The sequence below is a fragment of the Melospiza georgiana genome, chromosome 1 (genome assembly GCF_028018845.1).
Source record: "Melospiza georgiana isolate bMelGeo1 chromosome 1, bMelGeo1.pri, whole genome shotgun sequence".
Taxonomy (NCBI): Eukaryota; Metazoa; Chordata; class Aves; order Passeriformes; family Passerellidae; genus Melospiza; species Melospiza georgiana.
In genome coordinates this window covers 104,536,936-104,825,293 of record NC_080430.1, presented here as the reverse complement: position 1 = coordinate 104,825,293, position 288,358 = coordinate 104,536,936, and the positions used below count along the sequence as shown (strand labels likewise).

Sequence of the window (288,358 nt, the reverse complement as noted above, 5' to 3'; positions counted from 1 at the left end):
TTCAATACTATAAAAATAGTGATATTTTTGAAGCACAAAACTCAAGATTTAAATTTGGGAGATCTTCAAACTGTGCTGCTAGCTCTCCATGATTTGTTGTACTTTTTCTGTCTTAGCCTTCATGGCTTCACTTCTTCTCTAGATAACCATCTGTCCTTGAAAATGTCTTGCTTTCCATTTCATGCTCACCAACCATTTGAGCTGTTCTGTCATAAATAAACTTATCCTTATATTTCTTCTTCTCTCTGTTGTCTCTTTGTCCAGTATATATACTGAACTAAGCTTTTATGGTTATTTAAATGGAAATCAGCAGGATTATTTCTGACTTTTTCTTGTGGCTACATAAATCTTGTTGAATCAAACACAATAGGTAAGATGCTGTAAATACATGAAAGATAACTATCAACTGTGGAATTAATTTCCCAGCTCTATAAGCAACTAGAATTCATGTATCTAAATTAGGATAAGAGGAAACCTTCTGTAGAAGTGCTTATTACTTTTTTATACCTTAATAGGTGTTTAGCTGACTTTCTCGTATGTAGATGCCTACATTAAACACTTGATGTAAGGTATTGTGACACCCACTATTTCTTCTGTTTCTTTTCATCTCCGTTGTTGCTTCACTGAGTCTTTTTTAAAAGAATGACAGAGATCATGGACCTCACAATTCATCATGGTTTATTTTCCCTTTTCTAGCTCAGACTTATATCCCTGCATTTCACTTGGTAGGAAAATCCAATACATTTTCTAGAAACATAACTAATGCCTCCAATAGGTAATGTATGATAATGCATAATAATGAATAATACTGGTTGCATAATATCAAATCAGGTATTAGACCACACTCTCTTTTATTAGATATTGCTGCAGTTTTTTGTGGTTTATGTTTTAATTTTACAAATATTGTTATCTGGTACTTAGTTGCCAATTATTTTAGCTAAATAAATACTTGAAGGGAGTACTAATCACAGCACACTCATCTGTTCTAATTCTTTCATTCTTTTACCAGTCCCCCAATACATTAATTTCCTGGATTTATAATAATTCTCATTCTCAAATACCCATTGCCTTTTTTTCTGCTTCCTGACTCATAGCCTTGTTTTATTTGGGTTCCTTTGGGGCAGTTGTTTTGCTTTGAAATTTGGAACTACTGTGGAACTAAAGATTCAGTAACAATGTTGCTGGGCTTAATGGGATGCTTTGGGAACAGGTATAATTAGGTTATAAAAGCACTGCGGCACCCTGCTCACTCCTTTACCCTCTTTTGAAAAGTCTTGCAGGTGGTGCTGCATGGTTTGACAGGGTCTGCTCCTGTAGCACTGTTCCTCTCAGAGCAGCTCTCAAAGGATCCCTCTGCCTTCCAGAAGTCCTAATTTTTGCTGGTTTTTCCCCCTCCACTCCCAAGGTATCAATTACGCTTTGCTGTGTTGCTGAGAGATTTGAAGGGATCAAATGAAAAGTCAGATATTAAATACAAGAGAAGCACATTAGCACCCAATGGAAACGGATGAGCAGGACATTGTGCAAACCCAAGAGCAGATGAAATGTATTTCATGATGCCATCTGCTAATTTCTCACATAAAGCCCTTATTGCAGTGATTGCTGATACAGAAGTGCTGAAATAGTCATTAAGCCTTGAATCCCTTTTCAAACAATTATCATAGAATCATAGAATCTTTTAGGCAAGTTAATTGCCTACCATTGTTATTATACATAGTAATGAGAGTACAACAGTTATTTTGCATAGTTAATTGTGGGTGTGAAGAAGAAACACATATATATGTTTATATAATCACTATTGTTATTCAAATATCTGATAAGTAAGAATGACATCTCAATGGTGGTAATTTCTGTAGGGGCTGTCTCTCCCATTTATCTACTCTTTTTTTTTTCATACATTTTCATTATACATTTCAGGGAATATTATACACACTGTTTTGATAGTAGAAAGTGGCTAAAAAGATTATTTTTGACTTCTTTCACCCAGAAGCCAGAAAGCAATCAAGTAATTTATAAGATGATGGAAAGTTTTAAGGAAAAAAATTGGCACATTACACGTCTCCAACCAGGAAAATAAAGATTAATCACTTAACATGTTGCTTAGACAAGGATCAACCTAAAAACTCACTTGAGTGAATATAAACAAATGTCTGTCAGCATAGAGGAGCTGCACTGTAATTTTGGACAAGCAGGTACATTATTTTCTTAGTGCACTGTAAAGAATGTATTATCCTGTTGCAGCCCTCCAAAGACTGAATTGCAAGCTGAGGCATTAATTACAGTCATTGTAGACAAATGGCAGTATACTTCTCCTGTGGTAAGATGACAAAGTGGAAACAAATGATGGGTCTGGCATACCAATTGAAATGCTAGAGTTTATTGAAGTTTTTAACCCCGGGGCTTTCTGGACATACCTAAATTACCCAGATCTGACACACTGATTTCACTTTTGAGAATTCAGCGACAAAACAGAACTCAGGTGGAAAGTGTCACTGAAGGTCTGTGCAGAGACAGAGAATTGAAAGTAGACAAAATGTTTTGGCAGGCTATCAAACTGGGATCTAAAGGGCAAATAAGCACACTGACTAAACCTGTTTTTTGCAAAGGTAAGACAATGCTGCAATTAACTGGGAGGACTCTTTCTATGATTCTCCTGACAAGACTCTAAGTGAACTGTAAGAGTTATTCTCATACATGCAAAATCAACCTGGTTACTTGATCTGGGCAAGAAAGGAGGAGAAGTAATCATTTTATCTGGCAATTCACAATATGAGCAACACTTCAGCAGATGCACTACATACTACAGTTAAAGAAAGTAATGCTGTATGCACAAGCATGGATTTGGGCTGAAAGATAGCAGAGTTACTTGGTGGAGGAAAAAAAATAAACTAACACATTTGCTAAAAGATTCCATAGCAAAAGTGAGTCTCTGAACATCTTGAATAAAATATCTCATTCCTGTTGAAGTGCAATGCATAATTCTGGAGGGCAACAGAAATAAAACTAACCAAAGCCTTCAATTATTCATGAGAAACCTTCTGACCTTGATTCAGGTCTCTTTCCAATTTCCAGAATTCTTCTTTCTTTCAGCTTTATGCCAGCTCCCCTCTTCTGAACTGCAGTCTTCTTCTTCTGGACTTGCTGTAGCCATGTGGCAATTCTTGACTCTTCTCCAAGCTCCATACATCACTGTTCAGTCAATTTCTGTCAACGAAAATTTCAGATGCTGGAATATCCTCATTTATTGGTAAGGACAGACTTCAAAAACTTGCTATCCCAAAGTATGCATTTAGTATTTATATGCAGTAGTGGGCTAGTATTCACTACCTGAGTTCTGAATTGTGGGTGGACGAACCATCCACAATTTTGGACATGGAATGTTTCACACCCCACAATGGTTCACCACAACCACTTTGGTAGCTTATAGGCATATTTTTAGGTGGATCTAGCTGACCTTTTATTGGCTACCTTCCACTGAAGCAATGTCCAGCACAATTCTTTGGGATTCACTGAGTGCTGAAATAGTGTCCATTGTTGCATTATGTAAGCGTTTGGTGTTGAACTCTTCTCAAGTGTTTGCATCTATATTAAGGCATGTTTAGAACATACAGTTTTGGTGAAACATTGCATAACTGTGCAATGTGCATGCTTAAAAGGGTTATTCTGTAAATATGGGAAAGGTTTTTCCATGTTTCACAATCTGAAAAAATCCCACTCTTTTTTGTGTGCCTACCTGAAGACATATGGGAATTCTATATATAGGTTGGACATGGAGACAATTCAGCTAGGACCTGCCGAAGTGAACAGGATTATTTCCCTTGTTCTTTTCCTTAAAACAGATTTTTAATCAAACCTTTATTTCATCCACAGCAGTAGCCTCAGTCTAGTTCCCTTGGTATTCACCGGACATCATCATTAATTCAGCTAGGGATATAAACTAGTTCTGCTTTACAAATGATACTTAAACATATTCATGTCTTTTATCTTGTGTCCTGCTTTATGTAATTATTTATTCAACTAAATAGCTCATTTTCTTCTCAGTCTCCCTTGTGATTTTCCTTACATTCCCCAGACCCTGTATTGCCTACTGGAGGAACAGCCCTACCTGAGGGTATGGGGAAAAATAAAATGTATTTTAGGATTGTTCCTCACACTAATATAGGAATTCTGAGACACGTGCTACAGAAAGAATGAAAAACAGTTACATGAGCATTGAAAACGGCATATGCTATGTTTTTTGAGGCTTACAAAAGAGAGTAGCTGACTCATGGAATTTTTATTTTCATTGAATTTATAAAATTTACATTTACTGTTCCCTGGGAAAAAAGTCTCTAAGAAAACTATATTAATAAACCTTTCACAAAGAAAAATGTCTAATTTGGAGCTTTTTCTTTAAAAATGAGAATTTTTTTTCTTTTTTTGATTATTGTTGGGTATTCTGAGAAGTAGTATAATCTCTCCTACACAACTACATGAGTTTTTCAGCTGGGTTAGCTGAGTTTTGATCAATCCACCAGGCACAGACTAATTTAACATTCTTCTTTCCCACTGACTAATGGATATCACTGCACATTTCTGCAACTACCATTTACTCAGCAAGAGAAATGTCTTTCCTTTGAACAGCCTTACAGGATAAAAAAATAGCATCTTCTGTTCTGTAATTTGGGTCAAAGTATCCGTGAGACTCACAACTGCCTCCATACCACTTTGTGGTGGGCCAAGAAGGATTGTCTCTCACCATTCACTGGAGAAGCCCATGTTCTGTAAACCCTGAAAAGTGCTGCTTGCAGGCTCTGTTGTGGGCCTCCCTTCTTGATTCATGGCCACAGGAAGGCTGGCAGCATGAATGCAGCAAGAAGGGAAATGTTTTTTAAATAGGAAAATACATATACAGGTGCTAATCACATAACTAGAGGAAGTATGGATTGAAAGCCAACTGCAGGTGTTTGAATTCAGCCAAGTAAGACTTACTTATCTTCTTTCTCTTTTTTTTTTTTTTTTTTTTTTTTTTTTTGGAGGGGGGGGTTGTTGTTGTTGTTGTTTTAAAGGAAGCTGTGCCATAGTTTGGTAACAGAAAGAAAATACTAAGTAATTTAGTAACATGACAACAGCAACAACAATGCATTTTTTTAATTTATGCATTTATTTTAGTTTGGGCATAGCACAGTAAGGAAAGAAAAATAAATTAAGTGTAGAATTACATTTTTCAGTAAAGAGAGGAACTGTTTTGTTATTAGAGTAAAATGTGACAAATGCATTTTTGAAAGGTCATAGTTAAATTAGCTAAACATTTTTCAGAAGAATAATGAATTTTAAGTTATATATTAATGGAATTTAAATGCATTTGGCCTTGGTTTCTCAGCAATATCACTGTCAGGTTTTGGAACAAGAAATATAGAGAAAGCTTTAACTTCTTACCTGTAAGAGAAAGTGTGCATTTTCCCCTCATTTAGGTAGGTAGGGGTGAGTTTTCACACAGCTCCTGCGCTGTGTATCCATGCCAGGGACAGGAGAGGCTCAGAACCAGTGTCACATGAATCAGCTTTCTGTAGTTCAGCCAGGCTCCTTTGGCAGACATGTTAACTTCTCCTCCACTCATCCTGAAATATTTAAAGCTGTAAAAATAAACTTCTAAAGTAATTCCTCCATCTTTTAGCACAAGGTGCTGTACTTGACTTAAGCAGACTTTTGGGGCACAAGAAGTTATATAAATATAGCTGGTACTAAAGCAAGAAATTTGCCATATTCTGTGAAGTAAAGGATAAAATTCTGTATTCATTAAAAGCAATAGAAAGATGCATGTTGATTTCAAAAGTGTTTGGATTGCACATATAGGTAAAAAGCAAAGATCCTGTAGGGTCTGTTACTACATCTTAAAAACATACACTACCTACTATTCATTCTGTCATGCAAAGTGAAATGCAAAGTGTGCTCAGGTCTTTTTATCAGTATATCAGTCACCAAATGTGTAGGAGTAACGTTAAAAATCAGTTCCTAACAGACATGAAATCACTGTAATAGGATAACAAGATAACTGATGCTTTTTCATGACTGTTCCTCCTCATCACTTAATGGCTGCAAGAATATATGAATGTAACAAAGTCAAGAGGTTTTGGCAAGAAAAACTGAAGAATAATAAAAATATTGCTGACTTATCACAAACTGCTATGCAAGGCTTCTTTTCATTTTCTACAGATTTGCATAATAGGGAAAATAAATATGATGAAATGTTTGAAACCAGAATATTTCCCAAGCCTCATGACTTATTGTTCTGTCTAACAATAACACAGCAACATTTGGTAGACAATGTTACATAGAGACATTTAACAAAGAAAATATGCTTTTAGACAAGTTTCTATCCCTCAGGATTTGTAGAGATGCAAAAACACATTAAATGTATGTCTTGAGCTTAAATGCCATCCACAAAAGACCACACAATTTTTCAAGTTAATTCTTTATTCTGTAATTCCCTTTTTCTTCAATTCATGCTGCAAAACACAACACCACTGATTCTAATATTTTGTTTCTGAACAGCTGTGTAAAATTCAAGTGCAGAACTGAGAATGCATCCAGGGGCTAGAAATGGAGTTGTACTTCTTTTATAGATATTGCAGACTTTGAAAAGCTCAACTCCATTTTTTAGCCAGTCAAATTTATTATAAGATACCATCCCTTCTTTTCCTTCAGAGCTGTAATATGCTAACATTGCATAGACATTACACCCATAAGGTTTTGTGATCTTGAGAAAGCTCTTAAAAATAATACCTGCAAAGGGGATGCTAGAAGAAATTTTACCTCAGCATTCTTGGCAAATTCACTAAGCTACAAATGGCAGAACATAACTGCTCTCAGTTTATAATATGTCCTGAAATTCTTCCAATCTTTGGGTATTCAGGTAGAAGAAAACAAAATAGCAAAAAAAAAAAAAAAAACCCTGGAGAAATACTGTTTTTAATCACTGCCTCCTGCATATATAATCAACAGTGCATGCTGAGATGCTGGTGTGCTCCTTCACACGCAGCCCTAGAGGTAAAGCAGACGAAAGTGCTATTCCAGTGCAGAAGTCTTTCAGGCCCCTCACACATTGGGAAAGTGCTATTCCAGTGCAGAAGTTTTTCTGGCCCCTTACATTTGTCAACAGCTAGAGATAAGCACATTCCTTGTGTGAAGGAGAGTGGACATTCATGTTCCTCTGTGTCTCCTAGAGAGAGACTCAGAACAGAAGGGCTTCTCCTCTGGTTCCAGCTATCAGCAAGATGCTTTTCTTCCAGACCATGCCTTGCTTCCCAGGCCCCCCAGCTTAGGGGGCACAGCATATTCCTAGGTGCCAGCTTCAGTGCCCCTAGGCAGGCAGGACACTGCCAGGAGAGCTAGTGCCTTTGCAAAGAGATAGCTGAGGAGAAATTGTTTCATTCACACTATTGCATATATGCAAAAATAGCCCAGGACAGAAAATTTGGGTGTGATGCACATGCCAAGAAAGGATTATGTGGAACCTACTTGCTCTAGAGCCAACTCATGGCATGGGACAATTCAACACAGCACACAACTGAGAGCAGTCTGCCCTTGTATCAAGGAAAATAAATTTAAAGAAAGTCTCACCAATTCATCCAGATCCTCATCCAAACACAAACCAGAATCAGCCATACCTGTGAATATAAGTGTCTGCAGAGGGGTGCCAAGAGGATGGAGCCAGGCTCTTCTCAGTGCTGTGCGACAGGATGCGAGGCAATGGGCATGAACTGAAACACAGGAACTTCCACTTCAACATCAGGAAGAGCTTCCTTACTTCAAAGCTGACTGAGCACTGGTACAGGTTCGCCAGAGAGGTTGTGGAATTTCCTCCTCTAGGGATACTGAGGAACAGTCTGGACACACCCCTGAGTAACGTGCTCTAGGGCATCCTGCCTGAACAGATCAGTTGGACTGGATGACCTCCAGTGGTGCCTTCCAACCCTGACCTTTCTGCATTTCTGCGATTCTACGTGCTCAGTTTTGCTCTAGACACGCTCTAGACATGTGCAGTAGGGATTCTCCAATATTTTTTCCTTGCTTTACTTATGGTTGACTCAAGCACTTCTTCTCTTCACAGTGTCTGTCTTGTCTACAGACAGAAGGCTGCCCAGCAGCAACCCTTGCAATCTGCTTCAGTGTGCACTCCTCACCAGCCTCATGCTTTATTCAAACATCCAGTGAATAAGATGAAAGAAAACACAGGCCACAATGATTCACACAGATTATAAAATGTCTGCTCTACAATCAGTGGAAAATAATTTGTCTGCCTCATCAACAACATCACTCCCATTAATGTAGGGAAAAAAACACATGAAAAATTAATTTCAACCTGGGCAACATCTACTTATGATGAAGCAGCCACTGGAAATCAAAGAGGTATAGCTGCCTGCAATGTAAAGGCTTATCTGAAGACATGGATGTGTGTTGCATTCCTGAGCATTACCTGAATTTCCCCTGCGCAGTGAGATCTGCTGGAGAAGCCTGTGGGGAAGAAAAAGGGCGACATAAATGATATGATATGTCATTTTTGTGACATAAAGCACAGGCCACTCTAAATTAAAGAGAAAGAAACTTTTCTGTAATGGAAAATGAATGGTGTTATATTTTATGTTTAAAATAGCATGGAACTTTATGAACTCATAATCAATATTACACAAAGAGGTATGTGCTTTATGAGGTGCTCTTTTACACTGTGTTTCCTCACACTGAGTGCCAAGAGGCAAGCAGAAACGTGGCAGGTAGGGCCATGCATTTGTTTTATGTTTTACCTGGGGCTGAGAGAAATGAAAACTCTTTAAATTCTTGAAATATTTACATCTTAAGAAAATCACCCTGAAGGAGGTCTTCTTTTATGTACAATAGAAAAATAACCCCTTTACATAGAACTCTGCCTTGATCTATAAAAAACACTGAACAACATTTTGCCATCAGAATTGTATGTCTTTAAAAAAAAGTTCTTGCCCAGTTAGAGGTGGATTTTTTTGTTAAAAATCTTGGGAAGCTCAAAACCTACCTTAGATCCAGGTATAAGAAATTAAATATATTGGAAGGAAACACAATGGAGGAGGGAACCTATGCAATAAACATCAGTGATGGGTGTTAATACATTCTTTTAAAGCCACACACAGTTTATTATATTGGGGAAGATTGATGTATTCCAGACAGGAAAATCAAGAAGGCATTCACAGACAGCTGACAGCACCAAGTTTTTGTTGTTTTCTTTGGAATAAGAGAACAATTATCTAATCACTTATTTATTGTTTTCCTTCTCTATGAAAATAATGGGCTTACAAACAGATTTAATGTCTCTGAATTTCTATAGTACCTCTTTCCTCTGCTGATTTTTTAGCAGAGATACAAAATGGACCTTATTCCATTATTGTACCTTAGTCTCAGATTAAATAATAATGCAAATGTTTCTGCTATTCGTTTATCAGTATTCAAATCAGCTAAGCTAATGGATAAGTAATGGGGTTTTTATCATTCAGTCTACACTTGCAGATATGTGACTTGCTCAGAGGACAAAAAAAGCTGTTTGTAAATCTTTCTACTGAATTTTCATAGGGAGTAATATTTCTGTAGTTACACTGAAAGCTGAAGGGTATTTTTATTTTTGCTCAGCCTCCTTGTGGGGCTGTCCAGCTGGCATTGTTACAGCAGAGATCATTTGGTAGAAGTATCTGGAGTTTGTCATGTTTGCTGCAGGCTGACTATTGTATTATCTTTCGATTAAATTGCTGATACATTTTAGGTGTATGGCAGTTTAGCACTTGATTTATTGCTTCAAAAAGGCCATTTTTCTTAACCATCAAATGTAAATAATTTAATAAAATCTCCTCAAATGTCACTTTTAGGATGTAAATAATTTAAATAAACATTTAATTGTAACATTTTAAACAATGAAACCAATTATTTTGCTACTTTTCTGAAGTAGCAAGAGATTTTTTCCATTGGTTCCAATAGGTTTTGAATCAAAATCTCCACATAACTTCTGAATTCAGCAGTCTGTAATTTTACAGTTACTGTTGACTTGGCAAAAAAGCTACATCTTTCCCAACATGATATAATTTTAAATTCAAAACAATTAACCAAAATTTCTCACTTTCTCATATACAAAAGTGATTTTATAAATACATTAACGGCAAAAAGGAGTAGCAAGGGAAACCTCCGCTTTTTATTGGACGGGGGTAGAGAATATAGAGACCAAAGTCAAGGAGAAGGCTGAGGTGGTTAATGCCTTTTTTGCATCATTCTTTAACAGTAATACTGGTTATTCTCAGGGCAGCTGGCCTCCTGAGCAGGTAGACAGGGATGGGGAGCAGAATGGACCTACTGGATTTCAGGGGGTCCAAGATTTTGTAAGGTGCTGTTCCTCTTCCCCCGTAAGATATTAAGCATAGCTCCTAGAAAATGCTGGGTATTCCCTCTACTCTGTTAGAAATGGGTCAATAGTTTCTGGCAGATATTTAACTTGTATTTTAATTTGTATATATTTCTCAAAAGCTTTTTGAAAATAAACATAGTCCCTTCCCAATGTGAGGCAGTAATTTTATAGCTCACATAAGCTGTCTTCTCTCAGACTGCTCTGTGTCATCTGCAGTGAAAAAAAGTGGTTCAGCTTGAGAATGAGTGTTTTAGATAATAGCAGTATTTTACTTTAAGGAATACTTGCTATCACCAGGCCTTTTTATCTTTATGCTCCACTGGTTTCCTCAACCTTTGTGACCCAAGAGCATTCCAGGGGCTGTCTGTAATGGGCTGGCAGATATTTTCACCTTATGGTGGATACCACTGAAGTGTGAGTGCACCATTCCTGTTAATATGAATATCAGGCTGCAATTCTCCATAAAGAAGGAAGTGAATTATCAGGGATTTTTCTAAATATGTAAGTGTGCTTGTCATTAGATGTGTCTTGCTGGCAAGGTTGACTTTTCCCTTGGTGGCAAAGGGGCCTTGCAAATTTGATATGGTGTGCCATAGAGAGCAGCAGGGGAGCCCCTCATGGGGATTTCCTATGGTTAGTAAGGGGACTGAAGGGTCCCTACATCTCTAGTTCTAGAGTGGACTTAAAAAATTCAGCTTGACAGACCATGGGATCCCCCTCCTGATGAAGATTTTCAAGGACTAGGAGACATGATGCCTTTTTCTGGTGAATCAGCTCTCTCATTTTCTAGAAATACTGTTTTTTCTTGTGATAAATTTTTTTTTTTTTAATTAATGATCCAAAAACTTGATTAACAACTTGAGTAAACCTCCATGATTGGTAACCTTGTGCTTGGTTTAATCTTGCAAAACCCTGGGTGAATTTCTGGGTGAACTACAAGCAGTTAGCAAACTCTAATTTTCTTTGGTGCTAATTATCAATTTTTTGCTAAAGCTTTCAGTACATATTTCTAGCCTTTGTAGCTTTTGTTCTGCTTCACATTCCAAGGAGGGAACATGTGATTTTATTGTTGACAGTAATTTTAATCAAGTGCTATTTCTGCTGGGATAAATAATGCTGGAGAAATCTGCACTTAAGAAAACCCAAACAAACAACAAAAACCTAGAAACACAATGCAAACTGCTCTATAGCCTTGCACATTTATCTTAACTTCAAACAATGAAAGCAAAAGAGCAGGGTTATGTCATTTTACTGCACATTCCTCTGTATTATCTATTATGTCTCACATCTTTCATTTTTTGTCAATTATCCCATTGAACCTTCAGGGCTTTTCAATTTACAAATATATCCTGTAGCAACACTTAATGTGAAAGGTAAAATAATAATTTTTATGTAAGCCTTTTTTCTCCCCTGAAAGGAAAGAAACAAGTGCACAAAGACTGCATCAGGTCTACTGGCATAAATGAGGACAGGTTTCAGTGTAGCAAAACTGATTTAATTCCTTAGCCTAGAGTTTTGTGCTGATGTAGAGGGTGCAGAAAACATGAATTTGAGTTATCTAAATACTAATATTTAAGAAGTTTTGTTAGCTTAATGAAGAAAAATTAGCACTTAAATGAAAAATTAGTCTTAGTAATGTAGAAGTGTTACTAACTGCATGGGTAAGTATGGCACAAGGATGATTGTCCTTGACAAGAAAGCTGACTGATTTTACTGTTAAGATGCAAAGTTTGCTTATGTTAAGCCTAAACAATGAGCTTGCTTTAGCATGTACAACTTACATTTTATTGTCTAATACAAATATATGTATTAAAATGTATTTATTTTAACTAATCTAGTACTCATCTGGTCTTAAGGTACCTGTAAATGGTACTTTATATGCAGATTTAGCTATAATGGACTAATAAAACACAGAACCCTGGTTTATTGTGTAGATCATAACTGTAATATATAGTTTGCTAATGGGTGTAATAATTAGATGTCTTGAAACTATAAGGGGCATTATAGAGAAATATTTAGAAGGCATTCTTTCACTCAAGTATCTACCTTTCAAGTTGCTTTTATCATGTCAAGATTTTGAACGCAAAAGGACTGATAAATAAGTTCTGTTATCTCCAGCTCTGATTTCTAGCAATGAAAACAATGCAATTCCCACTAGGAAAAAGGCTAACAAAATCCACTGTGGTAAGTTTTATGAAAGTGTTTAAAAGAAATAAACTATGAACCCTGTAAAAGGAATTCAAAACTAGCTTCCATGCTATCCATGCTTAAGAGCACAAGAGAATATTTATAGACAGAACTAATATCTTCTGTTAGATAGATTAGTATAGCTGGAAATTTTAATAAACTTACGGGCACATGTATGTTTCTAACTGATGATGATTTTGTGTATCCAAAGGCTTGCCCAACATTTCCAACCCTACCTACTTATAAACCTTGTCTTATTTAACAACTGACCTCATTTGCCTAAGCAGTTACAGCCACCTTAAAACTTTGTGGTGTTAAGAACTGCAAGCTTTAATTTACCAGAGTTTGTCCATTCACATACATGGTAGAGATACTGCACCAGATAGGAAATCTGGATTTGTTCTGGCATGTCTGTTCATGAAAACCAATAAATATGTATTAGAAATTATAGATGAACCAGACCAAGACATGAAGCAATTTTGTATGGATGTTAGTCACCAGGTTATATTGTCATCAAAGAGATAAATTAGAAGAAAATTAAGCAGAACATAATATTATAAAAGATAATTTTTCTCCAAAAATTTTGACTTTCACTGGAGATGCATAGGACTTACTTTCCTAATAGCCATCTTCTCTTTTCAACATATCTGCTAAACACAGTTCTTTGCTTTTTAGGCAGCACTTTCCAAATGACACATGACTACTATATATACAGGTAAAATAGTCAACAAACTCACATTTTCTCATAAAATAATATGAGCAAGAAATTTTGAAACACACAGCATTACATATTTTCTTCATTAATTAAATGTCATCAAAATATTTTTATCATCATTATCAGATTCTCTTCCAGAAGGTGGTGTGATGTTCTTTTCATCTCACTCTGCATGCCCTAAAATGTTAGGTGAGTTGGAGTACTGTATGACTGACTTAAAAACATGAAACTTTAGTACAGAAATTAGGACAAAGTTCCAAAAAATAACTTTGGGAAATGTCTTTTGCTCTCAGTTGAGTTTAGATATACACAGGGATAAGTCAAGGTGTCCCATATTTAAAGTACAAAATTAGATAAAAGGAGTCCTAGGGTGAGAGGTAAAGGATTAAATTTTGTCTTTTGATAGCTTAGACTAATCTCATTTTGATGACTTTCATTAAAATATAAAGATTTTCTCAGGATATCCCATGGAAAAATTGTTTCCATCTATTAGAGAGAGGAGAAATTCAAACTGGGCAACAGTGCTGGGGGCACCCTCCAAACACTATTTCATTATTCTTCTTTAATGTATTAAAGATGAACTAAGACTTAATCAAGACAAATGTTAAAGGACAATTTACAGCAGGAGAAAGACTTCATGATTATAGCACTTGTCTGCAGATAGACAACATAATTGTATCCTTTGGAAACCTAATACAGTTTAACTATTGTGATATTTAAAATTTGTTCCTAATAGAAATAAAGTAAGTTTATGCATGTGTAGTAATGAAGCACATAGTAGGAAAACTGAATTAACTTGAATAACATTGCACATTATCAGTGTAAATTTAATGTTAGTTTTGTGAATTTTGAAAGAATGCACAACATACATTTATATAATTTGTTTCATTGCTTGATTTAACAGATGATTAGAGGCATGGAACACCTCTTACAAGGAAAGACTGAGAGAAATGGTTTTGTTCAGCTGGATAAAAGAAGGCTTTGGGGTTACCTAACTGTAGCCTTCCAGCAGAGAAGAGAACCTGCGAGGGTGACAGAGACATTTCATAAGAGCATGGAGTGACATGACAGTAAGGGACAGATTCAAACTAAAAGGCAGTGGATTAGATTAGACATTAGGAGGAAGTTCTTTGCTGTGGGAGTGGTGAGGGTCTGGAACATTTCCTAGGGAAGCTGTGGGTGCCCCATCCCTGGAGGAGTTCAAGACAGATTGGATGGGGATCTGAGCAACCTGCTCTGGTAGAAGATGTCCCTACCCATGGCAAGGAGTTGGAACCACATGGTCTTTAAGATCCTTTCCAGCTCAAACCATTCTATAATGATTCACACACAAAGTTATGTTTTCCTGTGGTCCCACTAAGACGTAATTCTTCCAATACACCAAGCTTTGTTTTTAAACTCCAATGTTTGAAAATGCTAAATTAAAATGGACTGCACAGTTAGAATTTATACCTGTTTGCCATAAACACTCTGAGATTCTTTACCTATAGAACACTTTTTACTTGTTTTTAGAGGTCCTTTTCCTCATTGAAGGAAAGGACAGCAATTCCAATTAGCAATCAGTAGACCATTCTTTGGTTATTTGCTCATGTTGTTGGTTTTGTTTTTTTATTGTTCAGTGTGTATATTCCATCTGAGTGATCAGAATTTTGGCTAAAGAAAATTACCAATTAAGTTCAAGTCTTCCACATAAGAGACTCGGTTTCATTCAGAAACTATTTAGTTTACCAATTTTCATTTCCTTGTCATGTTGTACATCACTTTTAAGCATAGTGTTTTAGAACACTGTGCTTTTCTGATTAAGACTGAAGCGACTGGATGACTGTCTTCCAGCTAAATCTCAGGTCTCTTCATAAACCATTTCTGTTGCTTTTACCTCTTGTTACTGAACAGAAATCTCTTAGCAAATTCCTTGTGAACAATGTAGCTCTAGAAGAAAATCCTACCGTTCTGTTTTAAAGTTCAGGAGAGAAAAAAGAAAACACATTAATAACTCTACTTGGTATTCGTAGTGCAGAGGCACACAGCTTCAGACAATGAAAAAGAACATTTAATTATAAAAAAAAAGTAAACCCAAAAGCAAAAAAATCAAAATAACTCACAGTAAGGACTTAAAGTGTATAGTAATCACTCATTCTTTCTCTTAATATTTTGAGTTACTGGTCAGAATCACAAAAAAATTAGTTATATTGAAACATGTGCCCTTTTTGTGTCCATATACAGAATTCCCTGGGAATGGTGATTACAGATCCAATAAGCCATTGCTGATAGTTCAAAGAGACAATAGGAAACAATCCTGGTCCAAAGACGCTACTTTTGATTTTTGTGTTCATGTGTGTTTATTTATCTTTAAAAACTATTTATACTTAATAGTTCCCTACCTGTCGAGACTGGGGGACAAAGGTTGGATAAATTCCGTATAATAACAAAAGATTTATTTCATGCTGTCAAACTAAAATTTTTAAAATCTGCCCTTCTCTGTAAATGAACAATTTAATATCTATGCCTGTGGCCTGCAATTGCCCACACTTTGCCATGTTTCACAAATGCATCTCTTGATGCCTGCCTGGCTTGCAGTAATTAATGGTGACTCACAACTTGCCACACTAAAATGAGAGTCTGTGTATAGTTTATCTCCCTCTTCCTTCTTCCATCTTACTCAGAACATGCTAGAAATATTTAGGACTCCCAAAGGGTTTTGTCAGGAAACAAATTTACAAGACAGTCAGTACTGCAAAAAATACAGCAGTTTCACTGATAATGTTACAAAACAATATATAATTACTACTGCATGGTCATACCTTTGGGCTTTTAAATATAAAACCAGAAATTGGAAGATAACTAGCTTAACTCACCTTTAGGATAATGTCCCTCCTCTAGCATAAAAAAATATTAGCTAATAGGAAAAAAAAAAGAAAGAAAATTATCCTGCAGACCTTTGCAAAACAATCTGGCATGCATATTTTTTGCCCTTAGACATTAATGTGTTGACACAAGTCACAAGTTTGACCTTCTGGATCTTTTGCAACCATTCTGGCTACTCCCCCTCAGGTAAAGCAACACTGGACTGTCATGAAAGTGGAACAGCAAACCCTGCCAAGACCTGGCCATGGTGAGCACTAAAAATGAGCCCATGAAATGAAGGCTTTGCCAAGTGCCAGCCTGATTACCATAACAGAGTTAAGTAATTTTTCTGGAAGCAAAAGAATGAAGGAAAAAGTGATTATGAGCCAGCAGAAAGTGAAGAGACACTAGAGACACAAGATAAAGCATTGTGACAAAACTGAATAGGAAAAGGAGAAACTGTTCCACACACAGCATGCTGAGATATAGCTTTTTCTACACTTTTGGTTGGGTTTTGTGATGCAGAAATGCATGTTCAGCAACTCCCCAATGTGTACTGTTTTTTCCAGAGTTTCCTATGACTCGTATAACTGAGTCTATGTCTACATCAGTCCCATAGAAACACAACAGCAGCATCTCCTGATAAGAACTGGTCTCGAGAGCACAACTACTGTTGCCGTGGCATTGTCATCCAGGTTATACACACCTCAGGGGCTTTGCTGTACATTCAGTCTAGCCTGGCCCCTTGGACTGACTCCCCTGGTCACTGACGTGCATTATGCATGCTCTGAGGCTGTGCCCTTTTTCACACTTGGGGATTCTAGACTTCTAAAACTGCTGCACAACAAAACCTAAAGTGTTCTGAGTGAAGACAGCAGAGAGACTCAGTCAAAACCCATCTTCCTTAACTAAAGTAAATATGCAACCTTTGAGCATGGGTCTTCAAGTTTCCTTCAGATGGTGTGTTTCTGAGGGTGTGAGACAAGCTGTCCCTTGTCTGGTTTTCTGTGTGGATATTATGATTATAACTAAAAATCACATATGATGTGGGGAATAGGGGAAGATAGAAGTCCTTATAGCCTCCCCATTTTACATTCCTTCACAGAAAAAATCACTATCAGCTGTTAAAACAGTTAGTTGCACAAACCTAATATATGGATAGTCTGTAATATCTTTTACTTGTAAAGAGCAGAATATATTATTACTGGAGAGAAGAATGACACATTTTCTTTCTCGTTCCTTTTATTTAAAAATAAAAGACAGAAAAAACAGAAAGAGTGTTTAAATATCATAAACATATTAGTTGGTATCCTGCAAGGCAGACCGTATTTTCCATGACATTCACAGACAGCAATATGCCAAAGTAGCTTGCATCAAGTGGCTGAGTGGGAGGCAGAGCAATAATGCTATAACCATATGCCTGCATTCTCACTGCAGGGTTGTCCTGCTCACATTGCAGGACCAATTTCTCTGAACCCTCACTGTCTTCACACAAATAATCACCATCAGGAAACTCAGCTTTGCAGCTCACAGCCAAGAGATGTAGAAGTATCTGCTGCTCCTTGGTTAAATAAGGTGCTGTGGGCCCTAGGAGAGGCAAGTAAGGAAGCAAGAACAAGAGGGATTTCCAGTCTTTGTGATCATTGCAGGGAAATCTGTTTTCAGTTCCAGGCTCACTTTTTTTCTTTATTCTATGATTGAAATGGAAATGCCTCATCTACATTAGTGGATGAGGAAATCTTTTATTGTAGCTGCACAATGATTGCCATCCTTTTCTAAGTTTTTTTTTTTTTTTTTTTTTTCCCAAGGTGCTAGGAAACCCTTTCAGCCAAACAGAGAGAAAGAGGAAAAAATAATGAGTGTTGAAGACTGAAAACAAGGACAATACTCATTTGATTGAATAGAGTTATTCCATACATTAAATCAAGTTTTTCCATTCAATGCAGACTTCTATGCACATACAAAAAGCAATGCTTGCCCTGCTTCTAAAGCATAGCTCTTTTTGGTTTGGTATCTGAAGGAAAATCCCTACAGACTGCGTGACTGTAACATTTTGATCATTAAATTCAAAATCCTATGAAGATAAAAATACTACAGCAGTCTGTCCAAAATAGTCACCCAAGTACCCAAGTAGAAAGCTTGAGTTTCAAACAAGGAAAATGGAAATAGAGAAACTGTGAAATAGTCTGAACTTTTGTACCCAGTTCATCATAACAGAAAATAAATATGGGAAATGGATGGAAATGCTAGACTTTCTCTTTGAGGAGAAGAAAAGATCTTCAAAGATGGCACACACTACCCTGTGGAGATACAATTTCCTGAATAAAACTCCTGAGTTTTAAAGCTTTATGCCAAGAATTTACAAGGGCTTTTACATACTCAGTTTTACATACTTTTACATATCCTTTACAAAGAAGACTGAAACCAAAAGTTTGTCTGTTATTTGTAGGTAGACACAGAGAAGTTTAAAAGCAAAGATGCCTATGCCATGTCCTGTTTCAGAGGCAAGTGCAATTAGACAGTGTTGCCAGCAACAGAAGACACCCAATATGGAGACAAGTTCCTTTGATATGGTGGCAAGGATTGTTTGAGATTCTTCACAGCTGTAACAAGAACTCTGTTTTCATCTTCATCTCCACTGAGGCCTGTCCTAGAGCAGAGCAGAGCACCCAGGCTAGGAAAACCTCTCTGCAACCTGCCCATCCCTCTCCATCTTTATAAAATACCCTGCAGTTTGCTAATCTTAGGGAGTCAGTTGTAAACACAGAGTCAGAGGTCAACAGACCAAAGGAGCCATTCAAAATGCTTCAGGTAAACTCAGGCAAAATAGAGAGGCCTTAAGATTTTTTTGAGTGAATAAGTGTGATGAAATGATGCAATGAAGTAATTAAATTACAAGCTACCGTAAGGAACTGAGGTTAATGATGGGTAGAGTAATAGGATTTTAGGAGAAAGCAATTTTAATTTATGGTAGAGATTGCATATTTCAAACCCAGACTGATTTCTGAATATCCATGAAGATGTCATGTATTACCTCTCAGATTAAAAATTAGGGAATACATTGACTATGACTTTCTTCTTGCTTGTAAAAAAATTTGTATTTTTTTCATTGACACATTTAGGTAAATATAAAGACTATTGTTACCTTTTTTTGCAGCTTTAGGGCATATTTATTTAAGCTACCCAGGGAATATAATAATTTTTCAGGGCTTAATTTTCTTCCTGATTTCACCCACCACTGGTGTATGCAACATGAAATGTGAGGAATCCTTGCAACCTGGCTATAGCTTTGACATCTAACTACTGAACAGTGATTTTGCCTTTTATTAAAAAAGAAATTACTTTGGAAATAGTCTACGTAGCAAGCAGTGGATTTGGCAATGTTTCTGTTTGTTTCAGAATTCACTTTGGAATCTGAATCTCAATGTAAAATAATAAAAAATAGATACAGATTTGGCAAAAAAAAAAAGAAAAAAAGGCGGGCTCCAGGGAGAAACTGGTATATTTCCTACACTTCGATCTATTTCATTATGTCTGTTGCCTATTTCAGCAACCTAAGTGTCACTGCTGCATTTATTAGTAGGAAAAATATTTCAGTACAGCTGTCAAACAAGCAGCCTCCTGTGGCATCTATGGACAATTCCAGCATAAGTAACTCAGAGGTATTCAGGAGAATCTTAGTGCTCCTTTGTATGCACAGGGATGGGCATTCCAGAAGCAGATGTCCAGAAATTTTTTAACATACTTATCTAAATCTCTTCACCACCCAGATTAAAGACTCATTTCTGTGGTGTGGGAGATGTACATACAAGTTTTTGTGTGATAGCCAGGATCTTTAGAGAGTTATCATTACCTATGTTACATCCTTGGGAATGAACTCATCTGGGCTGCTCAGCACTAAGTTGGAAGAAAATAAAGCTAGTTTGATTAAGAAAGTTGGGATATTTCCTGTCATAATAAGAGAAGGAAATGTAGCTGAAATCAAATTTCACCTAATTCTTCTAAATGGAAATAGGAAAATAGTTCACATTCTCCGCTAATGGATGGATAAAGAATTTTATTTCTTAATAAAGCATAAAAAAAAGCATTTTCTTAAACATAAAGCATAAAGCATTTTCTTAAACATAAAGCAGAATGTATCAGAGTGAAGTGTTCAATCAAAAATATTGGTGGGTTATATTAAGAAACTTCTTAGATCTTACTGTTACATGAGATATCAATATTTTTTATGACACAAATTTTGCATATGAGAAATCAGTGTACAGCTGGTGCTACTACCACATTATACCAGATTCTAGTAACCTTTTAGTCTTTTCCCTGAACTATCCATTATCATCATTCTATCCCAATTTAATGAAGCTCAGGACTCCTTTCAGCGCCCTTCAAATAATCTTCAAAGAATATTTTTATCTGGACAGAAGGAGATGGCATTGCTTTACAAACTGGCTCATTAAGCTGGCATCTTGGGAAGGTGGTGGGGGAGAGGATGACTGAGGTGAGTTTACATTTAAACAGTTTAGGTCTTGCTCTGCACTCCCATGCTTTCCCATCTCCAATTTAATCTGGGTCTGTACGTGCTCTCAGGAGCCATCTCTGGATAATGGGTAGGGTTAGCTCACAGGCTTCCATCTCACCCACGAGACTCCTTTGTTTCTACGGCTGCACTGCTGCTGACCCCACCGAGACAAAATTGAGCTGTCTTGGGGATGTGCAGGTGAAATGCTTCTGCAGTCTGCAGGCAGCTCATCAGGATGCAGGTGACCATGGCTGCTTGCTGTGCCTCCAAATTGCTGCTGATTGTTCAGCCTTCCATGAGGCAGCCTGGACAAAAATCACAAGACACAGCAACTGGGTCTGAGTTAAAACCACTGGCACATTTATTCAAGAGCTTCAGGCAGTACTGGGTAGCACCCTAAAAGCCCAACACTGCCAAGAATGTGGCCATGAACCTGATTGCCTGCTTTAAACAGTGCTGCTGAAATAAAATGGACTATGCATGGGCTTAGAGATACATGTTTCCTAGATAACTTGCTTGAAATCATCACAATAAAATGTGTGGAAGTGCACACACTCATTAAAAAGAAATTTTCCATATGGGCTTCCATATGCATACTTATCCATGTAATATATCTGAATTTATAAACTACAACATCTGCAGAATGGGGAAAAAAATATTATTTACCTCTTGCTAATGCATTTTTTCCTCCCACCCCAGGCCAAATGACTATAAATGTCTGTATTTATTATTTTAGAGAGCATGGAAATGAACCATTCTGTTATTCTGACCCCTATGAGAGTTGCAAACACTGGTGAGAGAAACTAGCAAAAATTCTTCTGCAGTCTATGTTGCCCAAAATATGCACATATTTGTGTTTCACCTTTTCACTGAAACCCACACAAACCCCCAACTAGGTTTGTAACCCAAGTACCTGCTCAAGTACTTGGCTTTGGAAATACTGGACATCATTTCCTCCAGTGTAACATTAATTTTCCTGGTAGTGCAACATCAGCAGAATCCAAAAGTCAGCTCAGATCTGGGACCTGTGAGCTGGCGCTGCACCGTATTGGTTTAAATATTGCCTCTTGGGCTTTCAGTTTCCAGCTCTCCCTGTAGGCTTCAACATTAAATAATGTTGTACAAGACATTTATACCAAATTGAAAGAATACAAATGATAAATGTATTAGATATGGTGTTTACTGTCTCAGATGTTAAGCTAACCTTACAAACACAGTATATATGCCTACTTATGTGCAGTCTTTTTACTGTTCTGTCAGAAATGGGCAGAAAATTCATACTAATCTAAGCAAATGAGAAATGTTTCTGCCAATTCACAGTGCAACTGAACCTTTTCAGCTTCATTTAACTTCTTCTACAAACCAAAAGCAATTTTCAAAGGAGATAAATTGTATTCACTGCAGGAATGCCAAAGCTTCCTAGATGAAACAGGCAACATTTGCTGGAGACAAGTGTACAAAAAAATGTTGTTTTTTCTACCACAAAAAATTATCAATTCAATCACCTTTTCACAGATTAAAATGGAAAATCTTTTATATGCATTTATAGTAAAAGATTGTGAGAGTTATGTTTGTTATCAGGCTGATAACATAATGTGACAGTTTCTAGAAACACTTCCTGAGTGTCAAAGGTATATTACAGATAGAGTAGTCATATGGAAAAATTATTCCTTCACTTACACACCATCAGCAGAGGGAAGGAAGACAGTGGAAAGCATCATGTCCCAAATGGACTCCTTACCTGAAGCTTTTCAGCAAGTAAGGACAGATAATTCACAGGAAGGGAGATGGGTGCACAGTGCATCGAACCAAAAAAAATGTAGTTTGTACCTTATGATGGCTTATCATTTTTAAGGAGGAAGGACAGAAGTCCCTATTCCACTTGAAAATTGCAAGACTATATGCTGCTTTTTATTTTAATATTTTTTTATTTTGAAAGCATAAATTCAACTTTGATATTTTTGTTTGGTAATTTTTAGTTAAAAATTCTATTTTGATTCCAGTGAAAACACCAGTTAATTAACTACTCTAAATGTAAGATATATTTTTTGTGTTTGTATGTATATAAAAATCTGATTTATGCCTTTAATTTTTCTGTGTTTTGCTAATAATTAAAGTAGTAATTTCAACTGCATTATAGTAGTACAGATTGACCTCTGAAAAAAAAAGGAATTTTGCATTCTTAGAAGCAGAAAAATCTCTCTAGTACAAAAGCTTAAATCATCTTTGAGACTTAGATATATGCTCTGGATCAGGAGAAGCATAACTACCAAAAGTAGTGTCATTGACATAACTTCCCACATTAAGGCAAAAGTCAATCATAGCTGATTTTTTTCTATTGGTTGATTACAGGTCCTTGGACTTCACATGATGGTGATTACAAGAGTGAAGAGTGCTTCTGATTGATGATTAACACACATAGTATAGTTTCCTTTCAAACATTATCTATGACACACTCATTCACTAAGTTGCTCAGTAAGGAAAAAAAATTGCCTTTTCCTAATAAAACATGGCAAAGGGAAAAGACTGTGAATTCTGGAAAATGAGGCAAAGAGTACTTTGAACACTGGATCATTTCTTTCATGCAGTACTTTTTAAAAAGACTCTGATTTCTCATTTCCCTTGGCATAATCATAGTTTCTTAACTCATACTCAGATTACATCAAATCCTTTCAAAATTAGCCTAACAATGCCATTATTATTCAATGGAGGACAAATGTGATACTAAAAGAAAGTTACAGGAGTTGTTATTATTGTTGTTATTATTAATAATCATATCCTGCAATACACTCCAGGAGTTCTAGGAATGATTGAATCCTATTTTACACTCTAAAATGAAATCATACTCATCTCATGATTTCTCCTCCTACACATTTTCAGCTAGAGTGGGTCTCATATACAAAAGATACAAAGGGTTTTATTTTACTTAAGTCATTTACCAAGTGCAGAGCCCTGCTCCTGGATGGACACAACCAAAAAGCCGAAAGTATTCCAGCACTTAAAGGATGACTCCAAAAAGGACAAAGGTTTTCTCTCCACAAGGAGCTGCATGGAGAAGACAAGGGGCAACAGGCACAAATTGTACTGAGAGAGGTTTCATCTTGATGTAAGAAAATTTTTCTGCAGTGACACAATCATTTTCTGAAACAACCTCCCCAGGGATGTGGTAGAGCCCCACCACTGGGGGTTTCAAGATGCAGCAGGACTGGGTGATAGATAATCTCATCTAGGCTCTCTTTCCCATGAAATATGTATGGACCAGATGATTTTCTGAGGTCACTTCCAGCCAGGCTGTTTTATGATTCTGTAAGACATTTCTTCCCTGAAGGTCTAAGGGTAACTACAGTGCACAGTAAGGGGCTGAATCAGAACCACAGAAAGACTGGAGTTGGAAGGCACATCTGTGCCAAAATGGTATTGAAGGCAGGGCTAATGACAGGTTTCTCAGAACTTTTCTGTAGGTAAGCTTTGAAAATTTCAAAAAAAGCAACTTCCATTGTCTCTCCACGTTGAACTAGAACACTCCATTGTTTTTCCCCTCATGACTAGTGGGGATTTCTTTTGCTGTAGCTTTTGTTATTTTGTTATTTTTTCCAGTGTGTATCTCTGAGAAGACACTGGCTTCATCATCTTGACAACTTCTGTCTAGATGTTTACAAAGACAGTAAGTAATATTTCCTGATGAAGATCCAGCTCCTGTAGCTTCTGTTTGTAAGACATATAAACCATGCCCCTAAACATTCTGGTGCATGAGTGCTGGAATCTCTTGTTTGCTGATATTGTGCTTGTACTGAGGAGGGGAGATCAATAACAGTATGTACATAAAGCCTCACCACAGTGCCAGACTAATCACTATCCTCAAATCTCTGCTTAGACTGCAGCCAATGCAGGCCAATGCACTTTCAGCTTTCCTTGTAGGAGCCCACTGCTGGCTTCTGTTCAGTGGCGCAAGCAGGTTCAGCCTTTCTGGCTTGAATAAATAGCTGCAGTCATAATCATATTTGGGACCTGTCAGCAGGGCTGAAAACATCTGCTTCAGAGCTAGTTTAGAGTGTTTTCAAAAGTGGAAGTCAGAGAGCATACATTTAGCCCAAGTTTCCAGCAACAACATCTTGAAGACAACATCACTTCCTTGGTAAAAATGTGCGGAGAAAAGCAGCACAAGTGATCTGGATGATGGACAGCCTCTTGAGAAAACACCACACTGTGTGGTAATCAGCATTGAGAGTGCTGAGGGCTGTTGTTGAGGGACACTGGGCTATGTCAGATAGTTCCTGTTCCCTGTCTTGACAAGCTCATTCAATCCACCTCCTTGCCCCAAGGCAGGCTCAGACACTGCTGACTCCATCACACTTGGCCAATGGTTTTTTCACCCACAGCCAAAAGCCTCCCACCTGGCAGGCTCTCCAGGCAGCTACATCCTTGCTGCCCTACCCTTACAGTTAGAATCAAATTCCTGATATCTAACTTGATACTGAGCTGTCATTTTAGGCTTCCAGAAAAAGATAACAGACAGACATCTGCAAGATGTGTTTTAGGAGCAGCTGGTCCTGCCTTAGACCAACTTACACAGGCTGAGCGACATCTTGGGGGCCTTTCCAGCCCCATGTGCCATGCTTTCTCTGGTTATCTTGCTGCTTTCAGGAAAATTATTTGACAGCTCAATCATCTGAAAGTTGTCTTTCAACATGAGGCTGGAGGGAGTGCTAAAAAATGACAGTGAGGCAAATGCCATACTGATGCAACCAAGGTTAAAACATGTTGTAGCAGTGACCTTCTTAGGATATGATTTTATATCCCCCTAGATACTGCACCAGTTCTATTGTGGATGATCTGCTCTTTTAAAAAAATTAATTTGAACATATAGCAATTTATGCATAAAAAAGCAATTTTAGGAGGTCAACTTCTTTTTTATTTTTTTTGTTTGTTTGTTTGGTTTTTTTTTTTAATCTAAAACAACTCTACAGTTAACTCAGAAAGAGTGCATCAGTCATAAAAGCATTTTGGAGGAAAAAATAGTGGGGGCCCTACTCTAACAGAGAAAATCTAACTTCAATATTTTTGGAGCTTTATTGCTGTCTCTAGACAAAGTTAATGAAATTGGATTTATCTCTGCCTAAATTTCTGATAGATCATACAGACGGTAGCTAGAAGTTAAATTTTTGCTGAGTTTTGAAATAAAGTCAGAGAAACTCACAGAGCACTCAGAAAGATTTAAAATCAAATAATATATTCTTCTTACTCTTAGTTCCCTATTAGAAACTTAAAATGCTTCTTTTCCTCCAAAAACAATCAATGTTACATACACACTACTATCCCTGTTTGGTTTCTCAGGCTTGTAGTGGATGGTATAACAGACTGCAGAAACAGAGCCTTCTATTTTTACACTACATACAAACTATGTAGGAGATGAAGGTGGTGAATGACCAGTGAGCTGGAGTGCTACCATCTTTTCTGGTTTTCAGCGGCCAGATGCCACCAGACACACAGAGACACTGAAGAGGTGCATGTGAGGCTGAATGAGATGTGCAAAGAAATCCTTTGAGGATCTGAAATTTAGGGCTTTATACAGACCTCAGTGCCACATTGCAGAATACTAATATTTCCTTTGTTCTGACCTTTCCTTCCTTCAGCTACTTAAATAGGTGCAACCTTGTGAGCACAAACTGTCTGCTCATCTATATTTATATATATTTGAAAGGCAACCATCCTTTTGTAGGAGGAAACACCAGTTGCAGGTGGGAGTTCACCTGCCCTGTGGTATAACAATCCCAGTGACTAAAAATCCCACTGAGCACACCACCAAGACTGTCTGGATGTACAATGGCCAAGTGGAGCCATCACCCTGCTCAGGAACACGAGGCAGGTCAAAAGGCCTTCAAATAAAACAAAGGATCATGTCTCCTATGATTTTCAAATTCTTTTACAAATAATGTTGTAGTGCAACAATGATCATGGAGATGGAGACACCAGCGCACTATTTTCTTGATCACAATTTCCATTTCACAGTCTTAATTGCTACTTATGAGGCCCTGGGTATCTCAGTTGCCTTAGAAAGCTAATGGTTAGTACAATTTAAATTAATTAAGCAACATTAAAGTTTCATAGCCAGGATTTTTAATATTGTAGTCTTAAAACAGGGATTGAACTAACAGATTTATTTTTTAAACTGCTAAGAAGAAGTCAGTGCAGGATGCAAGACCTTGATAATGACTCGGCTACCAGATTGTTCTTACTGCAGTCTGTCAGAGCAGATTGCCAGTCCCAACCATAAAGTTGGGAAAAGTTCTATTTGATTTATAGATTCCTTCTAGGTAGCAAAAAGCCAGTGCTCTTTCTGTGCTTCAGCATGCTCATAGGGCAGAAAGTAAGAGAATCACAACACAAGCCTCGAAATCACTATAATTTTGAAATCTTTCTCTGTCTAAGAATTGCATAACAAGTTGATATTTCAGAACCTATATATGACATTGTAATAAGTTGTCAAGTAAAAAAGTAATTTTCTGTCACAAAATGCATGTAAATGCAATACCTAAAGCAGATATAGGTTTTTCTAAACCAAGTAACTTTCAAGGCTACATGTTTAAGTGAGTAATGAACTACTTAATTCTGAGGGCAGAGGATCTTTTGGAAATTACAATAGTTTGCATTTAAATTATCTTGAAGCAGATAATCTTGATGTTCTTTACAATTAGTAAGCAAACTGTAAATACCTTATCAGGACAGTTAAATGATAATTGGATCCATTTAAAAACTGTCTAAATCAGCGGCCAAGGAAGGTTAGCCTAATTTCCTGTTTATGCTCAAGGGCAAAATTGAAACAGTAGATGAAGGATTGATCAGATAAGAAGTGGAAGGAAAGATATTAAATACTTCAAATTTAAGAGTTTGTGTGAAGACTGGATCCAAAGTCCACCTACTCCTGCAGGAACAGAAATTTTTAACAGCCCCTTGTCACAGAGTTTTGCTTTTCCACTTCTGCTGAAGCATGATTTAACTTGAACACTCTCAATGGTCTTAGCTTTTCTTCATCCAAATTCACAGTGCAACTGAACCTTTTCAGCTTCATTTAACTTCTTAATCCAAATCTCCAGCCCACTCTTGTTTTTCACAGATCAGACAAGTAGAGTACTGGATACATAGCTGCTGATGGCTTAAGGATTTTTGCTGATGCATCCACTCCTATGTAAGTATTCTGGTATTCACAATTTTGAAAAAAAATCCACATACATTCCATTGGAGGAAGGCAGAAGAACATTCAATTAGTTATTAGAAGAAGAAGCAACATAAGTTGTTGGAGGAAGCACAGAAAACCAGGAATTCTGGGAAAGGGAAGTACTTCAATTTGCCATGATGTGAAATGGAGAGAATCAAGTAATACTAGGTGAAAAAAAAGGAGACAAGCAAAGAGAATTGAGAATGATGCAAAACTAGAAAATAAAAAGGCTGAAAAGGACTTTTCTTCCCCCAAATAAACAATGATTTAGAAATTCAGGGGCACAGAGGAATAATAAAGGCATAAAGGAAAACTGAATAAAGAAAAGAACAACTGGGAGAGAGAACAGAGGCAGCACAATAGAAAGAGAATGAGATACAGATTGAATAGAGATAGGAGGCAGCAAGAGCAATGAAAAAAAGCCCACATTCTGTGTTTAGACAGGGATATATATTTTTAGTACAAGTTTAATCCTTTGTGGCAGCCATAATTATGCAAAATAGCAATCTGCATCCTAAATATCTAGGAACAGCAGGAGTAGTGGTTTACAGTCTTTCTGCAAACACATACCATGTGTCAGAAATTATGACATTTTTCACCATGATAGCTGTCATCATCAGTCTGTTCAGAAATTCAGTGATTAAGATTTAGCCAAGGATTGTGTAATTTTTACAGCGTTTACGTGGCAATGTTCTTGTTCTGACATGAGGATTTTTAAATAAGTGTCCGACACTTGATGATATCCTGAAATCAATAAGCTGAGACATAAGCCAGGAGGTATAAAAATAATAGGTTTGGCCTGTAGTGGGTTGCAATCACCGCTACATCCTCTCAAATAATTCTTTATGCATCACACCATCTCTCTTAGCAGGAGAATAAGGTGTAAATGAAAACTGGCACCCTAAAAGGCTTTGAAGTCTAAAATAGAAGGATTAAAACCAGTTGCACTTGTTGTAGGAGAAGCCTGAATAAGAGAAAACCATGGATTCTCTAATGCTGTCACGGAATCTTTTTTTTCCAAAGTTTGGTGGTTAATTTGTTGTTACAGTAAGGACTCATCTCAGACTTCTCATTGGTCATTACTTAAAACATGATACATTGAACTAGTAACTCCAGAAGAAATAAAACAACACTTTACTGTCCTTAACCCCCATGACACATGCTGGGAATTAAATTGGCCGGGCTATTTCCCTCAGTACCAGAATTGAAAACATCTTGAAAGTAGCAGTAGCTATTTACAGCTAGCAGACTCAATTTTAAGTAGGACAAACGCTAAGCCCAACACATCCCTAAAAGCTGGATCAGAAACAAGCTCTATGGAAAATAAAATCTACATTTTAGCTACAGGAGCTGAGCAAAACCAAAGAAATGTCATAGGAAAGTAGCATTTTTTTCTCCAAAAATGGTATCTTGATTCTAGTATTGTGTTGATTATTGTAATCATGTATCGTGTTGGTTTGATCAAATAGTTATTGGTATGTAGATGATTCAACATCCAGATGTAGAACAAATCATTTGTATCAAAAAAACAACCACTAGGCAATAGTGATATCAAAACATGTATGGTTTCTCTAAAGTAGGATTTAGATAAACATCTTCTAAAATTCAGCTAATATTATATTCAATCAAATTATGACGACTTTCTCCCTCAAGAAGAATAAATAACATGGTAATCTATTTAGAAAGCATCCATTCCTTTTTAATTCTCTGTAGATGAATATAAAATATTCTGGTTTGTTGAGATGTGCTAGACATTTCCCAAATATTTAAGTAAAAGGGCTTCACTCATGATTGGTTACGTCGGGCACATGAGTATTGCTAAAATGGTAACACTATAGATTTTTTTGTCTGCAGTGAGCTTCTCAATCCTCTCTTCAAACATTTGAATAGTGCGATTAGCATCTTCATTTGGCAAGGGAAAATGTTAAAATTCAGATGGAACTCATCTAATTTTAAGCATTATGGAAATTAATATGCAGCTTCCTATAGAATTGAGTTAATCAAGCTCTTATTATTGTGATATCTGCATATATTTAATTATAGCTAGTTCCACTGCATATTTCATGGAGAAGTTTGTAAGGGTATGTAGAGCATGGCCATTGTTTTTAACTGATGAATTTTTGTCTGAACATTGTAGCTCCTTTTTTTTGTACAGAACTCTAAAATCAGGAATCACTTTGCCAGCTGAAATAAAGGTTCCCCTCAAAACAAGTAAAAGTATCCAGAACTTTCACATAAAAATATTCTTTACATTGATAATTAATTTTGTGGCTATTTTTCTAGCCTACTATCCAACTGTTTTCTTATTCCTGCCACCCTATTATCACGTTATTAGTCCCAAGTTTGGATACACGTTCTGTTGTGGGTGAGGTTTTTTCCCATATGGCAAGCCTGACAGCTGCTGCTTTGTGGAAAGTTTAGTCATTTGAAATTACCTCTAGTACTGCGCTGTGGCTCTGCTGCAGACTCAATGGAATGGAAACGAAGGCAAAGTGCTTCTCAAAACAAACACAAAGCTGGTATCATTGCTTGTGCAGCAGTTTCCACTGAAAAAATGAAAAAGGTGTTTGCAATCCAGCAGCATGGTTGTGGTCTATGACCTGCAGCAAATTTAGAGCCTCAGGAAAGCTGGCCAGGTCTTGTTCTCAGGGAGGCAAGGAGTTGGGCTTCCCTTTGGTGCAACCAGAGGTTTGGGATTGGTGGCACTTTTTCTCCTAAGGTTAACATGTTAATGAGGAAGATCACCTGTTGGGAAAGCTTAAAGCCCCAGTCAAAAATGCTAAAAACCAGATTTAGACAAGACTTTTCTCCTCACACTTTTTCATAAGATTTTTTTTCCTGCCTGTTTTGTCAGTGGCTTGGGGATTTTATGGGGAGGGGTGAGGAGTAGGGATGGAGGAGAGGAGGCAGAATAACAGAGGTCCAATAGCTGAAGAAAAAACAGCAGACAAATATAACAGTAGATAAAAAAAAGGAAAAACGGATTAGCCTGCAAAAGGGAATGAGTGAGCATGCTTTTTGCATGCTCTCTTCAAAGACAAACATACGGAAGCAGAGAGATTCAGGTCATAAAAACAGTTTTGAACTTCTGCCTTAAGGCAGGGCTGCTGGCAGGGAACAGAAGCAGAAACATGCTTTTCCAGCTCCTTGAGTAAATCCCGTGTCACTTTGATGACCCAACAGAAGATTAAGTTAAACATGGATGGTCTCATGACTCCAGAAGAGCTTACAGTGCTGTTTGAGACAGATCTCCGGAAAAGAAAAATGTCTGCTCCACTGAGGAATATGTGCATTCCTCTTCATCTGTGCCACATAAATCTGGAATTAAAGATGACGAAAAGCACATAATGTAACGCCTGCACCACTGTTGACATTAAAGTAAGCAACAGAACTGTTTAGAAAATAACAAGCCTAAATTTAAAATTCAGCTGTCATATTGATGAATTACATTAATTTATGTGCATACATATCTCAAGAAATAACAGCAAAATCAGAAAAGAACAAAACAGAACAGTGATTATATAGGACCTAAGAGTATGCTGAGATCTATCCACCATAGACACTGGGTTTATTTATTCAAGAAATTGTTGCATTTTTCCTGATATTTCAGCTCCCCTGCGTCAGATACTTCATACGGGAATAGTTTCTTAAGGTAAAATAAGCCAGTGAAACTCTGTGAATAAAGGAAAGGAAGAGGTCTGTATACCTTCTGTACACATTGCACAGAACTCAGCTGTATTGCAGATGTAAAAAATTCATGGACAAATAAAAATGCAGCTGTGATATTATAGTATATAAGCCCTAAAACATGTTATAACTTCCTTTTGCTTTGCTATCCAGCAGCTGTTGTGAAGGACATCTGCCTTGAATAGGCTGACTAATAAATAGTATATCCAATGCAAATGTCAGTTTTGGATGTTACGATACTGGACACTCATTTCAAATGTTGTAGTATCAGGTACCTGACATTTTGCAGTTAAGTATTTATCTGAACACTTCAGTGGAAGTATTTGATTTTATTATATTCATTTAATCATAAATAATTTCTAGGTCCTTTCTGCAGAAAAATGATTCATTGTTTCAGTTATCACTGAGGGATTTCCAAAAAAAATATAATTGTAGCTTCCTTTTTGACCTTTCTAAGGGAGATAAATTCCCCACATTTTCCTGCAGACAGGACAGAAAACCCAACACATTTCACTTACAATGTGAGTCTTCTTTTCCTTTCTTTTTTTGTTATGCAAAGCTAGTCAGTTGCATGGACGAGAGGGGTAAGCTTGATCAGCTGATCTTACAAAAAAAAAATTGAGATACAACAATTCCCTTCCCCAGAGATGCTGTTACCTCCTCAGAGTTCAAAAGATTACTCGGAAACAGATTTTGGAACCACTGCCTGCTAACCTTGAGCAGGTGCTACCTCTGTAAGGAACAAGAAATAGCCAACTTCTACTGCAAATCTCTGCATTCTTCCAGGTTTTCTAGCAGAAGTGTCCACAGACATCCTCAGGACATCATCAAAGGATGTCTTACAAATCTCTGAGCAGGCCAGGATTGTTCAGTTTTGTTTTGTTTTGTTTTGTTTTGTTTTGTTTTTAAAAAACCACAGTAAATTAAATTTCCTTTTTGGCTGATGGACTTTTTACTGAAAGTTTAGCTAGCAACTTCACCACTTATAAAGATTTGATCAAATTGAAAAGTTCTCTAAGTTAAATGTTGTATTGGGTCTGATTTAGCTGGAGTTCATTTTCCCACAGCAGCCCACACAGCGTTGTGCTTTGCGTTGGTAGCCAGAAAAGCATTGATCACTCACTAGTGCTCTGGCTCCTGCCAAGCAGTGTTGGTATCACTGCTGCCTCTCAACATTCCCTCTCTATCAAGGATCTGGGAGAGGCAAGATCCTGGGAGAAGACACAGCCAAGCCAGCTGACCCAAATTAGCCAAAGGGATATTCCATACTGTATGACATCCCTCAGGTACAAAAGCTGAGGAGAAAGTAGGGGAAAGTCCATTATCTACAACGCATGCCCTCTGGAGCAACCATTGGCACTTGAAGCCCTGGTCCCCAGGAAATTGCTGACCATCACTGGCCACTGGGAAGCAAAGAATAAACTTCTTTTTCTCTCTTTTTCCATCTCATTTTCTCTCCCCTGTCCCACAGGGAAGGGGAGCGATGGAGCAGCTCAGTGAGCACCTGGCACCCAGCCAAGGTCAACCCACCACAAATGTCCATAGAGAAGAAAGGAACCATTAAATAAAAAAATAGCAGTAACAGCCTAACATCATTAGGTCTTTTTTATTCCCTGGTGTCTTCTTTCACAGAAGGATTACTAGAATAGTAAAACATTCTTGATGGGTGCTCAGTAACCTGTGGTATATTAAGAGCTGGTAACTTCTCAAGTTCATGAAGTTTCTAGTAACACCACAGACCACTGGCAGTCAAAGAAGAGAAGAAAAGCTGCGAGGAAAAGATTGGCTAGAAAAAAGGTGAGAAGAACACAGATATCACAAAGAATACAAGTTTCATGTTTTATTTTAGGTCACACTTGAAAATAGCACCAAATTATAGAGCAGAACAAACTACATCCAAAAAGGTAGCTTTGCACAAAGACACAAACCATGACTCAACAGGGTAGTTTTAGTGAAACAAGATATTGCAAAACTCTATCAAGTGGGAAACACCACTACTTAAGACTAAGCAAATATTTGGAAAGATGATTTATATCAGGCAACCATACTGGAATCTTTTTGTGAAAAAGCAATTGAGAAATTGCAAAGCAATTTTTTGTTCCACAGGATCAGTGCAGCATATTTCTGTGATTTCTTGGCCACACATGAATTGAAATTCAAGCTTCATTAGAGAAGTCCAGGAACCACTCCTAAGGTACATCACTGTCATAACTGCCTAGAAAATAAAAAGAAGGATACTGCTGACTTTAAGTGTTTTTCTTGACATAAAATATTGCACCAGGTTGTGATGCAGAATATATGGGGCAGAGCTCCAAAAATGCAAACTTTATCACTTGCTTAAACTTGGGTTACAATTGTTGGGATAAGACCACTGTGCTTCAGTGAAGCAATACCTCCAACACATCTCCATCCACTTCACAAAGTGTTTGAACTATATTTTTGTCTTGGCAGAAATTAAGATGGACTGCCTTATTATTTTTTCTTTGTACATTGTCAAAGGCTTATTGATAGTTGGTGGGCCCTGTTTAAAAAAAATGGCAAGATGAGGCATTTTATAAAGTCAGTTGTTATTAAAGTCAGTTATTATTAAAATCATTATTATTATTATTATTATTACTATTATTATTACAGAAGAAGAAGAATGAAGGAATGAAGGAATGAAGGAATGAATATGATAAGAAGTTTGAAATATTGATGAAATAATTTGAGGCAGATTTTTGATACTGTAGCTTTAGCTATGTTCAGTACTATGGGTTCTGCTATTTTCTTTCTTTTTTCTAATTTTTGCACATTTCTTTGTGACCTATCATATCAACAGAGGCTCTCATTCTCAATGAGTCCAATTTAGAATTTGGCAAAGGTTAGAGAGCCTAGTTCCTAATCATACTAAGTCACAAAAAATCACATTTAATCATGTTAAATTCCTTTATTTTCAAGACAGTTTAGTTTGCAAGGCACAGCTGTAGAAGGATGGATCACAAAACCACGACTAAAATGGAGCTACATCTTCCTTTCACCACCATAATTTTCCTGAAAGGAAGGGTCTTCTGAAAATGACATTTTTTTTTTACTGTAGAGGATCCCCAATTTGAATATAGATGAGTTGAATATAAGGCCTTAATGGCATTGTAGGGAAAGTGGAAGCAGGCCACAGCAATAAGTGCAGGGCACCTGCCTGCAGAGGATGACAATTTCACCCTCAAGCATTTCTCCAAGCTGCAGAGTACCCACAGTAATTGTGACACATTCCAAAAGGTGACAGACAAAGACTGTAGGAAACGCATGCCACCTTCAAAGAGAGGGGAAGGGAATAATTACAGACCGTGAGACAGTCTGATGTTTGTCCAGTTCCTTTTCAGAGTGAAGCCCTAATCACAAAAAGCGATATGCTTTGGAGCTTCTGAAGCACAGCGACTGCAAAGGCTTTAAGGCTTCAATAAGAAAAAGGAAACAGTGCCACCTAACTGCGGAACGTGTAGGTTTTTTTAAGTCATTAAAGCTGAATGAACTGATATTTTATATTTTAAAACTTGGAGGAATGTTGTTCCATGTGGAGAAATCCTGCCTGCAAGTTAAATATTACTAGTGCCTGCCTTTTTAAAATCATTACTGGGAAAATCTGGTTTTCAGGAAGAGAAGTCATCTTGACTGCACTGCATATGTCAAAAGTCTGTGTTTTTTCATTTGAAGACAGCTAATAGGAACAGGACCCATACTTAATTCAGGAGACCATATAGGAACCGTGCAGGCTGAAGCTTCACTTTACATACAATAATTACTCCCTTTCAAATGTAATATATGTATGAATATGAATACACAGACATGTGCACATTTGCTTTTTCTGTATTTCTTTCCATCAGAAATTGTTTTCAAAATTATCACTTTTTATTCTGTATTAGAAAAAGCAAAGCCTGTTGTGACTAATTACCACAGCAGTCCCTCAACTGAGAACAGAATGGGAGTTTTATGAAACTTTTTGCCTTAATGGCTGAATGAATTTTGCAGCGCCAGGAGAATTGATCCTTAGGCAAGTATTGGCAGTGCAAATGCCTGTTCAGATCTGAATTATAAATGTGTAGGCTCATAGCTCAGTTTCCAAAATCATCCTCAAAACAGGTACCTGTGCAAAAACTACACACAGAATTTCTGAAGCTGCTACAACTGTCCAAGTGTCTGCATGGAAAAACAATGAAGAGGAAATACTTAAATTTGTCAGGATGTGAGCCATAAAGTTCAGTGAACATCATAGATGCTAAACTGTTATCATATAAACCTGTTTATTTGCAATGAAAAGAATTTTTATGCCTTTTTTTTTTTTTTTTGAGTAACTATTATAAATTCAAATGGACATATTTTGATTAAGTTGCTTTCTAGTTGCCACAAAAAAAGATTTGACATGGTGGGCCCTGGATTTTATACATGTGTTTTTTCTGAAGAAAAAAAACCCATCATGTCTTTCTTGGCATCTTATTCTTGTACCTTCTTTGAATCTATTGCTTATCTTCTTACACCTACATTACTTCACAATACAGATTTCTCACAAAGAAAAGGGTGAAAATGTGAACCAAAATGTCCATCAGCCAAAAAGGAAATTTAATTTTTTTTAAGAGCAAGAAAATAGTGTGCTCTCAGGGATGGGATTTTTAGCTACTTGCTTTGATGTTTCCATTTTTAAAGTCTCAGTCTTGTTTTGCATGATTTTGCCTAACAATGAGCTTTGCTGACTAAGTGTTATAGATGAGAATCTCTTTACTTCAAAGACTAGAATCAATCTGACATTTTCAAACAACACTGAAGTATTCAGAAAACCAGTGTTGCATATTCCAACAGTAAAAAGAATCACACTTGAGTTTGATGCTAAACATGACATATCATTCCCACATTTGACAGTTGATATAGGGTCTCCATCAGTACAGAAATATGAAGTTATTTTCCTTTGAACTTTTTAGCTTTTTTTTTTTAAATGTTTTTAGGAAAACATCAGGAAAATATTTCAATAAGTGATAATATAGATATGTGATCCTTTTTGAAATTTTCTCTTACTTTTTACTTCAGAAATGAGCTGGGAGTAATGCCAACACGTAATTCTGGGGCTTGATTCCCGAAAGATTACATGTATCTGCACATCTAGGAGAACCTTAAATTCATTTCTGCAATATGAATGCCATTAAGAGAAACCTGCCTGTTTCAGGGTTGTGTACTTTGAGTATGAAATAGCCATACCTAAGAAAAGAGCAAATTGTGGCTGTGGAAACAGAATTCATAATATCTGCATCTGCCTGGAAAAGAGATCTTATTATCTCTCACAAAAACTAAGCTGAAAAGAAATCAAATATTGCTCTATCATTAAGTTTCTTTCAGTAAGTATTAGGTGTTGCCTATACTATTAATGTACACACAGAAAAGTCTTCCCTTGGATTAGAATTTAGTTTATTGCTTTCCATCTTCAGTTAATAAGTTGGAAAAATGCAGCCAACCCCAGTTTATACTCAAGTAAGTGTCCCTGGGCATTGCTCAGCAGGTGATTAGTAATTTTATCAGATATCACTTTTTTCTCTTGCATTTTATTCTTTTCCTCTCTCCTCTTTTCATTGCTATTACTATTTTTTTAAATAGCACTATTCTCATTAGTATAATTAAAATCATTAGTATTAAATTTCACTTTATTTCTGTTATTAAACTGTTCGTTCCCGAGTTTTATTTTATATTTTTTTTCCCCCAGCTCTCCTCCCCATGCCACCTGGCTGGGGAGTGGGAGTGAGTGGCAGTATGGTGCTCAGCTGCTGGCTGGGGTTGAAACATGACTGCCCTTTTGAGCACCCAACATGAGGATGCTTCAGCACACAACACCTCCTGCCCTGGTGACATTCCAAAATCTTGCCTTCTGGCCAGTCCATTACCACGTCCAAGATTCCTGAGTGACTAGAATTTCCTATTCAAGCTTGTGTGATCAGTGTGACAGCTTGCTCTGGGTACAATGTGCAGAGGAGGCCCTTTCACCATCCAGCCCAGCACCAGCAGCTGCAGTGCCAGGAGAAGCTGTTCTGCCATGGCCTGACTCTTTGGTGAAGGAGCATCTAACATGACACATCTTCAAAATCAGGATTTCCACCCCAGGCAGCAAGATCTTGCCACTATGGATTTACCTCTGTCCTCCCAGTTATCCTGATTCCATTTCTGTAGCCACCCTCACAGGCCGTTTGTCACCACCTGTGAGTCAACAGTGAGGTAAAGTATTGCTCATTTTTCTAATTCAGCATCTCGTTCAGATTTTTGCTATTTCACAAGTAAGCATTCCATTTGTCTAATTCTAATGATAATTTTCCAATTAAGATAAAACAGAAAGAAAATATTACCATTTTATTCAATTTCTGTATTAGGTGTCAGCTACACTATTAAGGGGCAGACAGAAAAGTCTTCCCTTGGGCTACTATTTATTTTATTGCTCCTCTTATTTGGTGACAAAGCTGGAAAAATGCAGCAACCAAGTTTATGCTGAATTGCAGCAAGTAGCAAAGCATGCAATATTTCAAGAAAATACAGTGCAAGTGCTCAAATGTATCACAGATCACACAAGGGTGTTAGAATATGATTCTGCTCTTCCATCTTGCTCTCACACTTGCAGTCCCCAACTTTCCCTACCTCTGCATGCACAGACACTCCGACACAGAGACCTATTCAACTGCAGCATAACAAAAGCAATTACAAGAAACAGAAGTGATTGCCACTCCTGCAAAAAGATTTTTAAAAAATATTGCATATGTCTTTTATATACATACACATACACACAGGTGGGTTCACTCTTAACACTGTCCTTTTTGGCTCAAGTTATTGATGTCTTTAGATTGGTCTCCTTCATCTTTCAAAAATCAAGTCCTTCTATATCTAGTGTTTGTATTGATATACAAATCAGTCATTCTCTCATTTTTTCTTTAAATAGGCTTTCTAACTAAGAATAACAATCTGCACAGGTATTTCTGCAGCTAAATAATAACAAATGAATTTGAATCCTGTAAAATTAAAATTTGAACAGCACTAGTCAAAGTCAATTGGCTAAGGAAAGCAAACTTTAGGCTCTTCTACTTCCAAAAGCACTCACATATTTCCAGTCAGAAGCAGATCTGAGTTTGAATAAAACAGTAAAGAAAGGAAGAGAAAAAAATTTCCACACAAGAGGCACAGCACCTGTCATCATTGCAATCATTTGAACTGATTTAGCAGGAAGCTGAAATCATGGCTTGTATCTGCAGAGTACTTGGCATATCCTAAAATCTGTCCAAAACAAGGTTGCTACCCTGGACATGTATACTTATGATTTTTACCTTGACTAGCAGAACAGAAGATTTGTCATGCAATGGAGAACAGGTGTGCTCTTTAATGATAGACACTGACAACCTGAAACAAGAAGGGTTTTACTTTAATGGAAAAAGCCCAAAAGTGCAATTACCCTGATAATTTGCTGTTGTTGCTGTTGTTATTTAAAATAATAAAAAATCTATTTGCTTTATATTATAAATAACACACAGACTCAGAATCCCCTGTGTGCAAGATTTAGGCACATAGTAGCTGCTAGGCTAAATCTTGGATGCTGGGATTGCACAGTGAAGTTGTTTACACTATATATTTTCTCCTGATAGCTCTATAAAAGTTCCTGATGCATTACAAATGTTGCTGTTGGAAAGAGGAAGAGTCTACTGATCAGATCCCAAGAGATTCATAGAACTTGCTATATTTTAATGGGAGTCAGTGGGATGCAGGTATCCTGCAAACACTTATTATCACTCAGGCTGTGTACCAAATTGAAGTCAAGATACAACAAGAAATGCTGACTAATGCTGGCAAAAAGGAAGATGAAAAGCAGAACAAGATTTCCCTGGAGGTAGTAAAATACATATGGGAAAATCTGTGTCAGTGTCTAGGATTGGAGCCTGGTATCTGTCCAGTGAAACATGCAGAAAGGCAGCTGAACTTTGTGCTAAAGAATTTCCTGTGTGGAAATGAAACCAATGGGTGATATTTCAGATAGCCAGGCCATGGGGGGGAAGTCAAAGGTCCTTATGCTCTATCTGTTCTTACTTCCAAAATTGTCCTGGGGTGGTAGGCAGCTGTAGGTGACTTACAGCAGTCCAAAACTATTCTCACTCATTATTTAGAGCTGGAGAGCTGTGAAGCTGGGAGTTCAGCTGCATTATCTCTTCTCACCCTCCAACAGCTGCTACGATTTCAGCTTTGTTGATCCCAAGAATGGTGACTGACATTGAATACACCAGTGACAGCCTGGCCTCCAGAGGAGCTCTAGGCTGAAATTGTGTCCCTTGTCAAACCAGCCATCCCTGAGATTAAGAGTCTGAATGTGGGACACAGAACTGGGCAGCAGCTATAAGGGTGGGTAAAGAGTTGCCCAGAGCTATCCAAGCATTACTCCAGGGCCTGTGGAGAGGTCAGGAGAAGACCTCTATGATAACCTTGCTATGGTTATCATAGAAATCATTAGGAATGTTAAGAATTATTCTCTTTCCTAACCTTTCTGTCCACTGCTTCCTTGTATGTATACATTTCATTAACGAAAGCGTGCCTTCCTGCCTTCCCTTCCATTTAATCAAGGTGTTTTTGCAGTTCTGTATTTCCAGGACATCTGAATGACAGCTGTAGTAACATGCATTTTCCCAAATCTCTGTCACATCACCTCACATGGGCACTATTTCAGTATGAGGTGGTATTGATATTTATCTCATCTTTTTATGTAAAGATGAGATCTCTAGAGCTGCAATTTTTCTGTCAGAACTGCTGGGCTGCTTCTGTTTCTTTTGGGTTTGTTTTTGATGCAGTGACCAAATTTCTGTATAGACTACTCATTTCAAAAATATGCCAATGATTTCTGTAATGGCACTGCCTTTACTCCTTTCTGTGCTTCTCTTTATGCAGCTCACTAATAGCTTAATAATACAGCCTAGTATTCTCTCCAGCATATCTCTGAAGATACAAAGACAGGCTGTTAGAGATTTTCAGCAATTTTTGAAAACCCTTTGTCATTTAAACTAATCAAGTTCAAAATCATTCCTCAGCATCCGCTGAATTACACATTTCAAACAGAGTTTCCCTGGCCATTTAGTCAGGGTTCATTTAAAAATTTGACAGAACCAACTGGCAAAGAGCACAGCTCTCCTCGCTGATCAATTATTTGTCTCCTGTCTACAGGAGGAGCCAGGAGTCTGAGGTTACAGCCTGACAAATCAGATACTTAAACACTGAATAATTTGGCATGCTCTCCTATAAAGACATTCACTTTTTCCTTTTGTTAGAAGTTATTGCCTTAACTGCAAAGAACAACATGATTGATAAACTGGTTAAAGACTAAATGCTACACTCTGATATTCAACATGCAAATGTCCTGACAAATACATGCCTTAAAATGCCATCAACTATCAAAGTGTATATTAAAATTCATTTTCTTCTAGACAGAAAATGACAGGCACTTTTAACAATTACTTGCATTAATACCATTTTATTGACTGTTTAGATTCATGAATAAAAGTGAGGTTCTTGGAGAAAGCTTATGAATATGCTGCCTACTCCTTCAGCATTTGTTGTAGAAGAATGTCTACAGTCACATTGCATAATGTTTAGGCCTTTTGGAAACTTCTCCATAAAACCCACAATATAAGCAAGGAAGAAATGCTGATCCTTTTGAAGTTTTATCATGGACTTCAATTAATTCAGGATTCATTTCTTATGTGACTGCTATTAAAAACTCAGACAGTAATTTCCTTAGGGAGATTCACTATGTGAAAACAAGAAAACATTAAATCTCCCAATATGCTTTCCTAATTTTTATTGTTGTAGGTTTGGATAGTTTGTACTATGGATAGAATCCACCAGTTGCTCACAATACTGTATTTCTTCTGTTAGTTTATTAAAAAAGAACACATAGTTACAGATCCCTATCCCCAAAATTATATAGCAGAGATAATTTTCTTAAAGAACAGTTAAACAGGTTAAAGAACTGCTCTTGACTACATGACTTGGTATTTTAGAACCTTGCTCAAATCAAAGCTACCCTTGCTGTAGAGCTCGTGAGCCATCTCCATGCGTGCCCTAAGGTCCCGTTAAAAATCCTGTAACAGAGATGAACAATGTTCAAATGGCCACAGTACTACATATTCCTTCACACTTCAGTTTTGTCATCAGAGGAGACTTTGAACGTGACCAGATTTCTGTGAAGCAGCCATCTTTCACAAAATATTTAAGTTCCCATTTTATTCAATGTCTCTGTGTTAACAGAAACTGAAAGTATCAATGTTACTCTTCAAAGATGGCTAGCTCTTATTAATGACACTTTTCCTATAAGCTTTATAAGAAAATTAACGCAGTTACAGCTTGTTAATACATCTGTCACAAAACATGGATACTTGGAATTACTGGGCTCTTTGGCAGCAAAGTACCAGCAATACCCAATGACTGGTTTGGTAACCTTGTGATTATCACCCCATGATACCTGTTAGCCCTTTTTTCTACTTAGCAGGCCAGCAGCTGGTGAAAATACTACAGACAGTATTTTTCCAGAATGCAGTTGGCCAACAAGATGGGCTCATTGAGCTAAAAGCACCTAACAATTCTCTCTTGGCCTAAAAGAAATTAATGCTGTTTAAGGTTTGTAAAGAAAGAGAAGAGCACGGAACGGTGTGGCCTGTACTTTTTCCAGAGCATTTTCCAGTTATTTAGTGTAGGAAGTTTAAGAGTCAACACTGCCCATATTTTGTAATATCATGGCAGTATTGTGTACTCTTTTTACCACGGTGTAGCATTCACAAACAAAGTTTTGTTTGAAGAGACAGACATTAGTCTGACTCTCCATGATTTAACGCAAGCTTGTTGCATACAGTGTAGGATGGTTTTTTGAGGTTCACACACTGGACCCACAGACACTTTTCCCATTTACTCTCGTATTTTCAAGTATGACAGCAAGACTGACAGTACTTGAGCTAAATGCACATCTTCCCCACATGTGCAGAAACACATGTAGCACACACAGCACCTGCCATGTGCACCTGTGACTGAGAGCTCATGGGAAGAGCCAGACAAACACTCAAGTATATGCTTGAAAATCAATCTGCTTTTCTCCAGGTTTATTGTCCCTTTTTCCTGACTTCCAAAAAAAAAAAACCTTTAGAAATTTCACTGTGACAGTAGAACCCCTTTATCTGTAAAACTGCTCCATTTAATCTTAAAGCTGTGATTGTGAGTGCCAGACTGTGTTCATTTTCTGGAGAAGTAAAAGATTTCTGCTTCCTTTGAAAGTATTTTCTTTCTCTTTTTTTTGGTCTGTAAAATGAAATGCCATGTTACACTGTCAGATGAATGAATTCTGATTACTGTATTTATATCAAAGCTGTCTACAATTGCTTCTTCAGAGATTAAACTGCGGATATTATAACATTCTTAATAACCAATGGGACCCTTTGCAAGCATAATCTGTTCTTCACAGACCTGAGAGAACTGGAACAGGATCTCCCAAAATGCTTGAAATTTATGTAGTTTCAGTGGGTATTTTAGGCAGGTATATCTCATTCTTAATCTCACAATAATATTTGAAGGAAGGGGCCTTGGGAGGTCTCCTATTCAAAGCAGGATGAGCTGTGAGATCCAGTGAGGTTGCCCAGGGCGTTGTCCATTCGGGTCATGAAAACCCCCAAGGACAAAGACTGCACAGCCTCCCTGAGCAGCCTGTACCCCTGCCTGACTCTCCTCAGGCTGAAAACTTCCCTTTAATCCAGTCTGAGCCCCTCTAGTTCCCATTTATGCCTGTTGTCTCTCATCCACCCACCACATGCCTCTTTGATGAGTTTGCTTTTGTCTTCGGGGTCAGCCGGTGTATCCCTGGAGCTGCTGCTGCTTTGGCTGCCCCCAAAATGTTTTCATCTCCTGTCTGAAGCAGCCCCAGGCCCTCAGTCTCTACTACAGGACAGGACAGTAGAGCTACAGGACAAGTGTTCCAGTTCCAATCATCCTGATGGCCCTCCATCCAGACTGTGATAGCTCAGCTCATACTCAAGGATACAGGAGATGGTAAGTGACAGTAAATGACATCTGTTGCCCACCCCTCATTCATCCAGACTATCATTGTATCATCAAGGGCAATCAGGCTGCTCAGCTGGCACCCACCCTCAGTACAGCCATGAATTCTCCTCCTCATCATCTTCTTCTCCTTCTGATATCCAGTCCTCATTCACAATTAGTGTTTCTGACAACTTTCATGACAACTAAAACATTAGGAAGTTGGAAAATATTATTCAACATTTTTGCTAGGGAAATTATTTAAATATAATTTAGTCTGTGTGATCTATTTAAATATTTTTCATTAAATGAAACATCTAAAACCAGAAATTCTCTAAAGTAAGAGAGTATAATTCATATAGATTTACAAGAGGAAGTTTTCATTTAGAATGAAAAATGTGCGAACCGTACCTTACTTTAAGAGTTCTTTCCTGATCTGAAAATCCACTCCCTATTTCAGCATATTAAAGCTTTATTTATTATGCTTATTGGTATTAGGCTTCAGAAATAGTTGTTGGAGATGAAATATAGTCTTAATTCTGTAGATCACTGATATAGATATTACTCAAATGGATTACAGAGTTTAAATAATTCATGAAAAATAATTTCTACAAAAAGATTGAGTTAAATAAATCTATTTTATTATGGTATTTCCTAATAATAGTTATTAAAAAGGCAACGCAATACATGTGAAGATTAGTGACAGTACAAGTTTCCACATATATTACACTGTCTTGCATTTCTGACCCCAGTTGTTTTTGATGCTATGTGCCATGTTGTGAACATCTTGATGCAGTTTAGTAATTGGATACATTTTTTGCCCACATTAATTTCATCAGTAAGCTGTAAGTACAGAAAACCTTTTAATGCTATTTACAAAATTGCATTTTCCCAGAAAAGCAATATTTCCAATAGTACAATATTCAAAGAGATAATCAGTTAGTTTACTGATTCATGCCTTCATAATTCTCCCTGCTTCTCCTGGCTGTGTTCTTCCCTCCTCTTCTGCATTTTCACCACACATGATTGTCAACACTTATGCAGTCCAGTCACAACAAGGCTAATTTTTTTAAGTTTTCAGAATTCTTAAAATTATTTTCCACTGTATGCTCTCTTGCTTCTCAGTTGCTTCTCATGTCCTGATTTCTAATGAACATCACTTGAGGCCAGAAGCATGAAATCCAGCTTATCCACGTTCAAAATGGCAAATAGTCAGTAAACTAAAGTTGATTGCAAAGTATAACCTAATTCATAAAAGAAAAATAAGTTCTTTGATAGGAAAGAAAATTCCATGAAGTTTGGAATAAAAAATACCCCTGAGGATTTACCAAAAAAATAAATAGGTTTCAAAAACAACATGGAAGGTGTTTCCAGCAGTAGGAATGCTCTCATGGTACATAAAAGTATATAAATTAAAAAGGAATTTCAGAAATTACTACAAATCAAGTTTTCCCTTTCCCTAGTTACCGACCTAAACATCAGGTTGATACCTTGCTCTGACTCTGATCAGGTTGTTTTCATGGTCAAGTGAATCAACTGTGATGATTACAGCCCATTGCTAAGCGAAGGCTCACAGTTTCTTAGAGCAGACTCATCCATCATTTCATAACATTCTGAATAATCAAAATTCAGCTCCGCTTATGGTTGTAGCAGCTGCTGATCTGGGTGGCTATTTAGCATTCAAAGTTTAGCTGGAATGATAAAAAGAAAGTAATCTATTAAATCAGAGAGAATAAATAAAATTAGAATTATTAAATATTTGCAGTCTACATAATGTTTATCTTGTGTAAATAACACGAGTCACAAATCTGATTTTATTGCAGGCTCTTCAATAAAATGTATCATATCTACTTAGAAACATTTAACTAGCATAATATCTTCTCATGTGTATCTTTAGCCCAAGCATGTTTGAAAAAATTACCTCAAATCAGCCTTAGATTTGGTGTCTCTTGACAAAGAATGATCATTATTGACTAATAAAGGGCTGTGTGAGTGCAATATAAAATGGAAATGCTTTATATTACCTGTCAAATATGGAAAAGCTGGAGAAGATGACAAATTTCCCATCCCATGCCTTGTGATAAAATGTTATCAGTGTGAAAAGCAGCTCCATATATCTCTTGTACTGAGGAGTTCAGAATTGGAGTCAGTAGTCTGGATAGAGCCTCACTAGGGCTGAGGAGAGGCCAGGATCACCTTCCTCAATCATCATGACTTAGAAGAAAATGTAAATTAATTATATTTGCAAAATTCTCACATTTTACTAACACAGCTTTAGAAATCAGGACAGTTGTTTCACCAAGCTCTTTACAAGTCTAAAAATAGTTCTAATACTCCAAAATAGTGCAGACTTTAGAATAAGATTAGATAATCAAAGAGATTAATTTCTTCTCAAGTTGTAAAATCCTCCTATTGGATAACCAGTATCTCAAGAAAAGTGACTGTGCAATGATGATAGTATAAAATCAAATTAATTAATTGTTTATAGGTATCCTCTTATAACAACACTTATACTTTTTTTGTTGAATGGAAAAAACCTGGAAATATGTTTTTCTTAGTATGAACTCCAAAATAAACTTCCATTATAAATAAGATTTTTAACAGAGTTTCGCTCTTTAAGTAGGATATTTTGAAAAATGAAACTTTGAATGCTTGCAGGATGAGAAATTAATTTATAGAAAAGAGTGATTGTGAGAAGTTCTGGGTAATGACCTCAGAATTTCTCTAGTTACTTGATTCTGTCTCTACAATGAAGGGATGTTTTAGCTGTGCAAATTGGGATGGAGACATGAAAGTAAGGAATTTACTTACAAGCTGCTCAGTTTGCAGCAGTTTGATTGTGTTTCAAGATGGCTATGGAAACTGGAAAAGTTTCAAAATACTTTGAAAGATGCAGGAATTGGAAATCAACATTTCTAATAAGTACATAAACACTTCAGTTCATTCAGCTGCCCAAGAATACCACAAAGAACTTGAACACTGTGTTTAAGTACAGGAACAAATACAAGGTCATTTGAAGGGTCTGATGAGCTGATGAGAGGGTCCAGTTGCTTCTACTAGAAGCCATGGAAACTCATCTGGTGTAAAAAACATCCAGTGTAAGAATGGACAGTAGTGAATAGGCCATCACCAAAAACTCTTAGCATGACACAGCACAGTTTTCAGAAATATTTTCAAGGTGCTCTTTATTTGGGCATAGAAGCCTGAATGAGCTCACATTTTCCAACCTCTGTGTAGGAAATGTGTCAGGCAAGAGCTTAGACAAACAGTAATCCTGCTCTTGAAATGTGAGGCTCTGCGTTCACATGTTCACCCAACTCCTTTGGAGCTCCTAATCCCCTCCTGACACTGGTAGGTTTATGTTAAGACAAGTATTATAACTAAACCTCAAGTTCCAAAGTGTCATTCAGCATCTTGACAAAACTAAAGTGGAATTTTGTCCAACAGCATCACTCCTGTTTTGCTGGGTTTTTTATTAGCTGTTTCTTGCAGCATCAGATAAGCTAGCCACCTCTAAAGACAGGCTAAGGTGGATGGCCACAGGCCTGAGATAGCACAAAGAATTTATACAACAACATTTGTCATTTCCTGCACTATTTGCCATCTGCTTTGATCTTATTACTTTAATTGAACATTTAATGTGTGAATAGCTAAGTAAACACTGTTAGCAGACAATACCCATTTTTGCTGCTGCAGTTCAAAATACCTTGGTCAGTACTTCCTGTGTTTTGGCTGCTATTTCTTCTTCCTGCTGCTTTTGATTCTGCACAATGGAGAAAGGCTTTGAGGCTACTCTTAAACTCTGTTCCTATCAAGTAGCATTTTCCAGTTTTCTTAATTTCTTGCTCTGATTTACTGCAGTGATTGCACCAGTTATTCACTGACTCTGGGCTCTAACTCATTTTCGTTCCCCATGGACATGTGACTGTAGATTCTATTTGTGAGAGTAATTCTAGAGCAGAGTTACCATGTTAGTGGCTAAGGTGTACTAGTGTGCCATTGTAATTTTATCTCCACTGAAAAACATGTTATATATATTTTCACTTTAAAAATATGTATAGGCAATGCAAGCATATATATTTTTGTGACAATTGTGCCTTTTCTAACTGTAGGATTCAGTGAAGTGTTAAATTGCCTGGTGAGCTTGTTACATTAGTGTTTTCTTAGATTTTTTGCTCACCTTTATAATCTAGATCTTATTTTCTCTATTTCCTCATATCGCTTGAAATACAAATCAGTATAACCTTTTAAAGTAGTTGGAATTTCTTTTCTGACTCACTATTCAATAATATTTAAATATTTATAACTCAAAGAAACAAATTCAATGAAATAAAAACTTTTCTGCTTGTGTGATGCCATAGTTACAGAAATAGAAATTAAATATTGCTTGATTGTAGGGAAAAAAAATATATTTATAGTCCTCATGGCAAATTGTTGCAGCTTTCTTCAGGAAGCAAGAAACTAGAGGTAAAGCTGGAATTAAATTTGAAGTCCTTGAGCACAGATGAAATCTGGAAATCTGTCAAAAAAGAGAGGCATTGGGTGAGCTCTGATACACTCCACAATCTTCGATTTAAAGCTCATTTCAAATGCATAATCCCAGAGCTACTGAGCTCTGTGACACAATTGCTGATGATTAGGCCCAGCGATGGACAGCTGTGACTGTTTAAAAGTGTATTTTATCCTCCCCTCTGTCAGTGGTTGTGCAGAGGGAGGAGGCAGCATCTGTTTTGAGGGGAGGGCTGCTGTACCAGTGCAGTTCATGAAATGCAATTTCATTGCAGGAATATACCCGTGCATACCAAACAAGTCCTGTCCACAACACGTGACTGTTCTGATCCCACGGCGCTAAATTTTTGAATGTCATTGAGGGGACAAGGCTGTTATTCCTCATCAAAGGATGCATGATTTCTCCTCCAGAAAACTGAGAGTTAGCTCAAGAGCAGCTTTTGAAAATATCTTCTGAGGATATTTTCCTGATGAGCATGTACTGCAGTGCCTTTGTGTCATCTAATTAGATATGTGCTATCTGCTTCACTTCTGCCAAAAGAAATCTCATTTATCAGGCAGTAAAAGAGATTTGACTTACCTCACCTACTGTCAGAAAATTATTACATCGGTTCAATGCTTCTGTCCTAAAGCCATCTCATAGTCTTTAGTCAGCTTTTGAATCATGGAGTTAGGTCGATGCTCAATGTAAAAATGAGAATGAATTTCAAAGGAAAGGAGATTCTACTGCTGGGGAAGTCATTCCCTGAACAGTGGGACATTTTGGGAACTCATTTTTAGTGCTATCCTTTTTCCATTGAATTTTTATTGCATTGCACTTGATAAGTTGTCTTGCACATGAAAATTGGTACTTGAGAGAAAAGAAGCACCACTAGACATGAATGTGTGGTTTAAAAAGTATTCTGTCTTGGTAATGGCTCATTGGCCACCACTTCCTTAAACTTGGGTGGTTTTATTTTAGGAAAACAGTCCTTTCTTTCAAAAAACCTGGTGAGAAAAGGCAGGTATTGGAGCAGCAACTGAAAAGAGAAGGCCTATACTGTGTTCAAGTGATTGAGGTTTTTACATCAGGAAAAGTGGATTCTTCAGTAGAAAGACGACATCAGAGCATTAGTCACTGCAATTGATACTTACCTATACAACAAGAAAGTGCTTGACTAAAACCATCTTCCATTCAGATTTACAAAGGTCTTGAATCACCTAAATATGCAGAAAGTAGGCATTTTTTAAGACTTTTAAGAAACCACCAAATATTAAGCACAAGGAAATTAGAAGAGGAACAAGAAAATGCCTCTGGGTACTGTCTTTATAAGTAGGGCACAGCTACAGCTCTGTAATATCCTTATGATGTAATTCTTTGAGGAATTGCCATGAGCTCTCTACAGTGCAAAGATATACCAGGACTGTTCCGAAGCTCTGCAAAAGTAAAACTCTAATACCATATTCATTCACAGGAGGGAAGAATAAGTGATATTTCATTATCCTTTTATTTGACATTCATTTTCTTCCATCAGCAAAAAATTCTTCATAATGGTGACTACTAGTTCTTGCTTCTTAATAAAGCATGAAGGATATTTCATTGGATTTTGTAATTAAATGTATCTTCAAACATATTCAAAAGAGGCCAGTGCTATTTAACCAAGTAGATCATAATAACTGTCACCAATGACAGGAGTGCTCCTCACACCATCCCCCACTCCTCTGCTGAAATTGCAAACCATTCCAGCAAGAGGTTTTGGGAACTTTTTTCAAAGCCCAAAAACATTCAGTTTTCTGTTATTACATGTGACCATAAGGACATAATTTTTTTTTTTCACTTTTGAACTACCTAACTCTTATACAGCTGGCATCTACAAAAATGAAGTCATACAGAATAGCCCCACACAGCCCTGGCTGTTCTGTGACCATTTAGGCGAGAGCTGCTTCCCACACTTGACCAAGCTTGGCTTTACAATAGTGTGTGTTACAGCTGATGAGAACAAACAGCATTGTCCAATTTACAGCTGGATAGTCTGATTCTACCATTTCAGTCTCATTTCAGAATTTAATGTGGTCGGAAGTGAGCACAAGCCAGGACACAGTTTCAACTCTTGTAACTTAGTGGCAATGCAAATGTGATAGTGACAAGAGTTGTTATATTTACAAGATAAAAATTTCCACTAGTGACTGCTTTTCATTCTCTTGATTATTAGTGACATGTGATACTTGCTGTAGGTAAAGCAAGGGACCATCTTGTCTGGGCAGTGCTGGGCACTGGAGGTCACTGCAAAGGTAGAGGGGAAAGCAGAGGATGGCCTAGCCTATTCTAGCTGGCTTACCCATAGTTTTTCATCAGAGGAGCTCTTGGCTTTAAACAGGCAAGTTCAACACCGAGGACAATCTAAATTTCAAGCATAATCCCTATGTAGCTTTAAAGAGGTTGGTGAAAAAGTATTTTTAACTTATTGAGCTCTCTAGATTTTAAATGCAGAAGCTGTCCTTGGAAATAATTAAAGTAAATGCTGAAACGACTGTCCAGGAGAAGATAGGCACCAAGTACTGTACATTCACACTCTCACCAGTTGCTGTGGTCATACCACATTCTCACAAACACACCTCAAAGGGCTCACTCCAAAGTTCAAACACTCCTCTGAAATAATTTCCAAGCATCCAGTTCAGCTAGAATATCCGTGACTTTATGCCTAAGAAAAGCAAAGTGCTTGACAATAATATTAGCTTGCTTACAAGCTTTTGAAGCCCTAGCTGATGCAACTGAGAAGATATACAAGGAAGATGTTACAGGTCCAGTGATGCAGATATTTTTTGATAATTTGTGAGGGATTGTAAAAGTCATAGAGTTCAGGTATCAAATCCCATCAAAAATTGACTTTGCTGAAAGGTAACAGCAGTTCCAGCTGTCTCTAATGGAAATATAATTCAAGCAATGCATCACTGATAACGTTTTCCTTAATTTGTTGCTTATTTTATCCTGTTCGCAAGGACAGACCACAGAAGTTCTTAGCTCCTTCAATACTGTCTATATCTGCATCTGTTACAGATGTTAATGTGTATGTACAGATTTTTCATGTACTACGTACATAAAGATTCTTTGCTTAAACAAATTTTTTAGACTTCTGATTCATTGACTTTGTTTGTAGAAATGCATTAGTTACACAGTTGTTAGGACCTGTAGTTCCAGTATTGTTGGATTCCTTTCATAGAGTCCCAGAGGACTTTTTCACAGGGGGAAAAAGTTTAAAGCAGCAATCAAGATCTCAAACCCCAATCTCATTTATCAGTACCATTTACAAGCTAAAGCTGGATTTGCTTCTCTGTAAAAGGGCAAATTTGACTAGCCTCATGGAGCCCAAGAGGGGAAAAAAAAGAGTTAGGAGAAACATAAAAATAGGACAATACAGTGGAAAAAAAAATAACAAGCAAACAAAAAAAATATATAATAAACACAGAGTAAAGAGTCCTCTCACCTCAATTTTCCAAGGGCTGCTATAAGGTCCTGCCCAGAGAGTCCTCACTTTTGCTTCCTTTACCTGTGACTGAGATAATCAGTCTTTGCAGAATTTTGGTACCCACCACAGCACCTTTTCACATTTTATTACAACCCTCATCTCCTTTGTTCCTGCTGCCAGATGAACTGCAGATCAGCACTGACATTAGGAACAAATTGAAGCAATTTATTATCTGAGAGCTGCATACCACTGAAGAGAATACCAAACATTTATGAATGTGTCTACTCTGCTATAAATCCTGACATGAGGAATACAGTCTAGGAAATTATCAGTAGATACACTTTTAGCACACCAGTCTTATGAGTATAAAGTACATGCTCACAACTGTGGGTGTGCTCTAATTTACACTCAGTACCACAGTCAATCTGTAAGGGGTAATGACAAGACACTACATTTGTTTCTAACATTTTACTTCTGCCAGCATTCTGCAAGTAAGCAACAGACCACCAAAGTAGCTCTTTCTACAATATACGACTGCAGGGGGGTTCAGAACTTCTCTGTTTATCTATGAAGCTTTGAAATTATTCCTGCTTGTTAAGTCTTGTTCTTGTCAGTGTTTGTTGACATAAAAGAATTTATTGCTAAGGAGCCAGGTGTGATGACAAACACCTGGTAACTTGATGATCTTCATAATTAAAAGCTAAGAAAATGCTTCTCATTGTAAGGCCTATCTTCAGAGGAAATACCTTCTGTTAGACAAACTGGCATAAGGTTGAGAGTACTGGTCAGTGCGATGTCCCCATCTCCCTGGGTTATAGTGAAGCAAAGATGTTCTTTCAAAGTGGGAGTGTTGGATAAGTTGTAATGCAATGCTTCAGTAGAAAAGAGTCTTAGTCTGTGATGGATACAGTTATTTGAATAAATGGAAATGTAAATATTTTTGAATTTGCTCATATTTTGATCGTTACATTTCTGTGGCTTTCAGTCACTCAGCTCAGAGAAATATTTGGACAATTTTCACAAAGGTGTGAAAGATAATTATTAGGTGGAATTTTTGATGATGTTAAACTGGCTGTGATCTTCATGACCATAAAACAAAACCAAAAATAAATAATGACAAAAAAACCAAATCAAACAAAAAACCCACTAAAACCCCAACCCTACTACCACTAGATGGCATTGATTCAGCATCCAAACTTAGAAACTTACTTCAGCTTTACCACAATTAAAGCTCATCCTAGTGACAAGTTTAATATTAAAAGCTCTCATAGTCATTGTTCTTCACTTTCCTTAATGTGTATATTATCCATCACATCATTCTATTATCTATCTATCTATCTATCTATCTATCTATCTATCTATCTATCTATCTCACATATTAACATTGACATTCATTGTCAAACTGCATCATTGCTGAGATGGATACGTTTCAAAGATGGATGTCAGAGAAAATTTTCCATTGATGCAATTCAACCTCTGCCACCACCTGCAGAGTTAGGGTGAAACCTCTGAGATTGTCAATTTACAACAAAATCCAGCATGCAATGGACTTTGTCAGCAGCTGCAGGTTGTTGGAGTTGTGTTGTTTTGGTGTCAATAACCCCAAGAACTCCTGTTCTGGCTTGTCTTACTCTACCTTGGATTTTTACAATCACCTGCTTCAATCCCTAAAGTAATTCTTCATGATCTTGAGGAGACTCCTCTCTCTCCCATTTGACAAGAAGCCTCCAGACTGGGGATTTAGTCCCAGTCTTTCCCATCTGTCCCACTGTCATTCTGGAGGCATGTATCAGGCCTTACTGCTGTCTCCTGTATGAGCTCTGATGTAAAGCAAGAAGTTTTTTCTGTTCTTTCTCATTCTGTGTTAGTTATTTAAGAAGTGCAAGTGCAGTGTCTGCTGCCTGCACCATTCCTGGCGTCATTTTTGGTAGCTGATCAATCAAATACAACTTGGTGTATGGTAATGGTAAAGGGAATGGTGACTTTTTTCTTCCTAGCCTGAGAGTACATCCATTGTGAAGAAAGGCCTTCCTATATGGGGTGATGGTGTATATATGACTCATTGGACACAAATATTCCCCATATCATCTGAATTTCAGGTCCCTGCTCTACCCTGCAGAGGTTTCCTTCCTCTCTTGGAGCTGAGACAGCATGGACCAGCTGGGCAGCATATCAGAATGGCACTCATGTTCAGAATGATGTTTGGGCCTTCACTTCTGAAGGCATGAGCATGCTAAACGTCCACACACGGGTGCACGTGGAACAACTCAATCTACCACCCGTGGTCCTGTCAAGCCTCCGTGCTTTCTCTTTTCTTTCTCTGTGTGCTGGGATGTGCTTTGTCACCAGACAGGACTGAGTCTGAATGGTCAGCCAGGGAAAATGTTGATGACAAGGTGCAACCGTGCACAGCACAGGAGAAAGAAGGAGAGCTGTGGCCAGGGCAGAGGAATTTACTTGTGTTCTGTTCCACTCAGAGCTGTCAGGAGAGGGGGAAGCTGTGGGGAAAGGAAATGTGATAAGGTCTGTGTTGGCTTGGAAAATAAGACTAAGAGCTAGGAGGCAGAGCCTTCAGGAACTTCCTGATAAGGAAGTCTTCTCTTCCACCTTCCACCATGAATTCAAAAGCTTCTCGCTTCTGAAGCTTTTTCTGAACCCTCTTCCCCAGGACTCTCCCTTTCAGCCATCAGAAGAAATTATCTATCTGTTCTGTGACCAGGGTTTTGAGAGCAAGCGTGATTCTCAGTTATTCTAATAACACAAGCTTGAAGATATTTAGACAATCCAGACTTACTTTTAGTCATGACTTGGTCAGGCAGAAGATGAAGTTCCTCTGACACTGAATGAGACAAAGGACTAGGCTCACAAAAGAGGAAACATGCATACTCAGCCCCTCCGAGTCTGGATCCCACAAAGCCCTGCCGGAGTTCCTCTGGCTGGGGTAGTCAATTTTCTTCACAATAACTAGTATGAGTGTTTCTGTAATTTAGGGATCAAAATGTTTAGCATTGAAGTTGCTGAAGATCCAAATTTCTGTGGGTTTAATAATCTGAGCATTCAAATGTGCATGCTGGACCTGTTGGACCACACAATTTGTGGCAGACAGTTGATCAAGTTGAGCAAAGCTCAACAAATTAGCATCCATGGAAGAAGCACCTAATCAGGCATCTAGTGTGGCTGACACGCTGGAGGGAAGGGATTCCATCCAGAGGAACCTTGACAGGCTTGAGAGGGTGAGTTTTCATTAATCTCATGAAGTTCAACAAAGCCAAGTGCAAGGTCCTGCATCTGGATTGAGGCAATCCCAAGCAATATATAGACTGGGCAGAGAACGGATTGAGACTTTGCCTGGGGAAAAGGACTTGGGGATATATGTGGACAAAAAGTTCAATATAATTTAGCAAGGTGCACTCCCAGTCTGGAAAGCCAGCTGTATCCTGAGCTGCTTCAAAAGGGTTGTGACCAGCAAGTCAAGAGAGGCGATGCTTTTCCTCTACTCTGCCCTCATGAGACCCCACCTGGAGTTCTGCTTCAAGGTCTGGGCTCCCAACATTAGAAAGACAAGAACCTGCTCGAACAAGTTCAGAGGAGGGCCACTAAGTTGATCACAGGGCAAGAATACATCACCTATAAAGACATGCTTAGAGAGGTGGGGCTGTTCAGTCTGCAAAAGAGAAGCCTACAAGGACATCTCCCTTCCAGTACAGGAGAGCTGGAGAGGGGCTTTTCAAAAGGGCATGCAGTGTTAAGACAAGGGGGAATGGCTTTAAACTGAAGGAAGGTGGGTTAATATTGAATATACAGAAGAAACTCTATTATAAGGGCAGTGATGCACTGAAACAGATTGCTTGAGAGAGGTTGTGGACTCCCCATCTCTGGAATTGCTCAAGACAACCTGGATGGGGCTCTGAGTAACCTGACCTAGTTTAAAGTTTCCTGTCCATGCAGGGTCATTGTATCTAGATGAACTTTTAGGTCCTTTCCAACCCCCAGTACTGAAACTTTGATAATGCTAAGGGGCAAGGTAGTTAAAAAAAAAAAAAAAAAGAAAGACCTGCAGGACCCAAACTGGTTTGTCTTTCTCAGACCACACTTACCAGCTTCGTTCTAAAGAAAACTTGGGAGGTAGGAGGCTGAAGGCAGAGCAGATAAACACCTGTATCCTGTAAACTGTAAGGAAATCAGAGCACCTTCCTGTAATAGGAGAGATTCAGGTTCAGGTCACTTTTCTGTTTGCAAGAACTTCATCCCCCATTTCCCTGCTCAAAGCCCCAAGTTTCTGGCACCATCAGGTTTCTTTTGTAGTTTCATGGCAGGTTGACCCTGGCTGGATGCCCAGTGCCCACCAATGCCACTCTATCATTTCCCTCCTCAGTTGGACAAGGGAGAGAAAATACAATGAAAGAATAGTGGGTCAAGATAAGGACAAGGTGTCTTTTACCAATTACCATCACAGGCAAACAGACTCTATTGGGGAAATTAATTTAGTCTATTACTAATCAAATCAGATAGGGTAATGAGAAAAAACCCCTAACTCCTCTCCTCCTGCCCAGGCTCAGCTTTGTTCTCAGGTTTCTCCCCCTTTTCCCCTCCATCACACACTGTCTCTGCTTCTCCTTCATCCTTAGGATGAGGTCTCCTCAGTCTTCCCCTGCTTCAGCATGGGTCCCTCCCATGGCAGACAGTCCTTCATCAGCTTCAACAGTGTGGGCCCTTCCCGTGGGTTGCAGTCCTTCACGCACAGACGGCTCTGGTGTGGGTCCCCCCAGAGTCACAAGCCCTTTCAGTGAATCTGCTCCAGCATGGGCTCTTCCCTTCACAGGCCCACAGGTCCTGCAGGGACCCAGCTCCATTGTGGGCTTCCCATGTAGGGACAGCCTCCTTCAGGTCTCACCTGCTCCAGCGTGGGGTCCTCTGGCTGTGGGTGGATCTCTGCCCGCTGTGGACCCCCATGGGCTGCAGGGGCACAGCTGCCTCACCATGGTCTGCCCCACAGGCTGCAGGGGAATCTCAGCTCTGGTGCCTGGAGCAGCTCCTCCTTCTCCTTCTTCAATCTCAGTGCCTGCAGGGCTGTTTATCTTGTGTATTCTCACTCCTCTTCCCAGCTCTGATTGCCATTTTGGTTTTTTTTTCACTTGTCTCCTCCTTCTTATGTATGTCATCCCAGAGACACTACCACTGTTGGTGGTAGGCTCGGCCCTGGCCAGCTGCGGGTCCGTCTTGGAGCTGGCTGGTGTTGGCTCTGCTGGACATTGTGGAAGCTTCTGGCAGCTTCTAAGGGAAGCCATTCCTATAGTTCCCCCTTTCCTACCAAAACCTTGCCAGGTAAACCCAAGGCTTTCACCTTTACTGACAAATTCAAGCCCAAAACTGGACATAAGATATGCAAAGCTTGGTAATGCATTACTCGAATGTCTTTACAAAATCAGACCCTAAAACTAGTATTAGTTTCAATAGTTTTATGGGATTTTTTTCCAAGGAATCTTGATCTCCTTTTCCAGAATGGCTGGGCTAACTTTTAAGGTTTTATTCCCTTAGAAAACTGTTTGTGGCATATTGCCATAGAAATATCCACTGAGTCTTTATTACAAAGATAGACTTATTCCAGCTCATAAATTCTGCCAATAACAAAAGCTAAATTTACTACAGATTACAAGCGCATGGGATGAGTGGATAAATTGGATAGATATAACACTGAGGGCGGATGACTCCTGGTGGCAAAACTTGCCTAAGTCTGCAAATGAGGTGGGAGAGACATGAGAGGAAGAGAAGTCAGATTTTGTGAGGTCTCAGTGTGACTCCTTACAGGTCTACTGTGAAGCCTGTCAGTAATCAGCAGGTGTTACATGACATGTGCTTTTATTTCTGGATTTCCAGGTCTATGTTTCTTGTTGGATCACATGTGAAGCTTGATCCTTGCCTGACACAAAACCCCACGGAATATGTGGAAAAAAAAGCATTGCTCTAAATGCTCTTTTCTTTAACTGCAGAAGTATTAAGCCCTGCAGGGGGAGGGGAGGAGGAGTGTGCCCAAAAAGAGGCAAATTTCATAGTTTGCCTGTTAGCAGTGGATCACAACTCTTTTTAGAAAGTGATTTTATTTACTGTCATTTTTTTGTTCACAGCCAGAGAGATTAACTCAATTGAAGGCCTTTTAGAAGGCATTGAGCAATATTTCAGCCAAGTCATTCCTCTGGCATCCTGCAGCATCAATCTATTTATAGGTGTAATCAGATCAGCAGTCTATATGTATTTTAAACTCTTTCACACTTCAGAAGTGACTGGTAGCACCCAAACTGTGATTTGGGGTTGGTACCCTGGCCCACACAAATCCCTTAGTTGTGCTGTGAATAGCTGGTGCTGGTCTCCATGCCGAGGACCACTCTGAATGTTCACCAGCAGAGATTACCAGTTGTGTTCTCTAACATCACCAAGCCATAAGCATGGGTATTTTTTTACTCAATTTGTCTCATATTTGTCCTGAACTCAGTCTTCTCCCACTAAACATACAAGCACTAGAATTAAAGCTTTGGTTAAGTCCTCCAATATCTTAGAAAACTGTTTATCTTACCAAAACTAAACAGGACTGTGAACATTTCACCTTTTGTAAGACAGACTGATGAAACACTCATTACACAGGAATAAAAAAGCAACAGTCACTCCCATGTCTCTTGCACATAAATTCTTGTTAGCAGACTTCAGCACACTGGAAACAAACCTCATTGCAAAAAATAAACCTCTTTATCTCAGTATGAAAGTGAAGCTCCCTCCCAGTCTGGTGTACAAAGCACCCATAAACTCATGGACATTTATCACGGCACGAATGTGACTTCAGCTTCTACCCCAAGACGCTTGAGAAATAATCCACAAATGCAGAAAGCAAGATTACATAGAGAAACTTGCAGTGGATCCATGAGGATACTTTCACAATTCAGCCAATTAAGTCTTGGTAATGAATATGTACCAAGGAATATGAAAAGAAATCACAAAGAAATCTGCATGAATAATATTCTTTTCTCATCCCACTGTGGCATTCGAATATGAGAGATTGCATTCAGATGATTTTTATTTGCTTTCAAAAAATCAACAGAATTGCTAAAAAGAGTGACCTAAAAAACTGTGCTATCCATCACTCAAGACATTTTGAAGATAACTGCTGATTTTTTCATATTTACCATATTTGCTTGAGAGATGAGCTATCCTAGGGCAACAAAAGCATCTTGGGTTTTTAAAAGTTCACTTGTGTTGCATGCTGGTGAGTGCCTGACATCTGCCCCTCTCTTCCAGCATTTAATCATTGCCCTCCATGTGCCCTCACATGACAAAAACAGTCCCTTTTTTCCCCCTCACATATTTCTCAGTTTCTGTATTATCTCTATCTTTGAAAAACCTCTACCTCAGGTTGTTTTCTCTTATTTGTAAGAGTAAATGTACTTTGGCATTGAAACTATTATTGTTTTTATGAGTTATCAAGTACATGGCTACAAAATCAAGAGAAATATTTTGAGAAGAAGAGACATTAATAATTTTAAATTCCCACGTTTCTTGCCAAACTTTTGATTTTTACTTCCAGAAGAACAAAGCCAAAACGTTATAAAACACAAGAAATCCTCCACTTTCGATCTATGGGAAATTAAGAACCTTTTTTCTCAACCTTAGATTTAAAAAGAAAAGTGATTATCAGTTTTAACCTTGAAAATGCATCTGTGACTTGAGATAAACTGTGGTTGGTTAATGAAGTTATCTAATGAGGCCCAGTGAATTTGTCAAGGCTAATGATGATCAGTATATAGGCTCAAGGGATTTTTACATCAAAGCACAATTCTCTTCTTATGATCTTTTTATTAAAGATCTGTATGATTGTTGATAACTTCTACAAAAAATTAATTTGCAATTATCTTTTGTGTTACTGCACAGAAATGGCATACTCAAGGTTGTTGCAGGTCTGTGTAGCTGAAATCTGGCTCACTGATGGATCTGAGGACAGTATAATAAAATAGATTGATGTCACTAGAAGCATCTAATGCACTGGGAATTAAAAACACAGACAATATATTTAAGTAGAGTGGTTCAATAATTCATAATTTAGTGGACATGCAAGGAAAGAGAACTTTTTGTCTCCCCACAAAAGTCAATAAAAATGCAGATTGGAGGTCCAAATGTCAATGCTAGGAGGACATGGGAGAAAGAAGGAAAGTCAAAACTCACCTATTGATAAGGCATATATATATAGATGTATACTATATATATATATATATACACTTGGCCATGAAGGGCACAGAGGGTGCAGAAATATGAAAATGAGTTTTAATAAAAGATGCAGATTACAACATAGCAAGTCTGCATACATTTGATCCAAAATACAACATGTTAAAGGACCCTCTCTAAAGCTGTATTAAGTATTCATTTTTTGATATGTATTTTTTTGTAAAAATGCAACTTTCTGGTCTGTGGAATGCTTGCCTTAGCCTCTGTAATGCTTTCCTGTCCACTTTCATTGTTACAAGGACTGGCCCCTCCAGAACTCTGTGGATTCTTGAGAATATTTCAGGCAACATAATAACATATTGCATGAGGTGCAATCATGTTCACCATACTGTTATGTTCTACAGCAAATTATTGCTGCCTATCCTTCAAATAAATCACCTTTGTAAACCAAGTACAAACTGCCATCATACATGGCAATTCAAGAAACTCCTTTTCAGCCAGAAATAATTGCTACTAACAGGGCTCCTTAGTGTAATTATTTACCATAACATCTCTGTTTACTTGCACTGTGCAGCAGATCACATTTATGATGAAGTGACAAATCACAAGAGTTTTATTTTCTTTTAGCCGTGTAGACGCACAACAGAATGGCTATAAAACCTGATATGGCCATCTCCTGAAAAAGTAGGACAGAGACTTTTCCATATTAACATGCATTCATGTCATGGGATTCTGCACTAGCATTATACTTTCTATGACAGGTGACATAGTAACAAGAAATTTCAGTGATTTTTTAAAATTCTTAGACAGATCTCTATACAAAAGACTGGCACATATTACAGAAGAATAAGATTTTTTTTTCTGTAAGCTAATAACTGAGAAACATGTACTGAAAGTGTCATCTAGTATTCACAGAGTGACGGAATTTGCCATTTTTCTGACTATTGCATTTCCTTACTTACTAGTTTTGATTGAAAGGAGAGTTTTCCCAAATTATACTCTCTGCTTTTACAATTTTCAGGTTCATGCTGAAATTTATTTTGCATAAGGAATCTGATTGCACTGAATTAAAAAGTCACAACAATGTAAAAAAATTTTTTTACATCCATAAAAATATCAAACTTTTAGAATTTTTTAGACCCCTTGAGGACTCAGAAAAATTGCTGGCATATTTGAGAAAACTGTGAATTTTTTTCTCTCTCTCTTTTTTTTTTTTTTTTAATAAGATAAAACACACTTATAGAACAATGAAACAAGGGATTTTGAGTATGTGTAATACACACTACAAGTCATTAGTTTGAAACGTGCCTGCCACTGATGGAGGGCTGTAACTTTGCTATCTATAATAATTTTCTCCATTATTCTGACAGACTTAATCTACTCAAATCTGATATGAGAGGAATATCATGAAAGATAGCTATCAAGAAACACAGCAAATTAAAGTATATGCAAACATTCAATTTAGCTGTCTGTCATCTGTCTGATAGGAGTTAATTTACTGTCTATGTGTTACAGAGCAGATAACAACACATCCTGTGCAGTCTGATGCATTTTTGGGGCAGAATCCAAGAGTGCATCATCACTAGAGAATGTGCCCTTTCCAGAACTGCCAGTAAAATAAGACATAGACAGAAACCATCTGAACATGTAAACAAACATGGCAGTGTTTTTGCAGGGAATTGAGGGAGGGCTCTGGCTGATTACAACATTGTTTGTTGGTAGTGCTATGTTCAAGTCATGGGTGGAAGTAGTTATGGACCACAGCTTCTGAGAAATATGCTCTTTTTCTACTTAGGCAAAATTTCCTTGCATCTGTGGAAGTTTGGATGAAAAAACAAAGTATGTAAAGGTAGTTATAATTAGCTCAAACATCATTGGTGACTATAAAGAAAGGCTCTTTTCTCTGGCTTCTTATCTGAGATGAGGAAAGTGACTGTATGCAAATGAAAATAGTATTTCTAGCTTGATCATTTTTACCTGGAAGATTTTACAGACGCTATTTACTGGAAAAAAAATTAATTGTGTTGCAGTTAAACACAAACCTTATAAACTTCTTCTGGGTAAAATTTGAGAACATCTACAAAACTATGCACAATGCTGCCTCTTACTTTAGCTTCAATGATGCAGATACTTGCATGTACAGATGCTTGTGCCCCTACTTTGGTCCAGCTTACCTTACCAGTACTGGATCTGATAAGGTATAGTGATAGTATCTACTCTCAGTGCTCTATTGTCGTTACATGTCTTGCACATCCAGAATTCCAGAATGGCAGAGAATTTTCTACATTGCCTCTATGCCATGGATAACAGCACTTAAGTCTCAGTTTGAGCCCACAGAGAGCTTGCAAACAAGATTAGGTAAAACAACTTTGCTTGAAGGGGATGCCTTTGAAACACAAATATCCTGTCAGTATTCTTTTCATCCCTCAGCTCACTTCTTTCAGCTCCTTATTCTGCCCTCTTCTTTTCAACCTAACATGAAAATCCTAGCCAAAAATGGTTGCCTCACAAAACCTAGCCTGATAATGAGAATTGCTACAAGAGGTGATGATCCAGACAGCTCTTGGTGCTATGACAATCTGTGTGTGCAGCAGGCAAATGTTTAAATCACAACTTCCTTTTAGCATTTCCTCAGTAAGTCACTGGCACCTGCAGTATCTTGTCTCCTCCTTATTTTTGCACACAACATTATACAATCACATTCACAGCGACCTAGTAAAAAAAATTTTCCATAAGACTCTCCTCCACGCACCGGAGTACCAATTTCCTGCTGCTTATCCACATCTGGGCTGCATGGCAGAAGACATATGGCACTCATGCTGCTTTTTGCCTGGGTAGTCTTTTCCAAAATTGCCTACATATCTTTGCTCTGCATGATGTTTCTTATTTCTTATAAGTGAGAAGGGAATTCACTACTTCCAAATTCCCAGTTTGAATCAATGTTGCATTTTGAAAGCATTTTGGCAGATTTTATTATCTTATACCACTAAAAATGAAAGGTGGCCTAAATAATTATCTCCTTTCCCTTCTTTTATTTATCTGCTTTTCTATTATCTGTTTTTATGGATTTTTTTCTAACCCTTCCCTCTTCACATCCTCCAAAAGGAGGAAAAGGCCCTTTTCAAAAAATCCTATAAGTCCCACTGTTTTTGCCACCACTTTCTCCTGGTTAGTTATTTCATACCCCTGCTCTAACATCTTCTTTCTTTTTGTTATTTTGTAGTCTCCTTTTCAGACCAATCATAGCATCTTAGTCAAAAATCTTCTCCTCCTATTTGCCTGCAGTCGTATGTCTTGTTCTTCCAATTCCATTACTTGTTTTGGTCTTGGTTTTTAGCTCTCTTTCAAAGTTCCCCTTCACTCTGACTGCAAATCACTTTTCTCCTCCTCTTCTTCTCATGAGAAACTCTGCTCTTGATAGAGAATTCAATTCCTGTTAAGCAAAGAAGCTGTGGATGATATAGTGGCCTCTATGGGTACTAATGAAGGAAGGTTACATCCTTTCATATATACAGAAAAACTACAGGGTCAAACATAGTGGAAAATTATGACATTTTCTACTACAGAAAAAAACCCAGTGAAGGCAGAGAAAAAGGTGGGGTGGAATTTTCCCAAGGTTTGAGTTTGCAGGTACTGCATTTTTGCATATGGCTGTATCTGTACAGATCTCTAGCTCTTCCCCTACTGACCTACAAGGTATCCTTTTTCTCCATGTGTCTCAGTGTACAGGGTAATTTGGGTTTTTACTTCTACAAACTACAAAGGCAAGAGTGGTAAGATGTAAGATTTTTCAACCCTGAAGCCACTAACTACCAATCTAATTAAAACAAAGCTCCAAGACATGCAATAAACACGTTGTAGTTTTGTTGTAGCAGCATTTGGAATACAATACAGGATAAAGGGTCTGGGGGAAAGGAAAATATTTCTAAGTTTTCTTGCATTTTTAGCAAAAACTGAACTTGGGGTAAAAGACAGAAATCTTTCTGGTTTAAAATTAAAGATATTGAATGTTCCACCTACAATTAAGGAAAGAAATCACAGTAAGGAGGTACATGAGGGCTTAAGAAATTATGGCCCTGAATTGTCATACTATGTTGAATATTAATAAAACTGACAACTAATGCATGTATGTTCATGCATGTAGGTACATAAGTGTGCATGTTCACAGATTAATGCTATTCTGAATTTGTCCTGACTGGTTGACGCCTTATTGAAATGAATACTGCATTTTTTTTAACCAATATTTCAAATATGGGACCCAAAGGAGGTACTGAATCACAGTCTGTGGGAAAAAATAGTTTTTCTGTTTTGCAGGTTTTCCTTCGGTTTTGTTGAACCCGGTTTAGTTCATGTTGCTGTTATGAGGAAATGATTGTTTATATCTCTCATCTTGTGTGTATTGGAAAATTGGCAGCACTACCTTGTAATTCATCACTTATTGTGACTCAGGGGACAATGTATTTTCAACTTCAGGGCAAAGGATTATACAGAGTCATAAAAGTAAAATATCACATCCCTCTGAGCTGAATCAACCTAATAACAGAGGTATTATACAACTTTGCAATAATATGCAGCAGAATTAGCGGGTTCTCATAGCCCTTAAGTTGTATAAAAGATTTTTTTTATCTGTTTAGATTTTATTCAGCCAGCTGATGAGTCATGGTCAGAATCCCCTGTGAAAAGGAGGCTTTCTGAGAGAGCAGTGCTTGGTGAAGGGAAATAGAATTAACTTTGCTATTTTTTACTTTAAGTTGCTGTGTGTTTGCATTGAACTCCACAGAGTGACAAAGCCAAGGTACAGAATGCAGCAATGACACTGCTCTTCAAAGTTCACAAAGCAATTATGCAGGACTTGTATTACAGTACCCATCTGCAAACGGTACAGAGGTAATGCAGACAAGGTTTTATCCTGTCTAAGGGTTTGGCACTTTGCAAAGCCCAGATGCCAGCTTGTCAATGCATGACCCATCACATAATTTTCATAAACTTGAAAATATTTCAGGTTCCTAAGGGAAGTTAATATTAAGACACACCAAGCAGTTCATCTTGAACCTTGTATATTCTATCTTGGCGTGGGTGACCAGCTGGTTTGGGAAGCACAGAACTTACTACTCCCTCATCTGAACAGCAGATTAATGTTGTAAAATACTTGATTATAAGCCTATTATACTCTACTGAAATAGATTTAAGTTGCTTAAAAAATATGAATTTGATTCAATTTAATGTTCAATAATGATTGAATATTAAAATTCCATTTTGATTGTCAATTGTTTAAAGGAAAGAACACTATCTTTCTACAATATTTATGTGCAAATCATTAGTAGGTGCTAGCAAATACCAACAGTTCAAATGAATGAAGGTTCTGAGATTTGAAGAGTTACAATTCAAGCTAATGGCAATTATGACTCAGGAAATGCATATTACAGGCAAACTTTAAGTTTTTCCTTTAATGACACATACAATAATAGAATCAATATTATTACTTAGATACCTCTGACAAATCTAATAAGAATCTCCTGTCTGGAAAAGAAATCACACTACTCCCCTTCATATTGTTTCCTTCAGGTGAAGGAAAAAATATTTAATTCTGTTCTAATCTTTTTTTTTTCTCACTTTCTATGCTAAGTGGAAATAGAAATCACAAGACCTGTTTTCTTCCTGCAAACATGGTATACCATTTCTTACTTCACATCTGGTAGCGTGAGTGGAAGAAATCCAACATCCTCTCCACCAGCATGCAAAACAAGTTTATTTCTTTCTCATTCACTGTCCCTGCCAAGCTAGTTGTAAAGGATAGAAATATATTTTTTAAAAAATCCCTTCACTTTAATTCTATAACATTTCAGCAGATCTAGTCACATACCGGTAACAAAGAAGTTACTTATTTTTACAATTAAAAAATATCTTTTTTATTTACTTTTGAAACCATTGTTCTTCTTAGTAGAGTTTTGGAGATTCTGGTAAAAGATTTTATCTCTCTTTCACCCATACCTGACATTTACAGGAATGTTTAATGAAGTAGGGGACAAAGTAGCCTGGCTCCCTGCTGCTCACTGTGTTGCTGTTTCCAGTGCTTTCTGAGCCTCTATTAAGAAACAGCTGAACTTAGCTAAACCTGCAGCTACCAGCAAGGTTTTAGCAACCTCTTTCTTGGAGTTAGCCATTAAACTGGGGAAGATGTTGGCCACTGGGGAGAAATAAGAACCTCCATGTACACGCACCTATGTGCCCCTGTGCATAATAAAGAACTTGGCATAAAAAAACCCTCCACACATTTCCTCTGTCTCTCAAGTGCAAGCAAAGCTATCTTTGAGACACAAAGTCTCTAGGCTGCATTAACATTTTAAGTCATCCTGTCACTAATGGAAAAGAAACAGCTAAGCAAAGGCCTCTTCTGTTTTGTCACAAAAGCACAAGGCACTGAGTATGCTGGTGGAAATTACCATAACTGCATATTACTGAGCCAAAAATAACAGAAACTCTCCATTTTACATCCCATCTGACTTTAATATAAGCAGCTCAGGTTTCTGTAGGGATTATACTTTGTTTAGTCTCTGATAGAAAGCTAGTATTTAAGTAAATAGTAACCAGAAGGATGTCAATCAGTTTCACCATAAAATAGCACATGGCAAGCTAAATCAGGAAATTCTTTGCTGCTCACTGAAAACTCTGGCCGACTTTTTGTGATTTCTCTTGTTAATAAAGCAGTGATTGAAATCATCTTGTGTTCAATTAACTGTAACATCATGAAAGATCCTTAATAAAAGCAAGACGAAAATGAAGTACCATATTAAAGGTCATAAGTTTTCCAAATATAGGTACTTATATTGAGCATTAAGTGTCTGTTAACATGCTGCTCTAAGACCATAAGCTCGTGCACACATGCTCTTCTGTAAAGAGCAGCAAAAGGAAATTTTGCTGCACAAATTCATATTAGTCTGAGATAAAAAAGCAGGGCTATTTTATAATGTCTGCTTGTGTAGACCAACCCAAATTACACCCTAACTTTTCTTTAACAAGGTTTAGAGAGTTTCTCACCCTTTTATTTCTCCCTAATTGATTCCAGTGAGTGCTGGAGGCCTTGGACACAGAGAACTCACAGTAGCTGCAGTACCAAGGGGCTGAGGGCAAGGTTGGCAGGAAGGCAGGTGAGGAAGGCATTAAGGTTTTGTCTAAGGCATGAAACATGTGGGCCATTAACTGTGCTGGCAGCAAGGAAAGAGTTGATTTGAGGAAGGAGGAGGGTTTAGACCAGGACTGGTTTTAATCTTACAGTATTAATAACAAAATATTTTACCTACAGACACTTCTTTTGGTGTTCTCCTGCTTATTTCTACAAGGTTCACGTTGGTTATGTCTACACATAAAATACTTTTGCAAGTATATTACTTCACCTCACTGGTTTGTTTCCACCAGTTAGACCATCAAAATCTTAAATTCTCACTCAGCTTAGTGCATTCAAGGAAGTCCTTACAAATTCTCCTGGCAAAACCCATGGTGTTGCTAGGACAAGCTGTGTCAATAATAGAAGAGTTAGTTACAAGGTCTGAAGGCAGGCTGGCCCCACTGGTCCTGCAGCCATGGGTAATTTGTTGAGGAAGGAGCACATGTCACATCAGCCAAGGCCAAGGGGAGAAGGAAGGTGAGAGGTCAGGCTTTATTTGGCCAATGTGAACTGATTCACTAATAAGAGAGCTGAGTTAGCCAGCTGCACACAGATGAGAATAAACCTGAGCCTCTGCCTCTCTGGGACCCAAAGTACCCCTGCAACACTGTTATTTCTCACAGCTCATATTTACAGGGCCTGTGTACCCACGATTTACATGTGATGGAAGAATGAGGAGCACAGCCATAAGCAAGCAATGACTTTTGACAGACACAGATTTTGTTTGAGCTCTGATAGTAGATGACATAACCCCTATTAGGACATTCTCCTGGAAAGTAGTGAGGCATTCAGAATTATTTCTGCAGCCTGTGCAGAACATGGGCTTATACTAATTTTATTAAACAGATCCAAGAGCTCCCCTGCAGAATCAAGCGCCTCTATATTCTACTTCCTGAAGTTCAAGGGAGCAAGAAAAACAAAAGAAAATTCTTTCTTAAAAAGTGTCAGGATGCAGGTCTCATTAGGTCTCTTGTAGAAACTGTCCCAGAATTGTGCTGCTTTCCTCACTCCCAGCCTGAAAACCCTCTGCAAAATCTTTGTTGAATCTAAAACAAAACCACTAACTTCTGCTAAAGTTTATACTTGGTAGAATAAATAGGTTGTGATGCAAGTATCTGGATGCCATTTCTTACAATTTCTTTTGCTTGAACCATGTCTGTTGTATAATGGTCTTTGAATAATCTAAGAATAATGATCTTTGTTTTCAATATAACATTCAAACATCTAAAACGTTGCTCAAGTTACAAATTAGGTACAGCGGGTTCAGCAGCACTCAGGAGGCCAAGGTTGCTGCATGTAACTTCTGAAATTAAACCAGGAAGGAAATCTGCAGTTTCACCCTGAGAGAGAGCAGGACTGTCTCATGTTGTGTCTGAGCCTTGGAAACAAGAGTTGAGATGTTACAGAACTGTGTTGAAAAGAAATTAAACCTTAAATTAAACATATAGACCATTCTCCCTAAGAGAGCAACTTTATGTGTCATCAAAGAGCTTGCTGTTAAATGCAGAGCCTGAAATGCTTCTGAGCTAAAGAACTGCTTGCTGTTGAAACTATTGTACATGAAATGAACATGTATCTGCATATAATTAAAATAATGAATTGCAAGATGGATCATATTTTGGTAATGAGTAGCTTGCTAGAAATATCCTGTAAAAGGATATGTAGAATATTGTCCCAGTATTTCCCAGCAAACCAATATACATAACTTTCATGCAATTATGAGGCAACAGTACAAATTCTGTAAGTTTTTTGGACTACAAATGTCAGTTTTAGCTTTCATTTCATAATCTGTTCTTCAGAGGTCTTTGCAGTGTAACAGTGTTTTGCCCTGAGCACAGGATAAAATTTCTGCTATTAGCAAAAGCCAGTAAATTCTTTACAGGACTGTTCTGTAATTAGTTTTCAAGTTTTCAATTACAAAAATCAGTTTCTACAAATAAAGCCTCTTTTTTTTACTTTGATGAATGAAAGACTGAAATAATCAAGTTACATGATTTATCAAGTCTTCCTTAGCATTTCCCCTTCATCATCTTACCATTGCTCAATGCTATTTGCCAACAATTTCCAGTTAGAAGATTGTGCCAAAGACTTCTGGCTCTTACTGTGATTGTGGAGACTATTTTGTGTTACTACATTAACAAGTGGCTTCAGCAGTTGTCACCTCCTTGGAAACCCTAGACTGCAAAAACAGCTGATCTTTTGTGTTGTTCCAGCTCCACCTTATGCAGGATTTCCTTCCAGGACAGACTCAAATTGGTCATTTGCCTCATGGGACTTCTTAGCAAAAAAAAAAAAAAAAAAAATAATAATAATAAATAAAATGCAGGGCCCTACAAGGCTTTCTGATTATAACTTGACCAAGAAACCTCCCCTGGTAGGATCCAATAAGTTTGTCATTCCATTTTCTTAGATGAAGGGAATCTATCCTTAGCTGTTTGGGTAAAAGTGTGCATGTTTCTATGATTCTCACATAGGGTCTGAGCATAGAAAGCCCTGACAAGGCTGCCTGGGGAAAACTTACTTGGCATCAGTTCCTATTGTGTAGCCATGCTATTGGTTTCAGAAATCTTGCCCCTTGTTATGAGTCTTACCTGCCTTCAGATGACTATGCAAATGCACAGAATCTGAAGAAATATGGAGCTGAATGAGAGCAAAGTGCCATCTGGAGTGTACAGTTTGGAAAATGTAAAAATGCAAGGCACACACAGCAAGGCCTGAGCACTTGCAGCTTCCAGCCAGCAGCACTCAAGATTTCAAAGGCAGAGTCTGCATTAAGAAGGTGCATTTAACCTCTTTTGAAACACTTAGGATCCAGCAGAAGTCCTGATTCAAGCAGCTCCTTTCCTTGTTCATTGACTGCATAATAAACTCGTGAGATCATGATATTGTGTCACTGAACAGGAGACGAGCAGTTAAGTAATGTTGCTTAAAAACAATTTTTTGACCAAACAAAGCAGTGAGACTGATGGAAGCACAAAAAGATTTGTGTTATCATGGCTGGTGCAAAATAAAGACAGTACATTCATCTATCTTTATCTGTACCTTCAGCTAACAGAAGTAGGGATTATCACCTATTACTGGCATCACACAGGCAACATACTCCCTTAGCATTTAGCCTTCACACCTATTTTTTCAACAGAATATAGAGGATCATTGTGTGAAAAGAAATCTGGGAATGTTTCATGTTTGCATCTGCACATAGATTAGCAATAGGCATTTTCATACTCTTTCAGAATGTTAGTTTTTGACAGTACATGGCCAATGATTGTGTTACAAGTAATGTTCTTTCCTACGACATATCACATTAAACCTGAAATATTTAATTATGGATATGTTCATTATGCCATGAATTGTTATGCAGTATTTTATTTTATGATACTAATTCTTAATTACTCTTTATTTTACATTTCCTCATTAAGAATAATTATATACGTTAGGAGTGGAAAATAAATATTTCCCTTTGTGAAGGACAGCTGTCTTGTATTTTCACTTCTTCTGCACTGATGTTTAAAAATTGCAGATTATTCCACACAAACAGTGCAACACTGTCAGTATGCTAAGAACAGTAGCTACTCTTTAAAGCTTATCCTGTCTGCCTACTTAAGTGTTGAATAACAGCAATTTTAGCCTTATGTAGATATTTAAAAAGCAACAGTATAACAGTACAGAGGTGTGCCTTAAGAAATTAAGGTGTTTCAGTCTGGAAAATAAAATACTGCAAACTGCACCCATAACTTGTTAGATAGGAATGGGCATTTAGTAACAGTGACCAGATGATATCTCAGCTACTGATGTATCTTCACCACATCATTATAGTCTAAAATAATGCACCTTAATCTTTAATAATGAATTATAAGCATCTTGAATTTTTAAAGATGCATACACAGATACATACATAAACAATACAAAGATTACTGAAAGAGCCTAGCACTGCAAACTGTCCATAGCTTTTCCAATAGATAGAATAAAAATGCCATGAATGGAAGGGTCAATGAAATTTCATCTTTTTGTATACCTTTGTATGTCAGGTATGCAAAGCTCATCAGAGTCTTTGGAAGTCATCTTAGAACATTCCAAATACTTAGTTATATTAGCAATTTTTTTTGTTAATAGATCAAGTTAAAAAATTCAGTTAATACTTGCCATTGATATCATGTATATAAATATAATGTTTATCCATCTGTGAGTAAAAGTTATTCTGCATTAAAGCTTCTTCAGTAAACACTTTTCAAATATTTCTTTTCAGATAGTGCAAGGCACTTAAAATCAGCCAACAGACCTGAGCACACAGATAAACATATATAAACTCATATACATACACAAATCATTACTGCATCCTCAGTGCTTTGGCATACAACAGGATTGTTGTCATGCAAGTCTGAGTGAAATGTAATCACAGAATAAGTAAAGACAGCCCAAGTTAATCACCTAATTTCTTGATTAGCTATTGAACATCCTTGTAAAAAGGGCGAGAAAATTAGTAATTAATGCATCAGAAGAACATTCCCTGATTTGCTTCTTTCCACATCACTATAAACACCTCTAATTTCTGCAGAAAAAATGGTTGCTGTAAGTCTTGTTGTTAGAGCCATCAAGTCTAAGCTCTTATGAATAGATTTGTGTTATGTATATTCATATTGCTTCATATATGTTCACTCTAAAATTCACACTCTAATTCACAATATCAATGCACATTGATTAAAAAATTAATATAAACATTTCCATTACCATCACCTCCTGCAGGGCACATTTGACCCATCCAGCAGGAATTCTAACTTTCAGTTACATCAGATTAAATTGTATATTGCATTGCTAAAACATAGGGGTCCTGTGTTTTTTTATGGAATCTTTTGAATATTATTTGATTTGAATACCATTTAAAATTGTGCATGCTTTCAATACTGTGATAATCCATTGAATTTTTACCTGATATTAATGATAATTGTCTGCAAGTTATCAATAAGTACTAAGAACTCCCAGCTCTCTTGTTACTTACTTGGCTACTTCCAAGCCAGATAACCATCTCTCTTATAGCTTGGATACTCAGGAATTTCCTACGTGGTTGCTTCTGGGAGCTCCTTAGCAAGGTAATGATCAAGAGCTGGGTAGCAATCAGAGGCACCTCTCTGTCACACAGAGCAGCTAATGGCTCCCTCTGGTCTGTAGCCTCCTGAGCTGTGGACTGCATTTCCTTCACAGCTCCTATAATAGGAGCTTTATTGGGGTTTTTCCTGACTGTTGTGGTTTGGGAATGGTATTTAGTGCCCCCTCCACCAGGACTCCAAAACCACAGTGCCTCCCTCTTCCCTCCTCCTCTCTTCCGCCCATAGGTGGCCAGAGAGGAGAACTGGAGGCACAAAAGGCAAAGATGACCAGTTGAGGTAAGAACAGTCTACTGGAAACAGCAACGAGATAAGAAAAGGAACAGTAACAGCAACAATATTAATAACAAAAGCATACAAAAGGCAGAGCGTGGAGCTCAACCCACCCCCAGCCATGCCACTCAGACTGCTCCCTCTGGCTGGGACCAGCATTACCCCACCGCTCCATCTGCCAGGCTTGCTCCACTGGAAAGGAATGCCCTGGCAATGACATGAAATAACATTGAATAATATTTGGGTCTTGGCCACACCCACACTGTTCTGGGCTCCTCCCCCTCGCAGGTACTGCAAAAACTTAATCCTGTCCATGGTTAAAGACCTTGACAATGACTAAGCTCAGCTGGGAGGTATCAGATTAAAAAGCACATATTATGCTAAAAAAATACTACCCCTCTTACCTGCATACATTCTCTGAGTGTAGAAGGGAAATTAAGCCTACATTTAATTGACTGTTTCTTGATTGTTAAACTTGCACATGCTATGTTTCAATTTCCGGTGATCATCATTTATAATTTAACGTGCCTTGCTCCTGCGTCAGTAACACAGATTTACTAATGCCTGCATTATACAACTTGTACCACATTTAATTAGGAAACTCTATCTGATTGTTAACACAGTGCATTATGTAAAGAGCACAGCACATTAAACTATCGAGTTCCTATTCGACAACCCACCTAGAAATGCTCCATCCAATGTTACAAAATTTATGACTGCAATAAGTGACTAGAAAGAGTCATTAAAAGGCTCTACATTTCAAAGCTGTGAATGCACTCACACTGTAAGGTATGAAATATATGTTCTGGCAGTTCTGAAAGAAATGTACATTTCCTCTAAAATCATTATAGTACTTTTCTTTCATAGATGTTGCAACTATAAAAGATCTGTTCATCTCCAAGAAAGGACATAGGAGAGAGGAATCCTGGTCAGTGCCTGATGAAGGGAAGATTTTGTGCAGCATGAGAAAAGAAAATATATTCTTTGTACAAGCTAAAAAGATTATTTCATTACTCTTCCAAAGCAGGAATATATACTTTTTTGAGTAGGTCCAGACAAGAGAAACTTCAATCATACTTAATTGTGCATCTTATTGCACATAAGTGATAAAGTTTTCAGATAGTGAATATTGTGGTCTTGACCCACTAAAGATTAATCATGTAATATCTGCCCAGACTGGAGTTTAAAGTCTTTGTAGTCTGTGTCATTTATTTTAATGAGACATTGGTGGGTTTAAAATTAAGGTAAACCTGCTAATAGGATTGCTAAGGTCAATGAAGTTATCCCTGACTTCAAGCAAACTATGTTCTTAATGAGCTAGCTGACTCATATTCTACATCTAAAATTTGATATTAAATTGGACTCATGTACACATTTTGTCAATGTCTCTTAAGGGTTTATGTACATGTTAAAATTATTACAATTAGAATTATTGTATTATGGGGATATAAAACAACTTGCCCTAATGTAGAAGAAGGAATAAAAAACTAGCAGCAAAGAAGATGTAAGAGTCCCCCAGTTGTAAAGGGCCATTATATTGTAACAGACTTTTCTTTTTAAAAATGGTCCAAATTTAATGATATTTTTCTATATTTTCTCCAAAAAGACTTTTTTTCCTTCCATCATGAAAACGACTAATGATATATTGCAGCTGTGTTTCCATTTTTACATGAGTATTCTGCTATGCTTTTTTTTTAATATGTCTTATTTAAAATCCTTTGTTACTGCAGTTATGTGAGAAAGAGAGTATTTTTTGGGGTTTGTGTTTTTTTTAAAAGCTGTGATTCATTCCTCACTATGATAGGGAAAGTCTTGGAAGAACTAATTTCGATTCCAAAACCGAGGGAGACAAGAAGAATAATCTTTGTTCCTTTGGGAGCGTGCTATGGAGGTAGCAGCAAGGCCTCCTGTACTGCAATGTATGTGCTTCAGCAAGGGCAGAGGAAGGAGACAGACTCAGAGGAAATAAAAAGAGAAAAGGTATAAGAATTAAGCATTAGGCAGGATGCAAGACTTTAGGAGCCAATAAATGGAGGTGATGCTCAAAGAGTTGCACTTTCTTCTTTTGTGACTAGAAGGGAAACCATGAAGTGAATAGATATGTTGATAGCTTGAAGGGAATAACCAGATGTGCACTTGAGCGCATCCAAGGCAGAACACATCTTTCCTGGAAGCCTAAACAGACTTAGCCTGAGATACTGGAGCTATTAAAAGTATCACTGTAGAAGCTGACAGTTGGGTAACAGCTTTATAACCAGACTGGAGGAGCTGGCTTGTGGCTTCACGGAAAATGTGGAAAGCTATAAAGGCAAAATTCACATCCTGACAAAAGCACAGGAAAATCCAGTATATCTGACAATTTTTACCAAAGTAAATTGATATCTTTGAAAAAAGCTTTCCTTTTAAGTAAGGCTGGACAGCAGGAGGGAAACAGCATCATGGATTCTGAAACACACATCTCATTTTGGATACCTGCATCCAAGTAATTACTACAGGGCTGGTTTTAAAATAAGTTACATTATCCTTCCTCTTGTGGGGAAAGCCCCATACAAACTTAATCTACACAGTGAGTTTCCTACCAGGGATATGCTCAAGCAATACAGGCCAAGCAATAACATGAGTGATTACTTTTTTCTTGGGAGTTTAAGATGAGAGCCCTTTTGGTAAAAGTAACCTTTCCTGCAATGTAAGTGCTCAAAGGACATAATAAAGTTCATTCACTTTCAAAGTTTAATTTTAAAGTGTTGCATTTTAATTTAAACACAGTTTTCCTCTTAGTTATGCTAACCTGTTCCAAGTCAGATAGTGCTGTTTAAGAATAATCAAATTTCTGCTCCTCTTCATGAGGATTTCCATACGTATGTTGAACAATATAAAATCATTTAATGAAATTATGTTATTTACTTACATTTATTAAAGTTGGTACAACATTGTGGCTTATAAAACAGCAAGGAGAACAAGAAACCTTCTGAAGCTGTTAGGGATAAACATTGATAAATATGTCACAGCTAATTGTTAAAATTTACTGTGTAATTAAGAATTTTTACATTCCACAATAGGTCAAGCAAACAGGACATCCCAAATTCACTGGAATGCCTAGTGGCCTAGCAGGTTGTATGGGCAGATCTTCAGAAACATCTCACAATCACAACAAACTGTGTGTGTTCCTTCAAATTGATGACCATCAATTACCCTTAAAGTCAGTTGATGTTTATAATCAAATACCTTTCCAAAGAAAGAAATAAAGCTCTATATCTATCCATTGTTAACAGGATGAAATCTGGGTAAGCTAACCAGGCTCCTTTAGGGGAAAAACCATAATTTAGGCTCGAAGGTGAAATCGAGCTGTGACCAAATTTAGTGAAGAGTGAGTGGGAAGTCTGGAATAGAGGACAAAAGCATTTCAAATTGCATCCTGATTGTAACTTACTTTTAAATTGGCATTTTTTCATCTGGTTTTGCCCTGATGCTTCTTATAGTAGAAACTGCAAGAAAACAATGGACAGTAGCTTTTTATTTCAATATGACCAATTTTCTTCTTATATGCCAGGAAGGACTTCATATTTTGTGTATTCTTGAGACTGTATTTTCAAGGCTTTAAATGTTTTGACTTGTGAAAGTTTTTCAAGATTGCAAGATCTGTGATGCTCTGAAAGTATTGACACTGACCATAGTGAAACATTTCGGAAAAGAAGAGATTGGATGAAAAATACTTCTGAAACACGAGAAATTTCAGGTTGATCAGCCCCCAACATGTGCTGGTTCTTGGAGTAACCTCCCCAGATACAGGACTCTGCACTTGCCATTGTTGAACCTTATGTTTCTCACTGCCCAACTCTCCAGCCTGTCAAGGTTCCACTGAATGGCAGCAGAGCCTTCAGGTATATCAGCCACTGCTCCCAGTTTTGTATCATCAGCAACCTTGCTGAGGGTGCATTCAATCACTTTGTCCAGGTCATTGATAAACAAGTTGAATAAGACGGAGCCCAGTATTGCTCCCGGGGGAATGCTACTGACTACAGACCTCCAACTGGCTTCTGCTCAACTGATCAAAACCTTGTCTATTCATTTCCTGAGCTTACCTATGAGGATGTTCTGGGACACAGTGTCAAAAGCCCGGCTGAAGTCAAGGCAGAAAACATCCATTGCTCTTCCTTCATGGTCCCACCTTGCCATGTCATCATAGAAGGCTGTCAGATTGGTCAAGCATCACTTCCCCTTGGTGAATCCATGCTGACTACACCTAATTGCCTTCTTCTAAATGCTTGGCAATGATCTCCAGAATGACCTGCTCCATCACCTTTCCAGGGCTGGAGTTGAGGCTGACTGGCCAGTAGTTTCCCTTGTCCTCCTTTTAGCTCTTCTTGAAGATGGGAGAAACACTGGCCTTCCTCTAGTCCTCAGACACCTCCCCTGTTCTCTGTGATTTTTCAAAGACGATGGAGAGCAGCAGAGCAACAACATCTACAGCTCCATCAGCACCCATGGATGCATCCCATCAGAGCCCACAGATTTATTGGTGTTATCTGCCTAGTTGACCTCTAACCCAGCTCTCTATGACCAAGGGGAAGTCTTTCTTTCTCCAGCATTCTTCTCTTACCTCTGAGGTCTGGGACTGCTGAGAGCCATCCTCAGAAGTAAAGACTAAGGCAAATAAGGTGTTCAGTAATTCCACCTTCTCTTTCATCATCAGGATACCCATCTGATTCAGCAGCACCTGGACATTATCCCTAATCTTCCTTTTGCTGCTGATATACTTGTAGAATCCCTTCTTGTTGTCCTTGAGGTACTTTGCCACTTGTGGTTCCAGGTGGGTCTTGGCCTTCCTCATTTCATTCCTGCATATTTTGACAATGCTCCCATAGTCTTCCTGCATGGCCTGTCCTTTTTTCCACAGCCCATAGATTTCTTTCTTGCCTCTGAGATAGACTAGAAGCCCTCTGTTCATCCATGCAGGTCTCCCACTCCTTTTGCCCAATTGCTTTACCATGAAGATACAGTGGTCTTGACCTTAGAGAAAGTAGTCCTTAAATCTTGACCGTGTCTCTTGGACACACTTCTCTTCTAGAGCCATAACCCATGGGATTTCTAGCAGGTCCTTGAAGAGGCCAAAGTTAGCTCTCTTGAAGTTTAGGGTTCTAGTCCTGCCTATCGATTTGCTTCCTCTGTGCAGGATCCTGAGTTCCACCATCTCATGGTTACTACAGGTGGCCTCTAATAAACATCCACAAGCGTCACGTGTATTAGCCTGTCCCTTAATTCTCACCCATAAACTCTCAAATCATGTGTCTGTCCCAGGGTAGATCTCGATATATTCCAGCTGCCCTTTCACATAAACAGCTACTCCACCACCTCACCTCTCTGTCCTGTCATTTCTGTAAGTACATAGTCATCCATGATAATATTCCAGTCATGGGAGCAGTCCCACCCTGTCTCTGTAATTGGAATGGGATCATGGCCCTGTGATAGCACATAGGCTTTCAGTTCTTCTTGTTTATTCCCCATGCTGCGTGCATTTGTGTACGGGCACTTCAGAGAGACAATCAAGCAAACTGGTTCCCTAGAAAGAGATATAATAACATCAGAACCTTTCCTGCTGTTTTCCCCTGAAATCAAGTTCTGGGGAAATTAACCTCCCTCCAGAAGCATTTTCTTCCTAACAGATTTACTTTTTATAAAAACTAGCTTATGGATTTAGACCAAAAACGCCATTTGCCTCAATATCCTGTTCTAGACAGTGATTGGTATGCTTAGGGAGGTATATATGAGATGGAGAATGGATAAAGGATAACATTTCCCCTGGTACTCCATCTCGGTTTTCAGCAATTAGGTAGTGACTTCCTGATCTGGAGATCATATCTGCACCATCATTCTCCATCATAACTGATACAAATACCACTCAAGAAATCATCCAGTCCATTTCTATTGAGGTATGGTAGTTTTAACATTGGTGATAAAGGAACACAGTTTGTGGCCTCATACAACCTACTCCCAAAGAGAATGGTTCCACAAGCAAAACAATTCTTCCAGTTCATGCACTTTTTCATGAGTCCTGAAGGAACAGAGTGATGTAAAAGTAAGGAGCCTGTGAAAATGGAGTTTGAAAGAAGGAGCTGACAAAGTTAAATACTTACAGATGATTTGCATATTGTATTGCAGTAGGAAAGGCTTAAATAAGGATGAAAGCAAGACAGAATGGGAAGGAAAGGTTTTTTGCTAGAAACAGAAAACCATCTTTCAAATTGCTAAAATCATACATGTTCTAATTAATATAACAAAGGTGTTAATTAAACTTCAGGCATATCAAATGAAATGAAAACCAGTGCAGGCTAAACCAGAATTTTAAGCTAATACTAAGAAGATAAAATGAAAACTAGTACTAAATCCTTCACACACATCAGAAGAAAACCACAGATTTTAGGCAGGGACAGCTGATCATCAGGATATAATGCTACACAATTTTTTTGCCTTGACGTTCATTGTGGAAGTAAGAAAAATTCCCCTTCTTTAACCTTCTTATAGTGCACTCTACAAAGGCCGTGTCTGAAACTGAAGTGGTTGCAGGAGGGACAAGGAACAAAGGAATGAAACAAACACTAAAACATCACCAGACCTAGATCATGTGCCCCCAAGAGCTCTGAGAGATCTCAAGGATGAAACAGCTGAGTTACTAAGAGCACCATCTAACTTCTGCTTTAAGGCTCCCATGGCACCTGAGGACTGGAGTGTAGCATCTGTGGTATCACAGATGTGCTATATTTTTAAAAGCTCCTTTGGGATCAAGAAACCTCTAAGTCTGCCTTCTTTACTGAGGAAATTACTACTAGTACAAACCAAGTGTAGAATTAGTGGATTCCTTGAGAAATACAGCCTGCCTGGGAAAAGCTATTGTGGCTTCAGTAAAGGTGAATATTTACCAAGTCATTGATCAACTTTCATACATTCTAGAACTATACGTCTTGTTTTCATTGTTTGCAAAAAAAACCCCACAGTCGAAGAAAATAGATATAAACAAAATAAATTTGAACACCTTTTTGGTATCTAAGAGTTAGGAAAAAAAACATAAAATATAGCATATTTTTAATATATTTGTATATTTTAATGGAATAATAATTTTCAAAGCTTTTAGAAATATAAAGTTTCCAATTGTAGGCGAAATAATAGATCAGATTCTTTTCTGTCCCAAGATACAACCTCATGAAGTTCAACAAGGGGAAGTGCCAAATCCTTCACCTGGAATAGAACAGCCTGAGGCAGCAGAGGTGCTGGGTGCCATCCTGCTGAGAAGCAGCTCTGCAGAAAAGGCCCTGGAGTTGGACACTCAGCTGCCCATGAGCCAGCAACGTGTCCTTGCTGGAAAAAAGTTCATCCTGGGCTGCATTGGACCAAGTGCTGCCAGTAGCTTGGGGGAGGTGATCCTTTCCCTCTGCTCAGTACAGGTGAGGTCCCTTCCTAGAGTGCTGTGTCCAGGTCTGGGCTCCTCAGTGTGTGACACACGTGGACATAGTCCAGCAAAGGTAATTTGGGGTCTCCAGCACCTCATGTGTGAGGAAAGACTGGGAGAGCAGGGACCCTTCAGCCTAGGTAGGAGAAGGCTCAAGGGGATCTTATTGTTATGTACAAACACCTCAGGGACAGGATGCAAAGAGGACAGAACCAAACTCTTCAGTGGTGTCCAGTGAGAGAGCCAGAGGCAATGGGCACAACCTGAAACACAGGAGGGTCCCTCTGAAAGTCAGGAAACACCTCTTTACTGTGAGAGTGAGCACTGGCGCAGGTTTCTCAGAGAGGTTGAGGAGTCTCCATCCTTAGGGATATGAAGGATATCAAAACCCCTCTGGGCAACTGGCTCTGGCTGGCTGTGCTTGAGCAGGAGAGGTTGCACCAAATGGCCTTCAGAGGTCCATTTCCACATCAGATATTCTGTGATTCTCTGATATCCTTATGCCAGAAGAAAAGGAGAATGGAAAAGATGCAGAGGGATGATTACCTTCCCGATCCAGAAACTTCTTCAGTCCTGGATAAACTGATATGCATTCATGGCCAGTCTAGTTATAATTGTTATAAGAAAAATTCCACTCTGAAGGCTGCCAGGCTAGCTTTGGAATGGCATTGCCTTCTCTCTCCCTTTTCTTTCTCTTCTGATCATTCTCTTCCTGCCCTGGCCATCGCAAGCAGAGCTGTCCCAGTTTCACTTGTGCTGAGAAACCTCAGTCTCAAGATGGGCCTGCTGTAAGAGCCTTTCCAATTTCTTGTGTTAAGAAATTCCTCACCCTTTTCTCCACACCTTATCGTTCTGATTAAACTTAAGAGTCTCATTTCATTGAGATCACCTGAATCTGTATAGGTTGCACAGGTCACACACATGTTCTTTTCATTACCTCTCTGTACTCAGTGGTTTCCTGCCAGAAATTACTTGCAGGGGAAAATTGGCAGTGCATTACTTTAAAACATGGAAATTTCATGCTATGACCCAACATTTGTACCATTCTAATTCCTCTCTGATCAATCTGCCATTATACACTTTTTACTTACTTGCTTATTGTTCCTTCTTTTACACAGCCAAATTTTATGCTTATCTGACATTTTAAACAAAAGTTTATAGAGGAAATGCAACTCTAGGTCACAGCTTTTGGTGGGGTATTTTTCACTTTTATCCAGGAAATCTGACTAGAGCTGTTACAATTCCACCTCACAGTTTAACTACTTTGGCTTTAAAAATGCAGAATAACTATCCTGTGTTTCTGCTTTCCTGAAGCATTCAGCTGGAGTGAGTTGCTGTGGTTGTGGTGCCTCCAGTCTGCAGCAGCCCTCCAGCTGGACTAGTCTGGCCAAGAGGAAATAGCTTGAAAGCATTCATAACTAGGATCTGTTTGGCTGATAAATAAAATGTTTTGTTTCTAGTTTGTTTTAAGCTCTCTTTTCAGAAGCAGCCTTCTGGAAATTCTCTAACTATGATTTTAAACAACGTTTCAGGCTTGAATCCTATTGTGTTAATCTTAACACCCTCTGTGCATGGGCCAGGGATAGAGCTGGCCGTACTTTGTGGCCCAAATCCCTTTCTTCTTCATAGGTGTTACCTGGATCAAGCTCCAGCAATAAAAGGGAGCGGTAAGAACCTGCAGCAGAACAGAGCAGCTCTAAGGCCCCTTCCAACTCAGCATATTCTGTGGTTCTGTGATCAGACCTCAGGACCTGACAGATACATCAGGAGGGGAGCCAGGCAGATGGTTCTTGAAATGTCAGGAAGGAAAAAAAGAGGTGAATTTCTCACAGGGTTTCTGCAGCCACTTTACAAGATTTGCCCCTTACAAACAGTCAATATATTGAGGTGTACAGGGACCTGTGAAGATTTATTGATGCCTGTTCTGAGAGCTTAATAATACCATGACACTCACTATTAAGATGCCTTTTTCATATCTACTGGTCTTGTCAATTGGTAAACACAAGCATTTTCTTTAAAGTACTTTAAGTACTTTAGAGTAGGCAAGTAAGTAAGTAAGTAACCTAGTAAGTTATTGCTTACTTTAAGTAAGTGCAAGGAATTTTATTTTTTATATCTTTCCACTCTCCAAAATGTGGCATTTTAAACCCAAATAAACTCTGTGCATGCCTGACAATAGCTGAATGCCACAGTTTAGAGAAGCCCTGTGTAAACATTTGTTTTGGCAAAGTTAGTTGCCTGCTCAGTCTGTGGGGAGTAGATTCAGTCCAGGTAATAAATACAGCAGTTCCCTGGGAGGGGAAGCAAGAAAGAGTAAAGATTTTGCATTGAGGGTTCTAATAAATTTATAGCAATCTGTGTGTGTGAGCATTTTCTCAATGGGTAGGAGTATATTCAGAGAGAGAGAGACAACCTTGGCAAGGATTTTGGCTGCTGTGCTGGACTGACTAATCTTACCAACTCACACTGAATATTACCATCTGTTATTTGCAGCAGTCTGCATGTTGCTGCTGTCTCTGTGTCACACACTCGTACCCAGCATACTTACCCAGGGTTCACAAACACTGCGGGCTTTCTCTCAACTTGAGTAAATCAAATGTAGACAGTATCTTTGCCCCAGTCCAGAAGGAGTCCGTTAATACACTGTTAATACACTGTTTTGATCAATGATACAATAACCTCGTTTCCTTTATCTATTCCAGATAAAGGGAGATAGGCAGATTACACAAACAACCTCAGGAACAATTTAGTGCTGCTAGAGAAAGCAGGCAGGATATTTGTTTTAAAACCAAGGTTTTAGGATTCTTTTTTGGCAATAATTTTATGTCCTTCTGAAGGCTCACGCTGCCAAAAGCCCATGAACTGCTGCATTTTATTAGCTCTGTTGATTATCATACCACTGGAAAGCTCAAAGGGAACACTCTCTCTTATTGTTTCTGCCACCCTGGAACGTGTGGGTGGTTTCTCCCTTACCTCTGTTTCTCATAAAACACAAGCTGCTAAAACAGCTTTGTTTTGTCCTTCTATTATCCTTCACCAGCATAACTTCATTTAACTGAAATTTCCTGTAGTGCTTGTTAAGCATTAAGGATCTTCATAAAATAACCATGCAGATTCCAAAGGGAATCCAAAGCCATCTCAAGATAATAAAAGTTCAAAACTTCTTCACTCTTAGTCCAAGGAATGGTGTGCAATTATTTGTGAGTTAAAACTCCAGCCTTAAGAGTAGAACCATAAAATGTAAAATTAATAAGTGTGGAGAACTACCAGAAAGTTGCACATTAAAACTACCAACTGTATTAGAATTAGGAATGCTAATGCTTTTTCTAATGAAAGGGACTCATTTGGTTAGATGGTAAAGTGAACTGGATCATTATTTTTGATCACTAAAAGAAAGTTTACAGTAATGGAATTGGATAATGGTTTTGCTGAAAGCAAGGCAAAGACACTTATAAATGGTTTTGCTGAAAGCAAGGCAAAGACACTTATAACTCTCCTATGTTGCACTTGTATAATCCACTACTGCACAATCCATGGTGTTTGCATAAAGATGTAAAGAGGTTTAGTTTTGTCCCATTATTCTTCTGCTCCATAGCAGTTACCAGGGGATTCACACAAAGAACTTCTGCTGCAGGCAACTTCAGTGACTTGTCTAAGGAAAACAGGGAAGTTGGCTTGTCTCATCAAGCGTAAGCTGTTAAACAGCAGACACATCACAAACTTGCAGCACTGATTTTTAGAATATGATCATATCTGCATCAGCTATCATCTGAACAGGACCCTAATGTGAAGAAAAGTGACAGGTTCAGTGCCAAAGGACTTGAGCAGGTATAAATAGAGATACTCTGTTGTGCTTGTTATGGTGAGTTGTCTGCAGATGTCTGTTGAAGACAGCTAGACAGACAGATTTATGTTTTTTAATATTATTCATCTGAGAGAACTTGTATTTGCAGACATCTGAAAAACCTTCAGCGCACCCCTTAATGTGCTCGTTATGGTTAATCCCTTTTGCAGACCTCTGAAGTTTAGGTTCACTTATATGAACCAAGATAAATTTGACCAATAAAAATAGAAATAATTTATAGATTCCAAAGTCAGCCTTCTGCAAAATCCTTAAAAGGCATGAAAAATCATCGGTTCTAGAAACTTTACAGTAAATAAATACTATGTTAAGAATCATAGCAATAAATACTGCTTTTATCAACAGAAGTTTAGACAATGTAGCATTTCCAATTTTTTTCTTTTTAGGCAGTTTCTCCTTCCTATGTTGAAGAATATTATTGAATTATCAAACTGACAACTAGCTCTGTAAGTAATTATTCATTTTAATATTGTGTGTATCTTTTTTTCTTTGAGGAAGAATTTAGATTAACAGATGACTTAGGGGGAAAAAAAGTCTATCCCTGGATTGCTGCTACTTACACTACTGATGGCATCCTTATTCTTCTTAAATTACTCTATCCTCTATTCTAAACCAAGAATAACACTGGAAGGGATTAAGTAGGATCAGCCTGTTGAGACAAATATTGAGAATATAAATAATTGCTCAGTCCCTAATGTGTTAGTGAATTTCGTGGTTGTCTTTCAGTTTTGTCAACCCCACAATCCTGCCTAACAAAGCACAATTTTCTGCTTGTTTCCCCAACAGGGAGCACCAGGACTTGACTTTCCCACCACTCATACATGAGACCAGGAGATAATTCAGCTGTTCAACAGCCACTCTGACTTCATGGAGGCATAACCATGTCCTTACCCTCTTTCAGCACAATAGCACTTCATAAGAGAGCTTTGAAGTTTTGTTGGCCCCATGGTTTTGGCCCACACTTAGTACCTTGTCTGCATGGCATGTCAAATTAGGATCCACAGAATATCATCACATCACATCCAGAACAACTTTGCCAAATGTCAGGGCATAAATAGTATCAGTGCCTCTTTTCCTTCCTTAGGTTTAAGGGGGAAAATGCAACCATGGTCCAGATGCAGTGCATCTTCTGAGTAGTTATATCTGAGTTTTAGAGATATATTGTTGTGTTGAAAATAAAACTCAGCCTGAGAGGTATGAGTCAGGAAAAAAGTAAGTTGTGTAGATAATTATTGATACATTCCTTGAAAATAACTAGAGAACATCAATAATAAACATATCTATACTTGTAATTTTGCAAAATTGGTGAATGAAAATTTTCAAAGCTATTTCATTACAATTAATGAGTAGAGCCACCTTAGAAAAATACATTTTTTTTCAAAATACATATATTCTTGGCTTCTAATAATGGATAGAGCAGAAGATTTGATGCTGCTGCTCTCTGAAAACATTCAGAAACTCTATGTAAAGACATGCTGTTTTCTCAGTTTTTTGGTATTATCTGAATTATTAGTATCATATCAAGAATAATGTTGTTGTCATAAATAAATCCTGAATGTTTTTCTTACATTGCATAGCATGTGCTAGAATTTTTCGTAGGATAACTAAACACAAGGTTGGATTCCTCTACATGTGAACACTAAATACAAATTCTTTTATTTCTTAAGTCTGTAATTACTCAAAACACTCTATGTGGTTACATGGAAAAGCTTATTCTTGAAACTTGGAGTTATTACAAATAAAGCTTTATACTGTCATTACTTACTTGCAGAGATAAGACTGTAACAGGGTTCTCGTCTATCTATCTGGCAATATCACTTCATGAGATTAAATATTTTGATTTGTGTTGCAGATGTGTATCAGCAGCAATTACTAAAAGGGATGTTTTAACCAGAAGCTTGCAAAGCCAGAAGGAACAGAACATGCATCAGCTTTAGAAATCAACTTTGTGTTAAATTTTTATTTGGATTATACACAAATATGTGGCATTTGTTTTTCCACACTCTACTAGCATTCATTGTGATCACAGAATCAGAGAATCACAGAATGGTTTGGGTTGAAAAGGACCTTAAAGGTCATCTAGTTCCAACCCTCTGCCATGGGCACCTTCCACTAGACCCCATTGCTCAGAGCCCCGTTCAGCTTGGCCAGGTCAGGTTATCAAGTACCAAGAGCAAGGTTTATTGATTTTTAAGAAGGTCTTTTTAGTTACCCCAAGGGCAGTGCTGACCACCTCAGGACCCTGTTGTCATACATTCTGTGTTCATTTGGTTTGGAGGTTTCTTATTCTGAATTCTGGAGTGGGAAATTTATGGAGGAACCTGTTCAAAGAGCAACACTCCTTGATGAAGAAGTTGGCACATGCATTCACCAGGAATTCTTCCAAATTTGTTTTTTAATCTTTATTCATACAATTTAACATACTATTGCTGCACTCTTTAGAGGCTGGTTGTCTTCTAAGCTTTCTCACACCAGCTAAGCTCATCAACACAAAATTTCACATTGAGGTTTTTATGTAAAGTAGAGTGGAATTATAAAAAAACTTTTAAATTGTAAAATGGAACAAAGTTAGTGTACATTAGAAAAAAAAATCCCCAACAAAAAAAAAAAAAAAGACCACTAAAAAAACCCTAGAATTTTACCAGCACTTGGAATACATTTGGTTTTGTTTGACCTTGTTCAGCAAGGTCCACTCCTTATTTTCCTCCTCTGGGTGTCTCTCTTTTAATTTTGATGACCCCTTACACGGTCCAGTTTTAGTCACAGATAGATGAGGATTTATTTTTATAGTGAAAGGGGTTTATTCTTAAGGTTCTCACACTGTACCATGGTATTCTGTGACCAACTTCCTTTTTTTGAGACCTTATGATTAATATACAAAAAAGGATAAACATGTACAAATTAAGATAAATACCATAGCAACCAAAAAGATACAGTAATTTGTCATGGATTTAGCATTACACATTTAACTTAATAGTCTGGACAGTAGAGAAAGATGTTTTTCAAATTAAGCCTGTATGGGATCCAAGAAAGTTAGAAGAAAAAATATTAGTTCAAAATGTTATTATTGCAATTTTCAGTAAGGAAATCACATTGCAAAATGTCTGTTTAGTTACACAGAGATACAGAAAGGAATTCAAGGTAAAAAAGGCCCTGTGGCTCACATGACACACAAACTGAACGGAGATAAACTGTGTTATATTCTTGAAATAAAAACAGGAATGGGAAAGGACAAACCAGGATCTAGAAAATATATTATTCTTTACAAGAATCTATGCTTTCTCTTGCATAAGAGAGAAGTCTCAGGTTAAATACCACAGCAAAGGGATGAACTAGGTGATCAAAATTCCTTTTAGATCTGTAACTACTGCTATTGGTATTTTTTTGAACATAGGAACTATTTTGTGTCCTACAGGAAAATCAGACTGGTCAATATCAGACAACTAACAAATAAAACATACCATGTTTTTTGAAGTCTGTCTGTGCTATACTAAATGTGGCAAAATATTTTTACATGTAGCACATGTCACATTCAATGAGCCCTTGGGAATCGGGAGGCAGGCACTTAGTAATCAGATTTGTCAGTGGTGGTACTCTGTCACTTTTATGAACTGTTCAAAAACTAAAATTGGATCAGTCAGTAGAGACTAAGCTCAGATTTCTGGAAACACATAGTTTATTTGTATCTGATTAAAGATGGGCCAACGCATTTCTTATTGTACTAATTGAGTTGATAAGAATTTAGCTCCCACCATCCTTACACAGCCTTGGCAATACTGGTGATTTTGGTGTCCTGAATAATTCTGTGCCTAAGGGTCATGGCAGTGCTGGTGCCTGCAGTGATTTTCCTGGCAGGGACTGCATTCTCTTGTTGCCTTATCTGTGCCTTGCAGAACTGCAGTTTTACCTTTTCTGCTTCCATCAGCAGCTGCCTGAGAATTCTCAGCCACATCACCTATTGCTTGTACTTTAATCTCCACTTAAACCCTCATTGCTCAAAATATGTCTCTAAAAGATAAAAATATGGTAGACTGATTTGTTAGACTGATTTTTAGCTTCTTGCTTTTCTCTATCTTATTGAAAATCTGTCTTGATGCTTCTGTCAGTCTGTTATAACTATGTTATCTGCTAACTTCATTGTGTGAAAACTTCAAGTTCTGCATGTTTGCTTTTTAGTGTATAATATTAATATTAATAATAATAATAATAATAATAATAATAATAATAATAATAATAATAATAATAATAATAATAATACCACCAAGTGAACTTTTTAAAATGGAAAATACTTAGATAATATATGAAACAAACAAGAATGTTTTTCATATTCTGTGTCTTTTTCAATGCAGATCTCACACTATACTTAGATTTATGAAGAGAATTGTCTCTCTGGAAGTTACATACTGCCACAGGAAATCTGAGATAATTTTTAAACTGATAAGTATTATTATAATCTGTGTGCATCACTCAGACTCCTCTTTGCAAATGCAATCAGCAACTAACTGAAGATGCAGGTTCTCCTGTCTTCTCATTCATAAAGCTCTTTCCTCTCACCTTTTATCAAAATTTGCCTTTATTCTGATGATATTGGAGGATTTTATTTTTTTTTTGGTTGGAAAAGATTACTGGAATAAATTACATTTTAGAATTTAGAAAATAACAAAATATGTAAAATAAAATCTCTGCATAATGAACATGGTTTTTTGGCACTTACAGTAAACTCTGTTTTAACTGTCTTACCAGAACAGCTAAAGAGAAGGAATGTAACTGCATTTCCTGTTTAATGTATATTTGAGTAGTTACATGTAATCTTAATGCTTTTACACCTGGAACATGTTGTAAATTTCATTTTCAGTTTCTCTATTTTCTCCATAGTTAAAAGATAATTTTCTCAGAATCCCATGGCACTGCACTTTTAAAATCATTTTAAATCACATAGTTCTGTAATTAATATTTTGTATTTCCCTCTGAATCATGACTGTACCATTTCTTCAGCATTAATTGTAAGAATGAATGTCCAGAAAATTTTATCTTTTGCCCATCTGAAAAAATGCCGGGTGATTTTGTAGCTCATTTCTTGACCCATCCAAACAAAATTTTGTGAATTTATAGATTTTTGTTTCAGATGGGAAAATTTGCCCTTTTGGCTGTACTTTTCCCATCATTAACTTGGAGAAATGGACAACATGGACAACTAGCTTAAAACAGATATGTTGGTTTAGAGTGCCAAATAATATCTTCCACGTGGAAAACACAGGCAGCATTGCACAGATTTTGTTTCCAAATGATGGTTTCCTATTTCTGCTGATTCCATGGGCTTGAGTAAAGTTCAACAAGTTTCCTTTTACCAGCACTCCACTGAGTCTAATCACATTCTGTAAACAAACCTGGCTTAAACTTTTCTCCTTTTGCAAAGGAGAAAATGGGAAACGTCTTTGGCAAAAGATTGCTATTTTTCAACTCATTGTAAATATGTTCTATATTGGAAGAGTTGCACAATTACCTAATACATCATTAATAATGTTGTGTTTCATTATAAACATGATATATAATTTGTTTCAGGATTTCATTACCTCTACTCTTATCTGAGACAGATCATATTTTTAATATACACCCCTATTCAGCACTGGTCTAAGTGTCTGTGCAGCTTCAGCTCCAAAATTTAACAAAGTGTGGGCATTTCTGTTAGCATATTTTTTCTCACTGAATACTCCTTTGCTTCAAAGAAGTATTTAATGTTTAATGCCATAAATATCACACAGACCCTTTATTTATGTTACTAATTTTTTTATCTGCATTTTAAAAAAAGTTTTAAAAGCCCTATTCTAAATATAAGTGGTGTTATAACTGGCGGTGTACTTGTTTCAAGGAATGAAGTCCCAGAAATTGTGTTTACACTGCACAAGTAGGTATACTCTACAGAAAATATGCAATCCTGCTTCCATGATCATATGGATCCTGTATGTGTGTCCATCTCCCCTAGGTTGGAAAGGAGTAGGGTCTCACCCTGCCCAAATTCAGCCATCCAAACATCCAGGCAGGCATGAACCCCTGAGACACTCCCAGATGTGCTTATGTTAAAGATAAAATTTAAACTAAATTCCACCAAATGGCTGCAAGGAAATGTGAACTAAATATATAGGGTGGCCAGAAACAGCTGCAATCTACAGAAAGTTTGGTGTCAAGAATTCCATTCTCATTAGCTCTGGAGCAGAAAACAACTTGCAACTGTAGAGTTTTTCTTCTTCCTTTAGCTCTATTTGGCTCCATTTGTCTGGATCTAGCTCAATCACAGTGAAAAAGTATTTTGAAATATATCCAACATTGTTTTACTGAAAGAAGATCAGTCATTTCCTCACTGAAGAGGTGAACTATTTACCTGATTAAACTATTATGTTATGTGCACTGTAATTACCTACATGAATGCAATGACTTTAAAAATATCAAATCAGCTTGACAAAGCTAATTAAAAGAATTTAAAGATTTGACCTATGAAAATCAGGAGGATATTTTTCCCCATATCCTTAGGTAGAGTACTAAGAAAGTTAATTACTTGAAAGTTCAAATAAGATTTGAAGTTTACCATGTCCAAAAAATTCTGAACAGTACGAAAATCTAAATCCAGGATAGAAACTTATTAGAAAAACTGTGGAACCAGATTAGTTAGAATTTGTTATGGACAACAATCAATTCATTACCAGAAACCAGACATTTCTTGTAAAATTTTATTACCATTAAGTTATCAGGACTTTTCATATGGCCATCACTTTCTGAAACTTATGAAGATTTCTGTTTGCACTCCTGTTGAAAGGAAATTAGTTGATACTTCACCTGTTTTCCAATGCATCTCAAAAACTATGTTAAAATCTATTTTGTACTTCTGTGTAGAGGAACATTGACAACCAATTTCCAAAATGACTGAAACTGTAAACACAGAAAAACGGGGAAAGGAAATAGAAACTCTCTGATTTGTAATCTAATGACAAATGAACCTTAGCTGAAATTTTCTGCAATCAACAACAGTTAATCAAAGCTGAGTCATATGGGCAAAACACTCATGGAAATTCATTCTCAAGTTGCGATCTCTGGAAATTTTTTGTCCTGGCAGCTTAAAATTAATGCACATCTATACATTTTAGTCTCAGATATCAGACTAGCACTTTGTTAGTTCAGAATCTCTACTTTTTTGTAGAAAGCTTGTAGCTTGTAAAATCTTATTGAAGCTACTTTTCTGTGATGTAAAGGTGCTGAATTTTGTTTAATTTTCCTTAAATAATCTAAAACTGGTTTTTATGTGTAGATTTTACATGGAATAGCTTTTTACTGTGTGTAGAATTTTGACGGGAGTGAAAAGGCATCTGCATGATGGACAGCAATGTAACTCTATTATTCAAAGCATCTCTGTGGGAAATTCCTAGCACATGCTTTTCTTCCTGACACAGTTGTTTTCTAACAGCTGTGATCACTGGCTTGATTATCTTGTTTGTTATCCATGTGTGAAGGATACATCAAAAATAAGTGATTTTGTGAAAAAATCTACTTCCCAAAGTGCCTCTGGCTCCTCTTGCAAGTTTGCAGAAAAATCAGAGCTTTTTCAATTGAACATCTGTCTGCAAGAAAAGTTTTGAAAACACCCTGTCACATCAGATGGCTTTCTTCATAAAAATGCCACTGCTGTTCCACAAATGATTACACTCATTTTCTTCTCAGGACTCAGCCTCCCTTTTAAATGTTGCTAGGATATCCAGTGCTTGATCAAATTTAAAGTAGGACAGCTTAGGATCACCACTTTTTAATACATCAGCAAATTCCTTTCAGGAATGTGCTGTTCAGCATATTCTACTCTGGGATCAATTGGTTCCTGTAAATGAGGTCATGAATCACTTAATCATGATACAGTCCTGGAAAACAGTACAGTGGTTTGGAAATCTTAACATTCTGTGTTTTTCATGTGCCTGGGTTTGCTAATGTCTTATCCAAATTTAATTGATACAGACAGATACAGCTGTAAGATTCCACATGACAGTATGCTTTTTTACAGCAGCCATAAGTAATTGTAATTGCTCTAAGGTGGTAAAGAGAGGTACCAACCAGAGTGACACACACACATTAATTAGCTCTGGAGTTCTGGAACTTAAAATACCTACCCTGTATGAAGTAACATCTTATTTCATAGGTTTCTCAAAAAAAAAAAAAAAAAAAGGAAAAGTCTGTAAACATATTAGTTGTTTTTCTACCTTCTCATCTTTTATCAACAAATGATTCCTCTGTTATGATCTTTCTAGACATCAAAAGTTAGAACAAACACAGCACTGGGCTAAATCTGATCCTTTTGGTCAGACAACAGACCCAGGAAAAATAAAATAAAAAAGAAATTTAACAGAGTTAAGCCTTAGTTTGGCAGTAAACTGTAGGGCATCTCCTTCCTGCTCTACTGGCCTAATTCCACATTTGCATGTTGAATTCAATGACAAAACTACTATGAACTTCAGATGTCCTGTAACGAAAATAAACTGTCACGTTCAAACCATATTGGGAATTATAACTGAAGGATTGAATTAGGCAACAGAAAAATAGCAAAGGTTTGGGAATTAAGAGCTCCATTCACATTGATCTAAGGAAAAGGAAATGCCATCTTCAGGATTTATTTCCCTATAAGACTTTGCCAGGCAAAGTCCTTATGATTGTTAGCATGATAGAGAGAAATGAATCCTTCATTTTTAACTGAAAATAATCCAAATCTCCTATGATTGTTCTGAATCAATTTTGTTAAAGAAAACCAGCTGAGACTACTTTAAGAATGAGCATGATAAGGCTGGACAACCCTGTGTCTCCTAGTTAGACTGAAAGAACTAAGCTCTTCATTTATGCTGTTTATAGCAGATTATGTGAACATCTCCAACCTTCAGCATATTCATTCAGGGTGAATTTGGAAATAAGAAGTGTCCCCTGGTGAAAAATAATACTCCCTCACCTACATTATCTGTATGCCAGATTTCCTTTGGAGTGAGTCTTGTGGTGATTTTTTGGCTTTATGTTTTGCTACAGCAATTCCCTGAGTGCTAGCGTGCTCACTCCAGCGTGCTTGCTCAAGTGTGAATAGATCTTCAGTTTAGCTCTCTGTTCCTGAGATAGGAGACACCACATTCCCGCGAGAAATGTCCTTATCAATCTTCTCTACTTGACATTATCTGCACAAGGGGCAATAGAGCCCTAAAATACCTTGTGCCTCTGGACAATCCTGTCATCAGCTGTAGAGTGAGCCTGTCCTCACTGTTTTCCTTTGCTGTAGCTCTTCAAAGGTTATTTAACCCATACTGGCCACAGACAGCTAAGTTGGATCTGCCTGCAGCCTTCTCACCAGCAGGTGCTCATCACAACCACACATTCTCCACGGCAATAAAGCATAAAGAGAATCATCTTCATCAAGGAAACTGTCATTTTATCATCAAGCTATTAACACAACAAATACATCAAGTTATTTATTTTTCCCAAATAGACCTTTATCTCACTGGCCTAAATCTACAGAATGATTCTATTAGCTGCCCTGGTCTTACTTTTATGTATTTGAAAGAAGAACTGGGGCCTTGATATGTTAAGACAGCCTTGAAACAGCTTTCAGACTCTAATTAGGAATCCACTGAAAGGGAAAAAGTGTTTGTTAAGATAAATACTGACAGAAATGTAGTTACACAAGCCAAGCACTCCTGGTGTAATAACACTACCCACCTGTAACTCAGCCAAACAGAAGGCTAATGCCAGACAGGGAAACAAAGGGGACCAGGAGGCCCAGACAGAACAGGAACCACAAGGCCGTTTGTCAAGCAGGGGCCTTTTCCTTCACCAAATATTGGCTAGGACAAGTCCTTATATGTAATGGATCCATAAAACAATTAGGGGTGAAAGACTGAATGATCTAGCTCAGCTTCATAGATCAGTTGCCATACAGAATAGTTCCTCCCTGCAGTTTCTCCTGTGACTGGAGGAGATTGATGCCTTAACTTTGCAGTCTCATTCCTCACCTCAGATATTCACAATTACAAGAAGCTCCAAAGGAACATGAAAAAGTTCCGTAGTAAGTTGTTTTAAGAATAACCCCACATAAGTTAATTTCTACTTTTTCAGTGCAATTTATTCTTCAATATGGAGTTTATATTTGATTTAGATTAAGCTTGATTTTAACTAGTTTTTTAGAGGCAAGGTATGTTGCAATCATGTCTTTTATGTCAAGCGTGCACCACCTAATCAATTTGATTAGGGCTATATAAAGAGGTGTGATGGAAGAATGAAAATTTTAAAGACACTTAAATTCATATGAATTTCAGAAAAAATGTCACAGGCTTAGATAAGAAAAACCCAGTTAGTGGACTTTCTGTACAAAAGTTAACTCATTATCTTTCATGTTTTGTCTGTTGATGTGCCAGATGGTGCATAAGCTGCTGGCCAAATTATGGCATATACCTCCCAGTCCACAATGGGAGGGCAGCTAAAACTGCTGAGAAATTCTGAGAATTCACATAAAAGATGCAAGAGGATGGACCTGAAGGTATTGAGGCAGATTTCTGAGGCTAAGGTATACGTACAAAGGACATGAACTGATGCAAATAGTTTGACTTTCTGTCATAAGAAGGCACAGGGTAATAAGCCATAGAAAAGATCAATGTTCTGCTTCCAGTTCTGTCACAGCTCTGTAGGGTGTCTTACCAGGTCACTCAACTAATCAGTCAGTGCACCAGATTCCCATAAAATAGGCACAAAATGCTTACATTACAGGTTATAGAGAGGTCATTCGCTTTTGCTAGAAAAAGGCTTTACAGCATTTGAAAAATCTATAGAAGTGCAAAGTGTACATGAACAGAACACAGAAGGCGAGATGCAGGCAGACATCACGTCATCCATTTAATGTGATATCCATTTAAAATTGACACTAGAGTTGGCCTAGGTTCATTTCTTATCAAAATTCATTCAGTGAAAATCTCCACATTAAACCATCGAACATCAGGATTTCCTTTTTTGTGCGCCTTCTTGTTCTGTGATTGTGGAACCTTGCCAACCACCTCCACTGACAAGGGGCCCTTGAGACAGCCACCTGACACTGAGTCCAGCACAGGCTTCCCAGAAGGACCCTTCACCCATCTTTCTCAGGATCTTCATGCAGTTTTGAGTATTTCTGCTTCACACACATGGCATTCCCAAATCTCTGACACCTTTTTTTCATATAAAACCAACCATCTGAAAGTAAATGGTATCTTACCTTTCTTTAAGGGAACCTTTGGGAGTATGGCAACTACATTCAAGAAGACACATGTTGTCATCTGGACCTCTTCTTTCATGAAAGCTGGTCTATTTGCTTCCCCTCTCCTCCCGTCCAAAGTTTTCCATGTCTGCATGAGGCTTACTTCTTGTGAAATCTTTTTTAAATCTGTGCTTTACCTTTTGGTCTCTGTCCACAATATTAGCATCCTCAGTAGCCATGACAGACTAACTGGCCACTCTGGTTTCTGTAGGATAGGTCTATCTGATTTGCAGGATATTGTAACCACAAATTAAATGTGATCTATTACTATAATATCCAGCCTGAGAACAAGGCGAGATATCTTTTCAGAAGTGAGTTCTATATATGGATGTAGAGGCATTTAAGGGACAATAGATGCCAGATAAGCAAGTGCTGGTTAAAATAATGAATTCAACTTGCAGTTGAAAGTTCTCGCATTAAGTTCACCAAGATACTTGCCTCTGTTTTCCTAGACAGTTCAGTACATTTCTGATCTAATCAAATAGACATATTCTCACTGATGTTTGAAAAGAAAAGCTTTTATGTTTGAAATACTTATGGTAGTGGTATCATAAACATGAACAATAAATAAGTTCAGACAACTGGGATACAGAGAATGAGAATTATGCTACATCTATGTAGGATCACTGAGTATCTTTAGTATGGTAACCACAGACAACTGTTGGCATGTGGTGTGGGGTGTAATTGAAGCTTTGTTAATAATTAGAGTAGTTTTACTGGAGTGCTTCCTTGCAGATTCCTGAGATTTTGTGGAGGTCATTCCTCATACTATTACAACTACCATAAATACCTTTGGTTGTCTTTCTAACTCTCAAATTAGCAGCTGCTGTTCCCTTTCTAAAATGACCTTGTCTACTCCAGAGATACCAATACTTAAAATAGCAATATGGGTTAAAGAATTGAAATGGTTTACATTTGAATTTTCCCTTCTCAGTGATAAGCATTTCTCATCTAGCATATTTGCCTTTGCTATGGCCTTTGGTCCTTGCATCACATTTGGAACAGGTTGTCATTCTGTTACCTCATTCACCAAAATTTGGTAAAAAGCTATATTTGATGGAGATCCATTCAGAAAACTACTCTTAAAACCAACAAGGATCATTTCATGCATATTAGGAATTTAAATCACTTCTGGTCCCAGAGCAACCTGACTCAATTCTTTCAGAATGGCCTGACAATTATAAAATAAGATTAATTACAGCAGGAAAGAATAAAAGCTGAAAAGGCTTGTCATTTCTATTTTTTTAATAAGATGGGTAAGCTAAGTTCAAAATATGGATCCTGTTAAATACCAGATCTCTTAGTACAAAACAGTAATATTGTTACATCAATTTACATTTTCATTATAGGCACTATATTTAACTGGCTTCATTTTATAGGTTATTCATATCACAACTTTTGTTGAGTTTGACATCGTTTGACTGATCTCTCCTACACTGAGAGCCATCTGCCCACATTGTTATAAGCAGCAGGACAGCAGAAACTGACCATTTGTTACTATTAAAAATGGAAAACATTATGCTTTCATGATGTCCTTAAACCATACACGTCTACTTCTGTCCTCTACAAAACGTAGCATATCGAACTTCAGGATTCATTATGTTCAGATGAACTATTTTCTGTTTTTACTAGAAGCTCCACTTTCTTTTTAGCCCAGGGATGTTGAACAGCATGTTAAGCTTAATATTTCATACAAAACTAGGTTATATAATGGTTTCACATGTAAAGTAGGTGAACAGATGGATTTCTGCTCTTGTGATCTGAACTAGATTAAATTAGAACTTCATTTAACTAGGTTAAATTGCATGGTCTTAATAAGGTCATTTAGAACAAGAAAAAAACATTAAATAAAGGAATCGTGAATTCCAAAAAAAGGTAATCAACATCACGTTTCATTTGAAAAAAAAATTATAACTTTTTAGCAATAAATTAAAATTCAGTTTTCTAAGTAATAATAAGAAAAGTTTAAGTACATACTCCATGCTTGATAAACTGTCTTCTAATGTTGGAATTTTCTGTTACAAGATTAATTTCTTCCATTCACATCTCCTATCATCTCAATGTGACAGAGGATTAGCAACAGCTCATAAACAGATGCTTGTATTTGTCACAGGTATTTCGGCCCACAGCCAGCAGTAGCCAGACAGGTGTTTTGTGGAAAATCCAAGCCTGCATCACAGGAAGAGGCTGGTGTCTAATGACAGCCTAATAGCTGCTCCTCCCAGACAAAATCAGTATTAGAGACACATCTGCTACACCTCTTGTGTCCCAATAGCTGTGTTTGAAACTCAACAACTTTCTATGCTAAAGTATCTTTTCTTAATGAAATGCCTCATCATTATTTTCATGCATCATGCAGATGATTTGTCACACTGCATGATGCATGAACTAAGTTATTCTGCCTAAACTCATGGCTAAATGAGAACAGGATTTAAATAGTTAGATAAATTTGTATTTCCTTAAACAGAGGTCAAAATATATGTCTTCATTCTTGTTCTGAATAGGGATTTTGGTGGGAAGAATAATAAACATTGGCAGCCCATAAACAGTGATTTGTATAGTCCAAAGGCTTAAAGATTAATTTTTCACACTGCAGCAAGCAATGAACAAGCAGACAAGGTCAGAATACATTCCTGAACATAGCAAAATGTTTTGGCCCATGGCCAAATGTTTTTCCCATAATTTTGTTCTTTAAATGTAGTCAGAAAATCTTCCAAAATTAGTGCTAGTAGTCTCAAAATGTTTTAGATATGTAGGAGGAGTGCATAAACTAAGAACTTCAGATTATGAAGTATTTTTTATCATTATTTCTCCAAGGAACAAATTCTAACCTACTCAAGCTCCATGACAAAATCTGATAAGATTGATGAGTACTGAAGACACTCACAGCAAAACACATGTGGGAAAGAGCCAAGTAAAAACGGATGTTCCCTTTTCTAGGGGAAAAATAGTTGCCGAAAGAAACAAGAAATGCTGAAATACCTCCTAGGAGCAGAGTGAACTGCTTTTTGACCTAGAGGAGAGTTTAGCAAAAATCCCAAAATCCTCAAAAGGAAGTTTTTTATCTCAGTTATAGTCTTCCCCAGTGGTGTTTTGGGGAATTTCTTTGTGGCAAGGAAATTCTGCTTTTATTGGGACGCTTAAAAACATGATCAAGAAGAAGAACACAAAATCTTTGGAGAAGAAGTATTTCTAATTTTGGTAATATGTTTTTGATCTTATGGGGAAATAAATGGAGTCTCTCACATCGGAAGGAGAGAAAAAAAAGAAAGCTCTTAGGAAGGAGAGATCATCTTTGCTTTTTAATGTTTCAGTTCAGTTCTCAACTACACTTATTTTGGTTAGAAAGATGACATGAAAAATCCCTATTATGCCATGATGCATTTCCTCTTGCTTACAAAAGAACTATCCAGGCACAGTTTAATTTTCTCTTTTTTGGCTGGCTATTTTGATAAGGACTTTAAAAATCAGAGGTTTTGAAGGTGTTTTAAAGAAAATATATCTACGAAAACACTTTTGTTTGCCAGTCTTTCACACCTTTGCAGTCTTTTTGACCTAATCCAGAAAAGGCTAAGCAAGTCAAATTTTTATCACAGTATTTTTATCTTTTAAAAGGATCTAAATGATCCCCTTTTAGAGACAATCAGATTTGAGGGATTCTAGTCAATTTTTAAAGCTATTTCAAATACTCAAGTGGATTCCATAACTTTATTTACTTCACAATGTCTTGCATTTTTTTAATGTTTATCCTCTTACTATTTTAAGTGGCCTGTATAAAAAGCTATTCCAGTGTCAGTAAACAAAGGCAATCCCAATTATCTGAATTCTCCCCCTTGAAGGGAAAAAACCCCAGAAATTCCTTTTTTTCCATGACTTGTTCTGCCTGTGTCTGGCAGCCTTTCTTGGAAGTTATATCTGCCAACTCTTGCTGGACTTAAAGTGGTAGGATAAGGTGGTGAGTTTTATTGCACAAGCAGAACCCATTGTGTTATGAATCTATGGTAACACTGTACTTATCAAACAAGAAAAAATAAGTTCAATTGCACTGCCAAGTACTTTATGTGCTGACACTATTTTCATTTTTATCAATTTTCGTGCAGGAATGAATGGGGTTTGGATAGATCCTGGTAATGTGTGTCACTTCTGAATTCTGGAGGAGTGTAATCAAATCTGTTAGTGTTCTAGAGACTGATACACCTTCCCATCATCAAGCCTGTAATCTCTATGAACTCATCAGAGTATGGAGAAGACCAGAAACAGCAGGATATAACACATAAGATAGATTGTATATAATTGCATACGTGTCTCAAATATTCCCACAGGCTTTAGTTAATGTTTTTTTAGGTTTGTGGCTTTATTTCTGATTCCATTTTCAACTAAGTTCAGAAAACCTCATGAATTTGCACTATCAGGAACAAGTGCTTTTTGATAAGGACAGGATTTAAAATACTGTATCAGTGACGAACCAATTGAAAGCCTGCTCATTCCATGGCCTGTAGATGCACAGACTGGAGCCTCTGAATTGCTCTTTTCTTTTCACCCTTTTCTAGATTGCCTAGAGCCCCTGGAAAAGAGTAGCAAGAAAAAAAGCATTACTACATGCTGAAGAACATGATCAGTGAAAAAAATTTTGACAATGGAGGGGAACAGTCTGCACTAATAAATATAAGACTAGGCAGGATGTAGAAACCAAACTAGAGTCCATCCCACAGACCCTGTGCACATTCAGGTTAAGTGTGAAAAAGCTGTGAGCAAATAGATCCCCATTTCCCACAGCTGCCTTTTAGTGTTTTAGATTTCTCATAGCACTTTGCCAATTCACACGGTACCACCTCAGCTGCACATTAGTTCATTACAATATATAATAATGAGCTGTGAACTCCTGCAGCCTGGTTTTGGTGTGTGGTATTGTACTGAATCAGAAATAATAGCTCTCAAGACTAAACAAAGTGGAATTTTATAGACAAATAAAAGTAATTGTGAGACCATAGTAAACCAAGAATATTAATAGAAGCATAAAAAAAAAATATCAGCCATACCTGCCAAGAATTACGTGCTGAACTTTTATCATTTTACTTCACCAAGGTATTTGGCACAGGAATGCTTAATGATAATCAGTGTTGGTTTCTGGTTTATGTTTAACCTCTGAATGTGCTAACCAGGAATGCAGGGAATCAGTCTGATTTTGAAATACTACTGAGTAGTTATGTGGGAGGGACTGTACAGCATTGTGGTCATGAGGTAGAAGAATGATAGGGAGTAGATTATGCTCTGGAACTTTTCTTTAATCCATCTGGGAATATCATTCATCTGTGCCATCACAAGCAAACCTAAAAGCTGCCGATAATGCTCAGGCAATGGATTCTTAACAGCAACAGAGAACACTGCACATGATGGGCACCGTGTTCAGCTTAGTTCTATTCCCTTCTGTACACTGGGATTGTCCTTCTGGCACCATCAGATCAGTTGTGCAGGGCATCATTCAAATGCTGCTGTTGAGCCACTCTGTCACTGCAGGACAGGAGTAAAATCTCCCGTAGTCTTTATGTTTCCACAGATGCACAGTCTTGTTTTACTTCATTCCTTTTAGAAATCACAGCTTTCTCTAACTGAATAAAATTACATTAATAGTCACTGTTTACATACTTTTTCTGCTTACTAAAAGTCAGCTGTCATGTAAGAAGTCTTCAAATGAATAATACATTTGGAAGTAGCAAATTCTTCAGCTTTGCAAAACCAGCAGGGCTCCAAAATGTATAAAAGCTTTAGTTTGCTAAGATTCAACCTGGCATGCTGAAAGAAAAAAAAAGACAAAAGAAGATTCAAGAATAAGGTTCATTTCAGGACTTTTCAGTAATTCCCCATGTATTTACCAGAAAACCCTGACAAAGTTTCTCTTCAGAGTTGTTATGAGAGGTAGTTTGGTGGAAGATTTAAAGAGTGAATGACTTTCATTTCTGTGCATTGTCCATATTATGATTGACACAGGAATGTGATACTAGACTTCTCGCACATCTCTTTTAGCTGAAACATTCTTGTGGAACCCTCTGTGTTGTTTATATTTAAAATGGCATTTCAGCTTCCAGGGCATCCTATGGTCAAGCCACTATCTACCAGTGCATTCTGATAATATTGTTTCTAAAATCAGATGACACATTGTGAATACTGGTTTCAAGGACTGGTTAAAAGCCTCAAGGTTACACCCTCCTCAAATCTTTGAATTCCCAAATAGGAGGATTATTAAAAGAGCATGATCAAGGTTATTGGCCCCTAAAATTAGACCTCACAGCTGTGTTTTGACTTTGCTGCCTGTGTAGGAACACAAAGATCATTGGTGCATTTGGACTTCTTTAAAACATAAAACAAAAAATCTCTTTTTCTTTCCAGACTACAGTACCACTCATTAGAATGCAGGAACCTCAAAGTACAATATTTGTATTTTACATATATTCTTGTATCAGTTCATTTTGCATGCTAACTGATAACACAGACATGTAAGGAATTCCCTTAAAAAGCTTTTTCAAGGCAGGTAACTCAAATAGTCCCCTAATTTCAGATTAAGATGACTTTTTCCCAGTTTAATTTATGCTAGATACTGTAAAAGGGTGACACATCATATTGAAATGATGAAATGACACTTGTAGATGAATTAGCTCTAAAAACCTAAAGAGATGAGTCATTCTTATCCTTGCTTATTTTTAATTTGCGGTTTGCATGTCAGTCTTCTGCTTTTACAGTAGTTTCACTTTTTCGGAGGACATAAGGGTTGCTTTGAATTACAGTGACTTCTAATGACCCCAAGGCTACCTAGAAACTGAGGGACTGCTATGCTGCATTTGCTCACTGCATCTGTGGTGCCCTCTCCATGCCAAAATTATGTATTTGGTGGTGGAGGCTGGTGATCTAGGACTGGGCTCAGGTAGCATTTGCTCAGCAAAGGGGGACAGCATGCTCTCCACAGAGAGCTGGCCACATGCCCTGATGGCAGGGTCCAGTTGAACCACATCACACACTTTGATATCCAGAGGGGCTCTGCAATCAGTCAAAGTGAGTTAAAATGTTCAATTTTAAGCAAATAAAGCAAAAAAATGCAAAATTTAATAAACTTGTGGGAATAAGATAACCAAGACATTGAGTTTTTACTTCCACAAAGTAAATAGATGCTTTGCTTACCATATGCTTATCTGAAACTGAGGCAGCTGAGACCACTGCTCAGCTTCGGAAATGCTCTCCTCTCAAGGATGGTTAGCCTGAAGTCTGCAGTGGAGAGCAACCTAGACCACACCCCTGAAATCCCTGTAAGAGCTAAACCATTGTGGTTACCTTGACACTTTGCTACTTCACCTTTCCTAGAAGCAACCCAGCAACTGTCCCTAGATTCCTTTATTCTATGCCAAAGGGAAATAATGTGGTGAAACAGGATTTACCAGGCTGGTTATATCTCTATATAAATGTTAGGAGATTTCAAATTTCAATTTCAGTATGTGCCTTCCCTCAGATAGACTGGGCTTTGCTGAGACCTTTGGACTGCAGAGGTATTAAAGATGTTTCAAAAGCAGGAGTCCTGTGTTGAAATATGAGCATATATAAATATCTAGTTGGGGGTTGCTGTTTTCTTCCAAAGGTCAGTAACGTAAATAGTCATGTGAGAGAAGGAAGTGGTAAAAGGCACTAGACTGGAACTCCAGGCTGGCTTGAGCTCCTGGCTCTGTTTCAGCTTGTGACTGCAGGCAATTCTTATAGGTATAGCATTTCACTGCCTCAGCAGGCTGCTATTAATTAATGTCTGTGCCTGAGGTCTATGCTAAGAGGGATGAGAGCAGGGAGTCCTCTCCTTGAAGCAGCAACAGGGATCTTCCTGTGCCCAAGGCTCCTCTCTCAGAGTTGACACGGGCGTCTCAGCACAGCTCTCCACAGGTAGTCCAGGCACTTATCTGCTTCCTGGGGCTGAGCTTCACTTCCTCCACGCTCACTGCAGTTATAAAATTATCATTTCAGACTATGAGAATCAGTTACAGGACTATGAAAATCAGTCATGGGGGGAAAGAAAAAGACCTCATAGTTCAAGAATGAGGGGATGGGGTTTTTTTCTCCAGAACATATGAATTCAATTTTGGAGAGAAATGAATCTCAGAGTGTAAGCACATGAGGAAACATATGAGGAGTCAGAACAAAGGGCCTCTTAAATGACAATCAGTCATTCTATCAACCCATGACTGTAGCAAAATGTTTTTGTTGTAAAACAGTTGTCTGACACATGCTTGTAAACCTGCCAAAAAGGATATCCCACCTAAATAAAACAGAAAAAAGTGGGGTTCCAGTTCAATATACCCGATTTTTCATAACTTTTGTTTAGTTCATGCAAATACCTAGAAAGTACTGTTAAAGTAAACCAGAGCACCACCAAAGTCCCTCTGTTTAAACAGAAATGCTTGTACCACTGACACCACCAGACACAGAGACCACTGCAAACCCAATCTGCAGTTTGGCACAGCAGAGGAGGGAACAGGGCTGCTTCAAGTCCTCAAATGGGGATGCTGATGAGGAGTTCCCCCTCCTTGGGCACTGCTGTTTAAGCTGGGCTCCTTAGCCATGATTTGCAAGGCTGCAAAAGGATCTGGTTAAGTCAGTGGTGGAGGCCCAGAGCCTTTCTGTGTGCGTGGAAGCTATGGGAAAGGAACTGAAAGGTCACTCTACATGGTGGGAGGGACCTGGCAGCAACAGGAATGGAATCAGCCCAGGCAGCCCTTCAGCTCAGGAGAGACAAGTGTTGGGAAGGTAACTGGTACTTTGCAAGCACCAGTGAAATTACTAAGAAAAATTAAATTATTCCAGTGTGTAAGCTTAAGGTACACTTATAACTATGCAAGAAGAACAGGTGTTGGCAAACTGGAACTACCAGAATATTAAGGGGAAAAAAAAAAATGAAACCAAACCCTGGAAATTATTGTTAAGATTACATTATATTTTTAAGATTACATTAAAGCTAATCCATCATAAGTGATAGGATAGCTTTCAAAACTAACACCTTCTGAGAATCCAAATGCTCTTGTTCCATCTATCTATCTATCTATCTATCTATCTATCTATCTATCTATCTATCTGTCTATCATTACATATTGATTGGAATTTTGAAAAGTGAAAAGTTAATCTGGGGTTAAATACAATAGAATTATGAAGTCTATATTATAGTTCCATTTTTTGTACAGGAAATGCAAAACAAACTGTTCTCACTAGCAATCATTCTTCAACATCAAAGAGGAAAGAATATATTCTGTTAGGTATATAATGTAATTCGTTGGTATAGTTTCATTTGATCAAAACAATGTCCATGTAGTTAAGAGGAGAAAGAGAATGAGAACCTTTGAACATAAATTTTACTTTATGTTTTATACAAAGTTCAATATCTTATGGGGATTCTTGTATAATACAACAAAGATACATAATTTAAGGTCAATTATCAAAAATGTTACATGGGAGAGATAGGATGAAATGGGGATCCAGTAACTTTTGAAGACTGTTTTAAGAATTTATTGAAAGCTATTTAAAAGAGCTCTCTGTTAGGGGGATAACATCTCAAAATACTTGCACTATATTGAAGCAAAAATATTCAACCTTAACTAACTTGTGAGAATTCTTTGAAGATGTTACTGCCACGATAGATAAAGGGAATTCCAATTTAATTAGATTTTGAGAGGATACTTAGCACTGCTCTACATCAAAGATTACTGGATAAAAGGTATAGAACAAAGACTAAGAGCTAGAGTGGAACAAAAATTGTTTTTCAAAGAACAAAAGAAAATGATGTATAGCTATTTTTAAGGAAGAAAAGAGATTGGTAGGGTTACTTGAAGTGTAAGCTTTAAACATTCTGAAATTTTTAAGGCATGTGCAGTTTGAATGGGACTTTTATAAATCAATGGGGACAGTTTCTGAAGCAGTGTATCAGCTTTGTCCCTCACAACTACCACAAATTTACCTGCCACATGCAATATGAGAGATTTTTCCAAGTTGATTAAAAACTAATGGACTTAGGCAACTTACAGATTTCTTCCAATATTCCCTTGTCCTGACAATGATTAAATAGGAAAAGAAAGACTGATGTGACTTCTTCATGCCAAACTAGTCAAAAAGCGTGGTAACTGTGGTTATCTCAAAGTTTATAGGAGCAGTTTTCATGCTAATCTAAATTGGCACAAGAATTTTAAAACTCAGCAAAGTTGTAAAGCATACACAGCTATCGGACCAAAGCTGTGTGCTCACTGTCGGCACTGGCCTTTAAAACCACAGGCAAAGAGATTAGAGCTTCCCCAAGTTCAAAACAGGAGAAAGTGGGAAATGTTGCCATCACAACTACTTTATGCCAAGACTTTATGTAGTGCTAATGGAAAAAGTGCTGGAAATTAAAGACAAGTTGAGAATGAGTTAGAGGAGCAGAGGGAAAAAAGAAGGGAAGTGAGTTTCAGATAAACAAGGGCAGAAAGAAAATACCGGGCATATTGAGTCGGACAGGCTTTTCCTGTCCTTGTGCTGAACATTTCTTATGCTGCCTTCTCTGTTTCCTAGCTGTACAGTCCAGGTGAAAGGGCATGCTTTACTCTTGGAGCAAAGTTCCAAAATTTGTGGAGTTGTTTGGTTTTTTTTTTCCATAAATATGATAACTGCTACCACTCTAACCCTTTCCTAAAAACTATGTTAGTAGTATCGGTCTAGAAAACGGTAACACAAAATTCATCATTCACAGCAGTCAGAGAGCCAAAGTTGGGGACTATATACCAATTTTGGGGACTGTGCCTCCCTCTTTGCACCTTTGTTGCACAGTGAAGCAGAATACTATAAAGCCCTTTAGGGGGTTACTTGCAACTTAAAATGGCACATATGTATTATAATTACACTGTATTCCAATAGAACCAGCACACCATTTGCAGTAAGAAATCCCTTTGATCCTCTCCACAAAGTCAGGTGAGTAGGTTTCTCTGACAGAAAGTCATTTTATTGAGTGATTTGATGGAGGCAATCTCTCTTGGCTGGTGCAGTAATTGCAAAGCAAGAAGATCTAGGTGGCTATTCAGGATCACAAAAATATTTTTTAAATTATATTCTTCATCCTTAAGATAAAGAATATAATTTTCAACTTATTTTCAGCATACACAGGCTGCAAGAATTTTGCAGTCTAAATGAGGATACAGTTCTCAGACAAACAGTGGGAACAGGAGTTAGGTTGATTAGTTAAGGGCAAATTATCAAGGTATCTGCAGCACCAAGGGTTGCTGCCACTGCAGAGGCAGCCCTGTGTGTGTTACAGAGCAGAGCACATTTGGATGGTTGCCCTCCTAGCTGCTGCAAACACAAATACCCGTTTTCATCAGCTTATGAAGGAAAAATTGGCTCCCATGGACAGCCGTTACTAGGAGCACAGGCTGCAGCACAGGAAACACAGTCATGTTCAAGCCTTTTCCTCTGTTTAAGTCCACATGTTCAGTGTCCTGTATTGTTTGCTGTATATGCACCTCCACTTTGATGTTCTTTGGGGGTCCTCAAGCTGACTTTTTCCTATTTGCCCAAAGAGAACTGTCCTAAACAATATTCAGCCCAGAGAGAAAATTAAGAACTGAAATGATAGAACCAATCTGCAACCTTGTCGGTGGTATTCAAGGAATCACTGGAGAGATGGCAGAGGGCCAGGGGGCTAGGAGGGTGGTCTAACAAAGGACCAAAACTGCAGCAGAAGTTTAGGGTAATAAAGTTTTCTGGAAATGAGCCTTTTCCTGAGCAGTGCAGAACCTCAGAGTCACAGCTCCTAGCACTCGTCCTAACCCAGCCATTACAAGCTGGAGCAGTTGCTTTGATCAACCATTTGTGCTAACATTGTTTGCAGTGGCATAAATAAGGAGCACTTCTATTTTCGTCAGAGAATTTTAGCCCAGAATAAAACTGCAGTGACAATAATATGAGACCACAAGGATCACAGTCTGCCAGTTTATGGAATAGTTATGATCCCACACAGACAAGGTTTCCCAGGAACAGAAGTTTTCCATAATTCATTACTAAACTTTCAAATCCTCAGAAGAGCGACAGTAAATCCATTCTATTTATTGTTAGCTCAAGGTCAGCTTTGCTGAGTGTTTATCCTCTAGAATACTCTCACAGAGAGGTTGGACAAAACAGCTGGTAAATAACCCACAAAAACATCATGTGCACCCTCCAAAAACACAGAGTTTCATGGTTGCATTCACAACTGCCCCAGCACGATGCAGCTTTTCTGACTTTCTGTTTCTGTACCTCTACCATTAACAAAAGTGCCTAAGATTAAGCTGATGGCTCTGCTGGTGTTTTTCTCCAAAACAGGAACAGCCCTTTGTCATGGACTGCCATAAGGGGATGAGGGATTCCCATCAGACAGATTCCAGGCTGCCTAAATGGGTAACACAAGGCCCAGTGGACACCAGAGCTCAGGTCCAGCACAGGTTTCAGCAGTCAGGAGAACACTAAAGGCTTTGCATTGCACCAAGGTCTGCTAACACAGAGGGCATCCAGGAAACCATAGCTGACATGAATGCAGATTTGGGAATTTTTCACTAGCGGGATGGTAATTGCAACTTTAAGGGCTGTATTGCTAATGATAATAGGGTGAGGAAGTCACTGTAGTGTGTTATAAACAAGTCCTCATATTGCACTAATTCTCCCATGAAGTGAAACTCTTTTTAAGGAACATTATTGTTCCATATCATTCCTGGTGTTTTCTAATAGTGTTCAGAGGAAACGACTGGCTTTCTGAGCGCCAGATCCCAGGGTATAGAAACAATGGGGGGCCACATTAAAATAAAAAAATGAAATTTAAAAAAAGTAACATTTTTCAGGCAGCCTTCTGACTTGCTACAGAAACCTCTTCAACCCTACTGATATTCCTTGCTAGGGACTGGGATTTGTAATTAAGTCAGTGGTTTTCAGACAAAAGATCATTGCTGTTTTCAAACAAAATACTCACTCTATCCAGATCAGCCTTCTCATTCAGTTTTCTGCACTCTCCTCCTTGTTTCAAGCATATTTCTAGGTAGAGCTCTTTCCTGACCTTTCAGGTTATTCCTAGATTTTTCTTTCAAGGAGTGGGTGGCATTTCAGTAGGCTGGGTACACTTGCTCAGTCACAACAAAGGAAACTAAAAATAAGCAGCTGAAAAACTGAAGTTGCTGGAATGTGTAATACTCAGCATTAAAATGGCACAAAGTGCCTGCCTATTTATAGCTCTTGTTTTGAGAAAGAGTGACACACACTTTGGGCACAATGCATCACCCAGGAAAATGCATGGCCTTGCATTCTGTGTGTGAAAGAATTTTTTGTTTGTTGCAATACCAGTAATTTCCCAGGAAAATGAGATTTATTCAGCATTTTATTTATCTCTTTTATGCAAGCAAATGCCAGATTTGACATGCCAGTTTGATTGCTGAGTAAAGACTTGAATGACCAAATAAAACTCTGTGCTTTCTGTAATTCAGATTAATCCACATATCTTCATCATTAAATCTTTGCTGAGACATGCATGCTTGGCGTGATTATATAAGAAATGTGGTTTTGTGTATTTAAAGACCTGGAGTATCTCATTCATCAAATGATAAGAGTTTGAGGAGGACAAACCACTCCCAATTTGCCAGTACCTGTATTTTTTTTATATGCTTCTTTTTCCTTATTTGGTTCATGCTGAACCATATTTAATAAATTATGACTTTCTCTCTTTCTTTCAAAGTTTCACCTACTTTTTTTGTTTTGTTTTCCAGTTCAGTCGAAGGTAGGAAAGAACAAAATGTCAGAGAGCAAAACAACTGGAGAGAAATAAGGAAAGTGCTGTTTGCAAGAACTAGAAGAAAGCTATGCTGTAAATACCATGCAGAAGACATACACAAAAAGACAGCACTCTCAGCAGCAGCCCAGAGATTTTTTGATCTTGTGTTTAAAAGTAAGCCAAGCCTTACTGTGCACCATGTGGACAGACAGCTGACAAGGGTAAATAGTAAGAGTACTTCAAATAATAAGTAAGTTAACAAAAACTCATTCTGTGAGCTGAAGACCACAAGAAAGTCCCTGTAAAGTCAGAAGGTCAGGTCTGTGGTCGATCTGGCTCACTCCTCTGTCTCCAATAGCAGCAAGAGGAGATGCTGGTTAGGAAGAGCACATGAGCTGAGCCCTGCAGGCTCTTCTATGTGTACTCCCCAATACTCCCAGTTCCTGGAGCAGAGGCCAAGGGGGCACCTTTCTGTCTGTCCCCTTCAGCATACCCCCATATGGTTCTCACTTTGGAAAAACAGCTAGAGACTCTCCATGCTTCTTGAGTCTGAAACCTGTAATCCCGACAACAAAGGTAGGAACAAAAGTGGGGGAAAGTGCCGTAGAAAAATGAAGCAGATTCTGAAAAGATTCTGAAGTGATTCAGCAGAGCACAGCCACTAAAAAAAAAAATAAGAAAGAGAAAAAAGAGAGAGAGAGGAAAAAAAGAAAAAATAAATTCTGAACTGAAGCCAAATAATAAACAGGGTCCTGTGGATCCATTAAGGTACATTAATGTTGCCACTTTCCCATCTGTTCCCTGAAGTTCCAAACCAAAAACAACTCATCTGCAAGTCTTGGCTCCTTTATTGTGTGAAACATTTATCTATTAAATAATCTGGAGAAAATGTATCTATTTCATCCCTGGTGGGACTTTGTTTTGTTTTGATAGAGTTGCATACCATGGATTGTAGCCCACTGAGGCCACAGATAAAAAACATATGAATAAAAAAACCCAAAACAAATGAAATAAATAAGTAATGGCTGCATGCTATTTTTTTTCCTCTAGCAGAAATGCCTTTGGAACAACTGTAAATTTTTCTGTTGTGTTGAGAAGACTAGCAATTTACACTAACAAAATTGACACAAGAACCCTGGGAATGCTTATTTTTCCGTGAACAATGTGCAATGACAAAATTTAATGGGAAATTTCCATGTTCTTAAACTCTGATAGAACTTTCAACTATGAAACAAAATTCCTTGTGCCAGTATCAGAGAGGGAAAAGCTCGTACTGACCTTGTTAAGCAAAAGAATCTAAAATGTTCTTTGCAATCTCCCGAGACAATAATTCCCAGATCCTTGGTATTGCAAAATTCCCTTCTGTTACCCCCTGATTAGGATAACTCATTTAGTTCACTATGGTGATGAAACCAGCTCCTTGCAGAAGTGACAAAATTTATTTCTAGTGCCTCTAAAACATGTTTAAGTTCACAGTGTTCAATACCGTGACATAAAAGTAGGCTAGAAACATGACTGTTGATATATTTAGCAAAGCTGTGTTCATGTATGTGTTTTCACTTAGGGCTAATCTGGATGATTTAATAACCATTAGGTGGAAAGCCCTCAGGTCTCCCTAGATACCCCCACCAAAAGTGGCACACACCCACTGCAGGGAATAAATCTCCAACTAGCCACTTCCAGGGAAGATGTGCCATTTCTGCAGCTCACATGGTATGCTCTCTATATCTCCTGCTGTGGTTCTGCTTCTGTGGCTGATTAAATGCATTATCTTTTTACCCATTCCTTTGTAAAAGTGCTTAATTAATCAAACTGTTGATTAATTAAGCTGCAACCTCACATGTGATTAGGGCACAGGACTGTGAGTCAGGCAGTTCCCTCTGTAGTTATGTCTGGCATTTTCCTGCAAAGGACAGCTGGAGCATCACAGAATCACAGACTCAATTAGGCTGGAAAAGACCTCTGAGATCATCAAGTCCAACTTATGACTGAACACCACCATGTCAACTGGAACAATGCACTGAGTTCAGTCTTTTCTTGAACATCCCTGTGGATGGTGACCCCATTACTTCCCTGGACAGCCCATTCCAAAATCTAATCATCCTTTCTGTGAAGAATTTCTTCTTCATGTCCAACCTAAACCTCCCCTGGCACAACTTAAGGTTATTGTCCTTGTCCTTTCCCTAGCTGCCTGGGAGAAGAAGTTGATCCCCATTTGGCTACAACCTACTTTCAGATATTTGTGTCATTAATGAGTGTTTAAGAGCACTTAACGAATAATTGGAAAAGCTACCAAAAAACCAGGTTCAATATAAAAGCAACAGCACAACAAAGTTTGCTGATGAGGTTCACTCTACTACTTACTCTACTGTGCTGTTTATAGGGCTACAAGAGAGTGGACTTTCCTGTTTAGTCATAATAATCTTTCATCCTGGCCACACTTGGGGTTGGAAAGTTTCTTTGGAAGTTTGAAAACTCCTTCCAGCCCTTCTCGTGGATGTGTCATACTGCCAAACATTCAGTCATCCAGGACCTCCTGATTTAGCCAGGACTGATGATAAATGATGGAAAGCAGTTTAGTGAGCTCTTCCATCACCTTAGGATGGATCCCACCTGCTCCCATAGACTTGTGAGCATCTAAGTGGCACAGCAGGTCACTAACTACCTCCTCCTGGATTTCAGGGGGTTCATTCTGCTCCTCACCCCTGCCTAGCAGCTCAGCAGGCCAGCTGCCCTGAGAACAACCAGTCTTACTGTAGAACAGTGAGGCAAAAAAGGCATTAAGTACCTCAGTCTTTTCCACATCTTCGGTAACTATATTCTCCCCACATCCAATAAAGAATAGAGATTTTCACTGCACTTCCTTTTTTTTAAAATTAATTTTTGTATTTATAAAAGCACTTTTTATTATCCTTTACATAAGTGGTCAGATTCAGTTCTAACTGAGATTTTGCCTCTAATTTTCTTTCTGTATGACCTAATGACATCCTTAAACATTTCCTGAGTCACCTGTCCCTTTTTCCAAACATGATACACCGTTTTTTTTCCCCTGAGTTCTTGTGAAAAACTCCCTTCTGCATCAGGTCAATCTTCTTTCCTACTAGCTGGTGTTTCAATGTCTCTATTCCTAAAACACAGAGTGTTCATAGAGGGGTTTATGAAACATGCCTTTCCCAAAGGTGTCTTTAAGTTAGTAATGCTATAAAGTGAATGCAGATCTTTGATAATATGATTTCAAAATGAAAATACATTTATATTAATCATGGTGCCATCCAGTGCTTTTCTGCTGCATAATAAATTAATTGAGATATATTTAGTCTGTTTTATTTTAAATTTGAAAACATCCTCTTCCTACTGTTCATAAATTATACAATTAGGGTTTAAATTTGTAACAAACTTTCAAGTAAATTATAGCATTAAATTTACTTATAGAGATTTTAATTGGGCTTATTTGTGCTTCCTCTTACTGAAAATCTTTAAAGCTGCTGTAAATCAACATACATCAATTTACTTTTGCAGTAGATCTAAATTTGAAGTTAGTAACATCTAAAAATGTCTCTATCAAAAAAGCAAAATCCCTTTTGAATCTAACTCACTTCATTGTGCAATAACTTACCTAACACAGGTATTGCAGGGAAGTTCTGAGATATCACTGCTGCATGACCAATAAAAGAATAAGATTTCCTCTGAAAACCTTTATAACTATTTCTGTGGTGATATGGCAGAACTATGAAGAAATTAGCAGATAAGAAGAGAACTTTCTTCACTTTTGCCTAGCAAAGGCAATAGTAAATTTAGTAACTTTGGGAATTCAAGTCATCAAGCCACAGAAAGCAGGATGAAGATGTAAGCTATGCTTTTTGAAACACATCCCTCTTCTCTAGACAGGAAGGAGAATTTGAGGTCTCACCCTTGTATGCAGACATGAAAAATCCAGTTAATAGTGCTATTAGACTCTGTAATTTTAAAAAACGCAGACTCTGTAAATTTAAAAAACTCTTGATTTAAAAAAAGGAGTAGAATGCAATCAAAACAAGGTAGCTGATATTGACATGTCTGGCTATGTGCCCGAGGAACATTAGTGGTTCCTGTTAACACCTTTCTACCTTGCTTCATCAAGTTTCTCACATTTTCCTCAGACCATAGCTCAAAGCATGGTTTCATTAACAGAGCACTCCTCTGGTGAACAAATACACCAGCAGAGCTGTGGTCTACTGCTACTGCCTGGGAAACAGCCTCAGCTATGAAATGGCATAATGGCAAAATGGAAAAATCATTGACAAGGTTATGGGGAAATACCCATTGTATTTTACCTAAAGCCATCCTTAATAAATGTTGTTGTTTCAGGGTTAAAAATGTTACAAAAATGCTGAATGTAAAGTGATTTATGAGTGTAAAAAGAAAGAGGCAACAGTCTTTTTCTTGTGTTTGGATATACTACCAAAGTGCTGCTGTAAGGGCAAAGGTAGATTCACAAATCATTACTAACTTCAGAAATTGCATTTTTTGTTTGTAGCCTAAAAAAAAAAAAGAATACCTTTCTTAAATGTTAAAATGGTGGATAAAGGTTGAGGGTGAGGGGGTGTAATGTAAATATATATACATATCGTAAACAAATACATAAACATACATGTATACACAGCCTCTTAGGAGTTTGACGGGCCCCTAGAAAACAGTACTTTTTAAAAGAATGAAGTTATAAATCTCTTTCTGGTTGGCTTTTTATACAAAAACCTATCTTCCTATTTCATTTTTCATTCCTAACCTATTTGTATGATGTGTAGTCTATAAATATTTATAAATCAGTATCATCTGAATATAAGGACTCAATTTCCTTGCACCAAATTCAAATATCTAACCCAATTCTGCTCTTTCAGAGGTACCAGGATATATGTACTGAAAATGCTCATTGCTGTCTATCCACAACTGTTTTCCCCTTCCATTCTGCAGAAACAAATTCCCATTTTCAGCTCGTGCTTAGAGGAACATTTCAAAGAAGGAACCGGCCTCTCCCAGTGCTACTTTTCTTAACCACATTACCACTCCTTCATGTAATTTTAACTTACTGCCTCAGAACAACAACAAAAAAAAACCAGACCACAGTATTCAGCTGTGGATGTCAGCTGTCCCAGCTGAAGTGCTTAGATCAACATGTCATGAAGGAGCATAAACCTCATGGATGAATGAAAGGATATGAGCTTTTTCTTAAAGTAAACCTCCAGAAAGCCCCATTGTGGCAGACAGATTAAGGAAGCTTCCTTTTATGAACATAATTAACATGGGAATAATATATGGGTAGTTTCATCTGGGCTAAGGAGAAACAACTTTTGGGCTCCTAGAAAATAAATGAGGGTCACTGTTAAGCAAGAAACTGCACAAAGTTGCCTAAATATTTTTTCCTACACTTAGTATCTTTTCTAGGATAAAAGAAACCATAGTAAATCAATTTTAAAAAGATCATGTTAAAATTCACCAAAATGGGATATATATTTAAATTGAGCCTGGAACTGCAATTTGTGAAGCTATATTTAACAAAGATGAATGTTTTGTTTCATACTTTAATTACAAACCTTTGCAAAACCATCAGTTGCCACAATACCTGATTTCTTTACTTAAATAGCTTTGTTAATTAACCTGCTTTTAAAGGACAAGCAACAGGGGTTTTTTGTTGTTTCTGTTCTCAGTTTGAAAAGACAAATCAGAATAACAAAGATTTTTCTCTAATTTTTTTGATTTATGACTTTTTCAGTGGTATAAAAGCAGTAGGTCTCACCCATGCTCTCACATTCCCAGCTGACCACAACAAGGCACACAAACAGCTCTCCTTTTTAGTAGAAAAAAAGGACTCTAATCCTTCCAACATCAGAATATAAGGTTCAGAGGCTAAACCAAGATTAAAAACTATCCTTCATGACACATAAAATTATCTGAAAGGATATAGACCTCAAGACACAGTGAAAATTCTCCTGACACAAAGTCAGCCCCTTCTCATACACTTTCTTCATGTGAATTGAGCAGTAGAAGATGCACACACCATTGCCCTTGGTTTTTATGCAAGTTTGCGTCACTGCTTGCTCTCAGACTGTCCAGGTGCTTTCTGCTGCCACCAACTCTTTGGTGGATGAGGCTTTCTGCTCCCCACCCCTCAAACATGCTTCCATCCAAATGAAAAAATTAGAGAGAAGTAGGAGATATCCTTTGCCTCCACCATGGCCCCCGCCCCCCCCCACCATCCCCCAAAAAAAGATTAAGAAATACAGTTTTGGTTTTGATTTTCTGGTTTTGGTTACTTTCATACAGATAGATACAAAATTTATTGCAAGAGGGATGCTGAAATTTAGACACAGAGCTAGGATGACATTTTTCTCTGTATTACTCATTTCCCCTTGATTTAATCAGAGAAAAATGCTGTGCTTTACACAGCTTCCTTATAAAACTTAATCTAACCCAAGCTGAAATTAATCTGGTCCAAAATTAACTTCTGGGTTTTGCTAATTTTGTCTAACTTTGCCCAGGGTAATTTAAGCTGGAAATGAGCAATGAAATTCAATACTCAGAAATTTTTGTGTGTTTCATAGTTCAAAGGGGAATCCTCCACTTTCCAGGGCTCTGTGGGTCTACTCTTATAATTTAATGGTGAATGCTCCCACCATGTCAGGACGAGAACCCCTAGATGACAAATCCCATTCCTTTAAGTAAGAACACCCCCTTGAACTTGACCAGAAAAGGCTGCTTAAAATCTGTTTAAAATTATAGTTCCTTTTGAAGCAATAGGTACTAAATGTGCTATGCAAAGGTAGCCCATCAATTTCCTGCCAAAATGATTATTAATTAATTGAATGAAAACACAAAATTTGTATTAACAACAGTGACACTTTCTTTTTCATTTCAGTAAGCTTGAACTAGTGACTTTCTGTGTGTTTATATTTCTTGTGTCTGTCACAGATACTCTTCAACAGACGAGCTGAAGGCTTGATCATACAAATATACAGTATATTTCTGAAGTAACAGGTCAGTGAAGATTTCTCACTCCCAGTTTTCCAAGTTCAGGCCCACTAATCCTTATACAATTATTTTTTATTAATTATTTTGCCAAATGTCTGAAAGTGCAAAGCACTCCCCTTGACAGAAGCACGACATAAAATTTGAAAGCACAAGCCCCTTGCCTACGAAACCCAAGACAGTTGCTCATGAGATCATGGGCCACAGACTCCCCACAGACTCTTCTCTTGCTGCACCTTCACTTTACTTCTTGCCACCAAAAGCATCCTCACAATATTTTGAAATGGCATTTGCATAGTATTTGAAAGGTCTAGAAAGCTATTAACTATCTGAAAGAACAATTAAAACACTCACAATCCTGAGTACTTCAAAATCCAGTATTCAAAGGAATCTTGCAGAAACACACACATGTTAAATTAAAATACTTTCCTACTTGTTTCTTTATAAACCAGGAAAATAACTTCTCGACTGGGAACAGAATTGCTCAGATAGAGCTGGAGTCCAGCTCATGTTGTCTTGTACACTTTTCTTATGGTTGCTCACGAGCCCAGTTAAAACTCTGTTTAAAGCTGATGTATGTGTCTAGTTGATTTAGCATATTTTTGGGATTTCAATAATATGCAGATGTCTAACCCCAAGAGCCATTAGGCATATAAACATTTTTAGCTCTTGGTCTGATACATGTCTTTTGGTTGATCAGTTTTCAAAATATCTATTTGTACTTGTGCCAAATAGTCTACCATTTCCATATATGCCTCCAGTTTGTGCATCAGCACTTTATAAATCTCCAAATAAAATCTTCCATGTTTATTTTTCTTAGAGAGAAAATCCCATTTAATAAGTGTGGGCCTCCTTTATTTATATGTATTTTTCTATTGAGATGGTATCTGTATACTTTCTAAATCATTTTGGTGTTTGAGGGGTTTTATTATGGCAAGAGAAAATAAAAATAATACTATAAATATATTGCATTTCTACTGTGGGCTTTATCTATACATAGCTTAAAGCACATAATAATCACTTTTTGGCTGATGGTACTGCCAAAAGACTAGTGTTATGATAGAAAGGAGAGAAAAAAGGCTTTCCTGAAGTTAAGCCAATATTTTGTCAACACCCTGATCTCCTAAAGGACGCCCACTCGCTTTTTGATAGTTCTTTGTTCCTTTCACTATGTATGCTTTTTCGGGTGTTTAATTTCTTGAAGTAAATTGTGAAGAAATTGTGCTTAAAGGATGTCAGCAAATATATTATAACATATATTTATCCTTTCTTTTCTCTCTCAGATCCTGTTTGATATATACATTTTGTCTGATTAATATTCAAAACATCTATTTGCATTTGTGCCAAGTATAAATTTCTATTAACAATTTACTCCCCCTCATCAGAGAAGGGGATTTCTCACCTTCTGGTCTAGGAAGGAAAATGTAAAACCTGGATGGAACTGAATATCCAAGTAATCACAGAATAGTGGTCATTGCATTCACCCCAGCCATCACTGGTGGAACCGCTGCCTATGGTCCTGGTGGTGCTTCCAGAGATAGCTCAGAGCCTTCTTCTTCACTTCTATAATTTCTCCATGGCTGCATGGAAGCTCCTAGAAGGTATCCATGCTGCCATGTAAGCAGCCGTGATTTTATCCCGGGCAACCTGGCCTGAAAATATTTAATCCAGGATATCTTAACAGCATAGCAAGAGCAGGCTTAGAGGCTCTGTACATTCAAATATTTATGCTTCCTGGGTGAGTCTGACAAGAAGTGCTGCCAAGTGTACCTTTATCAGTGTCCTACGCTGGCTAATTTAAAATTAACTTGGGCACTGCCTACATGAGTCGCAGCAACGTGTTTGACCGAAACCACCTTGTCCCTCCAGCTCAGGGGGAAGGCAGAGCTGAGAAGCTAATTTTGTGATTCAAAACCTGAACTACTTCACCAGAGAGACTGACAGCACAATATAGCACTGTATAGCAGTGCTGGAGAGAGCAACCTCACTCAAGAGAGATGCAAAAGAGGAGACCAACAAGCGTTTTGGAGAGAACCTGAGCTCAGGATGCCCTGGCAGCTCTGACAAAGCTGCACTGAGGTTGGTTTTTCACACCTGTGCTCAAGGTGCTCAGAGACCTGTGGTCCAATGAGTAAAATTAGGGGCATCCTTCACATGATTTCATAGTTTTCGGGAATTGGCATTTATCAGAAACCTTTAAAAAAAAAAAAAACACTGAAGGAGTGGCAGAGGAAAATAAAGGGATTTGCAAATTTTCTCACTTTGTCCTACAGAGTTTTCTCTGAGTATTATTCCAGAATTAGAACCTGATTGTTCTTCGTGATTGTCTGCTTTTGAGTGAAAAGCACTTAATTAACATAGAGAGATCAAGTTAAATAATGAAAAACTACCAAGCATCTTGGTGTGTATTTATTTACAGGATTCTGTATCTCCAGAAGAACACACACTGTTGTAAAAGTAATTCACTCATTTTCCAGTGCCTTTCAAATTATGTACACAGCCATATCAGGCAAAATGAAAGCTTAATCTGTTTTCAGGAGACAGCAAATGCAGTTCCCCGCTATAGAAATGATCCGGCATGTAGGAAATCCCAGCTCCCGCTGCTTTTTCCCGGTGATTTAAACGGAGCAGATCCCGCTCGGTTTCTGCGTCCCTTGTAACTCTCCCTGCTCCACCAAACCATGTGTTTGTTGTGTTTGAGTAGCGCTCCTCTCCACCAGATCGGTTCACTTCGACTAGACTAATTCAAGACCAGGAGGAGTGGAACGAATTTGCTGTTAAAAAAAGAAACAGAAAAAAAAAAAAAAAAAAAAAAAAAAAAAAAAAAAAAGTAAGCACAAAACTATTGGGGGAAGAAGTAAGAAGTGCTGTGCGCGGGGAGGAAGCGTCCCGTTTGCAGGACGGCAGAATTATCTCAGGTTTCTCGTTTCCTAGGAACGTAGTAACTTCCCCGTGGGTTGTTTTGTGGGCGGTGTTTTTGAATTTATGCTAATTCAGCTTGGCTGACAGGGAGAGGAGCCGTGTCCCGGTGCCACAGCTCGGCTGACAGCCGGCAGTGGCGGGCGCTGCCGCCGGGCCAGGCCATGGGCCGGCGCTTGTGACAGGGTCCCTCGCCCGGCCCTCGGGTCGCCTCTGCCGCCAGCAGCGGGGCCGACATGTGCCTATGACCATGGAGATGAAGGACTCGGGCAGCGTGGTGCTGACAGCCTACCATCCCCACAGCCCCGCCAGGATCCCGGGCATGGAGCAGAGCTTTGTGCAGGATGTGTCCCCCGGCCACTCGCCCGGCAGCAGGTAAAGGCCGAGGGGGGAGCGGTGCCCTGGGCCGGTGTTTGCCAGGCTCGGACGCGTGTTCTGTGGCAGCCTGAGAGAGCTCGGACACTCGAGAGCTCCTCGCTCATTCCTCGTCCCTCCCGGGGAAGTGATTCAGCCCCGGGGTGCGGGTTGGGGTTGGGAGGGGGAAACACGAGTGCCTGTGTTAAATCTTGTAAATCACCAGTTTCCTGCCTAGGATACTCAACAAGACAATCCCTAGGAAAGAAGGCACGTGAATCAGGCTTCTGCTCGGACAGTTTAGGACTGTGCTGCCAAAGAGTGAGGTGGTGGGACCGGCTGAGCTTGGCGCTCAGGAAGTTGATTCTGGCTTTGGTTTAGAGGATTATTTAATTCCTTCTCCGTTCACTCGCCGGGTCAGAACCAGCCCTTGTGCTTCTCTCTGTGAAACTGAGGTTGCTGCTTTGCTTTGCACGCACAATGGGGGACTGCGTCGCCAAAGACTCAGTCTAAATACGAAAATTCCTTTGTGTTGCAGGAAGCTAAGTATTGTCTTAATTAATGCAGTCGCGTGTATGTTTACCTTCCTGCCTTGTAAGAATGCATGTATTTGCACAGTTCAAAACCAAGCGGTTTGAGCAGTTTTACTATTTTAGAAAATCTGATCTTTATCCTAAATATACGTATGCTGAGTTTTGCAACTTTCTCCAAAAGAAGTGATATATAAAAGTTCATACTGTAAAAAGTTGAAGAAAGTAGCAAATCTTGCATTATGGCTTGACTGAAAAAATAAGAAGTTTAAGGAAACAGCAGATGACATTATCTCCATGAATTAAGTCTGGTTCTTCTCTTAACAAAAATAATGATATTTACTTCATATTGTTTATTTATAGCCCAACAGCTATTTTGTTTTCAATGTCATTATTTAGATTAGCTGCATCTTCCTGTTCTTTGTGTGTTTCCCTGGCTGTCCCATAAAGATAACTCCTTTGTTCTGGTAAGGAGAGCAGTACCAAAATACACAATTACATGTTGAGAAAAGAAACTGGAGTCTGGACGTTTAGACGCAGTAAGAATGGCATTTGCTACTCAAAACAGAGAGCAGTGGTTTGGCATTGAGTTACAGGGAAATTTAGTTTTTTTCCCTATGCTCTTCCCTTAAGAAGAGTACTAAACTCAATCTCCCTTTAAGTTTGTGGGCAACAGAAATGTGGTGTTTTGCTGGTTTTCGTGTTGGTGTGCTACTTGTTTTGAAATGCACTTGATACTTAAGCTCAGAGTGTCTGGGGATTTAAATCATACACATAAATCACATGCATATCACCTACAAAAAGCAGAAGTGCCAATTACAGTTCCTGAAAGAAAATAACTAAAGCGGATTCTGACATTTGGATGAGGAACGTATTTTGGAAGCTCCTGCCATGAGCCAAAGCCATGTGTCTCTCTCCATGTCTACATATCCATAAGATTTTGGTGCTGTCTCCCCTTTCTTGTCTTCAACTTCCCACAGCTGTCTAATAGCAATAGGCAAATTCTGCCATATGGGCAGTCAGTGGCTGTCTGAGCTTCCAAAGCCTGTTCAAGAGAGTGATTTTATTAACCCAGCATGAAGTCCTCTGGAATGCAGAACCCATGAAGGCAAATGCACTGAGTATTTTAGCAAATGGTAAAATAGGCTCTGGCTTAATCCCTACTTCATCTTCTAAGAACTCTTTCCTGGACTGCATTTTCTGTATAGTTTCCTCTGCCACCATCCTAATGCAAGAGCTTTTATTATAAGTTCTGTCTGGTGTTCCTTGATCCCTAGGGCAGCTACCCACACTATGGCGTGTTAACTCCTTAACTCTTCAGGAAAACAATTCAAAAAAGCAGGAAAAGAACAGAGGTGTCACCCTTTTCTTGTTTGATAACAAAAACAGTTGGAACCCAGAGCCTGAAGTCGGCTGCTTAAGTTACATGTAGCTCTAAAGCACTCTGTGTTTGAGATGTTTATCCATGGGAATACAATCTGTCTTGGATATTAGCCTTTGATTTAGTAAACTGCTGACCAATTCTCTCTCCTCTTAGAAATCAAGATACTTCATTTTCCTTCGTCTTTTCATAACATTTTGCTTGCTTTAGAGTGATGCACTCTTTATATTAGAATAGATCCACTCACCAGAGTCAGGCGTGGAGTTGTCTTCCAGCTGTTTTCTCTTGCAAAAAACTTTCCCTTTGGAAACCTTCTGATCAGAGTTTTCTCACAAAAAGTGGAATCTAATGCAGCCTCAGCCAGCAATTAACTGCACCACTCCTCACCATTAAAAAAGACACTGATAAAAAAAGAAGGAAAGATTCAAGTAACCATTATAAGCCCCTAAACAAATGAGTAATCTTAAACACTCTTGACAACTCAGACACACAGCTGGGTAGCCCATCTATATGAAAGGTTATACTAACAGATGCATCAGACCACTTGGATTCATATTCATGCCCAGCTCTCAAAGGCTGGCATCCTGTGTGCATTTCTAAAACTCACTGCCAGCATCAGGGTGAGCATGAAGTACAGCAGCTGCAAGCATTTCCAATTCTAAGCCCAGTGGGTATATGCTCCATCATAAGTTAGGGGATACTAAGTGGTGGGCTGTAAGGAGAAAATTTGCTTAAATTGCTTTGAATGGAGGATGGATCAGTTTGCAGTGAAGAATGGAAAATGCATAGAAGTAGTGAAGAGGAAAGTGGGATGAAAGTTTAACAGTTAGACTGCATAATGATGCCATCACCAGTTTGCAAAGGAGAATTCTAGCTTCCAAATGTAGCATTGGATAATATCAATAAAGTGGTTAAGAAAGGGGCCACAGATGCTACCCATCCTCCAGAACAAGAGTTCATCAGAGAGATGATGAAGACTTAAATATCTTGACTTCACTTATCCATATAGTTCAATTCTATCTCTCCCCGTTTGTTGCATCTTGAAGAGTTATTTAACCTGTTCTATACATGGGCTGGGATGAGCACTGAAACTTCACTGTTGAATATCCTGGAGTTCCAGGAGAATTCTCCAGACAAACCTTCCTTTAATGCTAATATAACTAGCAAGTTCATTTTCCATTTTCTCATGGGATATTAAGGTCTCTTTCCTTAGTTTGCCATCTGCTTTTATGTGCATTTTATAAGCATTTATAGTAGTCATATTTTTTTTATTTATTGCTTGTGAGAATGAGGTGTTGGGGAGATCTCTGTTTTGTTTGCTTGGAAGTCAGGCTAGCTCTACAGCATACAAGTATAGTGGTAAAGATTGCTGTTCTTGTGGAAACTCCATCACTTTTTTAAAATCCTGTTTGTTAGAAAATAGATGTCATAAATACCAGCACCAAAGAACCCAGAATATCACACTATGCCTGTCAGTACAGATCTGTCTCAGTGCAAAGGTGAAAGTGTTAATTTATGTTACATAATGGTCAACTTTGGCTTCTCATTTCAGAGAATGAAGGACTTTGTAGTTGTGCACAAACACTGCTCCTGGGTTGCATAGAGGAAAAGCGGGGCCATGGCCATATGTCTTTCTCACATCCCCTTTTTATCCTGTTAGGAGTAGCTAGGAGGAGTTATTCCTGTGCTCAAAGGAAACAGGCATGACCTCTATGCCAAATGGCCAGAGAGCTCTCTAAGGTAATTATGCAATTAGGGGAAGACAAAGCATTCCTAAGTGAGTCATGCTCCAGCTTTCCTTGACTTCAGTTTGATAATTAGCGTGTTCCTCTGTTTGCTACCAGCACATCTACCAGCACAGAACTCATCCTGCACAGCAAATCACATTTTCACTGCAATGAGTGGCTGTCACTTATGTGAGCATGAAATAGGAATTAGGGCAAAGAAAAAGCATGTTCATAGGGTTTGCTCCTGCAGAATGGTGTGAGAGTAGCTTTTAAAGTGCACATTAAGCTTTTTATACATGGAGTAACCTTCTCAATCAATAATCATGCAAAGAGCAGCATATATACTACCAAACCTAAGAGCTTGCTGCATAGGTAAAGGACGAAATAGATGTCAGCACTATTGATCCAAGAGCCCTTCATACTGTCTTCCCTAGTCAACTGCAAGTCTGGTACTTCCAGTTGTTTCAGAGAAATGCCTTCCCAATCTCTTTGCATTCAGCATGTCTCCCTCCTCCTGCTGTCAGGAAGGATGTCTGACTTTCAGGCAGACATCACTAAACCAAAAGTCAAAAAAGAACAGGAATATTTTCTATATTGGCTGAAAAATACTGTGTGGATTTAGTTCCCTGCTGGCAACTTCCAGGATTGCTGCTCTCCAAGTCTAAGGCTTGCAGAGTTGGAGCTGACAGTCAAGTCATTACACTGGACAAGTATGACACCAGATTGTTTTGTAGGATTCATTCTTCCTTGCAAGCCTCAAGGTACTACAGATACATGTCAAGGTGAGGTAAAGCATCATTAAATAATTCCCTGGAAGGAAACAACTGCAGGAGCTGTCTTTATGCACCAAAATTCGTCTTGTGACAGGAGGAGCTATGTGAACAGCTCAGGTTTTATCCCAACAGAAGGAGATTTTATCACACTGAAGTAAGGTCTGTAAGCCCCGGGGCCAGGTGATCTGGGTTGGATTTCTGTCAGTGCTGACTGAGCAGCTCTCCTGCTCAGTTGAATACAAGTGATGTCAAGAATGTCTTCTTGGTGATGTAGGATAAACAACCTTAACTGTTTTGGATGTTTATCTCACCTTATCATAAACTTACCCAGAAAACAAAAATAAAAATCTGGCTCCTTTTCCACAGTAAATCTTGACATGACTTGAGCCTTTTGCAGTAACTTGGACTCCAAAGCTATGAATTTAAAATTTTAAAATGTACTAAATGTGGTAAAGAAAATCCCACAAATCAGTAGCCTAGGAAAAAACAGCATTGGCCCCAGCTGCACAAAAAATAAATTCTATGGAAAAAATAACCCTTGTTGCAACTTAGAGAAGCTTTCTAAAATATGATTTTAAAGTATATTTTTATAGATGCTGAGAATGATAATTTTTAATAAAATATTTACCAGGAGGATGCACATAAATAAGTCAGACAATAGCAGACATGCTTTTCCTGTAGGTTTTAGAAATATCCTTGTCCTCTGGGAGCCACACTGAGGAATGTAGTATTTATAGCCAGCTCCTCATGTTATGGTTGAAACTAGAGTTGGCTTCTCTGGTTTCTTTTTAGTTTGGTGCTCCTGCTGCTCTCCCTGGTACCTCCATATGTAGAGCTAATGAAAAACATCTGGCACTGTCCCTTTGATCATTTTGTTGGGTTGAGCATTTAGCCAGCTGCCCCATTCATTTTTAACTAAGTCACTTATCTCTGATTACATGAGTGTTGGAGCTGCCTGCAAAAAAAAAAGAGTAGGACCTGAGAGCCCTGTGTGCCCTACACAGACATGTTCAGATTGCATCTGGCAGTCTGACATCACTGGCATAACAAACTGCCAGGAATCCACAACCTCAGTGTTACTTTTGCACAGGAGATCATATTATTAATTCAGTGCAAATGTGTGGAAAATGTGGAGAGGTGGCAACTGCGAGACATGACTGTGGAGTACTAGTAAAAGTACTTAGCTAGAGCAGGATCTGAAAAGCATCTGCTTAGTGCTGTACAAATATAGAATCACATCCTGAAATAGTGTGGGGTATCCACAGCAAACAGCCAAGCTGACACCCTGGATTTCAGCTAACCACAGTAGAGCAGCCATTTGGCCCACTGCGATGCCTAGCTCCAGCTGGCCAGCCAGCACAACAGAGCCAGCCCAGCTGGCAGCACATCTGCCAGAGGGGCAGGACCATGCTCTCTGCAGCCTTCAGGTACCACCAGGGTGGGTGCATTCAGAGAGCACAGGATGGGTACTCAGAGAATAGAACCCAGAGTCTCATCCCAAAGTGGTGACTGAGGCAAAGCATCCTACCTAGCATTTTGGCCCCCCTTTTCCTGCCTCCTACTTTCTCAGTGAAAATCAACTCATACCACCTTGGTCTTCCAAGTCCTGTCTGAGTTCTAGGAACTCAGAACAGGGAGACAAAAAACAATACAAGGGGGTGGGAAGAAGAGGGGAGCACAGCAGGACACAAAAAGGACCAGATTCCGAGGTGTGTTACCTGCTTCGCATCCTTGTGTGCAAATAAAAGGACCTGGAGTCAGAAAAGAAATAACTCATAAATCTTGTTTTGTGACAGGGAAATTTACAGCTGGGCCTCAAGTCCCACCAAACACATGGGGTTTGGAATAGCATTTTTAAGTAGTGATTTTGAAATCAAAACATGAAGTGGTTTAAAAGACAGGTTGTTTGAAAAAGTGCTCTCTCACCCTGAAGGACTATTTCAGCAGAGATCAGCAGAAGTGCTTGAGTTGGCATCCCTTGTAATTAATGCAAGGAAAAGATTGATGATCTGTGAGTGATCCCTCATTTCTGTAATTCATTTTTTCCCCTGCCATATCTCAACTTTCCAGACGCTGTCAGAGTCTCTGAGGAGAGTGGAATAAACACTGGAGCAGGGAGCCTTTTATCAGCTTGTTCATTTAAATACAGTTACGTCGTCTCATTTAGGATGCTGTGTAATACTCAGCTACTGTAGGTGTGTGGGATTTTCAGATGGGTAAAATCATCCAGTTTAGGATGGTCTTATGTTGGATGCTTAGGCAGAAGGTGGGCCTTTTTTAAAATCTCTTGGTGCAGAAGGTCCTCTGAGCAGATAATGAGCAAGATAATGACCGTAAGTCTTTTTGTGGAAGGTAGAAGTGCCCTACCAGAGAGAGACAGAGGAGAACAAGTATATGTGGGGAACAAGTATCAGATGTAGAAGTCCAGCTGTGTTGACATCATTAACCAGATGAAAGGCAAGATTAAAGCAAGAGACAAGCCAGGGAACTGTGTTTTAAACACCTGTGCATGAAACCTCAGGACATCAGCCATCAGGTCACTCTCAAAATTTTCTACCAGAGATGGAAGAAGCTCTAGAGCTGTAAGTCTTCATATTTTACTAGAGGTTATAAAAAAACCACTAGCTTTCAAATGGTCATACTTGGGAAGGGCATAAGAAATGTATAAAGGCCTGAATTTGACTCATGGAATAGTAGGTTCTTTGCTAACTATACCCCTGCAGAGTCTGCAGAGAGCCAGACTCCGAGATAATCAATGCAAAACACAGGTATGGCAGTGGAGAGCCTCTTCAACATCAGTTTCTCTTCTCTGGTGAATGAAAACTCAGAACAAAATACCATCCAATCATCTTTTCTGGCCCAGTGATTATCATACCTAGTGGTCAAGAGGGAATTTAGAAGTGAGAATGACAGATCCATTTTAAGGTTAACCTTAGTATAAGAGCAAGTACTGGATAGTTGTAGCATTCAAGCCAATATGAATTAGTCCTTTTTTTTAATTCTCATTTAATAAAAAAATCAATAATAAATCAGGCAGTTAAACAGCATGTGGGATATGAGTCTTCTTTGTACATATGGACTGAATTAAAGAACACTTAGGTATAGTTATAGAGGAATTACTCTGAATTTACTAGAAATGGAGTAAATCATTAGAGCTCATATATTTTTGTCACTAATTTAACTTACAGGGCATGATTTGATTATGCTATCTCCTGTCTCAAGTCAGGCTGACTTCTTTAACAGTATTCTTGCAGAATAGGGCATCCATATGAAGTCTTAGATGATTAAAACATAACAGTGACTAGGCCTGTCATCTTATTGCAGCACTCAAATATTTTGAAAACTTGAGTTCTAAATATTTGTCTGAATGTATCAGAGATGATTATAAAATCTTTGCTGTAAATACAGGTGAAACACAGAGCACGGGGGCTTAGGGCATTCTGCAAAAAGTTTTTCAGGCTCGGCTGTCCTTGCCATTTTGGGCCAGATGGTGCCCATGTCATGCATGTGCAAGGAGGTGAATGGAAGCAGAGAGTTTATCCTGATGAACAGAGACAAGGGAAGCCCTTGGTACTCAAGCTGCAGCAGGATTTTAAATTGCACCCTCTCACTTTTGGAGAGAGAGTGGGGAGAAGGAAGCCATGACAGCCTTCCAAACAAAGGAAAGAGGTCTTTTAAGTACATGGGAATCTTCTGTCACCTGCTGAAACAATAGTGTCTGCCTTATATGAGGTCTTTCTTACATCTTCCACTCAGAGGATGCATTTCACTATAAGACCATGTGATCTGCTGCAATTCCTTGATGCTGCCTTGTTTGCTTGCTTTCTTCTCTCCTTTCTTTCAATTAGCAGAAGCAATTAACCCATGAGAATTTTAATATTACTGGTAATTTGAATTTTCGGGAAGTATTTGTTTATTCTAATTTACCTGTGCATGTAGAATATGTGCAAGCCCATAGATGGAGCATGAAGTTTATGGTTACCCGTATGTCACTGACAATTCACAGAGTATATGGCAAACATTACAATTACTTGTCCTGCAAGTCAAATATTAACTGGAATTTTCTTCAAGCATATTTGTTCAAACCATCTGTTGCCTCTGAGAAAGAGTAGCAATTAAAAATAAACAAACAAGAGAACCTATGTCAATTTTTGAAGAGCTTTCTTCATCATACAGGACCTCCATGTTCTGTATTTAGGAAGCACACCACATATTTTTGGGAGAGATGTTGATTCTGCAGCTATTTTGTGTGGTCAAAATGCATTTCATCCTTAATGGACTCCATCTCTTATGCCTTTTTTTTAACTACTAAATTTGTTTTACAAGATTTAGCCAACCCTGGCCTGAAGTCAACTGTGCCACACTCAGCATTGCAGTAAGATCATGCAAGCCAAAACAGCTTGCTCCAGTCTACACTGAACATAAGCAAATCTGCAGCTAATTACCTTACATGTCATGCAACAATAAATCACTAGTTTTAAGTAATCATGCATTTGTACGTGGAGTTTATTGTCATAGGATGTCCTTACAGGCTCATTTTCTCTTTCCAAATTCAAACATGGGGTATGGTATTCATTTGGATAACAAGGATGTCTATAATTAACACTTAGTGCTATCAAGAATTCTAAAAGATACAGTTAAGTTGTAGTTTTCTGAGGTAACCTCCTCCTCCTAATGTGAAACTTTCTGAAGTAAGGAGGATGTGTATTGCTCTTTTATTTCACAGGGCGTTTTTTGCTCTTAGACACAGGACACTGGAATTTGTGTACTATTAGTATTAAGGCCCAGCTGTGATGTCTGTATTCTGCTGAAAATCTGCATTACAGACAAAAAAGAACCAAATAAAGCAGTGAAAAGAAAATATAAAACCAAAGAGATTCAGCCTGACATCGTGTGGTTTAACAACAAGATAATAAATCCGTGGCTTTAGTGGATATCAAGATTGCCACGTAACGAATGCACACAGGAATTCAGAACATACTTTCATGGGGGGGCTGCGAGCAAATCTGAGCTCCCTTTGCCTGTGTCCAGGAGCTGTAGGGCCACGTTAGCACGGAGTTTTTGCCCAAGCCAAAAAGCAGCTGTGGTGATGCACCACCTCAGCTGCTGGCTTCTGGCCCTGGGGAGCCGTGTCCATCCCACCGACACGGCTGTAGGGAACTTGAAGGCTGGAATTCAGAGTGTTTAAACTAATGCTTCAGGACTGATAAGGGGAAAAAAAAAGGGTATGTGTTTTTCTGAACAAGCCATTCTGCTGATTAATAGGTTAGGTTGGGTATTTTCAGGTTTAAGTACATAAACAGGTATAAAGTTACACTGCATTTTTCTCAAATGCTTTGCAGCCTGGAAGGGAAGCTTTACCCAACTTATTTGAACCATAGCAGAATAACTTGTTCTTTTGTGCAAATCAGATTCCTACAAGGGAAAAACACATGAAAAAGGAGCGCTGCTTGTGATACTCACTTAGAAAAGCTTATTGACGACAATATGAAAGTATTCATCATCTGAGTCCCTGTAGACTCCAGCTGAACAATCAAGCGTACAGCAGGGATCCAGCACTAGTTCTGATGAATAAATTTAAAGAAGATTTTACATTTTTATTAGGTTAGAGTTTTTTCCCTTTAACTTAGGTAATCCATTTGAAAAGTAGAGTTCTGATTTTCTGGAAGAATAGAGCTTGAAAACCTTTTATTTCTTAAACAAGACTGAGGCCAGTCAGCATCTGAATATCCATTAACATCTCCCTTCTAATTAAATTTCATCAGCCAAATCAGAAATGTGATGATGTTCAGAAACTGTATTGAGCCACATTCAAACACTGTAAATAAGGTTTATAACCTTTATTCTTGAGCTGTCAGTTCAGCCTTTGGTTTCTGAATCATTTCATGGCATTGATTCAGTGCTTCAGTTATGCTGAAAAAGACATTGACCACTGCAGAAGTGGGTGGAAAAACATCATTCAGCAGTCAGCTGGGTATATCTGCTGAAAGTATGTCTGTAATTTTGTGAAGGAGATGGTGTTACTAAGAACAGATTGGTTTCTGAGACTGCCTTGAACCCAGCCAGCTGTAGCTAAACCCTCAAAGGCTGACAAAGTGCATTCCTAATTATATCAGTGGAGTGGATGGCTGGATTAAGTTACCTCCTTTGAGACTATTGGTGATGAGTTTCCATCAATGGGATAGATTTTGTATTTCATACAAACCAAGGGGACCTCAGGCTGTGCAACAATAGGAATGGCCCAAATTCTGACATGATACATACACACCTTCAGGGCTACCCTAAAGCCCACAAATAGCCATATCCTGTTAATTCACTGGACATAATGATAACACGTGAAAGGCAATCTTTGAGGACTTGGAATAAATTTAAACTTAGTATGGGATTAATCTTTAAAATTAAGTACATCACTTTGCACCAGATACCAGAAAAAAACAGGAAAATCATACACAGTGGAAAGAGTTCTTCTGGTATCTTTAGAGAAAACACATATTTATGGCTTTGGCCATCTTCACAGGGTCTTAAAACACTCACTGACATCAGTAGACTTAAGCAGCTGGTATAGCTGAAGATAATAAACTCAGTGTTTATTTTTCTATACTTTTCTATGGTCTGCATTTAGTTAAAAACTTTATACTGTTTTTCCATCATTTTTAAGTACCTATAAAATGAGTAATGCCCTGTAATGTGGTTATAGCAGACCAAACTTAGCAAATCCTGAAGATCACTTGAAAGTGATGAGTAGATCTCAGAGATAAACAGTGAACGACCCATCCTTACATACAGTGAGAGGAGTGACATGTTCTTACAGAAGGGAAGGAAACCTCTTAATCTTCGATATCAGTTTCATATTTGATGAAAAGAGTTTGCTCACTTTGCAAGACTGCTGTTGCACATTTTATGTTAGGGAGACATACAGAAAATTCCTCTTTGCTTGAGCTGACATTTCTGTCCTGTCTCACACTTAAACCATGATATCTAAAGCCAGAGAGAGAACACAGTGCTCTGTTCATGACACCTGGAAAATCCTGTTTGGAGTTGGTTGCTGTGGTGGGCTGATCAGATAAGTCACTCTGGAGAAGAGTACATGTTTGTTTTAACTGCTGAACTGTGGAGGCTAGACAGAGTTGAATCTTTGGATTACAGATGTGATTGACATCTCACCACACTGCAAGTCAGACCTAGAACAACTCCTGGTGACAGTAGGCTTTGGGCTTGCCTCTGAAGATCTAGATGCTTGTGGCAGCATTCTGCAAACTCTTTATCTTCAATACAATGCAGTTCTTCTCTTTTGTGTCATTTATCCTATTCACTCCATTCTCTTATTTAAAAACTCCTAAATTCCACACAGGGATGAACCAGTTATTAAATTTCTCTGTAACTGCATTTCTATTGCATCTATTTTGTGCATTTATTGGACTTTGATGAAAACAATGAACTTAGCCAAAAACTACTGAGCTACACAGGAAAGATAATTGAGTGGGGCAATTCTGTAATGGTCACTCATGATGGAAAAACTTAGCAAGTTCAATGGGATATTTTTCCTTTTAGATTCATCACAGTCACTTTTTTGGATTGCACTCAGAGAAATATACTTACAAATGGAAATATTATCACAAGTTAGCAGTGGACCCCAAAATCCAAACAAAACAATGAAGCAACACAGACTTTCCTTCCTATTCTGATTGCATCACTGGAACCACTGCCTAGTAAAGGGATTTTGTTTGAAAAAACTTCCTTCTGTGTGTTTTACGGTGCTGTGTGTCTGCATTCCTGTTCATTTGTATGCTTGATTAGCTGAAATCAAATACAACGATGCAGATCTCGAAGCAGCTATAAAAACTGAAAGTGAGCAATACTAACAGAAAAAAAAAAATTTCTACGTTGCAATCTTCATGGGAATTGCTGTGCAGAAAGCAAGACCTGATGCAAAATCGTGTGTATGTTTTTCTTTCATCTTATTTTGTCATTTTGTAACAGAAGTTTACTTTTTAGTGGACTTCAAATAGTCTTGTGAACAGGTAACAAAGGATGTACTGTTTGTGTCTCTGCCTCATGCACAGCTGTCCTCTGGCCAGCAGCTTGAAAGACACAGCTAGATTTTAAGAAATTCTGTAAGTATTAATTGTCGGATTTTTTTTTCCTCTACCTGTGTTATTCTGTGTGCTTTTCGTATTACTTTTGCCTTTTGCTGAGTTAGTCTTGTGGTTTTGGAATGAGTCCTGTGGATTTTAAGAATGGGGAAGGTGTTTTGGTTTTTGTGGGTGATGTTGTATCTTCTAAAATGAATAACTGAATTGATTCTTTTTATAGACATCAATTGAAATTAATAGAAATATATAGATCTATAATTTTAGGTATATAATTTTGCCTAAGATAAGAAGATTGGTGAAGATCTGTTTCATCCTATCTGTATATTCAGAATGTATCACTTACGCAAAGGTGAAAGAAAATAATGCAGTATACATCTGAACCTTAAGTAAGAAAACTTCCAATCATTAATAGAATCTAAAGGAACTTAGGGGAAAACTCAAAAGTTAAGGGTAAAGTGGCAATTACTTAATAAGAAGTACATAAGTAAAAAAAAAAAAACATACCTAAGATCTACTTGAATGGCTATTCCACAAGTGCCTCTTGCTCGGTGGTTGCAGGATTTTTTTGCATTTGCCTTGTTGTTGACAAAATCTTGGCTAGTCTTTCTTTGAAAATGGCTAATATTTGACAGCATTGGAAGAAATCTTTCTGAGTAGATACCCTTTTCCATTACTAAGTAGTAAAGTGAAGGATAGACTAAAACCACGATGAAAGTAGATGAAAGATCATCAAAATTCTTTAGCTGAGGCTTGTTCTTGAATTCAGGGGTTTGTTTTGATGTGGTGCTTTACTTAAATTACTGATTTAATCATGCACTTGTTGAAATTAAAGCTGTTGAAAAGTTCTGTGATTGGATTATGTGGAAAAGAATGTTTGTGACTAGAATATTGAATAGGGATTGTAAAAATTGTTACTCAGAAGTCTGAACAAGTAACTGAAACACATGTTACTGGGCATTTTCACAAAGAAAGCATTTGAAAGTACACATTCATAGCAGATGTAATGGCAGAAGCTTTTTGACTCATTCTGTAGGTTTCTTTGATGCAACCCTTGAAATGCCAACAGCCAAATGATTTACTGCACTGCATTTGAGTTTTGACTGCTATCCTGTACAATATGTAAATAGGAAAGTCCTGGTTCCCTGGAAATTATGATAAGAGCGTAGCTTCTTGGTTAGCTGAGATTGACCTCATGCTACTATCCAATGTTTGCCTAAAAAAAATGAAATTAATTTGTTTTGCATGAAAAAAGCAATCAGATAATATCTTGAGTGGAAAGCCTTGACTTAGACACATGTACTGTCTGTACGATAGAAAATTTTGATGATTTACAGTATTTCCAAGTACTTTGAACATTTTTTGATGGATGGGCTGGTTTAATCTCATTGACAAGATAAATGAGAGCAGCTCTGTGGCTCCTCTGAGTTGCTGTGGTTGTCTAATTTTCATTGGACACAAACTTATCACAAACTTACTCTGAGTAGCACTTGCCCTGCATTTCCTGCAAGGTTTGCTGGACTTGATTTGCACATTGTTAGTCATATTCTGTTTCATATAGAAATATTCTATACAAAATTGTTGGGTTGTACTTATTTCACAGATGGACACCCAGGGCAATTAATTGCATTGTCCAGTTGCTCATGAAGGACAAATTCAGGTGACTTCTAGGCTTGAACGTGGGCTGTGCCAGGGTGTGCTCTGGGGCTCTCCTGACCATTTCCTCAGCTCATATCATTGCCTTAAAATGTTACAGTGAAGGCAGAAAACTTTCCCTGTCAGTTTTCAGACCTGCAGCTCTACAGCAAATCTATGGAGAGAAAGTGTAGGAGAACCAAAGAAAAACCTGCCCATACCCTGGTGTTCCTCCTGCAGTTGTAACAACTGCATTGATGGGACAGCATCTAGAGGACTAGGCAGTTCACAAAAGCAAAATGGCTTAGTTTCAGTTTGTTCCTTGCTTGATCAAAAGTTGTAACTTAAAAAGTAACTTAAAAGTAACTTAACTAGGCTTTTACTTCTTTCTTGACAGAATTACTTTGAATTATGTCACATTTGCCATGGACAGAACTTTCACATGGCAGTTAATATAGCTCGGCTGCTAATTAGGAACTTTTCTACCAGTAGCAATAACATTATTTGTCTTAACTCTTATATTCATCTGAAACTCCTTTCCCTGGACCACAAGAACTCCATAACTACACCTAAGAAAAGATTTTTCTTGGATGATACATAGATGTAAAATAAAGGGGCAGTACTGCATCCTCCAGTCTCCACCACCAACTTTTGTGATAGGAAAATCCATGTTTCTCAAAAGTTCCAGGTCATGGTAGTCAACTGTCAGCTTCTTACATAACAACACAGCAGCAGGAATTGTCACTAAAGTTATTATCCAGAGAGGTTTAATTTATTTTGGCCAATTCACTGGCATTATCATTCATCAGTTCAGGATCCACAGTATAAATAACTTTGAGAATGAAAGCTCTGAGAACACATGGTAAGTTCATCTAAAACTTCTCTCCAAGGCCAGGAGAAGATTAATGCAGTCATGAAAGCAAAGGTCTGGCGCCTCCATCAGCTCCTTTTCCAGTTGCCTGAATGCTGAAATGATCACAGAAATTTCCTCTTCAGTCCTAACTGCACAACCCACACACATGCACAGCTCCAACAAAGTGGTGACTTGCAGCCTGTGCAGAAATACCCCAAACCTGCCTGGCAGCCAGCTGGCATGCCCTAATCCAAGCTCTGAGGCTCGGACTTGAGCCCAGACTGACTGTGCTGTCTTGAGAGCCGGCAGTGCCAGCAGTGCAGAGAAGGCGGCACATGTCCCCCCTCGGCTGGAGCCTACGTCCTCCCTGCAGCAAAGTGGCTCCAGCCAGGACAGCTTCCAGGCCAGCAGAGCTCAATTTCAAAAACATCCACGTAAAAACTGGCCTCTGCACAAATCACAAGTCTGAGGAAGTTCTGGAGATAGTTGTAACCATGCTGGAAAGGAAAAAGGGCAAAGCCATGAGCTTGTTTGAAAAAACAAAGCAGCAACTAGAATTTGATTTTTTTCCTGCTGGTGACCTCTATGGATGCATGAGTGCTGAACACTGCCTGGCAGCATTCTCACTTCAGTTCAGTTTGAACCCAGCTTATAAACAGGCAGAAAACTGCCTTCCACTGTTCCTGCTCAGCCATCCTACCTGCCCCCATCCCCAGAAAACCGCAAGGCATTAAAATAACCTCTGATGCAGGCACTGATTCTCTCAAGTACAGTAGCACAGTAGCACACTCAACACGTGTTTGGAGAGCTCATTAGAGGGCAAGTCAGCATTTTCTTTCCTTCAGCAGCTCCAAACTTCTGATGGTCCTTTACCAAGCACTGTTGATTTAAAAAAAAAACCAAACAAGCAGCCGCTTTCCCAGCTCTTGCTTTAACTCCGTACTTGTGAAAAGGTGATAAGGGGCAGTTTCAGTGCATTGCCCTCCTCTGCTAGTACACATGAATTGTTTTATAGAAAAGGCAAAGCATAAAGGAGAAAAAGGAAGAGAGAGATTAAAATACAAAGTAAATAACTTATTAAAATGGCAAAACTGACATAATGCCATCTGGTTTATGTCTGGTCCCTATTTGGAGCTTGATCCTGCTGGGTACTTAGTGCTCAGGCTGTTCCCTACGGCACTCTCCAGGAGCACACTTAATGTTTAAGTGCTTTGCTGGATCATGGCCAGTGTGCTGAGCACCTCAAAGGAATCAGACCTTGCTTAATTTTTCTGGTTTGTAAAAAAACTCTTTCCAGCTCTGAATCCTGGCACTTCTAAGTGAGATTTTTCCTTCTCCACTCCACCCCAATACTACTTCATTCTGAGTAGTCAGTTCCAAGCAGGATTAGGCCACTGAATGCCCACAGTGGAAACTCCAGAATAGACAGCTGGCCTCTGAGGAAACTCCAGGGCACAATATTTTCACTTGAGTGAGGTCCTACCTAGAGTTATTCAAAACTCCTTTTGCTCAGCCTTTGAAAAACTTCAGCTATAGAGCAGAGAGCGTGTAATAAATTCTCGGGCATACTCAGCATATACTCCAAAGGGGCAATAAGCTGTTAAATCAAATCAGAGAAATCCCTACCAAACCAGAATTCGTGGTGTGTCTGACAGCACACACTACATTAAATATTTCGAGTCGATAACTCCAAACGTGGCTGTCAAGATGATGTGCAACCTCCGTGAACTCGACTTTCATCTCTTTCCAATAATAGTGAATCTTTGTGAAGAGCTGCTGTAAATTACAATTACTAAGTAAATTTTCAAATCTTATAGCCAGATTTGCAAGTAGTCTGAAGACCATGGTGAGAAAGGAATGATGAAGCAAGCAGAGACACTTTTTGCTGTCATGGCAAATCTGCTCAAGGTTTTAGTTTCAGGGTCAGGCTGTGTAATTCCTCTATCAGCTGATCCTTAATGCTTTAAAAATCCTCGAGATGTACACACTCACTGTGGTGTGGTCTTGCCTGTGCTCCACATGCATCCATGCACGTGTGTATGTGTGTGTGTATTTGTGAGGGGTGTGTTTGTCACCTGCAGTGCATCAGCTGTGCTGCTCAGGTGCAGACACCCAGCATTTTTGCCATGTGGAAAAACACACTCACTAGGAACACCACTTCTGCTCACCTGCCTCCCGTTCCCTCACCACTTCCACTACAACAAAGTTTTCCTGGCATTGCAAACATCCATCTGTCTTCAAATAGCTGATGTGGTGTCTAAACAGCCAGCCAGAAAGAAAAACAAAAATAAAGGAAATATGTACCTCTTTTCTTCAGTTATAAGATTAGCCTAGGTCCTGAAAAAGACAAAAGTATGGTTCTGGGTCATTGATTGGATTGGATTTCTAGTCTCAGAGGGTATGCCCATACCCTCTGAGACTAGAAATCATTCTTCACTGGACCAGAGCACTGTGCCTCATAGGGTAAAACAGCAGCCTTAAAATTGCCATGTAATTTGGTATGGGAAAATCTCTGGCTTTTTGTTTTTGTTGCTATCCTTTTCTTATACTGCTAACTTTCTGAGTGTATTACTGATAAAGAAGCAATTCCATCGCTGAAATGTAGCCATTTTAGTATTATAAAGTGACATTTTCTGCCTGAACTGCAGTCAGAGCATGGCTAGGGATCACAGCACTCTGCATGGGCACGGGTGGGCTGCAGGCTGCTGATGGTAAACAGTAATTTTCAGGGTAGCTGCTACAAAGGACAGTAAGCAGGAGGCTTTTGTGTCTGACTCACACCTCCAGTGAGTAATAATAACAATAATAATAATAATAATAGTACACAGCAACATTTTCACAGCACACAGAAACAGACACAGGTGGCATAAGCAGAGGTGGCACAAGCAGCGGAGTGAAATTTCATGATCACTGTAAACAGAGCTGGGTGTATGCTGGAGTTTGTCCAGAATACTGGACACAGCACTGCAGACCTGTCAGGAAATGGATTCTCATGGGAATTCCTGGTAGATTTTTTATACCCAAACCCCCAACTAGATGTTGGTGGGGAAGAGAGTAAAGGGCATCTTCATCAGTTAGTGCTTGTATGTATCCTGTGTGGGTGGCATTGTCAGATTTCACTGCCTCCCCTTTACAACACATGCTTTTCCCCATCAGCTGTAACCCACCACTGAGTTACCAACTCATGTCCTGTAAGACATAAACTGCGTTCTCAGCTCTTATGAGGCCTCATGAAACACTTGTCCATTGGAACATCTGAAGAGCGCTGCCTGCAATTGCATCAGCTGGCAAGGAAGACTCATATTGTAGTCTTGGCAGTGTTGCCACAAAAGCCTGTTTGAAACATCATGTTTTATAAAATATCTTGAATTTTATGTCTCTCTGATCCAGAACTTCCTATTAGTTTTAATCAACAATTTTCTTCTGTCTTGCCAATGCCAAAAAAGCACTGCCAGTGAAACCATTGGTGCTGGGATCAGTATCAGCTGTTAAATGCACAACAGGGAGCTGAAGAGCTTTGCTGCAGCAGTGATGCAAGAGGAAATAACTCTCAGATAACCATCTTGCAGGACTCCATGACACCTGTGACATTGTCATGTGGCTGGTGTCCTCCCCAGGCTTCCCACCTGGGTTTGTACAAGTGTGAGAGGGACTGGGAAACAAAAGCTGTGAAGGGCAGGTTCAGGCTGGCCCTGAAGTGCTCTTCTATCTCTGTTCACGAAAACCCTGGGTCCATGTATATCTTGTTTGCAGGACAGTGCTGTTGAAGCCAGAGATTTCTCAATGCTGAGGAAAGCCTTGATCTTGAAAGCATGCAGGAACCCCATTCAGGCTTTTGAAGGCATGTACATTGACGAGGAGCATGCCCATTTCCCAGTGTCTTTGCCAACCTGAGTCTCCAGTACCTTCAGCCATTAAGATCTGCAATGACAATAATAATAATAATAATAATAATAATAATAATAATAATAATAATAATAATAATAATAGTAATAGTAATAGTAATAATAGTAGCCTTCAGCCATTAAGATCTGCACAATTAAAGGAAAAACACCACTTTCAGCAGTGCTAGTGATGATCTTGGTTCCTTAGGTGGCGCTGACGTGAGTTTGGCTGCTCTGGGTGTACCAAGTGCTGACCATGGTGGGCTCTATTTCTCTGGATTGAAGCCAGGAAAACAGATCTGTGGTGTCAGCTACAGTTCATGCCCTATGGCAATGGTAGATAGTACTGTCTCTACTTTTTTTTTAAATCTCATACTAATATTTTCACATGTCATGTATTTTTGGTTTTTTATGTTGAAATGTCTGTGACAGAATGGGTAACATAAACTTTTAAACTTGGTAATAGAAGTTTTTTTGTCCTATCTTCTATTTCACTGCATTGTAAAAGACAAGCATCCTAAATTCTGCCTGACTGCCAGTCCCAGTTCTGCTTTCATGTCAAATAATTAGCAAAATCTTTGACTAACCTAATATTTATACATTGTAATTAGATATGTCTTGGACTTTTGTATGTTTCTGTTTAAAGGAATGGACCTTGGGAATGGGCAATTTGTGATGGATTGAGCATATTCAAAGTCATGATTGTGTACAGAAAGTAAAAACTTCTTTTTTCCTTTGTCTGTTTCTTTCCAACAGAATTCTCAGATGTGATGCCTATTAGGGATTTTTAAAAGTCATTTTACTGGAACACATTTCATGATTTACCGTCTCACTCAAGTAATATTGCTGATTAAATTAACATTACCTAATAAGTGAAACTAGTAAGGTATTTTGTCCAAATTAAATCTGCACCTTTAAGGAGAAACAAATTGGTCATCAGAAACTCACCCCAGTTCTTAAAATAAAAGTTACTGGCCAAATATGAATCTGGCAGTCACTTTTGAAGTTATATTCCAAAGAGCAGATACTTTGAAGAACATCTGTTAATATAAAAATATCTTGATACATTACAGTGGTTTAGCTGTAGTTAGTTCAGAAGTACTTGGTTAACATCTAAGGGAGGAAGGGGAATAAATGTCTTGTATTTGGCAATCAGTAAGCCAGAGCTTTTACCCATTGCTTGGCTTTGTTTGGGTTTAAATAATGTTCCTCTGTTTTTTCTCAAGCTGCAGTAATCCTTTAGCCCTTGATGTCATGCATCCTGGGTTTTCTATACTCTTTATAATAATCTTTGAACACTCAGCCCACATCATATGTTATGAATATTCTTGTTTTGGAGTAGAGAGGCAGGCAATCATTTTAGGCAGCAGGAACCCTACCCCTAACATTTCCCTGTGCGTCAGACATGGAGCAACATCAATCAGACGTAAAAGAAAAACAAGTTTGATAGATGGTTTGGGATGAGAAAAAGCAAAGTGGGGAAGGACCAGCAGAAAATATTGCTTTTAAAGGTCATGGTTTCACTTCTTTTGAGGAGTAATCCAAACTATACCTAGAAAAGCCTCTTTGAGGCAACAGTTGTTTCAGGGTCTAAGTGTCGTTGGACTCATGGTGAAGGGTTGGAATATGGTTGGAGGTTGGAACTAATGATCTTAAAAGTCTCTTCCAACACAAAGTATTTTAACATTCTATGGTTCTATGTTTCTCTCGTCAGGCTGTTGAGAGAAATTGGTTCTGGAGAACATAGAAAATGGTAATATTATAGACAATCATCTCAGGTTGTTCTTTCCAGGTGAAATGTCCTCAGCAATATCATCAGTGGTAGAGTTTATAACAATGTATCAGCAACATCAGCAATATGAGCAATTATTTTCTTCTTCTTCTTTTTGCCATGTGACTTGGAATGTTTGTTATTCATGTCCTCCTCAATTGGTAACTCTTCTTCCAGACTGCAATCTTTTTATTTTTGGCCTTCCTGGTTCAGCTTTTAAAGAAATATGACTCTAAGGGACACTAAGTGGCTTCCTTAGGGAACTGTTCTGTAAATTTTTGGAATTAGGATAAATAAAAGCTTTTCTATGGTACTGTTTAACGCAAGAAGCAATACAGGCTTTTCTTGGAAGATCCTAATAGGAGAATATTTTCAGAAGTCATCTTTGACAATTTGTCTGAAAACGAAGGAAGGAAATAGTGTTTGTCCAAAGATCAAAGAGCCATCTGAGAAAAACTGTGTTTGTGAATTCAGCACAAAACCCAGCGCCCCGTCACTCAGCTCCAGCCACTGTTTCCAGTGTATATATGGCCCTGGCTTATGGCTATCGCAGTGGGCCCTGCAAAACAAGCTCAGTCTCTTCCTGCTAATTTACCAGTGGAGGAGGTGTTTTCCACCAGGCAAGTTCATTTGTCAAGGTGACCTTCCCAGCCTGCGGGAGCGCTCCTGCAGATAAAGAAAGCCGCCTCAGCGCGTTTGTGAAACCCAGCTCGGCGGCCTCCTGCAAGGAGGCACAGGGGCGTCGCCAATCTAAACCCTTCCTACTGGCACTCCAAGGATTTCTCTGTTCCACGGGTTTTGTCAACAAAGGCTGTACATTTTGCAGTTCTTTTATCATGCTCTGTAAACCCTCTCCTCTTGTCTGACTGCTTTTATTCTCTAAGTGGTCTTGAGGTTAAGTATTCTCTTTAGAAGAAATCCCTATTCTGTAAATTAATGGTCTCCTAGGCAGAGGTAAGACCACAATTAAATCTTAATCGATCATGAATGTAGGTCATGATCAAGTGTAGGTCATGATCTGGGCCTTGGCAGAGGATCATTTCACAGATCCTCTGCCAAGGCCCAGACAGAGGAAGCAGATCTCCAGAGATCTCCTAAGTGAAGGTTTAACCTTCCATGGCATCTGAGGAGTTGATGGCAAGTCTGGACTGGTTGGCCATGGAATACTGTTTTCTTTCTATCTATACTGTTGCTTTCAAATACATCACTTATTCAATTTTAGCATATTGCTGTTTTTATACCACAAAAAAACAAGGCAGATTTGGAGCATGTGCACTTAATGTATCCCAGCGTTAATGTAAAATCTAGCGTGGAGAAGAACCTCTGGTTTTTACTCACTACAGCTGGAATAGATCAGTGTATAGAGACTCTGGAAAGAGCAGTCATGTTTCAGAAGAAACCACCACACAGTTATAATCATGCCAGTTGAATTTCTGTGGAATAATTAATCCAATGATAATTATTCCAGTTCCTTCCTTGTAGTTTTATTTTCATGCCTGCCATATGGCATCAGTTAGACAAGTCCTTAAGGCTATTCCCCAGCAGCCATGACCTGTTAAAACAGGAGACTGTATTCAGAAGTGGAACCAAAATAAAAGGAACATTTCTTTTTCAAGGGAAAAAAAAGTTTGGGTTGATCAGAATAATCTATAAGAGCATGTTTTGAGCCAAGGAAAAGAATTGGCAAAAATCAGAAAAGCCTGAACCATTTCATTGCAACATATTCTAAAATAACTGCTTTCTTTCTGATTTATGTGGATTTGACTTTCAACAGAAAAGTAAAACAAATCTCTGAGATCAAACTGTTTATTGTTCTTCTGAAGTTCTACAGGAAAAGAAAATGGCTTTGTTTCAGAATAACTTTAAATGAAGACCTTGTTCAATTACTTGTTTGGCCAAAGCCCTGAAAAAAATCAGCTATTGACACAGCTGATTGTTTATGACTGGCATAACATTTAAATTTAGAAAAAGAATAGCATGAAACCATGTGTCAGTATTTATCAGATGTATGGCATTCAGTATATCTGCTGAAATGTTCCATCATTATGTCCCATATAAGGAATTGGTTCAGAATTACTTTTCTACAAGACAGAATTAATTTTCTGTAAGACAGAAAACTCAAATATGAATAAAAATGCCAGGGCAAGCAGATCCTCAGAGGGACACCTGTGTATATGTGTTCACCACTTTTTGTTTTTCATAGGACTAGGGCTCACCACTATGCTGGTCCTGAAAGAGTGAGGCCATAAAGTTATGTTTAGGGATATTTACACACTTCTATGGCAAGACTTTAAACCTAAAGATTTGTTTAAAATTTAGCTAAAGAAGATACTGTATTTTTGGAGGTAAAATATGTTAAGTAGGACAGTGTATCTAGAGGGTCACACTTTTAATTTTAAATGCCCAGTGAGCAGTTTTTGCATCATGTATTAGGTCTCTGATGAGTCCCTCACTGTTTCTCCCTTTATGGACAGCAAGAGAAACCTCCCAGCCAAGGGTGAACTGCGTTGCTCTTTGGAGATGATTTTCTGCTGGATGTGGCAAGCAGCATCCTAACTCACACATCCTGGTTCAACACAACCTGAAATGACAGGATGCAGGACTTCTTGGAGTCTGGGGAGTGTTTAATTGCCAAGAGCAGCCAGAGGGAAGATACACTCATTGTAAATTGCTGCTCCAAGCTGACCTCCATTTCCTCATCTCCCTTCCCAAAAACATTTTCCTCTACCCCATGGGCAGGTAGCTACAAGGAACGGGGGTTGAAAATTTCATATTTCAAATTTCCTAGGTTTTTCCTAGGAAAACCTAAGTCAGTGTTACCGATGATTGTATAAATTTCATCAGAGAGCAACCTTGGCAAAAGGCAATCCTAAATCTGTATTTATATGACACAAGGAGAGCAATAGTGGGGACAGTATATCACTTCACTGAGATGATGACATCCTTGAAGGAAGCAGAGAGGGCAGTCTCATGACTATTCAGCCTAGAAGTTGCCTTTGAATGCCTGTAGAAAGTAACACTGTAGAGGTATTTAGTTGGGATGATACGGACTAGCATAATTTTATAATGCAGTAGGAGCTTCCATGCAGTTTCTGGTCACCGTCACCATCAGCTGGATTTGTAGCATGAACAGCCCCACAGTCCACTACCAAATTCCTGAGCTATGTTCTCTCTTCCTTGTAGTTTGTCCTTTAAAGCATGACCTAGTAGTCCCCAGACAGACCTACAGACAATGGTAAACAACTAGAAGTTTTCAAAATTTTCAAGGATTTATACAATCATAAAATTTTCCCAGAAGAAAGAAATGTGACGTTAAGTTTAAAACACGGAGCAAATTTAACTTCAAGATGAACTGTAAAACCAAATGACTTCTGGTTTTGCTCTTTTCTGCCTCTTAGGAAATCTGTGTCTGATTCAGGAAGTCCTTTCCCTTCTCTCTCCTTTGTTTCAGTCTTTTTTTTTTCTTTCTCTGATTAAATAACAGGATTTCTTTTCCCTTTATTCTGCTGTAGGGTTTTGGCCATGTCTTTGGAGGAAGTGTAGGATATCAGAAAGCTTATAAACAGAAAGTTAGCTTTTCCTCCTGTATTTCAGGCTGGAGGAATGATGACAGGAATGCCGTAAATTTGACAGACCTGTTTAAGCATTTCAGTGCATAAACAAAGGTTTGGTGGAGGGAGTAAAGTTTGACCAGCTCATATGTTTTTCATGTTCAGGAGTTATTTCTTAGGGCTCCTTTGACAGCTGGCTGTGGCAGGGAGCATTTTGCACAGAGTGTTTTCTCATCCCCCAGCTGCAGCTCAAAACCATCCCCTGAATCTCACAACTTTACTGATCTTGTGGCCACAACCCAATTCTGGGCCACTGTTCATATAAACCTGGTGAGTGCTTTTTTCAGTATTCATCTGGGCCCCCAACTGATCATCCCACTGTAAGGAAAGGAAGAAAGGCTTCCCCATAAATATTTCATTTCTTAACAGCTGTGCTCTGGCTCCCTTCTCCTTCCTCTCTGGCTTTGCACACTAGGCTTCTCCTCTGGGTGGAGCAGCCATCTCCATGCAGAAAGAACTCCTCATTAATTTGCATCTGGCCATTTAGGAGCTTCTGCATTACGCTAATGACAGTGTCTCATATCCCTTTAGAAGAAAACACATAGGCTGGCTCTGTCTTTTTCTGAGCCACCCCACAGGGACTCTCCTGAATTACAGAGCAGCTTAGTGCTGATTACTTTTTTATTTCTCCTCTTAGGAAACGGATAAAAGGTTTAAGTTCTGACACAAACAGGAAAACATACTAAGAGGATTTATCCTGAAGGCATCTGCTCTTTAAATAGTGATGGAGCAGTGTCAGTCCATTTCCCAGAAGGGCCAGAAGCTCCACCACTCTTTGTTCCCGCAGCCCTTGTGTGACTAGAGGCAGAATATCCTGTCACAGGTCTTCAGATAACTCCCAGAATATGCAACTTGGTGATTATAGGCTGAGGAGGGATTCACTGCCACTAGGAGCATGAAGAAGTTGGGTTTAAGAAAGACTCTGTTCTGCTCCTTTAAGGATAACAGCAAGGCTCTATTCTCCTCTGAGGTAAGACTTTGCAGAATTTAGTAAATCAGTGATTTCTCAGCGTCTCAGACCATGTTCCCTCCCTCTCGCTTTCTTAAACAAGGAGCGACAGGAGGGGGAGTGAGCTGTCAGAATTATCACCAGTGGAATTTTCCAGCTTTACCAGGCAGGAAAGGGGGGACAAAAAAAAATGTTCCACTGTAGAAAAACAACTGGACACAGTGCAAGTGTAAGCTACTTCAGAAAGTGCATATGCATGGTTTGATCAACTCAAGCTGTATGAAAATATGTCTCAAAATCTATTAATATAAACCCTTTCAAGGTTTTATTAATATGGTGTTCATCTAGGAAGTTATACTTTGTTATAATATTTTATTTTTCTCAGTAATAATACACGTTCCTCTGGAATAATATTCCAGAGAGAGAAGAACCTTCACTTCAAATTGGATTGTTCACAATTTTTCCTATTTTTGCTTTCATTTGATTGGAGGTCAGAAATTTGCCTTTTTCAACTTTTGCCTTCTGAGGTCATATGGTTGTTTATGGCAATTACGTGGATTTCAGCTCAGTGTCATGGCCAGACTCTAACTTAGCTTTGTGCAAGCTTAGCCATAAGGAAAGAAGAAACTTATGATTTATTCCATGGGAGGAAAGCCAGGTCTGACAATTGAAGTGATGCATTCATAGAGATTACATGGGTAAATGAGCTAAAAGGCTTCTACATTGACAAATACATTATCCTAATCCTCATTTTTCAAATTGTGCTCAAATTTGGCTTGATTCTGTACATTTGGCAGACAAGGATTTGCAGATAGTACAGTCTCTTTCTAATGGCTACTTTCAGTTTGAAAGTGCTTCTATCTGATAACCAGGTAAAAATCCAGTGTGGCAGGAGACTGGTGGGGAAGAGCAGCTAAAACTGTTTACCTAATAATGACAACAGGAGAAATTCAAGAGACTTGGAAACTAGGACTTGTCCACATAGTTTTAAGGAAACTGGAATCTTGTTAATGTAGTCTGAATAAAAGGGAACAATAGACCATCAACCCAACACTCATAAACAGGCTCTCTCCTCTGTTGCACAAGGATTCCAGGGGATTTCTCTCCTGCTGAACTGCCTGGCATGACACTCACAGCTCTGCACCTCCAGAGTAAACATCAGGAGCGCTTGAAGAGTTTCTTTTAGCTGTTTTTGCACTGGGACAGTTTTCTCACATACTGAAATGGCCAGCACAACCTTTCTGGTTCCAGAGTCCCCCTGCAGCACAATATCATGAGCTGGGGTCATGACCATCAGCAGAAATAATACTCCTTGCCTTGGGGAAAATTTTTCAAGGATTTCTTACCCTGTTATTTCCTCCATAGGGGCAGCAGGAGGCCTGTACTGGGGGTCAAAGGGAAGTCTGAAATTGCATCAGATGCTGTAGAGCAGCATAAAATTATGACCATGGTCAAGATGATGACTACATAATTGATTTTAATTGACTTTGATCAGGATGAAAGAGCAAGTATTTTCTTCTTCCCTTGTCAAATATGAAGTCTCACTGAAAGGAAATCCAGGCAGCTAATATCTCTGGAGGTTTGACATTTGATCCTTAGATTCTAGATTGATTTGTTTGGAAAAGTTAGTCTAATCAGTGGGATTATTGAGAAATTTCTACTGGAGACTTACACTCCTAGCACCAGTAGAGTTTCCAAGTCCCAGCAGTGTTCTGTCAGCATGGGAGATAGAGTTTACTGGCATAAATTATTATCCAAGCTCCTTTTTCTGATTTTGTGACCCATTTCTCATATGAGTTGAAGAAATCTGAAGGATCTCCCATCACTGGGTTTTCCTATGTTTGCTCCCAGTGATCATGTATATACCATGAAAAGGCAGCTCACTCTTAGATATTAGGGCTTTTTGAGGCAGGGCTTTACGGGAAAATTGCAAAGTGATTCCTAATTCAAAAAGTCTCTGTGAAGCGCCAGAATGTAGATGATTCTAGACAGCTAAAAATTCTCCACTGTTGAGGTTTTAAGATGATGATCAGATTCTGATGAAAATTAACCCAGCAACTCTAAGCAATATTGTATTTTTCTTCAACTCTTTTAATTACTTCTAGAAAGTCTCTTCAAATGCATTATTTTGGAAAACCTTAGGTGGTGAGCAGCGTGTAAGTTATCATAATGATACAGCAGTCTCCTAATTTGTCAGATCTTTCTCCCACCCAAATGATTCCAACTTCTTTGAAGAAGAAGTTTTCTTATTTTGATTTATGCTTTCATTAAGCAACTGATTAATGTTGATCCTCTGCTTCATGTTGTATAAAACATTCCATTTTATGTATTATCTAGACTTTTTCACAATGGCTTTTAGGAGATTACTAGAATATTCCCTCCTTTTGTTGCTATCTTTGTTGTATATTCATACATTTATTTATATGTGAATACAAATCCATATAAATGTATAGTAATCTTCCCCTTAGGATACTGTGAATGTATGTCATAAAGGAAAGGAGATTAACAGTAGAATACAATACAAACAGGCTGACTTTATGGCAGTCTTGCAGAAAATCCTGCCAAGCAAAAGAATAAATAACAGCTGTGTTAATCAAAGACAAATTTAAAAGATAAGGCTTGAATTTAGATGGTCAAAGTCCCAGAAAACTGGGCAAGATTAATACCCACATAAAAAAGAGCTCCAAGGACAAAGAGTGTAATAATATACAGCTAAGTTGAAGGCAAATTTTCAAAACTTCTCCTGTGACATAAAGGCCTAAGTCAAAACTGACTTTGAGAGCAGGAGCATTTACTTTCCTGTAAATCCATAGGGTTTGTGCTCTGGAATCCTTCAGTCTTTCTTGAAAAGAGAAGTTGGTTGATGGCCTGCCTTAGTCCCTTTTTGGAAGGATAATCTGTAGTCACCTGAAAGTCCAAAACCTGTTCTGGTCCAAGCAGAGGCTGAATATCAACCCAGGCTACTGACTCAAACCAAAGAACTAAAGGTACAAGCACCATTATTCCCTGTTATACTGGAAAGCCGTGTGTCATCTGGTTTGGATTAAACTCACAAAGATGTGTTAGCCTGTTCAAGATCCTGTGGAAGCATTTTGAATCAATTGTAACTGACGTAAATATAGTCCTGGACTGGAAATAATCCAGAGAGAGAGAGCTGCAGCAGTTCAGCCAAGATGCATTATATCAAAAGCATGGATAAGTAATTTGGTGTCCTTATGGGAAGGATAGCATTACAGTTTCACAACATTCATAAAGTGCCTGCACAGTGAAAGATCTAACACAGTCATTAAAAGATGGATGAATGCCTGATGAATCTTCACCTCCTATCATGGAGCATGGCTCTCTTATCTAGGCAGGTGTGGGAAGAGGAGCATGAACCCACAATGACAGAGGGCACAACAACAGCTTAGTTGTACTCCTTTGACAGGAGTATGTGAGCTTCCAGACATGATTTACTATGTTTGCATAGCAATATTAATTACTTTTTAGTGGTTATCTAGACAAGAATATGTACAGGATTGCAAAGCTCGGATGGAAACTTCAGCCAAGCTCTGTAGGACTTACCGAAGCAGTCCTTTTACTCACAGTGTACCATGGCTTTAAGTCACAAAATAGCACTAATATTTTTAGCCCTCTTCTGTAACAAAATGTCTGTGTCATTTTGGAGATTTCATTTCACCTGCCTCCATAATTTTTAATTGGTATCTTTGGAGTTGGGATATGATGAATTAGCTCTTGCCTATATAATTAATGAAGCGCTACAGGGAGTGGTTGAGGTGTTTTGATAATCACCAAATTCTGCTGTTATCTACTGCATGATGGTTTGATATCTGGGTTCACACTCTGGGCTGTGACTGGCAGGGAAGTACTCAGCTTAAACAGGCAATTCTCTCAAGTCCTCTGTTCCGTTGTCTCAGCACAACCTGATACAAACCCCAGAGAGCTTACAAAAAGCCAGTACAAAACAGTAAATGTCAAAATAACCAAGAGTTATCCCTTCTTGTAATACGTGATGTCTACAAAAGGTGCTGAGGAAATTTCCAGTGCAGTTCTGAGCCATCTAAGGTTTCTACTTCCCAGGAGAAGGTGAATGGGCATTTTGTGCCTTTGTTAAGATACTTCAAACTAAGGTACCCTGCCTCTATGTCTTCTCTTCCTCTCAACAAGAGCTTTTTTTTCTGTGAGATTTCCAAGAGCTACATCTTACTCCCCCAGCATCAATACTAAAAACGTAAAGAAAGTCAAACCTTACACACAGGAGTCACTTGGCTGACTTCAACAGGGCTGCTTGTTGGATTCAGAATTACTCTCATCACTCAGGCACCAACCATATTTTGTAAATATTAATAGCCTCTGTAGCTCTAAGAGCTTCAGGAGCTGCAGTATATTTGAAAACCTAGTTTGAAATACCTGGCATGCTATAGCTTTCCTCAGAGTCCTCATGGATGAAATATTTGAGACAAACCTCAAAAATTATATAAACTGGAGAAAGTGGTAGTCGAAGAAAACTGGAAAGCTGTTGTGCATCATGCATTGGTTTTCCCATTTAAAAGGTGATTTTTCTTGTTCTGGAATTTGCCTTTTTTATGGGTATTGTGAAGACGTGTGTCTTAGTCTAACATTTCCTGCTCTCACTGGAGTCCTAGTGGTTTGGAAGCACCTCTGATTCATTTTACATAGAAAGGTCATGTTTTTCACAGGCATGTAGTACAAAAATTTAGACACAATTAGAAAACTACCACTTAAGACCTAGAGGGTGTTACCTTGACAGCTCTCATGAAGATGTTCTTTCCATCTCTTTACTATAAGCCTAAAAATCACTTTAAGGTCACAGAAAACCTTTTATACTCCACTGAGAGGAACTGCATGGCCAAAGTATAAGAAAATGCATTGGTTTTTTTCTCTTGACTTCTTCATTCCTCCATTGAAGACCTGAGAATATAACAAACTAAATTTGATTTTGTGGTCCGTTGTTTCCTCCGAAACTGTGAATTTCTGCTTTTTAGAGGCCTGTGAGAACCTGTTTAGCGTTCCCCGTCTGTTGTGTTTGTCTCCATGAAATTTAGCCTCCACTCATTTTCAGCTCTTTTGTGTCATTTCTTAAGATATTGTTTGCCATCATCTCACCATGACCTTTCATAGTATTGGCAATGCTACTAGACTTATCTGGCAGCTCAGGAGGTTCTTGCCAGCACAGTTTTGTACCTACATTTTAAATGAAAACTCTCTAGACCAATCTTCAATAGGAGTCTTCTATCAGTTTTTGATTTAAAATCAGATTTATGTTTACACAGTTACGTTTGTATAGTTACTGATGTCCTGAATAGATTATCAAATAATATACTGAAATTTAATTTTAAAGTGAGTAAAATGGCTTAAAATTTTAACCAAAAGAAGATGAGTGAATTAGCAAGAAATGCAACCTTCAGTGTTCCCCACAAAATGTGGGTCAAAAGCCTATTCTGATACAGTTTTCTTCTCAACTCTTGAAGGTGAAATGTGCACCACATTAGCAAAACATCTATTGGTTCAACAGAGACAAGAGGATTTACTTCTGTTAATATTGCCTGGCTGTTTGGGATTTTTTTATTCATTAATTTTTGCAGAATGTAAAGCGCCCTCGTTGCTTTGACTGAGCTTTTTACAAATATTTGGAACTGAGTGGAAAGAGGGGCTGGTGTGTGACTTCTGCTGATAAGGAAATACGACAGGCAAATGCTGTTGGAGAGACGTGGGAATACATCCACCAGCTGCAATGCCCATCTGATGCTCTCCCTGTGTGTTTTGGTGTTGGTGTCGCCTCCCCCCTGCACAGAGAGCCCTTCTCAGTTTTTCTGCGTGCTGCACTCCTGCAGAGCCTCTCACCCACCCAGCTGCACTTGATTTCTGGAAAATGGAAGGGGAAGGGAAAGAAGCAGGGTTCAGGGATGTCTGCAGACAGAAAGGGGGACAAAATTAGAGATGAGGCCTCACATTGCCTCAGGTCATCAACAATAAAGTCACAGACCATTCAGGTCATTGACTGGAGTTTCCACATTGATGTATTTTCCATCTGTTTTCAGCTGATGTATAACCATTTTTGTTCAGGTAAAAATAGAAAGCCAGTGCTCTGAGATATTCTCCACCTGCATTTCTTTATTCATTGCACATTCTTTATCTACACTGCTTTTTAAGCAGTCTCATTAGCAAAAAACCAGACTATTCAACAAGTGTGGAACACTTTCCAAAGTAGCTCATAAAATCTTTCCCAATGTACTTGAGTGGCAGAAAATAAAATTAGGCCCATATCTTGATTTTTGTTTGGCTACAGAAATTTCCAGCAAATTTTTCATTCCTTCTGACTGGTTCTGTATAGCACAAAATACAATACAGCACAGAAAATACAAGCTGAGAGTCCAGAATTGCCAGACAGCCAACCCAGAACTGCCAAGTAAAATTTAAATGGTGTACATTTGCTCAGGAAGTTTTTGTGTTTTGTAATAACTTCAACATTAGCAGTACCACAAAGAAGGATGTTCTGAATTTAAACATAAGGGATAAATTAAGCCAATGGGGTTGTAACAGTTTGTTGCAATCTGAGAATCTGATCCAGGATTTTCATGACAATGTGAAGTTGTTCATCACTCTGTCAGAAGATTCAAGAATATCTTCAGTGAATATGCATTTTTTTCAATGAAATAACTTTAAAGGTAGTGTTTTGCATAGCTTTAAAAGTTCAGTGTATTACTTTACATTTCTTCAGTCTGATCCTGTGAATGCTATTAAGCTCAATGTTCAAAACATTTTGTCATGAATACCATTTACTGTGAAAATGTAAATGAATACATTAGTTTACTTATTCATATTTTGTAGCTCAGCCATGGCCTTCAATATACATTAAAAACATCTAAAGGAAAAACCAATAACTCAAGTAATGCTTGTTTGCTTAGGTCCTGAAGCCTTTGAAAAAAGTGTAATGGGTGGAGTGGTGACATTTACTTAAAAGCATTCATTAATTATAGGAAGGAAGAAAGTAATGGCTGGACTTCACTTAAAACTAAGCACAAAGAAAACTTCAAACACATGTTGCATGACTTTAGGCTCCTGTTTACATGTCCACTCTCTAGAAATATCTGCCTCCCTTCATTGCTTATATCAGGACCTTAAAGTGCTTACATTTGCAATATATGCAGTTTCATGAGATGCCTTCCAGTAGACAGTATAGTCCAGTTCCTTATGCTGCTACCTTAAGTCAACCAAAATGACAGACTTTGTCTTTTGAAGTGTTTCAGAAAATCATACAAATACTCTGAGTTTCTTAATGATAATAATCATTCTGGTTGAAAGGATAGCTACTCCTTTCCCATTTTTGTCATAAAAGGAGGCAATGTTTGAAGACGTATTGAAAGCTGTAGAAAGTTTGATCCCTTATGTTTCAGTGCTCAATTGTGTCTGCTGAGTATTTTGATATTTATTTTTCTTTAAAAACCCTAATTTGTGGTTCTAGAGCCAAAACTCTGCTAAGATTGTCAAGTTTACATCTCACATGGATTTTACTTAGTTTGCTTCTTGGCTTGGTGTATGATTTGGGCCCCACTGGAGCTCTTGAACCTGTGCATTTCCTGCAGTTTTAACTATCCTATTCTGTTATAAATAATTAATCTGGCTAAATGTGAGTTGCTGGGAGAGGCTAATCAATTTTATTGTAAAAAAATATTCTGGATCAGTCTGTGCATTACTTTCGTCCTCCTTCTAACTCCTTGGTACTTGTAGTTGCACGCAGAAGGATGCACAGTGGCCTGATGTACTCCAGCTGACATGAGACCATGCTGTACCCAGGGAGTGTTTACAGGGCTCTTGGTTACCTTAGAGGTGACACCATCAGAGCAGTAGGAAGCAAAAGAGCGTGACAGCTTTCCCACTGCCTTTTGTGAGGTTTTCCTCACTGCTACAGATAGCTCTCTGAGGAGGCACTGAGTGCGTGCAGTGAACAGCATCACACTTCGTGCAGTACCAGTGTTTAGACAGAATCTAATTTATTTGTGCTTCCTGCTCTCCTTTTCCTTCATGTGACTCTTAACCATCTTTGCTTTCTACTTTAGTTAACACACTGCTTGCCCTGAACTGCAGAACAAAACACTTCTGCCTCATGCTATTTGTGTGCCTTCACTGAGTAATTCATGCCAAGGACTAGTAGTAAATGCAGGGCTGCCACACAACCTATTTTCAGGGTCAGTCCAGGTGGAATCTGAAGGGTTTGCCTTGGATTTTGGAGTGCTTAGCTAACTAGGATCTCTCTGGGTGAGTGCCAGATGGAATTTATGGAGACATCTACTCAACAGAAGTAGATAAATTGTACAGTGCATGTGCAGTGAGCCCGGTGCCTTTCATGATGAAGTGTGACATACATCCAGTGGGTTCAGTGCTCAGACACAAGTCATTTGTACTGTAAAGGCACAATAGAGCAAACATTTTCTGGAAACACAGGGTTTTCTAAGCCTACAGTACATGGCCAACATTGCTGTGTTTCTTTGTCCTGCCCTGGGTACATGGATTTGTTTCTCATAGAAAATAAATAGGTCTTAGGCAAGCATCAACACAACAAAAGAATTTGGCAGTTCTAACAATAAATATATGTTGGAAATGTTTAAGATATTTGAAACCAGCTGCTCATGTCCAGCTTTTGCCTCCTGTGGGTCATGTCCAGATGTTTCTTATCTTGCCCATACCCACTGAAAATTCCATGTGACATACTCTGCATGATCTGTTCATGTTCTTAAGTCGTCAGCGTTGAAAACTGGCTTATACTTCTTCCTCTTAATGTATATGAAAAGAATTCTTTCCAATTAACTTGAAAAAAAATGGTTAACAGAACATACTCTTGTTAATCATTTGGGAGCCCCTTCTGCCCTTTAGCAACAGCTTTGTTAGGAGAAAGAAGATGAAATAGAGTCCCTTTCAGCTTTTGACAGACACATTGCAGCCATGTAGTGCACTGTCTCTGTTGGATTGGGCCAGCACTGAAGTGATGTGATTGCCAGAGTGCAGGAGAGGTCTGGGTTATGTCCCCAAAGGTCACTGTTGCCAGCAGGCAATACCTAGAGAGTATATTCCCTGAACTCCCCAGGCTCAAAGGGTTTGATTGTGAGAGCCCTCACACTGGAACCCACAAACAGAGAGAGATTCTTCTGCAATCTCCATGCTTGGCTGAAGAGGGCCCACAATGTGGCCTTTGTTAGGGCAGGGAACTTCCCTGCCACTTACAGGGACGTTGCGTAAGAGACAGCTGAAGAACCCAAGGTAAAATGCATTTTTAAACGTTGGCAGGTAACACTGGCATGCAAATTCTGCAACTCAATCTCCTAACTTCTGTTACTACCTTGATGAATTGCAGACAAAATATAATTAAATAAACAAAGGTTTTAATTTCTGTACGTATTACAGATCTTTTCTCTTTTAAGTCTTTAAATCTAAAAATTCAGTAGACAACCCCTTTTGATCCTAAAAACCATAGAAGTATAGAACATCCTGAGTTGAAAGGGACCATAAAGATCATCCAAGTCCAACTTCTAGCCCTGTGCATGACAGCCCCAAGAGTCACACCATGTGCCTGAGGACATTGTCCAAACTCTTCTTGAACTCTGTCAGGCTGGTGCTATGACCACTTCCCTGGGGAGCCTTTTCCAGTGCCCAACCACCCTGTGGTTGAAAAAATCTTTACCTGATATCCAGCTCAAACCTCACCTGACACAGGTTCATGCCATTCCCTCATGTCCCATTGCTGGTCACCAGAGAGGAGATCAGTCACTGCCCGGGCTCTTTTCCTCATGAGGAAGCTGTGGGCTGCTGTGAAGTCTCCCTTCAGTCTCCTCTTTTCCAGGCTGAAAAAACCAAGTGATCTGAGTCACCTCTCATACAGCTTTCCCTGTAGACAGTTCGCCATCTCTGTAGACTTCCTCTGTATGGTCTCTAACAGCTTTATATCTTATACTGTGGCTCCCAAAACTGCCCAAGTGCAGAGCAGAGCAGGACAGTCGCCTCCTTGCTGGGCTGGCAATGCTGTCCCTGGTGCCCTCAGGACAGGGTTGGCCCTCCTGGCTGCCGGGGCACTGCTGACTCATGTTCAGCTTGCCATCAACAGGACCCCCAGGACCCTTTTTTGTGGTGCTGCTCTCCAGTATTTAGTTCCTCAATCTGTGTATATACCCAGGGTTGACCCGCCCCAGGTGCAGAATCTGGGGTAAAATTCAAGTTGACAGAAACATATTTTGAAGAATCTTTTGTAGAATATAAAGATAGGCAAAATTGAGAATTCCTGTGTTTTGAAATCTAACCAATACAGTAAGGTGATAGCTTATTTTCAAACCCATCTTTGTCAACAAAAGAGTGATGAGATTCACATGTTTTTGGAGTTCTGCTGGACCACAGGATGAGAATATTAATAATGAAATAAAACCTTTCTCTGCCTCTCACTCAAATACTCTTTTACAAAGCAGGGCAGTGTGACAGCAGGAGTGAGCATGATATTTAAATATTTGCTATGCCAGATGCTAGAGAGAGGACAAGGAAGCTTTAGCATCCACTGTCTACAATTTGCCTAACATCTGCAAGATAATCAGAAACAGAAGTGTGTAGATGGAGTTGGGGGGATATTGTGATATATTCCCTTCTCTGTGATCAGAAGCCATGAAGCATGGGGAGAAGGAAATAAGCAGACCACAAACAGTGCAGGAACAAGGTCACCAGGAAGGAACCAGAAGATGAGAGATTTGGGTCAAGAGTGAACTGTGCACAAAAGTACTATTTCCCATTGCTGGTCTCTTCCTTTGCCTGGAATTTGTATACATTTTATTTAGAAGAAAGATGTATTGGTACATGACTGCTAAAAATTCAGAACAGTTCTTAATAACAAGGAATAAATGTTTTTTCCCTGTCAATGCAAGCTACTATCCCCTTTTTTAGATATGGGAAAAGCTGAACAGGTAGTTATCCTGATAAAATTATTGCAGTGTGAAAAGATGAATCTTCATCCTATAATGACCTGGACAATTTGATTGTGTCACCTTTCCCAGTCTTATAAAAGTGACTAATTGTGGTGAAGCAGGTTCAGGACCCACTGAATGAAATGAAGGATAACAGCCCACAAGAATAAGATGTCCTCTCCCTCTGTGTAAACAACAATCAAGTGCTGTTTTTAACTACAAGATGGCTTTATTGCTTCAATTTGTTTTATGGATTCTTCACCATCCATTACTTAATCAAACTCAAAATACTAGCTTGGCTTTATCATTACTGAGCCTGTGAGCAATCATTAAGTGTCACTGAGCCGGCTCTTTGTGTGGTTTTACAAACCTTTATTTTGAGGATAGGGTGGGAACAGCTTATTGGATCTGGCTTGGCTATCCTGAAATCAATAGGTGGTATCAGATCCTGAGCACACTACTGCAGTACATATGCAAGATAAAATATGGGGTCAGGAGGCTTGTTTAGCTGATGCATTTCATCAGTGTTATACACCAGGCCAAAACCAAAGTCAAACACAGTTGAACTGGCTTTCTCTAGTGCCCCGTGGAAATACCCTCCTTCCCTGCAATAGTTTTTCCATGGAAAGCTTTCTAAATTATGTCATATTTCTCCTTCCTGACACTCTTTAACTCTTTCTTTTGCAAGTATCCAGTAATAGACAAGTTCTTTGATAACATTAGTTTTTATACACTTTTCTCTTATTTTTCTTTTTTTTTTCTCAGTGTGGCTTTTCTTTTTTATTTTATTCCATCCTGAAAAACATTTCAGCTCATTCAGTGGAGTTGCTATAATTTTTGCTCAGTGCTTTTAGTTTCATACTCCTCTCCCAACTTTTTCCATCGAGGAAGCCAGGATCTGAGATCCCTCCTGTGTTTAATTTAATCAGCATTTCAGATTAGCTCACTACTACCCATGTGTGTGAGGGAACAAAAGAAACTTAGCATGAACTCTGTGACTGCTGCTTGCTTAAAAGGACTGGTTTACCACTTTCCTGTAGGAGCAGCAGAATCAGCTTAGTGAAAACTTTTTATTGTTCTCAACTTCTCTTGAGACACTGAGAAAAAAAGACCGAAACAAAGGATGGCTTGAGGGTGAAAAAGGTGTCAGGAACAGAGGTTGTCTGCTGCAAGGGTTCCCAGGTAACAGGCAGCCTGGGCTTCTTTAGCTGTTTCTGAGACAGACAGATTGCTGAGTCAGTGCTCTTACAGTGTCCTTCAAGAATTAATTAAAGCAGTGAAGAATATGCTTTGCTTCCTCGGTAGGATTTTTTTTCCTGAAACTGTTTTGAGCAGTTTTGGCTGGAGGAAATGGGAGACAAGTGCCATTATCACATAAAGGCAAGACCACTTCCTCCAGGACAAAAGTCACAGGTATATGGGTCAAAACAGCAGCTGGAAAAAAGATGGAAGGCTTTCAAACACATGAGCTTTAATTAGGCAGACTCAGAATAATTGGAGAAGGTTTGTACCAGACCACCTGGAAGCAAGCTTCAGATGTTTACCAATAAGGATAAAGCACCTCTGCCTAACCTTTCTTGTTACCGGAATTTTACACAGCTTGATTTAATCTGGGTTGGGATAACAAGACTCAAATATTAAGTTCTCAGGAACTTTGTTCAGCTGATTTTCCAAATAAGCTCCATACTTGTAATATTGTTGTAAATGCACATTAATTATGCAGGAACCTTAGACGTATTTGGCAAAGCTGGTTGCCACAGCAGTTGTTGCTGTTTCACATGATCTATTTAAGCAGTTAGCTTTCTGGTATGGTAATATTACAAAATAAGCACACTCACTGTGGGGAGAAAAGCAGCAACCCACTAAGCCTCTTTCTTCCTAATATGGTGAAATAAAAAGCCTTGTCCCAGCCAGCTGAAGTGCTGATGGAGCCAAAGCCCAAGGATCAGTGTGGTGTGGCGCCTGAAGAGCACAAAGGTTGTGGTCAAGATTCACACTGGGAGGGCAGGAAATGTTTAAATTCCCTGACCATGATTAAATGATGGGAGCCAGTGATGCTATCAGGGGTGCCCTCTTCTCATCCCAGCTCGTGTTTGATTCCAGAATGGTGAGAGCGTTCCCTCCTGCAGTTGCTGGCTCGAGAGCTCTGGGCTGTGCTATATAGCATGTATAGGGACTTGATTTCCACCAAGGTTTATATTAAGCAGGGACATGAATTTCTCAGTGAGCAGAAATGTTGGGATCTCAGGCCCCAAGCTGAAGAGGAGCTGGTGAGAGACAAGCTGTGGCAGAAGGACAGACAGCCCCTGGTGTCTCCTCTGCTTGCACAATGTCCAGTGAACGGAGGCCCCAAACACCATTGGAGTTCCAGGCAGCTTTGCCTTTTTCCTTACTCGTGTTCACTGTCACCTTTTGAACAAAAGATCTCAGGTTTTCACAGCAACAAGCAATGTGTTGGTGAGTGCTGTTTGCCCCGTCCCACCTAGCTTCCAGCTGAAGAGATGGGGTTTTCTGGCTGCTTCTCAGGAGTTCTGCTTCTGCTGGTTAAAAGCTCTGCTCAGGGATGCTTGGTACATTATAAACTCATCATATTTAAATCCAGTGATCCTTGCATTTTTCTTACTTGCTAATGTGAGGATGAGACATAGATGAATCCACAAAAGAAAGGGAAATCCATACAAAAACCCCAGAGGCCGACATGTCCAGATGCATAATTCCAGTGATTATAATTTATCAGGTACCCCAGCCATGTGAGGCTTTGGGAATAAAAGCCGACTGAAACTCACATCTCCCCAGAGGGAGAGCTACAACAAAAGCGTTTTAACCACAGTTGTGTCACAAATTCCTCTCTCATTTGGTGGCTGTGGCTTGTTCTAATTAAAACAACAACAGTTTCAGCACTGTGTTTTAAAGCAAACAAACTGTTTATGAGGGGAGAAACAGAGAGAAACACTGAAGACAGCACTTCTCTTTCCAGAGATTGTGTCTCCACCACCACATTGAGTGTTCTCTCCTGCTGCAATGTCGTCACCCATCAGAAAGCTTTGCTTCCCAGCTTTGCTTCCAAGAGCACAGGGGCTGATTTGGCAGATGAATCATCCATATTACACCTATGAGTGTTCAAAAAGAGGCAAAGGCCTGAGCTTTGCCTTTTATAATGCCTGATCATGTCACATCTAGCCCAGAAGGACCTGCCCAGATAAAGTGAGGAGGCCCTGCAAGCCCCAGGGAAGCATCCAGCCCTTCACTGGCAGGGAAGGATGAAGCAGAGGCAGCAGCAAAGTGAGGGAGAAGCATGCTCAGTCAGCTTTATGAAATAATACATTGTTTATACATCCATTAGGAAAACTTTGATAAGGAGGGAAACACTGAAAAGGAAATATCTTTTTTTCTAGTGGAGTAAAAGTGATGCCTGTGGTTTTAAACAAAGGTGTTTTGGCAGGATCATGCCATACAGAAGAGGAAGAGAAAGGGAAACTGTATTTGAATTAATTCAGATAAGTGAAGGTCAGAAGACCTTAGGTCAGAATTTTCCATTAATTCCTATGGTCTAGCTCTCTGCCAAAATTGTGTTACCTCCTAACTCCTTTGTACACATATTGTTGTGGTTATTACTACTGATTGCTGTATCTACTGCAATTACACATACAAAAGCTGTTTACAGTATTGCAGCCATAATAATGCAAAAGAACAAAGTCAGGCGATTTTCATGGTGGGTGTTATATGAGATTTCGAATGAATTTGTATAACTCTCTTCAGCATGTACTTACGATAGGGAAAAGACAAGAACAAAAGAGCAAGGAGCAAACCTAGTTTTAATTCAATACCTGTATTGAATCCTAACTTGAAACTTGTTTTTTGGTGAATCATAATTTTTTGAACCTTGATCAAAACCTCTGTTTGACCTAGAATATACTACTTTAATTCAAAGTCAGATTTTGTTTAAAATTACTTTAACTTAAGAAAAAAAACCCAAATCTTTTTTAAAGGCTTTTCAAATTAAAAGTAATTCTTTTTTCAAATTAAAATATTTCAAGGTTTTTTTCTTTTTTGGAGTGAAGGTGAGTTTGTAAAATATTTCAGTGTTCCCAGTTCTCATTATTTTTCCCCAGAGAAGTTTTCACTGAGGAATTTCATCCAGTAAGCAAAACAGGAAGGGATAGAAAGAGAAACTGAGGCAAAAAGAAGTGAAAATAGTTTCCCAGTGTCTCTTCAGTATTAGAAATAGAACTTGTGTTTCCTGAGTTCCCTCTAGATTGGGAAATACTGAAGGACATTAAAGAGATAAGTTATCAGATGCAAAATACATGTCCAGCCTTTATTGTTGTGAGCAACGGAGATCATGAAATTACCAGGACTGTGTACTTGGCCTCTGAAATCTTGTTCCCTACTTCCTGGTACAGCCACAGGTCAAGCACTGGTTGCCTGCTCCGTTTGAATGGCACAAGTTAGCGTGATAGAAAGATGATTTTCTTTGTATGGCTTTCTCTTTTCAGAAAGTCTTTCTCTCGTTGTCGAAGAATTAACAGGATGCTTTCCAACGAGTCAGTGCCTCCTGCCTTCAGTCGCTCCAATTCTCAGGCCTCCATGGACAGCACTTCCATGGAGGACTTCTGGTGTGAGGTGGAGAGCATCAAGGAGAGCAGAGAAGATGGACCTGAAGAAGCAATGCTCTTGGAGTTCAAACCTGCTGATGGTGAGCACATGAACACCACTTATTCCTCGTTCCCTGGCTTTGCCTCCTCTCTAAAGGGTCGTGGCCTGATCTCCTTCCTCGCGTCACTCAGTCTGAGCAGAAGTACTGGTCTGGGTCTATAATCATTGTAGCTCCTCTTATGAACATCACAGTTAACCACTGGCAAGAAACAATAATTGTCTGGTTTATGCACTGGAGCCACTAATTAACTGCTGAAGTAAGTTTTGTTGCATTGATTTTATTTGTGCTTTGGGAAGACAGATACAGTGTAATTCAGAAAAGAGAGGTACTCAATGAAAACTAAATTTACAGCATTAAATAGATTAAACCAAAACATTTAAAGTAGCAAAATGTTAATTTAGTATGCTATAATTTTAAACTTTCTGTCTTTTCATAGGATATGATTCAGAAATAATTAAAGCGTTGAAGCAGTTTTTGGTTAGATGTAGTATTCTCCTATCAGGAATTTGATATCTGCCTGTTTCTCTGAGATTGCCCAATTAAGATATCATTCAAGGAGAGTTTAGAGATAAGTGTGAATGTAAGGATGCCTATATTGTTCGGGCTTCTCACTTGACCAAATTAATTCATCACTTATACAACATGTCCTGAAGGTATTACTGCCTCATTCTGTTACCTTAATGTTTTCCCCTCTCGTTAGGCACTGTGTTTGGAAAAACATTCACTATGTGATAGCTTGTTGCAATGCACCTTTGTGTTAGATGATTTGATAACACCTCGAACAGTGGTTCCCATTTTTTTTTTTTCCCAGTTAGGACCCCCGTCACAAATGTATTAGATTGTGTAACACAAAATACCAGGTGTTACTATACAATGAAACCAAATTTCTTCTGAGGTCGTGACCTGCTGATAACTGCTGCTACCCTTCTGTGGCTCCCTGGTCTGGTAACTACTGATGTAGGGATAGATTTTGAAACGATGGCATGCTCTTTCCATACAATTATTAACACGAGTAATGATGTATTTTTCCTACCTTGACATGCAATGGGATGTCATTAATTCTGCTACCAGGAAGAATGGTGGAAAGTACTGCTTTATTATTTATTAAGCAATCAAACATGCAACCAGTCATGGTAAGTAACCCATGCAGAGGTATCTAGCTCCAGCCATGTGCTGTTTCCATGGGAAACACCTCCCATTCACTAGTTTCCAGCTGGACTCTCCTGGAAGCAAAAGGAGAAGACCACCAGAAATCTTGGTCTGCTGTGAGGATTATGATCAGTCAGTCTAAATCCACTGTTCTGCACTCCTCTGTTTCTTATTGGGAAAACTCCTGTCTGGTCATACTCTTCAGCTTGGAGACTCCTTAAGGAGATCATGAGCCTCTTGGTGCCTCTTCCATGCAATTGTCAGCACGAACTAACAGGTGTCCCTGACTCCTCTGCACAGTCAGGGGAATGACACAAATCTGTGAGCTGCCAAGTTGGATAACTTAATAGGACAAGGCAATACAAGATCTTACTTTCCAGAAACTTTTCCATCACTTTCATCAGTGCTGAACTAAATCTTCTCACCTGCCTGAACTCTGCTGCAGTCCCGTGTTACCCTTTGTCTGAGTACACCTCATGAAATCACATTGATTTTTTCCCCTTTGCCCTGAATTAAAAATGAGTCTGTAAGTCAAAATGCAATACATCTCCACACTTCATTTACCTTCATATTGTTGTCTTAAATGCATATATATGTATTGCATACACCCACACACAATCAGGCAGTGCTTGTCCTGATTATTAACATCAGGAATATATTCAGTCTGGGATCATAAATCTTGGAAATAATAGTGAATTCTTTTAGGGTCCTAATAGGATAATACTCCTTGCCAGTCATCAAAACACTAAAAACCAATGTGGAAACCCTCAGGGCAAAATAAAAGCAAATATTAATTTCGGATGTCTTTGAGAGGAGAAGATGAAGATCCTTAAGAAGGAGGCCAAAGGGTGATAGAAGCCAGGCAGGCATGACTGTCAAAACCTCAGTGTGCTTTGCCAGACATCATGTGCAAAGGGCAGACAACAGCATACTTATTCTGTTGATGTTAGCAAATACAGTCAAAAAGGAACAGAAGATCATGACAAGTGACACAAGGGATGAAAATGTAGGGGAGGCGAAAGTTGTGGTGTATTTAAGATGCCCATGCTGTGCAGAATTGCTTTACAACTTTTGTTACAAGGCTTGAATGCTGGGAGTTATTTAAGGTTATATCTCTGGGCTGTTTCAGGTTATATCTGAGATTCAAAGCAAGACACATGTCTTTCCTAGCAAACTCTATGAGAAAAAGAGAACTACTCTCTCAATTATCTGTCTTCTGGTGCTGCAGAATCAAACACAGTATCAAGACCGTTGTGCTCTATTAGTAACTAAAACTATAAAAATAATGCCTTCTTAAACCACATGGGGGAGAGGAGGGGTTAACCTTAATTTAATACCAATGTGTCATAAAATTTTGAGCATTTTTTAATGCAATAATTTCTTCTCTTTAATACTTTTACTCCTTTAATTGTTGTCATTATGTGTTAGTCTATTGTTTGTGTGTGGTTGGAACAGGAAGAGGGAAAAGCCAGAGAAAACAAGTCACAGGGTGACTCGTAAGCAGGCAGAATTTAATGTCTGCCCTGATGTTTTTCATAGCAAGTTTGATTACAAGCTCAGTTCTTGGAAAGAATATGTCAGGACAAAAGCCTGAATTAATGTTATTTAAAAGCTGAAATATGGACAGATGTGGCTCCAACAGCAGCGCACAAGAAAGAGACCTTCTTAGAAAGAAGAGTGAAAATGGCAGAAGAATCACTGGTTCAAAGCTTACAGAGAAGGAAAAGGAACAGTCTTCATCCTGTCTGTGGATACAGAAAGGATAAGAGCAGAGACAAGCTCTTTCATGGGATACAGGGCTGGTCACACCCCTGGCTAACACAGAGCAGGGGTTTAGAAGCAGCTATTTTTGTAGTGCTTTGTAAAGAGGCAGGGCAGTTAACAATGAAGTCAGTGATGGCACATGCATAAGATGCTTTTGCTTGTCCCTGCAGCCCTGTCCTGTAATTTTCTCTTTTGTGCATGTAACTGCCAAAGTGCAGCAAACTGGTGTCCATCAATCAGCCTGCATTCTGATGTCAAGAAGAGGCAATAAAGGGAGAGTGGAAATACCAACCTGCCATTAAGACTGGTGCTGGGACAAGAACAATAAGAGCATTGACGAGTTGTTTTATAGAACATGCTGCAAATTAATCCATTTCCTGTTTGACATGTTTATTTGTAGTACCTCTTCTTCAGTCAGGGCTGGAATGAAATTACTGTCTTGTGTCAAGCAGCTTACTGCTGAGCTAGAAATGCTCACAAAACTGAAATGAAGGTCCTCAAAATCTCCTGCGTGAAGAGAGATTTTAAAATACTATGACTGTTTATTTTAAAAACAGCACAAATCAAAAAGCAGTAAGAGCAAAGTTTAAAATTACTGAATGATTCAGAGAAGGTAGACTTGGACCTTTCCACAGCCAGATAGTGACAAGGCACATTCATTTCAGGTAACAGGTAGCAAGCTGAAAACCTATATTGTCTTCACATGGACAGGTTTTGGTAGTGAGAGGACTGCAGGTGTGGCTCTGTGAAAAGATGCCAGAAGCATCTGCCATGTCCAACAGGGCCAGGATAGAAAACAATTCTTCCCACAATGTGTGCCCTTACTATGGAACCAATTGCAGTATTGAACCAGTTGGGAAGTAGGTATTGAACAGATTAAAGAAAGTATTAACATTGAGATCCCAAAAAACGCTGAGGTGTACAGTGCTAATGAGTCTTTAATAATTAGAAGTTAGAGTGATACCTGGCTTGCCAGGATGGCTATTTCTGCGTCTTCCTCCCTTACATGACCTCTTAGACACTTAGCCCTTCCTGACCCTTGTTCTTTAGTGAGTAGTCCTGGTTCTTAATCATCTTGTTCAAAACAAGCAGTTGGACTAGGTGGACATCACCCTTCTCTCAGTGTGGTTTCTTCCCTCTCTACCAGCTGACCCTCTGGAATTGCGCCACTAGAGTGCAAATCCATTATTCTGTTGTATGCACACCTCCAGTATTTCTGTTTATTTGAATTGGAACGCCAATTTTATTTCCATCAGCCAAATGGAAATAAATTCTCCAGTACACCATGTTACAAATGGTGAGCGTGGCATAAATGGGAACTGAGGGGATTTATGCTTTTGAATTACGAATTAATTTTTAGGGACCTTGCTTTGTCAGGCTGGTTACTCTGCTGCCTTCTTCACAAGCATATGCTGATGAAATCCCTCTTCTGTTCTCCTCATAAGCCTCTCTTGTGCAGATACTGATAAACTGAAAGTTTTTTGAAGACAATATGTTTACAAACCTAACTTAACTTGCCCTTGTGGCCTAAGAAAGGTTGGAATTAGAGTATTCTCAAGGTAAAGGCTGTGACAGCAGTCCATCATGCCAACTCTTTTCCTCAGCCCCCTCTCCCTTCTTGCCAGGGTTATTAACATGCTGTCTTCCTCCACAGAAGGGGAGCTGGAGGCGGAATGGCTGCAAGATGTAGGTTTATCCACATTGATCTCAGGAGCTGAAGAGGAGGATGGCCAAGCCCTGCTGTCCACTCTGACCAGAACTCAAGCTGCTGCTGTACAGAAGAGGTACAACACCTACACTCAGACCCTGAGGAAGAAGAACAAGCACACAGTCCGGGATGTGCGAGACATCTTTGGCACCAGTGACTCTTCTGTAAGTGTCCCCATGCATGCCTTTGATCTTAACTTTTATGCAGTTTGCAAGTAGCTCACCAAAGTTTGTGCCAGACAGGAACCCTTTCCTGCTGACAATGCACAGGCAGTCATTAGCAGTTTCTGACCATAACACCAGACTTTTAATGCTGTATACAGTACATTTGAAGGAAAGGAAAAGACCAAATGTAGTGGTACAGTTTTGTAACTAACCTGTAACATAAAGTTGTATCTGTTGCCAGCCATCCTCCTGCAGCCTCATGTCAAGACTAACATTTGCTCCTTTATTTTTTTGCAAACTGGTGAGTTACTCTTGGCAGGTATTCAAATTTTTGATGGCTTCTGGGGACACTTGCTATTTACTCAGCAGTCTCAGTGGTGAAGTAAAACTTGTCTAATGAAGCAACTGGGGTTCAAATATGCATGAGCAATTAAACACCTGCCAGCACGATTGTAACTTGTACACTGGCAGTTACATTTCACTTACATAGCAAACAAAAACCTATTACTGTTCATTTGCTTCATGGCTTCAGAAATCAGCAGTACCTCTGGAGGTTTCATCCGCTTTTCCCTGAGGATAGCTCTGAACACACCAGTTCCTGTCAGTACATGTTTTGATTCTGGTAAATGTAGTCAGCTGTGTGAGTTTAGTCCACTGCTCAAAGCAACACACATGATTTTATGTTTATCACTTATGATGTCTTAAATGGGAGTCACCAATAAGATCACAAGCTCATCTTTGAAATTAATATTAAAATTGTTGCCATTATGAAACTCCCACAAACTGTTTTTCATTATGGCATTGATTTGTCCTTTCCTGTGTGTTCTACCATCTCCTCAAGGCTTGATATCCTGGAGTATTAAAAAAAAATTGGGAACAAAAATTGTAGCTGCATAGTTATGTTAAAATTACAAAGATACAATGTCCATATATTTAAACTTTTTGTTTCCAAATTTAATATCTGGATTCTTTTGAACCTCTTGCACATATCCCACTAATACATCCAGAAGCATCCAGTACTTTCCTGTGGGCAGACATTCTTTAATGAGAGATATCAGGCATTTTTGCATGAACATTAAAAAGCTAGTGGTACTTCTAGTTAGATTAGCTCACTTCTCCTGATTCAAGTATCTGTAAACCATAAAGTGTATAATTTTTTTTACAAAAGCTTCAGTTTCCTAATTAATTTAAGTCAGCCAAATAAGAGTTGTATGTTTCCTCTCAGATTGGAACGTTATTGATTTGGTTTTGACCTGCTTATTTTCTCCTTCTAACTTGATAAAGTTTCTCACTTGCAAAAGGAATTTGGATGCTCAGAGCAGCTGCGCTTCAAATCAGTGTTTTACCTCCTCCAAAATTCAGTTTGCTTACTAGTTCTGCATTGTGAAAGTCTAAAAGATAAGATCAAATCAGTAATTAAGTCTTCTAATTCTTCTTCCCACAAAAATATGCAGTTCTGCAGGTGCTGACCTAGATGTTAAACCCAGATGCCAAAACACAACTGCAGGGCACACCATCACCTCCCTCCAGCAGCCTGTGAAACGTTTTAGTTCTAAAAGTCTGCAAGGCCCCAGCACTCTAATTTTCCTATTCACCAGTGCTCCTATCTCTGCTGCTTGTTATGGGATTTAGAAACTTTGTCCTAATTATCAGCCCTTCAGGGATAAACACACTTCAGGAGGGCTTGAGTCCCTGACCTAAGGGTTTCCCAGGTAGTCTTTTTAAGGGGGTATCAGCAGTCCCTGGAGCTTTGCTGCCTCTTTGGGCATGGTCCTACAGCTGCCAGAGAATCTTTGAGATTTATCAGTTTGGGGAAGTGAAGCACATTAAAAACAACCCAGCCAAAAGAAAAGAGTGGCAGGAGATGGGGACAAGCAAATCTTTTCTGCACAGCTGGGGAAGAGAGACTGCTTGAAATGACATGCAGTTCTGCTTTCCCATCCTGCCTTTTTGTTGGGAAGGGCAGAAGTAAACAGAACATGCTGCAAATAGCAAATCAGGTCTAATTGTTTCACTTAACTCTATAATCCTCCCCATTAGGAGAGTGGATTTACATCTCTTCCCAACAACCTAAGAATCACAAGAGCCCAGAGGGATGGGTCACAGGATGGATTACTCTCTTCCTTGGCTAATGATGAGAGAAAAGGGGATTAGCTCTTTAGGGTCACCTGAGATGAGATTTAGGGGACCACTAAAGAGGCATAAATTAGTTGTCATCTGGAGTAGGGGAAGAAGAAGATAGATTTGCCCTAGTTTTTTCCTCTCTGTTCTGAAAAAACCCTTCCTACTAGATGTTTTGCTACTACTGCCTAGTGGCCAGGCTCTGCATGGGTCAGCACAGAACAAAAGGTGCTTTTCCAGCCATCCTGCCTTGAGGTCCATGCCCCCCTGGCAGGAGTGTCCCCTCAACAGACAGAATGGACTGAAATAAAAGGAAATGCAGTTATTCCTTTTCTTGTTTTGATAGCTTTTAGGGTTTTTTTGGTTTTTTCTGTTGCCCGTCCTGGAAAGGAGCTGTGATCCCTAGGGGCAAAATGCTACCCCTGTGGTACCACAATGCCCTGTGCTTACAAAAGCCATGCCTTGGCAAGCAGAGCAGCCTGTCCCAGCTGAGGTGCTTTTGCTCTGCTTCAGACAGGTCCACAGCCAGCAGACTCGACTGACAGCCACACTACTGAGTTTTAAATTGGATGGTTTATTAATCACAGTGGCCTGATTTTCCTTACTGCTGGTACCCTGCTGCTTCCATCAGAAGCTATCGGCTCTGCTAGTGCTCAGAGCTTAGAAAAATCAACAGCAGAGTACAAATGGGGGACACACATACATTCAATGTGTTATTGGACAGAGGAGATGAAGCACTGTGCTCATTAACAGCCCAACCCTGTACATTGTAATTAACTAAAACTCCTGAAGACTTTCTACAAGCATTTTACTTCATCAATGCATGACAAAATCATGTCCTAGTTAAAGAAAAATCCCTTACTAATGCAGAGCTATTTGCATGAAAAGGTGTTTGTGGTGGCAGTGCTTGGAAATGTGAATATATTCAAAGCATGGGCAAATTGTATCCTGGCCACAGCTATAAGGTTATCCTCCTTTGCCTTTATTTCCTTTAGCTTCAGGGCTGAAAATAAAATTTGGTCTCTTTGGTGCTCCAGTGATTTGGTTTTACATCTCTACAATGAGTGTAGCTACTAAAGATTTGTGTGTCTTCCTCATCTCCATCCTCTCCTTTGCTCTTCTGATTTCATCTTCCCATTGGAAATTCCTGTGTATGTTGTAGCAGTAAACAGTGGGCTCATTTTTAGTGTGTCTAATGAATCACTTTCAGTCAAAATAAGGATATGGGAAGCCTCACCTTTGCTGAAGCCTCAGGCAAATGAATAAAGCTGTCCCAGTTTATTTAAGGACACAGTTTGACTCTTGGTCTTTCACATTCATTGGGAAAAGGTCTTCAAAAGTTCTTTAATTTTCTTTTACCCTGCAGAAATAATCTGGATCTTTAAATTCATGCATTAAAAAGGTTTTATTCCCAGTTTTTCTAACATTTAAAAAAAAAGTAAGGGCGGGGAGGAAGGAAGACATTTTAACAAAAGAGACATAGATTTGGTTTCGTTATAGACTCTCACTGTGGAGGCTGGGAAATGGGACTGACGATATGAGATTTTCAGGTACCCCAGTTATTGTGCACAGTTCACATTATGCAGTTCCCCAGGCTAGGGCTGCCTGCTGCCAGCCCTGCTGGTGCCAGGCAGAGTGTGCAGTCCACTCCATCTTCCGTATCTGTGTCTGCCAGCTCTGCCCTGCTTATCAGAACCAGGGTACTGCAGGTGCTTCACGACTCATTTCACCCATGTAACAAGGCTGGAAGAGTTTTTTTCTAAATAAATTTGATTTACCATAAATCTATTCTGAGTATTGTTCAAAGGGTCAGACATTTTGAGCACTGAAAGTAGATGAGCCAGTTGCTAATATTTACCATTAATTTCTCCATCTGGGTCTTAAGCAGAAGCATATCTGCTTTTATGGTTGATTTTCCCAAATTGCTGAGACAAGTTCAGCAATCCTCTCCACGTCTATACTCCCACATGAAATTTATGGTGCTTTTTTATGTCCTGAAGCTTTTTGTGTAAATGTTGTGGGATTTTATCATGAGTATCCAGCTCTCTTTTTTTAAAAAATCCACGGTCCTTATAGTCTTCTGGCAAAGGAAGCCTATGTGACTCAGATCCTGTTTGCTATCAAGCTCACAAGCCATTGAATGGACTTTCTCAGGAGAGATTTTATTCTTGTTACATTTGACTTTGTTACCCAAATAGCTAAAGGATAAGATTGGATAAAACAACTGAAACGTTACTTCAGGCTTCCAATTAGAAGAGCTGCCTGTCATTTAAATATCTGACATTTTTTGACAGCCTGAACACTTTTCCCACACATTGACTACAACTGGGGAAAACAGAATTTTTGCCCTGAGGCATTGCTACTTGTTGATAAACAGCTGACTTAGCAATTTAAAGAGCAATTAAAAGAGCTGCTATTAAGGGCTCGTGGGGGCCTACAGCTACAGGTTCAGCTGGAAAACTGGGTCTGTTCCATCAGGCTCAGGGTGTGTGAGACAGCAGGTTTGAGGAGGGCTGGTTTCTTCCCACAAGGATACAAATAACAGCAGAAAAAATGTACACATTGTAGTTCCTTTCACTGAGTAACCTTCAGAGCAGTTTTATAATTCCTGATCTTGTTTTTGTTTGTTTGTTGTTTTTTTTTTACTCAAGAATGAATAGTTGAGCTGTTATTACCCATGGAACACAAACACTCAGATTTGTCTTTATGAGCCACAAAACTGCTGAGGACAAGGCCAAAACTCCGCTGCTAAGAAGAGGTGACACTGCTTGAAAGTCACCCTCTGGTCTGCCAAGCCACCTCTCAGCAGTGCAGAATGGTTTCTGGAGTGGAAAGAAATGGATTGAATATGGAAAATGTTTCTTTGTTCCCTCAAGTTGTTTGTTGCAATTCACTGATAAAAGTATTAGTGTATAACCTGCGGGAGGACATCCATCCTTTAGTAGCTTTCTGGTGCCCAAATCACAAGAGGTAGCAGACTGACTGATTTCTGACAAGTCCCTGGGAATAGCGGGTATTCAACATGTGCCAAAGAGTCTTCAAAAAGATTTGTGACCAAAATTATTAAAGCCAGGATGAATTACAATTTGAGGAGGACCTTTCAGTTAGCCTAATTCTGTACAGCAATTTAGTTAGCTAATTTCAGTCATTTTATAGGACAGGACTCATTAGGTACAGAAAGCTGCAGTATTGCTGACCTCCACACGGTCCAAATCTGTGCAGTCTGGGGAAGACTGATTCTCAGGCATGGCTTTGAAAATTATACTCTGAAGAATCACAACAGATTGTTTAATCTTGTCAAGAGAGTGTAAGCTGGGAATGATATACCTTTGCTTGAACTGTAGCAGTTTCTGTCCATAGACGTTTGCCTTCACTGCAGTCTGATTGTCTTTCCTTGCCTATCAGCCCACATTTGAGACAGTTCCAGTGTCACCAGTATCTTCTAATGGTATCCAGCTTCCTGGGCAGAAGCCAGTTTGGAAATCAGTTAGCTGTGAGTATGACAACATGTAACCAGTGTTCACTTCTCTTAGTAAATGACAGACAGAAAGATCCTTTTCTGGTTCAGAGGTTAGTCCCCTCTTTCATGTTGGGGCAATGCTATGTATATTTCTTCAAAATCATTGTCAGCTTATTGTCATGCAGGAACCAAAGTTTGCCATTAAAGGTCAATGTTGTACAGACACAGACTGCTGCCCTTGAGGCATCAGCATCTAAAAATGCTGATCATTGCAAAGCTGGGAATTTAAAAATAATCTGTAAGCAATATCATGCAGAATTTGTCCAAAATATGTCATCAGTGTATTTTCTTGTTGCAAATCAAAGTATATTTCCTCCACATTTCTTCTCTGGTACTGCAGAAATTGTAGTATTAGAAATTTATAATTTTCTTAGTTCTGCCCTGTTATTCTGATCTATGAATGGTGGTATGCCTTAAATTCTTTGCCCTGACAGTGATTGGCAGTACTAATGAAAGTAATAGCTCCCCTCTACACAGTGTCTGGATAATTGTCAGCAATCTTCCATGAGAATGTTCATCTCTTAGTTTGAAAGCTCTTCCCATCACCATTGTTCAGGGCTTAAATAAAGGGATATTAATACCCAAATTTCTAAACTAATCCCTTGGATGTTTACCTCTGGATACAGTGGCACAGACATTTTCCTTGGTGGCAAAAGCTGCTCAGCTGATACTTCTGCTCTGCAAGCAGTTTTACTGAAACAAATGGGGAACCAAATGCCCAGAGGTACCGTGAGCAGTCTGTGGTGCCATGTCCAAGAGAGTTGGGAAGAGAGATGGAAAACACCTTAAATGGCTTGGACATTAGACAACACCTAAAGCCACAGCTCAGAAACCAGAAGCCACCTAATAACACACTTAACTTTTTTCATATCAAACTTGTAAAATATGCAGTGTTGCAGAAAAGTCCCTGTAACTGTAAATGCAATGATTCAGAGAACATGGTGCAGTGAATTAAAACAAATTACATGTTTATAAGACATGTAATTTTTTTTAATTCACTTCCTGATTGCCATGACTTTTGAATACACTTGTGTCCTGTTAGTAAATTCTTCTCTGTAGTCCTGGGGGCAGAAATTTTACTTCACTTTCAATTAAATTTATTATTCCATCCCAAATGGATTTAGGAGCTGAACCTTACAGGAAAACTAAAAATTTTTCTGAGATACTAGAGATCCATCAGGAAAACTGGCAACCCTTTAACTCATTTATGTTTTCACACTTTGGCCTCCATGACAATAGCATATTTCTGGACTTGATTGTACTGATTTCAGAAATTTTCCTCTGACATCCAGCGATTTAAGGAGGTGAATAAATTTTAGAGAAGAGCATTAAGTCATTTCACAATATCTACTATAAATGCCAGTAGATATAGTGTTTTTCAAACTGGAAAATTGCATGGTTTGTCCTTTTATGGTGCTATACACCTAAACTATCAAAAATGAGAAATATGTGTATGTCACTACATAAAATATATGCACAATGTCTTGTGATTGTATATAAGTCATCAGTAACTTGAGAAACTGTGTCAACAGCATTTTTCTGTCAAGATCTTTTATTTTTAATTGTTCATTTGACAAGTGCCACCACAGTTTGCTGGCCTGGGAAGACAAGGATGGAGTAAAAAAACTTGGTAATTCCTGATAAACAGGAAGTTCCAGCTTGACTATCTTTCTCACAGAAAGCAACAAGTTAAATAATCTAAAACGAAAATAGGGATTTTATTTCTAAGGGGTTATTTCCTCAGGACAAAACAGGAACATGCTGTGGTTTGCACTGAAATTCCTCTTTGAAGCACTTCCTTTATTACTTTCTCAAGAATTTTGTCTTCTTGGTTCAAATTTTTTAATGTCTCCATACTAAATGCAATTTATTATTCATATATTATTTCCCTTATTTTCAGCTAAGAGCTGTCTAGACTGTGGAACAGATAAAGGCAGCCCATCCATAACAGAAGAGCTCTCCTATGATGTCTCTTTCTCAGAATCCATTACAGTCCTTCCGAAAACCCAAGAGTGGCCAAAAAACCAGAGGTTCAAAAAGGAAGACTTGGCTTTGCCAGTAAGTTTCTTCTCCATATATTTCCTCGATTGTTTTCTTTAACACAGCAATTTCCTGTTTCATATCCCCAGCACAATGGAGTCTTTTGAGATACATGATCTGGCCCTGGCAGTGTGTGCTTTGTAGAGGCTTCTCTGTGTGCCTGCCTACTGCCTGTGACTGATTCCCAAAGTTAATACAGATATCCAAGCCAGGTTTTCATTTGTACCCATCATGAACATGTGCACCCAGAGGAGTATGTGTAGCTCAGTCCTCAAATAATGCATCATCCACAGTTTTTTCACCCAGAAATAAAAACTGCTTATTGGCATTAAAACTAACAACCATTTTTGTTATCTGTCTGCTTTCCTACTTTTTTTTCCCCACAGATTATCTGCCTTTGTTAACATGTGGATTTAAAATTGCTTTGCAGATGAAGGGAGGAAAGCAAACCTTGTTCCTGCAGCAGTACTGGCTGTTTCCAGTCAGTATTGAGTGCAAATCACACTATAGGAGAATCTACACAAATTCTTCAAGGAAAGTTTGCCATATCATCCAACCAGACATGCACTGAGCAGTTGTGTCATTATCTGGAATTATGTCATGAAGTCATGGAAGTAAATTTTCTACTCACATCAGCCCTCACAACTTCCATCACTGAAAACTGGAGCATTAATTTAGTGCTTCCAGTACCACCTTTTCAGTGACATTTATGAAGTGGCTGTAAAGTATTTGGAAAAATTTCCTGGATGTTATGATGTCCTGAGGTCCCAAACTAATCTGAAATTGTTACAATCCACACAGACATTGAATTATCTGAGAATTAGTCTGTTGTCCATCTCAGATTCCATCAAGCAATAAGCTGAGATGCAGAAGTAAGCTTCTATGTTGAATGATAAGACACCACATAGATTACATAATTTATGTGAAATCCCTGTGTGGTTTTTCCTGTTTTTGGTTGTTTGGATTTTTGGGGGTTTTTTGGTGGGGATAACTTGGTGGTGACTAAGGGCATCTCTACACTCATCATGATTTTGGTCTTTACTACCCACATGCACACTCAAGAAATATTCTCTGCAACTGCACAGACAAATCCCAGTTTATAGAACAGGGAAACTGATGACAAAGAGGGAAGAGAAGATGCCATATTGAATATCATGGATCTGTGGATTCATAATTGATAAGCCTGAGAAAATGCCAGTATTGTGTTGAAGTTGAACTGCCCTGCATGCAGGACATAATTTTATGAGCTCAGAAGGCCACACAAGAAACATGCCAGGTCATCGCAGAGCATTTCTGAAAAAAGTGAGCAATCATGGCTGTTGATGTTGGCCTTTCCCCTGCTTCATCTGCTGCTGCTGCTCGTGGTGTTTGGTTCTTTCCCATGATGACTCAGACCATAATGGGCCTCAGCAGAAAATCTCCTCTCACTCTGTTACGCTGAGCAGCCAGTCACCTACACTCAGAAGGACAATCGGGCTACACTGGAGTCTGTGGAACATCACACTTTCTCCAGGGTGGGCCTGACAACATAGCCAATTTCATTGATGGTGTGTACAGAGCTGCACAGATATTGTATGTCATAAAATAGCTTGTCTCCTGCAGCAGGGAGTCCTCTGTCTCCTACAAGAGTCAACTCAACATCCCCAGGAGCATAGGGATTTCCCCAGAGTACATGTGATTTCTCCAATGTGGGACCATGGTCCGTGTGACTGAGTTGAAGATACCACAGAAGTACAAGTCTGAGTACACTGCACAGAAACAACATTGCAAAACATCAGACGCAATCCTTAGCCAAAACATTGGTAATCTAATTTCAGGATAGCACAGCCTCCTTCAAACCTGCATATTACACCACTGTAAGAAAAACTGTCCTGTTCTCGGCTGTTTCTGATGGCCTGTAAAGGCTCGGGATGGCCTTGGGACAGCCCGCGCTCCAAAGGACGAGAAGAGTCTTCAGGTTTTTTCTCGGTCTTCAGTGTTTTTTAGTTTTTATCTACAAGATTTTCTCTTGGCCCGACAGAGGTCCGCACAGCAAGTCAGCCATGAGCACACTGAGAGCCCCCGGGGCGGTCACTTATCTTTATACCCAAAACTACGTATAAGATATTTACCTATTTTCCCCAATGCCTCTCACCCTTATTGACAAGTGCACTTTTAGTAAGAACCAATCCCAAAGTGCCACCACCACCACAGAAGATGGAGGCCAAGAAGAAGAAGAAGAAGGACAGGACACGCCCCAATTCCTCCATCTTACTTCTCCAGACCCCCCTGTACTGAAATTCTAAAACCTGTGTTTCACACTATAATTAACTTATCCCTTCACCATTTATCCCAGTGAAATCCTCCCATCCTCATACAGGTGTTGTCTCCTGTGTAGGGTCAAAGTCCAGCCACCAGACACTTCTGGCAACATTCCAGGACCTCCGAGCCCCCCAAGGGTTATCTCGGTGACTCTGCACATCAGTCCTGAGGTGCTGAGATCCCACAAAAAACCACTGGAAAATTGTGACACAAGACAGAGAAAAAGAGCCAGCCCCAAAGTTTGTATTAACCACAGCATCACATCATAGTGACCCCTAGGCGTCAAACAGCCACTGTGGAAAATCTTTGTAGTACCCTTTTTAATCAGTTTTGCAGTGCTTAGAATTTTTTCTCTTCCCCCCAGAAAATATATGTATACAGTCTGGGTTTTTTTCCTTTTTTTTTCAAGGTGATTTATTGCATTTTGACTGCTTTTTGCATCACTGGAATCAGAATGTGTAGATATTCTTTAGTATTTTATGTTTCTTCAGAAGGCTAACTCCCATGCAGCTTTTGTTACATTAAGTCTCAGAAAAAAGCTAACAGTGCATTCTAAGGAGGAATATTCTGGGCTAAAAATGCCCCAGGCAGCAAGTAAAAAAGTTATTCCATTCCCTACACTCTTTCTCCCCCAATTATTGTTAACCCCTGCTGAAAGACCATATGCAGTGTAGTTTATGAAGTCCTAAGCTACATGATCTAGGTGTCCTTTGTACTCTCTTCCTTTTGAAATCTGGCTTAGTTTAGGGTTTTTTGTTTACCTTTTTCTTAATCAGTTTGACTGGCTTAAATTAAAGATGGGTTAAATCTTTTGAGTCTAAATTTGTTTAAAAAAATGAAGGACTGAGCTGAAATCTCCAGAAGCAAAACATTACTTAGAGACTGGGCTTCCACTCAGTTCCCTAAAGGGATGAGATGATTTTGTAATACTATTTATTTATGCCTCTTATTAACAATGCCTGGTTTAAATTTTAAAAAAAATACAATACCAAAGATCCACAGTTCTTCGAAAAGCATGTTTTTACCATGTTTTTTTACTATGAATTTGTTATTATGTCTAACAGTTATGTCAGAAACTGATGGGTGTTTGTTCTTTTTGACATTTGTACAAATGCATCTGTTATGATGCAACATTCCTGGCTCTGGTCCCTGACACTGCAGTTTCTGAAATATGTAGACATCTTCACATGCCCCCAAATTACTCAGTATCATTTAGTTTAAGTCTACTTGAATAAATTATTTGTTGGCTGCTGGGAGTCCTTTCTTGAGTAATAAAAAATACCCGTAAGTTGGCAGGTTGGCTTCTGAACTAAGCAGTTTTGTTTCTGGGCTTTTCCTCAGATCTTGAGTTTGAACTCCCCTGTAAGAACTCATAAGTTAATAGCATTATGCAAAGCAGGCATGGATTCATTGCACACACACAATTGATACAGAACCATATCCATGATCAACCGTGCCGGCCACTTCAACCGCATTCAAAGATGTTTTGGGGAAGGCAGGAGCAGAGCAAAATGCTACATCCTGCAGAAACTGGGCAAAACTTTTAAAGAAGCACATAACTTATCTGTCCTAGCTGAAGTACAGGCACTTCCCATTCAAACTGCAAGGGTGCATGGTGAGCAAGAAGCTCAGTTTTACGTTCAGGTGGATGCCAGCTGTGTCACCATGCCAGGCCAATCTACAGGGCTGTAGTTTTCTCTTTATTGTTACCCATCTACCTGAACGTGACCTCCAGTCACATTTGTGCATCTCTGTATAAACAAAAATGCACTCCCTGTAACTTTGGTGCAACTAAAGATGCGACCCATCTCTGCTGCAGAAATTCATTGTTCGGAAGAGCCGCTTTGGGCTGACGGAGGTCGGGGGCCTGTCTCCTGAGGACATGAAGAAGATCCGCTACCTCTCCCTGATTGAGCTCACGGCCTTCTACGACGCGCTGGGCGTGGAGCTGAAGAGGAACCGCGTGGAGAGGGTGCGGGGACGAGGTACCGTGTGTGGCAGCCCCTCTGCAGCCACCTTCGTGTCCACCAGCTGTGGAAGAAGGTGCTCCCGAGGCTCTGTTTCCTCCTTTTCACATTTGTTGTTGTTATTTTTAAGAGAACGGTCTTTTCGGAGTCCCTCTCACTGTGCTGCTGGAGAATGACCAAAAGAAGGTTCCTGGAATAAAAGTGCCCCTTATCTTCCAAAAAGTGAGTATCACTTGGCCTGCTTGGTCACTAGGATTTGCTTTTTCACCATTTGCATTGACACTCAAAGGAGTCATCAGATCAGAGAAGTTTTAGACTTTCAGGTGTTTAGAGACTGTCTGACTGAATATTAAGGTTTGAAAACTTTGTGACAAGGAGAGAAAATCTGTTCTTTTTTTGGCTGTTTATCTCTGGTGGGGACCTTTTTTGATTTTTGTAATTATGTGATACCACACAGAAAAAAAATGTCTTTCTGTTTCCCTTTTTCATTAAAATAGAGAGCCAAGCAAAATTATGTGTGTGCAGAAGAGGCAGAGATGAGTTGTTGTTTCAGGAGTTTTAATTTAACATTAATTCAAACCATAGATATTACTTGGCTACTCTTTGCAGAATGGAGGTGGTATCTTCTGATTGAGGTTTGTATGACCAGACAATGGTATTTAAATGAGATATTGGGCCAGGGATATCCTGTGGATGTCTTGGAGGCAGGTACACAGACACAGGTACACAGACACAAGTGTGCAGGTGCACAGATTTACACAGACTCAAAATGGCAACAGATTTCCTTGTAAATACTGACAAAAGAAGAAGTGTTGGGGAGTGTCAAGGGAAACACTGACACAACTTGAGCATTTACATGACTTTGTGATTAGCTCCACTGCTGCCCTGTCAAGATAACTATGGAAATCAGAAGAATCAAGGTTAGGGCAGGAAGCTGATCTGGTGGTGAAAGTCCAGAGCTGTATGATTAAATGCTGGAATTTTTATTATTTTCCTCAGTGTTCAAAATTAAATAATATCAAAGCTTTTTTTTTTTTTTTTTTTAATAACCAATTGGAGTGGAAAGTTTAGTCCTCTATTCACAGAAATTTGAAAATAAAATATCCTGGGATCGCTTCCTAATCAGAGTTCTCAGTTCCAAAAAACCTATGTTATCTATAGACCTTTCCCTTGTGCCCCTTGGGGCACACTTAAACATTCCTCAGAGGTTATTTTTCCTTCAAAACACCATTGTGTTCAAGCATCTCTGCTGTTTCATTAATATATTTATGTGTTAATTGTTCTATAGCAGTGCCAACTCCCAAGTCAAGGACAGAGGGGCCTATTGCATTAGCAGTTTTCTATACTCTGCATACTCCTTACTTCAGGATCGAGACTATGGAGACAAATTAGGCAGATTTATTTATATGAACTGGCTGGATCTCATTAGCTAATTCCATAGAAATGTATCTTTTTCAGATTAGTTTCAAGGATACCTAGATTGAAAAGAAAGTCAGCAGTATTCTTAAGCCCTTCTGATTTTTTTGTCTCTTCTTTCAGCTGCTGCTCAAGCTTGAGGAAACAGGTTTGGAAACTGAAGGAATTCTACGGGTTCCTGGATCTGCCTCCAGAGTCAAGGTACACACTCAAGCCAGTTTTCTGTCTTCTGGACCACAGACTCTATGTGAAATAATACAGCATACACACAAATTCAGACTGCGCATAAATACTGATCTGTGTAGCTCAGCATTCCTACTCCTGCCAGTGAAAGGTCACGTTAGTTCCTGGGAACCAATAAATTACAGACCATTTGGTCTATTACTTTGATTTAGTTAACGTTCTATATTAAGCATAGAGGATGTTGAATGTGATTTTTCTCCACAAAACTTGGAGACATCCTTTCAGTTTATCTCTGTCATCCAAAATTGCTGTGATCTTATCTCTGTTTTAATTTATTTCAGAAATGCAGAGTTCCTAAACTGAGTGAACATCAGATAAAGATCTTATTCTCTGTCATTTTAACCTCTGTGTCATTTTATTTTCCATTTATCGTCTGTGATCTCGCAATTTCATGATCCAAGTGAGAGAAATTTGGCCTCTGTTCACTGCTGGCAGCCTGAAGTACTGCATTTTCACAGGCTATTTGTGGGCTATGAACACAGTATAATTGGCACCCAATAACCTGACACTCTGGGCCAGTAATATTTGCAATTGTTTCTCCAGACCAACTTCATTCCAGGAGCTGGAGGAGGCAAATTAGAAAAACAAGAAACTTTTTTGGTTGGTTGAGCTTTTTTCTGGGCTTAGTAGGGTCTATCTCTTTCCCAGATTTTTGCTTTTTTTATTTTTTTTCCTTTTCCCTTAAGCTTCTTTTTTTATCTGATTTAAGCAACACTTTACAGTGTATCCTACTCCCACTTTTTCAGCTGGTTTTGTGTTTTGAGGCAAGAAGTCTCAATATTGTGGCAGCCACACAAATGATGGGGATTGCTAAACAACTGGGTGGGCTGAGGATCATAAAGAATAAGAAAAAGCAGCATCACATGAAAAACACCAAAGTTAGGCAGCAGCATCCCAGTTCCTTTGACTCCATGCACTGATAAAAGTCCCCAAAGCCTTGAAAAGTGCCACATCTTGCAGATGGGAGCTCCTAACTTGCCCTGTGCTTTTCAGCTTCCTCACTTTTTCATACAAATGATTGAATGTTATTTCACACAATCTCAAATTTTTCCAGTCTTTCCATGGAGATTACCCAGCAGGGCTGTGCTCTAATTCAATTATTTTCATATTCTTTGCATACACTGCACTGTGTCTTGTTCACTTCTTTTTCACAACCTGTGTCCTGGGAGCTGCTATGAGATACGACTTCATATGCACCTCCTCCATACTAGGTGGTAAGTTAAACTGCCCATATAAAAGTTTTTAAATTATTTGAGTTTTGGTTTCACTTGAGTCTGCCCAACAAACCAATGAGCAAGAGAGAGATTTTTTCAAAGCAGATCCAGATTTCATCCTTCAAAAGCCTTCATACATTATTATGACATTAGGACCTAAGGGCATTCCAACTTTATTTCAGTCTTGTTTGGAGTAACAAAAGGCATATGGAAATGATTAAAGGTTGCTCTTCTATGAAACAAAGACTAGAAGTGAATACAAGTTTTCCTCTGTAACAAAAGCTGCAGTGAACCGAAACTGTATGATAGTCTAGTGAAGGATCAGTCATGTTAAAAAAAAAATTGTAGCACATATTTTAAAAATATTAGATGCATACAGAGATACATGTATACAAGGCAGGGGAGGGAGGGAATAACTGTATAAAATACATCCTTACCCGTGTGGAGAGAGATATATATATATAACTGGATATATATATATATATATATATATATATATATATATATATATATATATATATATATATATAAATGTTTATGTTTCCAAAATCTTGCTTTCTGTTTTTGTGAGTTTTCCCCAGTTCTCAGCAGAAAAATGTGGAGTAGAATTCTGTCCTCTTGTGCTTTTGATGAGGTGAGGATTTCTGTTCCACATTTCCAGTCAGTTACAGGAGAGAATTCAGTCTAGGTGTTTGTATTGATTATATGCAAAAGATGTGAATACAGAGGAAGCTGAGATAGCCCAGATTAAAACCAGTAAAATGTGCTAGTCAAAATGAGACTGTAGCATTTTATGCCAAATCCTGAACGACTTTCTACTTCCGTTTGTGCAGCCATTCTACTTCATTATGCGTGACTGTACTTGATATGTAATTTCCTTCCATTCATGTGAGACGTGGCAAGCCAAATTCATTTCTAAAAGCTTTTCTGCCTGAATGGACTGAACTTTTTGCATAATATTAAAGTACAACTGACAAAATCATGATCCAAAACCAAATATTTGCTAGAGATATATTTTGTCATAAATGGTCTCATAAAAAGCAGCAACAAATTTCCTATGGATAGGACAGTGTTTGGCCAGTAATAATTGTGAAAGCTGCATTATTTATGGACATCCCTATGTTAAAATACTGTCCTTCAATCTTTTTAACTCAACAATTTTTTGAAGAGCTTGCAATTTTTTAAATGATGATCTGGGTTTGAAGCCAAATCTTGTTCCTGCTAGGAGCCTTGCTGAGTATTTCCCTTTCACATACGTGTTTTGAACACTGGCTAGTGACCCTCCAGAATTTAACTGACCTCTGTTATGGAGCAGGATGCTGCCATTGTAGAACAGGGGGATTAAATGGGAACCCAAAATGGTATCATCATCAATTCTGTCTTAAACCTCTACTGTGTTTTTAGAGGTTTGGGGGGAGGGGGTTTATGCATTAAGGTTTTTTTCTGAGTAAGTAATGGTTTTGAATCTTTATTTTTCTACAATTTGACCAAATCTAACTATAATTATCCTAACATAAATCTTCCTTTCAAAGATGGGAAGACCTGAATTTTAAGCCATTTGCTCAAGGCCCACGGATTCAGGGTATCTAGCAAGTTCACTGGCAGTGAGGAAGAAACACCACTCCTTTGTGACTTAAGGGTCAAAACCTCTGGAGAGTGTTTTAAACAAAATAACTCAGCTGTGCTAACTGAGTTTTCTGCTTCTAGTTCTAGGACATTGCACAAAATGCCTTGCTTAAGGTGGTTCCAATTTGCAGAAGTCTAGCTATAGCAAACTAAATTTAGCCTGGATTGCCAAATATCTGCAGGAACTTGACTTGTTAACCTGCTCTGAGCTCCACGTGGCTGTAACTGGGTTAGGGCTGATTTAGTTCAAGTGCTGTACAAATCTGTCTGCTGCTTCTAATGGGCTTTCTGAAGTGATCACAAATTGCTGGATCAGCAGCAATGATTGAAAGCCAAATGTTTCTTTTATTTTTCAGAATCTCCATCAAGAACTTGAGGCAAAATTTTATGAAGACACTTTTGACTGGGACCAAGTACGAAATAATGATGCAGCGGGACTGCTAAAAATGTTTATAAGAGAACTCCCCAGCCCACTCTTCACAGTAGAATATCTGCCTGCATTCATCACACTCGTAGAAAGTATGTGGAAATGGAGTTATTATGGACTGATAATATGATAAAATGCAAGAGTAGACATTGCTTTTTTCTCTCTCTCTGAAGTATATAGCGAAAAGTGATGTAATTTTTTTCTCCCTCTGAAGTAGAGAGAAAAACAGACCCAGTGCTTTGCCTAAACATTTTAGTTTTCTGCAAAATTTTGTTTTCAAATGAGAAAGGTGTCTGCATTCAGCTAATAGCACAGGCTTGTTATGTGAACAAAACAACTGTTTAATGTAAAATTTGGAACCTGTGAGTAAACTGAGTGATGACTTTCATGTATAGACTCTGATTCACATTAACTGTAGGTTTCACAAATGAAAATTTCTGCAAGGTAAACTCAAATCACTGTCCTTTATCTACTGGACCTACTGGACGTATTTTATTTCTGTTAAAGTTTATGTTGAGGTCAGAACATTGGTACAGAGATATGTGTGAGCACAGAAAGGTTCAGGCAGCTGGGCTTTGTTTCCAGTGTACATACACCCTCTCAATCTCAGTACATTTTGTTCATTTCTCTTCCAGGAAGAATGCAATTGTACCTTGCCATACCTATGACTTCACTGTAAAGTCACTCAAGCTAGGACAGACTGAAAGTCTGAGGATGGTGAATTTATTAGCAAATTGATACAGAAAACTTAACATAAGGTTACAGTCACCCTTGCAGTGTCTCCATGAGTAGCTTAAAGGGCAGAAGGAGGTGACCTCTCTACATAAACTTCACATACCTGAGTGTGTGTGGACTCTTTATGAGTCCCAGGCTGCATGCAGTTACAATGGCTCAGCAGTTTGGAGAAGACTGAGCAGGAGATGTCTGTGCAGAATAAAGTTACCTTATTCCCTACAACAAATACACAGATATCTAAGAGAAACTAGCTAGTACTAAAAAATACTGGATTGTTACTGTGTAGATAGAATTTTATAGCGCCTTGTGTCCCTGTGTAACAAAGATCCAAGATGATGAGAAAAAACCCACTCATTTAGGTGATTTTTTATTTTATGGTTATCTAACACCTAAGCATGCTAGTCTCAAACAGGCACTAGCTGATATGTCTAGAACTGCTGACACACAAGGTTTTTAGAACAAACCAGTTGCAGTTGGGATTTCAAAAGCATTAATTATTCATGTCCTTAGAAATCTCCAAGATCAAGTTACAACTACAAGCTTTGCATCTGTTGATCATGCTGATGCCTGAAGCCAACAGAGACACAGCCAAGGTAAGTTCTTCATTTGCTATCACCTGCCATCTGTGGTGCTTTTGACCTTTAAGTGAGAGACTCATTTTTTTCAGATGCTACACTGGGAAAGTGTTCATCTGTGTTTTTTGATGATTTCCCTGAAAAGATGTTCAAATTTCCTGGATGTCATTTCTTTTACAAGCAATTAAGAAATAGCTGCTGGGGTTATCCACCTGCTGGATCTCAGGCATCATTTTTATGGAGCACTCATTTCAAAGAGGCATATTCCTCACTTAGTTTGGACAGAGGAGGTCTAGTTTCTGGATTTTCTGTATAACTGAAGTTCTCCAGGATGAATTTAGAGAAGCTGCCCTGTAGGAGCTTGCCTAGTGCACTCCTGGTACTGGAAGGGCTTTCAGGGCACTGGAGCTGACTGCAGCATGTAGTGCAAAGTAAAAGCATGCATCTGCAGCACAGATGTCAGGAGCTCACCCTCAGCTGGCTTGCCTTATAAAACCCATGCCCCCCCACCATGTCCTGCTTCCTGATACAAACAGAGTGGCTACAAGCATTTTGGATGCTTGGGAGCTCCCAGATCTGACTGCAGCTGTGTCCTGATCCTAAGAGACACTGGTTGCATCTTGGGCCTGCTTCCACATCAAGGAAACCTGAGTGAACAAGCTTCCTGGGAACCTCCAGACATTTCACCAGGTCCCCTGCTCATCAGGACCATGCAGGTCTCCCACCTCTGAAAGCCTTTCACTAATCAGTTTAGATACAACCTTGTGAGTTCAGCTGCCTTCTTTACCTGAATTTATTTATACAGTAACAAGGGACAAGACCAACAAATGTCTTCAAAGTACCTGGAGCTCTGCTAGTGCTCTGTAAAGAGTGGGGGTTGTTTCTGCTACCAAAATTCATTTGAGTATAGAGCTGCATATGTAAAACACATGCTAGAGGAATACTCTTAATTATTACTCTATTATTAATTACGCTTCTGTACAAAAATATAAGTGATGATGAAACTCTGCACATCTCCACTCTCTAATGAGGTTTTAGAAACTTCTCCAGCAGAATTTCTATTTTGTAATTCTTGGGTTTTTAAAAATGTTTTAATTGCTATGTCAGGGTACAAAAACCGTGTTTTAATGATGTGGTTTTCATGGTTTAACCAAGAGTCAGCTAATACCTGTCATGGTTTAACCCTAGCCAGCAACCAAGCACATGCAGCTCCTCTCTCCCTCCCTCATCAGTAAGATGAAGGAGAGAATAAGTCTAAAAGCTGGAAAATTAATGACTTGAGATAAATTTAATTTAACAGAAGAACAAACACTGTTCATGAAAGCAGAGCAAACAAAGGAACTTACCACTTCCCATGGACAGGCAGGTGTTCAGTTGTCACCAGGGGAGCAGGGCTTGATCTCATTCATGTAACAGTTGGGAAGACAAATGCCATCACTCCAAAAGTTCCCCCTTCCTTCATCTTCCTCCCACCTTTTTACACTGAGCATGATGTCCCATCGTCTGGAATATGGTCACCTGGCCGTGTTTCCTGGCCGTGTTTCCTCCTAATTTCTCATGCATCTCAGCAATGTGGCAGTATGAAAATCAGAAGAGGCCTTAGCTCTAAGCAAGTCCTAATCAGCAGTAACAAGAAAAATCTATATTATAAACACTGTGTTCAGCAAAAGTCCCAAACATAACCCCATACCAGTCAGTGTGAAGAAAATTAACTCTACTCCGTCTAAAGCCAGCACAGACAGCCATTCCTTCTTTCCTCCCCCCTCCCAGTGGGATGGGTGAAAAAATCTGAAAAAAGTGAAATTAATGGGTTGAGACAATAACAGTTTAGTAGGACAGAAATGAATGGGAAAATAATAATGATTAATTAATTAGAACACACAAAACAAGTGGTGCACAAAGCAATTTTTCACCACTCACTGACTGATGCCCAGCCAGCTCTTGAGTAGTGGGCCAAGACAAATTTTCCCCACAGTTTAGATACTGAGCACAATGCCATGTAGTATGGAATATCCCTTGGGAGTCAGCTCTCCAGGCTGTGTCCCCTCCCAAGTCCTTGTGCAGCCCAGCCTCCTTGCTGGCAGTGCAGCATGAGAAGCTGAAGATTACACTTGACTAAGTGTGAACACTGCTTAGCAACAGCTAAAACATCAGTGTGTTATCAGCATTATTCTTATCCTAAATCCAAAACACAGCCCTGTACCAGATACAAGGAAGAAAATTAACTCTATCCCAGCCTGAAACCAGAACAATATTGTAGAAGGACTCATTGGTAGACCCCAACTCTAACCACAACTGCAGTCTGTGCTATTTAATCATTCAAGCAAAATTCTGAATAAACTACCTAAAAGGGGAAATTAATTTCCTTGGACTCCGCCAAGCATGTGCAGAAGTAACATCACTGGACAACCACTTAGCTCTTCTTGCTTTTGCTATCCCAGAATAAAAGTTTGAGGGTTGCTGGCAGAAATTTCAGGTTGTATTGCATGTGGGACTGGTGCAGATTTGGAGAGACTAATCACCCCAAGTGACTGTGACATAAAAAGCATTGGTTAGATGCATGAAAATGAACAATCTGTAATCTGTGAAGAAAGTAACTATTCCCTTGCAATACATGTACATCTTATCTCTAGTGTAGGATTCAGAGCCTTATTGTGGACACTGTATTTGCCTTATAAATTTGGGATTATTGTCTAAGGGATAGATAATTTATTAATGTGTGTTTTTGATAACATTAACTATTCCTCTGTGGTTGACACAGGTTGTTGTAACAACAAATATCAGACTAATCCAAATATTATGAAAAAACCCACTAAATTTCACTTCCAAGTGCAAATGTAGCAGCCAGACATTTGCATTTGAAAATGCTGCATTTCAAAAGTAAATTATTTCCTGAAATTAAACAAGTATTGTTTTTTTCCAGGCCTTTCTTCAGTTCCTGAAGAAGGTGGTTGCTAATGAAGGGAAAAACAAGATGAGCTTGTGGAACGTGTCTATGATTGTTGCACCAAACCTCTTCATCTACAAAGGGAAACGCGCAAACCAACAGGAAATGCAAGCAGCCGCCACCACCGCGCACATTGTGCGGCTTCTGATCCGGTACCAGGACATCCTGTGGACTGTGAGTACTGCTGGTCCCCCCTTGATGGTCCCATCTCAGTGCAGGACATGCACAGAAATCAGAATAAACCCACCCACCTTCCAAGGGGAAACAGTTTCTTTGGAAACTGACTGGAGTCTTCCATATCTAGAATGAGGCACCCTGGTAGATATTTCTGGATTGAAAAAATTACTTATTACCTAATTATCTAAGCCATCTATTTTAGGATCAATTGCCTTCTGAAGTCCCTCTCCCACACAATTGTTTATACAGAGTCATGCTTAAAAGAATGATTTAATCTGGATGTGTAGGTGATACATCTAAACTTGAATGTGATTAGATGTCTGTTTAAAGTCTACCCCACAATAAAATGGGACAAAACTGTGTACAACTTTTTGGGCTTCTGAAGGTTGGCCCAAATTGACAGTCTCAGCTTATTTGCTCATAACAGAGGGAGAGTATAATGGGAGTTGCAAAGACTACCTCCTAATAAAGCTCCTGCAGCTGCAAACATCCCTTTAAAGTTTCATATGGCATGAAAGATGATCTACAGTTTCACCAAAGGATAACTGTAGGTTGTTAGAGGAAGCTACTGATTGCATGTATCTTCTAGGAATAAACAGAGTTTCTGCTGCCTAAAATTCGGTGCCCTTCTAAAGATCCAACACTATTGGGAAAAATTACTGTATATTCTCAGATCTGGTTTCCTCCTCCTAGGTCCCATCCTTCCTGATTTCCCAAGTGAGAAAAATGAATGAGGCAGCCATGAACAACAGCAAGAGACAGCTGATGTTTGACAAAGGAGTGAGAAAACTTTTGAGGAGAAAGACCATGGAACGGGAGAGACCTGAAAGACCAGAGGTGTGATAAAAAGATCAGGTTTCAGAGCAGCTTAAACAGCCTACCTCCTTTATCTCATTAAGGATTCTGGGTGTGGGGAGGAAATTTTGCTGTACTGATTAAGCTGATTTGAGAATTGTCTTGAAAGGTGTGCTTCCCAGTCTAACACTCTGATAAGACAAAGTTTTGAGAATTGATTGAGAAGAGGTAAGGAAGTCAGAATGATTTCCAGCAGCCAAAGCTGCCAAGCTGGTTTTCAACCTGTTCCATAAGAAATGGTTATATGTGGACTGTCCCTGGCAGCAGTGATTTGTAGACACTCAACAAATGCATGGATCTGTTGATGAATAGTAGAGTGATCCATATTAGGATTTATTGCATTTATCCATGTCCTGGTACAGGCCACTTGATACTCTTCTTGCAAGATTTAGTCTTACAGCTTGCACTAATTTTGTAAGCAGAGAGAAAGTTCAGTTTGCCTACCACAGACACCGAAACTGTGCCAAAATGTGCTCTGTGAAGTAGATTGTATTGTTATTCCCTGTATAGTCAGAGGAGAGAGGTGGATAATTTTGAGAATTTCCAGGGCTCCAGTAGCAGTTTAGGTTTAAGAAAATCTGATAGAAAAACCTTTCTTTGAAGGTCTTAAAGCCACCAACTTTTATCTACTGCCTAGAAACTTACTTGGAGTATCCTGCTTTGATAGGCAACTAAAACATATTAAGTGCAACATGAATTTGGGCAACAAGACATATCATGTCTCTCTGCACAACCTACACAGTCCCTATAGCAACTTACATGTATTTCCATGTAGTAACTAATAACCTGGAGAGGAAGTATTTAGAGTCTTCCATGAAGACTCCTTAACAGAAGGAAGGCTGGTGAATTATAAGAGAAGTAATCAAGGAAATGGTGAAGAACTCTGTAGTTGTTGAAGAATAGTCTTGAAGAACAAAAGGAAAGACAAATTAGGAAGGAATGATATCACAAGGTTATGAGAACTAGAGAATGAGCCACTATTACAGGCAAGAGAGAAAATGCAGAAGGTAATGTATGGGGGAAAATGGAGAAAGATAAATGTTAAGTATGAATGGTGAATACATTCTAATTCACCTTTCTCAAGAATTTGCCAGCACTGACTGGAGTATTTTAGGTAGGGTAGGACATACATTGGTGCTGCAGATGGAGACAGAGATGTTTGTTTAACATGGCAGTGTAGACTATTGTGCTGCAAAGTTAATTTCAGCATGGGATGAGCACAGATAGACTCCTTCTCTGAGGAGAGTCCATTACTGAAGTCATTGCACCTTTGGGAAGACAAGTCCATTGATCAGAGTAATTGGCTTTACATCTAATAAAAATGAGGGTAGCCATGGCAAGGAGCTGAAATATGAAGGGTAAATTGGACGCAGACTCTGTTTGGATAACTGAGTTTAATGTTGAGAGCACTTAACGCAATCCCCAGGTCTCAGATGTTCTAAATTACACAGAGACAGAGACTGGAGAGACTATTGTGTTTTGGTCAGCATGGTATTAACTGGATTATAACTGGAATGCAAACCTTGCTAATTGATTTATCCACCATTAATCATGGAAGAGTGCATAAACTTCATAGATGATCATTTGAACCTTACACAAGGTCAAATTTCAAATTAACAGAAACCATATGGTACTTGATGTTTTACTGTACACACACTTCAATCTGGTTGAAGTTATAGGAAGCAGAAACAGAGAAGTGGGTTTTTATGCCCCAGGAGAATTTCATCTTTAGAAGGAAAACCAGATATTCTTAATCATTTTTATGTTTTTAAACAAGCAGCGGGTTCACTGACCACTGTTAACAGAAATCAGTTAAAGTTACAATTCAAGGGCTTTACCCTGTGTGCATTTATGTGCTACTTACCAAAGAGTTTGTGTCTTTGTGTTGTATCTGATTTGTGTCTACAAATTTCCATTTGTATGACTGTAAATGTCTTTTGAATGACCAAGAGAATGCATGACAGTGAATTTTGCAAGCAACCTCAAATGAGGTTGCAGAACAGCTTCCAAATTGAGCTAGAGCAATATTTGCCTTAGACTTACTCTATTGAATATTGATTTTAGGGAGCTGTCACTTTCCCTCCATACTTGCAGTCTGACATACCCGAGGGGGTGATAAGAGTTTATGCTCCACTGCATTCAAAAGTCTCTATGGCAATTCAACTCAACAGCCAAACAAAAGCCAAAGACATCCTGGCTCGATTCCACTGTGAAAACAGGTGGGTAAAGCAGAACATTCTGTTTTTCCTGAATAACAATGTCAGAACTACAAAGGAATAGATTCCTCCCTCTTCAAAGATTCATTGTGTTACAATAACTCTTTTTCTAATCTAAAATTGCTAATTTATGGTTATGTCAATCAAAGAAATTTTAACCACTTATCTTACTCTTTTTATTCTACGTAATAACTGGCTCCTATACAGAATCAGTCTGCCCTCCCTCATACCACTAATAAAAATGTACATTAAACGTGTATTTTATAGACTTGCCACATAGAGAACCCAAAGGGATTGTTTTACATCTCTCCATAAGTCTAGAATGTTTTTATTTCTGTAAGGTAATAATTATTAACAGCTATGGGAAATGGTAAATTTTGTCTGAAAGTCTTTTCTGCAAAGTCTTCCCATGTTACCACATAATTCGGTACTTTGAGTAAATAATATAAAATTAATAATACAGAAGGTTTGGTTGATTGTGATGCAGTAATCTACCTCTGTGGCAGATTCATTATTCTGTAGTGATCCATTTGGTAGAAGTTGTTGGTTTTAATAAGGCAGTTCACAGGGGAAAAAATATCAAACTTTAGTTTACCATAGATGGTAGATGATGAGGCAGTGGTTATAACAGAAGGACAAACTGAAAGGTTTTTTTTCTATCCTAGCCGTGGATCATCACAGAATGTGAGAGGCCAGATCCAAAGTTTACATGAAATTGGAGGAAATATAGGTAGGTCTCAATTTTGAAAATTAATTCTTAATGTCCTTAACCTCCTAAAATACCTCAGGTCAGCAATGTTTTGACACAGCTGGGTCTCTCCTACCCTCCAGTCCATTTGGAGGAAAGGAGCCTGACCCAAAAGCAGTTAGAATCCATGTCATCATTTATTCCACTCCAGAGTGACAGGAGGGGTACCCCAGGAGAGAACAAACCCCGCGGCTGGATCTCAGCAGCACTTCTTACAGTCTTGCCAAATTCATCTGACCTCTTGCTTTTACCTCTCTCACTCTTGTAACTGAGCATTTTTCCATGGTTAAGAGATCCTTAGTCTTCCTCTTGCAAGCACATTCTACCTTGCTGTCAAGCATTTTTCCAAGATCTCTTTCTTTCTTACTGTATGCAAGTGTTAACCTCCCTCAAATAAAGACATGCAGAATTGTGAATTCAGCCCCTGCACGTATAGGTGTTCTGTACTCACATTAATCTATGTGCTTTATTTAGATTGCAAATTCCTTGCAATAGGGTTTTTGTCTTCTTCTGTTTCATGCAGTGACACTTCTTATAATAACAACAGTGGCCCACAAGTTTCTGGCCTAAAGGTCAAAAAACATATTTTAATTTGATATTACACAATCCTTTCTCTTCTTACTCCCTCCTTTCTCTGTTCATGCCAAAATTCTGGATGCTGTGTTGGAGTCAGTTGTGAATTACCGTATTAGATAATTCCTTATTTCTGTAGATTCAGCTCTAAAGACTTACTGTAAAGTTACTACAAAACATCACAGACTTACTTCAGCAGCAATCAGGAATCAGTCTTTATTACTGATAAAAAAACCTAAATTGGATTAGTGATTTGATTTGCCTGTCCAAACAGGATGACCAACTGATGCTAAAATAGAAAAATGATCCTAAATACCTTGTGAAACAATCCTAAATGTTCCTACCATGGTCTTCCAAAAAAATAGGACATTTAATTTGCATCTTCATTTAAAATCATTTTTATAGTCCTAGATCCTTCAGGCTACCTTAGTCCACTGATTATGCATTAATTCATTTATATTGCTTTCACTTGAGTAAAATCATTAGGACCCCAGTGACCTCAAAAGTAACCGTACAAAAATTTTACCATAATCTTATGTCACAGCAAAGTAACCTTACCAGTGAAATTACTTCATTACCCCATGTAAATGCAATATAGTCCAACAAATCAACTTAACTCTAGAATTTATTGCCTTATTACTCAACTAAGAGGCACAAAATCCTCATTCAGGCAAAGGCAGCCACAACTTCCCAATCACCAGCTAATGAAACAGCCAGAGTGCAAAGGATTTTTTTTTTTTAACGAGCAAATTGGCAACTCCCAAAAATCTTGTTAGAGTCCCTGCATTTCTTTCCAAGATCCTACTGTATGGGAACACATTGTTTACAGAGCTACTTTTCCATAATTTAAAAATAGTGTAGAAGTCAGAGAGTTGTAATTCCAGCTCAGTAAATCCAAAGAAATAAACCCCCCCAAACTGCAGCACTAACACTAACAGTGTTGTTGATGCTTCTGAGGAGACCATATTCACCGTTTGACTAAATGTCTTGTCCATTACTCAGTGTAATTCAGAACATCCTGCCTGGAAGTGGCAGTAAATTCATGACTGTCAGAGAGTAAAATCACTGGCAAATTTACCAAAGGCCCTCTCTGTATCCAGGCAAGATGTTAGCTGGATGGACACACCAAACTAGGCTTGCTGTGTGCAGGTCATAGAAACATTCGAGGACATTTTAACACAGCTCTGTCCCTGTGTGCTCAGAACATCTTATGATTCATGGCTGACAATTTCCCTTCCAGGTCAGCACTGTTTGGATCCAGATGCGTTCATGCTAGATGTCTACCGTGCAAATCCTCAGGCAGAATGGGTGATAAAACCAAAAGCCAGCTGAAGCAGAAGGCAGCAGTACACTGGACAAAAGCCACATGGACAAGAGTGATGCCTGTCATTTTAAGCAGCTCTTGCAGAGACATAACAAAATGGCATCCACAGGACATCATTCCTTCCTACTGTACTGTCCAGCTGATGGTCAGCACATAGGACTTTTGGTATTCCAGCTTCCAAACCATCGGAAAAATATCACATTAGTTATGTTTCCATATGGATTACACTTGTGCCAGCTGGCCCAGGAGGTGAGGAGGGCAGACCAAGGTACGGTGTTTGTTTCCTGACCTGGTGTTAGAACAATTTTTGGAAATAATGCAGTGGCATCCAATGAATGAAACACTACTGACCACAGCATGACACAGGAGCATGACAGACCTTGGAGCAGGGAAGGTGTCTGTCAGGCATGGAAGGTGGCAGTTCAGGATGCAGCAATGCCAAGACAGCTGTGTGGAAACCAAACCCTTCTCCTGGAAGTGAACCCATAGTGTGTGTGTTACTACAGGGCTTGTGTCTCTCAGTCACTCCTCAAGGGTACCTTATGCTGGGGGAGGGAGGCAGGAGGAGGAACTACAGACAGCTGTACTGCTAGTGTACATACCACTGTGTATCTCACTACCAGTCTTCCAAAATCATCTGTCTGGGTCCCTCAGCTGTGTGCAATTGTAATGGCACAAACCACACTCCCCTCCCTTCCCCTGTCACACAAGTTTCAGGAGACAAAGGCTGGGTGAGGAGGGGCATATGCCCCTAGCTCTGCCTTTTACTTGATACTCTCAGAATTAAATCTGTGTAATGCCACACTATGAGATGTGTTAATGGTGCCACTTACAGTCATCACCTTTTTTTGTTAAACATCATCGTTTCCAATTTGTAACCTAATTTTATTTTGTTTATTTTAGCTTTAATATGTAAGCAATTTTTATACTCTTCAGCTGCATCAACAAGAGAGATCTTTGTTCAGGTCTTGTATAATACAGCATGGAGAATCAACAGGGCTTCCAATGAGAAAAGGGACTAATAATTTATACATTAGGTCTTTAAAACTGTAGCCAGTCTAGGCCCAGTTGTGCTGGGGGTTTTACAAATACATAGCAAATTGCAGCTGGCATGCAGTCTAAGCAAACACACAGGCTGACAAGAGAATCGTGGGCTGCCACTGAATTGGGAATGTCAGATAGGCTGTCTTGTTTGGAGCTAGTCACAAGAACAAGCAGTGTTCGGTCATCTCACTTAGGGCTGTGCTGAACTAGAGGTTTGTTGAGTAAGGAAATCACAAATCTCTGGAAAAGAGAAAGTATTTTTTTATCTGTGTCATATGCAAAAAGTAGGAACCAATGCCTTCAACTGCACTGCAATGTCCCCATCATTGTTGCACAGTGAAACCACCCCCAGCCTGAGCAATGATTTTTGTTCCTGATCTGGCCACAGGGATGAGGCAGAAGCTCTGTTTATTACATAGCAACTTAAAAACACTCTGAAGCAAGTCCTCCAGGTGAACTGGAGGTGAATAAAGTCTCCTGTCCTGCAGAGAAAGCCTGTAACTTGTGATGCTCTGCTGAAGCTGTGCAATGAGTATCTGAACCAGAAGCAGACCCTCTAAAATGTGTCAAGTTTATCGTGTTCTCCAGTAGTTAACTTTCATTGTTAGTGGTCAGTGAAAGAAATCAACATTGAATCAGTAACTTCACTACCAACAATAATGTCTACAGAGGGCAGATCCTGTCTTCTTCTTTCTTGTCTTCTTGATAAAAAATGATGAAAAATTAGCAACATTTTCTTTAGAACAGTGACTTTTTTAACTTTCTGGTTGTTTTGACACATTTTTTTGTTTTGTTTTTTTTGTTTGGGTTCGGGGTTTTTTTGGGTTTTTTGTAGGTTTTTGTTGTTCTTGTTTGTTTGGGTTTTTTGTTTTGTTTTTCCTTTTTCTTCTTAACACTAAAGGAGACGCAGTTGCAACCAGGAAAAAAACCAGGACAATTGTATTATAAAATACACTCCTTATTTTGAAAACTATTTATTTTAAGTATACAAGAGATAGTCGGTCTGTGGCTTGTTTATAGGCCTAAGCATAAAAGTTTTGTCTTGTGCTTTGCTCCTGATACCCTTTAGTTCCCTCTGTGGCAATGGACAGCTCTTTGTGCTTGTGCTGCCCTTGAACGTCAGCTGTACAGCAGGACTTGTACTTTCCATATGAAGGCAACATGAGAATTACTTGAGTTAAATTCTACTCTCAGATGTAGCCAAACAATTCCCTGAGCAGATCAGGAGTAATGAACATCCATCTGGGAAGAACAAACTCAGCAAAGGCTTTTATATGTGAAAGTGCTTTGAATATAAAGAGAATCAGATAAATGCTAAGCATCGTATCTAAAGCCAAATAAAAGGCATTCTGTGACTATACAGAAAGCCTAAATTAAGAAAGTTATTTGAAGTGTCATAGCAAATGAGCTAACTTCCTATAATACTTTCAGACAAATATATTGACCTCCTCCATCTTGCCCCCTCATTTCACTATGTTTTCTCAATGGCTGTGCAAGGGAAAGAACAGAGCAGCCCTGTGTTCATGCTGCAACTTGCTCAGCATGTTCTGGACCTCATCAATGTTATTTCTATTTGAAATAGATCTCCCTGCATTCTGTATAGAATACCAGGGGGTTTTGAAGACTTTTACCACTTCACAACTTAGGAAAGTCAAATATCATGTCATAAAATCCACCCTGTGAGCTCTTGTTTTATGCTGAAACTGCCTATAACTTTGTAAGACATGCATATTAGCAGATGAACTAGATTCTACATAGAGTGGCCAAATACCTCCTGTCTCTGAAAAAGAATGTCAGGATTCTCTTTTGATACAAATGGCCCTAATGACCCATGTGTAGTGGTTAATACTGTACCACATTAAGTTGTTTTGTATTGTTTTGGTACACTAACTTGATTTAATATGCAGCAGATAAATGGAACAAGCTCAATGGCATTTTGAAATACGAGGTTTCAACTTGAGGTCTTGTATTTCAAGATGCTGGTGGAGGCATGAGGAATTTTGTTTCTCCAAACAGAAGCTGAAGTCAAAACTAAGTTGCAAGAGGATTGTCACCTAAAAAAAAGTAACCAATGTCAAAAGCTATTAGTAAGAAAGTGGTAGCAAGCAAAGAGAAATTACTGAAATTCCAAAGATGCCTCAATCATTTATATACTCCATGGTTCTACAAGGACAGCATTTTGCATATCAACACATAGAGAAGGGAGTATTGTAAAAAACAGGTATTGCAAAACAGACTGGAATGATTTAACCTGTATATGCAGCGAATGTCATTAGAAAGTGTGCATGTGTGCAAATGTGTCTGTGTCCATGTATAATATTAACTACCTCACTCTGCATTTTCCAGGAAAAATATTTTGGCTTAGACATTTACTACTTAATCTATTAGCAATTTCACATTGATGTTGACAAAGTATTTCTTTTTGTATGAGGCAAGATTTGTAATTACAGAAAAAGATCTAGTAAAATACATACTTCTGGATATGGATTATATTTTATCCAAAACATGTTGCCTAAATTATGCTTGTAATGTGAACCTAGTGAGATCAGATGTTGGGGTTAATAGACAATGAATACAAACACAGTGTTTCATTTTTATTTTTCAATGGGTTTCTATTCATGTGTGTCTTCTCTGGAAAATAATACAATGCCACTAATCAAAGTGAAGTGTTTGTATGTATGTTTACCTTACAATCCTCATTATGTTATGTGTTTTGTTGAAGTACGCCATGTAAGTGTATTTGTACAGCAGTGTGTCCACTGTATTGTATCCATGTCAAAAATAAAAACAATACAACAAAGCCAGCTCTTCAAATCTAAGCATGTGTATTTTGGGTAGAAGCAGGGGGCAGAAAAGCAACTTAAAAACTTTTAAAAGCAACTGTGTGGTTACAGCACCTGAACAGCTGTACAGAGGACCATGTTCTGCCACCCTTGCTGAACTGGAGGAGCTCTTTGCTCCAGGAGCTCTTCCCTTGGCCTACCTATACGCAATGCACAAAACACACTGGAATCCTGCCTCATTGAAAGCAATGGCAAACTGCTTTGGAGTTTTGTTTCAGCCATATTTTTTAAACTAGTACAAAATACATAGAGAAAAACTAACATTAGACCAAATCGTATGGATGCATAGTAAAAGCCAAATAAAATTGGAAGGAGCAAACAAAAATACTGCTAGTTCAAAGAGGAAAAAAAAGGGGGGAGATGGAAGGAACTTGCAAAGAACTCTGCTTATTATAGACGTATATTAAAGTATGAGACACATTTGTTACTGCTCAGTGACCTGGCCAGTTGATGAATGGGTGTCCTTACTTGATTGGGATTTAGCACACGTCCCCCAAATCTGGCTTGAGAACAGCTACTGGAAGACTAGTTTTCAAAACAGAGGCAAGCACAGTAAGAAAAGGCAAAGATACAACTGCAGGCTGGCCTCAAAACTGCCTCCCAGTGTCTGTAAAAAATACTGTTTTCCAAAGAATGATGCAATAGTTTGCATTGCCAAAATACAGAGTTTTTCCCAAATAAAACCCAAATTGTTTCTTCAGCAGCACATCACTTCACAGGCATCTCTGTGCTGTAGAGATGCTGCTTGTCCTGAAGCTGATTCCATGAAAGCATGAACAGGAACATAATCCATCTAGCCAATGTATCTATAATGAGTGTCAGAAGCACTGGATAGTAAGGCACAAGGAAAAGGAGCTGGAGCTACCCTGTGAAGTGTAACGAAGAAAATTCTATTAATTAAACTCTGAATCTGAGACCTTCAAAATTAGGACTTTAGTCAGTCTCCTGCTCCCTCTGCTGGACTATGTCCACTTACATTTCATATAATCAGACATATAATGACCCAGACTGGAAGAAGCCTTAAAGATTATCTAGTTCCAAACCCCCTGTAGTGGGCATACTTGTGACTTCTCAGCCTTCCAGCTCTTTTTCTTCTAACTAAAATACATGGACAACTGAACTACTTGAAATAATGCAGTTTATTGTAGTTTTATTATGTGGTCCAAAATTATTACCTTCTTACAAAACTGCCAACACATAATAAAATGAAATACTGTCAAGTAATCAAAAGAAAACATACTGTAAACACTGATTAATAAAAATTCCCAAAAGAAAAATACCCAAGTAATGCCATTAAAATTGTTCTAGAGGTATTTGTTGTTTAAACCATTTAGTTAAAATGCAGATGTGGAGTTTCTGATTAAAAAAATAAATGACCTGAGTTGGAAAACAACCAGAAAAATCAAATAGATGCAGGTTCTTATCAGTTCTTCTTTTCATTACGAAAGGAGAATGCAAAATAACAGATCAACAACAACAAAAAAAAAAAACAAACCCTCTCTCAATCCAGACAGGCTTTGCTACAGTTCAGTGCTCAGCCCCAGGGCAGGAATGAGGAAATACTCCACGCAGGTCAAAAGCTCTGCTAAAGTCAAACAATTCTCTATGTTGGCCCTTGGTCAAAACAAGGTTCCTCAAACAGCCACGGAATGAGGTCTTGCTTGTGAGGCAGTTTTGCTTGACATCAGCTGAAAAACAAACATGAAATACGTAAAATCTATTTCTACCAAACTGAAAAAAAAAATTACAAAGATCCAGGTTATTAAAATTCTCCCCCTCTGAAATGAGAAATACAAACAACACCTGGGGAGCATCAAGTTCCATTCATGTTTGGATGAAGTGTGACATCCCAACATGGACAGTCACTGCTCTTCTCAGGCATAAGTCATGGACAGCAATCACTTGGCAGAGTTTGCAGAAATAGTTTTTGCCAGGGGACAATGGAAGATGAGAGGGAAAAACAGAGGAGAAAGCTACTCTGCATGGGTGTTTATGAAGTTAAAATAGAAACTAGCAGAATATGAAGCAACAGCTGAGCTGTACACAGTCACAGTTCCCATGGCAAACAAAAAGGGAGCACATGTTAAGAGTCATTCTTGTGAGAGTGAGCAGAGGAGGGACAGGAGGGAAAGGAAATATTATTGTACCTACCAGGATAACCTCCAACATAAATGGGGTTGTTTGTATCTGCAGATGTTGACTGGACGTAGGGATTATCAGTGTGAACCAAATTCCCATCAATTATCAGCGAAATGTGATGTTTGCTTTTGTTTGCTTGAAGCTTGTGCCATTTCCCATCACACAAGCTCTTTGTGCCTCTTGGTTCGTAGGAAGCTGTTAGCCTGCCAGCTCCATTGTTGACATGGAATAAAACCTGTGCAAACAGCCAGATGCCAATGAAGATATAAAGTAAGAACACATGAACTAATCTGCCTAGATAAAAGCACAATCACACTGGTGCAGAGATTTCCATTTTAAATGTTTGGCAATACACGCAGTTAATGTTTACTTTGATGGGTAGAGTAGATCCTTATTAAAGTGGTTTTTAAAATTTTAAACAATAAGGTCTACCTATGCAATGGTCCATTGATACACTTCACTAGGGATTTCAATGTTTCTTACAAATACAAATCAAGACCTTTTTCACAGAACCCGAGACTTCAGATCTGAAAGATGAATCACTGTATATAACTGAAGAGAAAGAAGAATGGCCTGAAAGCACTTGTCATTGCAAATACATGCATTTATTTTTTTTCATGCATTTATTTTTCAAAGCAGCAGACATTTCCTCAACTCTGCGGTGAGGATTAATATGTACATATTACATATTAATACTGGGAAAGTATGTCCCACAAAAACAGTGATATTTAACACTGTCTCCAGCTAGGAAGCTTTGAATAAAAAATGAGCTATTTCTGCAAAAACAAACACTTAAGAGCAATCAAGTGTATGTTTTTTTATGCAAGAGATGACTGGAAAACTATGTATATTGATTGTTAAAAGGTTTATGGAGCATAATGGCCAGTAGAAGTAGAGAATGAGTTAATTGCTCATGAATATTGAAGAAGAGGCTACAAAACAGTGTGCATTGTGTATGCAGTATTTTTCTCAAAGACAAGGATAGCTTTATGGCAGAAAAAGTATTAAGCAATAAAAAAGATATATATTTGGTCTAAAATACAAGGTATGTAGTACAGGAGGTCAGAGTCGCTGCACACTAACATAAATTACACTAACTAAAAATCCAAAAAGTTCCAGTGACTTCTGCTAATCGCACATTTTATCATACAATGGCAGTGAGAAACCTCGAGACAAAGTCTGTCCCGCATTTGTTCGGTGGGAATGTGCCTCCATCACACCTGACTGGTGCATATTTCATGCATTCCAAGGGCTCTAGCCTCGCAGTTTCTAACAAGCCCCGTGTACAGCAGTGCGCCTGCACAGGGCAGCCTACCTTGCCGTGTACGATCTCCAGCCCGATCGCATCGACCCTGGCGCTGCTGACGCCCAGGAGAACGCCGTGCGCCGCCGTGGTGCGGAACTCCAGCGTGATGTTCACGTCAGAACGCACCTTGTAGCCTTCCCTGGCTGGAAAGAAGTTAGAAGCTTCTAGCAGAAGACTTGCAACCCACAATACAGAGCTAAATATATGCATTACCATTAAAAGGTCTAAAAAATTTGTTAATCATGCTGCTAGCATTTGACCTTGCAATACCTCTGGACAATAAGTTTTCCAAAGTCATAATTCCCATTTTTTACTGGAAAAGATAAACTCCCAAATAAGTTTTCTTTTATTAATTCACATTTAATCCATTCTATCTCATCTGTAAGAAACAGTAAAGAGCACAAATGCAATCCTTCATGTTACTTCACAAGTCTTTTGTCTTCATATTTGTGACAGTGGTCACAGGGGGTCTTCAGGTGAGGGAAGAGACAAGAATGTTGACTCCATGTTTAGAAGGCTTGATTTATTATTTTATTATATATATTACATTATAACTAACTAAAAAGAAAAGAAAGAAATTTTTCCCTCTCAGAAGGGAAACTGAGCTAAGAAAGAAAAGAATGATAACAAAAGGCAGCTCTCTCGGACTGTGTCCAAGATAGCTCGGCCTTGATTGGCCATTAATTATAAACATCCAAGATGGGCCAATCAAAAATCTACTTGATGCATTCCACAACAGCAGATAACTATTGTTTACATTTTGTTTCTGAGGCCCTGAGGCCTCAGCTTCTCAGAAAGAAAAAAATCCTAAAAAAAAAGATTTTCACAGAAGATGTCTGCAACAATATTCTTTATCAGACCTTAACATCATGAACATGGATATTCTTAGCTAATAAAGATGTAGTTCATTTCTTTCCCACTGCTAAAACCATTATCTCTTTTATTTATAAGACAGCCCTTTGCAGAAATGACCACTTTTGGATGAATGAAGTGAAAGGACTCAGTTAGAAATCCACATGCAGGGCATGCACTCACTGTGTGAGGAGTCAGTTAATTACACACAGTTCCAGTAAGACCTGAAAGGAGTATGTTTTCATTAATATTAATTCAGTCAGGCACTGTTTTCATTTAATGACACTTACCAAGAGCAGCAAAGCCACTTCCATCAAAGAAGGTACCATCCTGCACTGTTTCATAGCATTTATTCACAGCAAAGATAGAGACAGGACTCTCGTTGTCCAATTGTTTGCCATTAATTGTCATGCTACCAATGCAGGCAGGAATACTGTGAGTAACCTAAGCATATGGAGACATAAGAGACAATGTTTAGTATAAACTGCTGTGATGCTCTCTTAGGGATTCACCTGATCTTATTGTAGATAAAATATTATCCGAACAAAACACAGCAGAATTTAAAATACTTCCGTAATTAAATTTCTAGTATTACATATAATTATGTAAGGCACATAATGTCTTAGAGTCAAAATCAAATAGTGTAGAACCAGAGTACATACACTGCCTATAATATACAGGAAGAATTGTATTTGCTTGACTGTGAGCAGAGATACACTCAAGAGTAAAAACATTCCAAACATGCTTTAGCAAATTAATGAGTAATCAAAATTTTTGTAGGACATTTTGCAAGTTCTCATCATCAAAAAGATTCATCTGAATCACTTCAGAGGGTGGCTGGGCACTGGAAGAGGTTCCTCAGGGACATGGTCACAGCACCAGCCTGACAGAGTTTAAGAAGCATTTGGACAATGCTCTCAGGCACAAGGTGTGACTCTTGGGTGTCCTGTGCAAGGCCGGGAATTGGACTTTGATGACCCTTGAGGATCCCTTCCAAATCAGGACATTCTACAATTCTATGAGAAACATTATCATATCACCAGAATCCTCATTAATATAATGTGGGCTGCACAAGGAGGAAGGTGACAAAACCTACCCTCTAAAAGGACGTATTAAAAATATCCTTTAATCTAAAGAGAGCTAAACGCTTTCTTTCAGAGTCTTTCAGAGATATTTAAGGCACCTAATTTCTGTTTGAATGCAAGAGAAGTCAGGTACCAAAATGTCTGATATTGTAGGTCATGTTTTTACCTTATACTGTGAAAGACAGGAATTTAGATTCTTTATTCATTTTTAACAGAGAAACAGAATGAAAAAAAAAAAGTTCTGCTAAGGGCTATTACTAACACACAAGGATATAAGCTGTAGCTGGACTCATTAAGCCACAGAAAGCCACAGAAAGATTTATCTGGTAAAGGGTCATTACTTTCCTTGTTGCTTCTTTCCCTAAGTACTTCTATTGAGCCTGTCAGAGACAGGATGCTGATTTAGATGAGTTTCCTGCACTATGCTCATTCTGGTCTTGCAAAATGCCAGAGGCACCCCCCACCCCAAGCCTTCTTACATTCCCAAGATTCTTTGGCACGTAGTCTAAGGGGAGTCCTCCCACATAGAGCTTCCCTTCCACATCCAAGGTGCTACCATCTCCCAGGGCATTGACTGCTACCAGCTCCTGTCCATCCACAATGATTGTTCCTTTTCTTTTAACATATTCCGTCTTTACCTGGAAAAAAGGGAAGTGTGCGAACATAAATGAGTAAGCTAAATTTGTTACCTAGTCATCATTTGCCATAGAAATAAGAGCAAGACAATTGTTTAGTGGTTCAATTGCTTTGACATTCTGTTCTGAGGCAACCTCTTGAAATTCTTCCTGAGGCTGAGACCATTTCTGAATACAACCACGCAGTTTAACAGCTTTCTTGCCTTCCCAAGGGCTCACAATGATTTCATAATGTCCTGCCTAAGGTTTTCAGTGTTTTATTATTTCTTTAAATCACCAGTTTATTGCCTTAGGATATGGGCAGGTCACTGAGTTTGCAGAAAGGCATTCTGTGCTGGCCTCCTGCAATTATTGTGCTGCCCAACAGCTGAGACATCTCAGGTCTCTGAAGTGCTGTCATTTTATGATAGGCAGTGCTACATTGGTTTTGACCAAAAAAGCTTTCCAGTTCTGTGCATCTTGTTCACTTACGCCCTTATGCCTGCCCTGCCCTAAAACAGTTACATGTTGCTGAGGGAAGTCAGCTAGCCATTTATTCTTCTCTCTTTACTTTTAGCCCCACGCAGAACCATGAGTAGGTTCAACCCAAAGTTTCATGAACATTTGGGCTGGTAAGGGGATAAAGGGGTAAAGCAGGGTGGTATGAGCAGAGGGGAGAGAATGAAAAGAAGTGGTGTTTTTTTCAGTAGCAATGCATATTAGTTTGCATAGATTGCAGAGGGACTGCAATGATTACCCCCAGCTGGGAAGTGGTGTGACTCAGCTTTAATCTCTAATAAAAAAGGCTGAAGCTCCTGCTTTGTGTCTTGGGTAGTAAAGATAGGTCAGCTCTTATATGGAATCTGTTCAGCTCTTAAAAGGTGGATAGTGTCAGTAGGAGTTTTATGTGAGTATGTGTAATTTTTAAACATGCAGCTGTAAGTCCTGGAGCATTCTTCCTCTTTCAGGGTAGGCAGCAGAGCTTAACTGTGATATCTCTGACAGAAGTTCACATTTCCTTTCTTCATGTCGATTTCTGCTGGTTTTTCTTCTGGTGATTATTTATGAAAAGCAAAAAGAACTCTGCTGATTCCCAAGGCACCTAGGAAAGCTGGCAGCTTTGTGTCATCAATCACTTTGTCCCACTTTGTCCCACAGAAGTCACTTCTTAGAGTGAAGGCTTCACATACAGATAAGGGAGGGGAAACTTAGCAGGATGAAATTGTCATCCTCACCTGCCTTTAGGACAAGTGATAACCTCAGAGTTACTTCTAAAACTCCTGCAAACATCACAGTCACTTCTCACACAGAAAGCCAGAGCCAGTGGCAGGTGGGTTGCTCGGAGGAATTGGGCCAATAGAGACTGACGCAATCTTGGTGCAGAAGGCCCTGAGTGCTATGTGACACCTCCAAGCTGCAGACATCATTTCTACTCAATTCTACTTAAGTCCTCCATTAATTTCAAATGTCCCCCTTTCTCATGTTGCCTTGACCAAGGAAAGGACAGACAGTGCTTCCCTGTTGTCACTAGCTGCTGTGACATGCTCAGGCAATAAGCGGGTAAATGGGAGAAAAGAGAAACGCTGCACCCACAAATCTCTGCCACTCTGAAGTGCGGGTCTTTGGTGGCATAATGCACTGAAAGCTCTCTGTGGAAAAGGTCAAATATTTTTGTACCTTTCCATCAGGTCCTTCTCTGTTGAAGATGACCGTCAGTACACAGTTGGTGAACTATTTAATTCTGAAATAGTTTGAGATACTTGACAGTAGTTGGAAGATGGATTTGGTGTACAATTAATGACAATTCTAAAAGGAAATAATTATCAAATAAAAATTTTCTGAATGACTTCATGATTGGGTTAGAACCAGCGTGCTTTTGCAACAGAAATCACAAAGAAAAAGCAAGAAAAATCCATACCAGTACCTCCAGGGAAGGGAAAATAGAGCACAAGATTGGCAACCACCTACCGTATGCCATTTTCCATCACTGACAACAGCAGGGTGAAGAGCTACTGCTTTTCCTTTGCCTAAATCAAATGAGAAATGGAGCTGTCCCCCATAAAGCTGTAGGGCTGCATAATCAACCTGGTTTTGGTGAGCCATGTAGTAAATCAGGCCACTGGAGGCAAAGGTTCTGAGATTCAGCTGGACGGAAAGCCTAGACAATAAAAATTCAGTGTTACTTAAAGGTATTTCTTCTGCAGTGATGAAAAGCTTCTCTGGACACAGAGAACAGCCTAAACCAATTTATTGTTATGAAAGGAGATTTATTATTACAAAGGCCAGAGAAGTAGAATTTAGGTTGATTTTAAGAAAGCATGACTTATAATGTATTTCGTAATGGAAATCAGTGCTGTACCTGTCAGAAGTAGAAAAAGTGCTTGTCAAAGAGTGAGATGAACTTTAAGAGGGACAGGCTCAGCTGTTTGTGACTGCAAGCTTGCTTACTGCCCCAAGAAAGGAACCCATTCCAGGGTAACTTTATGGCATCCATTACTATTAGGCAGGCTTGCTGGGATATTATGGGCAGACTGAGAACAGAGGGAGGCTTAAAAGGTAGAAGAGATGAATGAGCCATTTATTATGGAGACACCAGGTTCAGACTAGATGGCATCAATCCTCTGCAATGTCCTTTGCTCAGAAGCTGTAACAGAAGGGCTAGAAGGAAAAAACACTCTTTTCTCAATGCCTGCAGAGACTTCCTGAGCTGAAAGAAGCAAATGCAAGTGACTTGCAGGCTGTGTGATGGGAACCTTGCTGGGAAACTCTCAAACAAGTAAAAGAGGCAGAGGTGCTATCACACATTAGGTCCCAACAAAATTATTCTTCTCAGTAGTCTTCTCTCCTTCAAGTGCACCTTCAAAGATGGAAGGTGTACTTGCAGAAAATAGAGAGGAGCGGGTGAGATGTCACATGCATCAGACAAAGGAATGGGAACTGGATGTGAGTTCTGCATGTGGGAAAAAGAAATCAAAGTACTTACAGAAGGTAAAGTGAGACTCAGGTCTGAGGGGATAAATATGCAGAATTCTGACCATGAGTTACTAAACCTGGGATATGATACTTTCTTTCGTGAGGAGCCCACAGAAACCTGAAGTGAGGACCATGTTCAAAGCTGGCAATCAATCATGGAACCCATCACTGCCCTTCTTGCAGCTCAATACAAAATAACACTGTGTGCATGTGTAATTCAGGATATACTCACTTCTTCCTGACAGCAGACTGATTGAAGAGCAGGGTCAAGTGGCTGCCTTTGGCAAGTCCAAACTGATGGGCACCTTGAACATGATCAGGCAGCTCATCTTTTGCACAAACTACCTGTTAATGAAAGGAATTTATTAAGTAGGATAGTGTCAGGCTCTGCCCAGCAACTGTTGAATGACAATGTGCCTGCATAGAGCTTTGTAGGAAGCAAAACTAAGCCACAAGAAAATCACAAAGTACACAGAAAAACATCAATTAACTAACCTCATAATCATTCCAACCTATCTTCAGGCTCAAAAAGAACTGGTTCTAATGATTAAGTTATGTCTTGTAGACAGCATTGACCTTTTCCACTGAGAAATGTTTGTAGCTTGAGACACATTCAATTCACTTTTTGTCTTAATTGACAGCCTTTTTAACAACAAATGCTGGAAGTTCAATTTCAGTGTGAAAATTTTAAAGGTTTGGTAGAAATATTTTACTATTTTATGAGGACACACTTTTTGGTATGATTTGGGGTATAGAGACCTGAGTAACAGAGCATGAGCCAAAGCTACATTTTAGCTCTAAAAAGGACAACTTATTTCTTTTTATAGTCCCAACTTGTATGCATGAAATCTTGCTTTCTGTTGCCACAGGAAAATGGTTGCAGGATCCTTTGGAAACCATTCATTATAAAGATGTGCAGCTGCAGGAGGAGAGAAGTAATGATGCCTTCTCTCTTAGGAACAGGGACTGTGTGAGAGGAAACAGGTGCCAAGCAAGCTGCATTCAGACACTGTGTCTCTCAAGTGGTTTGTGCCTCCTCTCTGACACAGAGCAGACACTGCATGAGTGTGACCAAGAAAATATCATGCAGAACTGCACAGCTAATGCAAATCTGCACCAAGTCCCTTTGGCAGGAATACACTAAAGATAATAGTTACTGTCAAGTCCTTCTGTTGGGAGATTATCATTTCACTTTTTTTCTCTTTTTTTTTCCTTTTGTTGTTGTTGTTGCTGCCAGAAGAGCGATAAACCTAACTACTTTTCCATTCCAAATGGCCAAAGGCTGCTGCAAGGGATAGTATCAGTTTTTCTACAGGAAACAGTAATTTCAAATCAACATCCATTGAAATATTCCATACTGAAGAGGAAGCAAATATATGCAATCTATAATTTGATAATTCTCCAGAAAGAAAGGAAAAAAGAGGTGGCAACAGAGCTTTGCTGCAATACATACTTTTTTTGTGTCTGTGAGAGGTCTCAGGGGAACTGGTAAAGCCTGAAGTTCAGGTTGAATCATGATGTCCAATGGCTGTACAGCTGTCTTAGGCTTCTCTGACAGAAAGCAGCTGTCCATATCCACATGCTCATACTTCATGGAAGTGGTAAAATATAAAAGCCTATATTAAAAAAAAAAAACAAAACAAAACAAACATTTTAAAAGGTGCATTTCTGCTTATTTCCAAAGCAGAAGGAGAGTATTTAACAAGGTCTTTCAGTAATATCAGGAAAAAAGGAAAAAAGTGTCACCTGTGACAAACAGATTGAGAAGCAGCAAATAATCTGTCCATAGAACAATATAAATCTACAATATTTCTGGAAAATAATTTTGTCTGTCACTGAAGATGAAATTATAGAAGAGAAAGCTGTGCTTTGTGCAGCATCTCCATAAAAATTAAAGACATTTTAAATACCATTTAAAAATATAGCTGGTAATACCCATTTTCTGGCTGTTATAATACCCAGATCGTGAGTACCATGCATATCTTATGTTAAAAACCAGGCAAAAAGAAGTGTCATGGAAGAGATCACAAACTACATTTAACAATTACTGTACATGGTTTTCCAAAACTAGGCAGTTACCCTTCTGACTTACTCCTTGTTAAAAATAAGGTTGCTGATACAGCCATGAAAGGAGCCAGCCAATTTCAGCCCTAAGATGCCCTCTCCTGCTGGAATGCCACCAGCGTAGAAGTTGGAAATATTAATGGGGCTATTTTCTGCTGCTGAACCAAGCCTCAATTCTGCAGGTTTACTTTCGTCCACCTGTACAGTTATGATCCTGAAAAAGAGAAAGTAGGGAAAACATTGAACAAGGTCTTAGAAACTCATTTTCAGATGAAAAGCATTCCTGTCAGCCTCAAAAACATCCTCTTCTAATAAATAAAGGCTCCATCACTTTGATAATCACTTCAATATCTTAAAACTGGAAGCCATTCTTTTGATGATTTTTAAAATGTAAAATTTTGTCAAATACCTTTCTAAATTATTTTGATAGCTGTGTATCTTTTCTCTAATACTATTTAGTATGCTTTGTACTCAAGTGCCCCAAGCTGTTCTAGAGATTTTGAGAGCTTTCAGCTACACCTCTATCAGTGGCTGTATGCTGTATACAATTACCATGTAAATCAGAACATCTGCATTGACAGCAGAAAAACACAGCCCTGATTATCCCACCTAATAAGCTAGCAAAGGCAATTCCTCAGAGTGTGCAGTGAACTGACAACAATATGCAATAATTAAACAGGTAGTACTCTTTGCAGTCACATGTACCTCTTATTCCGAATTAGGATGACAGAGTGTTCTTGTCCATCACTGTATGTTCCATTAGCAGACTGAAGAACTACTTTCCTAGTACTTGCTCTATCTCCAGCATTAACATGCACTGCAAGATGACCATCAATCAGCATGACGGAAAAGAAGGGCTGTAGATTTAATCAGAGGATTAATTTTTAACTCTAGCTCAATCTTCAAGACACTAATTTAGTGTTTAACTAGAACATACATGGGAAAAATTAACCTCCAAACTTGTTGCAAACTTTTTAATGAAACTCATAGACAAGTAGAAATTGTATCGGTACTTCTCCAAGTACCAATACCATACCTCTCAGAGTGCAAAGCTTTCTAACAGCAAACACAAAAAAAAGCTGGACATTTCTCTGGTCAAACACTCTAGGTAAAATGCAGGAGGTTTCTTTATACACTCACACCCACACACTCCTTCTCTTAGACGAGAAAATAGTAAGACTTTCTCTTTGGATTCTAGAAGCTCCAACTCAGATACACAATATATATAGCAAGCTGCCTTGATTTTACAAAATAAAAATGGCAAAAATAATCCGCAAAACTTCTTTGTTTCTGGTACTTGCCAAGTGTGCTTGTCTTCGTTGTCGCCTTTCCAGTCCCCTGCTGATCCCAGCAAGGATGATGCCACTGCTGTTCTTTGTAGCAAAAGTTGCCATCAGTTCTGACTCTGGGCTTAAGGACTTAGGTACCAACTCAATATATCCATTTTTCATGATGCTTACACTGTGAATAGGCTATTTTATGAAGAACAGAAGTAATTACTCAATTCATCCAGACATAGTGTTAGGTAAAAAAAAAATATCAAATATAGATTAGATTCTCTTAGAATTTTTAAAGATAAATCTGTTACAAATCACTGTAAACACCACTATTCATTATTCTATTAAAACAAAGATCAGATCACAAGACTTTAAAGTCTCCTACCTCCAATACACAGCCTTTTCGTACTCCATAGGAATTTCTAAGCAAGTCAAAGGTGGAACGAGATATTTCCAGATTCTTGATGCATCCCACATACATTCTACTATTAAGACCTTTCCTGAAACAACAAACAAGGCTTTCTTTCCAAGGAGTAGTACTTGGAATCTCCTGGGAGAAAAGATTAATTTCTCTTCAATAAGAAAAGAAAGAGAGATCTGTTTTAAATGATGCAGTCGGTCTGGTGTAAGTGCAAAGAGTTTAAGTTTTACTCTTAGATACTAAATCGAATCTTAAAAAGAATCCAGATAATGTTGTGCCCGAATTAAAACATACAAGTGTGTAATGCTGTGCTGTCAGGTCAGGTAATTTCCCAAAACTTTAAGGTGAATCTTCAGCTGAAAGAAAAGGGGTTGTGTAAAAGGGTAACTGTTGTTGTCTACCACGCAGTTTCTCAGTTTTCAAGTCTGGAGCATACCTGATTTGGTTCCTGGTTTAAGGCTGAGAAATCTAAGGTTATCCTGCCATAATCCTTTAAAGGCTGGAATGCCACCTAAGATTAACAAGACTGCACTCTGTAGTAGCTGTGCAGAGACCAATAATGTACTCGAATTTACGTTATTGTCAAGAGCATGCAGAAAGTTTAATTAGATTTTCTCTTGCCATATTTATCCTTTCACAGTGAAGTCAGTGGAAGAAATGTGACTTTGCAAGTTCAGTACAGACATGCAATAAAAAAACACCTATAAACAAGAGACATGCTATAAAATATCTATTTGCAATGTTTTCTGTTGATCTGTTCACAGTTGGTTTTCCTCTGTTCCAAGTTACTGAATTACAGGAATTCCCAAGTACAACTTTTATCCTTAAGCACAGTTTTGCCCATAAATGACATCTTGAAAACACAAGGCTTACACAGGTAGTGATCAAAGGAGCATCACTGCAGACAGCAATGCTGGATGCTTGCCCCAAAGAGCAGGGGGGCTGCTGCTGTGGTGGAAATCACCCTTGGAGGAAGATAACAAAATTATTTCTGATCTGAACTGCAGCATCAGACCCACCAGTGGAAAGTACCATATCAGAGTTTGAAGTCAAAGGACAGATGTGGTATACATGGCCATAAACTAAACTTCAGAATTCACTGCTTTTCTCTAATTTCAGAGGTGGTAAGAGTGTGTAGAATTTTTCCCCTAACCTTACAAGAGTCTTAGCAAAGGTGCAAAAGTGACACACTTTACCTCAGAGCCCTCGATCTTGGCAGCCCACCAATGAAGATTGGGTCCTTATCAGAGCGGTTCAGGTCTGAGGCAACCCCAGGAGATTCTCCTTGCTTGGTTTCTTTATAATTAAGGTTATATGCATCCATGACTGCCAAAATTCCTGCAAAGAAAAGGGAGTAAAGATCTGGAGAAGAACATGAATATACATTCTTCCCTTCTGGCAATCTTGTCCATAATAAAGGAAAATGTATTCATTGACTCGGAGATGTATGGACAATCTTCTTATTTTTAGAATGAGCAATTTATTGCACTGCCAGCTATTCTGTTAATCTCATTCATTCCTCTCTGCCAAAACCAAATCTGGAGAAGTCTACAGGAAAATAAGATACATATGAGAACATGTTATAACCATTAGCACATACATGTTATTGCCAAAACACAGGCCCCCACCAAACAGTTGTACTAAGTAATATTAAAATGCAGGAGAAAAAATGTGATTCCTCATCTACAGACTTGGACAAAAATCTTTCAGTCTTTAAAGACTGTTGGTATGTTTTGTGAGATGTGTTAAACCAAGCACAAGATTTACACTCTAGTCCTTCTAAAAGCAAAGCACCCTAGGTGTGTCTGCTTAAGACACTGCATTGGAAGTGATCAGATTTGGTTGCAGTGATGTTCCCTGCAGCTATCTTAGATATTTGTATGTGTAAATGTGCAAACACCCAGACTTCTCAATCTGTAGCCTACCTTGCTTCTTATTCCTATTGAATGAGATTTTATACCACGTTCCATTGTTGTAACGATTTTCTGTTGTAAGAGCAAGGGGTCCTGAGCCAAGATCAACAGTCACCCTCACTTTGCCATCAACAAGCTCAAGGGACAAGAAGTCTCTCTGAGAGGAAGAAAAAAAACGCCAAAACAAAAAACAGATTACATACAAACAGATTACATTCCTGGAAATAAAATCTTCTTAAAGAATGCATGCCTGGCAGGTTTGGTCCACTGTGCGGAAAATATTTAGTAACTCTTGTACCTGGACTATTTGTTAGGCTCAAGATGCTTATCTTCACTTTATTTAGGAAAATTAAGTTACAAGTACCTCACAAGGATGTATTTTTGTTTTGTTATTACCCTTACTTAAATACATCATGAGGTTTGATTACTCAGCAGAAGAATGGTTAAATAACAAAGTCACATTTTCCTGGTTTTGGATGAAGTTGAAAGTAATTTGATTTGACAGCATAATGATCAAACACTGCGATGTTCTTCCTGCATGAAGCAAAGACTGTCCTCACAGAGTAAAGAAGACTTTCTGAATTGCATTGAAGGTTCCCCCTCTGAACTGTAAAGCTTAAATCAGATATTATTGTATACACTGCAATGTATTCAGGCAGTGAGTACATACAGCAAATGAATTATGCAGTAACTCTGAAATAATCTGTACCCAAACAAAGCTTTTCCTACCTTCAGGAACAGAAAACCACCATCTAAGTATGCAGTAAACTGCATGACAAGACAATGAAGGTCTGTTGATAGGTCTGGGTTATATTGCTTTTGCAGAAGTTTTATTTAATTTGTTTCAGTTTACTGAATTCTCATCTTATGGATTTAATTCAATATGGTTTTTCATTATTATATTGTCCTTCTGCAAGCTCAATTCCAAAACATTTTTACATTCTGAAAAGGTTCCTCCAACTGAAAAAACTAGCTTGCTGTCCTTACTTTTCCTTTTCTAAACTTTAGCTAAGTAATCATTAATTTTAGTCAAAAATAATTTATTTTTATTCTAAAATTTAAATAAATTGTGAGGAATTCTTTTCATTGTTTAACTTTGCCCTTAGTTTAGGAGGATATTTGCTCTAACAAGTTGTCCTCTAGGGTTCCTGTCTTTAGTCCTTCAGCTTATGATGCCAGTCACAGGTGAAGAATTACACAAAAGTAGTGATATGCTCTAATACATGTAAGCTGAATGACAGTTTAGAAATCTGATCCATTTTCTTACAGTGCCATTTGAAGCAAGATAGAGAAGAAGCCCATTTGGTGAAAAGGTACTGAAAGATATTAATATCTGAGTCACTGTTGAGCGGAGTGCCTTCTCCACAACTGAGTATCCACTGCCATCAAAATGGAATGAAGTGTCCTCATCCTGTGGGCTACAGAAGCAGAAAACCAGTACAAAAATGTTAACATTTGTTTTTCCTTTTTTTTTATATATAAATATAAGAAAAGTTAGGTCACAGAATAGTTTGAGTTGGGAGGGATCTTAGAGCCGATCCCATATTCCCTCCCTGCCACGTGAGGGACACCTTTCACTAGACCAGTTTGCTCAGAGCCCCATCCAACCTGGCCCTGAACACTTCCAGGAATGGGACATCCACAATTTCTCTGGGCATTGTATTCGAGCATCTCACCACCCTCACAGTAAAGAGTTTCCTCCTAACTTCTAATCTAAACCTACTCTCTTTCAGTTGGAATCCATTAGCCCTTGTCCTGTCACTCCATGCCCCTGTAAATAGTCTCTCTCCACCTTCCTGCTTGGCTCCCTTCAGGTGCTGCTCAGTCAGTGCAGCCTCCAGGCAGCAATTTATAAAGTGTGGGCAAACACTTCAATATTGATGTAATGAATAACTGAAGGATTCCAGCCAACGGCCACTTTCATTATGCAACCTCACAACACACAATTTAGCCATGGGGAAGGATGCACACAAGATGAGTGTTCTTCCTTATATACAAAAATGAAAGGCAAACTCAGTGATTTCCTAAGGGAAAAGAATTGTTACAGCATACACCCTCTAAATTAAAACATGTCATCCATTTCTCAAAATGCTTTGCATAATTGCACTTACAATACATGATCTATTAGCCCCTTTCCTTGCAGTACGAGACCTGTAAAAAAATATCTCATACAATCATGCAGCACCCTCTGCTGTTTCTGCATGAAATATTCTGCAAAGGGAATATGGACAAGCATATTTCTTTTTTATTCCTTAAACATAAAAATAGTAATCTGCTCAAGGCACCAACCTCAGTGGCTACAGTTTTGCTATCAATTTTTTTAATAAGACTGCTTTACACTGTTTCTTACCCTAGGAAAGAATAAATCTGTTTTACAGAAAACTACTGAAAAGGAAAGATTCCACAGTATTTTGGTTCACTGGTAGTCCCTACTTCCCATGCACAAAATAGAGAGCAGCAATAAAACTCCTCTGAGAAAGTGTTTCAAAAATTGAAATTCCATGCAAATAAATTATTTGATACCACTGATACATTGAGATTAATGTGCTCAGAACTGTAAGTTAATAATCAGTGAAACACTGCAATTTGTCTGAGCTCCATATGCTTAATTAACACAAAAATATAATATTACAAATGTAAATTACTCTAAACAAGTTGAAAAAAAACCAAAAGAGAGTGAGACAAAATACCTTCCAAAACAGCCATTGCACTTGCCCTCTCTTTCTATGTAGTTCCAAAGACCAATAGGTTTGCCATTCAGGAATGCCTCTCCTAGGCACCCTTTAAAATGGGTCACCTTAACAGCAGGTGATTTCTATAAGAAAATAAATATTTCATGAATACAATTAATGTTGAGTACTCTGAAAATTATGCAGCAAAATTTTTGCTTGGTTGCTTTCCTTGAACTTCAACTTTGTTAGATATAAATCATAATAGGAGAACAACATGTTTTAGTGTAACTATTAACAATTATAATTGAAATAATGATAGATTAGTACATCAAGAAAGTAAAATAACTATGTCCTTGACCTACTTACACACCCCTCATGCCATGAATTACAATTGCCATGGAAGAAGCAAACAAAACCATTTGCTAATGTCTATACATGGTACATGCACACACAGACTGTCCTGGTTAAACTTTATGCAAAAATTTCCAGGGAAAATTAACTTCAGGATACAAGAAGACCCTTGCAGCATCTCTGCTTTATGCTCAGAGTACCTGGCATCTCTTGATGAAGTAACCAAATCAAGCAATTACTTCTAATGCAAAAGTATTTCTCAAACATGTTCAAAACAATTAACAGAATGCTGATCTCAGAATTTAACCTTGATTTGCCCTCCAAGTCCTCCAATAAACATTAGGGTTGACTTGTTAACATCCAATATGCTGGCTGTCCCCTGAGAGGTTCCAGATTTAGGTGAAGGCTTCTGATTGGAGTTCATCTCCTCTATGCTGAGGGTACCTGTTTTTCCAAACCTGCCAAATACAAATACTAATAAATAGTCTTAGACATCACCAAGCCTAATCAACACATAATATTGGCTTCTCCTTCTAAGGACAAGAAAAATCTCATCACTGAAAATGATGAGTGGACATCATCCAAATAGTGGATGCTTTGTGTACACCACTTATGACATTCTCATTTTAATTACCTGGTGGCATGTATTCTGTGCCATTTGTTGTTGTCAATTTGGAAATCAGGGTATTCCACTCTTGTTGGTCCAGAGCCCAAATCCCAAAGAAGAGCTACCTTACCACGTCGCATCTCCACTGCCAGGAAGTCTGTCTGAAAAACAGCAGAGCCTATTCTAATTCATGGAATCAAATGTGCATTTTCACCAGAAACATGGAGAAAGTCTTTCCAGATTCATGTCCCTACATCCCATATGACAGGAGTTGACATTTAGCAAAATCATGCTTTTCACTCACTTCTAATGAGACAAAACTCCCTCAGGTCATATGCAAGTAGCTGAATGTCTTCTTTATATATATACACATATATTTACTAGTCTGTGAAAAAGCACTATCCCATGATAGTGTGCCACAAGGAATTAACTGCTGTGCATTTCTTGGGATTACACAGGGAATGAAGCAGAGCAATTAGCCATCACACTCCCTTCCAAGTGGGTGGATACACTGTGCTCATGAGGGACAGCTTCAAGAATTTCAGCTGTGTTACCAAACAAATCATCTAATGCACTCCAGCATGCTGTATGAAAGCATCACAGGGGGTGTTACACTCCATGTGGTTAATGCCCAACACAGGAAAAGGAAGGGAGAATTTCAGCCCAGGGCCAAGAGGCAGTGGCAAAGGAATCCGGTGCTTTTATTTTCTACCTTTGAAAATCTCTGGAATCATCTAAGGCATCAAAATATTTCCACCCCTAGTGAACACATCTGTCTGCAAGGGGCCTCGCTTGGTTACTTAGTTTGAAATCAAGAAATGCTGGAACCCTAGATGCTGAGAATTTGAAACTTTCTGTGTGCTGAAAGGCACAGACTCGCAAGAGAACATTGTATTTGACCTGAGGCTGTGGAGAAAGTTTCCAAAACTGATTGATAGCACTAAGATTATGAGTGTGTAGTTAGTAAGAAGTATATAATATTACAGAGTAGAAAACTTAGAGTTTGGGGTTTTAGAATACAGAAATAAATATGAAACAAGATGGAGGTTTTAAGGCAGAGACAAGTTGTTCCTCTTTACCTTCTTCCTCCTTCTTCATGGGTTTGGGTGATGTTTTGTAATTAAACAGAAAAGTCCACATTGAGGGCATCGAGGGAACAGTTATTAGGTTAAAAGGGAAAATAATCTAAGTATAATTTCTTAATTAGATAGTTAAGCCTTAAAAGACCTTGTACCAAGTGATAATTAAGCCATTTTTTGCCTTACTAATGAAAGACTACAAAACTCACAGTTGTGAGGCTGTAGCACTGATAACAATAAATGCCTGAGTCTAAGCATGAACTACAGTCTCAAGTGCCTTCAATCCTGACCCCAACAAAGGTAAAAAAACAAGCAGAGAACCCACAAAGAAAAAGCATATTTAAAACTTTTGACTACCATCACCTTCAGTAAATGTACCCCAGAAACTTACCTTTCCATTGCTACCCAAGTAGAAAAGGAGGTTATCTGGTTCAGCAGTTTTCACATTGAGTGTTAAGGTGTTGTAATTTGTAGATGAAATTTGGGGTTGATAGGCACGAATGCAATCTCTCTCTGCTGATACTGCAACTTTAATCTGGGGAGACAAGAAGAAAATGGAATCTAAACAAATCTCAGTGAAAAAAGCACTCTTTTGTGGAGTATGTACTTAGCTTCTGACCAACAAATGCAAACCTTTTGCTGAGATCCTTCCATGCAAATAAGTATTGCTGCCTGGGCTAGATTCCTGCAATCTTCTAGGTATCACTTGATAAAGAGATTCACAATAGAGAAGTATGAAATCTATCTCAATACACTCACTCAGTTGGGAGGTTTGAATCAGTAAACAAATTATTCAAATACCTCAGAAAAAACCAATAAGTCTTGGGTCAGAAGATCAAATAGCTGCAAAAAGCCATGTCATAATATCAGAAAATAAAGATACAGAAATTAAAAATGTTTTAAAATAAAAGAAACCATTTCTAGTCTATATGGAGAGATTTTTTTTTACAAATTAAAAAGGAGACTGTCTGCAACAATTCCAGTTATTTCAAATTTGTAACAGTTTACACAATATTTAAAAATAAATTTGTGAATATATGGCAAGTTCCACTTTTTAAAGATTAAATAAATAATATTCCTATTGTCATATCCCTAAAACCGCTGTTTAGTAAACTGATGAAAAATTGATCCAAGCCAAATGCAACCAAACTTCCAGCAGCTTCCTCTTAGCAAGAAAAAAACCTTAATTCCATTAACTTCATGGAATATACCTGTAACTACTAAATGCACACAGCACACGTGTGTGTATGCATGCATCTGGACACAGATACATAAAGTTTCTCTTGTGTAGCAAAAAACTACAAACAAACCAACCAACAAACAAAAAAGACCAAACAAAAATTACAAACTAACAAAACAAAACCAAACCCTTAAACCCCTCCCCCGCCAAACAGAACAAATTCCACCCAAAATGGAAAATGGGACTTTGCTAACACTTCTTTTCACCTTGCCAGCAACTTCTGTGGCTTATGACACCTCAGAAAATACCATTCTCTTTCTTTTTGCAGTGGATTCATTAAGCTTCAGTAGACTGTGACAGAGAAGCAATAACCATATAATTAAGAAGATTTGCAGAAAGAATTGAGTGCCTTCTTCTTTTTTTTTTAACCTTACAATAATATATCCACAAGTATGTCCAAGGCATACCAAAAATTACTCATTGCAAAGCCATTTTCCTATTTCTCTCACAGTCTAATGAGATCCATAGTACAGTTGATTCACTTTTGCTGTCTTTAACGTAGAAGCAGAGACTTAAAAACAAGTACACTGCCTTAAAGTACTCTGGATACTCAGCTGCTTCTTGCAAAGAACATATGGACATGACAGGCCACAGATGGCAAACTTATTGATAGAATCAACACTCTTGACAAGAAGTTTGTAGTGGTACTTGATGTCATATGGGGCACCCCAGATCAGTCTCTAAATAACCTCAAAAATTAACATCTTGTACTAAAGAGAGTAGCTGTTCCATCCTCCAACTTGTCTTTTTCTTATCAAAATCTCTCATGACAGTTCTCTGGTGTACTATGTTTCATTATTTTTATAGGGAACAGGAGGAAATAGCAGATAAATTACTAGCTAGCTGTTCTGACATACTCACAAATGCAAAAACAACCTTGATGCTAAAACCTTAAAATGTTGCCAGTATGATTTTAGCATCAGTCAGTGCTCTTTGGACTTCACTGAGACTCAGCAACAACAACCAGGTACCTGGAAAGTAAATTTTAGGCTCCTTATCTCAAACAACCTCCCTGCTGAAAGTGAAAATTCATTTAAGTCTGGGATGATAGAACTTACAGATGCTGCCTGCTTGCGGGCCTGGCTGATAAGTTCTTTAATTTCAGACAGGTTTCTGTTGAGGTTCTCCTCCAGCATTTTCAAAGGTTTGAGTCTATCCAATAAAAGACTTGCTTGTGCTTCAACTTCTTTAACTTGTTTTTCAGCTGTGAATGCTGTAGAAACATAAAAGAAATGTTGAGGCAGGGTGAAATTGCTAAAATACTTAGCCAAGTTAGCCACCTTGTGATCATTTTGGTTTCAGCAACTTTTAACATCAATAAGGGATATACATCCCTTGTGAATCCTATAGAGGACTTTTTTTAAAAGTTAGCATATTTTTACTGAATTAGAAATAAACTCTCAGTCCATCAGACTCTTATTTAATGCCTGCTAAAACTGAATATTAATATTGCTTCTTCTAGCAGTGACATTGCCACAGAGCAAACTTACCAGCTTTTGATGAATCAGTTATGAGTTCACTTGTTTTCCTCAAAGTGTCATTAACTTGGGACAATGTAGAAGATGTATTCATTAGCTTTTGACTGAACTCCCCAAAGTGACTTAAATCCACCACAGCACTGGCATTTGCAGACACAGCCAGCTCTTTCACTTCAAGCATGTATTTCCTGGTATCTGAAACACAGTTCCAAGGTTAAAAAATATTCAAAACTTTCATGCATTCTTCTGACTAACAAATGCCTGGCTTTGTAGCAGTAGCTACAAACATAGTCAAAATACTAGGAATGCTGTCAGTTACATTCCTGTCATAGTAAGAATTTTTTGTTTCTTTGAGGAACTTGATTCTGCCTGTCTCATCAAAAAGTTTGTATAAATGCATCAGGCTCGTAGTGTTTAAGTTTCCTAAATTAGTGTTGGCACTCAGAGACACTCATCTGAGACTGAAGATTTGAATCCCATGCAAAGCTGGTCAGGCAGAAGGGCTATTAGACCCTCTGGTTTTGGCTACAATCACCTGTATACTGGGTGCATCACGCCCAGTCCCAGCCTGCCCCTCACACCCTCTGCCCACAAGGGTGGGAAAAGGCTGCAGCTGGCAAAAAAGGCCAGAGTTAGACCCCCAAGGATCCTCCTTCACCACTCTCCACACAGAGAGCAATGCCACCATCAATCTCTGACCAGGGGAAAAAAAAAAGAGACAACCCCAAGAAATGTAACAATAAAGCTGAAATCAAACAATGTTAAGCTATGAGATAAGAAGAACACTACTGTGATTTTAATAACTTAATTGTCAATGTGTATCTTCATGATAGATAGCACCCCGTGGTTCATATCCAGTGTAACATCGTCACTATTATTACCTTTTAGCATGAATTAGGTCTCTGAACTGCAAAATGGGTATTTTAAGGCGTTGAAGTTAGCATTCTAATCCAGATTCACAGTAGAATCAAACAACCCTAGCAAGAGATCTTTATCACTGTTTTTCTAACTTAAAACACATAATTTAGATTGACAAAGTATTTTGGACCCTCTTATTCACAACTTTAAAGTAATTTTTTCAATTAGTTTCCATGAACTTTAGGTCTTGCCTTTATTCTAAATAATTACTGAAAAAGAGGAATTCTTTCATTTTAGAAAAGCACAGAAAATATATTTTAATCAATTAAATGAAGTCTGCATTTACAACAAGAAAACATTTACATGCAGGCTGTAAAATTCATAGATTAATATAAACAGTTTTGAAACAAGCCAGAAAAGTGAAATCTATTAAATGTCTCTGCATGTGGGATTGAACAGTCTATAACTTCACTGTCCTTACATATTAGTGCAATTGTATTTCTATCAGAGTCCCTCCTGATTCACAGCAATGTGAAATGTGAATCAGACTAGAGACCTTATAATATAACCCAATTTTGTTTAATGGGTTTACTGAAAAGAATGTAAAATATTTACGAGGCTAAATGAAGTCTCCAGTATAGATTATTGCTAGGTTTCTGCAATCAGATAATGAACAGGGTTTTATTACAATTGTACTAGAGTTCTGTAATAAGGAGAATGTCAATATAAATTTCACTTACTGTTACGCAATGCTCTGAGTGTCAACAGAGAATCGTTAAGTTGGTTGCCAATTTTATTTGTACTTTCCTGAATCTTTTCTACCTTTTTGTTCAACCCATTCAATCCAAATAGAAGTCCTGTTGAAAGAAATAATATACACATAAACAAATACCATACAACCCACATAAAACAAAGTATTCATTTATTTCATCAATGGAGCTTTTTTTTTTTTCCCAACAGAAAGAGCATTTTACAAACAGGAATGCAAAATGAATGCAGTATAAATAGATAAGCTCCTGCGAGCACTGCTCTGTTCAAAACTATCCTTTTTAGCCAATTCCATGAGACTGAATGGCTACGAACATAGTGAGGAAACAGCTACAAATTAAAATTATTCCATGAATGTGAACTCTAATATTTTTTACAGTGTTCTTCACGTTTTATGTTATCTAACAGGAGCCAAAGTGGCTTTTTTCTATATATTTGTGATCTGTTTGCAGAATCCTCTCATTAGAAATTAAAATATCTAGAATAGAAGGAACAAAAAAAGGTAATTCTGTCCATCTGAATTACATAAAAGTTATACATATTTGTAAACCACTAGTATTGCAAGACAACGCTATTTTACAGTTACAGTTTATCTCTGTGAAACATTCCCTTTCTGTCCAATTTTGTCAAACATTTAACTTAGTTTAAAGCTTGCTTCTGCTCCTACACCAAGCCTTTGTTCAAAATGCTTTTGAATTTTCATGGTGTAGACTTCAATGCCTTTCTAGTATCAAGGTTCAATGCCTTGCCTTGGAGTAAAAGAAAAACCAAAAGTATTTTTGAGTTTATGGAGACAAAGGACTTCAGCTTTTTTTTGTATTTTAGCTGTCCAGCAGGAACAAATAAAAACAATTAGGATTTAAACATGTCATCTTACATACTGATGTCATCCATGATTTATTAAATAAAAACGAATGGAATTTTCAAGAATTATGCTTTCTCTTTGGCTAGTACGCAATCTCTAATGATTTAATTCATAAAGTTTGGAGAAAAAGCCATTGCAAGCACTGCTTACAAGTAAAGGGGGTATAGTGAAGGCCAAATTTTTAAACATTTACGGAGAAAAAATTTTCTTACCCAAAAATTGAAAATACTATGAGAATCCATAAAACAGTAATCTTAATTGCATGATAATATGATCATAGTCATATATATATATATATATATTTACCTTAGCTTATGCTCATTTTAAAAAATAATAAATTACAGAAAAAAAAGCAGCACAAACCGGAAAATGGGGATTAGAAATAGAGGCAGAAGCAGGAATTCTAAAGAACTGACCATCACTTTTTTTCTTCAGATTTTTAGCTTCATTCTGAAATTTGGAGCTAAGCTGTAGAGTTTCTTTTCCCTGAAGACTGAAAGACTCCTCTGGCTAAAAAACACAGACATTAAGTTGCCACATATGCAAAACAGAAATTCAATTGAAAACATTTAAGTATTTATAGACACCTACATAAAGTTTTTGAATGTTCTTGTCATTTATGAGATATTCTATTCATTACCTTATTAAGCATCCATTAGAAACAATACAAGTTGTTATCCTGTTATTCAAGAATGTGACATTGAGTGTATTTGTGTTTAATAATAAAAAAATATGACTATGAAATATGCATACAAAACATACAAAACATACAAAATTTTAATTTCAATACTGCTAGTGATTCGGTTATCTTTTGGAAATTCTAATTCCAGACCTAATTCAAAATTTCCAGCTCTGAGCAATTTAAAGTGAGATATTTCAAAATCACAGTCTTAGAGGCATTCTTTTACCTTTCTCCTACTGAAAAAAACTGAAAAAACACCTTGAAGGATTCATGCTGTAGACAGCTTTAGCAGGACAGAGTGCTATATAAAAACATACAAGCTCACAAAACAATGTCAGTTATTTTGATCCCTGTCATTTAAATGCATTATCACACCTGCTTGTACAGGTATAATGTGCATGACAAAGAGATGTGAGGGAGTAAATAAAATTATAGGAAACTGTTAAGATCAGATTGAGAACTGCCCTGATCTTTCTAACCTACAGTTTCAGTAACAAGCTGATAATCTTTGAAGGCAGAAGGATTGTAGATGAGACACAAACATACATTTGTTATGAAATGTCCTCTACTAAGCAAAGTACCTGTGGTTGGGAATATCCAGATAGAAATGGAAGAGGGATAGGTCAAATAAGGAGATCAGTGAATAATTCCAAAGGTGGAAGGAAGCACTAGAGGTTTGGGAATTTAAATTCTACAGGAATACATGTCAAATGTCTGGATATAAATCCTCACAGAATCAAGTACAGTCCAGCTAAACATGCATTAGACATTAAAAAGCAAACAAAACAAAGGAAAAATGGTACTGTGGCAGAGAGAAAAGCAAGGTAAGCAGAACTTGAGATGTGGTGTCATTACTGCCTTGGATTAGGGATTCAGGATACAATACACACTAGCTGGTAGGACAGGCTGCCATCAAGGACTTGCCTCCATCAAGAAGACTCAAGTTTTCAGCAAGTGCACAAACAAATATTCCTATATGAGATAGGGTCTGACATAAATTAAAGTACGAATTTTGATACTTACTAAATCCAAGGGGCCATTCACAACTCTGGATGCATCATCTGCCAAACTTTCTGTTCTTTCAATCACACTTTTAACGCTGGAATGAGTGTAGATAGCAGCAGTTGTGTTCAGAGTCACATTTCTTATTCTGGAAAGGTCACTGAAGAGCCAATTAACAAGCAATCTTGTTTTCAATCAAGCATTGAGTTCCATATCTTCAATTACAACATGCACATCTTTCCAGAATACATGATGCATTTTAGAAAAAAAACAAGCACACCTTGCCCAGTGTTGCATAAGGGGCTTTCAATTCATTATTTTGAAGTGAAAGACCATGTTGAAAGGTTTTCAATTTTGGGGCTTTTCTCTATTTTGTTAGTTGCTATTCTGTTTTTTTCCATTCCATCTTTATTTTTTTCTCCTAATTTGTTCCCTTTTGCCTATGTTAATTTTTTCAATTTATAAAGATCCTTAGAACAAACAAATAATATTGCCTAAACAGAACAGAAACAAGCCCCTATCTGAAACTCAAAAACTAAGCATAGACACAGGATCTAGGAGGAAATTATAAGCATCTGAAATCTAAACTAGATTAAATTTTGCTTTATTGAATTTATCTAGCTGTGGTGAGGTCAAGAATTGCTTAATGTTATTCCAAGCAAAATTTTTTGTTTTCAAAACATGGGCAGGGAATGAGTTTAGTGAGTTAGGCCTCTACCTATTAGATCTGACACTAATGTAAACCTCATAATTTTGTAATTCTTGAGTTGATCACCTCTCTAGTGCATCTGCAAGTCTTTGGAACTGGGTGGCATGTTCCTCAGCTCTGTATACCAAGTCAAGCACTCCTCTCACAGACATCTGCATCACCAGCTCATCCACGTGATGTCGCAGTTTGGTGTTCCACAGGACCAACCCATCCTGGTGGACTTCCACATTCTGCAAAAAAAAATGTTTCTCTTTTTTATTTTTTTGTTTCACTAGCAAAATAAACTTAAGAGTCTCTAAGAGGATGTTAAAACTTAAGGACTTACAAATGTAGAGTTCTCTACATCTTGGGCAAGAGCAGCAGCATCATTCAGTAGGACCTCTCCTTCTTTAATGAGCATGGTCGAGACTTCTTCACCTTCCTTTATTTTTAGCTTTTTGTCCTATAGCATAAATCAAGTGTTTTACAGCAGGCTGATAAGCCAGCTATACTGATGAGTTCACATAACATAATATTGTGGTTTTCAAACAGGGGTCTGGTTTCCTTTAAATTTTTAAGGTATCACATATATTAAAACATTTAAATATGTTTAAAAATGTAAACTATCAGCTTTTAAACACAATCACATTTGGTATTTCTTATGCAGCAACACTGACTGCCCAGTCTTACATTTAACTCTGCCAAGTTGCTGGAGATGAGAGGAAACAAGCGATGGGTCTCATTGATGTTAGCAAGCGCCTCGTTCACCAGGTCCTGGGCATCCTGCAGTCTGCTGCTCTGCTTTGATAAGAACTGGCTGGCATTTGTTATCAGTTCATCAAGTTCCTGCTGCGGTTTGAGATACTCTTTCTGAACCTGGGTCAACAACTTTTCTGCAGCTCTGAAAAAGGAGAGGAATCAGAACTTAAAGAAACAGCAAAGGAGAAACTTAGGCATGGATTTCTTAAGGAGAAAATGGTGTCATGTGAAATTAATTTATATGCATCTTCCTACTTAAGTCTGCCATTGTTTTCTAGAATAGCATGGTTTAGTTATTCATCTTACCACACATAATGACTGCCTGGAGAGAGGACAGTAATACAGTTCATGAACTTTGCATGTAAGAACGTGAGGGAAAAGGGGTGAGTATGAATCACTTTTGTTTGGATTTGATTTGGGACATACTTGCCCACATCAAAATCTCTGTGAAACTTTCCTCTGGGACTACTCTATATCCTAATTGTAGTGATTCATATTTTGAATGGATCAAAACATCATTTACAGGGACTGGCACTAGAAAGAAACAAGTAACCAGAACTGAAAGACATATATGCAAGAGTCTAGAAAAGTTTAAATATCAAATAAAAATAAAGTCTCATTAAAATGAACACTGATATGAACAATCTCTGCACTTATATATTTAATCAGCAACAGAGATTATCAGGCAAATATTAAATTCTCCAAAATCTGTCAGCTGTTAATTGCTTCAGCCATTCTATTTGGGAATATTTGCATCTTCATTTGAACACTTTCCAGAACTGAAGGAACAGAAATTATAATTATCCTGGAAGTCTATTCCTTCGTTTCTCTTCATCTCAGCACATATGCTGAACATTGCAACTCCTGAAATGGTATTTTTACATAAATGTTTGTCCTTGTTAATCTGAGTGCTTATAACATAAATCTTTAGCCAAAGTGAAAGAAACCTACTTTATTTCACAGTTATATACAGCAAAATGCATTCCATCTTTCTTACTGAATAGCAGATGTGCATTTGCATGTATTTCCTAAAGCCAAAAATTCAGAGTCCCTTCAATCAGAAGCCATAGCCTTAAAAAAAATTACAAGATCTAAAGTATTTTACAAGTCAATAATGGCTTCTGTTTCAGCATAGAGTAAAAAGGTTACATTCCAAATTGTCTGGGGCCTTTGCCTTTCATGGCAAATGTGTGGAGACCTCAGTTACAAATGTTGCCTAAAGTACATTATCACAAACTCAGTCCACTGTGAGTCATGTGGCAACATCTACTCTGTAAAAAACAGACTAGCAAGCTGCTTATTTAAATAATTTTTGAACTTACAGCTGCATTTCTTAAGCAATTCTGCAGAGCAAACAACCTTATAGAACTTATTAGCTCTCTTCTTCGATCTGTCAAGGGGCCCTTATCAGAGAGCTTTCATTTCAGAAATTTCAACAGAGACTATAATTGAAAAAGTTAATTTGCAAACACCTTCTATAACAGCTCAAAAGCTGTTGATGTTGAAAGTCAGAACATGCAGTTATTATGGAACAACACATTTGGAGACATATTTGAAGTTCCTAATAAGAATAAATGGTACATTTCTGGTCCATTTTCATGTCTGTATAGTTACTATATAGTTCTATATTGAGCAGAAGAGTTTGCTGAACAAAATGAGACATGCTACCAACACAAACACTCTATCCTGCTTAATCCAAAGTACTTTAAAAAAAAAAAAAAAGTCAAATCTTCAGAAGTATTCTACTCTGGTCTAAATCCTGGTCCCTAAAGCCAATGTTAACATTCCTACAGGTTTTGGTGTGATATAGCATTATTTAGTATTTCTGGAAGTGGAACAAAATATTTGCTGACTCTCGGAACAGTAATTTTTTATCTTGCCAAGTCTGGCAGTAAGCTCTAATGGTGACTATAAAAGCCATTTCAAAATAGCCTTCAACTGGGGACAAATCAAGACATAAGAACACAGTCCTAAGTAATGGCTCAGAATGCTTAAAAAAATGCTTTGGTTTTATTTGCAGATCTTTTTGTTACGTATTCCAGTGACAATCAATTGTCTTCAGCAGGCCTGACGTGTCCTGGGCTTGCAATTTACTGAGAGAGTTTTCAGCCAAAACCAACAAGGAGATGTGTATTAGGGTCAGATCTGAAAGAATCTGAAATCAGTGAGTCTTTTGACTTATTGCAAGGGAATGTTGTATCACATCCAAGTTAACAGGCTTTACTATTGATTTTACAGACTTCTAAAAGACTTTATTATTGATTTGTATCACATGGGATGACCAAGCATCACCGAATCATGTAACTTCAACGCAAAGTTCACATAGCTCCACCTGGGCTAACTATCACACTGCCACCTATTATGGCAAAATGTTTCTCCAGATATCTCTTCAAAAAAGCAGTGTTGCATGGCAGAGACGTATGTGAAATAAAGTTTTTGGTGGAACAGGCTTACTTTAGGACTGCGGTAGCATTATGGTGCTGCTGAACAAAATCCTTCTTGCGCAGTGCATCCAAAAGGGCGGAAATATCATCCTGCAGGCTCTGAGATGTAGCATTTGACAGTGGCAGATCCAGGCCCAGTGTTTCATTTAGCGATAAAGCAACTTCAGCAAGTACTGAGTAGGGGAATAAACAATTCAGTCATACCATCAAAAAAAGGAACATATTTGAATTCCCTGTGCAAACTGTAGCATTTCCCATGTAGATAGGACTTTAAGAGTGGCAAACAACATACCCTTACTAAATTTTGTAAAGAAATGGAAATATCTTAAAAACAGGATACCTTTGATGGTTGTATGCACTGTGTCAATAAAGCCAGTCAGTTCTTGACTTTTATTCCTGGTTTTCTGAGTCATTGTGTCAAGTTGCTGAGCTTTTTTCAAAAATCTAGTTGTCTGGGATAAAATCAGAGATGACATTTGACAGTTTTCCTAAAACACTGATTAATTCCTGATGCTTGGCTATAGTTTTTATGCTTATTTTCTTAATACTGAGAATATTTTAGTTTAAGGAAATAATGCCTTTTGGTAAGGTAAACCTAACTGCTTTACAAATCTCTGATGCTTCCATCCTTGCAGATGCCTTAATTGTGTTTTAAGTTCCAAACTCTCAGATCAGAGTTAACAATTATTTCCATAATCAGTAAGCTCATAATTAGCAAAGGTATTTATTTAACTAAGTAAATATTATATATTTTTTTTTAGCTACAACTAATGTTTGTTAAGAAAATCACAGTTCTGGATACATCAATATTAATGCAATGCAATAACAGCACTCAGTGGAAGCACCTGGTTTGATTCTCTATACATGGCCAGAAAATTATAAGAACATTTGTTCAGCAAATGACATCTAATGGCTGAAGTACTACGATTTATTTCCTACCTACAATTATTCTCCTGTTAAGAATGGATAAAGAATACAGATGTTATCTATCTTTCCTGTGAGACTTTAACAGATTTCTTTCTCCTGAGATAATTTTAAACATAATACTACAGATATCAAGGACTTATTGGTGAACATTCAGTTATGACATAACTTTTAATTAGCTCCACATATGAAAACCAATGGAAGAAAATAACTCACTCTCTCCAGTTCTAGGACATTAAATGAACACAGTACTAAAAAACTTTTAACTTTAACAGAAACCATGTAAATTTCCTGGACAATATCATAAACCGCTGTCATTTGTAGAAGATTTCCACAAAGCAATTAACTCCCCTTTTCAGGAAGACTACAGTATGGACTGAATTCTTTCAATGAGCTCTATAGATTTTAAATAATTTCTGAACAAGTCTCTAGCATTACATTATTATGCTATGAAATCTCAAATTATTTCTCCAGATAGGCTAAGAATAAAGAAGCCAGCACCTACCTCTTCATGCAAGTAATCAATTCCTCCTGACAAATTCAGAAGATTTTCTTTTGCTGTATCTAACAAGTAAGTTGGGTCTTCTCTAGGAACTACAGACCTCTATAAGAAATGAGAAGTGACAGCTCATTGTAATTTGAACACTTTGTTGTCAGTCCATAAAAGTTGGGAAGAAAATAATTATGCACACTATTTAGATTATTTATATGTTTGAAAGGACTGATTTTCAAAGCACACAAGATGACAAAGCAATTACATACATACAGTTCATGCAACACGGTGTACCATTTCTTTAAATAAGCAAGAATTCAGACACGTTGTATTTTTAATTGAGTAAAAAGGAAGGAAGCAGCAGTTCTGCATGCCTGATTCTCAATTTCTTCACAGTCTGAGCCGCCCAAATAAACTCCTTTGAGGAGTTCCAAGGCCATTCAAATTAAATATTTCATCCAGTCCTACAGCTGCTATCATTTCAGCAGCTGGTCCTATCAGAACAGCTGCACTAGGGTGTATCTGTGAAGATGACCCTGGAGATCAGCGGTCCTGTGGGTCCCTTTGTCAATAAGAAAGAATAATAGGCTGTATTTGCTTTCAAGGTCACCTCAAACCTGCTCCATACAGCAATAAATAGGTCATTGTACCCAAGTCTATTATATTTGATACAGTCAAGGCCTGAAACAGAATACCTCTTCTCTAAAGATGCAAAGAAACTTAGGGCATCTCTTACAGGGAGAGTAAGTCTGGGAAAGGTTATTTTTAGATTTCAGATGTTTCAGAGCCAATCATTGTAAATACCATAATAATTATATTTATATATATTACACACATATAAGCAAAATTCACATTTTTAAAAAGTAGTAGACAAGAGTATTCAACAGCCTTGTGTCAAATGGAAATTTCAAAGTTTTTTCCTCAGCATGAAAAACAAGTGAAAGAAAAAGCTAAAGCTCTTGAGCCTTAAAGCCCAGCAGGTTTCTTTAAAAGCCTAGGTCAGAAAAGAAGGACAGGACAGCAACAAAGTTTAGGTGTATCAGGAGGAGTAAAGCAGGAGGCTTTAACTAGAAAAACAGAACTACTGAAGTCTTCCAATTGACAACCTGATTTGATAACGCTGTCATTACCAAAGGACCCACAGAAAGGTACAGAAAAGAGGAAGTAGTCGAGTTCCTGAGCTACCAGCATGAGGCAGAGGCAACACAGTGAGGGGACAGCCTTTCAGGGAAGATCTGTAATTCACAGAAATAACCTTGGGGATTTTCTGGCCTCCAGCCACAGTTTCTTTGGTACAAGGCAAAAGGCAACATAATCTTTAAATGTCCCGAAAAAGGGGAATACTTGCTTCCAAACAGAAAAAAATTAAAAGACTATCAACTTACCCCCACAATTAAGTAATTTAATAAACACTGTGGCCCAACATAAATGAAATTACATGAGTCACAAGAAGTTTTTTATCATTTTAAACACCCCACTTCCAAGACAGTGACATCTGGCTTTGATTTAATTTTAATATTGAAAAAATATATACTAAAACTTAAAAAGTAAGAAGTAAGTAGAAGGTTACTTAACTACTTAAGGTGAACTTACTATAAACTCACTATAGTTAAGAAAGCTAAACTTACTTAAGAAGTAAGTAGAAACTTAAACTGCCCTTATTTTTACCTAAGATTTTACTTTTCTTTGCAATAAAGTGCTCAGTAAAACTGCATATGAATAATGTTTCCAAGTAAAAGATGATAGTGCAGGAGCAAACAAACACAAACTAATTATAGAAAGCAAGTGAATTGTATCCTTGAAGTATTATAATAGTTCAATACACTTATGCCTTGGGACATAAAGGAAGGGAAGCATAGCTGAAGCTTTCAAACTAAAAGGTTAGCAACTAAAATTAAAGGATAAGAGTACCTCTGCTGAAGCATAAACATGTAATTTAATCAAGTTTGCCGTCAATTATTGTAATTATTTACATTTTGAAGTACACTGATTAGAACTCATTCTGCCTAATATCTTAAATAGAAGAAATTATAATTCAAAATTTTAATTTGCTGGATTTGGCAGCACAAAAAGACTCACATTATTTTGATTTTCTTGTGATTTGCTAAAATACAAAGAAGATAGCTTTGTTTCTGACTCAGAGCTTGTCTTCTTGACTATTGCTGAGAAGACTCTTACCAATAAATGTGCTTATTTTTAGTAGCCATGAAGCAGGGAGGTTCCTGTTTATCTCTGTTTTTGTGCAGAGGCCACATGAACCTATTCCTCAGCAACAATAAATGACCTTCTGCAATCACAAAAAGTGGTATTTCATGCTTTGTTTAAGGGAGGGAGGAGCTGAAGGGAAGTTAGCCCGAAGCAGTCTGAAAATATCCAACACTGAAACATTCCACCTGACTTTAGTGTCCTCAGATGAAGGACAGAGTAAAGCACTTGGAGCGCCACACAGCCAAAATGAAAGCAAACTGCTGCACCCCAAGCAACCTTGCAAAAGAAAAGCAGCATTTCAATCCAGGGAAGGACCCAGGCAACTCTAGGGAAACAACCCCTGGTTCTATGCCTTGGCAGCTCTTTAGCAAAGAGACCAAAAAGGGAGAAGACCTGCTGCTGTTTCTATTTCACCACTGAAAGTTAATCCCCTTGCTAGCCAGACTTAAGAAGGCACATAATCTACACAAAGCACATGCATACAGCACTTTCAGAAAATCTGATTGGTGACTGAAAAACATATCAATCCATTTATTTAAATGCCAGTGAAAATAAACTTATACAGGCAGCCAAATAACTTAAGGTATATTTCCACAGCAAACATAATGGTCTTAATCTGGTATCACTTACACATATTCAAGCTATGAACTTTAGGAGGCTGTCAAATTACTAGCACCTGTGGGTGGCTGCAAGTTTTGCTTTAAAAGTGTGACTGTATATGTCTGCTGTTAATGTGTTCATTTACCTTCAGATGTTGTGTTGCATTCTCCAACTCTGACAATATCCCATAGGGCACGCGGTCAATACCAGTGAGGTTCACTGAAAGCATGGCCTCATCGAGACTGTCCAAACTGTTTAATAAAACTCCTGTGCAGTTGTCATCACAAGCTAAATAAAAAATTTAAGGAAGCAGTATTAATATAAAATGAAGACAAAAAATACTGCACTTTTGATTTAGACAGTATGTGCCTTCATCTTCTGAGTTAGAAGTGATAAAGTATAATAACTCTGAATGTACAGATTTGTAGTCTTGCCTTTCCCTTCTTGCCCAAGAGTGAACTTATTCCAAACACATTCTCCTTAGGTTAGCACACATTAGAGTCCTATTGGTCCTGCTAACTACTGAGCTGCTTGCTGCATTATAAGCTTATTGAGCCTATTTAGCTATTTTGCAATAAATCCATGTTGAAGTCACTCAGTCAAATAGGTATGGCAGACAGGAAATTCAAGCCTACAGTCCTGTAATTCCATTTATTTCTCAGATTTTTTTTTTTATTTATACAAAATAAAACCAGAATTCTAAATCCTGATTCATTGCAGAAGCAGATTTGCTGTACTAGATGTGTCTTTATGCTACTTATACTCTCATAAAGAATTACAAGAGTAATTATTGGGGGAATATGACTTATTATTGGTGGAGAATGCCTATAAACCTGGCATAATTCCAAAAGCATTATTACAGGAACCTCACATCCAAAGGATCAATGACATAGGAATTCAGGATTTTTCAATAAATAATTCAGGAATTCAGGATTTTTCAGCAAAAGTCTTAAAATTGTCTTTCCTTAAACTTGTTTGTAGCACTGAATAAGCCAGTTTAAGGATTAACTGCTTGGCTGACGTTATGATCTCTACTGTAATTTCCTCTGCATTCACAGAATGGTTGAGGTTGGATGAGAACTCCATAGAATACGTTCTCCAAACCTCTCTGTTTTACAAAAATAGTAAGTTGTTAGGGTTTCAGTTGCAGTGTGATGTCATGGTTTGCCTCAAATACCCCGGGTTCCTCCCTGATAATTCTCTGTGTCAGTCACATCTCCTTCCCCCTCCCTTGCCCCTTGCTGAGCATTGCCTGTCAATCCTGGCATTCCAGAAGGGTGTTGAGTGATTGGCAGAATTCAAAGATGCCTTTCAGACCTGGGGGACATTTGGCCATCCAGGTGTCCTCTGTCCCTTGAGACCTCCCCTCCCATACCTGGTTGGTGGTCCCCATGTTCCTTCCCTCCTCCTCTCCCTCAGGTAAAAGGATGAGCAAACCATGCTGTTTGGAGAGTTGTGTTGGAGTTGTTGCTGGATTCAGAGGCCCGTGGGCCAGGAATAAAGCTCTGGATCAAAACCCTCCATCAGAACTGACGCCTTTACTTCATGACCACCTTAAAGCTTCTCCACCAGAGGTAAACCTGAGCTGCTGCATGCCTGGACTTGCCTCCAAGTGCCCAGCTGCAGCATCCAGCCGGCCAAAAGATTATCTCTGGGGTGAAATCACCACAGTGCCACTATTTGGTCAGTCAGCAAGGGCCAGACAAGCTCAGGCACGTCCCGTCTGGCTATATTGATAATTATTCCAATAGGTTTCTTTCCTTCACAGAAAGAACAGGGCCTGACATCATAAACCCATCCAGGGAATAACTACAGGCACATAAATACCACTGGAGCAGACCAGAGCCCCTTGGGAAAGTGAACAATTTAAAAAGCACCTACAGACACACTGGTCCTCCAGCAGAAGGTGCCTGGGCTCACACTCCTGGCAGAGCTGTCCTGCCACCCCCGGCTTGCAGAGGCACTGCCCGGTGGCACTGTCGCAATTCCCGTGAACGGAACCGCCCGGATTGCACTGGCACACACGGCAGCTGCCACCAGGGAGCTGGGGGGCACCGTAGTAGCCAGGGGAGCACCTACAGGGAGGAATGGCACACTGAACATCACAGGGAATTCATCATGACATCAGATGTTACATGTACTGACAGCTTGGGGTTGTTATTAATAGTTCAACAGTAACTAGCAAATCTCTCCAAATCCTTGAGCGCTCATTTATACACTTATTTATGAACACTGAATAATCTCAGTGCACATATGGCTCATATTAACCAAACTGCTCTGGGGAGTTGGGAATAAATTGGAACATCATGTGTAACTCACCTTTCACAGTACTGTCCTTCATATCCTGGGAGACAGGCATCACAGTGGTAATCATGAGCACCTTTCAGGACACAAGTGGGACTAAAGCTGGGGGAAGGATAAACAAATACCTGCTTCATATAAGACCATACAAGGACAGATAACACCTTCAGTCACGAGTTAAATACTGTAAGCAACAGCATCTTCTGTTTAATCTGATTGCATTTCTCTTGAATTTGTATTTTAAATTAGTTAAGTTTACTTTCCCAATGCAGCTCCATTACTGCAGAACATGCTAAGGCCCATTATTGCCTTCCTTTGAAAAGGTAAGACAATGTAAAATGGATGCTGTATGATATGGCTAATGCATGTGTTTAACTGAGACTTGCATGAAGACACCAGAATTGCTAGACTCTCATTCTGACTCAATTATACAAATGCAAACAACAAATATGCTTCTTAAGCTTCTGAAAAATAACAGCCTGTTAAGCATTTTGTCGTTCAAAATACAATGTTAACCGTGCCTCTACCAAACAAGCAGATGTATAAATTTCAGACAAAAGAGTGTTTGTTCTTCCCCATGGACTGATTTCATGAAAAGTTCCTGCATTGAGTGGGGATGGCTTGAATCTTTGTAAATACAAAAGTAGTGTTCTCTGAATGAAGGAGACTCACATTTGATACTAAACAATGTCACAGCAACTTTGCCAACTATCTGTAAAACAGTCTATGTGTCTGTTATAGTCTTAGAGAAAAAAAATTACTCATCTATCACCTAATCTTTTTATTTTAAAATTTCATACAGTTCAGTTCAGTTTCATACTAGTACAGCTCAGAATGCAAGCTCCATTTACTAAATAAAAATAGGCAGCATTCAAATGTATAAAAATTAAGGACACATAATAACCAACCCCTACTCTCATAGTGTAGGAGGAGCAGAAGGAGTAGGAGGTTGGACAAACAACACAAGAAATGGGAATGGTAAAATGTGCACTGGATTTAGTAAGTCCTGGTTACCTGACAGGGTTGGCTCTGGGACAAGCACAGGGAGAGCAATCATTGGCAGATCCAGTTACCTTCCCGTAGTAGCCTGGGGCACAAGCACTGCAGTAATCACCAACTGTGTTATCTCTGCAGTTCTGAGACACAAAATTCAGATGGTTTAAAACAACAATAAACAACAGGAATAACTTTATCTACTTTATCAATACATGTGTACAGTTTCCAACAATGATCTCTACATGTCACGACCCCCTGGTCAGCATTCTTTGAGTGAAAAAACTTTTTATGCAAACAGAATGCCAGCATATTTTCTCTTATGTGAATGCCCCTTCAGGCAGGCTGACCTAATTTCTTTTTTAAATTTCCATAAAGTCTATGTATTTTTACTACTATTAATCAACTCAGGTCAGGAAATCAGAGTACAAAACAAAAAATCCTAAAAAAAAAATCCAAAACAAAAAATCTAATCAAAAGAAAGAAATAAACAAACAAAAAGGAAAACTTAAACAGAATACCTCACTTTTCTGTTTCAGTATTTCAGCAAATGCTGAGGACTATCCCCAGCTAGGATTAACAGACACTACATTTTATTTTTCAAGAGTACTGATCAATAATCAGTGCTGTTAATATTTAAACACTAAATTGGTATTATAAACAATTTAACTGACCAGTCCCCTGAGTAAACAAAAACATTTTTCTGCTTTCCCTCTCCTTTTTTCTTTTAACTTTTCTTTCTTCTTATTCTGTATTTCATATACCTGCTAGTGTGTATTTTAGGTTGGTTGGTGAGGTAAACAGTAGCAACGCATCCTCCTATTTTATGGGAGCAGAAGTCAGGTGAAAACCAACTCTCTTGCCTTCTCCACTCAGCTGGAAATGTCTGAGCAGTAATCCCAAGACACAGATGACTTGCTAACAACCCTCAACAAGAAACTAAGAGGAAGAATGATGAATATTCACCTCTGTGAAAGACCTACGCATCTTAGCCTCGCAAAAGTGAGAACCTTAGTTCTTACTCATGAGACACATACTTGTGTACAAACCTGAAAGCAAAATAATGGCTTAGAAAAGCCTGAAGGACTAAAGAAACTCACTTAAAAACTAATTTCAAGAATGAATTCAGCAGAAGTCGACTTTGAATTAACCCAGTCACCACTGGAAAAATAAAGCAGCTGGGGGGAAATAATTAGAAAAAAATACTAAGCAATGCCAGGGAATGGGTTTAATATGTCTTATTTGGTTAGCTGAGAATTTGCTGTCCATGGCCTGTCAGCCCACAAGAGAGAGGAAATGTGTTAGTCATATGTGACCCATCTTTGCAGCCTTTGGGATAAAATGAGAAAAGTGAGCAAATCAACTTAGCTGAGGCATATCCCTACAATACTATAGTCTCTGTGCATTTTAAAAAAAGCCTCATTTAAAGCTGCCCAGAGGATTCTCTTCCTGAGAAAGAATTTACCTTTGATTTAAGTCTGTGGTGCAGAATGGCGTACTGCATCTTATTTTTTTTTTTGTGTGTGTGCCTAAGCGGACCTTGTCCAGAAGCCCAAAAAGTCTCACAGAAAAACAGACAAATTCAACCAATATAGAAATAATATTAAAATTTAAATTAAAATAATTAATGATTTTGAGTATGTTAATGCCCCAAAATCTTGCTAATTTTACTGAATGGAGCATAAGGGAAACTATTCAGATTTGCCATTTTTCAGAGTTGGGGGGAAAAAAAATCACAGTTTATCCAAGTAGTACAGCTGTATACTTCTCCTAAGAACTCCTTGGACAGGTCACTGCCATTTCCCTCAGGTGAAATCAATAGAAGAACGTGTAAGATCTACATACCAAGCACTTCCCAGTGTCAGGATCACAGGTTTCACTGTGGTTGTTGCACTGACATGGCACACAAGGCAATATCAGAGTGTGAGGCTCTCTTACACTGAATTCTGTATGCTTCCCCCTGTAGTATCCTGGAGCACAGCTCTAGTTGTAAGGGGAGTAAAGTAAAATTTTAAAGAAATTATCACAGCTATCAGCAGCAACAACAATTTTTAAAAGCAATAAAGTTGGGATTTTTGGTGGTTTTTTTTAATATTGGGGGTTTTTTTTGTTGTTTTTTTTTTTTACTTTCACACTATTAGACACACAAAAAAGACTCAAGGGCTCAGTACCTGGCAGGACAATCCAGTGTAACCAGCAGGACACCTACATTGCTCTACAAGATGAGCTGCAGGTCTGCCCAGATGCATTTCTTCAAACCTGACTGCAATTTCCATTGAGATATTTGCAATTCTAAAAGATATATGCAGAAGAGAGTGTGAACATCTTAAGAAGTATGAAAACAAGATCCAAAAACATTTTCAGGCTTTAAGGGCAGGGCTGCAATACATATTCTTCCATAATTTCCCATGCAAACATCTCAAAACCTGAAGATTTTTTACTTGTTTATGGAATTTAAGAATGTGCAACCAAACACAAGAAATGATTAAAAGTAATAAAGGCTGATCCCTCCCCTCTTGATCTCGAAGACTTCCCAAACCCACCATGCAAGGGTATGTAATTCTTCCTCAGAAATATTAGACAAATACATTTGTCCTGTGCCACAATTTTGGACAGAGCTAACAAAAAGATAATGGAGGGCATGTGAATCAAAAATAGCACAAAATCTGGAGGTGGAATCAGACTTCTTCAGAGCTGTGAAGACATAGAGACATTGGGTTTTCATTGGATGCATCTTTGCTTGTCTTGTTTGTTTCCAGATTGACAGATAAAAGGATGATATCCCAACCCCTCCCTCTCATTAGTAACAGTTCTGGACAAAATGGTAATAACATGCTACTATTCTGAGCTAGGACTATTTTATTACCACTGCCCAGAGTTTTTCAAGCTACAGGAGACACCTAGATCGATGCAAACCCAAGAACTCTGCGGACCATGTGCTTCAACTGATAAAAGAAACAGAAAATTCAACGTCCATAAAAATTAGATGGAAAATGAATATTTTAGAAAATATAAATTATTTAACTATATCATCAGTCCTGCAGAACAGTGCATCAGCCTGTTCTCCTTTGTGTGTTTTGCTATCAAAGTAAGCAGCAGAGTCATTTAGTGTTTCATAAAAGATAATTCAAGAGGGATTTTGCTGCAATTAAAAGTCATGACTTTTTTTGTCAGAGGAAGAGCAGAAGTCATAAATAGGAAATTGTAAATTTCTCTGAGGTAAGTCTTTATTGTATAGCTCAGTTTGGGCTATTTGTAAATTAAATCACAGTAAATGCAGTACAATAAATAAATGCAGTCAGAGGTTGCTTTACCTGCTTTGCTGTAATCCTTGGCCATAAGCTGCCTTGATAAGGATGTATTCAACATTGCTGAGCACAGACATGAAGTCAGAACGTAAGACAGGCTCGTCAGACACAGAGTTAAAATACTTCCAAGAATCCTAGGGAAAGACACCACATTTATTATTATTATTTATTTATTTATTTATTATTAAAACCAGGAACATTCATGTTTACTTCAAGGTAAGGCTGTGGTCCTGCTGTGTTTTGGCTTACCTCCTTCATTTCTACTTCCTTGTCAGTTCTCACTCCATTTTCTGGAGAAGGGATGTCGACATAGATGACCAACTTACTGGTGTGACCTCCTTTCATTAGAATCTGTGGCTCAAAATTTGAGGTTCCAAAGCCATCCAAAGCATAAAAGGCAACAGTATATCTCAGCTTCCCTCCGTAGGCCATGAGCTGTTTGGATTAAAAATTATAACTATTATTTATTCTACGGTCTGAGCTACAAGTTGAAAATATCTTAAAATCACCTGTACACTGGAAAACTGCCAGTCCATTGAAGAATTGGCAATAAAACATGAAAATTGACTTAAACTCAGTGGCTTTTCCACCAAGGTTAAATATATATTTCTAAAAAGCAGTCTTAGTTTCTTTAACTAGACCCTCTCAAGGTGTGTGCCCAATTTACATTCAAATCTTAAACAACAGAAAATTCCATGATCAATATACTGATTCTAGCATCAAAGTTAATTTTTTTTTTATGTTTCTAAAATGACAACAAATATATCCCTGTTTCTCCCACACAGAATCTGTGAAGTAATTAAATAGGAGTGTTACCAATTTATAGGGTCAAGAAAAATCTTATTAGGAAAGGGTAATGCAAACATATTATTTGTGCTTGCTGTATGAGAGTTCTGTCACTGAATAATTGCAATATTATGACCTACAAGAATAGAACTAACATAGAAATACGTTATGAAGATAAAGTTACTATTCTAAAGTAAAGGAGTGTCTATCAGACAACAAGGTTATCTACAAAGCATTCCAATTATGTAATGTTCTTACCTGGTCTCCCTGAAACTGCTCTGGCAACTTCCAGTAAAATGTTTCTGTATTTAAGTATTTTCTGACTATGGCAGCATCCAATAAAACATCAGGAAATTGTGAAAATACTCCTTCCACTGTTCCAGTCAGGTTACTTTGAGCTACTACATGCAGAATAGCCTGATCTGGAGTTAATGTTATCTGCAACACAAAGAGCAAAAGATTCATTCAAAAAAATATCCTGTTAACAATTTTAGCTGCTTTGAAACAGTCAATAATCCATCTTAAGAGTAATAAATGCCCAACCCAAAAAACTGGAAAACACACTTGATATTTACTTTTTTAAGAAGTGAAGAGAGAGACACAAGCTTCCAGAAATAAGAGTATGATCATTTACCACTTGCTTTCATTTCTGTTCTGACCTGTGCCACTGGCCCCATAAGCCAGTCAGGACACTCAGCCCAGTCCATTAAATGTGCACACCAGCATGATACCTAACATGAGGATAACAGCAAATTGTCTCTGTGTGATTATATTGCTTTACTTACAGGAATTCTCACATGGTCTTCTAGTTCTGAACAAGATGTGGACATCCCAAAACAGAAGCATGGAGTACATCCTAGTGCATTGTTAGCAGACAGTCCAAAAGTTCCAGGCTTACACTCACTGCATTGTAGACCAAAAACATTTTCCTGGAGGATATTAAAAAAAAAAAAAGTAATAGTACACTCATAATACTTCACTACCTAAATGAAAGATTATTAATTTTTGAAGAAAAACTAGTTGCTACATAAACCACATAGCAGAATATCAATTACTGTATGCAATCTGTTTTACCATGCAGTAAATTACTTTTTTCATTATTTTCCAATACTGTTTTGCTTTCCTTTTTAAAAAAAGAAAAAACAAAAATCCCCCAAAAAATCAAAAACCACACACACAAAACTCCCCTCAAACAACCACAGAACATTTAAGCTAAGCTCATATATTTGACTGTCTATCAAAAATTAGCAGCTATGTATTTCAACTCAAGACAGAATTTCCTCCCAATCCTGCATCTGGAAAATGAACTCTAAAAGCCAAATAAACTGCTCAGTATGAATAGGAATCAAGAGATCTATTCCCAAGTGTCTCTTTTTGCATTCAGTTCCCAATTGGTGAGCTGAACCTCAAGAAACACCCAAAACTACAGTCAATGCCCACTGGTACCTTTAACCAGAGACTGGACAGACACCTATGAAGGAATAAATTTGTTGTCTTGAAGTAAGTTTTCTATCCCTCAGTTTCTCAAGAAATGATTCCCATCTTGCCAAAAATATCCATACTATCTGTGTTTTTAATGTTTCCTTCCTATATACAAGAATATCAGAACTCACTATTAGCAATATATCTGAGTTATTCTTAAGCATTGTCTTTGGTTCCAGCAAAGGAAATTAATTCAAACTCGCAACACAAACGTATTTCAAAAAACACTGAGATTCTCCATTTAGTATTTATTTGTTTCTTCCTATCATTATAATTTGAATTTTTAAAAAAGCAGGCTACATCATCTGAACTAATGTGTTGTTCCCCAACCTAATAAAACCAAATGTGTACAAACAGAAAAACTTCAATGGTTTTGGATTTTTCCTGACTGATAGTAAGATCTGTCACAGGAAATTCTTTAGCAATGATCTAGGTGTACTCATAAATGATGGAGATTGCCTTTTGAAGTCCTTTCAGCCCTGTATCTTCCCTGACTTCAATGCAATCAATGTCTAGAAAGTACTAATGCTTTCCTAGAAGGGGCAGAAGGATTCAGTACCTTGCAGGTGCAGACACCAGTTTCTTCTTCACAACCACAAACTCCTTCGGGGCCATTACACGTCTCTGCTTTGGTTCCACTCAAATCACAGTCACAGGCAACACAGTCTGGGTAGTCCCTGTAGCCCAAGGCACACCTGGAACAGTCTCGCCCTCCAAATTCAGTTTTGCACTGGCATTGGCCTGTCAACACATCGCACTGGAGACTGGCTGAACCAGCGCCGCTACAGTTGCAAGCCTTAGCAGAAGAGAAGAAACGTTCATAAATAGCAAATCTTTAAAAAAAATTTTTTTACAAGTGAAACAGCACAATAAATTTTAAAATGACCCTTAAAACTCAATGTTTGCCAGCAAATACTGTACAATAATAAAAGGGAAGAAATTCCACACAGAAATGAAGTTGGTTTGTTTTTTAGCAAAGAATTGCATCTCCAGTAAACAGTGGATGGCAAAAAGTTAGAAGCTTTGTTGGCTCCCAAATATGGATTGGGAACCAAAGGAGTTGAAGGAATCTGTTCCAGAAAAAAAAAATATATCCAAAATACTTAATTTACAATACCAGTAATTGAGTACAGCAAGTAAATTAACTAATGTTGTATAAATGCTGAATGAAAGAAATCTGTACCATCATTTTATAAATATGACAGAAAGGAAAATGTTAAAACTAACATGCTGCTAAGATTTCAAGAGGTATTAATAGCTTCTGCATCATGCTCAAGCTACTTGTACTATTTGATGAAGAACCAAGAATCTCATTGCATCCCAAAGGTGGGAAGCTCAACATGCAGTGCAGCTCAGTACCAAAGGAAAACTGTTTCCTGACAGAGTGCATCCTTCATTATGCAATCAGTAATATGAAACTGGTATTACAAACATGCAAAGTGGGTGTACTTTATTTGTCATTCTTTTCTGAAGCAGTCTGGATTAGCCTTCACTCTTAATTTCTTATCTGTGGTTACTTCACAAATGCAGTTTTGGTCTGTGGTTATTTCTAACTGAACAGGCAAAAAGTACATTCCATCTATCACCATCTACTGAGCATTTTCAGTGAGTTATTTTGCTCATCAGCTCTCTTTGAGATGAAAAGCCTTTACCTTGCCAAGTCCTGCATGCCAAGACCCACAAGTTCCAGAAGAATTACTGTCTATCCTTCTGCATTCTTCATAATTTTGCTGGTTACCCACGGCACTCTTTGTATTAAGCAGTTTTTACTCTAGCATTGGGTACTATAATGCCTAGTTTAATACACTTTTTGGTCACACGGGTTGACAGTATCAGTAAAGGTCCACAGCTCTGAACATCAAACTCTAGGATAGTAATAATTTACATGTATTCAGTCTCTAGCTACTTGTGATAAAGATAAATAAAGACTCTAAGGTACAATGCACTGTAATCTAAACAAGACTACAGCTCTGCTACACTACTGCATCCAGAATTGGATACTAAATATCAAGAAAACCTCTAGAAACAGAGCCAGATGAAGTAACCACATATGCATTTCATGTTGCAAAACCAGACAGTCTGGGCTTCTCAGCATCTCCCCCATTTCATCCATGTAGAGGTCACACAAAGAGTCTCTCCCTGATTTGCCAGAAGACATTGCTCCTCATCTTAAACTACCGCATCTGACTATTCACCATAAGGTATATCCCTCTGTTGGGATTATTATCTGGAGATCATGTTACTGTTTGTTGCATCAAGAAGGAATCTAAAATACTTTGTAATATTTCACATTCATTACTGTGATGTTGCAAAAAAAAGGAATTATAAATAACCTAGAAAAACTGAGTAACTGCATATTAAATTGCCCCTGATGATTGGCAAGTGCTGTGGAATCACCCTATGAAATGAACACATCAAAGGAAATGCAGAAGGACCAGCACATTGTACTTGCAGTACCTTAGGTAAGAATGACAGTAAGCTGACAGCTAACAAAGCCATGGTTTAAAGACCAGTTGCCAACTATGTTACTATAAATCACTAAGATGGTTAACTCTGAAGACTTATTAGGACTACTTTGTCATCCTTACTCTAAAAAATTAAACAGAGAAAAAGGATACCAATTTGGCTGACACTTAAATACTTACTGCATGTAATGACAGACTTTGTCAAGTTGATTGTATTTGTGGTTTCTCCGCTGAAGTTACCCAATTACATTCATGTAATTGAGGCTTCTTAAAATCTCAACATTGATGAAATGTTTGGACCAATGCCATACCTGACAAGAATTTACTGCATAAACCTAAAGGCATAAATGGATGCTGTTCCTTGGATCTTCACTGACTTGGCATTTTATTGCTTAATCATAAGCATTAAGCTGAGATAATGGGAGCTACCAATGTTCCATCCATGAAACATTAACTACATTATACTATTGAAATTATAAATTTTCAGAAAAAATGCCTGCAGTAACTTTCAAGACACTTCCAATGTTCTTAAATCCACAATATTATCACTTACTGATTTGCACAGAAACTATGTTCCCAGCTGCCCCTTGCTGCTGTAAATCTGGTTTGTACCACCACTTAAACACCTAAATGTTAGAATACATAGAATACACACATCACAATTTCAATGTGAACTATACACCTATCCAGAATAAGCACTCTGACAGTACTTTCAAAGACAGCCCTCTTAGAAGGTTGCTCAATAAACATTGTGCCACCAGTTGTTTCGTTGTTTTTTGTTTTAATGTGAGCATGTTGCATTGACTTTGAGACAGAATAAAGATCATGGTTTTCAGAAAAAGAGTCCACTTCTGACATTTGTATAAGGCAAATTGTTTTTAACAGCCACGGCTTTTCACCCAGCCTACCATACCTTGCAACCAAGTTTAGGAGAGAGTCCCCAGTAATTTTCTTCGCAGAGTTCACACTTCTGTCCCTGAGTGTGAGGGGGACAAATGCATTGTCCAGAATCAGCATTACAGTTGTCCTGAGTATGGGCACAGTCACAGGCTGCAAGAGAAACAGGACCAAATGGAAACTTTATCCACACTTTACTACAGAGAAGAAATTCCAAGACTGCCAACAGTCTTACTTTTCTTATGGAGTATATTTGTCTGTTCTACTAGGAACTTCTTGCCATCCCTAATCACTGAGAAACAAATCATGACCACAGTGACATTTCATCTTTTTACTGGAAGCCTATTATTGCTGATTGACTTAGCTTATTTGGTGTTTCAAAAAGCAGAGCAGCACTTTCACAGGGGTATCAACACCACCAAATAAAGTTACTTTTGGAGTAGAGTATATTTGTAGGGAAACATTTCTATGACAGAGGACACAAAACTCATCAGGAGATAAGCTAATGTTCTCAAGCAGGTTCTCAAGGATTAATGCTCAATAATTGAATAACTGGGATGGATAACTATTTTTGTAATAACTAACTACTGCAGGATGCACTTGGCTATTTCAGAAACAAAATAATATTCCAGTTGAAAAGTAGAATTTCAGTGAAGTGATTTTATTAATCTCTTTGGTAACATTTAAGTATTTTCCAATAATGAAATGGTTAAAGGTATCCAAGAGATCTTTTATTCTTAGTATAGACAAAGAATATTAATTTCAAAACAATCTTATTACAATCTCATTGCATATTTCGTTTTAATGTACTGTTTGAGGCATTAAAATGTGGTTTTGTCTGGCTGGAGAAAAGGCAGGCATTCCTTTAGCTATACAGTATTGAAAAGGGCATCTTATTAACATGAAAAATTGGGTTTTGATGGCATATTCTCCTTTTTAGATGAACAATTTCTTCCTTATCATGACTAAAAATTGCATACATCCAGGTCATGATGGGAAAACAGAGCCAATGACTTCATATCAAAGTATGAAACACATATTTAAGATTTAAATGAAAGAAAAATAAAGTAAAAATCTTTAGGTGTAGATCTTTGCTTTCCCAACTGCAGAAAAAAAGGTTTCATTCTCTTTGAAGGACTGAAGGGTTTTGTAATAAAGAGACAAAGGCGCCATTGAGGATGTAATATTTCTCTCATGCACCCTTTATGAGTTATTTCATAGTCACCACCTTTTACAAAGAGCCACAGAGTGAGCAAAGAAACGTTTTGTTCCCTGGCTTAATCAAAGTATTAGTAGACCTTCCTACAGATTCTTCTGTATCGTCATCACAACAAGTGACCTTTGCCAGAGTTCAACATACAATATATTGCTGAAAGAAATTCCAGACAAACTCTGGGAGGGTCGTGGATTAGAGCTTACGTGTGCAGCCACCATCCTGGAATGCGTAAAAGCCATGAGCACAGCGATCACACTTCTCTCCAGCCACTCCTGGCACACAGTGACACTGCCCCTGATCACTGCAGTCCTCAGACACCGAGCCAAACTGACTGCAGTTGCAGGGAACACAGCCAAGCCCAGTAAGCAGCCCATAATACCCATTCTGTTGGAGAAGAAATAAATAGATTTGTACTGTTCCATAAATTTTTGAAAATGCTACAATATACACTCTTGTTTTCTCTTGTTTACTCCCCATGATATCTGACCTGCATGAATCTTGGCCAGCACTGTGTGACTGCTGTGGAAAGACTCCCTGGCATTGTCCTCACAGTTGCCAGCTATGAAGCAATATGCTCCGGAGTGAAAAACTCAACCCTGAAATGCTCTCATGGGCCTTAATCTCACAAGCAAGACACTATGTTTTGAAGCCTGATGTTATTTAATTTAAAGAATTGCATGAGGTGAGGGTGGGCTGTGCTGATCAAGCACAGACACCTCTGACTGTGAATGAATGCCTAAAACACTGACCCTGGGTGCATGTGTGCTCAAATTCATTCAGCTGGGCTGGCACAGAAGGCAGTAACTGGGCACAGACTTCCTGCTCTGGTCTCTGATGTAGTTCTACACTTAGCACAGACTGGAAACTGCTGGTTTGTATCACCAGTGAATATCTGCACGTTGCTATAACAGGCCTGCCTTTCAGCTGAATCCCTTGCTGGCATTCAGCCATGATGTATGTGTTATCACCAACCACATTTCTTCAGGTATTCCCCACTCAGACTTCATTCCACAGAAGCACAGCTCTAAGATCCCTTCAGGTTTGTTAACAGTGTTTGGTTTGGTTTTTCACTGCACACTGTCAGCACCAGCCTGAACAGCCCTACGCAGGAGGGTGCTGAGTCAATTACACAGCTTCACATGTGCAAGGAGCATATGCAGAGCAATTTCCAGCCACACAAACTTTGGTCTCCACTCCATAGGCCCTTCTCCCCCAAACCTATTTGCCGCTATTCTCTGTATCTGTTCAAATCACAATCTATAGATAAAGAGGAAGGCAAGAAAATCTATACATTAGCAAAAGGCAATATATCTGCTTACCAAGCATTTATCACATCTTTCTCCAATTACATTTGATTTGCAGGAGCAGACACCTGTCTCATGGTGACAAGTACTTGAAAGGGAACCATTCACATGGCAGGCACAGGCTTGTGTTCAGACAAAAAGAAACCAAATTTAAAAATTAGTCATGTGTATCTATAGGCATTCATTATTATACAGAATTAAAAACCTGGTATATGATGTGTTTCATCTGTTTATATCCCACAGATGCTAATATACCACAGAAATGCCTGTGAATTTGGACTAAAACTTAAAAACAAAACACCTCTGAATAGCTGTATTTGAAAAGATTTTTCTTCTAGCCCTATATGTGACATTAAGAAGTAGGAAATGTATCCAGCATGTCACTGGAGGGACAGTGTTAAGCAAACCAATAAGTTCCAGGGATACCAAGTATAAAACCTTAACGTAATACATTTCCCTCCCTCAGTCTAACCCAACCCCAGAGTTTTCAGCCTGCGCTTGCCAACTCACAACTTGAAGGTTATCTCTTTCAGCAAAGGTGCACATGTCCCCTTCCATTTTGCATATGAACACTAAATTTTTGTGTTCTTTAAATATTGAGAGTAATAAAAATAACAACTTACAACGACAGTTTTTGTCAATCACCGCATCCCCATAATAGCCATCAGCACACTTTTCACAGTGGTGACCCGCTGTGTTCCCCAGACATTTCAGGCACTGTCCTGTGAAGGGATCACAGTGGCCCTCTTCTTGAGGGTTCACATTGCCATTGCATTCACAAGGAGCACACGACTGTCCAGCCATAAGAGGATTCCCATAGTAACCATTAGCACACCTGCATCAGAATTTAAAAACTTTGTCAGCTGGAGTATGGTCATGTCATACACTCTCCTCACTGAAGGGAGTTTTTCCTGTTAAATTTTAATCTAAATTATCTCTATATTACAATGAAAGACTAAATAAGAAGGAAAATGTTATTAGGAATGTTCTGTACATGTGGTATGAACAATACAAGGAAGATAGGATGATGAACACTTAGTGATGGCAATGATATGGATGTTTCACCCAAAATTAGTGTACATACCTTTCACACTGAGAACCAGTATAGCCTGGAAGACATTTATCACAGACAATTCCACCTTCTTCACTCAGCTGGCAAGTGGGACTGAAACTATTAACAAAATTTATGGCAGCTGGTATCAATGCACAGAATCACAAGACTTCTGCAAACATTCAATATCCACCCTTCCTTGCACCTAACTATATAATGCTTATATATTGCCATTTTTCCTAGTTTATCAATGCTTTTAACATTACAATGTGTCAAAATAATAAACATATAATTTTAAAAAACTCTTGGGTTTTTTGTACTTTAAAAGCAAGATTTTAAAACTTCCTAAAAACTAGGCTCTCATTCTAGCAAAACAGTATATTGCTGTACTGAGTTCCTTTTTTTCAGATACAACACTTCTGTCCTTCTACTGTTTTCTGAAAAAACAAGGAAGATACCCATGACGCAAAGTTCAAGGACAGGTTGAATTATTGCTTTTATCCACCATGCAAAATCGTACCAGTTCACTCAGCCTGTCTTAGCCTAGTCTATATATTTAGACTGCCTCGAAAAATAATGCTTCTATGAGATATACACAAACAAAGATGAAGAAAAAAAATTCCTTTTCTTTCTCCTTCAGATGTCACGATATTTTTCTTTTTCTCACTTTCTGTTTTTGCTGAAGATGCAAAAGACAGTCTTGCATAAGAAGCTTACTTGTTTGCAGCAGAACTCAGAGGACATGCACAGGGCCGGCAGTCCTCAGCTGTTCCTTGGGATGGATTTCCATAGAAGCCAGGCAAGCACTGATCACAGAAAGGTCCTGTTGTGTTGTGTTGACAAGCCTGTGAGACATGGAAAAAATCTTTTTGTATTTTCTCTTGATGGTTTTTCGGCCCCTGAGAGACTTCTACACCAGTCTGCATGCAGCATGACATCCAAGGAAGCCATTCTTCAAGCCATGAAGAGCTGCCTAGAACTCTGAAAATAAGTGTTTGATTTTTTTTTCTGAGTTATGACAATCCTGATTGGTTTTTCCTACATTTTAGAATATACTTTATGAAACCAGCCACATGACTTATGCACATACTTAAATGTATTTCACATATTGCACACATTTGCAGTAACAAACTTATATAATTTTTACTGGTGTTTAGCCATTTTACTCCAGTAACCTTTAATTTTTAGAAGAGATCTGAGAGCTAAATTTTCTCTTCACAAGGTAATGTGCAATTTCCACTGTTGTTAGTCATGGAAGATGCACATATATCTGAAAACATATATTCACCGCTTAAATTGATTCTTTTCAGGAACCTGCAGCAAGCAAAATCAAGATTTTTATCAGCCAGTATATGATGACATTTTTGTATTAGTTCTGACTATGCCCCACTTGAAATGATAAACTGAAACAAATTGTTTATTGGAAAACACAATAATGGAGTCTTGAAACATACTCTGAACTAAACAATGAAAACCAACAAAAATAAACACTTGGTACCCACAGCTTGAAATTATGCTCACTGTCAACTTGTCTCCCACAGTCAAAATGCTCTCTTAACTCCCAAATAGATGCTTAAAACACAGAACTTTGCAGGATGACTTACAAAGCAAACACCGTGAATGTCACACTCAGTTGCATGCCCATTGCACTTGCAGGGCTGACAAATGCCCCCAAAGAGTATTCCATCCACACGGTAGTACCCAGGCAGACAGGACTGAAAAGGAATGAAGGGAGAAAAAGCAGTAGCATTATGTGTGCTGAAAATACACATCAAAACTTTTTCAGAGAGTGCACTTCCGACCACCCACCATCCAACCCTTTCACACTGTGGTAACTGAACACTCTTTCAACCCTGTTGATGTCTCTGTAGCTCTTTTCAAGTGGTTGTTTTTTACTTGCACTGGATAAAGGGGATAAGAATTGGCTCCATAAAACTTTGATTCATCCCTTTCTTCCCTGGAGGCATGAAAGTTAACTTTTGTGTGGTTTAATATGTGAAATTCCTTTTATTATTATGGGACAATACAAAAGATATTCTACCACCTCTGCAGAATCATTAACAATGCTACAGCACAATTTCAGTATTTTCATACTGAAATTATTTGTCAAAATAATTCCTGCTATTCTGCAATAGGACTGTGCCTCTCTAAATCTTCTATTTAGAGATACACAAGACACCACCTTGCACAATGCATTTCACCCTTGTGGGCTCTTCCAAAAGCTAGCATTCCTCCCTGCTAAGGTTCCTCATTGCCTCCATAAACTTAATGGCACGTAATAGGAATAAACTGAACATGATCCAGCTCCAGAAAAAATGCTACTAATGAGTAAGGTAAGCTCAAAATTGCTTCACAGAGCTTTAACAGCTGCTCCCTCTGAAACACTGTTATTCTGAAGCACATCATCATATTTTAGTGCCATGAAAAAGAATTCAAGCAATAAGTTTAAAATCCTGTTTAGAGTAGCTGAAAGAAAAGACCTTTGGGATTGCATAAAGTATAGTAGGCAGCAATTCACCACAGAACATACACTTTAATGGCAGTTTAACTAAAGGCAGCCTGCCTTTAAACCTAGATCCTTTACAATAGCAGATAATTTTGCATACACAAAACACTGTAAGAGGTTACCTCGCAGGATAATCCTGTGTAACCCTGAGGACATTCACAGAATTCCACATCTGGAGCTGAAGAAAGATCTATAACATTTGCACTTGCAGTATCCAGGGTCACAGAGTCCAGCCTAGGGTTAAGCAGGAAAACATCACAACATTTGTTTCCCCAGACTTGATCTTCAGCAGGACAGTTTCCTTCTGGGGAGGTAACTCTACTGAGCACTGCTCCCTGGCAGAGACAACCGAGGAACAGGCACAGATCTCTTTTCCAAGAAGTCTGTGATCATATTCTCATCACAGCATTTCCAGATGTCTCCTGTTATCATTATTGTTACTGGAAGAGACAACCTCCTCAGCCACAGGAGGTTGTCTTACACATTTTTGTAAGAAATCTTTACAAATATCTCATAAAGACAAACACTATCCCTAAATGAACATACATTTCACCAGAGTGGTGTGGGTGCACAAAGCAAATTTGGTATCAGTCCCTATGTTATTGACACAAAATGCTACCAAATGACAGAATATTCACAGAATATTTTGAGTTGAAAGGGACCATCAAAATCCAGCTCTTAAATAAATGGCCCATATGGGGATTTGAATCCATAACTTTAGTGTTATTAGTACCATGCTCTAATTAGGGAATGAGGAAGAAAGGTTGTCAGTGAGTGTAAGGAAATTAAGTAAATGATGAAGCTGATTCCCTTGAGAGCAATACAACTTTATTCCTGTATCTTGGAGAAGAGGTGAAACGAAGATCTGTAAGGTCTCACACAGATAGTACCAATGCTGCTTTGAGACTGTACAATGATCAGCTAATCCATTGCAGCCTAATTTTCCTATTAAGTACTCCCTTAGAGATGAGTCTCAGTAATATCCACAAACAAGCATCAAAAGAAATTACAATCAATATCTTTATTGATAGTTTTTAATAGTCAGTGATGGATTAACTTGCCACATACCCAAATAAGCATACTGTAGGGAGTTCTGGAGGCATTTCCCCCTAAAAAGGAGCCATTGTAATAAGGCTTTTATGCACTACTACTTTAAAGCAGAAGACAACATTGCTATCAGATATCTTTAAAATCAAATGTCCCTTACCACACACTCTATATGACTTGGGGACAAAAACTGGTCTTAAGAAAATTCAATAAACAACATTTTTTCTAGAAACTATTAATATAAAACTTCAGGAATACTGCCACTAAGAATCATGATTCATATACAGAAAAATAATAGAAGTATATACATTAACTTGAATATTTTACCTCACTTACCTGTACACCGCTTTTTTGGCAATGTTGTAGTTGGCTCTGATCAAAAGATGGGTCACATTTGCCAGAACAGTCATCAGCATTTCTCGGTCTATTGCCTTTTTTGTATTAAACTCTATGAAATTGTCTGCTACAAGTCTCACTGAATTAGAATACTCCTCATATGGCTGTAATGACAAGCCTGCTGCTCTTGTACTCAGAATCTGCCCGTTACCCTGAAATTGAAGGACAAGAGAAAATAGTTTCCTTATTTGCATGAAAATTTTATTAAGCAGTAACATTTAGTGTCAAATACACATCCGTGTAACACAGAGAAGAGGCAATCAAAATAAATTCCTTGCATTAGGAAAAAGTAAGTAAAAGGTCAACATTTTCTGTGGCTTCAAGACCACAATCCCATTCTCTCTCGGTTCAGAGACTTCAGAATTCTTTTGTAAAAGAATAAACTAAATTGCAAAAATCAAATGCCTCTATAAAACAGAATTTCCTTTTTCCTTTGTTCTATTGCTAAGTACATATAAAAAATTATGGTTTTGGAGATGCCTGGATTCATTATAGAGCCTTACATTTTAACTGCAATATAAATCTAGAAAAGTAAGCAATCTGCAAGCACACTCACCTCTTTCATAGGCATAAGTCTTTCCAGCTTATTGCAGTTTGTTTTGTAAACACAGCTTTGTACATTTGGTAATAAGCAACTCACCCATATACACACAGATTAAATTCTAGGTATTTAACATTTAAAATGAGTATGGTATGGATTAGATAATCAGAGAAATGAGTAGTAATAAAATTTTGATAGTGACATTTAGGGACTTGAAACTGGCAAAACTACTAGTATAGGAATATTATTTTATTTTTTAAGCCCTTCATAGATTCTTAATAACATCTGAATAGTAACAAGCTGAAAAAAAAACCCACCTGAATGATGACATCCACACTAGACACTATATCACTGTCCACACTTTCCATTGGAATGTCGTAAGATACTGTATACTTCAAGTCTCCACTAAAAGCTGTGAGCTGAAATAACAAAAAGCAAAGTCTTAACAACATGACAACCTCCACCTCCAGCTAACACAAAGAAATTACATGGGTCGGTACAATGTCCAAATTATAAGACAATTGTGGGATTACAAACACCACTTTGCAGAAAAAGTTTAACATGCCATGAGTGTCAGCACGGGGACAAGAGCTGGCTTGTTGCTGTGCAGGTGGTGAGAGCTAGCTCAAGGCTCTACAGGTGATTGAGATAAGTGCCCTCATTCAGTGAAACACTAACAGGACTCTGATCAGACAGTTGAGGTGTACACTATCATCCTAGCCAAGGGGCACAGCATGTGGGAGTTTTTCACATTCCATGCTCCACTTTTCAGGGTCCTTAGCCCCACATCTGCTGCTGACTACTACAAAGTAAGTTAACAAACAGACCTATATTAAATCAATAAGAAATCAGAATTTGAGTGAGTGTAGTCCTGTGCAAAATCTGCTCCTTAATGTTACACTTCTTACACTTGTTTTCATTTATTGTGTCACTATACTAATAATAAACACAGCTGCACGGGCAGAGAGAGTGGAAGAATTCAAAAAAAGACTGGATGTGGCACTTGCTGCCATGATCTAGTTGAACAGTTAGAACATCGGCTGGACTAGATGATCTTATAGGTCTCTTCCAGTCTTGAAAATTCTGTGATTCTGTGATTCTGTGTGACTGAAAATAATTACAGGTAAAGCTGCAAGGATCTCCTCTGCTCACCACTGGTGACGCCACAGCTGGAGCTCTGACTCCAGTTCTGGGCCTCCCAGCACTAGAGAGAGGTGGACATACTGGAAAGAGTCCAGCAAAGGGCCACTAAATGATCAAGAGCCTGAAGTATCTTTCATACGAGGAAAGACCAAGAGTAGCAGGACTGCCCCACCTACAAAAGGCTCAGAGAGATCTTATCTATATATACAAACTCCTTAAGAGAGGGTGCAAAGATGATGGAGCTTGGCTCTTTTCAGTGGCGCACAGTGCCAGGAAAGGAGGCAATGACCACAACCTGAAATACAGGAGGTTCCTGCTGAACATCAGGAAACATTTATTGTGAGGGTGCCCAAGCAGTGGCACAGGTTGCTCAGAGAGGTTGTGGAGACGCCATCGTTGGAGATACTCAGAAGTAGCTCTTTGATTATGGTACTGGTTAATCTGTTCTAGGTGTCCTTGCTTGAGTACAGAGTTTGATATACAGAGCAAGATAACCCCCAGAGGTCCCTTCCAACCTCAAATATTCTATGATTCTGCTGCAAAAACCAGGAGACCCAGAGCTTTAGCTAGTAAACAGGGAAAAAATTAAACACTAGTTATTTGGAAACAAAAGATGGATAAGAAGCAGGCAAGAGATTTTAATGGTTCCATCTGTTCCACTATGACTGGACATTAGGGTATAAGTTTTGGGATAGGAATCAAGTGCATGGGAAATGTGAGCATATAAATCAGTAACAGTCAAGAGATATTATATTGTTTCAAGGATAGGAAGGAAAGGAAGTGAAGAGATGAATGAACTCAAAGTGCAAAAAGAGAGTACTAGGAATGTCTGCACAGGAACATTCTCATTTAAAAAGCAGAGATACAGTGAGAAGTTTGGTAATACTGAATGCAAGCTTTAATGTGCCAGATTTAATTACAGAAACTATATATTTAGAACAATAGAACCTATGAAGGAGTTTTGACTTCTTAGCTGAGTACTTACTTTATTTCCTAGATATGCCTCAGGTGCTGACCAGTAATAAGTATTTTTCAGTACTTTCACAGCCTCAGTGTTGTTAATGCTTATTTGATGGGGTCCATCAAATTGGCTTCGCTGAGGCTGCACACTCCTTGCCTTGTACAGATCAGTAACAAGCCATCCAGTCATGTCTGAAATCTGCAAAAATAGTAATACTAATGAAAGTCAGGCAGTTGTGTCACTGAGAAAGCATTCACCTCTTCCAAGATATTCATTCAAACTGATGGATGTAGAGCACTTCCATTAGCCAAGTTGACACCAACACATGTAAATATGCCACTTCAGACTAGGATGGTCTCCACCTCTCTATTCAATAGGAACAAAAATATAATGAGTGTGATTTTCATCCTTCCAACAAAATTAACATTACACCTATGCAGCTCCCTGAGACTGAAACACAGAATTTCAAAGGCTTCAAGGCCAACTGTCCCCATTTATAGATAGGGCTGAGCTGAGGAAAGCAAAAACTACAGCCCCAGAAGAGGGACCAAGATGACAGAACTTTGTTCTTCTCACAGAGAGAGTTTTATTCAATCATCTTAGAATTTCAGTCAATTTGATATGTTTTCCTCCCTTTTTGTTGCACACAAAACAGGAGACCAAAGTGTAGCTAGCTGTGCAAAGATGCATAAGGAAAAATCCTTATGGGTGGAAAAGAGTGACCCCAAAGCCCCATAACTCAAGAACTGTCTAATCAGAAAACAGTGATATTTATAAACACTGTTTGCTAAGAAACAATATTGGCCATATTGCCAAGCAAACAGGTTTGGATTTATCTCTTCAGCATGAAAAAAAACTTTAACAGTCAGAAAAAAATTCATTTTTCCAATGCATTATGGCAGTCTTCACTACTCAATGCTTCTGATATGACTGCAAGCCAGCAAGGCCAAAGACTGCACTGGGATGAGTTGCTGACTACCTCAGAGCTGCCCAATGATACTGGAAATCCATTCCTCTGTAAGGAGACACACACCAGAATTTGAAGCTAACTTGGGCACACGTCAAAGAGAAATATAGTACATTTTGCAGCTACTTGAAGCAAGAATATTAGGTCATGGACATAACATTTACATACCTGACTGATGGGCCATGTAAGACTGTCACAGACATCAGAAACACCAAAGCAAAAACACTCTGTGCAGCCCTGAGGATTTCTTTCTTGCAAATTGTAGAATCCTGGTTTACAGAGATCACAGTTTTCACCTTCTACATTTTCCTGTCAAAGGCATATAACATTTGGTTCACATCAGCATTATTATGGTAACAAATACCATGGATTAGGTGGGATTTAGGCATAACAGCATTCAGAAGGTTGTAAAAGAAAACACATTTCAGCACAGCAGGATTATTGAATAAGACTCAGAGCTTTAAAACTGAAACTGATTGGAAAAATTCATCAGAATCTGCCAGTTCATCAAAATCTAAACAAGCCCCAGCAAGGGTTCTATTGCAGTAAAATTTCAACACACAGGCAGGGTTTGAAAAGCTTCTGCCAGCTTGCCAGTCTACTTCTCTTGTAGCTTGACTTTGTAGATTGCTCTGGAGAAAGATCTCACTTTTCTGAATGCAGATTACCTTTCATATATCTTACCAGACAGAATCCAGAAAGTTCACCTTTAAGGCCAGGCTCTAGGAGCCACCACAGCCAGAATAGTTTCTCAGCCATCTCTTAATATTTATGCTGTGATGCCCACTACTGCTGTCCTCTTCCTGGAACAGCACCACACTATGATAGCTGGCAACTCTTCCACCCAATACGCTCTGGCTAAGGTCCAGAAACTCCTGCTCCAGAAGTAGAGATGCTGCACTCCTTTAGCTCCTTTCATTCGTATTCTGCCATGCAAATTGGGTAGTTCAGAGCATACAGCTACAAACATCTTTCAATGCAGAATTTATAGGGGAAAAAAAATCTGAAACAGTGCACCCAGTATTCTGTTCTCATAAAATGTGTGCAGCAAATACATGACTATTTCTTTAAAAAAGTTTAGACAATTGCTGCTGACAAACAAACCAGCAGAGAAAATGTTTGATAACTACCCACAAAGCTGTGTAAATAGCGGACCTCCACGGCCATTTTCACACACTAAGATACAGAACATTTCCTATTGCCAGGGACAAGATTCTTATAATGTCCTAGCTTTGTATAGGACAAGACCTGAACACCACTCTCCAATCTCAACCTTTGCTTTCAATTATGAGAAAACTCCACTACAAAGGCAAAAAGAACTTTATAGAACACCTCACAAAGTTCCCTGACACATATAGTTAGGACACTAAGACTGCAAGCATCCTATGAAGAACAACTATCTTACTGTTTTGAAGATGCCTATACAAGCTCTGCATTGCCATGTGAAATGCAAAGCCTGTGGACCAAAATCGGATTCCAGAAGCAGTTACCAGGGTACCTTCACTTCAGTCACAAGAATCACTCCAGATTGCAGACTTATATCAGATCTGGTCCTATGGAGCATATTTCAGGCTTACCAGAGAGAAATCTGAGACTTCCAACTGTCTTTCCTGCTGGAACAGTGTTTGGCATGTCAAGATTACATAAAACCTCTCTACACAGCCAGATTATGTCTTTTTCTAAGCAAAGTGCAACCTGCGTTTGCAAAGCATATTAAAAACTTATGATCTCCAGTTCTGACGCAAAGGTTGAGGATGGCTCCTTCTATTTGCTCATATGCAAACTTGGGAAAAATCTCAGGCAAAGTGCCCCCTGAGATAATGAGAAGTTAAAATCATGAATTTTTACATGAATACTATTTGTATGCTCTTTTCAGCTTTTTTATTTCTCAGTCCTCAGAATGCATTTGGATCAAACATTTCACTGTCTAACATTATTAGACAGAAATTATTTATTTCTTAATGAAAAATAAAAATCTTACCCAATGACTGGAACTCAAGAGCTGTGTTCCAGGAAAGATCAAATATCACAAAATGCACTATATAAAAGAAGAATAGAGTCTGCAAAGACTTAGAAATCCTGTTTCCTTCATTTGATATTTGGAGCGCACAACTTTTCTCCTTTCATCTCCGTAGGTGGTCCACTGGCTGGTGACGCTCTCTGTGATCTGGCCTAAAAATTCTGTACACCAGGCTCATGCCCACAGCAGCACTGAAAAGGGGCAGTTTCTAGTCCAATTTATAAAAAAAATTTCACTAGTTATCTGCATTGGCTGATATAGTGCTACCCTGACTCAAAATCAGGCACTTCTCTCCTTTTGCACATTTAAATTGGCAATTTGAGCCATTTTGTTTTTCCACAGGGTTGTTATTTATATAGGTTTGATTTTTTTGGATCATATAAATTTTGCAGAAGGACTGAATTTTCAGAAGAATTGTCAAACATACTATGTTATCTTTGGCTCCTGTTTGCTATCATATTTGGCAACAAATACATAAACTGCTCCAATGTTTGGTTTAGAAAATTGAGTAACTTCTTTAAATATTAACACAGTTTTTTAATAAAATTCAATGGAATCTACAGCTGCAAGAAATTTTAAGAGGTTTGGATATTTACCAAAAAATAAAATGCTGCAAAACTGCTCCCTTTTTAAACATTTTTATGGTTTATATTTTGCAATTGAATAATTAAACCATATTTCATACATATGTCTAGTGCAAGTGTTCCAATAGTTCTTTCCAAATGCCTGCTGTTTCTTTAAACAAAGCAGATGTTTTAAACACAGTATTTGTTTACAAGCAATCAGTGGCTTTGAAGAGAAATATCAGCTCATTCCTAAAACCAAACCTAGCTAGGCATTCTCACTCTCTATGACTGCCTCACACACATACAGGTTTTATTTCATTTTAACATCAGTCTGGCCAATTATTATAGAAAATGTTGTATCAGTGACATACAGAACTATGCAACATAAATTACCATATTTTTCAGTACAGAGAATAATTAGTAGCTTTGAGTTCTAGGCTGTCAGGTGTACACCAGGTTACATCTTATAAAGGAAGTGATGTTCCCATTACTCAAGTAATTTCACTAATAAAAAGGAGTTAATAAACCAGAGATTCCATGTTGAACAAAAGTGGAAGTTTAGTACTCACTTTGCAAAGACAAGGCTCCATGCATGGATCTTCATTGATGCTCCCAGCCAGGCTGCAGTTACAACGCAGGCAGTTCGGGTAGCCCCGATACCCAAACGCACAGCGATCACATTTCTCTCCTGCATAACCTTCCCTGCACTGACATTGGCCTGGCCAAGTGCCTTGAGTAGCAAAAGTAGAGGGGGGGGGAAAAAAAAATCAGAGCAGGCAATAGGCTGGATTCAAGATGTGTCAGAGGGTACAAAAAACTTAGCATTCCTTTTTTATTACACTCCATGCCATATTCCGCAGATACTTGGTACAAGATGAGTCTCACCATCTATTTTTCACATTTAAAGAATCAAATGCACAGAAATTGCAGCAAAATGAATTTTGTTACAGCTGTAACAGCATTCACAAACAACAGTGTTAGATCGCAACACCTCACATTGTTTTAAACAGTAGGAGCCCGCAATCCCCACAGAACATGTTCAGGGACCTGACATATCTTAAAATCATGAAATTATGTTATGCCTCAGCCTCACCTTCTCAAAGATTTACCAGTGTTTTGAAGTGGTATCTAAAAGGCAGCCACTCAAAGGTAGATAGTATTCCCTCAACTTCAATGACCTCCAGCCAGACTGGAAGTTCAGGGAAAAGGCACTTGCTGTTTCCTTACCACGCTGGGAGTCAGAATGGTGCTCATCTTTAACACAGACAGAACTCAGAGAGCCAAAGGGGTCGCAGTCACAGGGATAGCAGGGGTGATCCTCATAGGGAGAAACCTGTAAAATAAAAGTTCACTGCCAAATTCTCAAATTATTAACTGGAAACAGTAAAGTTACATCTGTTTCCTGTCTTCAATCACCAAAGCTAAAATGAATAAAGACTGGAAAAAGATAATATGGGGCAATAGATAAAGGGAGTAGTCTAACTTTAGCAAGCAGAAGGATCAGGGGATTGCAGTCTACAAAAAGCTTAAATGTGGGAACAAAGGTTGATCTTCAATAGCACAAAGATATAGTGACTGCTAATGGCTGGAAGCTGAAGTCTGACACATTCAGCATAAATAGACTTTTTTTTTCAGTAACAGCAATTAACCACTGTGAAGGTTTGCCAAAAGATATGGAAATGTTTAAGACAAGAGTGGATGCTTTTTGCAAAGACATTCTGGTTCAAAGAGGAAGGAAATTAAAGAAATCCTTGGCTCTGTGTTCAATGGAAGGACAGTTTATCTTTTAATAAAGACTCATTCTGCCTTCATGATCTATAAATCTTTTAAATATAAGGCAGTGAAAATCATATGGCAATATTTTATTTTTTTGCAGGAAAACTGTCCTTTGAGGTGCTTCAGCTCTAAAGCAAACCAGTAATGACCTCACATTTAATGGCTATGAGTTGATCAAAGATCTTTCTTCAATGCTTTTTACAGCAGCTCTGAGACACAATTTGCTTCTTTGGATGAGCTGTACCTGCTGTATACCCATACTCCTATGGACTCACCCTTGCCCTCTGCACCAATTTATGCCAGATTTTTAAAGTATTTTTTCAAAATATGTGTGAACCTTCCAGAGCAAGACCATGTGAAGTAGAATCTTAGTTCAGAATGTCTCATTATACAGAGACCTCTAACACTGCAGTTATATGCAATGCTAAATTACTTAAGTCCATCTGTTTAACTCTGTCAGCCACATCTTAACAAATGTTTTGTAGAGTTTATGCCCTTTTTCCAAAGAGTGACACTGGAAAGTACACTCAGAGAACAAGTTCTGCCACAATCATATCAAGAAGAGCATTTGTTGCAACCTCTTATGAGCCAAAGATTTTAATCTTCGAGCCAGGTCCTTTTTAACGCTGGTTGAAATGAGCTGATAGAGGGTGGCACACAATTTTGGAGGCAGTGAAACTTTAATACTTGGGACCTTCTCAGAGCTTTACCCACAGGAGAAATCGATTTCCTATCAGAATATGTACATTTCCATACTAGGATATCAAATGTAATTTTCACTTATAATTTTCTTCTCCAACATCTTGATTTGCCCTCCTACACAACTGGACAAGCATTTTGTTTTTTTCTGAAAGTTTTGGCTTTAAGCCATTTACCAAAAAAAAAAAAAAAAAAACAACCTCTATAGGTTCTTAGCTATTCTGCAACTAATATATAAACCAATATATTAATCACAATCAGCTGAAACAGGCATGATACCATGTTATAATTCACCAAAACATTAGAATGGTATTTTCTAAATCTTACTTTGTGTGGTCTAAAATATCCATCAGCACACATTTCACAGTTGATCCCAGTAGTATGTTGAGTACAGTTTAAACACACACCACCTCCTATAAACTGGCCATGAATATCCATGCTCCTTTTCTGATCTGCAATACTCTGGTTGTAATAGCAATCTTCTGCTTTGTTATGACAGTTACATTCTGAGAAGGAACGGAAAAGAAATCAATTTTTTTTTCTTATTCACACTGTGTAACATTTCCTGGAATACTGACATTTTTCAAAATTTAAAATGTAAGTAGAAGGGCCCATGAATTGACCTCAAAAGTATGCTTTCCCCCTTTAAAATGCCATGAGCTTCATCAGATATAATACACTATATTTCTTAGCAAGTAAGCAAATTTCAAAACCACTGTTATCATTTTAACAGCACTGTTTTTAGTAGTATTCTGTATATCCTGCTAAGACAACCTTGTCAGCACTGTTGTCAACAGTGATGTGTGCAATTAGCAATAACTGTTCCTTCTTCTGTGCTCTGCATTACTGATGAAAAGCTGCCCAATTCTTCCCTTCTTCGTATTAGACACAAAATCTGAGAAGTCAAAGAAGTACTTAAGTATAAATTTTATTAAGTTTAAAGAGTGGTATTATGACTTGTGCAAGGATTTCAACTAAAATCATTTCTTTTCCATCTGGAACTTTAAATTTTATCTAATAGGTTCTTAATTGTCTGCAGTTTGTGCTATGCATTAGTAATGTGAAGTGAGAAAATGCACCAACTAGCCCTAGGAACACATTCAGCCCTACTGGCACAGCCTAAGTCAATCTATCAGACAATCTGAAGTGTAATTGCCAATAAGGAGTTTCTTTCAAAACATTTGCTATGAGAACAAAGTTCTTCATCTGACAAAATTTACGATCAATTGATGAAATCTGCACTTCAAGTAGCTAACAAAATGATTGATGCAAATCTTCTAGTTTCTACAGGAGTACAACAAATCCCCAAGTCCCTTTGAAAAAGAGATTCTGGGAGCTATACTACATGACAACTCCACTAGCCAAGGAGCTACACTGAAGAGATTATTGAAAACCACCTGAACATTTATGATTAGAAGTAGGTTCTCTACCTCTGAACAATCCCATGAAGACAGTTCATATTTCTGGGGAACATAATTCTGGGGAATTCTGGGGAACATTTCTTTAGTAACATACTAAAATTACAGATCTGTATGAAAGCAACCTCAAACAAGAGAACAGTAGGGCTTCATGAAACTACCTAAATGCCTGTGCCTACTTACTCTCGCATTTGTTCCCAGCAGAAAGGGTCCCTGGTCTCCATGGTTTCTGGTGGTAGCCTGGACAGCACTTGTTACAGCTCTCTCCACATGTGTTGTGTTCACACTGGCACTGCAATTTCTAAGAATAAAAAAAATCCACTTTCTTGAAACATTCTTTAATGGACAATTTAATCAATTTTGCCAAAAGTCTGCTCGGTATCAGGCTTACTCCAAAAAATGGCATGACCCACAAATACCCACAAGTGGCACTGAACTGCTCTACCATGGTACATCAACTACTAGGAAATAGCCTTTCCAGAACAAGAGGGGCAAATCTCCTGTGCTGCAAGACAGACTATGTCTTGTGCCCCTCTAATTGTTTTACTTCAATGTCAAAGAACAGTTACCTTCAAGAAAGATACACTACAAAACCCAGATATGCTTCCTCTGAAAAAAAAAGAAAAATATAGCAAATAATTTGTATGCTTCATAAGATCTATTTTAGCTCCCTCTTTCTCATTCTCCTTAGGAATTTTTTTGTTGTTATTTTACTTGGAAAAGTTGTTTTGCAAAAATAATGAAATTAAAGAATACCTTTGTGATTTCATCCAAAGGGCAGCTTCGAGCATGGCCATAACAAATACACATGCCACCAACAGAGATGTCCTTTATTGAATAGTAGTACTACAAAAAAACAAAGGTGAGAAAGGGATGAATAAAAGACATTTACATCTATTTACATTTCCCTGCCCTACTCTGCAAAATGAAATGCCAGCATCCAACTGCTCTGTGTAAATAAAAGAAATACTTGAAACTATTTGCCATTTGGGGAAACCTTCCATTTTTGCGGGTTTTATTTTTCCCATGTTTTTCCCTATTAGTATGAAAAATGAACTGACTTTTAACTTTTAAGTATGTATGTAAAATTCCTCAGCTTTGAGAAAGACCACCAAATGTGATCTCAACTGAAATGTACTTGCAAAGAAAAAAAAAAAAAATCTTCCATTTTACAAGAAGCCATAAAGCATAAAAAATTGCTGTATTTTAGAGTCAGTCTGGGGACTAAGAGAATGCTTCCTTAAAATGGGAACTATCCCTCCCTCAAAACCACTTTGCACACTCATTTCCAGACCAGCTCTTTGCAACTACTGTGTAGCCAGTGAAATATTCTATCCAAACTCTAAGCTTAAAAATTGCAGATACAGCAGAACACTCTCCATTAATATTGCCAGGTGGTGAGCAGAAACAACATACATAAGGAAAGGATTTAATTTTCAAGGCAAAGAGGAGGCAGGAAATGACCATCTGGGTTCAGTTACAGCTGCAGTATCAACATGGTTAGCCTGTTTGTATCCTGGGAAGTTTGTACTACAGGGGAATGAAAAAGAAACTCTTTTTGAGGATACTTCTAAGGGAAGAGTTCAATGCTCTCAGACCTAGCACCCTTAATGTCAGCTAGTTCAGGAAGAGAGGTAGCCCTGGGTGGTCAGACATGCTGACTCCTGGACTGTTATTGCTTTGAAGACTCTTGGAGTTGGAGCAAACTATCTTCTTTGATTTCATACTTATTTTTTTATGGTCTTAAATTTCTTATGTTCACTGTTTTGGGACGATTTTTAATGTTATCAGCTTGAACTACAAAAATCATTCAGGGACTTACCATGAACAGTAAGTCTTAAATTACAAAGAAGGAGGTTCAAGCTGAGAAAGGAAGAGGACAAAAGCAGAATTTAATTTCTCACTGCATTCCCTACTACATGTCCTTTGTCTTATTTTCTGCCAGTGTATGGCTCACAGCAGCTGTGTGCAGCTTGGAGTTGAATGAGCAACCAGTAATAATCAAATGCTACAGACAGAAATAAATAAAAAGAACACAGAAATAAAGGTGCTGTTGAACACTCAGAATCTGAATTGGCCATTTTTCAATACTACGTACAGGAAAGTAAACATAATTGGTATCAACAACTATAGCAAGATCTTCAAAGCCAATAAAAACAGCATCCAAAAAGCCGGAAGTGGTTATCTTTGTTGCAGCTGGTTGCACAACAAAGTGAGACTCAAGGTGAAACATCAGGATTTGGGAAACCTGGCCAATATGTGCAGTTCTTCATGTAAAACTGGACTAAGCAGTGCTAGGTGGAGAAGTACTAAGCCCTGGATTGCACAACTGTGTATGTTACAAAACCAGTGGCAGTGCTTGGCCTCCAAATTCTTGTTTCCCAGCTGTCTGTTTGTATTCCTCCATGTCAAACTTTTCTTTCTGGGGTGTATGTCCTGATATGCCAATACTATCAATAGATCTAAATATCAACCAGCCTGGTCTGTGGGAACATCTCACCTCTCAGGCTGTGCAATTCCCTATTGACAAGTAAGGCGCAGCTGGAGCAGCTGTCCAATACTCTGCTCTTGCAGTCTCCATGCTAGCATTGACAGAAAATGCAAACCATCCAGATTTTACACTTTACAATGCTGCAGTTGAAAGGACACCTTGAAAGCACCCATTAATCCCTGACCAAATCCAAGTTGCTTCCTCCCTTCTGTGCTCAGCTATCCAAGCAGCACAAGGATTGCCTGTATCAGAGAAGTCACAAACTGCAAGGATCCTGTTACTGCACAAGGAAGAGTTGCCTGCAAATGTTTTTCAAGAAAAGGACCTACAAAGGAAGGGAAGGAGGAAACACTTTTTATGTTCTGTCCTCATCAGAAACTACTTTCACAGGAAAACTTGAAGCTTCTGAAGTGTTAACCTATGAATCGTGGGCAAATTAAGATGGTCAAAATGGCAATATACAAAACAGAAATCCTTTTCCAGCTGAAAAACTGTTGAGACTTCCAATTTATGTGAGAACCTGAAGAAGTCAGCCCAAGTGCTTGGAGCTCAGTTTCCACAGTTGCAGTAGCAAACCTGGAAATCAGTTAATGCCCTCAGAATTCTATACAAACATTTTACATTAATTTATGAGCTCTAAAACAATTGATTATAACAGCCTTAAAAAAATGAAGAAAACTCTTATAATACATGAAAATTCATAATAGCAATGTTTTCAAATAATTATGTTTATGAACCACAGCACTGGGTCCTGAAATCCATGATACACCACAGAAAGTACTGCAGTGGGGTCAAGAGCAACCTCAAAGGGCATCTCCATCAGCCAAACCACATTTTGTATTTTGACGATAAAGCATTATAAACACTGCTTCTAGCACAAATCATTCATGCAAACAAATAAATTAAAACAAAAACTATCTTGAAAAGCTTTTTCTAAAAGCTGTTTGTGACAAGATATTGTTGTTCATGGTGTCAAAGGCAAGATAAGAATTATTTAAAATCTACTAATGCCACTCTGAATGACATAGATTAAGTATTTCTCCTTCTCAAATAGGTCAGAATAGACTCTCCCATCAAGCTATCCTGAATACCATTTATGAATAATCAGCTTACCCTTCTGGTAACAATGGGGTCTAGCTCCTTAGGATCGTTATGGCTGAGAGTCATGAGGTCAGCATTCAGAGTTCTAATACGCTGCAGTCGCAGGCGAATGTATCGTGCAGAAGTAAATTCCAAAAGCTTCTGTGAAGGGTCATCAGCACTAGGCCTACCATTGATCAGTGAGGTGTGAATCTGGAAAGAAAGGCTGACTTAGTCACAAACACCGTGATTCACTTACCACAATAAACATTAGTCTGAGAATCAAAACCACAGAACTTATCTTGTTTCCCAACAACTCAGGATGGTGACATGTTAGACTACCCAGAGTTCTTTTTATTTCCCCATTGTCTGTCTGCAGGTAAAATTCCTGCTGCCTGAGTCACACTGTTCTGAAACCACCATTATCAGTGGTTTCATAGTCCCAAGTCTCCTGGGCTTTTGTGGAGATAAAATAAGGAGAAAAACCAAGGTGCAGTATCAAGGTGAGTCCCTAGGTCCTGCAGTCTTCCTTCCTCTCCCTCATTGAGATAGAATATGTAACTCTGGCCATAAGCTCAATTTTGTCCTTACAGATTTCTTCTCTGCAAATACAAAGATCTTATTACAAATCATAAACTGGTCCACATTCTCAATCTGGGGTCATTAATTCTACTCCTAGCAGTGACAGGGCTGCACAATCAGCAAGAAGTACTCAGTGATAAGACAATGATGTGGGAAGCCCAACACAGATGACAACTGAAAGCAAGTTGTCAAAACAAACCCACTCATTTGACCTGCATCTTTCTTGCACAATTACAGTTGGCCCCACTAAGATGACTTTTGGTATGAAACTGCACAGCTTTTTCTGGCAACAGCCCTTTTCTTCTTTCCAGAGCTACTTAGGAACACACTAGGATATAGTCCCCTATGACCACACAGTCCCTGCTCCATTTTGTGTAAAAAACAGAAAAACAAGATCCTACTCTACAGACAATGAACAAGTGTTCAACAGTTCACCTGGTGTCCATAGCAAAGAAAGGGTCAAGTTTTGGGCTTGTCAGGTGCATTTCAGAGTGTATGACATATTCTCATTTATGAGGAGTAATTGTGTCTCATAAACTACTCTTGAACTGATGGTTTCAACTTTGTCCAGTACTGTCAAATTGTTCCCCTGAAAATATTCCTACAGGTTATAGATTTTTTAAATGATTATTTTTAAAAAAATCTTAATTATCTAATGGAGATAGGGGCTCCCTAGGGAGTAATTGTGTTATTTAAAAGGCATTACAGACTTGTAATAGAGGTCACATTCCCAAAATTTTAATTTTGACATTTATTGATTAACACCATTCCTTCTTAATATCCTAACACAGCGTGTTCAAAGATTTCTATTTTTCTGATACCCCATCCATTTTTCAACTGCAGAATAACAGTTATGAAAACCAAAATGTTTCCCAGGTCTTATCCTGCAAATTAGCACCACCTGATATAATATTCAGCTCTCATAGAAATACAGATAATTCTTCTAGTCCATTTACTTTGCTAAAGCAGGATTTAGAGTTTTTTTAGATGTTTGACCAACGCATTTTCAAAGACCAGTGTTGGTGCTGACTTTACAACCTTCCAAGGCAATGTATTCCAGGCCTTTTTAGCTTTATTGTTAGAAATGCTCCTAATCTTTAAACCATGTTTTTCCTTGTTGCAATTTCAAAACTCTTCTTGGATCCTATCACAGACATGCAGAAAATGTTTTTCCTCTTTGTACCCATGTTTTATGCAACTGAAGACTGAACATGCCCACCACATCTCAGTCTGTTTTCTTCAGGCAAATCGGTTGTGACATATTCATTCACAAGTTGGGTTTTCTGCTGGGAATTACAAGGCAGAAATTGTTGGTCAAATATTCAAATATCACTGTTCTCCTTTTACTTAAAAGAATTTACACATATATACTCAACTATAGACGAGCACAACTTCAGCATGGCTCACCACATCCTAGTTTCATCTGCTTTTCAGTACAGACATAGAATTTGCTGGGCTTGCTGCAATCCTTTGATTTTCTCAGCAAAGACAACAGGACCCAACCATGGCACTAGAATTTATAACACATTGTGCTTGCTTTTTATCACTTAGACACCAGACATTTAAAAATGCCTGTCCCAACCAATTGGCCATGTGTCACATGCCACTTCATTCTACACTGTCTTTCCTGCCTAATATATAGTCTCATTACTCAAAAGTAGTGCCTTCAAGTGATGAAATATAAATTATGACTCACTTTTTTACTCTAAAGTTTAAAGCTTGAACAGTAGAAATTCTACTGTCTAGAAATTCTATTAATAGAAGTTCTGTAACAATACACTTAAATCTTTATAGAGACTGTAGAGGAATCTTAACAAGCAGAAAAAGGGAGAAACAGAAAGGACAGTGACTAAGATACTAAAGAAGAAATGCCATGATTCTCCTGGTACACTGCTACATTTGTCTAATATATTGCTTATATAAGCTTATACACACTGATATTTCTATGTTATGTATTTTTGGGTTACCTGTCGTTCATAATTCAAGACCATTTTCAAACAACTACAGCTGAAGCCTTACAATTCATCATGAGTCATAAACTGACTGTGTAAATTGCCAAAAGCAGATCTTCAAGCAGTATAAATCAGGTAAACAAGCAGTTATATCTCTTCAAACCTGAGAAAAACCTAGCAGCCAAACTGGCAGAATGTCACATTTGGCAAAATAAAGGATGTTATTAATGGCATCCACATTTAGATATGTGGTCTCTTTACCCTAACAGTTATTTCACATCAAGACATTCCAAGCTGATGGCAGAAAACTGAGATGCTAGCAAATGCTGCATACAAGGCAGGCATTTACAGAGATCAGCTGATTTGCAGGGCCATTCTTAAGTGCAACAGACTGGCTAGAACAAACTACAAAGCTCTAAATACATATATTTTCCATGGAGTTTCAAGATTCACTAACGTAGACTGTGAAATATTCTGTGCAGGCAATGTTCCTGTCTGACAGACAATTCAGTTACAAGGGAGCAGCCTGTCCTTTGTGAATGACAGCTTTTATGTATGTGCCTTTATCTGCTGGAGGGCAGGAAGGCTCCCCAGAGGGATCTGGACTGGCTGGATTGCTGGGCTGAGGCCAATTGGATGAAGTTCAACAAGGTCAAGTGCTGAGTCCTGCCCTTGGGTCACAACAACCCCAGGCAGTGCTGCAGGCTGGGGCAGAGTCACTGGAAGGCTGCCCAGCAGAAAAGCTGCCCAGCTGAGGTCACCCAGCACTGTCAACCCTGGCAGTGCTGGTTGACAGCAGCTGAATCTGAACCAGCTGTGCCCAGGTAGCCAGGAAGGCCAATGGCCTGCTGGCCTGTGTCAGCAGCAGTGTGGCCAGCAGGAGCAGAGCAGTGATTGTCCCCCTGTACTCAGCACTGGTGAGGCCGAACCTCAAATCCTGTGCTCACTTCTGGGCCCCTCAGTTCAGGAAGGACATTGAGGGGCTGGAGTGTGCCCAGAGAAGGGCAGCAGAGCCGGTGAAGGGTCTGGAGCACAAGTTCTGTGGGGAGCAGCTGAGGGAGCTGGGGGTGTTCAGCCTGGAGAAAAGGAGGCTCAGGGGTGACCTTATCACTCCCTAACCTGACAGGAGGCTGTAGCCAAATGGGGATTGGCCTCTTTTCTCAGGCATCAAGTGATAAAGAGGAAATAGCCTCAAATTGTGCAAGGGAGTTTTAGATGGGAAACTAGGAAAGTTTTCTGCATAAAAAGGATTGTCAAGCATTGGAGAAGGCTGCTCAGGGAAGTGATGGAATCACCATCCCTGGAGGGACATGAAGATGTGCCACTTTATGATGGTTTAGGGGTGAAGTTGGCAATGCTGAACTCATATAGTAGGACTCAATGGGCTCAATGACCTTAGTCCTTATTAGTAGGAGTAATAGTTGGATTCAATGACCTTAAAAGTCTTTTCCAATCTAAAAGATTCTGAGGTTCTTCATAGAAGACAGAAATTTAATTCTTCCACTTTTTTGTGTTATGTTTTTCCATCACCACACTCAGAAAAAAACCCCAGTGTTTTGATAGTGTAGCCCAATTAATTATATGTACCATCAGGAAAAAAAGAATGAGGAAAAAAAGTCATTAAATTGAATTTCTGGTATCCCAGGAGCTGTAGTTTTACAGCCTACTAAATGTACATTACAAGCAGCACTGTTCCTATACAGTCAACCTCCTATACAGTCAATAAGGGTTTTCTGGTTCATTGTATGGAGAAACAGGTTTAGGTTTCTTTGTTTCATCTGATCTGTCAGTTTTATTTTGATTTTATATTGATCACATGCTCACAACACTGCAATAAACACTGAATTAAAGTAAGTGTGATTTTACTGAATTTCACTGGGTTTTTTTTTCTTGCTGTTAGTTTTAATTTTATGTGAATGTCTACACACAGTCCAATCCTTTTTTTAACCAAGAAATAAAAACATATTGATTTCTATGAAGCTAGGAGTTACTAGCACCCTCCATGGGATAACACCACACTTATTATCACAGTCACACATTATAGCATTCACGATGGAATAACCACTGGTTTTAATGTATCATTTCATTGTGTGGCTGTCTCTCCATAATAAATTACACAAGTACCGTGAATAGAGTTTACTAAAAGAAAGAGCAATCAACAGCAAGACTGCACAACTCGTAGCCCTTTTAATTATGCTGCATCCTTGAAACAATGCCAAGGCTTGTTTAGGAGTTCCAGCTGTGCTGAGCACTTCAACAGTGTTAGCTGCTTTATCTCACACAACCAGGTGTTCCTAACACAGGAGTTTTCTCTACTAAATGAAAAAACTGGCAGAACACAGAGTCTCTGTTATAGTTTTTCGGGATAAAGGAACTAATAATTCACAGCTAATTGCTACCATCAAATCATATGGAAAGAGAGAACAAAGAGTTTAGTAATGGGAACACATAGAACCAAAGACACATTTCATCCCAAGATGTAGAAGTTTGCTATACTACATGATAGAAAGATAATGTTATTTAAAAGAATAACAGATGACCTGGTAGTGCTGAGGGTGATATATTCTGTAACTGCAGTTCACATGTTTTCAGATTGCTATCACTCCATGTCCTTAATCACAAACTGAAGCTACAAACACAAAGATACCTCTCCATGTTCCAGGGGAACTAGTCTGGAATAATAGGAGGTGCAGATCACTTCATCATCCCTCTTGTAAGTTGGGGGCCCAATTCTTGGTGTGATGTTGTAACGAGTTAAACATTCGGTATCACTAATTGCATAGTACTGCCATGGCCTGAACTCCGTGCCATCTATGGAGCGTTCCAAAATCCAGTTTCCAGGTCGTGGAGCATTAGCGGCTTTGATGATGACATATGCAACTTGAAAGACCTGAAAAAAAAATGCAAGAAGAAAATTTTAACACTTCATTGTACTGTAAAACACCACCAGAAGCCAACTGGGTAATAAATTTAAATTTTCAAAGCAGGATACAGCTTGCCTGGGCAGAGGGTAAAATTTGGTAAAGTAACTGGATAAATTTTTTGCACAAATGTTTGACTAGAGGTCCATCTAATTGTGTCCAGGGCATCCATTTGTGCTGATGTAATAGCTGAAATCTATATCTATACTGCACATTTCAGAATTAGTTGGGTATAACAATCTGTGGGAAATGTTTAGCTTTTCTGAACCACTGAGAGCTTCAAAAAAGTACAGTTTGGTTGGGTTTTCTTGTTTGTTTTCAGTGCTTGGTTGGTTGTTTTTGTGAGGTTTTTTTATAGATATAGACCAAAAAGCTCTTTGGTTTACAATGTAGCAGGGAATGTAATCTTCTCTGTAAGAACATTTCTGAAAAACTTTTTATACCCTATGTTGAAAAGCTCTTTGCATTACAATTTCACCCTTTGTTGAAGTTATTTCAGCAGAAGACTACTTACAGTCACTGCTAAAAATACACAGAGACAAATAAGCTGAATGTGACAAAAATAACCATGATAAAAAGAGCTAATATTCTTAAGTAACATTGAGATGTATGTGAACTATGCAGCTATCTTGACTATTTTTCTGACAACCCAAAGTGAAATTCCCATGCACACAACAGGACTGTTCAGCACTTCTGTGATAAGGCAGGGCAGTAATTAAGTTCATATCACCTTTTAAATTATCTTGTCATGCAGCCAGACAACCTGCGCTGGCCTGCAGCTCACAAGAGCATCAGACATGAACACTGAAGAGCATTTACTGCAGAGCCACCACGTTCTCCCTTAGCCAGTACCTGCTACATCACCTCACTCAAAAAGGCTGCATTTGCAAACTCATAAGACTTCTATAGAGGAGTTTAATGTTTCATATACACTGGAGTAAGAAGCCAGGTTTAGATGAAAGAAAAACTCTGTATTTTTCAGCCATCTCAGAGAAATATAGGTCCACTTGAGCAGGCTGCCTGGTTGGCTGCTATTATCATCATAATTCCTGCCTGCATGTGCAGTATTAATACTGTGCTGAGCTCCAATCTGGCTGCAATCAGTCCTTTCATACATTATAAATTTATATTTTTAGGACTTTTTTTTTTTTTGTAGTACAGATTAAAGCCAGGGCAAGAACAATACTTGCCACATGAAAGCAGGTTTTGATTTTGCGAAATGGGGAAATAAACTCACAAAAATAAATAGTAACTGTGTTGTGTATCAATTCAGGAAATGACTTTTGAGACAAAATATTATTTATGTGAACAAAGCTTTGATTAGGAGATCTTGGACACATGAGAAGAAAAAAAATTGGTGATATTTATCTTCCATTGATTTACTACATATAATAACTTTTAAAAAGTAAAACAATCTTACTGTTTTTTATATCAGACAACTTAAACTACAATGTTCATTTGGTCTGACTTTCTTTACAGGCACTCCAGTTTTATCCTGTTAAAATCAGTCAGATACAAATAGAACATTTCTAGTTGTTGCAATAAATATGAAAATTTACAGAAAATGAGGATTTTACTGTGACCCTTCAGCAATGCAAGCAGATGCAGGCAAAAGGAGAAGCCAGCTCACTCTTTAGTCAGTCCTGGAAATAAAATTTCTCTGTGGTCTGTGAATCCTTTGTTGTTTCACCTAACCTTAAAATTTGATCGAAGTGAAATGAATATCAAGAATTATAATTCAGCTTCCATGAAGAGAGGAATGCCTTTTAAATAAAACCTACATCATGCCAACAATCTTCAGCTGAAAAATAAAAGCCAAAACACATGGTTTTAAAGGAACAAAGTACACCATTTGGGCAGACTTCAAACCAAACAACTATATTCCCCCTACACACAATCTGGATTTCATTGATTCAGTTAGTGGTATTGAGCTTTGCACTCAGTTATGACCAAGCAGAATCTGGTGTACCATCATTTCAGTACCCAAAACCTGAATACACTTGCATGTGACAGGAGTTGCTTGTATGGGTATTTCCTCCATCACAGATGAGAACATAACAAAACTATTAAAACTAGAAAAGTTTTATCGACTGGGCTTGGAAACAGCTATGCACTTCCAAGTTCCTTTGAAGTCAGTAATCTTTTTCAAATACATAAAAGATGCAAGACTGGAACCAAACCTTTTTCAAATGCCGTGGTAAAAAATCTCCCTCAAAAACTCTCATTTGTCCTTTATTTTTTTTTTTTTCCCCACTCTGCTTACTGTCATCAACTAAACTGCTTCCCTACTTATTACACAGTTGGCTGAACAACAAATGATCTACTTTTGATTACTTTGAGATTTTTCAAGACCCATTATAGTCTGCAGCTGATGTGGCTAGTTTTAAATCCAGTTCCAACCAGTAACAATAAGCTATCCTCCATCACAAACTAACTGCTGCAGTAAAAGGTATTCACAAGATTATGCAAGTTAAACTTATTTTAAATATCAAGTTCCTTGGTGAGGGGGGAGTGGAGGGAAAAGACAGTTAAATATTAACATTTTCACCGCAACTGTGCACAAATTCAATGCACAATTCAACAAACTGAATCTCCTCTCAAGTCTTCCATGTACACACATAGCTCACAGGTATCCCATTTTACTTCACAGGCAAATTGACAGGATAATGAAGAACAACAACCTCAGGAAAATTTGTCAGCCCCTGAAAATAATATAGCTTAAATAAATAAATAAAGGATTTTGTTTAAATGTTCTCAGACTTGAGAAGTCACAAGACAGCTTACCAGGACAACCTGTATTCCCAGGGATTATGTTTCCCAGCAAGGGAATGAAGCTGGAGAAAGGGACCAAAGTGCTCACAATGTTCACAGATGAAGATGTTTAAAGGAATATCTGTAATAGACCTCCTATCCCACAGACTCTGCAACCCATAATAGGTCAAGAAGTCCATGTAATGAAAACTGATTTTCCCTTGAGCACTTTTTAAAGAATTTGACTTTTATAAGTTCTTCAAGTTAGAACATCAATGGCAGTTTCTTATCACTTTCCATGTTCGTTCAGCACCCGCCAACCAGCCACGTGATAAACCTGAGCAAGAGCTAATGATTTGTATACTTTAATTTGACTGTATAACTTGCTCAGAACTAATTGCCTTATTGAACTACAAGGGCAAAAAGGGCAAGTCAGAGCAAGTTAATAGTTCCCAAGCTATATATTAAAAGTGCCATTTTACAGGAATTTCAATCCTGATTTTTAAGATCAGCCAAAAAACTTCTACTAAAAAACCTTTTTCATAGCTGCAATGCTAATAAAACAAGATTTCTGCTTTAATTAGACTTTCTAAAAACTTTCTTTCCCTGAATGCTGATCCAGCAACACCAAATGCATCATTCTTGAATACTCTCAGAGTGGGAGACTAGATGAAGGGATGTTTACCAGCTTATATTGTTTAAAGAAATATCTTTTTAAGAGTTAAAAGACAACTTCATCTTCTTAGACACTGTGAAGCCTAGCAATTGTTTGCAATATTTTTCTGTGACGATTCTGTGACATTAAAAGTGCAAAATACACTAAATCCAGAAGAACTTCTGGTCTCATTAATTATCTTTTCTTCAAGATTTTGATTCATTATGTGCAAACGTTAATTTGGAATTGAAGGGAAATTCATTTTACTTGAGAATTTTATCGTAAGAATATACAGATGAACACCCTGAATCTTGCAATGTCAGTTTTACAAGGCCACAAAAGTCTTTTAAGAAAGCTTGCCACATACAATAAATCAGCATTAGTCCTGTACAATCAACAGAATACCTTTTTTTGACATCAGCAAACCATGTATTGTTACAGAAACCTGTTCTTGCCCATTGATTTCAAGATGAAAGCTCTAGAAAAATCATTTTATAATATTTACATTCTTTTTTACTTTGTAATAGCAGAAACTACAAATTACTCCTACATCAGCCTCCAAGTGGTAATCCAGCACTCATAGAATATTCATAAGCTATGACTTAATCAGAAGTGGAGCTGTTTTCTCAACTCAACATGATACTATGGGTCTTCCAACAAGAACTAGTCTTGTTTTGCAATTCAAGAACTTTTTGATATACCAACATCTGCCTTTCTGCTACACTGAGGATACAGAGTTCATTTAAATACCTTTAAAAGTCCAAAGCATGGTAATAAAACTGAGGTAAGTCATCTTTGTTTAATGGTGTCACAGAGTAATATTTTACAGCTGGCTCAATCACACCAGTAAAATGTATCATAGCCAGGATTTATTAGAATTGTAATTTCACAGTGCAACTGCCCAGAGGAGTCAAACTCAGACAAAAAAAAATACTGTTTTTATAGAAAACCACTGCTGTGTATTTTGTTTCTGTAGAACTACCAGCGTAGGAAGCACAAGGTCATAAATCACATCTTAGTGTCTTGTACATCAATCCTACACCTCATTGCTACACTGCTCTTTCCCCAGTTCTGGATCATTGCCATACATTTAATGGAAAGGGGGAGGAGGAGGCAGTGGTGTAGGGCATGGGAAGGAAAGGCTATCATACATGTGGGTCCTGGAAAGACTGAAAGGCACACTAGAGCAAATGTACCTAGTTGTCAGGATGTGTATGAGCTAGAAAATCATAACATAAGCATCCACTATCTTTCTAAAATGCTATATTAGCTACAAATAGCACAGATTCTGCAAAGGAGAAAGATAAAAACAGCAATTTCAATGCCAATTTTATTAGCTAGCCTTCTTTTCTTACTAAGATCCCGTCAAACTACTCTGTAGTACAGCTCATTTTAGACTAAATACATAAGAACAAGGTAGAATATATCCTAAAAGAACATCCTCTATTCCCTTCAACTTGAAGCCAAGAGATGAATAGTCATAGAGGTTCACCTAGGAAAACTGGTGCGGAGTCAGAGTTCACCAGCTTTGGGAATCTTCCCTATATTTGCCACCCAAGTGTATGTTTCAGCACTTACTAACCCAACTGCTTGGATTATATCACTAAACTGTGCCTTAGTAATAATCCCAAGAAAAAAATCAATTCCTCTTAGTCCTAGAAATTCTGATAATTGCACAAAAAAACACTCATAATTAATGACATGATATTTAACATCACAAAAAAATGTGAATCTATTCTATTCTCTAGCAATGAAAGTTGATGGAATTGTTTACTTTATTATGGTACTTGACAGATTTAATGCACAATGCTTGAAATGCAAAAGAAATGTATCGATGATCAAATTATACTGAACACTGGTACTGACTTTCAGGAATATTTTTACAGGTCCTATTTTAAGTAATTCTGAAAAAAATGTATGAAATAAACAATTGCTAAAATAACTAAGTCCTTTATATGCTTTTCTTTTGTGTTTTCTTTACTTGTGCTGACTCGTTTCAAGTAAGTACACCAAGTCAGCTCTAATAACTCACTGACTTCAAGCCATCTCTATTAACCAAATCCTTTCTCACAGAGCAGTAATTTACATTCAGTTTGCATAGCCTTAGATGCCTTCTCTCTCTCAAACTCTCTAGGGAAAACAGAAGAAAGGCCCCTTAGGGGAAACTTTTCAAATCGAATTAGTGAAACTGAGCATGGGTCAGGAGAGGAAAGATATGTATTTGTTGAAACATCAACAGCACTAAGACTGAAGAACAAATGATTCAGAGGGCAGCTCAGCTGGTCTGTCTCCAAAGTGAAATTGTTCTAGGAGGATAAAAACTAAGGGCATCACCTCCTCCTTCATTTTTCTTTCCTGTTTGTCCATTTACAAACCAAACACAAAGTTAACTCTTCAAACAACACTAACATCCTATCCAAACCTTCTGTCACTGACAAAAGACACCCTGTGATCATTACCCTAACATTTCTGCTTTCTAATTAAAGAGTAAACTAGGCACCTGCTTAATCTATGCTTTATTGGAAAACATCAAAGTTAAACCCTCTGTTTTAATCTTTAAAATGACTTTTAAGCAGGGTCTAGAGATCCTGCAGAAGCTTCTTACCAATTCTACACCTCAAGTAAGCATTTCTTAGTAAGTAATAAAGCTGTTCTTCCAGAATTGGGAGGCATCCCCATATTAATAAGGAATTGTTGAGCTATGACTTTCAAACAACTTAGGTAGGCCAGCACATAGATCTGTTCAAAGCAAAACAATCAGAAAAAGCCAAGAAAAATTAATCTCTTCACCAATTACTTTATCTATTCTTGGAGCAGGGTAGGAGATTTCTGATTCTCATGCCTAGCAGAGAAACTTATAAATTAGCAAACTCCCTGTACAGTTTAGCATGCTCCTGTCTAAGAATGATAAATCCCTCCAAGTTTGGCCATACAGAGTGGCCAAAACAGAGGAAACAACTTTGCCCAGACAGTTCCAGACTCCCTAGGGTCACAAATCATTGTTTCAGAAATTTAAACCCCAGCTCTGCAGAACAGCAGACAGGAAAAGTTCTTAGAAGATATAGTTTAGAACATGTTTTTCCAGTGCTCCTTCCAACAAGATGATGATCAGAATCAGTCAGATGCATCCTCACATATAAAATGTGTGCTTTGGCCAATACCCTGAAAATACTCCTGTTTAAAAATAAGTCCTTGAAAACACACACTTCAAGCAACTTTTAAGAAATAAAAGGTGGAGGAAAACAGTATCATAGGAGTGCTGGGGGAAAGACAGAAGCATGGGGGAAAGACAGAAGCATGAGGAAAAGACAGAAGCATGAGGAAAAGACAGAAGGTTAGGCAGAGGAAAGTTACCAAGACAAAGGAATTGGTACAGATGGAAGATAGTTTTTACTAAAAACTGTTTTTTTAAAATCTAAACACAGAAGAGCTGCAATCAGTTTGTATTGGCTTGTATCCTACATCCAATTAATGATGCACACATAAATGTTACTCACCTGCCTTAAATCCAAGGTAATGGTCACCCAGTGGTACTGCCTTCCATTCTGAATGCTGGGACTCTGCCACCAGTTATTAGTACCATCGATTGCACTGGAAATTGGGTGCTGCTCTGTTTCAAAGCAAAAAAATTAAACATCTCTTGAAAATAAATCTCACTGAACTTTTCTGACCCAGCATATTTGTTTCACACGGAGAACAATCTTTTCCTGTCATAAAGAAGTAAAAGCTGAAATCTGCCCTCAGACAAAAAGGCTGTCACTGGATCTTGCAGTGCTCATTGGTGATACATGGTGCTCACACTTTGTCAGCCTTTTGCTCCAAGGTAATTGCACTCCCATAGTCGACAGACTAAAACCAAAACACATTTGACTCCAATACACTCTGCATTCAAGGGTAAGGGTTAAAAAAAGACACAAACTCATGAAAAAAACAAGATCCAAAACATGTGAAGCTTGCCTTTGGGATTGGCACTGTGGCTGTCACAGACGCGGCACTGGGCGTTGCGCAGGGGCCGTCCGGGGACGTGCTCCACCAGCTTGCAGAACATCTCCGGTCCCTTGTCTCCACAGGTGGCATTGGTGGAGATGTGAGCATTGCTGGCCAGGTTCAAAATGGCAGGAAACAGGCCTTGAAAGAAATAATATTTATCAGCCATATTGTAAGGCATGAAAAGCTGGCACCCTGGCAGCAGTATCCCTGTTATTTCACTCCACATTTGGATGCTTTATGCTGAGGAACACAAGAGTTTGCAAACCAGATCTCTCAGATACTAAACCTTCCCTTACATAGTGAATTGATCAAACCCTGGGGGACAACTGCCCACTGCCAGAATCAAAGAGGGCGTATAGAGCACACACAGCTGGTGTGGAAATCAGCATTTTACACAAGCTCTTTGCAGCAGCAGCCCCACTGGCCTGAACAGGACACTCCAGACTCGAAAGATTTAAGGACTGAACTTTAGACCTTTGCTATAGACTTCTTCTGCGGTCTCTGTAAAGTCTAAGGGATATTTTGCTTGTCACTTATTAATCTTCATACAAACACTTCAGTGTACTTTCAAAGAGTTTTGCTCTTGTGCACTGGAATAGCGTAACAACAGACTAAGTTTCAAGATTACAGTTACCAGACCAGGAATTCTTCACTTTTACTAAAAGGAGTAACATTTTACTTTGGTTTGAAGGCTACTGATAAAATTTCTAGAATACTGTATGTGACAGAAGTTAAGCACAGTTTCTCAGTCAGCTTCCAGCTGTCCCTCATGAGCTAAAAAGCTTTTATTTCTCGCATGGTTATGGTGTAACAAAGATACTCCACTTCCACTCATAAGTAACACTGAAAAAGAAGCAATTTTGGAAAGAGGAGTTCTGTCTTTAGAGAATTAAACCCAGTGGGCTAAAATCAAAGCTAGAGACTTGTATGACACAAGAATAGCTTGTGTTGCAACAGTAAGGTATCAAAATATTTTGTCTTCTGTTGAAAGGAATATGTAAAAAATAAAAATCAAGCTGTATTTGTGAAATATTTGTGAATGTTGCTATTCCACTAGTAAAACTGTGTGAATTCTTTTACTTCATTATCCACAATATACCTCAAAAAAGAGACCGCAATATTGAAGTTTTGCTTTCCTTAGCAGTTTATACATATAAATATCTCAAAGGTGGGTACCAAGATGAGGGTTCCAAGCTCTTTTCAGCACTCTTCAGCAGCAGGACAAGGAGCAATGGCCATAAACCAAAACAGAAGTTTCACCTCAACATAGGGAAGAATTTCTTCACACCAAGGGCAGCAGTGCAATGAAACAGGCTGCCCAGAGGGGTTATGGAGTCTCCCTCTGGAGACGTTCAAAACCCACCTGAACAAGTTCCTTTGTAATCTGCTAGGGGTGACCCTGCCTTGGCAGTCTCATTGGACCAAATGACCTCCAAAAGTCCCTTCCAACCCAAACAATTCTGTGATTTAACAAGGCAACATTCAATATTCCTTTCAAGTGCCTTTGGCCAGTAATTGTACTACCCTAGAAATCCTGGAGAAAAGTTTCAGTGTTATTTAAGACTTGCCTTCAGCTATTGAAAATTTGGCTAAATTCTAACCCTCTGCACCACCATATGAATAACAAACTGTGTGTTTTCAATTGTGATATACTTGAAATTTAATAGGAGGGAGATGGAACTTTGTATTATTTTGAATCCTGACTTCATTTATGTTAAATCCAGACTAGGTCAGATGCCTTGTTCTCAATACACCTAAATCTGATGCAGAAGAGGATGCTGAAGACATCCTAATGACTACTCCAGTAAGGCTCTTCTGCCAGCAAGACATTTTCTGCACAGGCTTCTCTCACCTTGTGCAGTATGTGTGCAGTACATCTCCAGATGTAAAGCTGGAGCCAAAGAAAAAATGCTACTTCTGTTTTCCTACTCCACAAGAATGCTCAGTGGTAGAAGAGGGCACCTTTTTTAACACTGCTCTCCAACGAGAGAAACACAAAATCTTTCTTATTCAGTATTAATTACTGCTCATGCAGCCTATCTTCAAGAGCTACCCATTATCTTCCAGGTCACCCATTACCTTCACTCACATTATACAGTAACCCTGCCATTTCTTTCAATTTGCTATAGTGAAATAATTTGCCTCCAACAACCTTCAGTCAACAGACTTGTGCCAAAGGATCAGCAACACTATCTCATGATGAGTTTTCTGGGTCCCACAGACTGAAAAATAGAGCACTTCAATCCAAGTGAGTTGCCCCAGGACCAAATGAAAAGCAAGAGGTTGTCAGCTTTGTCCTGCAAGGTACTGCATCTCTTCAGATCCTACATGACTATGTTCACCTCTGAATCTCTTTACCACAATTAAATTTTAAGGCAAACTGCAGAGATGCAGCCACTGATTTCAGGGAAGATCAAGGATAGTGCTGGAGATGATTTATTAGGAAACAATAAGCATCTGCAACAAATGCAATTTAAAAAAGGCAAATTTCAAATAAACAAGTTGCATCTTCAAAGAACATTGTTCCTCTTTATTCTTTTACTAAGGAGAGCCAGGTACTCAGAGTTACAAGTTCAAAAGCTTAGAGGCTGCTCTGACAAACTCCCTTCTCCCTCATTTCTCCACCCCCCTCCCCCCCAAAAAAAAATCAGAAAACCAAACATTTGCTAACATATTTTTCTGCCTTGTAGGAAGCAGTAAGTAGGTATGATAAAGATGAGCAACCACAGAATCGGTCACTGAAATAAGCCATTTACAGATAAACAAGTGACATCATATCTTGGTGTGAAATGCAAGCAGCCATAACTGACATAAAACTCCATCAGAAGATAACATATTTCAGTAAACTGAAACTTTAACAATGATATTTGCATTTTTAAGGCCATCACAGCATCATTTAGACCTTAGGAAAGGATCTCTGAGACCATCAAATCTAACCTCTAACTGATTACAACATTGTGAACCATGGCACCAAGTGCCACGCAGAGTCATTTCTTGAATACCTCCAGGGACAGTGACTCCACCACTTCCCCGGGCAGTTAATTTCTCACGTTTAACAACTATTCCCATGAAGAAATTCAAATCCTGAGGTCAAACCTGAACCTCCCCAGGCACAGCTTAAGGCTATGTCCCTTCATTCTATTACCTGTTGCCTGGGAGAATAGGCTGACCCCTCACCTGGCAACACCCTCCTTTTCAGGTAGTTACAGAGAGTGATAAAGCCTCTCCCAAGCCTTCTTTCCTCCAGGCTAAACAATCCCAGCCCTCTCAGTCCCTCCTCATAGGATTTACCCTCTACACCCTTCATCCATTTAACTTTCTAGGTTTTCTATCTAAAGTACAGCACAAATGATAAATTAAACTGGATTTATTAAATTATTCTCACTAGAAAGGAAGGCAAGTGCTCCATGCAAAACCATGGGAATTACTGCTCAGCATTTTGCAAGAGATTGCGGTGGTCCTGCGAAAGGCTGGAAGAATTTTTAAACTAAACTCATTTACTTCTGACTGCTGGCCAGCTCTTTTCATGGTAAGGTGAACTCCTTTATTATTTTCCAGCTACTCAGATGCTCATTTGCCTCAAACCAGAGATTCACACACACCCCAATGCCAGAAAATGAAGTGTATAGATGTTTATTTGACCTTGAGAAAGAATAACAATTGGTTCCACCACCGCTCAGCACAAAAGCTAAGCACAATGTTTTCATTAGAAGTTCAAACAAGTTGCTCTCATTTGTAAGGACTTGGTTTTAGCCAGATGCATGACTAAAACTCAGTAAGGGAGAACTGAAAATCTGAGTGGGTATTGTCAGAATTATGTCATTCAGAGCTTTCCTAGAGAGACAAAAGACCTCAAGCTCAGAGGAAATGGAGGGAATTACATTCCTAGTAAAGTGACCTGCAATGAGGACAGTGCAGAATTTGTCACATCCACACTCTACACTATTCAATCTGTCAGGACATGACAAGAAGTAATTCAGAGGGTAGATGCATTTGTTGTATGTACAGCTAGCAGGAAGACCTTATGGTAAAGAACATAGCATCAGTGCTCCAGCAAAATTCAGGGAAAAGGCTTGTTCATGATGAAGCCAGTTGTAACATTCTCAAATTATAAACAGGTCAGCATGCAGAATGCCAGGGGAAAAGAAGACAGGCAAAAAGCCTTAAGGTGGATGATGTAATTTCTATTTTATGTGCTTCAATACGCCTAATTGACTCGGATTCCTCAAATGAACAGGGACAGGTGGAACATGCAGCTTATTGGGGCAGATTCAGTGCTGATAATTCATGCAGGTATTGCTTAAGTAAAAGACATCTCTACCCAGGACAGCTATCCTTCTATTGTAAAGTTAATGGTCGAGCATACAGCCTACATTTCTTTGGGAATTATTCTGCTTTAAACCTGATTATACAGAAGTCCTCACAAGCTCCTTGTTGCTGATGTAAATATCATAATCTTTCCTGAGGACTCAAGTTTGTGCGTTTGTAAGCTTTAACTTTGTTACATATATAGATTACCAAACACCCTGAAGTTCTCACTATTTCAAGGATTTGGGACATTTGCAGGATTCTGGTAACTCTAACTGCAGTCAATGCATATTTGTTGCTTTATTCTGGATACACCTGATCTGCACACAAGCAGATCACAGCACTTATAATCATTCCATAGTACTATGCACTAAGTCTGACACATCTGGACTTACTGAGCATTTCGTCCAGCTCAGATATCCTGTCCATGTTGAGCAGCATCAGTGCAGTATAACATTAGACTTACTCTCCATGCACAGCCCACAGCACATATTCATCACTAAATGAAAATATGGAAATCACATGCTTTTGTGTGCCATCTATGAAAGGCTTTTTAGACATTCTTTTTTCCCTTCCTTCTATTCAAGTTTTCTCAATGCAGGACCCTTGGCTGCATTTTGTACAGGTATATGCCAACAAAACCTCAACTGCATTTTCTGATTAATGATTTTGTTCAATCAGAAGATTAACAGTATTTAATCACTGGGTTTTGGGTAGAAGATAAGTGGACTTGCGCATTTTGGCAAAACACATGCACGATCGGTGTTTTTGACCATCTTAAACTGTATGAATCCTCACAATGTGACAGACAGGGTAAAACTACTTTTTACAGATGGTACATGAAGGGAGACAGTCCCAAGAATAAAAATCTTCCCTGCAAAGGCATAGCTGATTAAAATAACTTCTTTTAAAAACAGTTGCACAAACAGAAGGATGCACATGAAAGTTCTACTGTACATGGGCTTCACTACACCACCAAATATATTCAAGAAACACAAAGACAATACATTTTGGTATCCAGATCAACACAGTAAGGATGGCAAAACTCTTAGAGAAATGCCATGTTTAAGACAGCTTCTTCCTGAATCCAGATTCACTGATCTGTCTGATATTTCTAGAAAGCTAGCTAAATTAGGGAGGTGCTTGTTAGTTTTTTTTTGTTGGTTTTTTTCTTTCAAAGAAGACTAATGGGAAATGAACACAAAAGATTATATGAAGCAAGCCAAGGACTGAGTTCAGAAAGTTTTCTGGATTGTTCATCAGTGCATACAATGAAGACTCTAACCCAGACTTCAGTGAACAACATCGAGACATTCAGCGATGCCAACAGCCTGATTGCTCCCTAAGTATTTTGGCTTTTTTTGTGCTGAGTGTAATAAGGCAGTAATTTGCAAGTGAACAAAGTAGATCTGACTTAAAAAACATAAAGAGCTGATGTGTTCACTAACAATGAGCTTTTATTGTGTCATTTTTGAGAACACAGAAATACTTGAAGGGGTCTAATCTCATTTGCAAGTTTGCATTTTTTAGAAATGCAAAGGCAATCGGCAGCTCCTAACAAGCTGGGAATGCTGAAGTTTGCTCACAAGCAATGGATTCTCCCTTCACTGAAAACATACACAGAGTACACAGTTGTTCAGAACAGTTTGATTCACTTCAGGAGAACCAAACAGACTAAAGACAAAATGTAATAAAATGTCACAGTTTTAGAATGCATAAAATATGTAATAGCAATACACACAAGTTGAGGTCACATTCTTGAGGTAACATTCTCAGACTGTTTTCAATAGCACAGATTTAATTTAGTTATTCTGTTTTATTCAAGTTTTGGATTAAATGAGTTTACTAAATAAAAACCCTGGAACTATCAGGCTTGGGTTCAGATTCGTAGCCTGCCCAATAGATTTACTCTCATTATATTTTACTAACAAGCATCCCTATTTTAACCTTCTCCATACACTTTCATCAGAATCCTACCCTGTAATCACATCAAATATCTAGGCTGGTTTCCCTAAAATAAATGGGCTGAAATTGTTAACTTATAACTACAGGAATTAAGGTACTAATTCTCTGTTCTTACAGTCAGCAAGAAATGTGGGTTTAACACTCAAGTTGCCTTATAATCCACTTTGTGGAGACATTGCTTAAAGTTTGTTAGCTGCAGCATTAACCCATTTGAAAAGCTGAAAGCTTCACCACAATTTACACAGTAAGCTTAGGTAGCAAGCCACTAGTTAGAAATTATTTTGAAAACTGAACACTCTCGTTTCTGTAGCTCAACAGAGAGGAGAATTTCTGCTAGCAAAATATCAAGTTTATAGGATTTAACTATGTAGTATGTTTAGGGGTTTTTAGCAGAACATCTGTAAACTTGTAATTAATTTAAATTTGTAATATTTAAATAAAACTACTTCAGATTTAAAATAAACCTCTACCATGACAGAGCATTATCTTTTCCTAAATCCCATTCTCTATTTCTTTTCATGCTGTAGAGCAAAGCTAATGAGTCAATCACAGAAATACTAGGCAGCGAAGATTACATTTATTTAATTTAATCAGTTTTAAATGTAAGAACATACTAAGTTAGTCTGTTCTCAAGAGCTTCCAATGAGGCTATTCCTCAACATCCTTGACAAGTCTATTCTGACACTTAATTACTTTAAAAGTTACAAATTCTCAGTCCTCTTTGCTGCATTCGTCATCAGTCACGACCTTGATTACAACTTTTGTTTACCTGAGCTGTTATCACACACCCTTTTCCAGACTATGTAAACAATCCTCTCCATCTTTCTACACTCCACCTTCTAAACTTCTTATCCTCCTGAGTTCTTGGCAGCTTGCATTTTTCCAACAGTCTGGATGCTCAGACCTCATCAGCACCAGCTGGAGTAGAATAACTTAAACTCTTTGACAGTTTTGCTAACACACATGAGAATAAGTTTTGTGGTTTTTCCAGGTACTGCTGTTCTGTTTGCAGTGCACACCAACCTAAGCAAAAGATCCTGGTCTGCTGAAGTATACTCCGCATGAGACCCTGGATGCGTTCAGGCTATCTGTAAAACAGATTACTTTGCAGCCATTTGCTGAACACTCAGCCTCTTGCTTTCAGAACAGTCTGCTGATTATTTTACAGCTCTGATCCACTCAAGCTTTTGTAAATCACACGGAAGCAATCCAACTGGAGCCCCAGAAAAAAGGACAACAAAACAAGTTCATTACACCAGTTAATGTAACAGAAAACATTCTGTTTGAACTCCACAAGCTGTTAGAGCACAAACAAGCTACAGAGGACGAAACCTTGCCCCTTCTTCTAAATGGCAAAGTCTTCTCTGCCAAATATTTTTTTCTGCGGTTGCTTATGTGCACTCAGCATTATTAATGAGGATCATAATGCAGACAGGGTACTACAGCAAAAGTATTTTACCTACTGTGGTCTCCCTTAGGGTCGATGATGTGCTAATTAGTATTGTGTGCTCAGAAATGTATTGAAAATAACTACAACGCTACAAATTAATAAAGTTAATAAAGTCATAACACTACAGATTAATAAAATTCCATTAAACTCAGGCTGGAACCAAAGTAAGCAAAAGCTTGCTCAGTCAAGAATGAGCACCAGCTGCACTTTTCTCCCACAACTAGTTTCCTCAATATAGTTTGTGAAGGTTAAGGAGCAAGTGTCTGGCATAACTTACATGTCTTCCTTAAAATTCCCAAGCACCAGCACAAAGCCAGGCTGATAGGCCCAATGTAACAGAATTTGAACAAGCTTTAAAAAAAGTGCTTTTTCTTTTCCAAAGGAAAGTGGAAAATTTGGGTTCTAAAAAAAAAATTAAATTTCCAAGTATATGAAGCATGCTATATACAAAATGATAGGAAAACTAAGGAGAGGATAAGGCTGCAAAGACATGGTCAGGGTGCAGATGCTTGAAACTGAAGAAGTTCAAGTTTTCAGCTCCAACCAGACATTCCTATAAATGTGCTTCCTTGTTTCCCAAAGGAGTGCACATCATCTTTGACAGCCTGAGCAAAGAAAACATTGGTGAATTCAATAGGTTTCATAGCTTACATCCCAGCCCTAAAGTGGTTCCTAGTATTATGGCTTGGTCCTTTCACAGATTTCATGGATTTGAGGAAAAAAAAAAAATTAATTCCTGGGGAAAAATAAAAAAATCTATGACAGGTATTTCTAATACCTTCAATGTTGACAGTAACTTACTGCTTATTTTGATCAGCACAAACTAAGGGGTAGTGGAATAAAAGAAAACTAGATTTCATGCTAGTTTTCAGCATCATACAGTACAACTTGATATGAAAGGTAAGTAATTTTGAATATTCTACCATGCATTTTCAAACTATAATCAATATTTCTGCTGTCAAGTCATGTCTTGCAAGTATTGATTTTTTGTATACTGTTGGCCAGTTCAAGAATCTGCCCAGAAATTGTCACAGCATTTGCACCAAAGCAAAAGAGCCACAATTTGACAGATGGGCAGGCTGCCAAGGAACAACAAACCTGCCAGACCATGAAATTAGTTCTTTCTTGTTCACCCAAAGCTTTTTCCACATGTTGAGGAGTCTGCATCATTGTGCTTGTTGGTCTGGGGGTTGTTATTTCTTTTACCAGTACACTAGCTTTTTTTCTGAAGTCATCAGTTGGGAACAATCTTTGCTCAAACCTGAAGCAAATACAAGCCACAGCTATTAAAGACTTCAGTGTCTTGTCAGTTTTACTTTTATGCTGCCTAAGACATAGCATCAGCTTAGAGCAACATAACAGAAGCACTGGCAGTGTGACTGGCATGACAAAGACCAGGGACCTCAGTCACTTGTCACTTATGATGTGCCCCAATACCAACAAAATGAAACATTTTTGTTCTTACTGATGTAGGATCCACAGTAGACTTCCCTCATGCCTCCTTAATATGATTCCTTAAATAATATCTCCCCTTGAACTTCTTTTCTATCACTAGTTTTCAACCTGAAGCAACTGTCTAGCAAATGAAAATCCTCTTGGGTTTAATCCTAATTAAATTTGCATGCATAAATGTGCAGCTTCAGTCTGCACACCAAATCATTCATTATCATTCATTATAATAAAAAGGAATTTATGACCCAAGTATCTATTAGCCCTCTTCTGATTCTAAATTTCCATTTATCACTTGCAAATTCTGGGAGACCTGAGCTTGAGAAGAATTTTAAAGGCTTAGAGGTCCCATTCACTTTGGTACTGTGACTCAGTATCACAACCAAACGAAGTGTTACTGCTTTTTGCCCTGTGCAAACACTAAGAAGGTTAAAACAGAAATGCCCTTGAGACAGCTGGCATCACCTTGTGATCATAAATGAAGTAGGTGCACTACAAAAGAACTCTGAAATGTATTTTTCACTTAGTGAAAGCTTGTTATTAACTACCTGTACATAAGTCCAAACTTTATTTCATTTTCTTAATTTAAAAAAAAAAAAAAGATTTGTCACTTCCTCTAATGTTAGAAACTGCTGCTGTGTTAGATGAAGCTAAATTTCTATTTAAATTAAGTTGAATTTTTACATTTATTAACAAAAACTATTTCAAGTTCAAGAGGTTTTGGCATCTCAGAACTACCAGCTCTCCTGTTTTCAGACACGGAAGAAAAATGTTTTCATTCCAATAGGCACAAAACCATTATCAGGGCATAAACAGCCCTGTATCAGTGCCAGATCTTCCTGGGTAGAAGGAAGCACATTTCCTCCAGCTTGAATGGACCTGAAAGGATTTGCAACTGTGTAACCCCAAGGACGTGCAAAGCTTGGTCATTCCCCAATCTCTACTGACAAGATTTAGCAATCTCTAATTTTCAACACTAATTGGGAAAAACCTATTGGGGTATTTTTTCGGATTTTTTTTTATTTCAGTAGTCACCAACTATTTGACATGATATAGAGGTAGCTTTCTGCTGTTTGTAAAAAGTAAAATATATCTTGCTACTTTTTTTTTTCCTAAGCATTTTACTCTAGGCAACAAAGTAAAAGTGCAAATCACCATGCTTTGTTTGGTCTTGCATCTGCTGGTCTCCAAGCACACAGTTTAACAAATATACAGGGCAGAAACTGCAACTATTGAAAAAAATTCATACTGAGTCAATTGTTGCACATTTTTTATGCTTCAAATTCTCACCAGGTGCAAATTCTTATTTCATTATTTTACAGTAAATACCTCCATGAATTTCAAAAGCATTTGTGTCACTCAGGTCAAATTCTTTAAAAAGTGTCATTTTAAGTACGCAAAAAACATGGGCAAAAAGAAAACAATATTTTAACAAGTTCTCTTCTGTACTGCCATTAATACTCAAGAACTCAGCCAGTCGCGTGGAATTTTAATCAAGTGTTCTGAAAGTATTTTGCCTTTGGCCTGAAAACAAGAATGATGCATTTCAGTCCAAAGCGCAATTTTTGAGCAAAATTCTAACAGACTGAGAGCTCAAGTAATTTAATTCAAAATTCAGCAATGTTACAGTGACGCTAAAATAATAGTGAGGCACAGTTGGATCCTGCCTGAAACACCCCAAACATTTTTTGCTGATGACTGTGGGAAACACAGCAACATGGGTAGAGCTGCAGAGTGGGCAGCTTATTTCCCATTGTCCTTAAGAACTGAAAAAATAAGGGGGGGGGGGGGGGGGAGCTGCTCAAATTTTAGAGAGATTGTATCATCTCTCAATACTCTGCGGTATAGAAAAAGTGTTTTCCTCCTTGGGGCAAAAGTCCTGACTTCTTCCCTGCCACTGTACCACCAAGAATCCCCTTCTGACCTTCTTCCCCTATCACTCCTGCAGCCTACTAGAAACATCCAAACTTGGATGTTTCTATTACCACTATTAGCCATGGCAGCACAGCAACAAGTAGATTTTTCCACCAAGTATCCACAGCAAAGTTTCTGAGCAACCTGACACATCACAGGAGCTGAACACCAGCATGGCAACCTCTGACCCACACCAAGATACTCACTGAACACATCTGTACACCAGCAGCCGTGTTTCGTGCCTATTGCGTCATCACTTCCTTTAGGTCATATCCTACTGCTCATCACTATGGAAAGACACTCAATCCATCTGGAAGTTCCCCATCCCATCACATACATCTCTTTCTCATTGCCTGCCAAGGGCTGCCTCCACCACGGCACTGAAAACCTGCACTGTACTTTGAAGAATCATTTCTTCAATTAGAAATATCCACATTACAATGTTATCAAATATGCACAAACTAAGCTGTCCCCAGTGTGACCACTCTCAAGTAAAGTGTGGTCATCCAAGGACGGACTGTGCATTTGCTGCAAGCCTTTAGCATTGATGAACTTGCTCTGGAGAACATTGGCAGACACACTGTAAACCAACTTCAAGGAAGATGAATTGGGGTAAGTCTGGAAATTGCTTAATTCCTGCAACTTTTAGTTTAAAATTCATGTTTACATCTAAAGACAGTTTCCGTATCAAGCTCACATTTTTGCATTAGCAAAAAAATATATGGTTCCTAAAAACTTCTAATCAAGTTGTCGTGAGATTTATTGATAATATCTCAATAACCTAGCTACAGCTAAAAAAAAAAATCACAGAGACACAGATTTGCTTTCTATCTATACAAGCCTTTTTCTTTATACGGTAAGAGATGTATTATCAATTGAACTACTTTGGCAATTAAAAGAGACACACAAAACGAACACATTAGTTAGCAGCTACTGAAGGAATGAAGAACTGTGAGTAGATGTAATGTAAAGCACAGCATCTCTCCCCAAGCCAGTGAAGCAGATTCAATCCTTAATTTTGCCATCAAATCTTTTATCTCTTCAGCATATTTTAAAGGGTGTTTTCTAGTAGAAGGCATTGAGCACACATTTCAGAGACTACAAGCTAAAGTAAATAAAGGGAATCCTAGAAATTTCAACAGCATATA

At 38.4% G+C, this 288,358-nt stretch overlaps 2 protein-coding genes across 2 annotated transcripts; one reads left to right on the top strand and one right to left on the bottom strand.

Annotated features, from left to right (window-relative positions):
- Nucleotides 1–118,897: 118,897 nt before the first annotated feature.
- Nucleotides 118,898–191,688, top strand: ARHGAP28 (Rho GTPase activating protein 28). Its single transcript, XM_058030455.1, has 15 exons — nucleotides 118,898–118,999; nucleotides 159,640–159,839; nucleotides 164,368–164,585; nucleotides 170,112–170,199; nucleotides 172,127–172,284; nucleotides 176,387–176,552; nucleotides 176,665–176,756; nucleotides 178,074–178,151; nucleotides 181,390–181,552; nucleotides 182,706–182,788; nucleotides 185,694–185,891; nucleotides 186,588–186,731; nucleotides 188,814–188,968; nucleotides 189,631–189,695; nucleotides 191,527–191,688. Exons 1-15 carry the CDS (start codon nucleotides 118,947–118,949, stop codon nucleotides 191,616–191,618), a joined length of 1,953 nt encoding a protein of 650 aa, XP_057886438.1. The 5' UTR covers nucleotides 118,898–118,946; the 3' UTR covers nucleotides 191,619–191,688.
- A 5,336-nt stretch (nucleotides 191,689–197,024) lies between these two features.
- Nucleotides 197,025–280,861, bottom strand: LAMA1 (laminin subunit alpha 1). The gene is made up of 63 exons (XM_058024531.1): nucleotides 280,828–280,861; nucleotides 276,092–276,262; nucleotides 275,632–275,744; nucleotides 268,455–268,697; nucleotides 263,307–263,486; nucleotides 260,459–260,548; nucleotides 259,886–260,003; nucleotides 258,612–258,790; nucleotides 257,037–257,142; nucleotides 256,379–256,539; nucleotides 253,392–253,532; nucleotides 252,281–252,454; nucleotides 250,470–250,571; nucleotides 249,552–249,763; nucleotides 248,291–248,402; nucleotides 247,267–247,377; nucleotides 246,380–246,507; nucleotides 245,696–245,782; nucleotides 245,235–245,446; nucleotides 244,627–244,733; nucleotides 243,511–243,691; nucleotides 242,108–242,244; nucleotides 239,289–239,525; nucleotides 238,033–238,176; nucleotides 237,506–237,685; nucleotides 236,711–236,896; nucleotides 236,468–236,595; nucleotides 235,325–235,445; nucleotides 234,999–235,136; nucleotides 233,175–233,296; nucleotides 232,179–232,265; nucleotides 231,741–231,934; nucleotides 230,005–230,147; nucleotides 227,064–227,162; nucleotides 225,975–226,086; nucleotides 225,645–225,807; nucleotides 223,122–223,332; nucleotides 222,778–222,894; nucleotides 222,519–222,682; nucleotides 221,765–221,903; nucleotides 220,476–220,569; nucleotides 219,167–219,283; nucleotides 217,581–217,763; nucleotides 217,149–217,303; nucleotides 215,242–215,385; nucleotides 213,799–213,932; nucleotides 213,472–213,622; nucleotides 212,832–212,956; nucleotides 211,409–211,559; nucleotides 210,154–210,298; nucleotides 209,425–209,566; nucleotides 208,193–208,307; nucleotides 207,832–208,002; nucleotides 207,236–207,387; nucleotides 206,559–206,744; nucleotides 205,920–206,082; nucleotides 204,699–204,811; nucleotides 203,462–203,651; nucleotides 201,359–201,517; nucleotides 200,085–200,238; nucleotides 198,952–199,085; nucleotides 197,649–197,871; nucleotides 197,025–197,185 (listed from the first exon to the last, which is right to left on the bottom strand). The coding sequence occupies exons 1-63, from the start codon at nucleotides 280,859–280,861 to the stop codon at nucleotides 197,025–197,027; spliced, it is 9,246 nt and encodes a 3,081-aa protein (XP_057880514.1).
- Between the last annotated feature and the right edge of the window lie 7,497 nt (nucleotides 280,862–288,358).

Coding starts and splice junctions, on each gene's coding strand:
- ARHGAP28 (XM_058030455.1), top strand. CDS start 118,947: ATGGAGCAGAGCTTTGTGCAGGATGTGTCCCCCGGCCACTCGCCCGGC. Junction 176,757..178,073: donor TGCCCCTTATCTTCCAAAAA/GTGAGTATCACT, acceptor CTCTTCTTTCAG/CTGCTGCTCAAGCTTGAGGA. Junction 186,732..188,813: donor AGAGACCTGAAAGACCAGAG/GTGTGATAAAAA, acceptor TATTGATTTTAG/GGAGCTGTCACTTTCCCTCC.
- LAMA1 (XM_058024531.1), bottom strand. CDS start 280,861: ATGGACAGGATATCTGAGCTGGACGAAATGCTCA. Junction 209,567..210,153: donor CAATAGGAATAAGAAGCAAG/GTAGGCTACAGA, acceptor TTTTCTTTGCAG/GAATTTTGGCAGTCATGGAT. Junction 208,003..208,192: donor GAAAAGGCTGTGTATTGGAG/GTAGGAGACTTT, acceptor TTCATAAAATAG/CCTATTCACAGTGTAAGCAT.